We start from the raw sequence: 259,244 nt of genomic DNA on the forward strand, positions 1-259,244 counted from the left end.
AGTGAAGCATGACTGGTCTTCGGCAATACAGCATGACATCTTTTATGTCCTACATTTCAAGTATTCTGCCGTGGTAAACGTGATAAGCGACTGTTAAGCGACTTCTGGGCTACCAGGCGAACCCCGGCAGGAACACTTTTCTCTGTCTTGAACGCTCACAGGCAGAAACACCAGTTACACTGAAACATGTCAATCAACCCCACCCCACCGCCGCTACACACATGAAGTCTAAGATACATGGCATAATTCCAGTGTGCTGTGGTACACACTCAGAGATGATAGCACGCATACACACACACACACACACACACACACACACACACACCTGCCAGTCTTCATCTCATTACATGACTAGTCTAAGTAAGGTGGCAGGGCTTTCTTGGGGAGTTGACAGCAAAGGTTGCTTCATAAACCCAGCAAACTTCCATCTCCGTCTCCCCTGCTGCTGTGGGATGAAGAGAAGTGATGATCCAGGGGTTTTTCGTTCTCTTTGCTCCTCCACTGAGCTCACTGTATCACCTTGACAATGTTGCGATCTGTCACGGCTATGGGGATGGCAGTGGGCACTTGGGGAGGAGTAAAATGCTCGAGGAGAACTTTGTGGTATGCAGTCCCCTCAAAACAAATACATTAACTGTTGGGCTTTAACTAAGAATGAGAGAGAAAGTGTTGGAAATTTGTTGTGGTAAGCAGTGGTCGAGGATGCAGTTTGGGGCGTTGAGGAAATAAAAGATGTATCCTTGTTTTATGTGGTGGCCTCTGTATGTGTGTGTGTGCATGCTAGAGCTTCTGAGAGACTAAAGTGTGTGTGTGAGTATAATGTGCAAGCAGGCAGGAAGAGAAAGTGGAACATTCCTTCCCTGCCTCAACAGCAATGCAGCATAGCTCAGGGACTGCACGTCACTATGTAAATGTAAATTGCAGTGTCATGCTGATCAATCCTGTAGGCTGCTGAGACAGGGTTATGTCTGGACCAGTCAGCAGCATCTTCTGCTGTATCTGTCAGTCTGCCTGCCTTGTTCTGTGCTCTCTGTCTCTGTATGGCACTATATGAGGCATGTCTCATGCTTTGTAATATTTGTCAAGCTGACTTGCTGTCTGAGCCTTTGAATGGTATCAATTTGCTCCTATTTGACCAACAGGTACACAAAGTATTTGCAAGACAAAACTTTGTGCAATCAGCTCAACTAACTCCAATGTGTTTCTTTGTTTTTACAGGATGCAACTCTAATAAAAGAATTCCGGGGGACTGGAAGGAAACAGCAAGACGGTTTGGGACAAACTGGTCCACACGGAGCTGGGTGGAGGGAAGAAGACAGCAATTGGCCCATCAAAACACAGACTTCTGAGCATGCCAGCCATGCTTTAGCACACACAGGAAAGGCTAGTTGATCTCTGCAGAAACACTTGTTGCCTTTCCTGAAACACTCCTGAGCCACAAGCACACGCATCTCCATCTCATCTGTAATTTACTGTCTACCATCCCTGCAAAGATGCCGATGCCAAGGTTGGCGCTGTGGCACTTGTGGTGACGGGGCACAGAGTGTGTGCACACATCCGGCAGGCAGGCCGGTGGGTTGGTGGGTGTATAGGCACACCAAGAGACATTTTCGGGCAGGCGTGGTTGAACCATGCGGCCCTGGGCAGGTTCATGGCGTTGGATTACCCTGGTGCTGTTGGCCTGGGGCACGCTCCTCTTCTACATCGGTGGTCACTTGGTGAGGGACAGCGAGCACCCAGAGCGGTCTAGCCGGGAGCTCTCCAAGATCCTGGCTAAGCTAGAGCGGCTCAAGCAGCAGAATGAAGACCTGCGGCGCATGGCCGAATCGCTCAGGTAACAACAAGCTGGATGTTTTTAAAACTGAGCCGCTGCTCTTGTGTAACAACACCAAACGCCAAGATTTTTTCTTAAAATAAGCGTGTAAACATGCACACTGGTGTCCTGTTTATGTGGCTGCGCATGTAAAATCATACGGTTTTGTGAAACGTGAATTCTGTATACTAGTTGGAGCACTGTGATTGAAAACAGTTAACGATAATGTGAACACCTCACCAGGTGTCTGATCTCGGCCTTGCATGTATGTGCTCACTTTGAGTTGCATTGTGGGTTAGTAAAACAAACCAAAAAGTGATGATTAACTATGAACATAAAGATGATCTACACACTTAAATGAAAGTGAAAGTCTGACACAGGTAATGTGTTAATGTAGTGGACACACTGTATTGTTGCTCTCATTTTTACTCATTTGATGCTTAGATATTTGAGTCAAATCCAGCAGAGTGGGAAATAGAAGAAAAATACTTTTCTCAGTTTTGATTTGTATTTGCATTTCCCCGTCATGCCGCTCGATGTTACATCATTCCCAGAAATTTGTTATTACTGTGCAAAACACAGCTGAGAAAACAAATATAATGTACCCCTTTCGCTTGCCTGGTTACGATACTTCTGTTTTTGAAAAAAAAATACACTGTTGTGCAATGCATCATTCTTAAGTTTCTGCAAAGTCCAGCAATTAAGTACAGCCTCTGGTCCCCTGGTAGTCCAATCAGAGTAATTTTACAAATGCCAGAATGTAGCAAAGAAATAATTGTTTCTTTAGTTTTTGTGAAAATGAAATCATCATCTGATCAAATCAGCATCTTGTGTGTGACAGTACAGTTTCATACAAAGCCGATCAGTAGTGTCAGAGACACTGCATGTGACAAACAGCAGGATGGACTGTCACACACTTCACTGGAATTTATTGTGTTATTTTGGCAGACAATAGCACCTTGTAAGAGACCAATAACCAAACAGCATCTTTCACACGTGTGACAACGTGTAATAGAGAAGCAGATGGTTCTGCTCTTATCTCCAAACGCTGACAGTGTTTCTCCTCACCCATAAACACTGGCTGTGTTACTTAAGTGTGTGCATCTCCGAGTGTGCATGCATGTGCAAGGAAAGCAGTAGTGTGTCCTGGTGTGGCGATATTAACCCGGAACTCAAGCTTCAGATGTTGTCATTGCTGCTCCGCTGTGATATTCCAATTCACTTTGATGCAGGGCCCTCATCAGCTCACACAAACATTAAAACACACACGCACACACGTTGCTTCAGACAGCTGGTCCCTGATTAAATCCCTTGGTTTTGTAATTATTCAAAATTGGCTCAAAAACAAAGGTGGAATTTATAGCATAAAAAACAAGTGCAGCTTTCAGTCAACTAGTGTCCAAATGGGTCCCTGACACACTGCGCGCTTGTTGCTTGTTATTGAGACCGGTTGTTGATATGGGACTGAGGCCTCCACAGTTATTTACTGGGGCAGCGCTACAGTGCCTTCTGAAGTCCCTCTAAGCTTCAGCTAAGTATCCGGCACAGCAAGCCAAAAGCCGGCGTCTGGCTTGCTGAGGTTAAGCTGTATGAGCTATCGACATAGACAGGAGTTGGTTTGTCCTCTGTTCAGTTTCGTTCATTTGTGCATGTACAGTGTGTGCGTGCGTGTGTGTGTGTGTGTGCATGCGTGTGCGTGTGTGCGCGACACACACAAAGAGGATGTTAGTGGGCTGCCCATCATTCCTGCCCCAGCCCCTCGCTTCTCCGCTCATCGCCTCCTCCTGTTCCTCGTTTCACTCCTTCTTCACCTCCCTCCTCCTCTGCCTCACTACCAAACTGCTGACAGAGGCATGGCGCCAAGCCAGGCTCCAGCCTGCAGGTCGTCACAGACTGACTGACTATGTAACAACTCACTAGCTCACTAATCGACTAGCTCAACACATGCCTGACTGAATTTACCAACTTCAACAACGTTGTGCAGATTTGGACTGGGAACACGAGTCTATGTGTGCTGTACAACAACTAGAAACAGTTCTTTGCAAGCACCCCACTGACATAAAAAAAAATTAAGGTTTTCATCCAAAGCATCTAACATTTGTATTACTGCATGCATTTTTTATTAGTGGCCTTACAGAGATTTAAACCCATAAAACTGACATTATAACACCTTTGTTTCAACTCGTTTCGCCGCAGAAACCCACTGAATTGACGATGGTTTATAGTTGAGAGTAGGATTTAACTTAGTAATTGTTATTGCACCGGAGCAGCACTAGATGTAAGGCGTTATTGGGCATTGTTACGCATTCATTATATACCTGAAAAGAGCTCGCTTACATTATCTCATTCGCTTTACGATAGAGAGTGATTGTCATACTGATGCAGTTTGCATAGGATATCGATTTTCTTGATCACAAACTGCAAATTTCTGTAGCATCACTGAGAGGATGAAGATATTTAGTTATTCAACCCGCTAATGGATTCTTCACACACTACTGATCTTGTTTTACCTATTTTCTGCTGAACTCCCCACAATTTGTAGAATGGAATTGTCATGTGAAATTAATGAATCTATCAATCAATGCTTAGATTCAAATTAGTATCACCTGGCTGGCCTACAGATCCACTCCAGTGATTCAGTTATTTAGGCCTCTCATGAGTGGTTTGAGTGACAGGCAGCGTGCCAATCTACCAATCACCCAGCAGCATTAATGAGAGGTGAGCATGAGGTCGAGTTGCTCAGTCTGTCTGGCTCCGCCCTCTCTGCCGCTGTCCGTCATCTCTGGCACGAAGCCACGACTGCTGCGGAGACAATGACACGCAGCAGCCTGATGGTGTGACATCAGAGGGAGCGAGGGGTGAGAGTGACAGCTGGACTGAGCGATGAGGACCTGATCAATCGCCCAGGCATGCCAACGGAGGGATGGAGGGAGGGAGCAGGCGATGCAGAGGAGGCAAAGAGGAGGGGAGCATGATGGATGGTTTGAGGACTGCACTAAGTAAAGAGAAGCAAGGAGAAAATGGAAAACGAGGACTGAGGGGATGAGAGGAGTTGTGGAGACCACAGTCATTGCACTAATCTGTTTCATATGTTATTTCAGCCTCAGCTATACCATCCAAAACTAGGTGATAAAAGGCAGTGTATCAGACCTTTCTTTGATCAGTGAATTGCTTACCACTTTTTCAGTTGACATAGTGATGTAAACCTTACCTATCTGATGTGTTCTGCAAGTTAAAACTGATGCAAAGAATTATTTGCATGTACAGTACCATGTGACCCAGATTTAGGACAGATAGAGAAGGAGGGCAAAATTGATACAAATTATTTTCCCATTCGTCGTCGCAATTGTCTTTTAATGGTGCAGGTCATTGACCATTAGACCTCAATTATTCTCCTTTGTGCCCTTGTGTGTTTTATACAGTGGCCTTAAAAGTTTGGGCACCTCTGGTCAAAAGTGATTAAGTGAGTAGAAGATGACCTGATTTCCAAAAGGCATAAAGTTAAAAATGACACAGTTCAAGTTTGCATTTATATTTCCATCTTTTTCAAAAGTTTGGGCAACCTGCATGGTCAGTATTTGGTAACACCCCCTTTGGCGAGTAACACAGCTTGTAAACACTTTTTGTAGCAGCTAAGAGTCTTTCAACTCTGATTGGGGGATTTTCGCTCACTCTTACTTGCAACAGGCTTCTAGTTCTGTGAGATTATTGGCCCATCATGCATGCACTGCTCTTTTGAAGTCTATCCACAGATTTTTGATCATGGTTAGGTCAGGGGACTGTGCGGGCCATGGCAAAACCTTCAACTTGCACCTCTTAAGGGAGTCCATTGTGGATTTTGAGGCTTGTTTAGGATCATTATCCTTTTATAGAAACCATCCTCTTTCATCTTCAGCTTTTTTACAGAGGGTGTGATGTTTGCTCCCAGAATTTGCTGGTATTTAATTGAATCCATTCTTCCCTCCACCATTCTTCCCTGTGCCACTGGCTGCAACATAATCCCAATGAATGATCCACTCCCGTGCTTAACAGTTGGAGAGGAGTTCTTTCCATGATATTCTGTTCCCTTTTTTCTCCAAACATACCTTTGCTCATTGCAGCCAAAAAGTTGTATTTTAACTTAATCAGTCCACAGGACTTGTTTCCAAACTGCATCGGGCTTGTTTAAATGTTCCTTTGCAAAGTTCTGATGCTCAATTTTGTGGTGAGGAGGCTGGAAAGGTTTTCTTCTGATGACTCTTACAATATTGTCCAGGTGCCACAGTAAAACAGTGCATCACAACTCCAGAGTCTGCTGAATCTTCCTGAAGGTCTTTTATAGTCATACGGGGGTCTTGATTTGCCTTTCTAGCAATCCTATGAGCAGATCTCTCTGAAAGTTTTCTTGGTCTCCCAGACCTCATCTTGACCTCCTCTGTTCCTGTTAATTGCCATTTCTTAATTACATTATGAACTTAGGAAACAGCTACCTGAAAAAACTTTGCTATCTTTTTATAGCCTTCTCCTGCTTTTTGGGAATCATTTATTTTAATTTTCAGAGTGCTAGGCAGCTGTTTAGAGGAGCCCATGGCTGCTGATTGTTGGGACAAGGTTTGAGTAGTATTTATAAAATTTTGAAATTTGCATCACATGGCCTTTCCTTCGATGACTGTGAACAAACCGTAGCCCTAACAAGCTAATTAAGGTCTGAGTACTTGGTAAAAGTTATCTGAGAGCTCAAACCTCTCGGGTTGCCCAAACTTTTGTATGGTGCTCCTTTCCTTTTTTTCACTGTAAACCTGTACAAAACAAAAATAACACATTAATCTTGCTTAAAATGTTGGAAAATATGTTTCACCTTTAACTTCATGCCTTTTGGAGATGAGTTCATCTTGTCCATACCTAACTATTCACATTAACAGAAGTTTTGACCAGAGGTGGCGAAACTTTTTCATCCCACTGTAATTTGCTTCCAGCTACATTAGCTTGTAAAATCCTGTCTACACATGGTACCTCATTTCGGTCCTTGTCTTTCATGTTGCATAAAAATGTAAATTTAAACTGTAAAAACAAACATATAGTTAGGATGTGCATAGGCCTATGTCCAAGGTAACAGGTGTTCAGGTGTAAGGTGACAGTGACAGGATCCACTTATCCTGTAATGGTTTTAACCCAGTGCTGCCCTGCCAAACAGATGCTGCTGCCGCTTCCAGACCTGAACTCCCATCGACCTGGCCATCACTCAGGCCCGGCAAGGGAAGGTCTACTACCACACACACTAGCCCCATTGTGGGAGCTGTTTGTGATCAGGACATCTCTGTCAAGTAGGGCTCAGAGCAGAGCTTGCTCACTTTGGATGTTTTTGAATCGTTGCAGCATGCGAGACAAGAATGCACCATTTATAATCAGTTTACTTGGAATTATATTGTTTGAGTCATTTGACATAACATGCAGACGGCAAAGGAAGGAGACAAAAAGATGAGATTAACTGATCGGACACAATGCAGAAATATTTGCACAAACACAAGAGATAAACACATACAGTATAATACATTCAATAAACATTAAACAATAATCCAGTTCTGGCCAGTGGTAGCAGGTTTTAGCATTAATACCAGACTTTTCCACCCATTTATAGTGCCACATTCCTGTGGTTTATTAGCTTGTCTTATTGGAGTCAAGTGGTTTGGTGTAGCCCACAGTCAGTTCCGAGTAAAGTCTGGAACATGTCAGTCAAGCCTGTGACGCATCACAATGTAGTGATACACATGTTTATAGGAACAGTAAATCAAAGTTCCTTCTTAATGTAAAGGCAAATTGGGTCCATATAGTCTCCTTTCATCTACACCTCCGCAAACAACACTTCACATCAGCATCCATATGTATGGTTTCCCAGCTCAGCACATAGGTGTTCTTTTGGTATACTCGTTTTCTCTGGTACAAGAGTATACCAGAGTCTTACCACGGAAATATGTATGTGCCGCAGTGCCACCTAGGCCCCCACCGTTCATTCTGCTCCACCTGGCTCTGATGACCCTCTGAACCCCAATGGTTACCGGGTGCAGGGGCAGGAGTCAGTGGAGCGACAGCTGGGGCAGCATTTCAGAGGAAACTGGGTTGCATGCTGAACCTCACCTGCTTTCCGGCTCAGTGGTTAGTGCTGGTGGGTCTCATCACCCCCTGTTTTCATAGCTTGTCTTTTACTCCACAGTATCTCTCCCCAGCTCCTCGCTCCCTCTGCCTTGGAGTCAGAGTTTTTCTCATCTGCTACCTCTTCTGTATCGTTTGATTAAGATGTTGTTGAATCCAGCTGCGTTGTCTAGTCTCTGCTTCAGGTCCTCTAGAGATACCGTCAGGGATCAATTGTATATTTGTGTAAGGTGTCATCCTCCTTCCTGTGTGTGTGTCTGTGGGTTTTGATATAGCTGAGTGTTTGGATATATTTTATATCTGCATATCTTGGTTTGAGGATGCTCGTGTTTTGCCTCCACCAGCACTGTGTCTCAGCAGTTTATGTCTCTTTGGAGCACATAAGCTAACCTCTGTACCACGTCTCCTCTCATTAGAATGTGCTGGTCTGGCCTATTTCTTCTGCCTTGTTCAAGGAGGTATTGTGTTTCTTTATATTACAGTTTTAGCAGCACTTAAAACCCCTGGGAAATGATGTCACAGAGGAAATAGTCCTACTTCCTGTACAATGGTGTAACTAGCAGGTTAGGGTGTGGCCTCTGGGAGATCTTGTTGAATATTGTTTGTACAGAGTTAGCTGTGAGAATAGACAGTAGTGTTGATACTCAGAAAGGAAATGCACCTGGGTCTTCTTTCAAAAGATCTGTGTCAGGCAGCTGAAATGGGAACACCACGGATTTCACAAAGAAAACAAGCATGAATTCAAGACATACAAATAAATACCCGTGATACCACAAAGGTATGGAAAGGTTTATCCTCGTCCATCACACGGTTACATAATGTTGGAATTAAATTATCCTCACTTTGTCCTCAGTTATTTCCATGGCATTGAAGCACAATGCTCAGTTAGTGCTCAATGAAGTGAGAGGCCAGGGCAACTCAGGGACCGGGGTTTGAACAGCGAAAGGAGAGTTGTGCAGCAAGAATAGCTGTTGCAACTTTAAAAGTCTCATTTTTATGCCTGCCAGCGATTGATGTTCCTCACTCAGGGAGCAAATTGAGTTTGCATGCCTTGATGACTCATTAACATGGCCTTTGCAGCACTCCACCAATGCCCCTGTGCATTCAAACATACTCCATTTTTAATAGTTTTATGTAGAGGAATTGATTTGGTTTAATGTCAGGCAATTCTTTTTCCTCCTTGGCTGATTTGAACTCTGTGTTCTGAGAATGTCAGATTGCTCATTTGTGTTTTCATTACATCCATGCAGCAGTTTCATTCATAGCTCATAGTGTGAAAATGCCTATTTATATCTGTCATATATATTTATTATGGAGCAATAATTGACAAAAAACTGAAGATATACATTTTTAGCAGATTAGTTTACAATGCTACGTGAAAACAGCTTACATTAACATTGAGTACACTAAATGGACTGAAAAGCTCCAGAGACATAATTTTAGCAATAATGCAAAACTAAGCTTTTCAGCTGTAAACTTGCCAAGCCAAATGAGTACAATGCTTTTGAGCGCAGATCCCTGATGTTAATGTTCACATTTAATCAAGATAAATTCATAAAAAGCTGCAGAAACTCTAAAGAAGGGTTGTACCATAGCTTAGGGACAAGGAGCACAAAGAAGAGATCAGTTGTCTGTGATCGACATGTTTTGTCTTTTCAATCCCTTTTCACACATCTAAGAAAGAAGAGGCCACCATTGCCACTGCAACACTAATGCAGCAACTGATAAATGTAGCTACTGATAAATGATCAAAGTAAAGTAACAAATTGCATTTAATCTATTTGAATAGTTTTTATGTATTTGTGTGTATGTGTGGTTTTTTTAATTTGCAAGTTAATATATGCTTTGATTTATTCCCTTTTCTTTTGGAAATCGCAGTGACATTCAGTACATAGACTATTCAGTGGATGTTGTAAAAGGTTATGGTACTTGGGTGTATTGTACAGAAGAAGATAGGCTGGATGTACTCTGTACATGATCTTGAGCTCAAAATAAATAAACTACGACAGGGCTCCGGGAGGCTGCACTGTGGTGTCTTAGCAAATGAAACAGAATTTTCAGCAGTAAACACGAAAAGATGCCAGACTTCATAGCTACATTTTCACTGCAACTTATAAGTCTCGAAATGTCCAAATGAGAATCAAGACACCCCAGTAAGATACATACTGGACCAGTCACTGAATGGTCAGATGATAAACATTCTCACTTCATCTCCAAACTCCTGCACCTCATTAAAAACTATTAAAACTAGGTGTTGCTGATATAAAATGAAGCAGAATTCTGCAAATGTGTTGGCCCACAGTATTTCCCGGCGAATTTATTCAGACACTGATTTCAGTTGATGGTGTTAGAGGAATTTCACAGTATTTGCAAAACAGCCACCATGTTTTTCCAGACTGCAAATCATGAGCAAAGACTAATTACAGCCAAGCAAGTGGTGTGTATCCAATCAGGTTGATATAGGACTCTATATTATACGGTCTGTTTTAAATGGTGTCTGTCTCGCGCTAATTCATCCATGGCGTTGCTACACCGAAATGAATAAAGCAGAGATTTGTCCTCTTGTTTAGTTTGTTTTGCATTGGAAAGATCATGTGTACATTTTTTAAAAATGTACTCAGTACCTTTTCCACTAAGTTAGTGCTGGACCAGTTGGTTACGTGGTGATTGACAGCAATTTAAATGATTGTTTATTCGTTTTTTGGCTTGTAAGAATGGCAAATAGCTGGTCAAATTTTACAATTTGCTGCTTCACTCTGTGTTATATCATTGTAAATTAAATTTTTGTGGGGTTTTGTTATTCAGACAAAATCAGCAATTTGGAGATGTCAGCCTGGTTTTTGGAAAGTTATGATGGGCATGATTTGTCATTGTTTTTTTACTTAACTGAGTAATGAAAAAATCAAAAGCTTTTTTGATAATGAAAGTAATTATTTCTTGCGGTACTACACTGAGTACAATTTTATTGAATTATTTTCATATTCATTTTTTTTTGTTTTTTTGTTTACTGGGATACAGTTATACAATTTCAGCAGACCATTTCAACATAGAAGAATATTTTTGCGCTCTTCCTTCTATCAATGCACACGCACTCCCATGCTCGCCCATCACAGCTTGTGTCTCTCTCCCCCAGGATACCAGAGGGGCAGGCAGAAGCCAGGTCCCTGGCCGCAGGGAGATTGCGCTCCCTGGAGGACCAGTTAACCAGAGCCAAACAGAAGATCCACAGCTTCCAGAAACTCACTGGAGATGGTAAGAAGGGCAAGGCCACCTAAAAGGTTGTGAGGAAGGATTTGGCACAGAGCTTGGAAATACGAAAGGGTAGACTTTGAAGGTGTTGGGGGTGACTATATATATGGTATGAAACCGGTCAGCAGCTCTTGTGAGCTTTCGCCTGCAGCAAGAATCTCAGTCTAGTCCAGCATTAAACCTGCTTTAGCTCAGCGATGATGATGGCAGAGCCGTGCCGTCAGATGGGCAGGGTTATGTGTGTATTTGCCACCTTAAGCTGTGGTCACAAGGGCAGGAAAGCTGTCAGGTGATAGGGGAAATGTGTGAATGAAGTGGAAACAGTTGTGAGTGCCCCAATGGCCGAAAGAGAGAGAGAGAAGAGAGACAGAGAGAAAATAAAGACGGACATGTGTGGAGGGCAGCACAGGGTCAGCCTTTCCATCTTGCCGCAGGGAAAGAAAAAAGCTAAAAATACCTTCTAGCTTTTTTTTCCACCAAAGGAGAGAGTCAGGAGAGAAGTGAGAGTGTGAGATAGGAAGGTTAAAAAAAGTGATTTTCCCTCTCCACCACCAACTCCATCTCCTCCTGCTTGAGGCTGTCCTTCATTTCCCTCGATTTTTTTTTTTTATTGTTTCTTTCCACAGAAACCAGAGCAGGCAGCTGTGCTATCCATGTGGGTAACTCCACATTATTTGGCTCGAGCGGGGTATAGATTTCCATCCTGTTGTTAGAACTGCGTGAGAGAACACATGAGCGAGCCATGAGGCACAAAAACAGTGATGATTCCTCCTTAATGAGGTCATGAGGTCAATGAGGAAGCAACACCTAGGGACAAAGTATGGGAAGGAACATTAAGAAGCAACCTTGCTTTGTGCCGTTTGCCAATTTGGGCTCACATAATCTAGAGCTCAAACATTCCTAAAGACCTGTTTAAAGGCATCCTTTCCTTCCTAGTTCCTTCCAGCTGTATCCCCAAGGAAGTGCTTTGACGTTTACATCATCGATTCCTTGTTTCAGATGATACCTTTGCCTCAAATGTCACACCAGCTGTGTATCTTTGTTATGTTTTGTTTTGAGCTGATCTCTCTTATCCCCACCGCAGGCCCCGGGCCCACTCAGGAGGAGCTGCGGAGAAGGGTGGAGAATGGCGTTAAGGAGTTCTGGTACTTTGTTCGCAGCGAGGTGAAGAAATTGGCCAACGTTGAGCCGAGCGAGAAGCAAAAGTACGCCGACACACTCTTGCAGGACCTGGGACACCAGGAGAGGTGAATAAAAACGTTTACTTGAAAACATTGGAAAAAGTGTGTTAATGTTCCACAAGGATTTGTAGGAAACCAGTAAATGGATGCAAAGCCGATGGTGAGATCAGTAAAATGAAAAAAATACTGTTACCGGGGCAGCAGCTTAAAGAATAACACTGTCATCTCACAGAAAGAAGTCAGACAGACTTTGCTGTTGGGGCCTTTCTATGTGTCGTTTGCTTGTTGTCTGCTAAGGTTCTTTCCCACAATCCACAGTCACTGACATGAGATAATTTTGAAACAAAACTGGATAAAAGTGTCACACTATTCACACTATTGACAATATTTAACATTACCAAAATAATATATCCCCGCAAATATTGGAGTGCTCACTCCCTAAAGGCGTAGTTTGACATTAGTATGGACAAAGCAAACAAGATATACAGTAACTAATTAATACAGTACTGCATAATGTAATATAAACCTGCACAGTCCAGCACATAATGTTTTTGTACTGGTTAAACAAACAAGATGTAAAATGTTAATTAGTGAGCTTTACAGGTGCTGATTTTGCGGATGCAAATTTTGTTTCCTTTGGACAGAGCCAAGCTGTTTCATCCTGTTTCCAGTCGTTATGCTAAGCTAAGCTAACTGGCCGCTGGCTGTAGCTTCATATTTACCATTCAAACAGGAGAGTTGTATCAGTCTTCTCATCAAACTCTTTCTTGAAAGATTCCTTTAAGGATGTATTTGGCATGAGTAAACATAAAGTCTGCCTGAAGAGCTCAGTGAATACTTCTAAAGAACAGAATTTGTTTACATAATGCTGTTTTAAACAAATCACCAATATATGTAGCTCTTTGACACCATTACACTAATTGATATTTCTGAGCAATCAGCTGATATACCAGGCATATACAGTATATTAGCTGTTTCTAACTCCTCTTTCTCCTCCTGATGAATGGTTTTAAAGTAATGCTGAAACTTGGCAATATGAAAATATGCCTGAGTGCGTGTAAGACCCGTAATAGACTGGTGGCCTACTGTTGATTTTCCCTTCACATCGAGTGCAAGCTGGGATAGGTTCCGGCCTCCCGTGAAACTGAACAGAATAAGCAGTATGGAAAAGGGATAAATATGGAGCTGAAATAATTGCTTGATTGACCTACGGAACTTATGGGAAATAGATCAGTTATTCACAAGTTACAGCTTCTCAAATGTAAGAATTTGCTGCTTTATCCATTTTAAAGACTTAACAATTAATAAATAAATTTAAAAAACAATCATCAGCTTAATTGATACTGAACATAATCATTAGTTAAAGCTGTAGATGGATATTGTTGGTGCTCCTGTGTAAGAATTATCTCAGGATCCTTGTAATACAAATATTTGTGCATTGTATCGTTTGTTCTTTGTTTGTTAATAACTTCCGTGTTGATTCAAGACTCACAGGCTACTGTTTACTGGCACTGCCTACTGATGATGTGAAAACCTGAAACAGGAACATTTTCTATAACTAAGACTTGAAAGCAGCACTTGCAGTGGTTGCTGAAAGACAGAGGGCAAAGGTCATAGACACACCTTCTGTGTCATCAGGATGGCAGGCTTCAACACAGCTGAATGAAGAAAGGCCTGTTGTCACATAGCCAAGTGGTTTATTATAATCCTGGTGAAGTGGCTTACACGGCCCGTTGTCTTAGTCGTTGCTGCCTAGGCCGCTTTCCAAAGACTGATTCCTCACCCCATACACACTGACATGCATGTACACACACACACACACACACACACACACACACACATATAGTCACAGACTTGTACATGCATTCACTTTCATTCTAAGCCCCCAGGATTTCCTTGTAAGTGCTGCAGGCAAAGGCTAGGAGAGCCAGCTCAGATAGGAGCAGAGGTGGAAAGAGCAATGAAATGTTTGACTCATATAAATGCACTGCTTCTTTATTTAAATTCTGATCAGGACGGAGGTAAGGCCCCTGTCTCGAAAATTTCCAAAGAAAAATGTAGCACATTAAAAAAAAATGTGCTTATTGGAGCTTTCAGTTTCACAAAGTTTCATAGACAGGGAAATGAAACGATGTAAAAGTTCATACAGATATGCCAGAAAAACATACCGGGGCATGAAAAAGTTTGGGCACCTCTGGTCAAAATATCTGTCTCTGTGAATAATTAAGGGAGTAGAAGATTACCTGATTTCCAAAAGGCATAGAGTTAAAGATGACACATTTCTTTAATATTTTAAGCAAGATTAGTTTTTTATTTCCATCTTTTACAGTTTAAAAATAACAAAAAAGGAAAAAGGACCCGAATCAAAAATGTGGGCACCCTGCATGGTCAGTACTTGGTAACATCCCCTTTGGCAAGTAGCACAGCTTGTAAATGCTTTTTGTAACAGGTAAGAATCTTTTAGCTCTGATCAGTCTTTCACTTACTCTCCCTTGCAAGAGGCTTTAGTGCTGTGAATTCTTGGGCTGTTTTGGATACACTACTCTTTTGAGGTCTATCCACAGATTTTTGATCATTGTTAGGTCGGGGGACTGTGAGGGCCATGGGCAAACCTTAAGCCTGCGCCTCTGGAGGTAGTCCATTGTGGATTTTAAAGTGTTTAGGATCATTATCCTGTTGTTGAAGGCATCTTCTTTTCATCTACAGCTTTTTTACAGAGGGTGTGATGTTTGCTCCCAGAATTTGCTGGTATTTAATTGAATCCATTCTTCCCTCTACCATTCTTCCCTGTGCCACTGGCTGCAACATAATCCCAATCAATGATCCACTCCCATGCTTAACAGTTGGAGAGGAGTTCTTTTCATAAAGTCCTGCACCCTTTTTTCTCCAAACATACCACAATAGCAGCCAAAAATGCAAACTTCTGATGCAGAGTTTCGTGGTGAGGACCATTGAAAGGTTTTCTTATGAGGATTCCTCCATGAAGGTCATATTTGTGCAGGTGTCGCTACACAGTAGAACAGTGCACCACCACTCCAGAGTCTGCTAAATCTTCCTGAAGGTCATTTGAAGTCAAACGGGTTTTGATTTGCCTTTCTAGCAATCCTATGAACAGTTCTCTCTGAAAGATTTCTTGGTCTTCCAGACCATAACTTGACCTCCTCTGTTCCTGTTAATTGCCATTTCTTAATTACATTATGAACTGCAGAATCATTTATTTTAATTTTCAGAGTGCTAGGCAGCTGCTTAGAGGAGCCCACGGCTGCCGATTGTTGAGACAAGGTTTGAGGAGTATTTATAAAGTTTTGAAATTTGCATCACTTGGCCCTTCCTAACGATGACTGTGAACAAGCCATAGCCCTAACAAGCTAATTAAGGTCTGAGTACTTGGTAAAAGTTATCTGAACTTTTGTATGGTGCTCCTTTCCTTTTTTTGTCTCTAAACTTGTACAAAACAAAAAAAAAATACACTAATTGCTTAAAATGTTGAAAGGTTTATGCCTTTTGGAGATCAGTTTATCTTCTACTCACTTAACTATTCACAGTAAACAGAAATTTTGACCAGGGGTGGCCAAACTTTTTCATGCCACTGTAACGCTTCAAAGGTCAAGTGTCCGCAAAAGGAGATTAACACCACAAAGGAATATATCACTGTAATGATGTCAGTGTATCAGTAACATATACTGAGGTAAAGAACTCTACCAGAGTGTATCCTGATACCAAGTCTCAGTAACACACATACATTTAACTAAATAAACTTGTTAAATTTAAAGATTAAAAGTTACTCTAAGTGCTCAGAAAAAATGGAAGTCTTGAACATCTACATATCTATAACAACTGGGCTAAAAAAGAAGTTGAAGTTGTTTTGTCAACTACAAAAAGCCACTTGATCTAAGGCTGATTTGCTTATAAATCCACATCGAGCAAATAAAGAATGAAATGTTGAATTTGGCATACAACGACTGGCAGACAGCATCTGACAGTTTTTAGTGAATACTACTGAGATAATTACAACATGTTTGCAATATTGAGGTGTTTATAAGGTGTATTACACAGTACACATTGCAAACATATGCAGTGTGTAGGTTGGACTATTACTCTGCTAAGATAAAAGCCTTACTAAAAACCTACAACTGAAACAAGAATAGATAAACTAAATAGAGAAATTAAAAAACATATTCAGACAAGGAAGAAGAACCATACTGAAAATTAATTACTGTTTACCTGCAGTATATAACTCAACACAATCATGCAACAGGATGGATAGGATATTATGGCTGGTGCTGTTGTGTTTTAATTAGTGTAAGGCACAAAAAAACACATATTAGAGGTTAAGTTTCAAACTGGGTGCTTACCAAATGGCCCATGTTATGTCATAGAACAGTACACTTTAGTCTTGTCTTTCCTCCTCTTTGCCCATCTTCTGTCTTACCTGGCCTGGTGATATTCATGCTGAGACGTTAACCCGAAACCTTGTAATTGTTCTCCCATTGGTCCAACACCAGTACTCAGAGCTCTTGTGCTCTGCTGCCAAGCCCAGCAGCTACAGCCTCAACGTCTTTTGGCTAATCAGAAGCGCTGGGGAAGCCCATAAGATCACACATAATTAAATACACACGAGAGCACACACTCCCCCAGTACATATGCAGGACGTCATGGACGTGTGGTGTTCCCCTGTCTTACTGTCAAATCCCTCAGGGCTTGTCTGTTGATTTCTTCTTGTTAAGTTTTGCGGCAAGCCAGGTTTGCTTTTCCTTCCCACAGAGGGTCGGTGATGGCTCCCCTGAGCGCTGCTGGAGGAGAGTTTGACATCTATTCACACCCCATGGTTCCAACTTCAAAATGAGACAATGAGTAATGATACTATCTTAGTTGTAGAGAAAGGCACTATTCACCATGCTGCACTGTTGAAAGGGGACATGGTACATTTGTCTGCTTTGTGTGAGTGTATCTTTGCATGCACTACTGAATATATGACTAATAACTCTAAGTCACACAGGATGTGACTGATTTGGGTCAAAGAAATGAGTAATAAATTAAGCTTGCATAAGTGTAGTGTGTGTGTGTGTGTGGTGTGTTTGCATCTGCCCTTAGCTGCATATATCAGAGCTCTTGGGCGTGTTTGTAAGTGGATGGTCACAAAATATGGCAGTGTGTGACACGTACACAGATTTGCTGTCAGAGGCTTGCAGATGGAAGGCTTAATCCAAAAAATTGATAAACAACCAGAAAGACGTTGTTGCCATCAGTCAGCGTGAAAGAAACAACACTTTTTCTATAAATATCCTTAAAGCATGTTGAGCCTTCGTAATATTTAACACAGCCCACTGTTAGCATATGCTATCTGGTGGATGCTTTTATCAAAAGCCTTTGCAGGCTTCACAGTCTACTTGCAGGAGTAGACAGTTCAAATAATTCATAGGTTTACTGTAACGTAACAATAAATTTTGTTGAGGAAAATTTCTTTGGAAGGAAGTCACAGAGGCTGAAGTTGATTCACTCTATGTGTGCTGTAGGGTAGGAACATCTCCATGTCTGCCCTGATTTGAGGATAGGCTTCCTGTCTGGACAAAAATAGGATCGCAGACTAGAGCTGCAAATTTGTAATGCAAGATGTATAAAATATGCAAGATCACTTAGTCAGGATCATGTCAGCATAACTTCCCTGCATATCCAAGAAGGGGTGGACCATATTGATAGGATCTTCTGTCACTGTATATGTAATCTTATATTGCGACATCAGCATATTTTGTTGTAGTGAATTTTCTAGAAATTCAATTGAAAAACTGTTTATAGAGCCACTTCCCAAGTGGGAATGTCTGTTTTTGTCTAATCCAGTTAATTAAATAACTGAAAAACCAAGGTATCTTATCACATTAATGCAAAAATCCTGTAAAATCAGTACTGTCATAAAGCAGTCCTGTTGATTGATTAGCTGAGGTCTTGCTGGTCTGGTACGACCAGAGATTTAAGGTCTTCATGCGATTTTGGTCCCAGTCCGAAAAGGACCCCAGGAAAATCTAACCAAACCCAACATACATAAACTAATTTCCAGAAGAAGAGAACTGCAGCAGCATGATGGACCACCAAGCATTGTGTTTTTGTTTTGGTTTGTTTTTTTGTTTTGTTTTTTTGCACTTCACCTTTACACTTTCCATCTTAAGTCAAAAAACACATTTGTCTCCTGTGCTGATTACGATGCACCACATGTTCAGAGCTGATAGCAAGTCCACTCGGGTTCAATCGAAACACTGACACAAGGACCTGAGACCCATGGTAATAAAATGGGACTCTACCAGACCGGATCACAGTGGATAAAATTTCGACCTAGTCCTACTTGAGTACTAGGTTGGGTTCCAGTTACCGGGAACCAAGTGACCTACTTAAACAGTATAAAAAAAATCTCAGACAGCTGACAAATTTCTGTTATCCCACAGTATAAATATTTATATCTCCCAATCCAGTGTTTAAGGAAACATTTTTCTCTTCTTCACCATGAGTTTCAATTAATTTTAGTTAATCCAAACACAGGATTTTAAATGTGTATGTTTACATTTCTGTGTGGGATTATGTGTGTTTATAAATTCAATGTAAGATCAACTCAGTAAACACAAGCAGTGGTTTAGAAGTCTGTCTTTTCTTTCTGGTTTCCCACCAAGTCACCCTTTCATTTGTATCATCACCATGAACTTGCAATCTTTGCCACTTGCATCCTTCTGAAGGGCTGCTATGAGAACAAAGCGCTTAACTTACAAAGCAAGGTTATTCATCATTTTTTAAATCGTACCCGTATTAACTACGAGTTTAACGGTTGTGCCAGATGTTTTCCTTGTTAATGAGAGCATAGGAAAAGCATCTGTCCTGAAAGTGGGATGGTAGTCTGTAAGAGGGCTTTCTTGCAAAGGCTGTTAAGTACCGACCTCTCGGAGAGGTAGTGTTGTTGTTTGAATGTTAAACTTGGCTGCCTCTGTTTACAAGTGGCAGTCTGGGCAATGTCCACAGATTTCATGAGGAATGGTTTTCACGTCCCACTGATGCCAAAGAAAAAGTACTGGTGAGGTACTGCTCTTTGTCTGCAGTTATTAATGGACACGGCTGGTTATTGAAATGTGAACATAAATAATCAAAGTCTTGAAATGTGTGTACTGTATGTGTCTGCAGGTCCATCATGACAGACTTGTACTACCTCAGCCAGGCAGATGGAGTGGGCGAGTGGAGAATGAAGGAGGCTAAAGACCTGTCGGATCTGGTCCAGAACAGAATCACCTACCTACAGGTAACTACAGACACACCTGCTGCTCAGCCAATTGGCCTTGTACTCTCTCTCGCTCACACGCACACACATACACACACACACACACACACGCAAACAGTCATATACAGTACATACCCGCATGTGGGCACAGATACATTTTGAGCATTCATGTAAATGTTTCCCTCACACATACAAACGTGCATATGCGTTTTTGAGGACATCTTTCGCACTTTCTTGTCTCATTTGCACCATCCATAACTGTCTGCATCAGCTTCCACGAGGAGCAGGTGAGGGGTGTGATAGCAGACTGTTTCGCCAGTCAGATCTGACAAGCAGGATTCTTGTTGCTTGTCAGCGGTTTAGTAACACACACACACATGCGCCAAAACACACAGACGCAAATGCAGACTTGCAAAATGACAGTTCGGCAGACACGCTTATGCAGAAATGCAAAAACGTTTACTCATTACAAAGTAAGACACAAACACACACATGTACTGACCCAGGCTTAAATAAATGCACATATGCCTACAGCTCCACAAACACAACCTGAGACCCAGGACACATCCACTCACCCCAAGCAGCCCCGCTTCCCTTCTCCAGCTCTGGTGCTGCCGGGCTCTCAGGTGGGGCGGTGCAGCGCAGCACCGGGCCCTGCAGCATTAATGAGCCGGTGTGTTTGATGAAGAGGACCCAGTCAGTCTGGCTGGGCGGAGACAGCACCACTAACAGCTGCTGTCACCACTGCTGAGGGATCACACCGCTCCACCAGCTGCCATCACTAATTCATCACACACACACACACACACAAACAGTTGTGCACAGATGGATTCGCCCGCACCTACGCGAGCCATTGGTGCACGCACGCGCGCGCGCGCACACACACACACACACTCACTCTCAGCCACAAGATTGATGCACATGCTTGTACACAAAGAAAGGCTCTGTGTGTGTGTCTCTCTATCTCACTCACACACACTCACCTACACGTCTATATGTCCACACACAGACAGACTCCTCCTTCCTATCCTGCTCTCTCTGCCACCCGCACCAGCCTCTCCCTTAACTAACTCCATCTCTGCGTCTGCTCCATCTGTCCACTCATATTCAGTGAACGTGGCTGGCTTCTTCAGATGGATTTTATGTTGGCCATGCTTTTCATCTGTTTTTGCACCGAAAGCCTGTATATAGTGGTATTAACTTTTAACAAGCAATATCATGTTTTTTAGCTTGTTTTTTTTTTTTTTTTTTCTTACAATGCGTTTCCCAGAGATCACTTGTCACTCAACGAGCGTGTCCAGTACTTTAAATCAACAATATTTAGTATTTTTTATATTAACAATAGAGCATATGACTATGTGTTAGTGAAAGGGGTTTATCATAGGTAAACTGTTTTGGTTTCCCAGCTGCAATTTTACTGTTGTGGTTCACTCTCACCACTCTCATCAGCATCGTTTTTTGGCCAGACTGCTGTTTTGAATGAAAAAGCTTAAAAACCCACTCTTACCTACCTGCAAGGCAGGCAGACACAGTTAGCAGCTAGCTGGTGAACATGCTGGAGCATTTAGCATCTAATGAGTCAGATATTTCCTTCAGAAGCCGGCAGAGAGCACATCAAACCTAAAATGAGCGTGATTATTGGAATAAGATTCATTGGGTGGCCAGAAATATGACTTCAAATTAGTACTAATGTTGCTCCATTGATGCTTTGTACATAAATAGGCAACTGTTTGCTACCAAGTTTGCCTTATCAACTTAAAAGGTGCTATGTTAGTGCTTTAGTATTTCAGTCTTGGTTGGTTCGGCAACACCTGTGGTTAGTGATGGTAACGGCAAGTTAGCTTTGATAACATGGCTCCTAGAGCTCCAATCGAAATGACAGGCGTATCGACCACTTGAAGCAGCAAACACACGATTCGCTGATAGTCTGTCAAAAATGCGGCGGAAGGAGAGCAACTGGTGTATCTGTTTACAACACAGCAGAAGACATGTTGAGTGAGAGGCTTTTGTCCCATCTAGTGCATAAATGCATCCTTTTCTGTGACTACCTTGTGCGTAGGTACACAATTTGAATCCAGTGGCCGGAAAGTTAGACTCAGACAGTAACAATGAAAGCTACTCTACAGTGAGGCAATTACAGAATGCAAAAGATGAAATGGCTGCTGCCAACAGCAGATAGAACAGAAAATGGGGTTTGATATGATAAAAATCTTGATGAAATGATAAAAACTCTTTTCTCGCATTGAATTCCCGATAATGATATTTGAGTTTTCTCTAGGTGGAGCTCTTTGGCAGTTCAGTTATTGTGGATATCAGTGCTCATGTTAACTACCCATTTCCTCTAAATTAAGTACTGTTGATTTTCCAAGCGTAAAATGTGTCACAGCCAGTGCTCTACAGCTGTTTTTCCTCAAAAGGCATACCTGAGGAAAATGCAAAAACTTAAATGAGCTGGATATACTGTAAACCTGCAACAGAGAGTAGCAAAACAGGCATCTACATGTACAAAATATAGTGGAGTCTTTCTTTAAACATTGTCAAGATTGCTCGGCTTTCTTTCATCTTCCTCTGCATTTTTGAATGCAGGCATCACAGTGGATAATTACCTGAGCTTGACATGCTATTTTTCACAGTCGCTTGTTCTCAGCCATATTCCCCACAAAAACAATATCACTGTGGTCTCTCTGAACTGAATCACTCCGCAACTCAAAAAGCACACCATTTAAACAGGCACTTAACCTACAGTACAGAGCGGTACTCAGAGGCTGCCTTTGTGCATGCATCTGCCACCATTATCCTTGAACCGAGTCTCTCAGCACTTCGGAGTCATTCCAGCCTCATCATTATCAACGCGGGATGCAATGGTGGCCCCCTTGCCACACCGCTTATGCCACACATCAATCTCATGCAGACACAGTGGCTCAGACGCTGAGCTCTGGCGACAGAAAACAAGCTTTACACAGGTGGTTTTGTCAGAGTGCCACTGTACATTATTAGTACAGTAAGTTAGCTTACACCTATGGGGCTAGTAGTGGACTGGCAGCCTGTAACTAAGAGGAAATATCTGTGTGGCTTGTTCTGTCATCTCAATGGCTGCTGCACTCTGTTCATGTTATTGAACAGCAGTGGTGGTAATCAGTTTTCAGCACCTAAAGGAGCCTCTCCTCTCCTCTCCTCTCCTCTCCTCTCCTCTCCTCTCCTCTTTCCTTTCTTTTTTCTCTCATTTCCTCTCATTGCCTCTCTTTCATAGCCTCCTGTTCTGTTTTTTATTTCCTCTCCTCTGGTTTTTTATCCTCTCGTCTCTTTTCCTCTTCACTTCCCTCTCCTTTCCCCCACCTCCCTCTCTTCCTCTTCCCTTCCTGCTAGTGTGTGATAGGCAGCGTTCACCGTTGGGTGCCGGGCGGCCTGATTACTGTGAACCATCCACAGCTGCAGCAGCCTAATGAGGAAAACACTCCCATCAGCCGGTAATTGCTGTTTAGGAAGCCGGTTGGCACGAGCGTTGCGGAGTCGCTCAGACTGGCTGCCGAGCAAATCACAACCCACCCGGCGACTCATTGACAACACAGCATGTGTCACTCTGCTGGTTTACGCTATTTTTTAAATTTTATTTTATTTTGTTCTGTTTTTTTGGTTTTTTTTGTTTCTTTTTTGTTTCTTTTTTGTTTCTTTTTTGCAAAAAAGAGAAATTCTTGTTTCTTCCCCCAGTGTCTCTCGTGGTATTGATCCCCTCAGACTTTTTATGATATTGAAGCTAATTTATGAGATGAGTAGGGTGGTGAATTGGAGTGACAGTAGGAAAAGGAGAATGAGGGAGAGTATTAGCGAGAGAGGAACATGAGGAAAGAGAGTGGTAGAGAAAGTTGGGGAGAGAAAGTGACAGGAAAGGGAAAATAGTAAATATATGATATAAATATAATAAAAGACTATAAATAAAAGGCGATGGACTGGAAGCAAAAGAGAGAAAATGCAAGAGCGAATGAAAAAATATTAAGGAGAAAGCGATATTAAAAGATAAGGCTGGCAATATTATAGTCAACAATTCCCAGGAAAAGACCTAAGACCACTGCTTTCTACTAAAGAATTAAATCTTTAAAAACTGTTTCATACATGTATTAGTTTTTTTAGAAAAAGGTTAAGTAATTTCCTAAAACAGCTCGGCACTTTAATTTTTATCAAATGTACTCACTACTCAATACTCAAACAGGAGAAGATTGTGTATTTGCTGGGGACTATATTCAGCCGAAAATCATTATGCACTAGTGACTGTGCACAGCACCATGATGGTGTATGTGGGCTGGACTCAAAATGAATTACAATGCCCATGTTCATTGTATTGAAGAAACATCTCACCCAGAGGCTCATTTATGTGTTTTTAATAGTGTGTGGACAACAATGGCAAAAAAAAATTTATATCAGGTTTTGACTTCACAGAAAATGCTTTTTAATATAAAACATAAAGATATAGAATATCACCAGTTTTCCAGAACCAGTTTTTAAAAGATGGTAAAAGAGGAATTTGCAAGGGTGTCATGGGAGGGAGAAGTAGAGAAAAAGAACCTGGCACCTAGAGAGAGAAACAGAGAAGAAGACTGAGAAGGTAACATAAAATTAGAGTAGAGGGGAGTATGAGACAGATAGGCAAAGGGAACAAAGAAAACAATATTAACCATTTGTGTTATTACAAGTCGTAGCACAGGGCTTTGAGAGATACAAGACGAAGGTCAGGCAATAAAAAAAATGTTGAAACATTCTCTCCCCGCCCCCCCAGAACCCCCCGGACTGCAGTAAGGCGAGAAAGCTGGTGTGTAACATCAATAAGGGCTGTGGTTATGGCTGCCAGCTCCACCATGTCGTCTACTGCTTCATGATTGCTTATGGCACCCAGCGCACACTCATCCTGGAGTCACACAACTGGCGCTACGCCCCTGGCGGCTGGGAAACTGTCTTCTTGCCCGTCAGTAACACCTGCACTGACCGCTCTGGGGCCACCACTGGACACTGGTCAGGTAGGTGCACACACCCGCACACACATACCAGCTACATTGTGAACTACACACAGTCATAGCCTTAGAGCTGTGTGTGACAGTTGGGATTGCTTGCTTAATAATCAAATAACTCTCGTTTTTTGGACTATCCAAGATAAAAAATAGGGTCGGCCAGACCTCTCTTTTGTGCTGCTACAGTGAAAACAAAGTGTGAATTCCCTGGCAGGGCAGGGCTATGCAATTTCTATTAAAGCCCCTTGGCAGCAAATGTAGCAGTAGCAGGTTTATGCTCAAAGGTTTCATTGCTTACTGTGACTGGATTTCAGTAAACAACCCCACTCCTCCTCCTCTACAGTAAGTTTCTACTCGAGATTGTTGGTAATACATTTTGCATAAGTGTTGTCGGCTATTTGTTAACCCAGGCTCCTTGCACAGTTTTGTTTCATGATTTCCTGAATTGATTATAGCAAATGTATAGAGTCTTACCTGAGGAGGACTACACATTTTTCTCTGTTTCTGGCCCAGGTTGTGGCACAAAGTGAATAGAGCATCTTATATTTTCTCTTGTAAACATTTCAACATTGTGATGTAAACATTTCCTTGTCAAAAATTGTGCCTTTCTTAACTCTTGTAAGTGAGAATCTACTTGAACAAACCTCTGAAACTTGAAGCAAGTGCAACATATCAATTTTGCAGACAGTCAATCAATCAAATAGACAGTATTTAGTATTCAGGATTAAATACCTTTTTTTGTGTGTTTATATTATTTTATCCAACCCATTTATATCAGTTAGGGTAGGCTAAATAGCAGAAGCACCTGTCTTTACAACACATTACAGTTCAAAAGCACCACAAACAACAGCCTCAAAAACGATCATACAGTTCAATCAACACATCCCTGAAAAAGGTTCAATTAAAACTGAACATTATAACCGTCATGAAAGTAGGATTTACTGCAGGACTGTTGGACTGCATTCGTTTTAGCTAGATGTACCTCATAAACAAATGACTCTATATGAGATTATTGTGAAAGTGTGTGTGAAAACTTGTGTAAGTGGAGGCCTCAAAGGAGTGCCCTCTAGTTGAGCCAGGCCTGGGAGAGCAGTTTGCTGGCAGGCACCCGGTAGCTGAGCTTGTACCCATGGGGCCTGGTCAGGCCCACCCTGAAAAGATCTTGGGTCTGCTGTCAAGTGTGCGGGCTCCTGTCAAGGTTATCTGCAGGATGCATTGACTATTGGGAAAACAGGCTCGTGGGATGTGAAATTTCGCCTTTTGAATGGGAAAGGAGCCATAGCAAGTGCAACAGGGGCAGAGGTAAAAATTAGAAATAACTGGGAACCAAGAGGTCTGGGAGAACAATAGGATTACTTCTGTGTGACTGAGTTGTGGAAAGAAAGGCTCTACCAGTTTTCTGTGCCTACTGGCCAACCCGCAGAGCCCTGTTGGAGAGTCTGTTTTGGAGTGTCCTCCTGGAGAGGTTGCTGCCTGGGGACCTAATAGTTCTGCTTGGGATTTTTCAAAACTTCCAGGGGTAATGAGGGAAAATCCTGGAGGAAGGTGACTGGGAGGCATGGCCTGATTTGAACTAGAATTGTAATTATAATTGGTCATGCTCTTGACATGGCTCTAGGGATGGCAATGTTGGTCTGATGGTCAATGAGTCAGTTGATCAGTCCAACACTTTAAACTAAAATATCTCAAAAACTATTAGACTGCCTGACATGGATTTTTCTATAGACATCCATGGTTCCCTGAGGATGAACCCTGCTGACTTTGGTTATTATATGATTTTTCATATTGCACCACCGGCAGGTCAGAATTTTCACCTATCTTATGAAATATCTCTACTGGATGGATTAGCACAAAACTTGATACATATATTTATGATTCCCAGACAATGTTTCCTAAATACTTCGGTTATCTTATGAATTTTATTCTAGCACCACAATGAGATTTACATTTGTGGTTTTGAGTTAGATTTCTCAAGAACTATTGGAAAGATTGCCATTAAATTTGGTACAGACATTCATGTCCTCCTTAGGCTGAATTGTGATAACTTTGGGTATCACTTAAAATTTCATCTACTGTTTATGAAGTTTATGAACAAATACCTGCATTTCCATTGTGCATGGTAAACATTATACCTGTTCAACATCAGCATGTTAGCAGTTAGCTCAAAGCATCACTTTGCCTAAGTAGATTCTCATAGATTCACTAGCATGGCTGAAGACTCTTAGTCTTGTTATTTATGTGTGTTATTATTACAAGTCTGCACTAATCATGGACTGTCCATAATGAACACCACGTTCAAGCATAAGGTGGTTCACATTTATATCTAGTACCAGAGTACATTAGACCAAAGATCTATGTGCTTGTTTGGAGGAAATTGATCTCCTTACTAATGCAAGGGTAGCAGAATCATTTATGAATGAGTTTGCATAGAGGTATAAATTGAAATTGTGATTTCATTTTGATTAATGGATCATCCCACAGTATAAGTGTGTTTGCTTCCGCTAAGCTGACAAAACCAAAGCATTTGTAAATGGAGATCAACGATGATTTGGGGGGTTTTCTGTGAGACTGTGCCTGCCCTCTCTCTCTCTCTTTCCCTTTCTATCACTCTCTTTCTCATGGCTTTCTTGTTCTCATCACTGATTTTTCTCCTATTGCTTTATTTGACTTGTGCTCTCCTGGGCTCTCCCTTCGTATCTCCTGCTCTCCCAGCGCCTTCCTTCCCTTATTCTCCTGCCTTTCATGTGTCCTTTTCCACTATCTAATGTCTTCCTCCGGTGTCTTACAAACAGCCTCCTATAGATCCGTATAATACCATCTGGCTGCTTGTAACCAACAGCCAACTCATTAAATACACAATTTCACTCCTCAGGCCTTTTACAATTCTGAATTTTTGTCCTTATAGAGTCCTACAATTTGGCGAGGCAGTACTTACTGTTGACCAAGCCAGCTAACTAGCTAGGCATAGATAATGTAATCCTGTTGGGTACTTGGCTACGCCTTTAGCCATGCCTGTTCTGTTAACAGTGCAGGTAAGAACATTTCTTGGGGTACTAGACCACAAAGTGATACTGAAGCCTTCGATTAATAAGAAGATATACATTGAATATCTCACTAATTAAGTGGAATGTTTTCCCATGCCAGTAGAATTACAGTGTTTGAAAGCAGTGAATACTGATCTCTTGAAATATTATAATGGTGCCAACGCAAGCCCCAAAAATGCAAATCTTATTTTGGCCTTTTATTTTATGGTTAACCAGTGTTTGTTACCTACCATGCAGATGACTTCAGATGATGAATGGTCTGCATAGTGCCTGGATGGCAGGGACATTTGCACCTTCAGGACACCGTTATGCAACCAAAAATTTGTGGTTTCCCTCACACAGAAATGTGCACACTGCTTTGGGTGTTCTATACTGAGCAATTATTTGTATTGTTTTCCTGACTTTTTGTTAATGTGGGAAATTGACTTTGTTGGTAATTTATTGAGCAGCCCTACCAGCTTCCACCTTATATCGTTACATGGTTAGCCCACTTTCTTGTAAGTGGTTCCCCTGGGATGTGAGAAGTTTATAGACAGAGAGAGGATGCTTGGTGTATGCTTCTGTGACAGGGTATTTCTGTCAGGAAAACATAGCTTCGGAGGGAAATCAAAGATAGCGATAAAGTCCTTATGGGACCTGTAAATTTTCCTTCTGCAAATGGGAAATTGAAAATACAAAACATTACAAGAAAATCCACATTTAAGGTAATCATAACATACAGGGTACCCCTCTATGATTTTCTTCGTGTCTTAGAAAAAAGTTATATGTTGATGTTACTGGAAAGAAAAATACATATTTTATAAATTATCAGTACATAGATATAGAATAGAAATTGATCAAAGTTGGCCTCATCCTGTGGCCTGTCTGTCTTTTAGGTTTGGATACTGTACAATTTTTTTTTGATACTAGTGCTGATACAACACCCAATTCACATTTTTTGTTCTGAGACCAGAACTGTTAAACAGTTTCATTAGATTATGTAATGATAATGTTGATAGAGGTGACCCAATTTGTCTTTGTCTTGGTACCGGATAATAGTGCCGAACAATATGCATATGCAGATTGGTTCTGACACCAAAAGACACTTTTTTTGATACCTGACTTTGAAAATATGAGCATGTTTTTCTACAAAGTTCTTAACTGTTAAATGTCTTAATGCAAGCAAACTTTCATGAATCTAAAATACTGCTTTCAATTAGGATATGTTTGCAAATCTGAATGATTATATAATGAGAATGTTTGTAGAGATTGTTCTTACCCTGGTTCTCCTCTGTGCCTGGATATCTTATTAATTTTTTTTTTATACTAGTGCCAATATAAGTTTTGGTTCTGACACAAGGACAAAACTTTTTTCGATGCCTTATAATGAGAAATATAAACTTTTTTTTCCTGCAAAACCATTTTTTATTTACCAAAAGAAGCCAAAAGTTCTCAAATGTTGAAAGCAAATGCCTACAAACAAGCAGCTGTACCAAAACTAAAACATCAAAGCCTGAAAAATCACAAAATTTAAAATTGGCAACATTTTGATTATAATTATGAACCAGGAATACAAATCTGAACAGACGTTTAATGCCATTTTTTCGTGCTTGACAGTTCTTGATATTCAGTGCTATGGACACATTTTGTCAGCACTAAAAGACAGTAATGAGTTTTGATACCCAGCCCTACTGTTTATTTAGCCCACGGGTGCATGTTGCTCTTTTACTACAACTTTTATATTCAGTGGACAGCATGAGAGAACTCAGCACCATCTCACAGGCCTCGTAAAAGACAAAATTCTGAACACACACAGGGGGAAACCAGTCTTCTTGTGGAACAATGGTTCGTTGATCAAAGAGCTAATTTGCCAAAGAGAGTGTATTCCTTTGAGGTTCTCTGTAGAGATATTACTGCCTTATGAGTGAGTCTGAGAGCAGCAAGAGAAACATAATGTTCTCTGCCATGTAAAAAACTGGAACAGGATTTCTCTAAGTTCATAAACTCATTCTCGAATGTATTATGAATGGAGAGGCTCTGTGTTTCTTGTCTGGATGGTGTCATTCTTGGTTCTCCAGTTTCATAGCAATATTAAGCTGAAAAATGTATTCGGCTCAGTATACATCATGGGTTTAATTTATAATATAGGAATTCTGTGTCAGTGTGCTTTAAGTAATGGTGCATACAGAAAATATATGCAGAGGCTCTGGAGTTGAGTTGAAGTTTAGAAGAGCTTTGTGATCTAATTAAGTAATGGTGGGAGGAAGACATACTGCGTATCTGTACATTTGTGCCAAGAAGTGAAGGCCTCCGAATATGCCCATTCCCCCTTATGTGAATCACGCCAGCACTGTTATATAAGCACAGACAGGCCTGTGAATATTTTTTCTGTTCAATATTTAATGCTTATACCAATTTATATTCAGTTCATGTTCAAGTATACACACACACACAGATTGAAGCCTCTGTTTCTGTCCTTGTTTTTGACTTGTTTTTTTCAATGTACCCTTTCTGTGAAAGGCCATTTTTAATGACTCATTATGCCATTTATTTGGGAGTGTGTTGTGGAGGCTGTGTTTGCAGCAGTAACACGGGCCTCAAACTTACTTTTACGTAAATCAGGGGTTTACACACAGACAAAAAAAAAAAAAAAAACTCCTTGGGTTTTAAGTCTGAAAGAGAGTGAAGGTTGTGTCTGCCAGGAATATCCCTTCTGGTGAGATGAGATTAGCTGGGGTTCTTTGTGTCTATGTCTGTATGTTTGCATGTGTGAATGCACATTTCTTTTTATTGTTATTTTATTTGGATCCCCACTGCTGGACCACTTTTTTCTACTGTTCACAAGACCCTGTACATGTGCATGTTCATGTGTGTGTATGTAATTCCATTTACCTTTTTTTTTGTGGGTGCATGTGGATGGGTACGCGTGTGTTTGCATGCTTGTATGTTTTCCACCTTTGTTCACACATGCAGGTGTGCCTCATGCACGTGCACATGCACATGGCTTTGTGCACAGTTAGTTGGCCTTGATGTGTTGGGAGGTCTGGCATACATGGGGGCTTTTGTTACCCAGAGAAGTGACCTTCATATTCAGCCCTGCTCAACCCTCTGCCCAGGGCTTCTGCCAAGCAGGAGGGCCAGTGCCAGACCACCACCAGCCCCACCCCAGCCCTCTCCAATCAAGGTCCCTGCCTCAGCCCCTGGCCCTATACAACCTTGATTGAAAGGAGCTTACCTTGGCCTTTAAGCAAGGACAAGCAAAGAGCAGCTGTCAATCACAAAAGCTGGATTCTCTGCGGAGGGGGGGATTTGGATTTATACTGGAACAGAACAGGAAAGAATATAATAGGGCTGGGGAATAACACTGAAATATCACACTGCATCACATGTTTTGATTTTTGACATTAATGTGGTAGTATTTATAATGTCACAGCAAAAAAGACACAGGCTCAGTACACATACAGATATGTCAGTTATGTCATTTGATTGATTAAGCTTCCCTTTAGACCTGAAGTTGGGTGAAACAATGCTGATGTCTCCAACTTCTGTATACTGTTCTTAGAATTAAAAAAAAAGAATAATAGTTGCAGGTTTTTCTTACCTGAAATGGTAAATTGCCTAATAAACCTGTTACTGAAACAAGGTTTGAACCTAGGCCATTCAATTCAAGTCATCCTTAAATCCTCATCAAGTCCCTTTTAACCAGGACAAAAAAAGAAAAAAATAAAATTAAAAAAATATTTTCTTTAACCACTGTGCCACCCTGGTGCCCCCTACTTGTTTCTAAATTGAGTAGTGCTGAAACATTTAGTCAATCTGCAAAAAATAAGTCACCAACAATTTTGATAATCCATTAATCAGTTAAGTCGTTAATGAACAAAAAATGCCCAACATTCCAACATTTGCTGGGTTCAGCATCACAAATGTGAGCAATTGTGGCTTTTCTCTGTTCTATATCACTGTAAATGAAATATTTTTGGGTTTTTAGCTGGACCACAACAGCGGGGCCAGCCCTATAAACGCAAATGTCTGTGAGTGATTGATTGAGTGATTGAGTGAGTGAGTGATGTCTGCATTAATGATTTGCCGGGTTCTGTTTAAGGTTTCTACCTGTTAAAAGGGAGTTTTTGCCGCTGTTGCCAAGTGCTTGCTCATGTGGGAATGTTGGGTCTCTGTAAATAAAACTTTGAGGAGTACGGTCTAGACCTGCTCTACATGAAAAGTGCCCTGACATAACCTCTGTTATGATTTGGCGCTATATAAATAAAATTGAATTGAAAATTGAATTGAATTGAATACGAACACAATCATTAGTTACCGCCCTAAACTCGAGTTCTGCTGTCAAACATGTTGATGAAATGTTAAATCTTGAGTGTCTCATTCTGTACCTGCTCTTCTTTTGGTCATCTAGGAGAGGCCCATGATAAAGACGTCCAGGTTGTGGAGTTGCCCATAGTGGACAGTCTCCACCCTCGCCCCCCCTACCTGCCCCTTGCGATCCCTGAGGATCTGGCCCCACGCCTGCAGCGTCTGCATGGTGACCCCTCTGTATGGTGGGTGTCCCAGTTTGTCAAGTACCTGGTGCGCCCTCAGGCATGGCTGGAGAAGGAGATCCAGCAGACCACCGCCAAGCTGGGCTTCAAACATCCCATCATCGGGTAAGAACACGCAGCTATCACATTTCAGTGTTTGTTGGTCTTGTCTTCTCCTTTTTCTTCGGTTATAAACACTTCAGTAATAATGGCCTTGTTTCTATAGCATTTCTCTACATTAAAGTTTACAAAGTGCTTCACAATCAAAACAAATAGAAGGCATAGGAAGAAGAAAACAAAGACATAGCCGTAAGGGCTGTAGTGTAATACAAACACAGCTTTGGGTGAGGTTAATATGAGGTTAATACAATAGTATGAAAAGTAACTTAATTTGATGATAGCGTTTTGTTTGGTTAATTTTCTACCTTTGTTTATGCTTGGGAGGCATTTTCCTTTTCATTAATTCACTGCTTTACATTCATACAGCTTATATTCATGCTAATCAACTTGTTTAAAGAAACTTCATCATAGTTTGTTTTCCTAATAGCGTTGGCATGATACATCTGATTCTGCCTTGTTTTTTAAATGAATGTGCCCGTGAGGTGCATTAGTTTTTAGTTCAATCCAAGCGATGTAATACTAGGGATCCATTGATAACAAATACATATCTGATATATTTTTCTTTTTTATAAAGCATTTATATAGCCACATACTAAAAGCATCACTGACTGGTTTTAAAACAAGTAAATCCAAAACAGACAAGGAAAGAGAAGCTTACTACACATTTATTTTAACATTCAAAATTAATCGCATGGCAGCTTTTCTTTTATCTTCAATCGTCTTTGTCAATTAAAGGATAAGGATGTCTTTACTCAACAGTTTTCGTATTGTCTACAAATCCCATGAAAAGACGAAGAACAACAATGAATTTATCCTACTAAGAATTACTGTGTGTGTAGCCAAAGCCTGATACAGCTCTTTCCTCCATGCCATAGACGTCCATTGTTGTCCAAAAGCTATAAAAAAGAAAACATCAATGAGCCACACTGTTGCACTGGGTGATATATTCCTTCATTACAGGGAACATGGGCACTGTGGTTTATTTTGAGTTTACTTCAAATATGCCATGCAGGTACCATAAACACTCTGCATCAACAATAGTCTAAATACGCTAATATCAACTAAACACTTTTTTTTTAATGGAACAATTTTAGAACGTGTTTTCAAAAGATTCACATCTTCAGTGGGGACAAACAGGCTTGGGGCTGAGTGCCACAGACAGGGGAGAAAGTTGAAAGTACTGTACTGAGACACAGACTAACACGTCATCGGTTTTGGTGTTTTCGCATCATTTGTTTTCCATAAGAACAGGACAGGTAGTCTACAGCTCTGTGAGGCTGTGCTGAGACATTGCGGTGCTTTTAGCTCAATGCTAACGTTGCTCACAGTGTCAATGCTAACATGCTGATGTTGCGCAGGAATAATATTTACCACGATCACCATCCTACTTTAGTGTGTCAGCATGCTAACATTTGCGAATTGGCACTAAACACAAAGTGCAGATGAAGATGACACTCCTTGTGGAAATGCATGCAGTCACACTACTGTAAGCCACTTTTTATAGCAGCTTCCAAGAAATAGGTTGGACACGTTTAGCTGTTTATTTACTCTTTTACTTTTCTCTGTGTCCCTGTCAGGTGCTCAGTCAACGAACATTCATGTGCTGTCGGCCAGCCTTCTTTTGACTCATAAATAATTCCTGCCATCTTTGAGCAGCACTTCAAACCTGGATCAAATAAGGCTTTGCAAATAATTCTCTGCAGTTGTTTTAACCTATTTGGTCTCACAGATGGGAGGGGATTTACCATATTAGGGCAGTGCAGTGCAATGATGGCAATGGAAAGTATGTGAAATGACTTTAAGGTGATTTGCTGAGATTGTCTAAAATTTCTTAAAACTTAGTTCTCACTCCCTCTTGTTATGCTCTCTCTCTTTCTTTGTCTCTCTCCCTTTTCTCAGATGCCCTTCTCTTTGGTTTTTACCTCTCTTCCTTTCATCTCCTGAGCAGCTGTTGTCTCTTTCTCCCAGCCCTCTTTGTCTCTCCTCCCCCTTTTTATTCTCCTTTTTTTTCCTGACTCATCCCAACTTTTTCCAGTCTCCCCGTCCTCTCACATCCTCTCATTTGTGATTCTTCCTTCGTCTACATTTGTTCATACTGCTCGACGATTTTATTCTTATATTTAACACTTACTTCCCCCTGAAGTTCCTCGGGCACAAGTCCATATCCACAGTTTTCTTGCTCTCATAGTTTTCACACATCTATTACTGTTCTTTGTGTTTTCCACTCCAACTCCCCTCCACACCCACGCATACAGTATATCCAACCCGTTTCTCCCTTCATATCACTCGGGAAAGGGTTATTGAAATGAAGTGCTGGGTAGAACAAAGTTTTCATCCCCTCTTTTTCCCTTTCCTCCTCAGCTCTTGATACATCCACTTCACTCTGCACTGATGTTTTCCAACCAAATGCCTGTGCGCTTCTATCAGCACTGTGGGGGAATGTAGCATATGTGTGTGTATGGAGAAGAGGGTTTTTTTTGGGGGGGGGGGGGGCTGAGCAAAAGTGGCACTGAAAGAGATCCATAGCGTCAGTTCAAGAAAATGGCGAGAAGGCGGCGGTGCTGGGAGATGCAGGGGTTGATGGAGAGAGTGCGAAGTGGGACAGAAAGGAAGCTTGTCCCCAGAGCACACAACAACCGCCAGCCGACCCCCACACGCCTCAGTCACCACCACCACTCTCTGGCTGCGGCTCCCTTAGGACGCGAGCTGCAAGAAGGCTTGAAGCCATCGACTGAAAGCAACTATCAGCGCAGCTCCATCCTGCCTCCATTTAATGCTGCCTGATGGTAGCAAAGACAGTCGGAGGGAAAAAGAAAGTAGGGCTGCTACTTCTTCTTCTTCTTCTTCTGCTGATACTACAGCAGCATTATCACCATGGCAATGCAGTTACCAAGAGGTGAATTCACTGTATTATAATATCTATGTGATTAGGGTTTACAATATACTATTTTTAAAAGTTATAGAATCTCTCAGTCTGAAACAGGTAAAATACCTTTTAAAGAATCAGTAATATAATAATGTGGGTGGAATTTGCATCTTCTCACCATTTCTTACTCATGATAAGATTTTCTGATTTCTGCTCATTGCAAGAGGGCCTGTTTTACAATAAATCACAGTAGATGCCATAGTATTTCAGCAGGAAACATGGAAAACGTAGAGCTGAAAACTGAGCTACTCTACAAAAGAAAATCCAGTTACTGTTTGATCAGAATCAGTAAAGAATGAGGGTTTTTCGTGAATGGGGCATCTTAGTAATAAACGTATGCATCACTTGTATTGTTCTGAAAAAGTAAGCTCGGACAAACTGGTTATTTTGGCCTCCGTGAGGCAGCAAAAACAAGCTGTAAACATTGACATATTCTCACCTTTTAACTCGATTGGGCAAACCGGTTAGCAAGCAGTTTACAGATTACATATTAGGCAGATATGGAGTTACAAAAGCATTCATTTTGAGTTGAGTTTCTCGCCACTTGATGAGTGTAAGCGCAATATTTTATCAATGCGGGATTTTGGAGCCTTTTTGGCGAAAACAGGTGAACAACACCATAAAAGCACAACAGTGTAGAAGAGAGATTCTAAAACGCTCCAGCTGAGAGGAATCGTAGAGTCAATGATGATTCTTCATCCCTACAAGTGACCCCTTTCACATACACATCATCATGTGATCCTTTTTTTAAAGTAAAATATTGTAGTAAGTAAAAGTAAAATATATGTACAGATCTCTACTTACACTAAATTTGATTCAACATGGTATCCCACAGCTGGAGAACAAGTTTGAGTTTGTCATCTATTATTTTGCAAAAAAAATGAAGCATATGGTTTTATATCTCTACTAGTTATGAACAGTAAAGGTAAATCTCAACATCTACCTTGAGATGTTTTGATGTCAAGGTAGATTTTGCATAAGCAGTGACCCTACAGCATGTATATATGAATACAAGTATGAGCTGTTTTCTAAAGATTCAAATTCAAATGGCAGCTACCGTTCAGAGCCAAGTAGTCTAGGGCTGACAGGCAGCTAGAGCACTGAGGTCACCGTCAAACAAATAATTTATTCAGTCTATATGCTATTGTCACAGTCTGCCAGAATCAGCGCTTGCTGTGTCCAGTGTGGGTGTATTTCATGTCTCTAATGTATGCTTTTACGCCTACCATGAATTTGCCCTGCCTTGCCAGTGCTGTATGAACGGAGAAAAATTAATCGTATTGTGGCAGTAGTGTGGGAGAGTGCTGGGTTGGGGGCTGAGGGAGGGAGGGAGGGAGGGAGGAGTTTGCTAAGAGCTGAGCAATGCCACAGCATGGCCTCTTCTGCACTGACAGAGAGAGAAAAAGGGACAAGACAAAGAGGGTTCACAGGAACAAAAAACCAGCAGACATGAAAGGAGCGAAGAAGCAGGAGAGGAGGACCCTGACAAAGGATGGAAAAGCCTGGGCTCAAGACCTCTGTCCGATCAGAGAGACAGGGACTGAATGAAAGACTCCAACACCCCCGCCACCCGCTCACCGTCCTGTTCTCACTGTCCTCCGTTGGGTTTTATTTGCCACGTAAATAAAAGGTCTATTTCTCTGGAGAGCCTCCCCAGCAGTCACTGATTGATGTCTGGCCAGTGGTAGAAATTAGGTACAGCTTGTTTATTCCCCTTCTCTCAACCTTTGACTCTTTCCTTTTTACTTTTTCCACTTCTACCTCTCACAAAAGAGTTATAGGCAGCCTTAAGGATAGAGAAGCTCTTACAATCCCTAAAGCAACCCAGGTGCCTCTAAAACAGCTCCTAACCCTGGATATTCCAGCGGAGCTGCTCCTTGGTCAGCAGTAGACAGCTGGTTGTAGATGGAACAATATGAACACGGAGCAAGGGGAGGAGTGTACAAGTGCACGTTCACTCGGGCGGAAAAATTCCTTTTTTAACAATTAGATTTTGAAATTTAATGTGCTCCTCGAGGCCAGAAGATCACAATGCAGATGTGGCTGGTTAGCTTTGTAATTGAATATCTCTGGATGGAATAAAATTGTGTTTCAGCGTCCTTCAGTTTGAGCAGTGCTACTGTTTCAGAAGAGGAAATGTTTCTGATCTCACCATCCTTTGTACTGTTTTCAAGCTGTGCTCTTCTTCTCATACTTACACTGGCCACAGCACTTTCTTTGTCCTTGCTTACTGGAAGCAATGACAAGGACACTGGGGAAAAAATACAGTTATGTTGGTTATTTCTCTTTCTTTCCCTCTTTCTGCCACGCCACATTTCTTAAATGTCCTGTTTTTTCTGTCTTTTGTCCCATAGTTTTTTATTTTATTTGTTTATTTTTTGTGTGCGTGTTCATATGGACAATGGATTCCCCAAATATTTCATCCAGGCTCAAGTTCTGTTTCTTTTGATGATTTTACTTTGGAAGAAAAACAATTACAAGTGTTACAAAACATGAATTTGTGGTTATTGTCAAAACAGTGCAGCGTTCCAACTATGTTTTGTCAGTAAGAATAAAAAAACATCCTTGTCGATCCTTTTTAACTTCACCAATGTAGGTTTTTTCACAGAAGGCCCTCAGTGTTGTTATTAATTTATCATCGGTCAATGATCTTCCTCACCTTGTTTCCGTCAAGTGTGATTAACTTGTAAATCATCTATTTTCTAATGTAATGCTTTGTGACATCCTACAAAATGTGTCCTCATGTTGTACAGGTGACTGTAGGGCAAGCATCAGCGAATCCTGTTTGTCTGAGAGCAAGTTTGATATTTTGACCCATTAGTCTTTGTGTAGCTTATATTTCCTGAAAGTGTCTCAACACAGAAATTCGTTGGACGGTGCAGAAAAGCAACATTTTTGACTTGATAGCACTCTTAACATGGGCTTAGAGTAGCATATAGGCTTAGCTTGAAGCCTAGCATCCTATACCTAAAAGTTCATCGGTGGAACTTAAGCTGTTTTGCTTTATAACACAAACAAACATTGCTTTATGGTTCAAAACAGAAGATAGCTGATTGAACAAGTGTAAAGCTTTTTTCCATCAGGATGGAAAAATGTTAACTGGAAGTCTTCATTAATTTAACAGTTTTAACTGTACTTTAACCAAATTATAATATGAGGCCAGCATTTTTTGGTGCCTAAATGGTAACAAATTGTCCAAAAGTTTAGCACTTAGGCTGTCAAATTGGAATGGATGAAATTTTAGGGTGGCAACCAGCAATTATTCAATCTTTAATAATTACATTAATCAGTTAATTAATCTAGAGATTGTTTTCTCAATTAATCAGTTAATAGTTTGGTTTATTTAATGCCAGCAAATTTTGAAAAATACCTATAAGAGCCCTGATACATTTTCTTTATCTTGAAATTGAGAACTGTTCTTCTTTCCACCATCCAAACACACTAAGCGCACTAGTGCATCATATCATACAGTAGTGAGTTTCACTATTAGAATTGTGCAGTCTAACAACAGTTGTTGTTAGGTACAATACTGGTTTGTAATCCCGTCTGGGTCCCTGTTTGTGTGTCTGCAGAGTTCATGTGAGGAGGACAGATAAAGTGGGGACAGAGGCAGCCTTCCACCCCATAGAGGAGTACATGCTGCATGTGGAGGAGCAGTACCAACATCTGGCCCGACGTGTCACAGTCGACAAGAAACGAGTTTACCTGGCCACCGACGACCCCTCCCTGCTTCAGGAAGCTAAGACCAAGTCAGTGTCCAGGAGTGTGTGTGTGTCTTATGTGTGTTTACGTCCATTGTCAGTTTGTCTGAATATGTTTTTGTCCATACGTGCTGGCATCTAACCATTTTCATTTTTACCTGCTCACGTCTATTGTGACTTCATCTGACTTTGTCCTCCTGCCTTATTGTCCCTTCCAGGTATCCAGACTACGAGTTCATCAGCGATAACTCCATCTCTTGGTCGGCAGGCCTTCACAACCGCTACACTGAGAACTCACTGAGAGGAGTGATCCTGGACATCCACTTCCTTTCCCAGACCGACTTCCTGGTCTGCACTTTCTCCTCACAGGTCAGTCCCGGATTTTAAAGACAACATAAAATGATATGTTGATGTGTTTTTGCATGAAACTGAAGGTTGAGATGAGTTTGATGTTGAGATGAAAGCAGTCCAAGCCAATATGGAGAGCTGACTGAAATTTTGATGTGCGCTTGCTTGGAGACAAGAAAGCGTGTAAGTGGAATAAAATGAACACTTTCTAATATTTATTTAAAAAAACAGTTCTTCCTTCAGTAGGGGGCATATGCAGTACAGTCAACTAGATTTCCATTGGTCTGCAAGTACAAATACATAAGGCCCACTTACTGGAAATTTTCTGGAACTTTTAACCAAATCTCATGGTCTTCATCGGTGGATGGGTTTTGCTCAGTTGTCATGGAGATGGTTCAGTTGTTATCACATGACCGAAGTGCCACCACCTGTTGTCATATGACCAAACTTCCACGCTTCGGTGATGTGATAACAATTTAATCATTAACATGAAGTCCATCTGCTGATGAAGGCCACCAGATGTGGCTGAAAGCTCTGGAAAAAATCCATTAAATTGACTTTAGGCTTAAATTAGAACTTTTTTGTCAAACTATATTTCCAAGATTTAAAAAAAATTTACTTTCAACCTCAAAATCTTTGTTTATTGTCGTTGAATTTAAAAATAATAAGTAAAAGAACTACATTACAGTTTATTAAGTTTATGTACTATATTACAGTTTATGAAGAAAATTGCCTTGATTATAAATTGTAAACAGGGCCCTAGAAAAGAAAATAAGGTCAAAGGTTTTGCATTAAAATGGCCTGTTAGAGCTGCAGGAAAGACAATTATCAATGGATGTTTCCAGTTTGTCACTAGGCACGCCAACACTACTCTGATAATCACAAGCATGTGATTGTCAACAACATCAAATGTCAACACCATTTTTACTCACATTCTCCAAACCGTAGAAACAATCAGCCCATTTATTACAGCTTTGACATTACAATGGCATTTGTCATCTAATATTCTAATCATCTCAGCCTCTGAAGTGCTGTTTTATAACAAGTTATAACGCTGAGTGGATGGGATTCCTGCCAACCCTAAAAAATAATGTGTTAGCCACATAATTCCTATTCACACTCTTGGCCTATTAGTGCACTTCAAGGATCTGACTGGAATGAGTCGCTTAGCACATTTTATCCCTCTTTTACCAGGACTAAAATGAAATGTATATGCCGCACAGGGAAAGTCCTTTTGTCCCTCTACCAGTGTTCGCATACCTCTACAGCATTGTCATCAAGACAAATTCTTCTGCATTTATAGATCTATAAAATAAAATTAATCCCTGCTTCTTTTTCCGTCTCAGGTCTGCCGTGTGGCCTATGAGATTATGCAGACACTGCATCCAGACGCTTCCTCCTTCTTCTACTCCCTGGATGATATCTACTACTTTGGAGGACAAAATGCCCACAACCAGATCGCCATCTACCCCCACCAGCCGCGCAATAGCGAGGACATTCCCCTGGAGCCCGGCGACGTGATCGGCGTGGCCGGCAACCACTGGGATGGATACTCCAAAGGCATCAACCGCAAACTGGGCCGCACTGGCCTCTACCCTTCCTACAAGGTCAAAGAGAAAATCGAGACTGTGAAGTACCCGACATACCCCGAGGCAGACAAACTACTCAACTCTCAAAAGAAGTAAAATAAGAAATGAAAAAAAAAATAAAGGAAGAGAAGGAGTGAGGAGAAAATCGTAGACTCCGATTCCAGGGAAGGAGGCTGCTTTTGTACAGAAGACAGAGACATACTTAGTGCGCTAAGCTGAGAAGAAAAAGATAAAGCCTGTACCCAGGGGTGATAGGAATGAGAATGCACTCTGTGTGTTTATGCGTGACAGCGTGTGTGTGTGTGTGTGTGTGTGTGTGTGTGTGTGTGTGTGTGTGTGTGTGTGTGTGTGTGTGCGTGCGTGCGCGCGTGTGAGAGTGCACTTGTGTAAATGCCTGTGCATATGTCAGGTCATGGAAGACTTGCACCCTACCACTACTCCCCCGCCTGACGCTCTGACGTCGGGTCTGTAGAGATGTAGACGTGAACATTGATTTTAAATAAAGCAAGAAAACAGTTAAAATCTACACAAATGACCGAGCTCACTCTCTCGAGACAAGACTGGGACTACTGTAAGACCGGCACACCCCTGAGTGAGCTTCGAATCAATGACTTAAAAAAAAAAAAAAAAAGACAAACTGGAAAAAAGTGTTTTGATTTTTATTTAATTCTTTTCACTGGTTTTGATTCCAATCTTGCCTTTTTTCTTTTTCTCCTTTTTTTTTTTTTTTTGTTTACTGAATGTACTGTATCCTCTTATCGCCATGCTCACCGCTGCCCCTCCGCCCTCCTCCTGCTCCACTTACTTTGCTTCCGCCATCTTGTCTCTACATGTGCAATTAATTTTATGATACCATGTTGTGCTTTTATCGAGTGTTTTTAACGGTCTTAATTTTTGTGTGTATGGGGCTTATGCATTGTATACTGTACAGCGTGTGTGAGAGGGTGGGTGCGTGTGAGATCAAGTATGCCTGTGTGTGCTGTTTAAGTCTAAGGGGCCACGTCACGACGTGGTGCCTGGTTCTCGGTGAGCAGTACGTGTTTTTATTTCTGGCTTCCCTCCCGACTGAATAGTGTCCGCGCGGCCAGCGGGAGACTGGAGGTGCCGGTGGGGAACTGTCCTCAGCCCCCAGCGATTGGAACAATAGTGATCTCCAGTCACTGCGCTGGTGACCTCTAGTGAACAATGGTAAGATTATGTGGAGTACGGTGAACTCATGGTGCACGCACTCACACAGACACAGGAGCCGTCCCGAGGCTCACCAAAAAGAAGCACTCCACTGAGATAATGTTCTTCTCGACATCTCTGCTGTCTCTTCTGTCCATCTGTTTGTATGTTTGTTTGTTTTTTTTTTTTTTTTAACTTTTAACATTGCTGTTTTAAAAGAAATGAGGAAAAATATGCCTATGTTTAGAAACGATAATGCTATGTCATATCAAACTCAGAGTCCCCATCATGAAGGCTTTTTTTCATAACTTATGTTCTTGGGCATTGTCTTTGATAACCACAGATCGAATAAACTTGAGAAACCAACACGGCATATTTCCGTTCGGTCTGATTCTGTTCCCCATCTTCTCCTCTGTCTCTTAATGGGCGAAACCTACTCGTTCAATCAGGCTGAAAATTCTTCAGATACATTACACACATTCCAAACTGAGAATCAAGGCTCTTTTTTTTTTTTTTTTTTAATATTTGAAGAGTTCATTTCCTGAAGGGTATCCATCTATTTTAGAAGAGTTAAAGTCATTACGTGAGGTTCATCTTTTGATATTTCCATAAAAAAGGAAGACCCTGCTTCTAAATTTGATATCATTTTTGGCATCCTGGGATTAGAGCTACCTTCTACCTTCAAAAGCATCAGTAGTTTGTTGTATAAATCTTTCAGTAAGAGCATGAATCCATTTTCCAGTCATTGTGGAGCAAATCTCTTAACTCTGTCTTTGATTTACATTTCAAACTGAGGACTGAGATCAGTACCTTCAACAGATACATTACCATCCTTCATTTAAATATGGCTCGTGACAGCTACATGAAGTTTCTGCCCCAAATACCAAACATTTCTCCCCATGGAGCCACATCGCAGGTACGTCATTAAAGCACCAGTAGACTTCCTGCTCTTGTCTGGTGTCCTACTTCCTACTTCCTGCATGTCTAGATCGTTTATGATCTCATTCTCTGTGTCTTATTTATGGGCTGTCTCGTTACTTTCTTACTCAGGGGGCTCTGGGAGTTTCATTACAGATCCCTCTTTAATTTCAGCGCTCATCTGCATGCTTCACTGGACGCCCATAAGGAAAGCCAAAGCAGTGGTAGCGAAGATGAGCTTTTTGGTGTGTGTGTGTGAGGGAGAATGGTAGTTTTATTGCTTTTGTTTCCCCTGCCTGACAACAATCCACACCCAGCTAAGCCCACATTGACAAAGCAGTCACAATTCACATGCAGCATACAGCAGTTCAATGAACATCTCTTTTTACTGAGAAAGAGTCCCACGTGGGCTTTATAAATGCACATACTAACTGAGGGCACTTTAATTAAAATACACTTGGTGCTGTCACTGTGGTTTGTAACAGACGTTTAAGAGAGAGACAGTTGATTATTCTGTTACTTGGCCCCCACTTCTGATCGAGAGCATTCAGGTTTTAAAATTGTAAAAAAAAAAAATACATATGAAATTAAATTAAATATTGTATGCTGAAAGGGAAGCTGTCCCATCTGAGGTGCCTCTTCCATTTCCAAATGTGTGACAACTGGTTAAATTTTGCCACAGCTTTGGTTTTAAAGGATATGTTTACTTTTTTGGAAGTCTGTCTTAAAAACAGTGCTCAAACGGTTGCTTCCTCCCCTCCATAATGGTCAAGAAGAGATCCCCTCCTGAGGTGACTACACTAGAGGAGATTGGGGGACAAAATCCGCAGTCCTCGTTTCATGCTTTCCTTCTTCGTGTTTCCCCAAACTGTTTCCCTGCTGAGCTGCATTTGGGAGATAGTAATAATAAAAGGGGGGGTTCTGTACTAGCAAGACCGCATCCACGCCAGCAGCTCTGCTAGGTTCACCATCTAGCATGTTAGCATGCTAACATTTGCTAATCAGCACTGAACACAAAGAACCGACGAGGCTGATGGGAATGGTCATTTCTTCTTTCAGGTATCTGTTCATAAAACAAACACAAAGGGCAAACTGAAATTTTGTGTCAGAAAAGTCAGAGGATTCTCAAATTAATCCAATTCATCCTCTGCACACCACGAATGTCTGTGCAGAATGTCACGGCAATTGATGCATTAGTTGAAATATTTCAGTCTGAACCAAGCGTTTCGCTGACCGGCAATGCCGTCCATAAACCTAAGCAGCCAGTGTGGCTAAAAAGACCAGAACCTCAGAAGATACCCACTTGATTTGACTAATACTGAGACTGCTAAAGCCCCACATTGGCTTTGGCTAAAGGGAAAGTTTTGCAGAGATTTAGGACTTTGGATTTTGTTCTCCTTCTTTTGCTTGGGAATTGTCTTAAGAGGGGGGTTGTTTCAGGGCGTATATAGATAGGGGGGACAATTACAGTGTTTCTTAACTCTTTCAATGTACATATGGGCATGAATCTATTCTTTTAAGGCAGATTTGAAAAATTTTGTACCTCTCCTTTAATGCTCTGAGAACACAGACCGAGATTTCAATGTGGCGCTTCAGTGTGTAACTCTGATGGAATTCATATTATGTAGAGATAAGTGGGTACGCCATCGCCTTGTGGAATTCTAATCTTGTAAAGGGCAGCTGAATTAATTCTGACTGACTCATGAAAAAGGCAGAGGAAATGGAAATGATTATTGTACTCCTGACCGGCTCCAATCAGTACTCCTTTGGCGCAGCAGTAACAAGTGAAGTCTGCCCTACGGTACCTGGCCCACATCAAAGCTTAGGGGAGGAACTCGAACAAGAAGCTGTCTGGTCTTCACAAGGCAAAGACGACTGTAGGGTGTCAATCTGTCTCCACCTTAAATCTACTCAGCAATTGGCCACAGTTTGGCTTTTATTAGATCGGTATTGTTAATCCCACTTGTTATCTCGACTCCCTATAAACCTGATTCTATAAACCTGATTGTTGGCACAGAACAGGGCCAGCATAAGCCAGTCAGAAGTACATCATTAACCAGAGGAACCAAGGCGTTTTGTTTTGCACACGTACTGTACTTTAAATGTGATACCTGCTGTGAATCCAGTAAGGCGGAGTTTCTAGAGGAGTGCTGACACACCTTGCGCACTATATTGTTATTCGCAAAAACAGGTACCTCTGCCAAAACATTTTTGCTAACACATCAGCTATCTTTATAAATGAAATAAGGGATTGGTATTATCTTATTTGCTTCATACAGACAGTTTAACGCTTCAACAGGTCTGCTCAAATGAAAACAAACAGATTTATTTTTGATCATTAGACCTTTACAATTAATTTTGATATAAAGTTTTCATGGATTTACTACACCGGTGGACTTCCAAATGGATTTGATTGTAGGCAGACACTATTTTTTAAGCTTTCAGTCGTACACTCTGCCATGTATTGTGCCTAGATTATTTTTTAGAAAAGGGCAGAAAAGATGAGTCTATTCTATTTATATATATATTTTACCTGCTGAGATTGATGAAACTAGCAGTCCATAAAATTTCTGCATACTGCTATAACCCCGCAAGTATTGCAGGAAGTGATAAAAGGTCAAACGGATTTCAGGTACCCAATGAAATATCACCGTGTTGAGAGTTGCTTCCTGATTTTTTTTGTCAGGAACATGTTGAGAACGGTGTCATGGGTTGCACGTACCGACAGTGGAGCTGTTGACAGTTCCACGAAGAACACAGTTGGTCTGATGTCACACGGATAATGAAGCTGCAGTCACTCGGCTCTCTGTAGCTCCCTTTGTTGGGAAACACACAGAGGTGCTTTGTGTTACCATCAAGATGAAGACCAAGTGTGTTATTAGCACTGTGATTATGATGTCCTAATAATGGCACGTGAATACATGGTAACGATGGCAGTGAGTGTAATATTGTGAAAGGAGTGATACGATATTGTTTTAAAGGATAATTGTGGTTTATTAGAAAGTGTAGCTCTTATTTTCATAGCTAGAGTTCTGGCCATTACTCCTAACAATAATTGCTGATATCTGGGAATGCGTCTTACAGGGCAAGTGAGACAGTTACCCAGGCTTTAACGCCCCTGAAATCTTCCGTTTCTCTATTACATTAAATATACATGACTAACTAAACAGAAATCAAAATTAAAAAAAAAAAACCTATCCTTAGTTATTATTTTTTAAGAGTTCAACTGTAAAAAAAACAAAAAAAGTCAGGTCCTGATTCAAACGTTGCTAAATCCTGTTTGCTCCACGTTAGCGACATAACCATCTTCCAACTGACACCCCCCCCCCCGTTCAAACCAATGAGAAAAGCAAAGTCAGAAACACATACACAGAAATCTTTCAGGTCAAATAACCAGACTGTTCAAACTTTGACAGAAAGGAGCGTGTTGGTGTAAGACTGCCATCGCTCAGAGTAAGAAGCTGATCGAGAAGGTTTTCAGGGCCTTTAAACGATCCCCCAGGATAGCCAACTTATGTGGGAGAGAAAATGAAAGCAAATGGGAAAATTACTACCCAAAACCAGTCACAGTTTACAAACCGACTGTCTAGCTCTACTTTAACCTATTGTACCTACTGGGATTATTACTATTAACTGTCAGTTTAAATAATAAATAAAGCAGTTTAGATCAGTGGTACAAAGACAATGCAAGTTAAAAGCCTGCAAGAAAACTGGATACTATAAACTTATAGGCTATTTTTGCAGTAATCATTTTGAACCTGGCTCGATCGTTCTGTGCTGCACTTTCATCAATTCGCTTCGCACATCGCTTCATCACTCCATGTCGATCCCCCAACAACACAACAATGATTTTTAAGTACACTGGGTCATCAGCATGCAAGGGAACCGAGCTGTCGTCACCAGCCTTTAGCATTTAACGGCAAATGAAATCTGTGAGGACACGACTGTTTCTGATATGTCTGTCTGTATTTTTTAATATTTGATAGGTAACTGCAATGAAACAGAGACCAGATAGCTATATATTTTTTTAGGTTTTTTTATTTAGTTTTTATGTCCCATTCACTGTCATGTCACTGTCATTTATTCTCTTTGGCTCTCTTTCTGTAGTTTTCTAAACAAAACAGAGAACCGATCACATCTGAATCAAACCTTAAACGATTTGTGAACAGGCACATGAACCTACAAACAAACTAATGAGAATAATTAGCGGTAATTAGCCACCACCGCTGCTTTGCCTGGTTTAGATAGTCTGGTTAAACTTCATTGCCTCATGTTTGTTGCCCCACTGGACTTTGCTGTCGCAATGTTGCAGCCCTCCCAGATATCAGCCATAACTTTGGGGAGTGCAGTGTTTTTATAACCAATAGAAATGATTCCAGAATTCTGAAAGTAAGACCCAGATTTCAAGAAGCCAGACTATTCCTTTAAAATGCAGTTATTGATCATGTATATTCTGCCTTGATAGTGATGTCACATTTTACAGTAACCTAATTGGCCGAATGTCAATGGGGCGTCTACTCTGCTATACACCACAAAGACTTACGTTCCTGTTGAAACATCTGCTATCAATCTGTGTGTCTATGTGAAGCCTGCCGCAGCAGCGGTGGAGAGGAGAGTCCACTGCTCCAGCCCCCGCCCCGCCTCCCCCTGCTGCTGCCAGTGGGGTTCAGCCTGCTGTGATGACCATTAACGTCTGGCTGAGGCTGCAGGAGATAACAGGTGATTTAAGGCCCTGTACCCCAACACAGCCAGAGAGAAATGGCTGGCTGCTGCTTATCTCCCTCTCCGCCATACTCCACACACTTTTACATTAGGCTCCCCTATTCAAAGCCATCTGTCTTCCTAGTCAGGGTTTGATAAAACCGCCTGCGTACCTCACGAAGCAGGAGGAGCGGGAGACTGAGGAGACACACACCACCACTCTGCCTGCATACTTATACAAACAGCAATTCAGAGGATCACGGTGGAAGTCGACACCAGCACACTGGCTGAATACTTTATCCATGCTGACTTAGAGCCCCGGGCAACACAGTGGGACTCAACGACAATAGCTGAGCGCAGCACACAATAGATACTGTACCTCATTGTAAAAGAGAGACCTGAGTGTGTAACATCTCCCCTGGACTAATTGCAAATCAATGGTCTTGGTGAGATGAATGTGGTGGGGATAATAATCGCCTACGGCTGCATTACACCAACCATTCATGCACAGTGCCAAACACTAATCACAGCAGGTGCACCAAAAAAAGCTCTGGAGATGTTATCATTTCTCAACAGAAAAAAAAAAAGTATTATATGTTGCTGAGAGCTTTCTACCTTTGAGCAGTCCAGTAACAATGACAGGAATATCATTCCTACTGATTGCTCAGAAGGCTTTGGCATGTATATAGACTGGTGATTAAATCTTAATGCTGTAACATATTGGGCAGCCTCCAGCAGGAAAAGGGCTTACATTCATCCCTCTTTGACATGCAATTGTGAGGAAATATCCTCCATCTTTAAGGCAAAAGAGAAAAAATGCCCGTTATCTCAAAGAAAACACACTACAGATCCGAAGGAGACTGGCTGTAAAGACAAAGACGTGGCACAGGAGTTGTATAATTGCCACATGTCGCCTGATTTTCCCACTGCGGAGGCTAAGTGGGCAGTGGCTGTCTTCTTTTAGTCTCTGCTCTGTAATTATGGTGTCATTGTGTGACAGAAGAACAGCCTCGGCAACAGCTAAAGGACAGAAAGTTCTCTTGTGTCTGGACATAGGCTGAGAGAATTGTGGGCTCTCTTTCTCTATGTCTATCTACCTTTCTTCCCTACATCCATCGCTTTACTTTCTCTTCTAGGTTCTCAGTCCTGCATCTCCCCTCACTCCAGTTAACCTTTGTCCCCTCAAAACCTGATGACCAAGCACAAGTGAAATGTGCCTATGCTATTAACTTTACTGCACAGGTTAATATTTTCCTCCTGATGGCAGATTATGGCCCGAGTCTTGAGTGCATGTCGGCATTGGAGCTGGGATGAGGAATACGCTGTCATCTCTCTGAGGAGTAAATCAGAGGAGGTCAAAGGCCTCATTCAAGCCTGTTTGACCCTTGATCAGGCTGGACTGGTGCCAACATGGGATAGTGGTTAGGAAAGCCATCAAGTAACATTAATCCAGTAACTAGTCTAAAGCCATGATAGCGGCTCTTTAAGGTTGCAATTGGGCATAGCCGTACTCTTAGCTAAATGCTAATGTCAGCATCTTAACAATGACAATGCTAACACGCTGATGTTTAGCAGGTATAATGTTAACCACGTTCACCATCTTATTTTAATGTGTTAGCATTCTAACATTTGCAGCTGAGGCTGATGGTTTTGCAGATATATAGTCATAAACCTAAATACTGGACAAATTAAAATTTTGACCAGATGATGCTCCTCGATCAAAGGTTAGGGGATTGCCAAAGTTATTGTAATTCATCCTGAGGGGGATATGGCAATCCATCCAATAGCTGTCTAGACATTTAAAGTCAAAACAATAAATGTAGTCCTCATAGTGGAGCTAGAGGAAAAGTCAAGGATCACAAAAGTCCTTAAGATACATCATCTGGAAATCATGAATGTCTGTGGGAAATGTTGTACCAAGTAGATTTTGAGATATTTGAGGAAAATGCCTCTCATCACTTCTAGATATGCATTTTTTGTACTTTTAGATATGAAAAACTTGACCTGCAGGTGGCGCTAGATGCAACGTGAGGGGGTCACCAAAGTCACTATGATTCATCCTGTGCAAGCCATGGGTGTTTATACCAAATTTCACTGCAACCCATCCAATAGATTTCACTAACACTAACAAAAACCAAAGTCACCAAAGTCAGAAAGGTTCATCATCTGGGAACCATGCATGTCGGTAGCTTCATTGCAGTCCATTTAATAGTTGGTGTAATATTTCAGTAGGAAAAGTAGTCAGCCAACCGCGATGCCATCCCTAAAGCTATGCCCCAAGTATGGCTAAAAAAAATCACAGCTCTAGTCCCTGCAGCACCCAGGCTAGTGTGCCCATCCCTGCCTGTGCTTATTTTAGCCACCTTTCTTTACATGTGCTGTACATTTGTCTTTGTCTCAAATGAATAATGCCAACCATCCATCCATTAGCTATACTGCTCATCATTTGAGGGTCTCGTGGGGGATTGGAGTCAACCTTAGCTGACATTGGGCGAGGCGCGGGGTACGCCCTGGACAGGTTGCCAGTCTATCACAGGGCTGACATAGAGAGACAAACAACCATTCACGTTCACGTTCACGTTCACACCTAGAGGCAATTTAGAGTCGCCAGTTAACCTGACCTGTGTCTTTGGACTGTGGGAGGAAGCTGGAGTACCCGGAGGAAACCCACACAGGCACGGGGAGAACATGCAAGCTCCACACAGCATGTCGGCCAGCAGGTGGGAACCCAGAACCTTCTTGCTGTTTGGCAACAGCGCTAACCACTGTGCCGCCATGCCATCCACGAGGGCAGCATGAATAATGCAGAAAAGCAAAATTCTCATTGCAATGCATGGAGTATGAGAAATTAAATGGTCTGAAAAAAGTATCTTCCATTAACACCAGGGAAGTGATGGACTGTGCTCTTGGCAATTCATTGGAAAAGTAGCTACTTTTGCCAGTTGGCACCCAACCAGCAAAAGCCTTATTCATACCCTTTCCTGCTATGATAAATTCACTGCCAGGCTTTTTAAATAAACCTCCAAAAAATCTTAACTGGCCTGAATTCCATGAAAAGGTTTCAATGTCAGTTTGATTATGCATAGCTTAATCATATGTTAATTCATGCACATGTCCCTGACATCACCCTACAATTATCCAGTTAATATTAGAGGAAGCAGGTGTTTAAGGAGCCTTGGTTGAAAGGTATTACCTATAAGCCTTATTATGAATAAGCCCTAATGTTCCCATCCATGTTAGTCATCAGAGTATTTCTACAGAGGATATTTTTTCCATCACTTAGTTTTGTTTCTCTTTTTGTAGGAATAAAGGAGAGTGCTTTTAGCTATTTACAGGATTTAACTCTTTGATTTTTGCAGATAACTCAAAACCTGATATCTGAGCCTGTTATCTCTGAACGCACAGTATTCTGTCGTGTCTCCAGCCTCTCCATCCCTATAAAGTCAATCTGTGAGGAACGTTCCCCTGTAAGACATGAGCATGTAGTTCTAGCTTTTGAAGCTTGGCCCGGTGAAGGTTTTATAATTCTAAGTCGCCACCCCCCCATGCAGATGGGTATAGTCATGGAGTCTGAAGCTTCGATTAGGCATGCTGTTAGATTACTGCTTCAAGCTCCAGTCTCCCCGTGATGACGGCCTTGGCCTTGACCCCACACTTACCTGCTTCACCGTGATCCTAGTCACTGTCGTCTTGGGTATAGTGAAGACTATTGGCTGCATCCTGTGTGTGTGTGTGTGTGTGTGTGTGTGTGTGTGTGTGTGTGTGTGTGTGTGTGTGTGTGTGTGTGTGTGTCTGTGTGTTTGTTTATACGTGTGTGAGGACGAATGCCTCTGCTGGGAAGTATGCAGGTGCACATGTTAACACATGGTTGAGTTCTCTTATTTTTTTTCTTTTTTCATGATGAGTGGGAAAAATGTCCTATTGCCTTCTTTTATCGCTGTCTTTCATCCCACCCGCCTGGCCCCTCCGAGTTGTCTATTGTTAGCCCTGCAGATTTTGCATCGGCTCGTATTTCATAGTGGCCTTGGTTACAGTGTTTTCAAGATCGATGGGCACTTTGGTCCCTTTGTGAGTGCTGTTGAAAGGACATACAGCATATAACTTTCTGTTTTATTCTCACTGTGGTGTAATGTCACTCTTGACACACATTACAGTCAGGGTCATATTACATTTCAGCCAGTGGGCTTCCTCATAAATCATACATTTCCAACCGAAATGTTGTATCGATTAATTAAACATTAAGGAATAATACTTTGTTAGCTGCAGTCTCAGTTTGCGTTTTGAAGTGAGAACATAGAGAGTAAATTAACCCAAGTCTCACATGTGGTGTTCATGGTGTTTTTCTTCTCATGCCCCTCTTCAAAACAGTAAGACCCCACCAGCCGCCCCGTGTTGCCCTCTCTCAGCATGAGAGCAAGTTGAAATTATGAGCAAGCATTTATTAGGATGCCTGAGCACACTGTTCATCAGCCACACAGCGGGGGTTATTTCATTTCCCAAGTTAAGTGGAAAATTCAGGTTATTCATATAACCCCAGATGTTTGCCAATTTACTTAACGTCCATAACATATCTGCAATACCCCAAAGCAAACATGCTCCCCGGCTAATCACAGGTTACTCACTGAGAGGCTGACTCTAATGCTGTGAGTTTCCATGCAATATGACATAATTCTAATGTCACCCAGCCGAAGGGGCACACGGCGGAGGTTCCGTGACGAGTGTGAGAGCAAACACTTTTTTACTTAAAGATCTTCGAAGGGTGTGTTTTCCCCCAAATTACAAAAAGGATATTTTTTCCATTACCTCCAGTGATATCTAGCCATGCAGGTAGTTTTGGGTTTCTTTGTACTGGTCTTTGAGTTGTCTGTCTCTGCAATTTTTTTTTTTAACCAAAATAAAATAAAATAAATATTTTTAAAGAAATTCATGTAACATTAACATTCTGTTGACCATATCAATGTGATCTGCACAGGGGCTTGTCAATTTGCTTAGTTTGACAACAGAGTTTTTGCTCTTAGGTTGCACTGGTATGAGTCTTTTAGCTTGACAACTACAACAATTCAGTACAAGCTAGGAAAATTCTCACGCTCCAATAGCTATATCAGGATCTTTATGCAAGTTGCTGTGCAGAGGAACTGAGGGCTGTCACTTCCCCTTGACCATCTTCCCTTTAAGTTAAGGCTTTTCCATTCCCTCTTTATTTCTGTCCCTGTACAGCCCTGCAATGACACAGCGTTGACAGCTTTCGTGATATTTCCTTTTTTTGGGTCCCAAAATATCAAGACTGACAGTGCTAAATTTGTTACGTTTTTTTTTTTTTTTTCATCAGCTGATTCCAGGCATTTGCACTTCAAGCTCTGCAGTTTAAAGTTATTCTTTTCACTGCTGGACGACATTTTTTGTGAATGAAACTTGTCCACGAATTTAGCAGAACAGAAAGCCCTATGTGGCAGTTTGGGGGTGTCACTTAATGCTAATGACCAAACCTCACAAATGGACCCCTGCTCATGAACAGGTGGAATTGATCAATTTTGTGCTGTGAACAGGGTTTTGTGAATCCTACCTGGAACACTCGCATGAGCAGAACCTCACGGAAAAAAGGAAAAAGAGATTTAAGATAGAAGTAGAAGAATGTTCTTGCATGAAGCCTAGTACCCCTGTGGATAATCCATATAGATCTCATTTTGAACAGTTTTCTTGGGAAATACTTTTTACTTAAGATATAATCCCTAAGAAAACATCTGACCGCAAGGTCAATGGCTAGTTGTATACCACTAGTGGTAAGAGAGAAAAATGTTATTTAAGTCAAAGGACACTTTAGCCCTTTAACAGTTTTATACGTTTTCCTCTGTTCCCTTAAAGTAGCTATAAAGTTGGAAAAAACCTCTTATTCCACACTGACCCTGTGGCGGAATCTCCTCTCTAAGCTTAGAATAACACGAACAACAAAAACTTCAACCACAGTCAACGTGTGCTTTAAAACTAAACCCATACACTTTCAGAATTTTAAAAGCGCAATCACACGCAATATCCACTCAATTAAAACAGCCCGATAACATTTTCCATTTCACCCTCCAATCATATTAAAAGTTCTAGGTCGCTTACTGTTGTTGTTACTGCAGGATTTCTCTGAGCTTTCAATTACATCAGTCTGAGGATTCCTCAGCCTCCTGGGGCTGCTTGATCAGAGAGGGTTGCCTCCCAGAAGTCAGCAATCAGGTTAACAGTCTCGGTGGGACTTTCAAATTATGCGGTGGAAATTGCCTGTAAAACGCTCAGCACACACAAAATAACACACAAAACAGTGATGGCTGGAAGATTAGAATATGTATGGTACGATGTGTAGACAATAGCTTACAGGAGTCAGAAGACAGAAAGATACGCCTCTCGGAGGAAAAGTAGATTTCACCATTTATGGTATTCCAGCGAAAAAGACTTCACAAATGATTGGCCCTCTGGTTGCTTATATAAGGTCGTCGTCGAATGGAAAACTGCCAGACCCTAGAAAGACTCAAGGTCAACATCAGCATCACCCTTTATGGTAACCTCAGGCAACAGGTCCCCAGGACAAGTGGTAGGTCCCGGGGACTCCTTTTCAGGAATGCGCTGAGGATGTCTAAACAGCAAGCATGCCATATTTTTTAGAGCAATGCAGTTACAAAATCATACAAAGTAGCAGAAACACATACAAATTGATTAATGATAAACTTTTGTGCTTCCTGCTAATTTACTTTCCCAACCTTTATTTCAAGCTGTGTAAGGTTTACTGTGAAATAGTCGAGCCCAAGACTAGATGATTCGTTTATCGTTTTATGCACATTTTCAAAATTCAAGCTGACATGTTTGGTATATCTGGAAATGGTGGGGTTGTCCAACTGTTTCTATGGATCTCATAAATGTTTCATGAGTTTGTAATGACTGATTGACCTGCGGAGTTAATCAGGTAAAATTCCCGTGAGTGTGTACAATTTTCTGCTTGTTACATGCTTCTTCAAAGACAGGACACTTACTTTGGCATTTGCAGATCAACATAAGTATACTCTAACCCCGCCGTCGAATGTGATGCATGAATAATGAAATCCGATGCATTAATGTATATGACTGTGTCTTCAGATGGTCACGGGATGAACTAAGTTGAGGCTTCATTTGTCCGGGGAATGTTTTCGCTGAGCAGGCATGTTGTTTTGCAGACATGTTCTTTTTTAGCTCAGCTCTACTTCACAGTCGCAGATTCCCACCTGGATGTTGCCCGGTGCACCCACACTGCTCCACGGTCTGATACTGAACAGCTTCGCTCCAGCAATTCGGTGCGTCAAATCTGTTGCTTAAAAGCACCTCGGCAGCAGTGAGGTAGGGCTTTATTCACCCTCTGACGCGCTTCTCCCAGCCGGTCTGAGGGAGCCAAGAATGGTTTGTCTGGCCTGTGGGGTAGGACAAGACAGAAAGTAAGCCTCAGCCTCCTTCTAGATTAATAATACAGTGACACTATTCAGAGTCTCCACAGCTAAGCCAAGCCCCTGAGAGCCCCACAGTGTGTTGGTACCATGTAAAGGCTTTTTCTGCTGTGTCTTGTGGGCCACTGAGCTCACTCAGAGCTCATAACATGGTGCTAAAATCCCACTCTAGCTGTCCCAAAAGAGATGCTGCTCTATCTGCTGTGTGCTGCACCTGCACAGAACGCCTGCCACACAAGGGTGTCATGATCAATATTCCTAAGAGTGCCTGCCAAGGCCCCTCTGAGATGAGGTAAAGACAGATCTTATCTGTGTGCGTGTGTGTGTGTGTGTGCGTGTGTGTGTGTGCGCGCGCGTGTGCGTGTGTGTTTGTGAGTTAAAAAGAAGGAGTGGGGGGTTGTGAGATGGAGCGAGTAAGCAAGAGAAAGACAGATGGAGTAAGAGTTAGACGGAGAGAGTTCGACACCGACTGAACAGCCAGGCTCCATTGGAGATAAATGTAGGGTGATGCACTCTGAATAATTTATACACGCCAAAAATAAAATCAAAAACCTTGTTCTCGTTCCTTACAGATAGATGAGCTCCCTGGGATCCCAGGGGACCTGCAGACAAAGTAGTGAGGGTGGGAGACTGAGCCAGGACATGGCAGCATGCAGGTCTTTTTTATCCGGCGGCGATTAGTGCTATAGGACTCGTAACTGGTTAAGGAACATTTATGTTTCATCATGGAACTGATTTTGGTTCATTTGGTGAAACTGGTACGGATCTGGAATTGAATATAAAACAATACAGAGGCGCTCATTCATGAGAATAAATTACACTTTGCGCTCACGTAACCTGAAAAAGCCCTGCATCGCCTGTGCTGACAGAATGTGCAAGATGACCCCAAGGTATGTTTTTAATCTGTCAGCACAGAAAACGAGCATGTACTAGTAATTATTTTAAGTGTCAAAAACTGTTCTTTGTAAATAAAGTTGGTTATTACTTTAGCATATCTATGATAAAAAATACTGTATTTCATAAAGCTCCTTATTTTTTGCGAGTTTGACCACCACCAATCTTACATACATATATACATATACATATACATTATTTAGTGCAAATGCAGGATGGTTTAAGTTTCTGTTACTGTGAATAATTAAGTGAGTAGAAGATGAACTGATTTCCAAAAGGCATAAAGTTAAAGATGACACATTTCTTTAATATTTTCAGCAAGATTACTCGTTTATTTCCATCTTTTACAGTTTCAAAATAACAAAAGAGGAAAAGGACGAGAAACAAAAGTTTGGGCACCCTGCATGGTCAGTAGTTAGTAACACCCTCTTCGGAAAGCATCACAGCTTGTAAACACTTTTCAGCTCGCCCACTCTTCCTTGCAAGAGGCTTCTAGTTCTGTGAGATTCTCGGACCGTTTTGCATGCGCTGCTCTTTTGAGGTCTATCCACAGATTCTTGATCATGGTTAGGTCGGGGACTGTGAGGGCCATGGGAAAACCTTCAGCCTGCGCCTCTGGAGGTAGTCCATTGTGGATTTTGAGGCGTGTTTAGGATCATTATCCTGTTGTTGAAGGCATCTTCTTTTCATCTACAGCTTTTTTACAGAGGGTGTGATGTTTTCTCCCAGAATTTGCTGGTATTTAATTGAATCCACTCTTCCCTCCACCATTCTTCCCAGTGCCACTGGCTGCAACATAATCCCAAAGCATGAATGATCCACTCCCGTGCTTAACAGTTGGAGAGGAGTTCTTTTCAGTCTGCTGAATCTTCCTGAAGGTCATTTGAAGTCAAACGGGTTTTGATTTGCCTTTCTAGCAATCCTATGACCAGTTCTCTCTGAAGGTTTTCTAGGTCTTCCAGACCTCAACTTAACCTCCTCTGTTCCTGTTAACTGCCATTTCTTAATTACATTATGAACTGCGGAATCATTTATTTTAATTTTCAGAGTGCTAGGCAGCTGCTTAGAGGAGCCCAGGGCTGCTGATTGTTGGGACAAGGTTTGAGGAGTCAGAGTATTTATGAAGCTTTGAAATTAAGTCTGAGCCTGACCTTGGTAAAATTTATCTGAGAGCTCAAATCTCTTGGGTGGCCCAAACTTTTTGTATGGTGCTCCTTTCCTTTTTTTCCACTTTAAACCTGTACAAAACAAAAATAACACATTAATCTTGCCTGAAATGTTGAAAAGAATGTTTCATATTTAACTTTATGCCTTTTGGCGATCAGTTTATCTTCTACTCACTTAACTATTCACAGTAACAGACATTTTGACCAGGGGTGGCCACTGTATATACATAATGTATAAACCAAACAAAATATAATCAAATAAAACAATGTGTGGTATTGGGCAACACTAAATAGCACTTTTAAATGATTAAAAATGCATGTTGTGTGTATATTGGATTATAAATAGATTAATATATCCTTTTAAACTTTTAATGAACCCTACGCCAGCTGGGGTTAATTCAACGGATTTCCAGTCTTTTTTTTTTACCCCATGTAATATAGATATCCGGCGCACTCAAGGTGCAAGGAGGCCCTTAGGCAACTGCAGGTCACTTGACACATATTGGCTAGGTGTAAATGGGGTGTCTCAACCAAAAACAAGCTTGATAGTCTCATGCATTTCTAACCACAGGTTCTGACCTTTTGTGCATGCTTACAAGAGATAGATGAGAGTCCCTGCACATCCAGCAAGAGAGACATAAAAAAAAGTCCAGTAAATCCTGTTTAGCGTCTAAACTGGACTATTTTGGTTCTAAAAGTTCTAAACGACGTTCTCTTTACATTCCTCAAAATGTTCCATGCCTCATCGTTGGTACATTGTAAGAAAGCTGATGCTATTGAATTAATTTAAGTCCAACCCAATGCAAAAAAAGGCAAATCATATACATAGATCCCTAACTGTCAAACTATTCGCTTAACAAACATTTATGAGGGATAAAGGCTTTAAAGGCAGAAGTAATTCAAATGAGTGCAAAAGCCCTTGAACTAAAACCCGGTGAAAAGGGCGAGAGGTAAGAAATGAGGGAGGCTAGCTCTTGCTGCTGGCTGTTTTAGAAACTTACAGAGGGCATCGGCCGAGGAAGCACCAAATCCAGGGGTTGTCCCCTGACAGCATGGGTGTCGTGTCATCCAGCCTCAGGATTTCTCATTGAGCCCCGGAGTCACTCTGTCCAAATTCTCTGGTCACAAAAGGCCTGCCCAGAACAACTGTTAAGTGACACAGTCAGCACAACAGTCAGCTTGCTGTGGGACTGCCCAGGATGTCTCTCATGCCAACACTTTCACTTACAGCGGGTGGAAATTTCCCAACAATGTGATGGATTATCTTTTATTGTAAATTTTACCTGCAGCGGTGGGCATCCAGTGGCGCCCTTCCTCATTTCTTACACATAATCTAAAGTGGGCTCTCTCTCCTCTCCGCTCTGCCTCTCCGCGCCTCCCTGACATTCGTTGGTAACAAAAGCATATTTCGCCCCAGGGTTTATGAGATTTATGTTGGAAATACCAACACATACACATTTAGTGTTTTCTTTTCCATTTTTCTTGTGTCACAAGAGCCTGCTTTTCCTTTATAGTCTAGCATCAAACATACTGATCAGGCATGAATTACATGCATTGTAAACACAATCTGTGGTTTGTCAAGATTTATATTTCATCAAAACATGCTTAGATCGTTTCAATTTCCTTTGACTGATAACATGTAATCCTTTCCATACGGCAACATCATGTTTGGAACCATTTCCTCTGAAATGCACATTTGGGGCCTTCATTCACTGTAATGGTCTGTGATACCATTTTCAAAACTTTGGAGCAATGACTTCTTTCATGGCTTGTCATTTTAAATATATTTTTAAACATATTTATTATATTTTTCAATATAATATTAGTATTACATTAAGTTGTATTCCAATTTTCCATAGTGTTATGTATTTCATGTCTGGATGAGAAATAAGGATAGACCTATTACTCAATATTTGGTACAGCAGCACAGAGAACTATTCATTTATAATAGATGATAAATTCTTAAACTCCAACTCTGCTCAGAAATAAATAAAGACAACATTTATGAGCAAAAGCAATATTTTAGTAAAACAGAATTTGGTTAAATAGTCGATATTCATACAATGTTGCCATAAGGCAACAATTTAGATCAAAATAAAGTGTCCCCTCTTTTTCAGTGCACATGAAAAAATGATCATTCAAGCATAATGCTAATCATACAGTGTCTGAACTCTGCAGTAGCTGCTCTACACTAACAAAGCTAGCTGGGATTCTAGTATGTAGAGAACAAATTTGGTTTGGTTTATTTGCACATCTAAAGCAGACGAGAAAAACACACTGAAAGATATGCAGGAGAAATAATGAGAAAAGTTAACAAGAGGTTTAAATACCGCATCCCTAAATGTGCCAAAACATATCACATCAGTAACCTTACCAGTCACCCAATCAACCAACCGTGCCACACATTCATAAGACACACACAGTAAACACGTGAAGATGCAGGTAAACAAATGTAAGCAGACCATAAAATGCAGCGATCAGAGCTAAAGTAGTAGAATAAAAACACAACAAGACCAACAGTCTCTGCCTTGTTAGCTGTCCCATGTGGCTGCAATGCTCATTACACACCGTGGAACAAAACTGTTGGTGGATTAAAAATTAGATTTTGATCTTTATGACTACAGGAGCACCAAAAAAAAACAAAAAAAACAAACCTTTTTGGCCTGAGGGTGCTAATAGAGGAAAGGCCATGTGATGTTCCATAAATTAAAGGTTTTTTCCTGTACATCATTTTTTCACCTCAGATTCACAGACAGCTCTACGATGTCAAATTTGGCTCAACGTCCATCAGCCTCAGTTGTCCTTAGGCTTTGAGTTGAATGCATAGAAGGCAGGTTAACACAGTGGTACCAAAATGACAGGCATCCTATCCAATACAGCTGTTGTTGAGATAGTTCACTCTGGACCAAATTTCCGGACTAATCAACTGACTAAAAATCAGTCACACAAATTGTAAATTAACTGGTCAAAATGGCCATATCTTCGAGACTATGTGCTGAATTTTACAGTGGTTGTATTGTTGGGGAAGTCTGAGTATAAAACCATTTTGGATTGTATATTTATGACCGAAAGAGATGGATAAAAAGAGGAAAGTTTTTATTGTGTGAGCCGTGGACAAATTGAGCTACTTGCATTTGACTGACTTGGTAGACATTTGGTAAACCATTTTAATGGAACAGAGGTAATGTCTGTATCTCTGGTTTTCAGATTTTTCAGATTTTACTGCTTGTTTCTGCTGCCTGAAGATGGGTTACAATGTAGATGAGTGCTAGTCCAGACAGAATTACAATAACTGGTGAAAAGATATAAGGGTAAAATATAGAAAACTGTCCTCTTTTCAGTGCACATGAAAAAATGATCATTCAAGCATAATGCTAATCATACAGTGTCTGAACTCTGCAGTAGCTGCTACACTAACAAAGCTAGCTGGATTCTAGTATGTAGAGAATAAATTTTTTTTTATTTGCACATCTAAAGAGGACGAGAAAAAAAACACTGAAAGATATGCAGGAGAAATAATGAGAAAAGTTAACAAGAGGTTTAAATACCGCATCCCTAAATGTGCCAAAACATATCACATCAGTAACCTTACCAGTCACCCAATCAACCAACCGTGCCACACATTCATAAGACACACACAGTAAACACGTGAAGATGCAGGTAAACAAATGTAAGCAGACCATAAAATGCAGCGATCAGAGCTAAAGTAGTAGAATAAAAACACAACAAGACCAACAGTCTCTGCCTTGTTAGCTGTCCCATGTGGCTGCAATGCTCATTACACACAAAACAAAAAAAAAACTGTTGGTGGATTAAAAATTAGATTTTGATCTTTATGACTACAGGAGCACCAAAAACAAAAAAAAAACCTTTTTGGCCTGAGGGTGCTAATAGAGGAAAAGCCATGTGATGTTCCATAAATTAAAGGTTTTTTCCTCTGTACAGCGATCATTTTAGGTCACCTCAGATTCACAGACAGCTCTACGATGTCAAATTTGGCTCAACGTCCATCAGCCTCAGTTGTCCTTAGGCTTTGAGTTGAATGCATAGAAGGCAGGTTAACACAGTGGTACCAAAATGACAGGCATCCTATCCAATACAGCTGTTGTTGAGATAGTTCACTCTGGACCAAATTTCCGGACTAATCAACTGACTAAAAATCAGTCACACAAATTGTAAATTAACTGGTCAAAATGGCCATATCTTCGAGACTATGTGCTGAATTTTACAGTGGTTGTATTGTTGGGGAAGTCTGAGTATAAAACCATTTTGGATTGTATATTTATGACCGAAAGAGATGGATAAAAAGAGGAAAGTTTTTATTGTGTGAGCCGTGGACAAATTGAGCTACTTGCATTTGACTGACTTGGTAGACATTTGGTAAACCATTTTAATGGAACAGAGGTAATGTCTGTATCTCTGGTTTTCAGATTTTTCAGATTTTACAGCTTGTTTCTGCTGCCTGAAGATGGGTTACAATGTAGATGAGTGCTAGTCCAGACAGAATTACAATAACTGGTGAAAAGATATAAGGGTAAAATATAGAAAACTGTCTCTCTTGTTATTAGGATGATAGAACTTCCCAATTATTTAGCTTCAGCTGAAATCAAAAACCTGACTGCCGCTTAATAATAGTGATATTGTTACTACCACTTTTTGTTTTTACATTTGTAGGAGCTGTAGGAATTCTAAAAAGTACGAGGTCAGTTTCTTCATGTATTAGCCTATGTGTGTGTGTATATATATATATATATATATATATATATATATATATATATATATATATAATCTCTGTTTTCTACTTACATCACTCTATGTGAGGTCATCGATGAAACTGTGACACACTGGGTCAGAGTTCAAATTGACTGAACTTTGGCCCAGTGTTTTAAGTGCTACCCGCTGAGTGCTGAGCTGATGCACAAATGCCTTATGCTGCTTCTTTTGAAGGCCGCTCCAGGACGGCTTCAAGAAGGTCAACAGAGAGAACAAAAGGAAACAGACTGCTGGTGCTAAGGTTTAATCTCAGGGACCACATCTTTTGAAAATTTCCCAAAGGTTCAGTTCCATATTGAGGCAAATCTGACATTATTGGAACTGCCCCATAAATGCCTTGGAGTAACGTCAGATTCATATCAAACATACGAGTAGTTAACTTGTATGCTTTTAGTTAACGCCCCTAAATAGTCATTCATTTTCCAATTTACTGTAGAATGTACAAGCTACATATCAAATATTTTTTGATATTTTGATTTGGCACATTTACCAGAGATGTCACGGAGCAAATTAGATGTGACTTATGTTTTTAAATTAAGATAAATTCAACATTATGAAAGCCAATAAACACAATTGATGCTCCTCCATTTTCCTTCTCATATTTTGAAGTGCGAAGATGTTCCCTGTAGGCTACAAGACAAACCCGATTATCAAACAAATCATGTAAACCTGGGTTATTAGGGAAATCAAGTTACTGTGAAGAATGTGAAAGCTTTAATCGAGCTATTACCTCAGTTTGGATATTCATAGTAATCTGGTGCAATTTTTCCTTATGTCAGCTACTGGGTTTGTCCTCCTCACAGTATCTGTATCCCATTTAGACTAGATTTTCCCCTTTAGCCTTAAGGGGTCATTGAGTCATCTAAATTTTCAGATTTTCATTATTTGATTTTTGTGCCTAAGGGAGAAAGTAAAATAATGAATGAGGGTTTTCGCTGCTGCCTCTACTGGCATCCACTGAAACCAGACCAGTGTCAATGTCTCAATGAGGCCCTGAGTGTCTTTGAGAACACTCAAGGAGTCTTCTTTAAAAATACATAAATCTGGTTTCTCAGTACCGTTTTTGAAACTCTACTTAAGAGAAGTGTGCTCTTTAGTGTGCTCTAAAAATTTTAAAAAGTCTAGTGATAATATATCTCTTGATAGTATCAAATCGAACAATAGGTAAAAGAATTTGTCTAAATCCTCCTTCACATGGAAAATTTTTATACTGCCCCCTCCATCCCCTCAACCCCCTCCCCACTCCTGCTGGGATCTGCTGAGTCTGGGGGTACACGTGTATTCTGCTGACAAATGGCAATCTAGATATTTGATCTAACACTAAAGCGCTGACTTCACAGAGACGCTGGCCGTCTGCTGGATCCCCAGGCCTGGTGGACACAGGGGAGCCCGTCTGCTGGGGGCCTGGCCCTGAGGTGTTATGCGCAAGTGAGCGTGTTCTTGCATTAATGCCATTGTGGGGACAAGAGATGGTCCACACAGTTACATTATGGGGACTCACCTCTCATGTGAGGACCAAAGCTGTCTCCATTTTTATGTTTTCCTTCCGAAGCCTCCGTGTGTCATCTCGTCGTGGTTGTGTTACTGTCCTCTCTCAGATGCAAAGGTGGAAGTGGCGTGTTGTTGTTAAACTGCCGCAGAACTTCTTAGAGTGGAGGTCAGGGTAGAAATTTTTCAGCAAAAGCTGTCCGACTGAACAGAAATGGAGCAGCATTAGCCTGTATTTACAGTCATGTCCCTGACTACCTGACAAATGTAAGCCCAATATATTCTACCTGTAGCTGTATTTTGGGTTCCGCCGACTGTGGAGGGAAGTATCTGGTGCTTTAGTTACCTCATGGTCCACTATTTTCAATAGCTAATTGATTACATGGTTTGCCTGCCGCCTGGGGCTGGTCAGGTAGTATACAGAGTGTTTTTATTGAAAACAGCTGGAAACATGGTTAATGAGAGCGACGAGACTCAACCCAAATAGTAAAGTTGTGGGCCATAAAACCAAAACGACGCTCGATGATAAATCTTGGTGGATTGCACAGAGAGTTACACCTTTCACACTGTAATTTCATATATTGTTAATATGATATGAATCATTGATTAGAGCAGCTTTAACCAAGGTTTTTCAGCTACCTAAACTTAACCACAGAGGTGGCAGATCAGAAACTCTCACATGAATTATTTCTTTAATAGACATGGGGTCGATTTTGAATGCACTGCTATGTAACCTATTTTCTGTTAAGTTATGAAGGCATGTTAAATTTTAGGGGTAAGACCTAGTTTTTAGTTGAGGTTAAGGTTAGTGTTTGGGATGTAGTGCTTACGGTTCAGGTTAAAGTCGTCCCCTAGGAAATGAATGTAGAACAATACAGTGTTCTTGCAAAGGTGTGTGTACACATACTGTATGTACATAACCTTTGTAGATATTTAAATCCTACATACTTGAAGGTAATTTGTGTATTCAAATAAAGCGTGTAATGTGTGTGAGGGAGCCGAGTTGTAGACCTTCAGAGTGAGGTGATTTTTGCAAAACAGGGACCACCACTCACTTGTTCGAGGGACTGTTTTTTGGCTGATAGGCTGAGTACAAGCCAGAGAGCAACCTTAAATCCACATACAGGACCTTCCTGGCAATTCTGACGTCTATGAAAACTGAAGATGATTACACACCTAGGCCTGCACACGTGTTTCCATTTGTTGTGTCTGATTAGATCTCTTATCTTGACTGTGTGGACACTGACGTTGATTGACATTTCCCTCACGCTCTGTTGCATCTCCTCAGGGCAGGACAACTTACACCTTTTTTATTCTTACTGGATTAATTATGTGTAGAGTGACGGTACACGGCCTTGTTACACTAGAACACTGGATGTCACACTGCCTTTGACGCTGTGTTCCACCAAATGGTTTTCAGAAAATCTAGTGGATTGCTGGCTGGCACAAAAAAAAGTAGGCGACAACAAAGTGTGCTAGTGGCAGGAATGGAAGTTAGTTAGAAATGGAAAAATCTGTTTCAACATAGAGAAAAAAAAAACCCATTAGAAGGGTATCAACAGCCTTTTTGCAGCTATGGAGAGTTTTCCTCTTCTTGAAGGAACCTGGTAATTACGGAACTAATTAGGAATTTCCAGTATAAATCAGTAGTTACTTTTAGTTCTGTAGGATGATGCTGATGAGGATTTCTTTACTTTAAGGGGCAAAATAAAGTACTTACTGGTGATTTATCAATTATTGGTTGGTTTTCCTGTTTTGTTGTGCTCTCATTCCTTGGTACTACTCAGCATTTTGTGTACCTTTTTGTAAAGTTACTGGTTTGGTTATATTTGGTTTGATTACATTTAGTCATTAGTGTTTGCTTCACCATCTTGTTTTCAATTTGGGTTTTGCTTTCTTTTTACATTTTTCTGATTAAATTTGTGTTTGATTTGTAACCCCCATTGCCTCTTGTCTTGCGCCTGGGTGTGACAACGGGAAAGATAGTTTAATTCTGAGAAAAACTAGCACTAATAATAGCGCTGATTTGACAGGCTACATTTGTATATGGTAATTACACCGAGGGTTCATGACTGACAAATTGATGTGTGCAGTGGGAGAGTGGTTCATGCTCTCTCCATCAATGGATGTGGCAAAGTCTCTTTTCGGACAGTGTGCACAAATGTTGTGTGTGGATGTTGTGCATGGATGTCGGCAGAACAATGCTAAAAGCCAAAGTTATTGTCCAGCCTGATGTAGAGTTTTGAGAGCCCCCAGTGGCTCCTCTGGCTCTGGCTCTCTGCTAATGATGACTGACGACAGTTGATGAGTGGGATCTGTCAGACATAGTGGAGGAGCCCGATGAAAAGTTCACTTCTCTCAGAGCAATTAAGCTCTCGGGAAGTTGGTGTCACACCGAAAGATGAAGTATGAGATGGACTGCTGGTAGGCTGTGAGAGAGTTTTTGTCACCAAGGACTGCAGAGATGGCAGTATTGTTAAGAGTATGTGAGGTAGATGGTATGCAAAGTAACCAGGAAAGTGGCTTTTTCAGGTTAATTGTGGTGATGATAAATGAAGGTTTGCTGCAACACAGTCTGAACACCAGTGGAAACAAAGAGGGTAAAGGGAAATTATCTCACTGTGTTTGGCAATTTTACAAAAGTATTCAAGTATAATTGCCAAGTGTCTTAAGTTTGTCCTACAGAGCTAACAAGAGCGGAACCTGTGCGTTACACCTGCTTTTCTGAGTGACTCTTTGGACTCTTATTATTTCCTGTTTTACTTTGAAAATACTACCTTGTGTGTCTGTTGTTTGTTTTACTTCCTGTATTTATTTTTTCCTGCTTCTGTGATTGTTTGCCACGCCCTGATGTTTGTCACCTGTTCCCAATCACCCAATCACATTGTGTTTTTAAGTGTCTGAGTTCTTTTCCCTCTGTTTCAGTTCATCTGTGTTTGTTCCCTCATTCTCTCAGTGGATTTACTTCCCTGTGTTGGATTACCTGTCTTGTTCCTGGTTTAGTTCTCGTGTTAATTTTTCCTGTTACCTGTGTTCCTGGATTCCTGCCTGCCATCTTGTCCTACCAATTGACTGTAAGCCTATTTCACTTATTAAAAAGTTACTTCACTTGTCCAGCCTGCCTTAGTGCGGATCTACATTTGGGTCCTTTCTTGTGTGCCTGGCCTCTGCCCTAACACTGTGGGCCCAGCCTTTTGGCAGTGGTTCCCAAGCCTCTAAAAAGTATTGGAATAAAACAATCCGATAAGGGAATACCCCTCCGAAACTCAATGGTATGGAAATGCCCAATTAGATGCAATTGGACATGAATTCACCCGAAAGAGTTACTAAGTGACGTGTAGGCTCGTCCGCATGAATTGAAAATGTTTCAGCTTGACATGAAAAACTTGGATGTATCCTGGGGCTTAATGAATCTGCTTCATAGATGTGCAGAGGAGAGAGAGACTGGAAGGAAATAACAGAAGTTCCTGGTTACATCTGACAACAGTCTGAGGCCGAACTGGACACAAACACACAGGCACACTCCCACAGACAAGGTCAGGGTGTCCATTGCTAGCTAGCTCACGGCTAACATACAGTTGGTATGTTGGCAGTTTGGGGCAAACAAACAGTCTAGCAGTCAAATTCATGCAAATGATGTGGGGGGTAGGGGAACTACTGGTGTAAGGAATGTCATTAGTAGGCTAATATTTTGATGAAAATAGTTTTAACTTTATAGACTCTGATATATTTCTTAGAATGCAAGGCATGCTAATAGACACAAAATGATGTAAGGGTTAAGGTCGCGTTACAGTAAATAATCACATTGGCTTGTAGCTGTCACTTATTGTCCGGACCACACCAGATATGTGCTTTAGTGCAGTCATCCATGCCGGGAGGCTCAGTGCAACTACAAGTCCATATATAACTATGACCTACCTCAAACAGCTAAGCGATCCATATAAATAGTTGATTCTTATTTTTTTTTTCTGCACATACCACCACAAATCAGCGCTGCATCCTTTCTGCTTCAGGCACCATCCGCTTCCCAGCAGTTTAAGTCCCTCCACCTCCTAAGCCTCTTCCTGTAGTAGGAATTAGATTTATGTGAATTCAGCATGTTTGTCTATTTAGAATCAGTATATATCCATTTAACTCTTGTGGATCTCTGCCGGGGGTCGGCAGGGGAATGTGAGCTCATCCTGTACGGACTTGTAATATCACAGGAGTCTCACCACCAAATAAATACATGTTATTGCTGAAACACCTGACAGAGGTGTCCTAATTGTGAAGAAGTTTGCTTCACACTTATGGTGCTGCTTCCAGTTGAAAGATCCTAATTCAGCCTCTCTCTGCGCTTATATCAGATAAGGCTTTTTATATGTATCATTTTTCTTCTCCCTATAGCTTCTCATTATTTTATTGAGGGTATTTTTTTTTTTCTTTTTTCTTCTGTCACATTTTGGAAGCCCCTGGAGACTGTCTGAGACTAAGGGGTTTACAAATAAACTTAACTGACATTATCTTTGCTTGCATTTGCACACAGACAGGTGTAATTGAACCTAACGGCACGGAATAGCTTTCCCTCAGAAGGAGCACTGGGCCTCCATAGATTCTTTTTAAAGTCTGAAAAACAGGTCTCTCAGAATGGGATAATATAGATTAAACAGGAAGCCTTCATTAGGTTATGCCAGTGTATCTGCATCCATGAAGAGTGTGTTTTTTTTATATCAGTACTCTCATCATCTCTTGCTCTATCATTCTGTCATTCTACTGTCACTCAACTGAATCGCACAGGAGGAGATGGAAGCCTCCACCAGGAAATAATCCCTCATAAACATGTTGCCTCACAAACTTGTCACATCCATATTTTTATATTTAGGCCATCTTCGTAGCTGAGACAGCAGTTAACTTCAGGAAATGTTTGACAGGTTGAAGTCTGTATTTTGAAAAGCAAAAAAAATAAATGCCATAAAATGTAATGCATTGCGAACTTACTCGGGGAATGTAATTCAATGTATAGAAATGTATACATTGAATTACATCAAAATAACAGGTTTATGTAAGCATCATTCTAGACTCTGATTTAATCTCGGTTCATTGTGTGTAATAAAATTACAGTTTTGTTTTGAGGTTCTTTCTTGCAGTCAGAAATGCAAATTTTTTTTTTTTTCTTTTTCTCCAGTGTGGTTGGAAAGTTGGAGGGTTGTCATGACTGCTATTAAAAATCTGGTGTCTTTCCAAAACTGATCTCCAAGAAACGTTTGCTGTGTGTTCTGGCTCAGCAAGATATCCAACCAGGAGCTCTATGCTCAGCCCAAAAGCCCTAATATCCACCATGAGATCACACTGATCACTGAACACTGTGCTGGCTAGGACACATTCTGGGTATAGCCCAGAAGCAGACTCTACAAAACAGCCTTCAGATGAATACGAACGAGCAAAATAAAATGAGGAGGACCTAACTACAGTCTACATGTACAGTAACTCATGAAGAACAGCAACAGAGAGGCCAGGTGAATCTGACACTGACATGCAACTAATGAAAGTAACCAAGTACATTGAATGAAACATTAAAGTTTTGAGGTACTTTATTTTTTTCCAGTATTTTCAATTCATGCTCCATTATACCTCTGCTTCACCACTATGCTTTACTTTTCATCTGACAGCTGTAGTTACTTGTTACTTTGCAAGTAAAGATTTTGGATTAAAAAGAAATTAGTTTATAAATTTCCTTCATTTAAAAGATTAAATCACCCAAAATCGCAAAGAGAAGTTAAAGCAGCTGAAAATTTTAGTGTAAAAGTTCACTCTTGACCATGGAAACACACATTTGTTAAAACAAAATCTCAACTCAAGGTCCACCGACTAGCTTTTTACAGAGCTTTCAGCAGCATGTTATGATTCTTCTTCATGGTCTTTCATGTATTTAAAAGAAAAAAAAAAAAATCTAAACTCAATATCCACTCATTAGCTCTGGTGAAATTACCTCAATGGCTTTAACTTAGGCTGATATTTGTGTGTTCACGTAGGACCCATATAGTAAGAAGCTGATTAGGAAAACAGGTTTTCTGAGCGTTTTAGTTTGGCTCCACCTGGACCAGCTGCAAAATTAAGCTGCTGTTTACACATCAAGGTAGCAATTATTTAACACCCTGAAGGGAGCCATCTTCATGAGGACTGCTTAAAGTACAATACCTTAATATGATTTTGTTGCAAAAACTGTTACTTAAGAAAAAAACTAAATGCCATGCTTTTACTTCCAATGGAGTATTTTCTACAACTTCTACTCAAGTTAAGGATTTGAATAATTCCTCAGCATGCAGGTGTGGAAGTGAACTCACTGCATGCCAATCTGTCCCTGTGGAGGTGGCTGAGAAAGGAAGAAGCTCCAGCCGCCGCAGCAAAAGGCGGGGTGAGTTAACTCCCATACTTATCAGTAGCTGAAAGGCTGCGATGTTCACTTCTCAGGTATACACACATGTATTCCCACTCGGCCGCTTTCCATCTATCCTGCGTGACAGGTTCTCAGGCGTGGGCTTTTGATGACATTGTCGTGGGGCCTGAGCAGGTGACAGAGAACGTCGCCCAGTGTATTGCTCATCTGTACCCCCTACATTCACACAAACACGTGCACACATGTCCTCTTCTTTGTCTCCTTCACCCAATAATCTGAAGTGCACCATGCTCTCAGATATTTTCCCCAAATGGTTCCTCCTCCTCCTCCTCCTTATCCTCCTCCTCCTTATCCTGTCACAAGCAAGGTGCTTGCTGGATTAGGCTCATGATGCTGCTTTATGGCACATAAATCAGGAAGAATATTACAATGAAAATCGTAGATTCTTGTAAGTAATTTCATATCAGTGATTTATAACACAGTGGTGGATTTAGACAGATACCTGGAGGTTTGCAGCAGAGTCTGTCCTGGTGTGCTGTGAATATATATAAATACACAGTAGCAAATGGGGGAAAAATGAGAGGAAGCACTTGTCCCAGAAGTATGTTGCCCAACTGTAAATTAGCATTTTAAAGATTTCTTTAAATGGAAATTTTAATGTTTTCCAACACAGCTGCATGGGACTCTCATGGGTAATTTAACAACACCATAGGTTTATGTTAAGACCATGAGTTGTAAGTATTTCAACTTCATTTCTGAAAAAGTCATCCATTTTCAATTTAGTATGGCAAATGACACTAAATACTTTGGAATGCAGCATCCACAGCAGCTGTTTGTACGGTTCCTTCCAAAGATGTGAATTTGAGCAAATTCAGATTTCATTTTTGCAGTTGGAAACACAACACTGCATTTATAGTTGCTTGATTGACCGTAACATTGCCACACGATTCGAAAGAACTGTTAAACGTATTATCCGGTTTCTACAAAGTTTAATCTCGAGCTTCAACTTGCCATTAGTGCTGCACGCAATCAAATGTTAAGTTCGATTGGATGTTTCATAACAAAAATGCTCCTTGGGGGCCACAATTTATGTCCTTCCTTTAAGTAATTATTAGACATTGTGGGATATATGCTTGTTTGCTTTCTTGGTGAGAAGATACAGTATATCGTATTTTTATTTGTGTGCATCCATTCATGCTGGTGAGCATGATCTTATCAGTCAACAGAAGCAGCCCAACACCTCAGAGGAACTGCCTGTGCTGATAATCCTTCATGGCCTGAGAACAAATCCTGGATAAAGTTGACTCTAACCCCAGCCCACATTAACCAAAGGTACGGAGAAAGACAAACTGCTTGGCCAGACTTTGATACGATGTTGAGTTGTCTAACGCTTTCCTATCAGATCATGAAGACAGAGGCCGCAGCTACAGATCACATTTTATATTCCAGACACAGACGTCCTGGAAGCTGGCATGAAGACCATTGTTTGCTGTCAAACCTCACTAAGTTTTGCCTTAGGGAGAGGAATAAAAAGACCGGAATGAAGAGATAGGATGCCATCAGAGATGGCCGATGCTTGGGCAAATGGAGGTTTCCTGCACTTTGGTGCGTTTCATCCAGAGAAATGAAAATTAGGTCCCTCAACACAGAAATTACCCCAAAGATAAGAAAACCCTTTATCTCCCCCTTTCATCCAACAAGGATCATTGATTCATAAATGTAGATGATCGTTCAGGGTTTGATGTGCCCTTGAAGTTAGTCTGTCTGTCTGTCTCTCCCCCTCTGTCCTCTTGAATCTTTTATCAAATCCATGTTAGCTGCAGTTGGCTAAAAGTAAGCGTGACACTGAGCGTTTTCGGAGTATTCTTCACATCCTGCAATATTCATACCGCCCTGTATTATTTTAGCTTTTTTTTTTTTTTTTTCTACCTCCATAGGAACTCCACATTTGCTTTAAATGACAGTGTGAGCTGGAGTCTCCCTTGTAGCTCTGCAGTGTTGATAGACATCAATGAATCGCCTTATTTTTTTTTTTTGTGCAGCCATGGAGTAATCTAATAATGAGGTCCATCTGCGGCAGGGACAATAGGTACAGCACCTTCACTTTAATACTCAATCTTGGTTGGCACAGACAGCATCATATTGCTAGACTAATCCACTGTCCGATGTCACGGCATCCTTAATCTAATTTACCATTCCATTTGGGGCTCAGATATTGCTGTTGCCAGTACACCTGTTGATTGCTAACACTGCTCTCCTCATGCACCCGACCGACAGTACACACACACACACACACACATACACACACCCCCGCCGCTCGGCTCTCCCTAAAATGGTTTCTCCCACAGTTTCCATAGCAACAGTCCAGTTTTAGTGTTCTTTTGTTTTTCCACACACGAAGAGTGGCTAATTTTTCAGAATGAGGGTCTTTGATGAGAAAGAAAGCTAGGTTGCAAGATTTACATAATGAATGGATGCCATGCTAGATCAGTCACCACCTAGTACTGATGATTGCTTTTTGATGAATTTCTTTCCTCCATGTCCGCAGGTACCTCAGCGGCGGCAGCCCATTGTGTCCAAAAAGCAAAGCTCACATTAATCTATTTAGGTCAGTCTTTGTCTCCTTGTGCCGCCGTAGCCTTAAAATTGTAGTCAAATTGCACTAACCCTGAGGGCAAATGTTAATGGGTTACTTGAAGCCATACACAGGGGTCTCACACAAGCAGACTTTGTACCTTGAGGTAAACTTAACACTTCACGCTAACCTTTTCTCAGGGCTTGAACCTCCTCTCACGTTTCCTTTTTCTCATCTGCCTCCTGTTAAGCGCACAGAGTGTGTTGGGGTGCATTTATCCGTGTGTGAACATGCACACATTCATATGTTTGTGTGTGTGGAGTGGGTGATGTCAAGAGAATGGGAGACTTTAATCACACCCTCACAGATGTGTGCGGTATTGATTTGTGACTGTTTTGTGAGCACTGCTACAGGCCCTTTGGGAGGGACATAAACCCCTCTATCAAAGCGACTTCCCCACAGGGTTTGTACTGCACTAACATACTGCATCCCGTGTGTGTGTGTGTGTGTGTGTGTGTGTGTGTGTGTGTGTGTGTGTGTGTGTGTGTGTGTGTGTGTGTGTGTGTGTGTGTGTGTGTGTGTGCGTGTGTGTGTGCGTGTGTGTGTGTGTGTGTGTGTGTGCGTGTGCGAGTCTGTTTTTGGGGAGGAGTACAAAGGTGAACCCGAGGTACTCATTAAACCACTCCAGCACTCACAGGGGAAATGTATAGTTCTCTATGGATGTGAAATGGTCGATTCCTCCCCCAGAGAAACCAAACCTTATAAATAAACAAAATTGGGATGAGGTTCACATTTCAAGGCACAAAACAGAGATAGGACGCTTGCCTGTGAAGAAACACAATCTCTTAGCTGAGTATTCTGGCCTGGTGAGTACTTGCTTTGATAAAAGATTTTCCCTTCCTTCAGGTTGCTGAAATTACATGACCTCTAATGTGAACTGGTGCCAGTGGGATGCTACCCCTCCCTGTGGCATTGTCTCGTCTGCTGTTGTCTTTTCCCGCTTGTCACCCTTTCATACACACAGACACTTTCGGTTACTCTCTAGTAGTGCTGGCCTCAGCATCCAGGGGGGCTAGAAAAGAGAGCAAAAAGTGAGACCCATCCTCCCTTCACCTTCTCACTGCCAATGGATCTGAGAAAGGGACTGTGTTTACTGCCATGGCTAATATCCTCTAATCTGTGAGGAGTGTGAAAGAGAGAGCAAAGGAAGGAGGCTGTACAAGAGACAGTAAGAGAATAGAGGTATGGCTCAAGAGTGAAAGGGACTTGGGGGAAAGAGTAAAAACGAGAACCAGACAGAGTGAATGGCCAGTGGACTTGTTAGGGCACTTGTTAGCTTCCCTGATGGACTGCGAATGGCTCAGTAACCCCTCTACGTCAGGCTGGCTGTACTGCATGCTCCCCTGCTATATATTCAACACAAAGACACATACACGAATTACCATGCAGATTCCAACATACATGCAAACAAATGTGCTCATTAAAAAGCCTGTGAAGTGGGCAAGCGTCCACATATAATCTATTGTTTCATTAGACAAATAGCCAATGGATCATTAGACTAAATATGCGCTCTGTCAAGCCTAAACCTTGATCAACAATGTTCCCTGAGTGGGGCAGTGCAATACAGAGCTCAGATTTCCATGCTGCAGTCCGAAAACACCACCTCCGGGTTTAGTTTTGTGGATTGAAATAAAAGTAAGAGTTCTAGTCTGTGGCGCAAGGTGTAAAGTTGTGACTCACATTTAGGATTTAGTAGGACATAGTAAAACAGGACTTTTAATTTGGCTGAGATTTGTTTGCAATTCTTTAAAATGCTTCTATTAATCAGATAGTTTAAGTCTTCAGTTTTTTGTTGGCTGAATCCAATTCAAAGATGTAAAATAGCTTATAAATGTACACCTTTGACTGCTACAACTATTTGACAAATAACACAAGGGCTGAAAAGTGTTTGGTAGCAACTGTTATTTAGTTGCTGCTCAATTGGGGTTTTTTCACATTATGTGCCTAATTCTTCCTCAGCTGTCCTTAAGCTGCCGTAAAACAGACTCTCATGGCTCATTGCTCAGTTAAAATGATAAATGGCATAAACTAAAATACGTGAAACTTAAAGACTACTCTAAATACAAATGGAACCACATAGGTCCAAGCTTACAATTTCATGACACACCGTAGTATTCTAACTTGTTTTAAAAAAAACTGTGCATCATGATGGAGGCAAAAAGTCAGCAAGGAAGAGAACGCTTTGGCTGTCAACTTGACTGGTCCTCCCTTGTCAGCCATTTCTCAAACATGACCAAACATTTTGTTTTCATTGTCTCCCCTTCCTGATCGCTTCACTCCTGTCAAAGCAGAAAGCTATTTTTCTTTCAGCTATGAATCATCCCTATAGATCCGTCTCACAATTTCAAATAATAAATTGAGGACTTGGGACAGAAAATATCCCCATGCAGCCGTGTACAATCATAACGTCAACATGACTGTGTCTGTCTAATGCATTATCCGCTGTAAAATTCCCAAGCAGTGCCAGTACACTGGATATACTTCTACCAGCTAAAACTTGAACGTTGACTGCGTGTTCACTGGTAAAATAGAGTACAAACATTAGTAAAACATCACTGCCAGAGCAAGCTCATTTTCTTTGTCATGTTGTTATTGTTGTTATTATTTCTGAATGGCAGATGTGTAATGACCGGGAGGTTGTTAACACTGAACTCTGGTTGTCTTTTATGGTCACAATCTCAGATTTGTGCATCGTTCTGCACTTCAGGTTATACGTGATAAATCCAAAGGACAAGGGTGGAAATTTTAATTGCCAGGTTGTAAAACACTCGACATTGCGCTTTTGCTTGCATGTGTTTGCTTATCAGGTTTTGATGGAGGTTTAGGTAGAGGGCAAGGGGTGCAAGAGCCACACGATGCTTATTAATTAGATGGGTGCCGTGACATTTGGAGTCTTAGCTCATTCAAGGCATTTAATATCTGTAGCAACATTAGACTTACTTGCTTTAAACCAGCTTTATGAAGCCTGTAAATAATTTGGTTTTCATATAATAACTTAGATGTCAGAAATGGTTGTGGCCTCAGGAGTCCAGTTAACTCCTCATGTTTTGCTAATGCCCTCCCCTGTTCAGTTTTTGTCCAGTCATAGCTTAGCAACCATAAACTGACACAGCAGGCATATCTGGTTTTGGAGTCAACATGCCCAAGTGGTATGTATAGGACACTAATAAGAGCACAACTTGACATCTAAAAAGATAGAAGGGTGCTGCCATTTCTTGGCCTTTTCAAAACCAACAGCAAACAACACAACAACCACAACAGCAAAAGTTAGAGAAATGAAACTGCGTGTTTTAAGATAAGCTGCTAATGTCAACATGCCTGGCTACTAGCTACTATCAAATTTAGTAACGTAGTGTTACGTGCAAGGCCAAGGCCCTAGCTACATACACTGACTGTATGGGTCCTGGTTAATCATCATCCTTGAAGCTTTTTTCTCATAAAAGTAAACCGTCTTTTGAAAATACTACCCACAAAGCCAGTGTGTGGCTTGTCCAAGAATGCTTTTCTAAGTTATAGTAAGCAAGAAGTAAGACATAATAGCCTGATTTATTCCTTAGTTGCTCCTGCTTTTTCCTTATAACACGGTACTAGGGCTAGAGAAGATGATGGCTTTTTACTTAGGACTGGTAAGCTTTAGCTCCTATCTTTTTAGCATCATTATGGCACTGAGTTACCATGTATCATGTATGTAACCGTCAAAAACATGCTAAAGCCAAGAACACAAGAGCAAAAGTTCAACTGGATTAAACGGTGTGTTTGTCATAATGTATTCTGTTAACGTTAGTATACCCAACTAGCTAGCAAACTACCTGCAGTACTAGCCAAGCATTACCTCCATGGCCAAATGGAAGCATTTCATTTGCTAGAAAAAATTATGTTTGAAATTCTCAGGACTTCACCCACCACTGGGTGGGACTGTAAAGGACTAGATAGTAGTTTTTCCTTTTAATGAACTTGGTCCAGAAATTACCATATATTTTGGATGGCAAATCTGCCAACATCACTCTGAAATGCATAGTTGACAATGCAGAAACGGTAACTAAGATGGGCAGAGTTTAGCTGACTGTCAGTTCTTTCTTACTTTGAAAATAGTTTCTGGTCTGTTGGAAAAAGGAATAGGTCTTGTCTACTTCTGGCTCATGTTGGAGAATTAAAAGCCTTTGTCATGAGCTTACGTTTCCAGAAGATTTACCAACAGCTAATCTTGACACACTACTGTTTCTCTTACTTATCAGCACATTTACATTGGTTAGTCAATAAATCGATGACTATGAATTCAAATTTCACCCTGCCATAGACTCCATCTATACTTCATGTGTTCATTTTCACCTGTTAGTTTTGTTGTGTTGGGGAGCATTCGATTTCATGTCTCTAACTGATTTGTATTTAATGAACATCATTGATTTGCCCTCATCAAATCTTCATTAATCCCCATGAACTGACTGTCTCAGTGTGTGTTCATCATGGTTACTCCGCTGGAAAATTAATTGGTGAACTAAGCAAATGGATGAACAATATTTCAATAAACCTTGTGGCATATCCTTTTTCTGGTCATCCACGCTATCTGTTTGTTCTCGCCTCAACAACACCTGGGGGTTTAAAACGAAAGTATGTCAAGCTGTGTGCACATGCATACATATCAGCACACATGTATGGCGAGGAGTATGTCTTATTTTAAAGCGTCCGCGGCTGCATGCATACACTGCAGCTGAAAAGCTGGCAGACCAGAATCGCTTCCTCGCTCTTAACAGTGTTTCTAATGCAGTTCTTCTGGGGTGAGAGGCACTAGCTGAATGTATATTAAGCTCCATCTCTCATACTCTGCATGCTACAGCACCTGGAGGATGGGCCAAGCATCAGCTCCAGGGCTCTGAGTCAATATTAATCTCCCAATATGAAAGACTGGATTATCACTGGGGTCGATTGCCCGGGTCTGATGTAAGAGAAGTGTATAATGGGAGGGACAGTTGGAAGGAGGGAGAACGAAATGGAAGGGGCTGGAGGAAAGCAAGGGGAGAGAGAGAGAACTTCCAGTGCTTCTGCATGGTAAACCTTGTTGCGTGTCTTGCAAGTGAAGCACCCTGAAATTGATTTTAATCAAGAGGAAAGAGTTACAGCAGAGAGCAGGATTACAGGAAGGGGAGGGGGGATATGAGGAGGGAGCCAAGGACACTAGAAAGGTGGCTGTCATAGCATGAGCCCATCTGCTGGGTACCTGTGTGTATACACTACACATGTACTGTATGTGTGTGTTTGTGTTGCATGGAGAAGGCTGAGGAGGATAAAACATAATGTTGGTCTCAAGGCCTGAAGAAAACAAGCAGTTATTTAGTAGCTTAAAGGGTTAAACTTAGAGGTTAAATCAAACTTTTATTATGGTTTTGTTTTTTGTTTTTAAACTAAGTGAATAAGAATCCTGTGCTTATGCTGTTCTTAAAACCAATCCCGTGTGTGTGTGCATGTGTGTGTGTGTGTGTGTGTGTGTGTATATACCTGTGTGTGTATATGTATATGTACATTTTTTTAAATTGCCTTTCCAGTTTAACTTGACATATTACTTTTAAATTTTTCAGTATTTAACTTAAAGTGGCTATAATCAGTATTTCTGGCTGGACTGCAGCAGCGAGGCCAGCCATACAAATGCAAATGTCCGTGACTAATTGAATGAGTGATGAAATTACACCATTGGTTGTTGCTCTTTCAAAATGAATAGCGCCTTCATTGCTACATTTACCGACTTTTTTTCAAAAAAGCACCTAGCGACAAATCTAGTGACTTTTTTGACAATCCTTTGCTACTCTCCGTAGAAGAGAGTCGCCAGTATATATTTCCCCGCAAGTGTGAGGTCAGGCTTTTCCCTCACAGGCACATCTCTCTATGCATCTTATTCAATTGACCACACGGCAGGTGACATAGGCGTGAATTAGGCTCTAACTTTCTTTCTGAGTGATCATTTTACAAGTAAATATAGCTGAAATCACAGCACAGCCGTTATCTTTAACTAATGTGTGTGGTGATTTTGTCAGACGACGTCGAGCAGCGGCTTGGAGTTGGCTTGGAAGTGACTGCTGGTTAACATGTAGTCTTAATGGGCCGCGTTTCAGTCACTGTTTCATACTTGTTCCGTTGTCTGACAACAGAAACAGAAAAACATGTAAAGGAGAACAGCTTGACCATATACGGTCAAACCATACTCTAGGTTTTGACCTTGTCTTGTTGTAATAACAATGGATCCCATGACTGCTTGTATGTGAAAGGTGTCACTCATCACACGGAATTATCACCTGAGACTGGAGTTCCCCTCAGCTCTATAGAGTTTTATAGCATCTTTCAGCTCATTACTTTGGTTTTCCAAACTTATACAGTATGGTTAGTTAAAGAGCTGGTGCTTTCTAGCAGTGTGAGGACACATCTGGGTCTGGTTGTGTGTCCTCCCAGTGTGCGGTGATGGCTCCGAAGAGCAGTAAAACATTCAGCAGCCCAGATTGCGACCTCCTCCCAGGTCTTTATGCCTTCTCATCTCCTTTCCCACTGAGATCACTTCTGACTCTTTGTCGTCCTTGACCCACTGCTGAACTATCCCTCCATTATCCTCATCCTACAGAACCCTTCCCTTGCATGCACACACTCCGCCCCACAGGTTGTTGTTCCCCTGTCCCAATCCCTCTCCACCTCCCCTCTTCACACCTCTTCTGGGCCAGAGATCCGGCTTTAGCTCCTCGACAGCCATCTCTGCACTGCGACACTTAGTTCCCGTCCGTTGCCTGCCGCCTGCCTGCCGCCTGCCTGCTAATCGGGATTGGTGGGGAGGAACGGATCGCTGTGAGACATGACCGTCCTCTGGAGCCCACAGAACCAGGCCAAGGTCACTCACATCACTCTTGCGCTGCTGCTGCCCACAGCAAACATGGGAGAAAGACAGAAAAGGGATGCTGGAGTTAAAGGAAAGAGAGATAAGACTGCCACTGAGCACCGCTTCGAAGCCGAATTAGGTCTTGTGAATTGAAGAGAACACAAGTCAATAGCAACACTGGAGTTCATTTTATTTTTCAAATGAGCAATTACAAGGAAAGGATTGGAATATTATCATCATATCACATGCCTGTTTACCCCCTTTTGAAGAAATATTCAGGGTTGTCACTGTGTTTGAGTGTGAGCTTATAGGTAACCTATTTTCTGCTCTCTCCTTGATCAACACTCATCAATAATTCACTCTTGGCCCATTAGTTTTGTGAGAAATGCCTGGGACCAAGTTAAACTCGTCAGGAATTCATTAACGTGGGCAGAAACATATGGCAGCTCTCACTGAAGAAGTTTTAGAGAAGCTTCGATGAGCAGAAGAGTTCAACTGCACATTCAAAGCAAACAGTGTGCAGTTAACCTTGAGATGATATTTACATCTATTCCGATCCAGTGCCGCATCAGATTGTTGGGAGTAAACAATTGAGTAACCCCCAACCCCTTTACACATTTACAAGACACACTTACAAGACATATCTCCTCAGATCTCAGTCAGGAAATGTTATGGAATAGTGCCATTCAGCGGTCCATTTCCCCTCAGAGCTGACAATGTGTTTTTACGGAATAAGTTGAGCGATGGATACTAAAGTGGGGGCCTCTGTCAAAAAAGCACACAGTGTTATCATCAGCACGGCTGTTCTTTTTTCCAGCCCATTGCCTTTGCTGTAATTTGCACTCTCTAGCATTCTCCCCTCCCTCTGCCACCATTATTACAGACAATGTTTCAGAAATCAAAGCCGGTTTCCCAGCCAGTGTTCACACATTTGTCATTACATGTCAGCAGGGCCTGGGGATTTTGCTGCTTCACTTGGCAAAAAGCAATTGTGTGCGTCAAGCTGCGGCTCTGTCATGGACGCTGACACACACCTGGAATGAGAAGGGCTTGTGGATAAAGACGCTTCTGATGTTATTAGGCTGCATCCTTGGTTGTAGAGTCCTGCCTATTTTACATGTCCCACCTGTGAGCGTGTCTCTTTTGCCTGGCTTTCATCCACACAATTGTCTCTAAGCCCTCTCAAGGCCTGAGCATCCCCGCTTCCTCCTCAGCTAAAGCTCAAACCTTAACAGGCTCTGGCTCTCTGCCGAGTCCTCAGCACTGCTTTCAGAGCCAAGCTTCCAAGTCCTGTAATCTCCCTCTGGCTGTACACACTGGATTGTCACAATGATTTCTGATTAGGTGCTTAAAATGATTCTATTTTACTGCTGGAAGAGTGTATAGTGTTACATAATTAAGTACCACTGGATGGGGACCAGGGCAATGAAATCTCTTATGACGGCTTAATCAGAGTTTTAAAGGAAAATTCCAGTTTTTTACAACTTGTCATATTCAGCATAGTTTCATCTTTATTCTTGGTTATACAAACATGTTGCTCGTTAAAGTAATTGCTGCGATATGGGGACAAGGTAACCTACAACATGTACAACATGGCGAGAAACAGAAGCGGTCAGGCAATCAGTCAGGTTGTAAACAAACAGCTAGGCCAGATGACATACACACTTTAACTGGAGGTAAAACCAAAAACCAATGCATCCGAAATGTTGGTAAGCATCAATGTTGGAAGAAGTACTCAGATACTTTACTTAGACAAAAGCAATACCACAATGTAAGAATACTCTGATACAAATAAGTCTGTGTTCAAAACTCTACTTGAGTAAAAGTACATAAGTATTGCAAGCAAAAGGTACTTAAAGTATCCAAGTTAAAAGTTCTCATTATGCTGATTGGCCCTTTTCAGACAGCTGGAGCCCCAAGGTCCTGAAAACCAATAATTTGTGGGCACACGTAATTATCTTGTCTAGTCAGCAAGTGCTTTCCTGTTAGTTTTATGTGGGAGAAATTACAACTCTATCATTCTTATTAGTAAGTGTTAAGCACAGCGTAGCTGCACAACACAGCTCCAACTGAATAGGTCCAACCAGCCACATTACCGAAAACACCTGTGTGGGCATGCACGGCCTAAATGCATCGTATTATCTGAGGTGATCATATTTATAGTAAAAACTAACTCATACCATGCAAATGAATGTAGTGCAATAAAAAGTACAATATTTCCCCTCTGAAATGTACCAGACCAGAGGTATATACTACAAATACCCTAAAACTGTTCCGAAGAACACTGATGAAGTGAATCTATTTTGTTACTTTCCACCACTGGTAATAATCCCTCATTTGACAGGAACAATGTGTAAGCCAATAGAAAATTCCCAAACAACCGGGCCAGCACCGCTAAGTGACCTAAATTGAATCAAACACACCTGCAATGCTGCAGGTGGATGCGGGGTCAGGCTAACTTGCTCGTGGTGCATCTTCCACTGATGACACTTAAGGAACTTCTACCTTCAGTGAGGTGTGTTGGGGCCTTTTCTGCTGTTTATGACACTCCCCCGAACCTGGAGCAGAGCCTGGAGGACTTCATGGGGTAGAGGGCTCGCAGAATTAGCTTCATTAGCTTCAGGTGAGAACAATAACAAACTTAGTGATTGTTCTAACTTTCTCTCCGGTGAACGTCAACAGCTATGCATCCACACAGTGTGCAAAAACTGTTCAGGCACTCTTTTCGGCTCCGTGACGCGGTTCACCGCCGTAGACCTCTTGAAACACGAGCATGAAAATGTCGTTCAGGCGGAGAGCGTTTCAGAGCCTACACTCTGTCTGCTTCACATCAGTACATTTGTTTTGGAACTCTGTCAGTGGCATTGTACAGGGAAATTGCTCAGGTGTGCAGTGCACAACAGTGAGTGATGTTAATGCTGTGTGTGACAGAGGAAGCATTATAGCAAATGAAGGACATTTCGGATTATAGCAGGTTTAGGCGCATTTACAGACCAGGCTGCCTGCTGCCAAAATGTCATTACGTACAAAGCATGTGTGTGGTTGATGTCTCCACATGCCAGTTACTCGTGCTGAAATTATAGTTGGTAGAGTGTAAACATAATTTTAACCACACATTTAACAACAATTTGACTGGAATCTGGGTGATATGAAATCAACAATACCTTTTAAAGTGGTGTGGCCAAATGAGACTAAAATGTTTTGAAATGATATGAAAAGCATGACTTGATGCTATAGCCTTGTGATAACTGATAATTCCTCTGTGTGTGTGCAAGCTGCTGATGGTGATGTCATGTAGCTTGCGGACATCGTAATTTACTGCTGCTTGCTCAAGTGCAGGCTTGGAGAGAACCTAAACCCATCTGCGCCTCTCTCGTGTTCAGATGAGTACCTGGAGCCCTGTGCACCACCGCGTCTGCCTGTCAGAACTGCAGGGCGACGACGCAGGAGGCACGTGGGCAAGTGGGCAAGAGGAGCGCCTTCGGCTGGTCGTCTGCTGGCCACGTGTCGCAGTCTCTGCAGCAGCCGGAGGTGTGTGAGCTCAGCGGAGAGCCATGCTTAGAGCTCCGTACACTAGAAAAAAAGCAACGTATTTGTTGCTCGCACTTCTGAAAGGAACCCAGCGCCCTTGCTACTGAGGGAGGTGGTCATACATTTGTAATTGATAATCGGTTGCGCACAGGCAGCAAAAAGTGCCGCCTGCAGAGACAAGGAATTTATTGTTGGTTTGGAAGTAAGGCCTTGGTGGAGCGGTTCCCAACTGGGAAAAGCATGATGTTGTCCCAGATTGACATTTTAATCCACTTTATTTTGGAGCCTAAAGGTGTTCTTTAGTACTATCATGTAACATTGCTTTTATTTTACTTTTATCTGAGTACATTTTTACACAAGTAATTTGACTTTTACTGGAATAAAATGTCTTTAAAGCAACAGTACTTTCACACGTGTTCAATTTGCCATTTTTTTTCTTCAATTTTCTACATCTATGCAAATAAGTAAAATAACCCTATGACGGTCTCACTGCTAGTTTCTTGCCTTGTTTGACTTCATTTAGGGAAGTTGTGTTTCCCTGAGAGTGCTTACAGGAGGGGGGGGGGGACTTGATAATTGGGTGCGAAAACAACAACGGGGCTCCAAATGTCAACAATACTAAATAGCTCATTGCTGACATTGGGGAGAGGAGTGAGAGCCGCAATCCCATCACTGAGACTGGTGCAGCCGTGAAGGCGGTGAACAGCTTAAAGAGCCCCTACAGGGTGGGATTTCACAGAAGCCTCCCTTCTTGTGATTTTTCAAACAATACAGTTGTCAAAGGGGCTAGATGACGACTCAGTAGATCACACGGAGGGCAGCAATCTCTCCCACTTTACTATCGCGTGCAGGTCTAATCCATTACTGCCACCGGAAGAAATACCAGAGTAATCTGATCACAAGTGGGAGCTGGCAATTTGTGGGATTACTCAGAGCATGTTTAGTGGAAAATATGATACTTTCATTGTGAGCGTCTGGACGCGAAACAGAATCTTACACATCTTGAAACAATTGCTGCAGATAAGACTAATGAAGTTGCAGCTTGAAAACTGAAATAAATTGCTTTTCTGCTTTTTTTCTGAAGCAGAGAAACCCAGACATGAGTCAAAATAACCGCATTTTGCCAGCGGGTTCGTGCTTGAGTGATTACAATTTACAACAGGTAATATTAGTCATGTGTCTTGGCTGTATTCTATTTTGACACGAGTGTTTAAGAGAGCAGAACCATGAGGCAAAATCACAGACATGTCAGAGCTTTAGAGTTAATTAGTGGCACAGATCTAATACCCACAGTGGACATTTACTCCACCCACTTGTGGTTAAGGCAACACATTAATTGGGTCAGTAAAGGACTTTGTGACAGCAGGGTGACACAGCAAACGCTTTCATGTCCATCAAAGACCAGATTCTCTCATGGTCTGTTCTCACCCCTGGCTCAGGCTGTTACCTACCGGTTGGGACCTACAGTTAATCAGGGGTCACTGACATACGCCGTTAAGTCCACTTTATGCGCTAGTGGCAAAATAAGTGGAAACTATTTCATTGAAAAGGCTTGCTTAATTCAGTTCCAGAGAAGGAAACATTAAACTGGAGTGATATTAGTCACTTCACACAGACCGGTCCACATACGCACGTGGGGCTACCCGATACATATTAATGTGCGCCACCCTTGGCACGATCAGCAGCCGGCGGCATTAATATTCCCTCTGATTTCCATTCGCACAGGCATTAAAATACTGACATTAACATCATTACCGCCATGGAAATATATCAACAAGTCATGTTGAATTAGTGTTAATGTGCCCACTGACAGGGCCTGCGCTCCCCTCTGCCCGGCTGAAATGCCAGCATGCTGTTTTCTGCTCAGCCTGGCAGGAGGCCTGCTCTGACTGCCCACTCATGACCCTCAAACACTTGCTGTTGTCAGGGAAATAGATCTGCCTTTCTGGTGTGCTAAGTTCTTTTTTCTTTTTTTTTTCCCAAATTGGATTAATAGGAGTAATAGGAGGTTGTCTTACCCTCCCTGCCATGCTTTTTATCTCTCGCTAATTGTTCTCGCCTTCCCCGCCTCCCGCTGTCTCTCTACCTCCAGACAGTATTTGTGCTCGGTGTCTCTTCCCCTTTCTTCTACTCCCTCCGTCAACCTTTTACACAAATGATCTCCAATCGCTTCGTCTTTTTTTCCCCTTTTTTTCTAACTTCATCTAGCCATTGTTTGCTACTGAATGGCTGCTCATTCCGTGGAGGAAACTGTGCTTTTCACAGACTGGTATTCAAAAAAGAGGTGCTTATCTCACTTCCTGGGCAGAGCGCTGCTCTCTTTCTGCTCCTCCGGTTACTGTGCACAGTAAGCCTTCATAGACGTGTGTTAACACCGTCCAGAATTAAAAGTGGACATGCAGAATGAGAGAGAAGGCACAACCTCACAACGCTTCACATAATGTGCAGTGCACACAAACCGGACAGACTCATGCATGAGCCAAAACAATACACACCCATGCTGTATGTTGAAACTTGTTGCCATGGCGAATGCATGGATGTGTGAATCAGTGTTTGGTGATAGCATTTTTTCGTCTCTGGTTGAGACGGCACAGACAACCAGATGTTGGCCATATTGGTTGGCCTGGTTATGCTGTATTTATAAGCTATTTACACGCGTGCTTAATACCCTGCATTGTCTCTTTCTGTTGAAATGATAAAAGCAACGGCCAAAATATTTTGAACATATTTTTGCCTGAAGATTTTCTGCTCATGGTTAGACTGATCTGTGTTAGCAAGCTACTGTGCTTGTAAGAAATGTGTGTGTTATCTTTTGTAACAGTGAAAGGTACCGTTTCGCAGCTGAAACCAATAGTTTATTTACAAAATCGAAAATGAATCTAAAACAAATCTGACAATTGATTCAAAGTTTTTCCATGAAGTTGCTGGTTTTTCCTTTTTTTTTTTTTTTTTTTTTAAGCAATACTTACTTCTGGGATTTTTGCTTGCATGCTGAGAGTAAAATGACAAAATCGATAAGAACATTCTTATCTGTCCATTACATATGAAGCTACAGCCAGAGGCTGGATAGAACACTTTAGTCCTTTGGGTTTAACTTAACTAGATATAACAAGATTATTAGTGAGCTTTAGAGGTGGTGCTAGGTGGATTTTGTGACCTTTGGACAGAACCAAGCTACCTGTTTCCCCCAGTTTCAAGCTAAACTAATTGACTCCTGGCTGTGGCTTCATATTTCACAGACAGATACAAGAGTGGTATCAACCCTCTCATCTAACTCCTGGCAAGAAAATGAATAAGCTTATTTCCCCAAAAATGTCAGACTGTTGCTTTAAAGGGGCAACATGTCAGAATTTTACTTTAAAACGTTCAAAAATGAATTGAGATTATCAACAGAATGTGAAGAAATAACAGTTTTGACGTTGTGTCAGAGACACCTATGTATTGTGTTGCAGATATATTTACTGAAGTTGGCAAGTTATCAACCAGCCAGCCCTGGCCTGGCCTGTCTCAAAAACCGATGCGTGAGTCACTATAGCATCCAGTCTGCCCTCAGTTCAACATGAGAGGACGAAGAATCAGTAGCTGCAAGTAGGCTACAGAGTGCTGCAGGGATGACGTGTTTTTGCAGGCCAACCCGGAGGCTGGCATCACTCTGGTTCCCTCTACACGAAAGCCAATGGGATTTCTTCATGTGACATGCAAAAGTTTATACTTACACGTTTTGTTCAGCAAGATAATCTTCACAGATGAACAACTTTTATGATTTTTTTTTCGCCAGATGTAAAAAGCTAAAGTAAGGCTATAAACTAACTGCACCATGGTCACATGACTTCAACGTCACCACCGCAGAGCTTCCAGCTTGTAAATTGATCTAGCGCGCTTACCTCTCCTGCAAAGGCCTTTCCTCTTAGAAAGTTAGTAATAGTGAGTGGGTGCGAGTATAAACACAACAAGGCTGGAGAGGTGGACTGGTGAGTAGATCGGTTTTCATGTTCAGCGTGATAACGTTTGATGTGCCTGGCAAACTCTTTTTCTCTCATTTAGCCACTTTTTAGCAATTGCCCTTTGTTAGGACTCGTAAAAAAAATCACAAGTGGGGTATTTACAGACATAATTTTATGATGTAGAATAAAACTTGAAAATGTCAAGAGTTTGTTGTTAACCACAGACCGTCTTTCAGGCATCTAACCAAAAAACCCATTTGAAAAACCCATCGACTTCGGGGCGGGAATCGGAAGTGTAAAAATGCTAACATATTTCTGATTTTTAAGACTCATTCCTGCAGCACTCTAGGAACCTGTGTTGCAGCCATCCACTCTAACATTCCTCCCGTCTTTCTTCAAGCTCAGCTATTGATGCTGCTGCTCTAGCTGCTCTCCCTCGTGATCCTAGACCTCACTTGGCTCGTCCTCCACTCCTGCCACTACTGTTTTGGGTCCACCGGCCCACCGATGCGGCAGCCCACCAGGATTTGTCCCGGTGTGCCCGATAGCCAGCCTGACTGTGGCACAGGTGAAGTGGAGGGGGGAGGAGGGACCAAAGAGTGCATTTCCTTGTTTCGTGCGACAGGGGAGGATACCCCAACTTTCTGGTAATATGCTGCCTTCTATTTGTTTGGAGTATGAATGCAAAAGTTGGCAAATTCTTACACATTGCCCTGTTAAAAGGTGTAGATTTTCTCCTATCTTTCCAACATATGATAGTAAATTGAGTATTGTTGGGTTTCAAACTATTTATTTGAAAAAAAACAAGCAGTTGACAAACGTCACTTTGGATTCTGGTAACTTACAATGGGCCTTTTTCGCTATTTTCTGATATTTTATAGACCGAAAAATTAATTGAATATTCGAGAAAATATTGGGAGACACATTAATAATTAAACTAATTATCAGTTGCAGCCCTAGTACCTATACCCCTGTGTTTCATTTTAGGCAGCCAGGAAAAACAAAACAAGTAAAATGACAGTAACTGTAATAGTGGAGACAGTCGCTGATCCTTTCAGGTTCTTTCAGGTAGCTCTTAAACAAGCTGTATGTTCTAACCTGTATACGACTTTTACAAGCATTGGGACTTATCATTGACCAGATTACTCGGCTAATTAGGTTAGCCGAGTCTCTTTGCCTGTAGCCATCAGCAGCGAAGGACAAAGTCCACACAGGAGCAGTCAAATGTTTGCATGTGCTGAGCAACCCACAGGAACAGAGAGGAGCGTAACAGAATAGTGTTAAAAACTCAAATCAGTTCAGAGTCCCCGCTCTCACCACCACCCTCTTACTGCTTGGCCCCGTGTGCACTGTGTAGCTGCATTGGTTCTATGTATGTGGAGATGGGATGGGGGGAGTGTTTTGAGTCCAAATAGGGCTTACTTTGTCTCCCTCACACACACACACACACACACACACACACACACACACACACACACACACACACACACACACACACACACACACACAGTATCCCTCATTTGTAACAGAATGTGGGGCAAATTTATGTCCCGAGTATCCGACGCTTGCTGATGGTTAAAAATGAGTTGTACTGAATGAGTTATAAGATGCTTGCGGGCCAGAGGCTACATAAATCCTGGACCAGGCCATGTGACAGTGCCCAGCCGTGCCTGCTCTTGCTTATTAATGGCAATTTACCCACCTTGTGTTTGATGCAGTGCGGCTCTGGCTGGCCAGTCCACTGCAGGCCGCTCCCCTCTATAGTCAACTCAAGGTTCAATCCCCAGTCCAGCGGGCTGCAGCCGGGGTTGAGGGCTACACTGACACCTGCTGTTCACCGCTGGTACCTCGAGAGCAAAAATATCCTCTATCTCTATTAATCCATGCAGTGATCCTCATACTGGAAGGATGATAAAAATGTTTCACAGCTAAAAGCGCACACCACAGCAGCTGCATTCATATGGTGATTCGACCATTAGCCTATGACTCTGGACAAAATGGCAGCCCATTATTAAGGTGTGATGGGGGAGGGCTAAGCCTTTAAGAGTGGCTTAAAATCTCCCCTAAGACATTAAATCACATCCTACTTTCTCTCCCTCTTTTAAAAAAACCATCGTTGCCTTTAATGAATTACAAGACTGAGGCAGTCTGCAGAGTGGTGTCCTACTCTGGTTATAATATGTCTTGTTCACTCTTTCTTTCTCTCTCTCTTTTTATGCAGGGGCTGGGTACTCACTCAGCGTTTAAATATGGAGATTGTGTCACGATCGAGATGCTTTCTCTGTTAATTTTCTCTGATCTTCCCCTCTAAGACCCACCTCCCTACTCCATCAGTAGTAGGTGTATTAAAATTGATAGTTGGGAAGCTATGATATTATTGCGTAACGTGTGTGTGTGTGTGTGTGTGTGTGTGTGTGTGTGTGTGTGTGTGTGTGTGTGTGTGTGTGTGTGTGTGTGTGTGTGTGTGTGTGTGTGTGTGTGAGAGATATCTGTTTAAAATCCCCACCTTGTAATGTAAGTACCCAGGTAGTTCAGAGCTATTTCTCCCCTGGGGCTTCTTCATCACTAAAATGTGTTTTGCACTCCCCCATCATCTCATCACTCATTTTCTCATCTCTCTCACAAAGAGTCTCTCACACACACACACACACGTAGACACACACACACACACACACACACACACACACACACACACATAGACACAGTTTCCTTCCCACCAGGTAAATTAAAGTTATTGGCTCTTAGGCAAAATAGTAATATCAACATGTCATCACGAGTGTTTTTAATAACATCAGCAGGATTATATTGACAGAGAGGATTAAATTGTTTTACACGGAAGATTATAAATCCTTGGAGGGGATGTGGCATTGTAAATTGCTATTAACACTTAATGCAATCCCATCTCCCACCTAATGCATATCACTGTCTCCTCAGCACACATCGGCATACTGTAAGAGCCAGTGGCTGCAGAATTCCAATTTCAACACTATTTAGATAGGATACCACTTAATAAACATGCTGTATTGATCCGTCCTTCAGGCCATACTGAGCCACACTTGGGGTTTTAGTAATATGACCTCAGCTTCAGGCCCTGCTGCATGAATCAAGGTAATATGTAATGTAGTTTGTTTTTTATTAAAAGTAAATCCTCGTCTTACAATCCTATTGTCTACATCCGATTCGCAAAAAGAGCAAAAATCGCCATCTATTTTGGTAAAACCCCTCTGCTGTAATGATCTAACCCAAAGGGCAGGTTTTCAGATTTTCTGTAAAGAAGATTTACATAGATTCAACACCAGATTACATGGCTTGTTTTTTTCCGGAGAGCTTCGCTGCTCTTGTGCAGATGCAGCTTTTGTGGTTTGAGGTTAATAGAGACATAACTACGTACTGACAGACAACTCATTTCCACCTAATTGTTACACTACGGAAGTTGTCTAGTCAGTTGTCCTCAGCCATCTGTATGAGGTGTACTGGCTATGTGTGATCAGAATGCAAGTCGAGGCAAAGTCTGGTGCCTTTATGAAGTAATAACACAAGGTGGTGCTCTTGTCCTCTGGAAAAAGCCGTTGTTAACCTAATGTTGGTGCTGTACGCACAGAAACAGGAGTCTCTGAGGTTGATTATCATTTATTTTGATGTTATTCAGCTGGTTGTCAATATATTTGGTTTTGACAGGCATGATAAAAGATTAAAAACAGCACCGAGGGGATGGGGAAACGCAATTAATAATGCAGAAAGTAATTTTATAAGTGAACAATTCATGATTGTCTTCATGCCAGCAACGACATGGGCTGTAATGCACGTCTTCTGTCTTGTGATGATAAGAGAAGCATTCTGGATATTAAACAGTTAAAGATTCTATGAAAAATGAAAACGGTTACATTTCAATCTTAAATAATACGGGGCGTCCAGTGGCCTATGGCTAAAACGCATATCATATAACCACAATGTCCCCGGCAAAATGGCCCCAAAAAATAATGAGATTGACTTAACTATGACCACATGACAAACACTATAGCACAAGGTATGACCTCATGAGACTGTGCTGCTTCTAAACTACTGTAAAAGACCCCTATTAGCTTGATTTTGAAACCGGACTATTTCTCTATAACAGTAAATAGTCATGACTAAATGAGCGACAGTTAAGTATTATTACGTGGAGTTTCACACGCCGAGAGTTGGCTAATCTACCTCATCGAGACTGTGTGGGTGTGATCTGATCGGCTTTGACAGACAGTGGCGTCTCCGTTGCAACACAAGCAAACGGCCCCACGACTGGCATCAATGTCCTAATCAAACATCGTTCAGCCCTGATTGGTACATGGAAGTAGGTGACTTCCCATTTTTTCCAAATGAGCCCCGTCTACTTCAAACCAGTGAGAGGTGCTCACAAAAAATAAACAAATCTCTCATGTTAATTAACCAAATCTGTTATAACTTCGGCAGAAATCTGTATGTTTATGTCGGACCCCATAGTTCATGATTCATAGGAATAAGCTGATTGATAAATTAGGCTTCCAGGGCCTTTAAGTTTTTGCCTTCTCTTTCATTAAGCGGGCAGGACTCAATTTTGGGACACAGTGCGTGATCCGTCTCACTCGGCACAGCCTCTCGTTAAATCGTTTAGAAAATTGCACAGGGCCATTTTAATGTGATTAAGACACAAATTGAGCGCGCTACCCACCTCTTCCTCATAACTCCTCTGTCTCTGGACGATACAAATGTCCGGCATGTGCAGTTGGCGAACAGAGGGAGGGGAGACGAGGATGCTCTGCAGAGGTCCCCTTCATCCTTGACCCACGCAGGAAACGCGGGATACAGTAGAACAACATCAAATCTGCAGAGAATACTCATGTCTGGTGTTATTATTCAATAAGGGTGTATTGATATTTTTGAGGAAGACTGTTTCTGTGTTTCGTTTTTTTGGTTGTTGTTGTTTTGGGGAGGGCAGGCAAAGCTAGAGCATCCTATAAGTGTGACTGAAGCAAAGACACACCCCCACCCCTCTCCCTTTCGCCCCTCTCTTACTTTCTGCAGCCCTCTGTGGTCTCCTTGCCGTACCCAAGTCATTTCAATCTAAATGCAAATTTCATCAACGTCCCACTAAAAAGACTGATATTAGTTTCAAAGCCAATGTGTTACGGCTGTGTCGTGTGGACGTGTCACTCTCAATAGCATCTCCAGCGCAGAAACCTGCCAATCTCCCTACACTACTGAGAATGGATCTCAGCTTTCTCTCTCTGTTCTCCTCTTTCTCTCTGTTTATGGTTCTTTTTTCTCAGCCCCTCCCTCCTCTATCTCCCTTGCGTTCTCTGTCAGCAGCACTCTCTCTCTCTGGCTAACATCTTCCCTTTCTGGGCACTTTGATCACTCCATTTTCCCTTAACTCCACCCTCATATTTGGCCTCATCTAACCTTTCTTTCGAGAAGCCCTCCACATAGAACTTCATTAGTCCTCCATATGTTGTGATTCACCTCCCCAAGTCCCCTTGCCCCTGCTCGGCACTAATCAGCTCACGGGGACACACTGCTCATGCTTGCAGACCAACAGAGAAACACAACAGAAATACACTCGGCTTCTCTCTGTAAGCACACACATCTGTCTGTGTCTCCTTCCATGTCTCTTTTCCCTCTCCCTCTTTGAAAATGTCCATCCTCCATTTTCCCCCTCCTTTTCTGTCCTCTCTCTGTGTTTGCGGTGAGGTGAGGCAAGGTGGAGGTCTGGGTTGGTGGGATGGGTGGAGAGGCAGAGCGCCCCAGGGAGGCTGCGCTCCAGGGGTTGTTAACATGCAGGTTGCATATTTCTGAATTGCAGAGCAGCCTTATCGCACCATGCTGGGTCACTGAAGCACTTCCTTTCTCACTGTGTGCGTGCCTGAGTGTGCACTGTTTGTGTATTCTTGTGCGAGTATGCACTCACATGCATATCTGCATTTTTAGACTGCGCATTTGTTTATCTGCACGTGCATGCATGTAAATGTGTGCGTATGTGTATGCAACCCTGCTGGCAACAGCAGGAAATGTGAAGCTTTGACGGGGAGGGATTCGCTGCCTCTCTCTCTCTCTCTTTCTTTCTCGCACTGCAGCAAGAAACACTCATCAAACTGCAACACGCATCTCGCAGGAGCCCTCAGATACAGCAGCAGCAGCAGCAGCAGCAGCAGCAGTAGAGCTTGGGCCTCCTGTTAACACACAGACATGACACAGCGACAGCCAACAGCTTAACACTCTGCTCCCTAGCTGGCTCTGCTCTCAGGTGGGCCACTAAGGTCTGCCAGATAAAAGCTTGCTCTGCAGGGTTTCAGGCGTTTTAGCCAGGGGAGCGACTCCCTGTGTTGCCGCCCGCCCCCCTTTAATATCTGGTATCCCTGCTTGTGAGCCTGCCTGGTGCAAGTTAAGGATTCTGGCCTATGTGTGTCCTTGGGAGGTCAGGCTCTGCTTAAGGCTGCGTCGCATGCTGGGCCCGTACATCTTCAACATGTCCCAAGCTCTAAATGATCCTCTCTCCTTAACGTCTTTGTCACAATCCCCCTCCATTTGTCACAGCGTGACAGCAACACTGTCATACACGTCGCTGTCCTCATTATCCAGTAATGCGGTGTCGTGCAGAGGTCAGAGTTTAGACTGCGGGTTGTGCGCAAAAAAGGGATCAGGTAAATGTTATAGTGGAGACTGTGCGTGGCTTCTACTGAATGTCTAATTAGTTCTGTTTCTGTTTTGACCTTTAGTAGTGTTTCTGAGCGCAAAAGAAAGACAGCGCAGGGAAAAGTACGCTTGCAATAAAACCTTCATATTTGCGTTTTGCATATAACCTTCCCAGTACTTTCTTTAAAAAAAAGAAAGTTAATAGAGACCATTCAAAACAGGTTGCAGGTCTCTAAAACCTGGCACCTACATTACCCCACAATGCAACTCAAACACCAACAGTTCAGCCGGGGATTAGGGTGAGTTATGCTAGTAGCAGTTAATATAGCCTCAAGCGGAGAGGAGGAGTAGGCAGCGGACGTCTGGTAAATCAATTCTTTGTGACTCCACAACACCAGAATTTTGTGATTTTCAAACTTGTGGTCTTCAGACCCAACCGATGCTGACTCAACTCATATCACTTGAGGCAGTTTATCAGACTTCGCGTAGCTCACTCTGGAGCCACAAAAGGGTTTATACAACTTTTTTCACATATGCAGTTGTACTCCCCAAGACCTGTAAATAGACTTTGATGTGTGAATCATCTTCTGACCCCTCTGGAATATCTTGAGACCCCCTTGGAGGGTCCCAACCCCCATGCCGGGACTCAATGACACAGAAAATACTACTTTATAGGGAGTAAAGCTGCTCTGTGGTTTCAACAAATGCTGAGGATCCACGCACCAAAAAAGCAGATTTTTATTTCAATAAATTCATTTCTGTTAAAATGTGTCTCCCTCTATGTGCACTCATGCATGTTTGTTAATGTGTGTTTCTCTGGCTATGTGTGTGTTTAGGGTGTGCTGCAGTGTTCAATTTATTTGCGTGAGAAGAGGAGACCAGATCAGGACGAATGCTGTGACCTGTCCCTGGGGTCTCTAATGACTGAGTGGACTTGCACTTTGCAGATTCAGGTTCAAAAACGCGTCCTTATAATAGACACACTTTAGATCGTAGCAAACAACATTGCTCTTGCCTTCGATGCAGCTCAAGGTTGAATGGAGCACGTACTGGTTGAGAATATAACATGCCTCTGCGAAACTACAACATGTGCATCCCGGGTCCTTGAGGAGCACTCTACCAGAGGCAAAGCTCTCTGGTTCTGCCTCAGCAGGCTCCATTGTTGATCTCAGGCCCCTGCAAACGCATTACAGCAATATATTTGCCACATCCCGGCCAGTGTATTTTCTCAGAGTCCTTTTTCAGCAGCTGATATGGCTTAGCTTAAATCCCCTGGCCCCGTGACGACACACCAATGCAAATGGGCCAGAGTAGGGTTCAGGGTTTAGAAAGCAAAGGATGAGTGAGGCTGCTAATTATTCTTGTCTCTTCTTTTTCTTGTCAAATCAAAAAATAACTCTATCTTTAAATCACGAGCTTGAAATGATTAGATTTGGACTTATTTAAAAATCAAAATGGAGTCAGTATCTGTGTATTCATTCATATTCTAGATAGCATTTATGCTTACATGATGTTGTTTTTAAAAGCTGACTCTTTCAGGATTAAATATTTAAAAAGATGACGTTTGCCAGCTGTTCTGTCAAATCTTCGATGCTTAACATCTCAGCGTTTCACCCAGATTAGAAATTTCACTATCAAAGCACGTAAGAGATAATTGATCTCAAGAATGTGTATTTTTGTTTTGTTTCTATTAATGTCACAGTTACGATATCCAATAGAGGATAAAGGCTCAAACTGTGACTAAAGCATCAACCCATCATCAAAATTTAAAACACAGGATTATAACCCGCTATCATTCCCAAATTAATTGCCAGGTCAAATCTATGTACATTTTAGCACCTTTTTTTTTTTTTTTTTTTAATTTTTAAATTTAATTTAATTTTTTTTTTTTTTTTTTAGAGCTGGAAAAGGTTTGTTTAAATCAGTGATGTTTGCTGTGGTAAACGGGAGGATATTTTCAATTATAACTAACTGAAAAACATAGAAACTGCTGATTTTCCATCAATATGACATACTCAAATAAAACTAAGTATAGGGTTAGGCAAATACTGAACGTGTTAAATCACTTTTCTGCCCAGCCATGAGTACAATAAATCTTTACCTGCCTTTCTTCTCACCTCTCATATTGTCCTACATTTTCTCCCACCTCAGTTTTGCCTCTCTATCGCCTTACTTTGAATGATGTGTTTTTATTGGTTGCGTGTATTCCCCCTCTGCATTTTATCTCTTCTGCATGGCTGGCTTATTTTTCCGACTGGCCTGGGTGTGAGTCAGGGCTCCCGCGGTGGAATGGGAGAGCGAGCGGGAGGCACCAGGGGTGACGGCCAAGGGTCCGCATGCAAGCCGGACAGGAAGAGAGCAGCTGGATGTAGAGCAAACCCCGAGGCTGTTCTGGTGGGCTAGTTGTAGGAACAGAGGATAAGAGGTGTTGGTACCTGGGCCCGAGAGAGAGAGGGGCTAAGTGCATGGCTGCCTCAGTGCCTGACAGACTGGCTGGCTGATTGACAGGCTAACTGGCAGAACAAGGAGAGTGTGGGTTCACAGCTCCACGCTACTGCCAGCAGGCATCAATGAGGCTCGGAGGTCCACCAAAGCGCTGGATGAGTAATAAGTCATGTAGCGCTGGCTGCTATGGACATCCTCCGCTCTCTGCAGCACCTTCACTTGGGGGATGGAGAGAGGAGGAAGAGGAGGAGAGGAAGAAAGGGAGGCTCACAATTGGAGAAGGGAGGAGACAGAGGAAGACCTATTAACAGAAGATGAGAGGTCAGGGAGAGGAGGAGGATGGGGGCATTGGCAATCTGCTGAAATGGGTTTGTGCATGTTTGGCTACATGCATACTTATACTTCTGCACATACATGTGCACGTGTCTACATTTATGTGTGCTTATTTGTGTGTGATGTTTGAGCCTCAGGAGAGAACTCTGCAGGAAGATGTCCAATCCAGTCAGGCTATGCCACTGAGCCCAGGCCGCTGACTCTGCTCCCAGGCCCTGTCAGGTCCAGCTTCACTCTCTCTCTCTCTCTCTCTCTCTCTCTCTCTCTCTCTCTCCTCCGAGTTTCTTGCCCTCCCCCACCCCCCCACCCCAACCTCTAACTCTGCCACGGAGCTGACAGCTTGGCCCCAACAGCGCGCTAACCACATTACCTGAACTCACCACAGTCATTATCCTGCACTGGACCCACTGGAGCTTGAAAGTCATTCCAACTTCTCTGCTGGTAGAGGTTAATAGGTGTGTGGATGTGAGGTTGCATCCCAAAAGCTACGCGGCGTCCTTCAAATTCCCCGGATTCGGTTCTTTTTCTGGGAACAGCTTAGAAGGACAGGTGCCAGAGGGTGTTTTTTCTCCCTCTTTTCTTTTTTATTCAGTTCGCACTCCCTGACTTGTATATCAGATTTGATGACAAGAGACAGCTACAAGTGTCTGGAACATTTCTGTGCATCTGAAGGCATAAATGGATCAACAGTGCACCTCCAGTGCTGGAAGAGATGGTTCTTCATGGGCTAAACTTTAAATGGCCTTAAAATGTCGCTTTACCTCTATTGGAAGATTGGTTGTTGGTCACATATAAAGCCGGACTTTTCAAATTTTGACATTTAATGCTGCTTTTTCTTTTTTTTAGCAAAACAAACCAAACCTGTATCTATGGAACAAGTTGAAAACAAAAGTTCAACAGATAGGGGTTTTGTTTTAAGTATACGCTTACTTAATTTTTTTTAATTTTCATGCAAACAATTTAATTTTATTCAGTGTTTCTTGTCAGGGTGGAAGAGACTGAAAACAGACACCCAAAAAATGAACAAATGTACTTTTTAGATAGGTTAGCAGTCTCTTTAACCCAGGATTAAACACTTCACTTTTTCAGAGAAACATTTATCATTAAAATAAATGGATAGTTATGTCAAATAGCCACACATATATATATATGCAAATGAAATTAAATTTAAAAGTTTTTTATGTAGTTTTGGTAATGGTGGAATTCATCCATAAACTGGCAGAGAACAACATAACTGGCAGGTCTATATTCTATGGCAGGTCTACATTAAAGAAAATCAGTATGGATCTGATAAATTGGCAAAGCAATATGTTGCAAGTTCGTGAATAAAGTTTAAAGTCTGGTTGGATTCACATAGTTTTGTATCTAAAACCAAATCAGGCAATTCATGAAAATTCTTCTGTATGGTCCTAAATAATGATTTTATTAAAAGGTTAATGAAAGACATCAAAGGTTTTTATTTATAACCATTTCCCTGTTTCCCTTCCTAAATAAAGAAACTCTCTAAAAGGTGTTTACCCTGTTTGTTAAAAACCCTCACTGGCTGTGTATCCGCTGTGGTGCTTCCTTACATAGAGTTTCATCCTATACACTACCAATTTGCTTGAGATTGCATGTAGCTGCCAAGACGTAGCGTTGACATGATGTGCAAAGCCAGCTATGTAGCCACAGAGAGTGTGGTCGCTTACACAAACATTACATCAGACATGTCACTACGAATAGGCAGAGAGGCAGAGAGTGATGGACGTGTTACCTTCACTCTACTACAGCACAGCTCAGGGAAAATGAGGCCAGGCTTGCCAGCGACATTGCACAAAATGAGGGCACTTTTTTACAACCTCGTTTAAAACCAATAAGAGATCTCAGTTAAATCTGAGATGACCTTTACATTGCAGATGCATACAAGAGAAGAGATCTGATGGACTTAAAGGTGGAAATAGATGTTTTTGAGAGCCATAATTTAGCGGAGGTCCCTTTGTAAACTCCCAAACGTCCGAGCTGACTGATAATCACCAGCAGGAATCTAGGAGAGGTGAGCCTATTAACAAGAACCGATTTTTTTTTTTTTTTTTTTGCTTTTTTTTTTTTTGCTTTAAGGGCAGAAAATCCCTATGTTTAACTCCTCTGCATTACGAGCCAATTACACGGCTGAAAAAAATGACCCGGGGTAGTTTGGTGTCCAAGGTTGTTTGTGCTGACATTCTGCTTTTCAAATGCCAGTCTGTTAATTATGCAAATGGACTACAAGGCCCTTTTATAAACATATACGTAGGCCCCTTTATGTGTACACAGTACTGTATACCCTGCAAGTTATTAAAGACAGCCAGCCCTTGTTCCAATATTATAGAAAAAATTGAAATATGAAATGACCCCTCTGGCTGTAGCGACCCTCCCTCTCCAGTATCCCTCTCAGACTCTCAGGCCCTCACTCTCCTCCTCCCCTGTCCTCTTTTTTTTCCTCGTGGTGCAGCTCTTTGCGCAGCGATGCTATGCGACACTGGCCAGCTTTAGAGAAGGCAAGTCCACATTGCATTAATTCTGAGCAGAGAGAAATCCAGTATCAGATGTAATGGGTTTGATTCCAAAGCCCTGGGGCGATGTTCTGCGCTGCTGTAATGGTGGTGGGAGTCGGCAGAGATCCTGCACTCAACAGAATGCTGTCTAACACACACTCCCTTCCTTCTCATGTCCGCTCTCTCATTCTTCCCGTCTTGTCTACTCTCTCTTCATCTCTGTCCCTCCATTTTTCTCTCTCCTTGGATGCACAGAGGTGTAATCCACCCCGCCTCCAACTTTTCCCAACCTCCTCGCCATGTTGTTGCCTAATTACTGTCTCTAAACAAGAGACTTTGTCCCCAGCAGTCCTGAATTAAGTGTCTGTTGTTCATTCGCGGATGGATAATTGTTTTTTTTTTTGTTTTTTGTTTTTTCATCCTCGCTGACTTCTCTTCAGCTGAGGCCAGATTTAGTCAGGTATTCTGGAAGGGGCATCGTGGGATAATGTTGAATAAGCCCCAGGGTGATTTTCCCTTTCCTTGTTTTGCTTCTTTTTTTTTTCTTATTTTAATTGAAGCGCAGCCTGACATCATGAGCAGGGCACATCTCCAAGATAACACAAGATTGGTTAAAGGAGTAACAAGTTTAATTGTCTGCTCTGATCATTGCCATCGCATTGTAAAAATTCCATTGACTGCTTCTCAAAAAAAAAAAAAAAATGATATACTGCTGGCTAATCAAACAGACATCAAGTGCAGTTTGATATTCAATGAAATATTTGACCCATATAAAATGATGGGGTAAACCATTGGAGCCATAAAGAGGTGTTTAACTTGGTGGAACTCAGCTACATGATTTATCATGCATTTAACAACTTAAGCCTGGTGTTTACTATTTAGGAATGGGGCATGCTTGGGCTCTGTGGCGTGGAAGTAAAACTTTATTGCTCTTTGGTGACCATGTCCTGCATGCTTTATGACCTGGATGTGCACCCTTTTCCAGCCTCTTCACAAGTCCACAGACTTCAGGGGAAAGTCACAAGACAGAAGTGATAAAACGGTATCCAAAAATATCTCCTGTGGTCTTTTTTTCTTGTATAAGAGTAAGAATAGAGAATAGGAGTATGGCTAAAGCCTGGTCCGGTTTCCATATACTTTAGTTTTGGGGGAGATTCCACCCTCTGCCAATGTCCCAGCAGGCTAAAGACAGGGCTTAAGCCCCTCTAATGTTGCATAACGCAAACACCCAGAACAAGCTGCTGTCCTCTAGGTGACCCAGCCCCCCTTGCATCTGGAGCCTTGGGGGAAAAAGAAGGGCTTCCCTGGGATCACCACAAAAGACGAGGAAGCATATGTTTATGGTTCCCTCGATCTGCTGGGGCTCCGCTTATTATTGTGATGGATGGTGAGGGAAAAGGGGAGAGCGATGGCCCTGGCCTCCTCATCACCTATCCATGAACAGCGAGCAGCTCAAGCGGTGGTGAGGTAATTACGCCGTCATTATAATTAGCACTTGTGCACAAGCATACGCACTCTCACACTACATAAACACTGTTCTCTACACACCAGATGGGGTCCCCAATGTCTTCGGCCTGATGGCTCCCTCCCTCCCTTCCTACATAAATCTCTGCTCTACTATCTTCTCCTCAGCTCTCCCTCTCTACACCAACAAGGGAATTCCAGCCTTCCAGGAAAGCTTGCCAGCTCTGGACCATGGAGCGTGTCTGTCTGTGTGTGTGTGTGTGTGTGTGTCTGTGTGTGTGAGTGAGTGAGTGTGAGAGAGAGAGAGAGAGAGAGCTTCTGTTTGCACTGTATGAGGCATACAGTGCCTCTCTCTGTGCATGCTGGTTCTGGACGCTGTCGTGATGTCATGGAGCAAGATCTCCTGACGTGTTGTAGACCAGCAAATTAGTTCCTTTTCCAAAGAAATGACAAGACTGGGTCAACTTTTAAGAACAGTAGTGGGTTTGACCATAGATGTTGTCTACTAATCATCTAATTTAACTTCTGACTTTTTTTTAAACAAGTGATTTTTAAAGAGCAACTAAACAGCAGCTGAAAATCTTATTTTTTCGTGACCTCCAGCAGTTTAACCTCTCACCTTGCAGCAGTGACGTAGAAGCGTCCTCCAGGCTATTTTAGTACGTAATGACATCACCACTGGGTGTGGATACAGGTCTGACCACACTCAGCCACACCTTAGAGGTGCAGCAGATTTGAAACTTTCAACAATGACACACTTGTTTTCAGCCTGGTGTTAGAGCAGAAGTTTGATGTTTTGGAAAGTACATTTATTCGCTTTCTCCAACACAAAAAGATCCCTACCACTCTAATCTCTTTAGAGCAAATGTGAGGCTACAGCCAGGTTAGCTAAGCTTAGCATCGAGAGTGAAAAGGGGAAAACGGGTACACTGGCTCTGTCTGAAGCTTGAAATTAAGTCTAGCAACACCTCCGGAGCTCACTAATTAACAATTTATATCTTCCTTCAAACAGAAATGTGAAAACGACAATTTGTGGGTTTAACCGGGAGTAATATGCTCTAACCATTCCTGTACAAACAACAGACGAATGCACTAACTTAATGGAGTTTTGTCGTCACACCGAGCTCACAAATTGCAAATGGAGACACTGCACAATACTGGGTGAACAGATACACTGTTGCTTATCCAGAAACCGTAACAGCACATTCCTCTGTGTAAAACCTCAGATTTTCATTTTACATTATTTGTGTACTGATTAAACAAATTACATTCAATAGTAGCGGTGTTGGCAGGCATATATTTGAAACTTTGGAAGGAGGCTGTTTCCAGTTTTTATGTCAAGCTAATCTCTTCCCAGCTCTAGCTGCACACTTAACACACAGACATTGTATCAATCTTCTCATATGACTTTTGACAGGAAGGCGAAAAAGCCTCTTTCAAAAATGCTCAAATAATTCCTTTAATTCTGCCATTTTCTGTAAGACTCATGAGTGTTCATGCACGTGTGCTACTACAAATATATTTATCTTAATATGCATTACGTATGGAGACAGTTGGAAAATGTGTAAATTATTTGTCTTATAGGGACTTTGTTTTACTTTGTTCCTTATGTTTATTTAAAGATTAATAAAATCATGTTTGAAACAATTTCCTTTGAATGTGTCTGCATGTGCAGATAAAAATGTTTGATGTACAGCAGTAACACAAAAAAAGTAACTAGCACATAGCTTATAGCCTGTAAGCACAGGTAGAATTAGCATTCATGAGAGCAACAACCATAACAAGTGCTTTATCATGCTTAGGTAGGTTAGGCTGCGACTGTCCAGTTTTTGTTAGCTAACTCGGCTGAACTTTGCATAGTAGCAAATGTGCCAAAATTGACCTAAAAATGAGAATCTGCATAATTCTGGCTTCCACAGATGCACTCATCCTAAATTTTAAGTCAGAATTTTATGAAAAGATTAATCATTGTCCACCTCCTTATGTTTCACTGATGTGAATTAGTACATTAGGACGTGCGGCAGATGGGTTGTGCTGGAACTTGCACGAGGAAAATAAGATCCGTTGAGTCAAAATCCAACTCAGATTAAGAAATCAGATAAGCCATGAATGTGTTTTTCATGTCCCTGGCAGACACACGCCTCTTGTTGCTAATTGTACCACAATGGAAGAGGGAATTGTGTAAATTCTTTTGGTTAGGTCAGTGGACACAGACATGGCAACGTTATTGAAGTGAGCCAGTCAAGCTGGAGGAGTTGCCCCATTTCTTGCCACGGTTACTGTGCTCATGTACGTGTGTTGGTGAATTATGTATATTGATAGATTCCCACAGAAGCTGGAGGATGGGCTTTTTTTTTCTTCTTCCACTAGAATAAACAAGTGAAATTATACACCATGGAAGCGTGCAGCCAGTCTATAAATAGCAGCGGTGCTTTTTTGCCCGGGGATGTAGTTGCGTTCTTACAGGTCAGACTGTGATCTTCTCTTAAGCCTCTGCATTGAGACGTAGGCGACACATCTCTGGGGTGCTGTCGCTGGCTCTTAGAGGGGGCCCCTTCAATCTCTAAAAAACAGGGGTGCATCTCATCTAGGAGAAATTGATGCTTGGGGGAGGGGGCTTTTATGGGGCTCCAAGGTGATGCATTTCAGATTGGAGAACTGATACCGTTATTCGTCAAATTAGGGGTCAATTTCGAGGCCTGTCAGCAGAGGGGATCTAAAATTTCAGCTTCCAAAATGGCAACAAATGAACGACATGAGGAAAACTGAGTGACGTCTGCAGACGCACTGCTAGTCTGTCTCCCCTAAAAGCCTTCACAGAAAATCAATGGTGGTCTCCATAAGAATTAATCTGGGATCCACACTACTACCATGGCAGGCGGCCAACTGAGTGATGTGTGCGGTTTAAACAGCCCCCGCATCCTGCCCGCTTATCTGTAGGTGTCCCGATGATCGCTCGGCTTTCTACTCATCTAGTCTGGCTGTTTTTTTTTTTTTTGTTTTTTTTTGTTTTTTTTTCTCTTTCCTGTATCCCAGCCCTCCTCCATCTCTCCTCTTCCTCCTCCTCCTCCTCCTCCTCCTCCTCCTCCTCCTCTTCCTCCTCCTCCTCCTCCCCTCCCTCTCCCCACTAAGTTCGATGCGATCGGCTCAGGGCCCTGCCGTGAGTTCTCGGTGCGGGCGACAGCGCTGCTGAACATGGCGTCAGACGGGATGATTTTAACGAACCACGACCACCAAATCCGGGTCGGAGTCTTGACAGGTAAACGCAGAAATTCCCATCGGCTCTTTCATGTTTCGCTCACATTTCCATGAATTCATTTCCGCCGGTTGTCCGCCCGGATCTTCATACATATCGGCTGTTTTTTTTTTTTTTTGGTTTTTTTGGGGTTTTTTTTTTTTTTTTTTTTTTTTGGCTTGGCGGCGGCTCTCGGTCTCTCGTTGGCTTTTTGCAGCCTCGTGAAGGCGACGCCGATTTAAAGCCTCGCTTTCCCCCCCTCCACCCCCCACCCCCCCCGTCTCTCTCTTACCGGTATGCATTTACATGCTACATTACATCCGCTGCTTATGCGGTGGGAGCGGTAAATGTGGGCTCTGCGCTGGTTTGTGTCCGGACGTGTAGCCTAGATTTTTCTCGTCGAGCCGTTTTCCCTGCCGAAGACGGAGGAGAGCTCGGTTTATGTGTATTGAATAATTCATGTCTCTCCCTGCGTGTCAGAGCTGAAAATTACAGCCGACCGTGTGCCGTGTCGCCGCTAAAGATGCCCGGGCTATAGATTGCATTATTGACACCCGGCTGGCCGCGGCGAATTTTTTATTTTTATTTTGAAAGTGTCGCTCACGACAGTTCGCCGAAGGTGGATGTGGTGGCGGTGGGGTCGGTGGCGAGGAGCTCACCCTTGGCCCTGTTGAGAGCAGCGGGCGACGCGAGAGAAACTGCGAAAATGCGCGTAGACGTCGGATGTGGCTCGTTTTGTGAATGACAGTGCCGACCGAGGAGTTCGCATGAGACGCGATAGCGGCCCCGGCTCGGTTCGGTGGGTGAATCCTCCGGACATTCCTCTGAATGCAACGCGGTGACGGCGCGTCTCTCACCAATATTGGAAACGTTTTGCGCTTGCATGTAGTGTGCGGCTATGAGGCGGCCGATGGTGTTAGATTCGGTCGCTGTCGGCCTTCAATTTTTGCCTCTCTCTCTCTCTCTCTCTCTGTGTGTGTGTGTGTGTGTGTGTGTGTGTGTGTGTGTGTGTGTGTGTGTGTGTGTGTGTGTGTAGCGCATTGCTTTGTCATGTTTCTGATCGTCAACCCTCACGCGAGGCGAGTCTAGCGTTTGTTGTCATGATGAAAGTAAACGAAACGGAATTTTTTTTTTTTGGGGGGGGGGGAGGAGGGTGGTGGTGGTGGGGATGCATGTCCAGAGGAATACCCCCTCCCTCCTTTCCTCACCCCATCCCTCTCTCTCTCCCTCTCTCTCTCTCTCTCTCTCTCTCTCTCTCTGTCCATCCCGTGTGAGGCTGGGTCGATCAATATTTCATGAGAGCCGTGATCTCACACATACGGTATTTCTCCGTATGTGTGAGGAACCCGGTACGGTGGAGGAGGAGGAGGAGGAGGAGGTGGTGGTGGTGGTGGGCGATGTGTGGCGGTGGAGGAACGGCCCTGTAGACCCTCTCCTGAAATCTGCCAGGGAAACCCCCCCCACCACCAACAACACCGACACCAGCAGCCACCCGTCGTCTCCTTCCTCACGCCTCCTCCTCCTCCTCCTCCTCCTCCTGGCGCTGGAGAGAGAGGCAGCGCGCTGTCCGTGGTGCTGAAATCCAGCGTCACTCACAAATCAGTGCGCTACTGACCCCACCACGGTAAATACTGCATCAGATAGATACACCCATGGATGTAGAGATGGATGGCCCATGTCAAGTCAGTTTTTTTTTTTTTTTCCATCTCCAACATCATTTTTTTTGGGCTGACTTCACTGTACAATGTGGAATTGGGAGAGTATGTGAAAGAAAATAGTCTCAAACTGATGAGGGTTTGGTGTCGGGAGGGGAAATAAACACGCTTGCCCAAGGGTTTTTGTTTATGAAGGTGGTTGTTTGCCTAATGTTGATCACCAACTGGAGGTCAGAGTAAACCCATCCCTTTTTTTAAATACTAAATCGGTGCCCACACCACATCGGAGGGGGTTAATTTCTCTGTGTCATCAGTCACTCGAATCCCCGGCTCTATCCCCAGCGAAGTGACAGATTGCCGGTTTGATCTCGCTGTGCAGTGTTGACAGTTCGTACATACATATGCCGATGTTGAGACGCACAGAGACACAACCGACAGGCTTATTTGTCTTTTTGATGTATTTGTGTGTGTATATGGAATAGGAGGGCCAGAACTGTCAGGGGAAACAAAACATCGGAGAAGTTAGGGGGAAAAGACGGGGCGGAAATGTGCAAGGTGGCATTAAGTTGCAATGTTTGACCTGACCTTTAGCCTTTAAGAGTCTAATCACGGCAGGATTACTCATTGCTACAAAGACCACTGTGTGATTCCCTCATAGTGGGGGAATTGTTGTGAGATGATGCATTTTGACAGCAAAAACTCCCCCTGCCTTGCTGCCGTGAGGAAGCAGAGCTCCGAATGTTCAGGTTGACTGGATCTTTCTCACAGCGCAGAACCTCGTCGCCACACCTCAATCTTATACATCCACACTGTTCGAGCCGTTAATCTGCTGTGGTATGGGGCCTGTGTGAGCAGAATGTTAATGGGGTCCGGAGCAGTGCTCAATCTCCCTCCCTGCCAGGGTCAAAGGTCGTCCGTCCACTCCCGCATTCAGTCACTGAGGAGCAGATGAGACCTGGGCTCACCCTCCTCCATCACTTAGCCCCACATCCCTTTAGACAGGTGACAGAGCCCGGGGGACAGCTCTGTTTAGACCCTGGACAAAGAGTGCAAGGGAGGTGAGGTTGATGTGTCCAAGCGTGTGTTTTTTGTGTGATAAGGTTTGTGTTTTGTGGAATGTGTGAATAAGCGGTGGGGCTTATTTGGGAGAAGAGGGAGGTAGGAAACTTGAAAGAGGATAACTGGGCTGAACATACTGCCACTTGTCAAAGATGCTCACACTGAAAAGGTGAGCTTTGTTAGGGGTGGATGAAACCCTCTCACGCCGCGCTCAGCCCACTGTGATGTGTGTTGTGTGTATTTTGATGCATGAGTGCTCACTGCCCAGTTGCTAGCTGTCGGTGTTTCTTTCTGTTTAGCATGAGTTTTAATTGTCCTATGTCTCCCTCCCTGGGTCTGCCTCGGGGTCTGGGTACGCAGCTACACACTCGCTCACTTCAGCTGAATATGCGTGCCTGCATTGCTCGATGTATGTGTATTTGTGTACGCAAAAATACTGTAAGGTGATGAATTAAGGTGATAGTGAATTGTGGCCTCAAGTTTGGGACAGGCAAAAGACCAGACAAACACACCAAAGATAAATTGTGTTCTCAGACATGTTTATTTTCTTTCTTGTAGAGATGCTAGTCCAGCTTGGTATGATTAATAATATGACTTTACACAATCACTTATATTGCCTTTAAAAGATGACCAAAGAGTCTCTCAGAGGAAAATTTGGATATGTTTCTTAAAACTAGATTTTTCTAAGAAACCCTCGACCCATGCGAGGACTGTGCCAGGCTAGGCCACACACTGGCAGTATTTGTGCGCATGTGAATACGTACACAATGCTGAAATGTACATTCGTGAACTGTGTGTGTGAAACGTGTGTGTTTGTGTGTGCCTTTTGCATGTGCGGTATGTGCAATATGCATGTGACTCTGCTCTGCTCTTTGTCTTTGTGCACTAATACTGAGCTCTGGCTGGAAAACACAGCTTAGCAAATCCCCCTAGCCCCAAATATAGCTACTGTATGCATACCTCCCATGATCATACACTGAGAGAGAGAGAGAGGGGCAGAGAGAGAAAGAGAGAGAGAGAGAGAGCAACAGAGCCCTGCAAAAGCATTCAGTGGCTTTTAATCTGTACAAAACCAGTGTGTATGTGTGGGACCATACGGTATTATCACACGGCAGCACTCCATGCATGGGCCGCGGACGCTTTTGGATGTGTGGCTTGATTCACAGCCCATAGAAAGCCCCATTGATGCTGGCTGCTGAAAGTGTGTGGGTTAACTCCAGCCCTTCGTCAAAGAGACGTGGACACACACTCAGCACAGAGCTTCCAATGAGGAGCCAGGGCAGGAAAGCTCCACTCTGCAACAAACAGCACACATTTTTCCCTCTCCTCTCTCTCTCTCTCTCTCCCTCTCTCTTTCTCTGTCTCTCTCTTCCATTTTTATTTATTTATTTTTTTTACTCTTTTTCTATCTCCCTTGGTTGTAACAACTGAGAGAGGCTCAGGGATGTGTGGGCGGCTCTCCAAACTTACATGTCTGTCAGAAAGACACGAATTGACAGCAGACAGGCTTCCCAAAACAACCACATTTAGATCGGTCTCCCAGTCCCTCTGTTGAGTAGTACTAATTCTGTGACTCCCTTCAGAACGGGTGGAAGTTTTTATTTTTCCGTTGTGGTGGTCCATTTCTGAATCATGTGTGGTCTGCATTTTGTTGGTCTGTTAAAGTCATGAAGGGTTGTTCTAGAAAGCAGGCAGAGTCAAGGCTTTGGGAGGGGAACGGTATCATTTTCAGAACATGCACATACTGTGGCTGCTTTCCAACAAAAGACGTGTTGATAGCGGCCCAACTCAAAACTATGCAGCCCCAAACTAAATATGAGAATCTGTTAAAAATGGTTTATCCTCTGGTGTAGCTCACGCGTGTGTGTGTGTTTTCCCTTTGCAGTTCCGCGTGTGTGCACATGGGTTTGTGAACATGTATGCGTGCTTGCTCATGTGTGTACTCGTCGGGCTGCAGATAGGATAATAACTATTTAATCTGCTTTTCCACATGATTTAATCAATGGAGTTTGTCCCAAGCTCACCTTAACAGTTCAGGCGCTAAAGAGGCTCACTAGAGAAACAGGAGTCAAGTCGGCAAGAGGCGGCATGGCGTGCCAGAGCACCTTGACCAAAACTAGCAGACACCGTCATCTGTGTCCGAATGGCGTGGGTGGCTGCGAGGATATGGAGCAATCTCCTGTCAGCGTCTCTGTCTGAATGACTCAATCTACTGTCTACAATGCAAGTCAAGTGTTTTACAATTAAAGGAAATCGACAATTACTGATACTCTACAATGTTTCAAAATCATCAGACTTTGACATCAATGTCACTTTATTTAGATATTTTTGATTGTAGCGTATTTTATTGTTTTGGTGTCCCCCCCAACCTGCTTTTGCTGTTTCTGATCCAAGTGAAGGAATTAATACAGTTCCCAGAATGCCTTCGCTCCACTAGTATTCATAGAAGGGGTTTTAGCTTAGGGCTTTACATTATGGTAGCAACGCTGATAGCGGAGCCTGAGTTCCATTCAATAAAAACTGGATCTAATGCTGCAACGCAAAGTGCAATATGTCCGATGGCTGCATTGATCCATTTAGGCCTTTGTTGGTAGAGAAATGATATATCATGGATTCTCTTTCTATTATTGTTATTGCAAATGATACCATAGTGAGATAAGGCTTACCGTAGAATTTTTATATGATAGAAAAATGTTTAGTTTCTCACCTATGGTACCTCCAGCTTGTTCCTGCTTCGCAACAAACACAACTGGCTATTTTGGCTGGTGGGAAGCCACTGAGGGATCATGTCCTGGATGCTGCACTATGACTCCAGCTAGATGGCTGGAGGGATATAGCACAAGATAGGACTGTGAGATTATTCACTATTATTGTTAACTGACTTTATCTGTTTTACTGTTTAATTGTCATAGTTTTCCAAAATTCTGTTATCAGAGCTAAAGCTTTAAGGCAAATTGTAATTAAAAACTAATAAAATCAGTGGTTGAGGATCTTGTTTTTAACATGAAAAATATCTGTAACACAGATTCACTTAATTCCATTCGACATCAAGTAGATATTTCAATATATTATTTTGCATATTTCTTGTGATGAGTATCGACACTGGAAAAAATATGCTTGTTAATTCTTGTTAATATCGGGATGTTGAACCCTCCTGGTTAAGATACTTGCTGTCTAGTGAAAAGAGCTGGCAACACCACTTGTATCAGAACAGATGTCTGTCTACACGCTCTTCAGGCCAACAGTGCAGTTAACAGTGACAGTGACCATAGAACAGGAGAATTTGCAATTCATAAACTCAGGAAGAAAAAATATATGCACCTCAGACTGATTCTGCACTCAAACTCAGTTGCAGCATTTGTAATAACACGTTGTCTATATTTGGCCAGTTATCCATAGGGAAGACAAAAATACACCATGAAACTACAAAGCAGACACAAAATGGACATCAAATGGATGTTATTTTTACAATGTTTAACTATTTTCCTTAGCAATCGGATCCTGAACAACACAGAATAAGAGATGGGATAGAGGATTCTTGTTTAAAGATGCAATCCCACCTGGATATTTGTGAAGTCATAGCTAACTCCCTCATGGCCACCAGTCTGTGTCCACACTTTCCACTCTGTTGACACTGAGACAGCCAAACGTAATATCCTGACATAGCTGACATCATGCCTGGATAACAAAAACACAGAATAGATGTTAACATTTGGTTCACTGGTGATATAAAGATACTTGGTTTGGATGGGAATTGGAGAGCCCCGGGCGTGTCTACCCACTAGCATGGTTTTATTCGTCCTTTTTCCTGCTTTGACCCGACTCTTTGTGTCTGTCTATGGTTGAATCATCTCTAAGCTGCTACTGGGGTGTTCCCTTGCAACGATATGTGGGCATCTGTTCGACAATATGCTTGTCTGAGAGGGATACACTTGGAACGGAAGACCTAAACAGGGGGGAAAAAAGCAAACAAATAGGGCATACACTTATTCCTGCAACTTATTTCTGATCCAATTCCAATATTTTTTATATCATCTTGAAGCCAATTCTGAGTGTTTTTATTTTTTTATTTTTTATATATATACTTTGTGCAGACTTTAATGGTTGCCTGCATCAGTGTTGTTTTAACAGGCTGTAAAATTGGAAATGTTAATAATTTTGTAATCCGGACGGGCCAAAAAGTGAAATTGGCGGCATTGTTAAAGAATAAGCAAGAGTCCGGACGGTGTGTGTGCTGTTATTTAGACTCCAGAAATATCTGAGCTCTTTGTTTGCATTTGGTCAGGCAAGGATTTATCTTTCGTATGGGTGGGGTTCTCACTGTACCAGTAGTTAAAACACAGACTGACCCTTCTCTCGCTTGTTCTTTCTCACTCTCTGCATCGCACACACGCACGCACGCATGCACGCAGACACACAGCTGTCACAGTGGACAGCAGTAAGGCAGGCAGACCATATGACCAGAATAGACAATATGGGATCAGGGACACGAACACAGAATGAGAATTAAGTCTTCACTGCAAAGGAATTATTTTCAGCGTCGAGTAGTGGGGAGTGGAGAGTGTATTGGAGTGGGAGGGGGTGACTCTCCTCCCCTTTGCACACACCCCTCTCTCTCTCTCTCGCTCCGCTTTCATAGCCCATGGAAATAATCCTCCCTTACTGTAAATAGTCTTTAATTGGGATGTGAGTTAGAACAAGAGGCAGACGGTATTTGGCGGACACGGAGCAGAGTCTCCTCCGCTCTCGCAGGCTCTTGTCAGCTCTCCAGAGAAGAGCTCCATCGGGGTTGCCTGGGAAGCTATTCCCAGACTGGAAGCGTAGGTGCAGGAGAGTTGGTCGGTTCCCACTCCCTCCTGGCCTAAAGCAGTGTTACAGTCTGTCATTCACTTGAAGTGATAATCACAGGAGGCTAGCATAGCCGAAAAAAAAGAAAAAAAAGAGGAAGATCCCGCTATATGTTTTTGGGAGCAAGCAAAAGAGCAAGAAAGAGATGCTGCTGCTTTTTAGTGTCAGCACTTATTTTGTTTTGACACATAAACAGGCGTTGGACATGCCGAGCTTGAAGCTATAGTTTTCCATTTTTGTATTGGTGATAAACTGGAAAGAATGTTCTGAAACGAGTTGTAGCATCTTCCAGCAAGCTTCTGATGGGATGGAAGGTAGTTACATCCAACCGCTCATATATATATGAGGTGCATCTTCCTGGATGATAATTGCTGAAATTCTTTTTACATCTGAAAAGCTATTGATAAGTCAAATATGTGTGGGACTGTGGATTGAGCTACTCCAAAGTTGTCGCCAATGAGGCTTGAGCAAGAGGAGTCTCTGTGTTTCTCTCATCCAAATAATGCTAATCCCCAAATCTTAAAAGGACGTTTTGATGCTTGTTTAGTTTAGGCAACATTGTTTAGGATTGTTTCTACACATACACATGCGTGTTGTAGTGATCATCTGACAGCTGGTGCTGTCCACTTGTGCTGTTAGCTTTCTATGATTTGCATATACACTGTATACCGTTAGCCTGCATTGGCTAGCAGAGATTATACAGTGTTTCCATTAATGGTTGGTTGTTTGGAGTAAAAACAAGGGCCATTACATTGTCTATGTAGACATAACAAAAGGAGTATCTGTTCTGTCAGACACACATAGGCAAGTCTTTACTTGTTCATGGGGCTTTGGCAGATATTGATTAAAGCGACTGTGTCGGGGTCTACTGCAGCATTATCGCCTTAACTGAAAGACTGCCTCCAGTAAAGTCAAAAGGAACGGTTTCATTTTTAGCAAATATATGATATTAGTCTTATTAAGCTTTCTGCCCATGGCGTCATTTTTGATATTCCCACTGAGGGGTGCCAAGGATGAAATTTTCAAATTCTACACATGGTGGCTTTAAGTGCACTTCCCCAGTAAACGTACGACATGTTGGGGCAAGGCGAGCTACATGGACACAGCAACAACTGTGATTAGTCTGCTTCGGCTGCCTCGTAGTTTCTGTTGCTTTCTGGTTGGCTAAAAGTAAAAGGAAACATGGAGCTGTTTAAAGGAATGCTAATTAATCTTCTTTTCAGTAATGCTGGACAGATTTGCATTTTATGTTCCTCGCCAAGCCATTCCCCGTGTGAACTTTTTCCTCCTTTGGCATTCAGTAAACAGCTTGGTTATGCATTGTGGCTGTTCTAGGATAGTAACAGGTAAATTCTACATTGACATATAACTTATTTTCTTCTGCTGCAACACTTTTGTGGTTTTCAAATCTTTCATTCTCTTGTTGTACAACATCTATTCAGCGTCAAAATGAAATCAAATGAGTTTTTCACATAATTGATACATTTATTGGGGCGATTTAACCTCTTACGCCTACTGAGATGTTTCAAAGAACCTTTTACTTTCAAGACAGAAGACATATCCTGGTTCATTTTTCACACTACTCCCTTTCACTACTACCCCGTGCGATAACCTGTGCAAGGAGAGAAGCCACTGAGTGATGGCAATAGAGATCGAGATAAAAGATACGGCGGTGGGTTTTAACTGATGAGTCACTCCTGTGGTCTGCTGCCGCTGGATCCCGTGTCCTGGCTTGAGGTGTTAATTAGGGCTGGAGGGACGGAGCTAGCGGAAGATGCAGGAGAACGAGGGAGCGGAGAAAACAGGAGCGGAAGGGAAAAAAAGTCATTGATTCATCAGTGGCCTCGTGCGCTGCCATGCTGCCTCACGTCTTTATCAGTCCTCATCTAATAGGTGTCTGAAACATAGACGTCGCTCATGTTTCACTCAGGGGAGGGGGTCAGCTCGCCTGTATCTAGCATCGGTCACTGGCCGACTGGGCGTTGATGTCACGGGGCGCGTCTCTTTGAGAGCAGTGGCTACACTTACAATGCTAACAGGCTCAGCATTACAGTGTTACCCTTTTGTACCATATTAAACCATTTTGAAAGGGAACCTAACCTTGTATTTAAGCTGTATCATTACACAAATAGGCAAAAAATCTAAATGATCACATTAGTTTACCTATTACTGGTTACTTTTATTGTCTTACCAGGATATCACCATTTTCTTGATATTAGGGCCTCCCTTGCCCGAATTTTTAGCTGGGTCACTGTTTTTTGTGGAGATAAAACATTCACTAGGAATTAATTACATGCATTATTTTTTTCTTCTTATGTATAGATGACAATTCAACTATTTTTCCTAATGTGATCAGATTCTTCTTTAGCCGGAGGGCCCCCTGTACACTTGACTCTAAATATACTGTAGAAAGAACCTGGATATAATTGAGATGGGTTACACCTGTGATTTGAAATGTGTCTGGCATAATGGTGAAGTCGGGACTTGCTCTTTGAAAATCAGACTGCTGGACGCATCATTTACGCTGCATCCTGACAGAAAACATCTTGCTTTTTGCCGGTCCATGTGTTTGTTACTGTCTGAGCTGCCAGCCACCTGTTTGATTAACACGTGTTCACTGGTTAGATCCAGACACAAGTCATTTTGGCTGTGTCCAAAATCACTCCCCGTTTACTATACAGTGCACTACATTAAATTACATACTCAAAAATTACACATGTGAAATGCAATGCTCCACATTTTATAGATGTGAAAATTATCGTTGTGTGACTCTGCAGTTGTTAGTGATGATGCAAAATGATGATTAGTAAGTGTCTGAAATCTCAATTTACTGCTCAGTATTGAGTAAACTACTGAGTGTCTTTTATATATGGAGTAGTGAATGAGTGAACAAGGGGAGATTTCAGGCATAGCCTAGATTTTTTTGTGACGTGGTTTAGTTGAATCTACTCTATTAAATTACTTCCAGGCGTAGATTAATCATCTTGTTTTGAGTGAGTCTTGTGAGATCACTGACATGGTAATTCCAGGTGGAGACAGGTTAACAATTTCCTGCTGGAAAAAAAATTTGACATGTGTTGTTTAGTGTTCAATTTTGCTTTTTTTGTGTTCAACACAAAACAGCAAATTTTTTTAAACCAATTCTGAAGGAGCCACATTTTTAGATATGAAAGTCAATTTACTAGTCATGGGGATTACAGAACAGTTGTATAATGTCCTCTGTGGCTCTGGAGTCGGCAGTTATCACAAATGACATCACTTGAGTAGCCTTGGCTTGAGCTTTGAGACTACACATTTTTCATACCAAGCTGGCGCTACAAATTTGGGCCATGGAGTTTAAAAGTCAGGACTCTCACCAGGAAGGATGAGATTAACAAAAGGAAGGAAGGACAATACTAATCACTGGAGAACATATACTATTTTCAAAAACTTCTAAATGCACAAATCAACTTGATAACTTAATAATTAAGAAAAATGTGGATAAATAAGATATTGAAGCCTCATGTGCCACATAGCAACAGTTTCTTCCCCCTCCTGGACCATCATCAGTGACAGGAATCCGAAGTTGATAAAAGAGGGGGGGCTGACGGGTAGTGCTGCTCAGATCCTCTGTGTAGTGCAGGAGCCATTAAATCTGCTCCCCTGCAAGAAGAGACAGGGAACTTCATTTGTCAACATCACTCAAGTTTTCAGTATTTCGACATTTTGTTGTTGTTTGCCAAACAGAGAAAGAGTGGGGTGTAGTTTGAAGAGGGTCGAGGTGGAATACAAAGAGACAGAAGAAACAGCGCAAGTCAGAGTGAAGTTATGAAAAGTAAATACATTGCACAATAAGTGACATTCTTCTCCCAAAAGGTGTGCATTATTGAAAAATATTGGGCTCTTTAATATTCATTCAAACATGCCTATAACGCCCAATAGAAAAGCTTGAGGTGAGGAAGCTTCATTCTACACAACTTGATATGTTCAGCTATTCATAAGAACAGAGATGAGCATCCGTACCAAGAAAAAGCTGGAAAGAGGTATGGCTCTGTGTGACTTCTGGCTGTCGCCCTTGGCAACAACCCTTTCGCTCCTTCTTGACACGCTGCCAGGGTGTCCATTGGCTCGACGCTTGTTCAAACCTCCTCCCCCCCTCCATCCCGAGGGCCACAAGACCAGCCATGTCGGGGTGCGACGCCCTGATTGGTGTGTGTTTGGACAAATGCTTCTGGGAACCTCCGTCATCCGAATTTGGCGAGAAATGTTTCTATTTTTGAAACAATGGATACAAAGGTGACGCACTGAGGAGAGAGGATTTCTGGAAGAAGTGTCCAAAATCAGCGTTGTGTTCGATGGATCTCAATTAAAAAGGCTTTTCCCTGCGGTGTGGCATTCATAATTGACAGCAATTACATCAGTCACTGGCTTGCTCACACGTTTATATTTACATCAATTTCACTAATCAATTCCATATCAATGATAACTGAATTGAGCTTGACAAGTGTTGCAAGACTTGAGACCTCAAAGATGAATATAATGCATTCGCTCTCCATTTCCCATTCATATATCATATTTTATCTCAGACCATCTCCCTTTTCCCTTTTCGCTATTTTTGTCCCCGTCTACTCACCTCTCGTCCTCTCTCTTTTCGCTCCACCTTTCTCACTTTTTTACCTCTGCTGTCTGTCTGCACTCAACTCACTCCATCTCCCTGGCAAAGTGAGGGAGCGAGCAGTACGAGAGGAGCATGTACGTGTGAATAATGGAGGAGGCCAGCTTCTCCCTAACGAGGTGTGTTTGATGGCAGACCTCGGCCGTGTGTGTGTGTGTGTGTGTGTGTGTGTGTGTGTGTGTGTGTGTGTGTGTGTGTGTGTGTGTGTGTGTGTGTGTGTGTGTGTGTGTGTGTGTGTGTGTGTGTGTGTGGGGTCAACGTGTTCTCCCATTCTCCTCCTCCATTATTCAACGTCATACCTTTCCCGTTCCTACCACAAAACCCTTTCAGATCATAACACCTGGGAATCAAATGTTAATAGACACCTGCCCACATGCTTACACACACATCACAGCCACAAATGCTCATCACATACACACAAGAACCAGTTTGATTGACATGAGTTGGCATGGCTCGACAGCTTTGTTGCCCTTTTGCATCATTTATGGTCTTACAACAGGCATGACTGGTGGTTTTTCAGTCTCGGCACATGCCTGTTCACATTTGAAAGAGTGAGTCAGGGAGTTTCTCATTTGATTTCCTCTGCTCTGCTTCATTGCCCCACCTGTTCTTTTTTTATTTTGTCTTCTCTTATTGTGGTAGCAGATTTATGGAGAGAAATTAGTCTCAGTGCTAGTGACCCACTTGGAAATTCCACATGAATACACTTGAAAGCCAGACGTCCAAGTTAGCTACCAGCATCTAAATGCAACATGCGTTTATTGAGGGAGACGTTAGAGGAGTCTCAAAACTAGTGCTGGAATAACTAGCCAATCGGCAAAAAAAAAGAAAACAACACTATTTTGATATTTGATCTATCATTTGAGTCATTTTTCAAGAAAAATTAAAACTTAAACTTGTTCTAGCTGCCCATTTATGTTGTTTTGCTGCTCTTCTTTGTTATATATGATTGTAAACTGAATATTTTATGAGCCTCTTGGTCAGTCAAAACAAGCAATTTGAAGACAAAACTTGGGACAAAACTTTATAATGCGACTTTGGGAAATTATAATGCATAGTTTGATTTTGATTCTAATCAAAATGATTGCTTGTCTTTTAAACAAATAATTAAATTTGGGAATGTTATGCACATATTACATAGTGGACCACAGAGAAGTGACTTGGAAATGAGGGGAGAGAGAGATGGAGAATGACATAAAACAAATGTCCCCGGCCGGACACAAACCAGGGATGTTCCAGTTCATGTTTGGCACTTAAACCCCCAAGGTGCCCCAAAAAGATTAATAATAATAACCAAAAAAATAATGAGCAGATTAAGCAATTACAAAAATAATCGTTACTTGCAGCCTATGCGTTAGAAAGATGCATTTGTGATCACCATAATTTATTTACATAGCACATACATTTGTACATCGTTGCCAGTAGTAATGGGACTTGTTTCTCTCCATACAAATTTGCCTAATGATTAGAAGTCATAGGTTTCAATTCCTACACAACATCACAGTCAAACCAATTTCTGGAAAATTCCCTGAATGCTCTGACTCCTCCAGGGACTTCCCTCTTGTTTGCCCCTGCACTGACATGTACATGTAAGTGTGTCTCAGTGGGATAAGCGATGAGATGTGTGAAATACAGCAAGTGGAGCACTCTATTAGGCAGCTTCCCCCCCTTGCCTCCAGGCTTCCCCTCTGCCTCACCGTAAAGAGAGCCTGGAATAGAGAGACGTCACAGAGGATGCGCTGATGTGGTGGTGGGACTGACTTAGATGCATTGAGGGGTTTGGGTTTTAAACAGCCGAGCCTGCGCCAAACACCCACCAGCAAAGAAGAAGAAGAGCAGGAACTCCTCCCTGCATCAACCTCAGCTAGCATTAGCCTTGAGAAGAAGGACAAGTTTCCGACTGAATGACTGACTGACTGACTGACTCTATGTGTCTGTGTGTGTGTGTCTGTGTGTGTGAGTGTGAGTGTGAGTGAGTGAGCTCTGACAGTGGGAAGCTGCAATGTAATTGCTGACACTGTCCAGAGGATTGAATGTAATGAAGGTAGCTGCTTACAGGCTGCTTCATTAGTACAGCTGGGCCCAGGGCACTCACCGTGTGTGTGCGTGCGTGTGTGTGTGTGTGTGTGTGTGTGTGATCATGTGTGCGTGTGTGTGCGTGCGTGTGTGTGCATGTGTGGGCATGTAAAACTCAGCACCCTGGGAAATAAGGGGAGTCGAATGGGTCACGCACACACATATGCACACACATACACACATGTAGTACCACCCACCCACTCACACATTAACAAACACATCAACAAGCCCTGGCAGCGTGTGGAACGTGTTGATTGTAACTTTAATCCATTGAAGTTCATTTCATCTGTGCGTTTGCTACTTTAGGTATGTCTTTCTCAACAAAGGAGCACTTCAAAAAATATTACTGTGATATAACATAGCAATGCTTCCTTCAACAGGCCTTTTCTACCTTTCAGCAACACTACTCTGTATTTTTGAGGAGGTCATGCAGGGTGTAATAAGATGTAATGGGATTAGGGATGTAGGGCTGTTTTCATTATTCATCTGATTATTTTTAAAATTAACTGCTTAATTGTTTTTGTCTCTACCAAAAAAAAAAGGTGTCCATGTATCTTCTTCAAATTTCTTGGTATTTTTTAATCAACCAGCAGTTCACAACCGGTATTAAATTCACAAACTGAGAACAGCAACCAATTCACATTTGAAAAGCTGCAACCAACAAATGTTTAGCATTTTTAGTTGATAAAATGAAAAATAATTGTTAAATTGTTTAGTCAGTAAGTCAATTGACCTGTGACTAATCACTTAATTTTCTAATTGTTTCAGCGCTCGAGGGATATGTTTTTTTTTTTTGTTGTTGTTGTTGTTTTTTTTCACAAGACTGAGCTTGTCTGTGTGTACAGTCTGGACTAGGCAGATGATGAAACATATGTCACACATAACTTTGCAAGCCAACAGGGCTATGTGGTAGGTGTAATTTAAGCTAAGACCGTCCTCCCAAGAGGAGCGACAGCATCAGTCATTTTGTGCTTAGACCTAACCAAACATGCATGGAAAAAACATCACATTTTGTCGCTTAATTTGGAGGATTTGTTGTTAAAGTCTTTGGACAGAACACTGAAGTCACATTTGAATTAGCCGATCGGCCTCAGCTTCGTTCATGCTTTACAATCACTGGCTCATTCATAAGCTATTTGGCCACCAGCTGGCTAGTAACAACCAATCATATTAATGCGGTCATTATAACCTGACATTTCTCACTAGTACTCTGCTGAGACACTCATGCCAGTGTTTGCTGCCACCGCTCAATCCACCACTTTAATCTCTTATTGTGTGAAGTTGGTACAATCATTTTGACTAAGATTTAATGTTCAGTTATGTGTTTGTTAAGGGAGGAACCACACGTGACAGGATTGTACTTAGGAAAGGGACACTAAGGCAATCAGCTCTTTTGACATGACAAATATTTTAACACTTGACATTAAATTCTCTTTTCTTACTGAAAGTAAGGAGGTGTCTTTGTTGACCTTCAGGTGTCAGTATCAGAAAGTTCCCTCCACTGTAAGAAGGGCCAGACATCCCCTTAGCTTAATGCTGCCTGGTGCACCGCTGCATAGTTTTTGGTGCTGCAGAGTTTTTGCTTTGCTTTGTTCCGCTGATTTCACGATGATTGTCGGCACAATGTGCTAAAGCTGCAGCTGTGCTGATCGGGCTTTTGTTTTGCCTTTTTCAGAAGCATGGCTGGCATGAAATGGGATTTGTGAGCAGAGAGTGGGGGCTGGTCATGGGGGGGTCAGCCGGTAGACCAGGCGATGCCAAGGCTGCCATCTTCGCCACATGGGGACCCCGTGGAGATGTTTAGATTAACTTTCCACTTAGTGAACAATGTGTCACTTACAATATGGTTGTGTCTCCTGCTCCAGAAATTGGCTTGACAGCTGCACCTCTTGAGACGTGTTTGTCCCAATCAGGGTTGGGGTTGTGGATGTGTATTTGCCCTGCCCAACAAATGATTCCCCTGGTCAGCATGAATATCTCTCTTAACTTTGATCAGAAACCTGGCACTGATTCTAAATGGCCATCTGACAGCCTAACCTTGACCTATAAGTCTGACTGCAGTCACAACATAAACCTTGACCTAAGTCTATCACTCTCTCTGCCTCTCATCCTCCCTCCCAGCCCTCCCTTCAGTGAGAGATCACAGAGGAGCAGGGAGAACATTAAGCTTCCTTTAGGAAGACCAGTCAATACCTGATCTGATTAGGCCTCAGCACATATGTTTCACTACCAGCCCTAAAAGGACAGATAAAGAGCCCCACTGCTAATGTTAGCCAATAGCTATCCATTCCGGAGCTCCAGTCATATTGAGTGAAGTGAAATGAATGGGCTCAGAGTTTTCCATGCAGATTCATACAGCGTGTCCAAGGATGCAAACACTGGAATGTGCAGCTAAGCTGTGGTTGTAATGGTGCAGCCCTGGGTTTCCCTGCATCAGCAGCTTGGAAGGATGAAGGAGTAGGAGGAGGAGGAGGAGGTGGTAGGAAGAGGAGGAGGGGAAGAGAGACAGAGGGATGTGGAGGCAGGAGGGGAGGGGGAGGGAAGCTTCTAACGGGAGGTATCAGAAATGTGCAGCTGTACTGATGCCAGTGTAAGCACATTTCTATTGAAATCAATAGAGCTTCTCTCAAGCTCATTTTGGCTTCTAACAAGACCTGGCTCACTAATGGAGCAGCCAAAGATAACACACACAGAAACAGAGCTAAATTGGGGAAAAAGGGAAAAGAATATGCCAGTTAGGTCTGAATTCATTTATTTATTTGTATTACTGTCAGCCTGTAATGATATTAACCATCTTGTCTTGTACATATGTTGTTTCCTGAGCTGCAGAATTCTACAACCCTGTCAAAACTAAAGGCTTAGTTCACACAAATTACACAAAAACATATTTTCTTAATTACCTTTAATTATATGCAGCCATGCAGACAGTTTTGGTTTTATTTGCTCAGGTTTTGAGAAATCTGTTTCTGAGATTTCTACCTCCGCCGCAATGGGGGTGAGTGGAATTCCGTCAGTTGTACCTGTGAAAAATGACATTCAATAACATATCTTCACAGAAACAAGGTCCAGGTTAGACTTGACCACAGATCCAGAAAGACAGTTTTAATTCAAACTACTTTCTGCCATTGAAATAGATCCTATCAAAACTATAAACAACATGTACTGTGGATTGTAACAGACATTTTTTCTTAGGGTGAGATTCCGACAGCTGGTTTCATTTTCAGATTTAGGAATATAGAAAGAGGAGCAATGTAGAAAGCATTTAGGTAGCAACCTTCTCATTTTTAGCCAGCGCTTTCACTGACAAATGACAAATATAATCAGTGGTACATTATGTTGGATGTAACTAATTAATGTTAATTGCGTAGCAGGTAAAATGAAACTTTTGCCTGATGTCGGGTGAATGTGCTCCCTGCAAGCCGGAGTCAGCCAACTCAGACTGGTTGTGAGTGTAAAGACATATCACTCTGTAACACCACGCTATGACCACTCTAGTGTTATTGTAGTTCAACAAGGCCATCTGACTGGCGGCTCTTCTCTAGAGACATGACCCCATCTGACCCCGGAGAGTCTGCAAATGAAGCTTTTTTTGCATATAATACCAATAGTTTAAGCTTGATATACATTGGGATCTTTATTATCTGGGGTAAGATGCTTACGAAAACTAAAGTGTAAAAGTAAGTACGCTACACCTGTAACTTCAGTGGGTCCCATACATTTAATTAACCTTTCATATCTTCTGCTGCTAATCTCATTTTCAGGTTGTAAGTACAGGTTGTGAACATTAATAAGGCTACAACTAAAATCTGTAGTTGTTCTGGCCTCTCAGCCTGCAAAAGGTGATTAAAGATCTTGGTGTTTCACTTTTTCATAACTTTAATTACTTGTAAATGTTGAAAGCTAAATCTAATTAAATTCAATCAGAAAAATATTTGGAAGGATTTTGATTTGATAAAATGAAGGATGGAAGAGTTCCTGCTCGTCTTCTTCTTTGCCGGTGGGTGTATGGCGCAGGCTTGGCTCTTTAAAACCCCAAGCCTACTTTTTTTGGAAAGGGCAAGATATTAATGTAATTTTTAAAAATCTTTTACACAAGGCAAACAAAATTTCATTCACCTCAACAATATTGGGGCTAAGGCGCAACACCTGGAGACACATATCCCAGCATGAATACATACAGTAGGAAGTAAGTGATATTATGATTTTTGTAATGTGGTGAACTGATCCTTTAATCATTTTAATCATGTGCTGCTCTTCTAAACAGTTTTTCTCACTTTCCCCATTTGGTGCCTATTTAACTATAATGTGTACTATTAGCCAAACGCAACTACTATGTATTTTTTTTTTTTTTATCTTGCACTCACAGGTACTTCAAATGGCATCTACTATTATAGTTATAGTAAACTGCAATAGATGAATGACTGCACTCATGCATTGCATATACAGAACATGTACTCATGTGCTCAGAAAACACACTGCACATTTAGTTTGTGTGTGTGTGTGTGTGTGTGTGTGTGTGTGTGTGTGTGTGTGTGTGTGTGTGTGTGTGTGTGTGTGTGTGTGTGTGTAAGTGTAAACAGCTGTTGGAAATGCCACGGAGAGCTGTCTTGCCGTGGGCCCTCTGCCATCGAAATGTCATGCTACATGGGGGAAAGGCTGCGATACCTCATCCACTCACAACCACACATCCGCCCAGCCTTCACATACTACATGCACACACTCCTGAATGGCTATATGATAATGCCACACTGAGCCACAGACACATTCATCACGCCCGTTGTCATTAGAAACAAGCCTCATTATCCTCAGAGCCTGTGATTTATGATTAATATTTGCAAGGGGTGTGGCAGATCGTCAAGCCTCTCCAATCCATTGATTTTATTGAACAAGAAAAACAGAGAAGGGGAAGAAGAAGGGGGGGGGGGGGGTTGAGGGGGAAAATGTGTGTGGGGGTGGGGGTGATGTAAGAGCTGCAGGGGCATTCCGGTCATGGCGTGGGAAATTAGATGAAGGAGAAATAAAGTAGAAAGAGTGGTGTAGGGTGCCATATTCAAGGTTCCTGTATTCCCTGGTGCCGTAAATTGTCTCTGGAACTTCCATCTGTGGCTTCATTAGTAAGTGTCTTTACAATATTTATGACGGTGTTAATAAAACATCAATACGTGAGGCCTTTGTGGAGAGCTGCAGGCTCTAGGGTGCTGCAGTCTCAGGCTTTTCACTGATATTTGGATGATAAAGAGAGGTTCAGGTAAGTGCTATGCAGAGTGTGAGAAGTGACTGAGAGTGGGCTGACTGGTATAGATCACTAAAAGCGGTGGATAGTTTTTTTGGACCCGCACTGCATTATGGAAGAGAAGTTTAGGTCATATCTAGAGCAGGTGAAAACAATGTGTTTAGATTGTTGGTAATTGCTACGTGAATTGTGGGTGGGTCCGTTTTTGGCTGGACCGCAACAGTGGGGCCAGCCCTAAAACACGAATGTCTGTCACTGACTGACTGACTGACTGATTGAGTTACAAAGTTAAACCACTGGTCAGCTGAATGCCACGTGACTGAGTGATTAATTTCACCCATTGGTCAGTTTTCCCCATTGGCCGTTGCTCTTTCAAAAAAAATTGGCGCAAACAGTTTCTGTTGCATCAGCTGGGGGGCATTTACAGGCAATTTTACCAACCTAAAATCTTTGTCGCTAGATTTCCCAACTTTTTAGACCCCTTTAGGGTTTGTTTGTTTTTTTCCAAAAAAAGCACATAGCGCCTATCTAACGACTTTTTGGACAAACCTTAGCGACTTTTCGTATAAGAGCCGCCAGTATTGCTTCGCAAGCGTGAGGTCAAGCTTTCCCAGCGCTAGCACACCTCTCTATGTGTTTCATTCAGTTGACTGCACGGCAGCTAACACAGATGTAAATGAGTTTCTTACTCTCTGTCTTAGTGATCCTTTTACAAGTAAATATAGCTGAAATCACAGCACAGCCGTTGTCTTTAACCTAGTGTGTGGTGATTTTGTCAGACGACGTCCCAGTTATAAAATCAGGATTTTAGCAGTGCATCTTGAAATTGGCTTGGAAGTGACTGCTGGTTAACATGTAGTCTTAATGGGCCACGTTTCAGTCACTATTTCATACTTGTTCCATTCCGAAACAGAAACATGTAAATGAGAAGTTTTATTTGGAATTGGGCTGTATTAAAATACCGTATATTTGAGCACAGACAGTAGGAGAAAATCAGACAGATAAAGGGCTGAAACTAGCTGCTAGGCAGAATGCAAATATGACCCGATGATGTCATGAATATGCTAATTGGCGTTTTGCGTCATCTAGCAAAATTTTGCGAATTTTCCAGCAGGCTTTAGCTACACTCAATTGAAAATAGTTGTTGACAGCAGTTTCCAAAACAGTTTTCAACTATGTCCTCAATTTCACGCATTAAATATATGCGGTCCAGCCATATACTAGGTTTGGACCCAGTCTTGTTTGAGGGTAGTGTGTGTATCATTGGTTCCTGTGCCAGGGTGCTGACTGCTGTGGGTATTAGAGTTCAGCCTCTCATGTTTTATTTATTCCAGTGGAAAGTGACAGTAAGAGCAGGCCTCTGGAGCTTGGGTGAATGCTCAGGGTCAGCACAATTTTTCTCCCTCTTTCCATGACTTATGGCACATATGGGACTCCAGCTAATGATTGAATTCATCATCATCATCAACGCACTTATAAACTACTTTTTCAATGAATCAGTTGTGTCAAAACGAGTTCCCAGAGCCCAAGGTGATGCCTTAAATTGGAAAACAAATGAGAAAAGTAAGTGAAAGAGCACCCTTCTCAAAACTACTGAGATGCCTTTGAGCACTCCAAACTGCTCCAGCAGCTGCTCAGTACCCAAAAGCCTAATTTGTGGTAGTACTGGGCAGTGTCCATGTGCGAACGTGTGCAACTGTGTGAGTGTGAACTGGGTATTCCTGAAACAGAGCAATACACTCAGTGAACCCTCACTGGAACCGGTGAATGTTTGGCATTTTTGCTTGTTAAATGACTTTGTCAAAATTATTGTCAGTCAGCTTTCTGTTGATTGACTAATTGATTTAGCTACTAATTGCTTTAGCATAAGTCACACACACACACACACACACACACACACACACACACACACACACACACACACACACACACACACACTGTGACATACCTACATTTCGCCAATATACAGCCAAAGGCTTATTAAAGCCCTCGTTTGTGAGTCTTAACTGTAGAGCCCATATACACCTGGTATTAACATGCAGTCTGTATTTGGATTTCTAAATTTGATAAGGAAAAATGGTCATGTATGTATAAATGCCCACAGAACACACTGCAATTTCAATGTAATTGGATCCAAAAAAACAACATTTGTAACCAGTCAACCATGTGAAGAAATCTGTACAGTTTAGCCACATCCTCAATAAAAAAAAATGTTTTTTTTAATCCACCAAGCAAGTTCATAGGTCACCGAACTCAACCTCTTCCTTCCATCTCAAGCTGTCCATCAAAAAGCTACACACGAACCCTTCCTCAGCACAGGAAAAGTAGAGCCCATACAGCACAATCCTTGACCGGCGTGTTTTTCGACTAGTCCAACAACCTATTTTGCATATTCAGATCCGATCACGATCTAGACAGAATTGAGATAAGAAGAATGCTTATTAGGTGTTAATGTAAAGGCCGGTGATCAGATGTCATTATCCAGTTAACGTATTCAGCTGAAGATTGCATGTTAATACCAGGTGTAAATGGGGTGTTAATGATTCTTTCTTATACTTTGCATATCTAAATTTCTGACCCTTAATCTTCTCTCAGCTATAGATTTCCCTCCAACTTTTCCCTAAATGGGCACCGTTAACAGACTAGAGAAGAATCAATACTTGTGTGATACCAAAGAGAAACTGAAAGTATTTCTATCAAAGGACCTGGAATATTACAATGTGTCTGTGGCACTGAGATGGGGTCTCAGTGCTCAGTTGAAGTATCTCCTGGTTGCTCTCATCATTCCATATCTTTTAGTCTTCCTCTCTTTTACTCTCATCTGCTCCCCATGTATATTATCTATTCCCCTGTATTTCTCTCTTCCTTGCAGCTTCCCCCTACCAGTCATTTCCCCATCTTCCCATTTTACCTTACTACTCTCTTTCCTTTCTCTGCCCTTCCTCTTTGCTTTCAGAGTATTCCCACTGCTGCTCCCCTCTCTCCTCGTTTCTCTCTACCCCCCCCCCCCCCCCTCCTCTCATCCACTGTGAATTGCCCTCTTAATCCTGTCAGGGTTAGGCTCCGGCTCACCCTCCCTAAACTCCACGTGTCCATCCTACCACCTCTCCTCCTCCTCTTCTCCTCACCCTGGGATGGGGCTGCCTCTCCTCTCCAGGGAGGGCGAGAGTTGCGGGAGCCAGGGCCAGGGATGGGCCCCGCCTGCCTGCCTCGGACACAGCTGTGAAGAAAAGAGCTGTCTCTCCCCCTCTGTCTTTCTTTCTCTTCACATCTGGTGCGTGGGGGGACCGGGCCATGTTGTGCTGTGTTGTTTTGTCCTTGGCTCAGTATGGTTGCTGGATTTTGGCCTGGCTACGCTGGAGTAGGTTTGGATTTGAGATGTGGATCGGCCCACTGCTGTACCCACACGGATGAGCTGGGCTCCTCTGGTGTAGTAAGCGATGGTTATTAAGCCGATAGAGTAATTATTAGCTGCAGTATTAGCGTGGGCCCAGTGAATTTTTTTGGGCTTTTTCCCCTCCTTAGTGTTCTTCAGTGGCTGGCTCGGCAGTAGCAGGTGGAGTGTCGCACTCCTTGCATTATGTAACTTCACCCCAATTTAGATCTGACTTCAAATAAATGAAAATCAAGCTGCCGGTTGGCTCCTTTCCCCGCGGATATAAATAGCATTTTCAAATCTTATCTAGAAAAGTGTTGTAGAGGGGAGATGCTTTGAAATGCAGCCCGACGATTAGGATCCCATTGTTCCGCTCCACACCCCCTCCGTTCTCCCGGCTGCTTACAGTAAGCCTGAGGATCTGTGTGTATGTGCCTGAGTGTGCAGCTCTGCACATGTGTATGCATTTATCTGCATCACAGTGTGATCGAGATAATGGCTAATGGTAAGATAGCATGTGCATGTGCAGGGTGTCGTGGGTTTGAGAGTTTGTGAGTAACTGTGCGTATCTGTGTGTGTGTGTCGCTGTTGGGTGTGTCTTTGATGATGGATGCTGTGCTTCTGCTGCTTACCCCACTGCTCCTCTCAAAATTAACAAGGTTGCTAAGATACAGTGGGTTTATATTAGATTAGGTTATCTGCTGTTATTTCTGTTACTATATTTTACCCAGCACTGTGAAGCTTTTATTAATTTGGAAATTTACCCTGCCGTGGAATGAAATTGCTGGCAATTGAACACCACTGATCCTCTCCTCTCCTCTCCTTTTCTGGCTAGGAGGGGGTTGTAGTACTGAAAGCCCCCTAGTCAGATGTCTACCCCACCCCATTACAATCTGGAGGCGGATCCATACCTCTATTCATCATTAAGCCCACTTAATCCGAGGCCTGGGGCCCACTGTTTCCATTTAACACAGAACAAGCCAGTAAAATAGGAGACAGGAGGCAGTGATATCACTTTGGTTGAGGCTTATTGGTGTTCAGAGGTGTTGTCCCTCCCACTAGTAGATGTCAGCCCAATCCAGTGTTTGACCTCCATAGTAGCTTCTCCAGGGCTGGAGGGCCATTGGCACTGCTGTGAGCAGATAAAGAATAGGAAACAATAAAGATGCCAAGTGGGCTGCTCAGACAAAGAAGGCGATGCTCAGTTATCCCTCCACTGGTCGATTTGCAAATTTCCTTCACATGTATAGATGTACTGATACATATTTTGACAAGATGAATTACGCCTTTCAGTCAGCATGAGCTACATTTAAACTGGCACAGCATGCTGAAGCATGTTAATGCATACTTGGCAGTTTTAGTGAAGTGGACATTTATTTCTTGACTAGAGCTGGGACGCTCGAGACAGCGAGATCTTTGTATTTTTCAGCAGGCAATAATGCCATACTGATAAATAAGCAGTGTCATGATTGGACCGGAAGCAGACTTTGCCACCAGCAACTCTAGGCACTCCGTCTTGCACTGTGATTTGCAGTGCAAGTTGTGTCAAATTGTGTCAAATTGCTGATCCACGGCAAGGTCACCGAAGCTTTGTGTGCGTGTGCATGCGTGTACATTTTCCTGTACCTGGAAAGAATGAACGACACTCTCTATGTTTGTTATATGACACTGTTCTATATATGTGTGTGTAAATGCATACACAGGCACGCCGGGCATGCGAACAGTGTGTTGGGTGTGCGTGTTTGTGTGTGTGTGTGTGTGTGTGTGTGTGTGCGTGTGTGTGTGTGTGTGTGTGTGTGTGTGTGTGAGACTGTGTGTGAGGACTTGCTATAAGGGAAAACCCCATTAGCGTGGGATCCCAGAGAGATAATGAGTGCTGACTGCTTTATGTCCTGGAAATGATTGAGTGGAACATAGCAGCAGTTTATGAATCCCCTCTGCTAGTGGCTGACAGACTGACAGTACACATAACCTGCTAGCTAGCTAAGCTACTGTATTACAGATGGGCAGCTCCAGCCTGCTGGCTAACCTAGAGGACCTGTATCAGAAATAGACAGCTGGACAGCATGCGAACTTTACTTTTATCACATACAGACCAAATTTAGTCTGCTTGCTGACCCCACTATCTGCTTCACTGATAGACTGCAAGTCGACCGCAATACTTGCTGTCTGTACTACAGACAGCAAGTACTGGACTGTAGCTGTGTCCCAATTCCATATCACACACTAATTCCAGTGGGCTGTAGCTACATAATGTGTGTAGACGAGAAAGTGACAAGTATACTAAAAAAAAAATGCAGTATCTAATCAAGGCTTGAATTCTTTTTTTCTTTTTTTTCTTGTGCTATTTTGGTGCTGTTAATGTCCCACAATGAAATGCACAAAGAAAATGGAGGAGCTACTCACAGTTGCAAAACATCGAAACACATCATGGGTGGTGGTGAGACAGCTTGAGGACAAGCTTTGTCTAGCAGGGTAACTCCAGAGTCTCAGTTTGATTGACCTGTTAACACACACATTGCATAATTTCCAATTACTACTACTAAATGGAAAATTCCTTTATTTCTTGTATATTGCACAAATGGAATAAAGTAGTACATTTTGTATACAATTACTATGTAGTTTGGACTTTGGACACGGCATTTTCTGCCTGTTACTAACCTGGCTACCTTTAGGCTAGCAGGAAATAGACTCACACCACCTGCTGCTACCCATCGTCACTTTTTCTCATTTGTTTGTGTGGTCATTGTTCCTTTGATTTGTTATAATGTTAATAACTGAAGAAGCTCAAAATTGCTCGTGCTTGAGAAAATTAACATAAAAGGAAGGACGAACAATTTTTTAAAAATAATTTTTGTTTTAGCCATCTCACTTCGTCTCTTGTACTGACATAAGAAACCCTCGACCCTTCAAAATAACATATTTTTCTCAGAAATATACCCTACCCCTCACACCAATTTTTACAAAACTCATTCTTTACCACAATAGAGGTAATCTGACATTAGCCGTGTGGGAAGGTCTGGTATTGACGGCATCCAAACCAAGTTAATTGTATCACAGACAGCCTTCTAGCTAACCTAGCTGCTTATAGTCTCATTACTTAAAACGTGCTTTAACAGATTTTTTTTTACCACTAGGGGGCAGTAGAAACAAGTTATGAACACAATAAAACAGTTGCTTTATTAAAAATCCAGCAATTACAGAGAAAGATTATCATCTATTTGGCCACTTAACAAATGTAATTTCCAATACTCACTCTCTTTTAGCTCTGTGTTTGGTCTACCAACTCCTGAAGGCAATATCTGGCTCTTTAGCTGCTAAATGCGCCACTGTGTTCCCCAGCTAGTCGCTAAACTGTGTCCGTCTGCTGTCTGGTGCTGAGCAGGTAGTGCAAAGCGGGTTTTTAGAGATTTTTCGTTGAAAAACAGCTGCCCCCTGAGGCTGAAAACAACGCTATGAGAGCGGCTAGAGTGACCCAACAAACAGTAAAGTTGTGAGCCCGACTGCTAAACAATGACCTGAGACTCGCTAAATCTCCGTAAAGCCGAGGGGAGCTGCAGATTCAAGAAATAATTATCCAAGAGTAAATCGGCACAAACAACCCCTTTGACACTGTCACATTGTTTTCACTTGGTCATTTAATACATTGTTCTTATTACTAGAATCTTACTCAAAGAAGTGGGTGAATTAGGTTCTGGTTCAGAAGTCCCACCTTTAAAGAACAACACAATTTATGCTTGTAAACTGTATAAGAGCACTTGCCACAAAACTGTGTCACACCCATTATACCTTTTTTTTTTTTTTTTTTTCTGATCTTATCGTCTCTGTAAAAGGACATTGAAGCAGCACTTCACCGTTAGGTTATATTGTGCAGACATGACCTGCTTTTACACTGTATTACCTCCAGGAGAGCCAAGGCAGGCAAACAGAGCTTCAGTATCCTTTTGTTATATTTACTTTTCTTATTCTCTCTTCCTCTTATATTCCCTATTAGGGAATATTTCCCTTGGTGATCTTTCCATTCATTTATGTTCTGTATTGACATTTTTTACTCCCTCATCGGTTCTCTTCACTTTGGTCTCTTGATGTCTTCCCCTGTGTCCTGATCTCCCCTGCTCTGCCATGGCTTAACCCTTTAAGAGCATGCGTGAGTTCGTGTTTGTGTTAGAGTGTGTACGTCTAGATCCCACGTGTGAGTGTGTTGCCCTGCGTAATGCTTCTGAAGCAAAGGCCTCTTGCTCTCCTCCCCTCTGCTGTAGCCTGGGGACATCCAGACTACAGCACTCTCTCACACACACACACACACACACACACACACACACACACACACACACACACACACACACACACACACACATAGGTGGAGGCAAATATGAGATGACAGGAGTCAATACAGGCATAGGCGCCAGAAAAATAGATTTTAAATTGATAAATTATCACAATTTCGGAGATGCCGGTATGAGAGAAATCATCAAAGATACAACTCAGGCATGTGAGGTCAGTCCTCAAAATATCATTTTCTCTTAGTTGGTTTTAATTATTTTTACTTATTGATATTATTGACATACTTTTCTTTGTTTCATTTTTAAAATTATAATTATTTTATAGCTTGGAACTTTGTTTTTTGTTTTTTTTTGAAAAGTAACAAAAACAAAAAATCTTAACTCTTGGTCCACTTACTGTTTTTTTGACAGAGTTTTCATCCATGTCTTATTATTATTATTAATTAGCCCAGACCAATAGAAGCCAACGGAGACATGAAAAAATTGACAAAAACAAAAAGTACTCCCCAGAAACAAACTAAGGCATATTGAAGAAAGACAGTGCAGTTACAAGGGCCAGCTTTGGCTGCACGTAATATCAGGAGTGTCAGATATAAAAAAAATCAAATGCACTGGCATGATCCGAAATTGCATTGACAAGATATCAGCACCATAGTATGAAGTATGTTTGACCACGCAATAGCATACTGATAGGCTAGAGTCTCAACCAGTCGCACCTCTGAAAACAGTATGTCTGGCCTCAGCTGTCTTTCTCCTAGTTATTGTCCGGCCATGTAGAAGCATCGACCTTTAGCTTGCTGTGTACAGTGGGGAATAGCGCCCTCTGGGGTGGCACTCTCCACTTTCGCAGTGACCTGGGAATGGAACAGCGCTTGCTTGCTGCTCAGGGATCAGATTTGCTTCTACTCCGAAGGGGTTAGGAAGCGAAACCAAGTCGACTTCTGCTCTGATGAGTAAAATCCCAGGTTGCTCCTACATCGCAGGGTTTTAGGGACACCGGAGATGGTGCAGTGCACAGCGGTATTCGGGGGGGGGGGTGATGAAAAGCTGAGGTGCTGATTTACCTGGAGAAAGGTGCATGGGCGGAGCTTTGGAGGTGGGAGGGAGCAGCCTCATGAATTCTTCTTTTTCCCCTCCCCTCTCATTCTTCCGCCTCCATCCTCCCTCCCTCTTCCCTCTTCGCTTCCCCTGTCTTCAGCTCCTGTACAGGATCACATTAATATTCCTTTGAAGCCTGTTTCAACTGCAGCCAGATCTCCCTCTCCCTCTCTTCCACTCTCACTCCTTCTCTCCCTCTTCTTGTTCCCCCTTTTCTCCCTCTTGCTTTCTGTTTCTTTTCTGATCTATTGTTTTTTGGAGGGGATTGCTTCCCCACCATTTCTACTAACCATTACAGCAGGGAGAGGCAGTTTTATTACCTTCAGCCAGGAGTTCCCCTTGTTGCACACATGCACACGCACACGTACACACACAAACAGATGCATGCACACACACACACGCACACACACAGAGGGGTGGTGGGTACCGATGCCTTTGACAGAGCGTGTTGATTGGTTCAGAATGGTTGCTGCCTCTTGTAGGAGAGTGGAACGGCTATTTTTAGATCAAGGGGTAGCTGGGAGAGAAAGACTGAGGAGGGCTCTGTGTGTGCGCGCGCGTGCGCGTGCATGTGTGTGTGTATGTGTGTGTGCGTGTGTGTGTTAGTAAGGAATACTGCAGTCTTGAAGGAAGTTCCCTCTTCACACACAAACACACACACACATGCACTTTTGCAGCAGTGCCCCTCTAAAGCCAGGGTGGTGTGTATTCCATGTGCTTGCTCCCCTTTTCCTCTCCTCCCTCAACCTTTTTTCTGGCTACACCCCCCCCCCCGCGCAGTCTTTCTGTCTCTCGCGTTTCTCCCTCTCGTTCTCTCTTTCTGAGCTGGCTCAGTGTGCAAATGTCAGCACTCTCCCATTTATTTGCCAGAGCCCAGAGCAACGTCCTGCACCCTCTGTTTACCTCTGTCTCCACAGCACTGCCCCATCGGTACTGCTGTTCTCCTCATCACCCTCCCTCCTCTTTCTCTCTTTAAAAAAATCCTTCCTTCTCTCCATCCGACATCCTTTTCATCCCCTCTTCTCCACCTCAGTCTCCCATTCTCCTCTCTCTCATCCTGCCATCCTTTCCCATCCCTTTCTTCAGCTCGGTCGCATTCCTTACTTCACATTCTCCCTTTGCCATCCCCCTTCCCTTTTTTACACCATTCTTGCTTTACCCATCTACTCTCCCGATCCCTCCACCCCTCCTCTCGTTCATGGATCATGGCACTTCATTGGAGTAACATCATGACATTTGCAATCTTGTCTACAACTAGCGCATCAAGTTTTTTGGATTAAATGAACTGCACCACCCTCCGGTGCTTGGTTTTGCATCCGTTTTAAAGCACAAGCATGTCCATTCACATTTGGCCCCATCAGATCACAAAACACCTTGTCCCTCTCTTCATCCTCCTCGTCTGTCTCTTTCCGTCTCCTCTCACTCTGTTTTTTTTTTCCATTTTCCCCTCCCCATGTCTTCGTCTTCCTCCCCGTCTCACTCTATCCGTCACTCTATCTGTCTGCGATCACCACGATGACTCATGTGGCTCGCACCTGCTCTGCAGTTGAGGGGCCGCCGTGGTTTTTATAAGGAGAGGTTGGAGATGATGAAGGCGTGGCTTCACATAGTGATCAGTGTGATCGAAAGGTGTGCAGGGTGAGGGTGGGGGTTGGGTGGTATCAGTGTTATATTTCTAATGTTGAAAACATGATGCAGAAGACACTGTAGCAGTTACACCAGTCATCATTTTTATATTCAGGCACACCTGCATTGTATCAATTGAAACTGGCAAGTGGAGCTGTTACAAATGAGAGCTTTCTATTCTCCCTAATTGAGACATAATGGACGGGCCCTGTAGATACTGTTTTGTTTTGGTTTTTTTCGTCAAAGTCACAGGTGTGAAATATGGAGTAAAATGTAAGAATGAATTCAGAAATGTTCCCAAGGCAGCACGGATCCATTCAGAGATGATTTTGGAGTAGAGCTCCTTGGATGTTGTTCCTCTAGTTTTCATCATCACTTCAAACGAGGATAATTTTGGTGTATTTCGTTATTTTCATCATTGGAACATCACTCCAGTCTTCCAGCTTGAGTAATCATATGTTGCTAACCACAACACAATTTAGAAAATTAGAAAAAAGTCATTCTTCGATTTTTTTTTTTTGGAAGCTAAAAGATTTCAGTTTTCTCAATAGCATGATACCGTTTCTCTTGTTGTTACTTGCATTCATTAGAAAGAATCATTTACCTTTTGGAAAATGCTTGTGATGTAACAATAGCAATTTGTATTGAAACCCCTCATGTATTTCTTTTTAGATCGCTTATGAATTTGTGCGCTAACTTTATTTTCTTTTGCGTGTCTCTGTCTCTGTCCTTCCAGTGAGTGACAGCTGTTTTCGAAACCTTGCGGAGGACCGCAGTGGCGTCAACCTCAAAGATCTTGTACACGATCCCTCCCTGTGAGTATTGGCCTTTTACAAGACAATTCAACCTACGGGCAGAAATGAAAACGTTCGACAACACTGTATCTTCAGGCACACAAGTGTTTAATCCAGAGCAAAGTCCTTTGATTTACCTTAAATCTACCACACACAAAAAAAAAGCACAGGCTCTCTGCATGTATGCATCTCTGTTTGTGCTTCTGCGTGGAAGCCGTCTTCTTTTTGTGCTAGAGCGTAACTAAGAAACTAAAAATACCTCTTCAACACAACATGTCGGGGCTCGGTGTCGCCCTGTGGAGAGAAATTCCCAGCATGCATGGCAACAACAAAAGAGCTGCGGCACTCTTCTGTTTAAGGATGACTCTTGGTAGCGGCAAGAAGTCATTATTTGCTCAAAGAAGCTAAAGGAGTTGAAAGCAACCATTGTTTTTATTAACAGGGATGTGATCAGTGACAAAAGTGCATGAAAAACGAACAGGGAAAACGATTATCTCCATCACAACTGAATGTTAAGTGTACTGTATTTCCAAACAGACACATTAAAACATTGTTTGTGCACTGATCAGTTACAATCTTTTTATATCATTGCACGTATCATACATCGCCTTTCAAAATGCCATCTCAGCCTGTGACTGAAACATTGCAAACTGTGACCCCAACACGCAACCTCAGACACGCTTCTCTAGCCATCCAAACCTTTCTCTTTGGAGCCATTGATTTGCTGGAGCTCCCCTGCTCCCCTGTCACAGTATTACACCAATCAATATCACCGGAGTGTCAGCAGTCCCCTGCTGCGGGACCCCGGACTGATCCATGCTTGTCATGTCCTGTACGGTATGTTTATTTTGAGGCTGATGTTTAACGTATGTGTCAAGTCTATCTGTGACACAGAGAGCGAGTGTGAGGGGGTTTGTCCATGTCATGGGTGTCACATTGGATCATTGTTTGATGTTGGTTTGCTTTGTTGTCATTTACTATTGAGAGCATGAAATCCTCCTATTACCTGTAGGGTTTTGCCACTAGAAAGATTTGAACGACTTGATAATTCATTTTGAACATTGCCTTAAAGAACTGACACACAGTAGATGTTTAAATGTTGAAAACCAAGCAGGAAAGTCCACTGTCATTTATTTTATAAGAGCCGAAACAGACCAGCCTCCATTTGAATAGATATGGAAGCTTGTGAATTACATTATTACATTATTGCATTTTTTTTACACACATGTAATTGAACTGTTGAACTGTTTGCACGGTTAATTGAAAACCTGTTTACTATCTAATAGTAAAAGTGGTTAGAAAAAAGAAGGATGCTATTGATATCAAGTGTTCAACGAAAAAACTTGACATGGCTGGAGATTTTATTTTGTGAATTTTCGATAAAAAAACGATCATGTCGGAGAAAAGCTGAGAATGTGTCGCTCCTTGGAGGAAAATCAAGGACTTGCACGTGCAAGTTTGTCAATAATTCTCACAATACCGTAGAGCCTGATCTCCACCATCATTTAGATTTAAAGGTTAAAAACTGACCCGAAAAATATAAGACATGGATTAATATAATTGGTTATTTGGATACGAATCAAGGCAAGGTCTGCATTCACGGCATCCTAAGGGGCTTTGAATTCCAATGTTATGACGCAACTTTAAAAGTTAAGGGAAACTCCTGACGTTTCCAATGGCTGTAATCAAGAGATCATCAATTTTGCACTTTCAAGAAGGAGCTAATGTTCATGGAATAGAATCACGTAAGGAAAGGAAATGCGATTGGCTGCTGACAGTCGATAAAAGGTTAAGTTGTGGCCTACTTATTTTGGCTGGCAAGTCTGCTGATGTAAGTTTTGATGGCTAGGCTTCCTTGTTGTCGAGCTCTGTAGGAAATGAATGGACTTTCAGTGATTGCTGATGTTGCTGTTCGGTGTGAATGAAGAGTTAGGGGCTCCGTGGTCCACTCATTCTGCTAAAAAGGCACCGTGGATGAATGTGCTGTGTACCAGTGAGCTGATAGGGTCAGGCTTGGATTAAACACTGTGCTGTTAAACACTGAAACTGGACGCTAGGACAGGCAGTCAGTGTTAGCGTCCCTATCTGCTCTGCTGTGTTGCAGTGATGGTAGCTGATGCAGACGGGCTCTGGCTGACCTCCTCTGGCCTGAGATCCTCCATGCCATGTTAATCCACGCCACACCACAAGTCAGCGACTCCATCATGTTGACCAGCTGGAACGCTGTGCCCTCAATGTGCCACTGCTGCTGTGACAGAGACACATAGGCAGAGACACAGAGAGAGAGAGAGAGAGAGAAAAAGGAGGGAGGGACTATGGGGCCACTGCAGGACACATAATATAAACTGTAATCATAGCATCTCCCAGGCACACAAACACACACACATTGGCACATGCAATCAATCAGTCTGCCCAGTTTGGCATTCAGGAGCATCCAGAGGTGTGTCAGGTGGAGACAAAAATGATATGTGGCCAAAGAAAAAGGGGGAGAGTAACAGAGGGGGGTCAAATAAATGATACCCAGACTCAAGGACACACAGATGAGGCAGAGGTGTGGTGTGTGTAAAAATTCGTGTTCCTGGCTGTGTGAAGTAGTAGTTTTTTGTTTGCATCCTTACCTTTCCAGCATGAGCGAGCACTTTTTACTTAGACTCATATGTTTTTGTATGTCGTGGGTGTGTGTATCTGTGTATGTGTTTATGTTCTGGACGGGTTGAGCAAGCCTCTCTCCCCTGGGCTGTTGGACCAGCTCCGTGTCTCTGCCCTCCAGCAACTTGTGTTGTAACAACCTTTGTCAATTTTACAAATGGTCATGTCAAACAAAAGCTAGAACCCAATCAGATGGTTGACAGTGGGCCCAGTTTCACGGTGAGGAGACAGTCAGGGGGACAAAGATACACACACACACACACACACCCTGTAGTGTTAAAGGTTGGATCGATAAGCACTATAATAACCATAAATCTTACTTTGATCAACTTTCTTGAAAATATTCAGATAATGTTTAATGCTAAGTTAAGCAATCACCTAACCATCTAAATGCATATCAGTAAATGCTTTCAGTCGTATTCTTAAAGGTGCTGTAATCAATATTTGTATATTAATAATGGATCAAATGTCTATGTGCAATGTGAAAGGGTCATCCGAAGTGACTAATTCAAAGAGAATAATCACCGATTCTGCAGTTCCCCTCAGCTCTGTGGAGCATTCCAGCATTTTTCAACTTTGTTGGCCCCAACTTTACTTTTTTGGTTCACTGTCACCACTTTTTCACTGAAGAAACACGACGTGCCCAGCACCTAACTGCACGCAGACACAGTTAGCAACTAGTGGGTGAACATAGTGGAACATTTAACAGATAAAGAGCCAGGAGTTGGTAAAGACCAAAGCAGAGCGAAAAGGAGAGTGAGTGATGGACTTACATTCATCAGGTGGACACAAATACCACTCCACTCCATTGCTAACTTCTCCTGCATATCTTTTGGATGTGCAAATAAGAGAGTTTGCTTATATCAACTTAAAAAGTGATTATATTTCAGTGTTGTGTTTACTGACTATTTCCACGGCCCCCAATTGGCCAAAAAACCAGCTAATACAGATATACAGCGTTGTGTCTGACTGTCTTCAGTTCTGTAGTAAGCTTATTTTGTTGCTGTTTGAAGGGTTTCATTCTGTTTAGGTCTACAATTTTGAACTGAGCAGTTTATGAGGTTAATAGTTCAGAAACCACCTACTGTATCTACAACAAGAGTTATTGCATTATAATTATAAGACAGTGCCCCCCTGTACCCTAGAAATGATGTTCATATACTACTAAACCGTTCTCCCGATTATGTTTTGGTTAGGGTAACCATAGATGGGAGTCCGGGGTTAGGCAACAAATGCACTTTGGTTAAGGTTAGGTAAAGATCGTGGGTTTGGTTAAATGTAAATAAACACGTGTCTGAAGTAACTGTGAACTTTTTCAGACCATGATCCTTCCCTAACCTTAACCAAGTGCTATGAGTGCATAAACATAACCATAAACAGTGTAATAATGCTGTGGTCACGACAAATGGATATTGCACTGCAAGACTGGATATTTTTGGCGTAAAAACAAACATATATTGCCTTTTTTGGATTAAGGGCAAAATACTGAATATTTTGTGCATGTAAACACAGTGAGTGATGCTTCAGTACACTCAGTTCAGATGAAGATGTGGTGTTTAAGATTCATTTACACATATGTTATACATACAGTACATATAAGGATCTGTGAAACAAAAATACAGGCTGACAGTAGAGTCACTCAAAGCAAAGATTGGATTTCTATGTTAATATCCACCTTCTGGAAGTCCCTGCAAATAAAAGCAAATATATTTGTGGTAACTATGTGACTCAGATGTGTGACAGTAGAGTCTCGCTGATTCTGAGGTTCTACCGGCAGACCTGAGCAAAGTTTTAGTTTACAATGCAAGTAATTGAAACACGAATAGTAGCAGTGCTTGTTTTGCCACAGATGTTGACTTTGTTATTTAAATGTATGAAGTTTGTCAGATATGTGGTGTAGCTGGGATGGTCTAGAAAATGAAATGAGAGAGGGAGAGACTGTCAGCAATGGCTGAATTCTGAATCAGAATGACATTTATTCTGTAAATAAACAATAAACGTTTGTGGGGTAGAGTGGTCTGCAGAATATTTTATAGTGTGGGTGTGCGTGTGTGTGTGTGTGCGTGTGTTTGTGATTGTGTGTGCCTGTGTTTCTGAGGCTTTGTGTGTGTTGTTTAGCGGCTGTGAGTGGAATCATGGGAGTGGAACCACTTGCTGAGCACTCAGAGCTCTCATCACGGTATGGGGTTTGAAGAGGTGGGTTAGTCCACTCCTCCTCCCCCTCCTCCTCCTCCTCCTCCTCCACCTCCCGTCCTCCATCCTTCCGTCTGTCAGCTAACATGTTGAGAGGTGACCCCTTGAGAGCTTTCCTACGTATGGACGAACCGACAACTCAGCTGTAATGTGCTCAACTCCATGCTACTACTGGGAGTGTGGAGATGGCCAAGGCTCTTGTCTCCTCCCTGGTTGGAGTGTGTGTGTGCAAGACAGCAAGAGAAAGAAGGAGAGTGAGATTGAGTGCCCTGTACAAAGAGCTTGTATTATTAATGAAATTACACGGGCAGATGGGACTCATCTTGGAAGTGTCCCACAACCACTGAGATTTGCAGCTGGCTGACATGCGCACACACACACACACACACACACACACACACACACACTCATATGTGTGCACTCTGACAGTCTATCCTTCCCTTTTTTTTCTTCTTTTTTTTTCTGCCACTCTCTGTCTCATCTGTCTTTTTCTCTTTATCCCTCTTCTCTGTGCTCTCTCAGTGCCTCTGACAGTCTATCCTTCCTTTTTCTTGCTCTTTTCACTCCTTGCCACTCTGTCTCATTCTGTCTTTCTCTCTTTATCCTCTTCTCTGTGCTCGTCTTTCATGTGCCTCTCTGTCTCCTTTCTTCTTTTTTTCTTGCTCTTTTCACTCCTTGCCACTCTGTCTCATTCTGTCTTTCTCTCTTTATCCTCTTCTCTGTGCTCGTCTTTTATTCATAGAAAGGTTTGGCTGTGGAGTCCAGGTTTTCAGGCCAAAACTACTGCCATGCCCCCCCCCACACACACACACACACACCCTCCTCCACCTCCCTCTGCCTGTCCCACTCTTTTCCCTTCCATTCCTTCCTCCGCCAGCATCAGTAGTTGTCCACACCTCGAGCAAAAAGCCTTTGTTCCGGGCTGACTACCTTCAGCCTGCAGTTTCAAGAGGAGCTTTATATGCCCCCCCCCCGCAGTAGAAGAGACATAGATGGGTGTTTGAGATTAAAATGTTGCATGCCCTTTCCCTTCTAATAGGCTTCCCCCAATTCAGAGCACACCCACCCAAAATACATCCAAGCACTCTATTTGCAGAGAAGCCAGTCATGCTGAAACACACATTTATGCACATACTCATTATAGTGTGTAACTTCTATACGTACACACACACACCGTATATGCATGCATGGGCACACACATACTTGCACAAATAAACACGTGGGCACAGATATGCACGTACACTCAGATATATTTACACAGATAGATATATTTACGCAGATACTGCAGATCCTTTGTGCTTATACAGTATATGAATGTGAACACATACACGTATATGCCCATATTCTATATATACAAACTAGATACAAATGCCTAATAACACATCAGACTGAATTGCCAATTCATTTCACTTCATTTATTTAGGGTGACATCATGTTCACGTTAGAGTTCTGTTTAGGAAATGGTTTCTTTGTCATGTTTTGTCCCAGCCAATCAAGTAGAGACTGACATCTCTGTCCTGGCGACGTCATTTTTAGCAGTCAGCAACGAACCTGCATTAGCAGCTGCTCGGAGCAGCTAACTTAACCTTTTTCATGTCGTACTAGGGAATGTGTCAGTTAAAGAGTTGTTGTTTCATCTGTTCCTTCTCTCTTTTTTTTCTTTTTTTTGGTACCATTTTCACCATTCTATTACCCAGCTGATAGTTAAATGGGGAACGAGATAGAGGTGGATTGATGTCATCCATGTTTGTTGCCAGTTTATTAGGTGGAACTAGCTAAAACTAATGCAGACTAATACATCAGTCCTGAATCCTCCCTTCGTGAAAGTTAGAATGTTCCGTTTTTTTTGTCGAAACTGTTTCACAGAGGTGTTGATGAACTGTGTTGAACCGTGCTGCGTTATACTGACACGTGTTTCTATGGTTTTTTTTTCCACCCCATTTATATCAATTGGGGTAGGCTAAATAACAGAAACACCTCTCTGCTATGTATATACACATACAGAATGTGTGAACATGCTTATACATAAGGAGGAAAACACACACAGTACATACAGTATACGTACAATGACACATATGGTACATACATACTGTAAATACAGGAACATATATATGTCCATAAAGATAAATACATATACATTCATATGTAAACATAAAATAGAAATGCATACATAGCCCACATGTAGCGTGTATTGCAAAACACCCAAAACTCCAAACACATGCTTTACATTTGTTGAGCTGCATATGTAAAACCACCTGTAGTGACTGACAAGACATGAGAGTTATGTGTCAGTATCTGTGCACTCTGCATGTGGTGTACACAAAGCTTACTTTACACTTCCATGCACATGTATGTACACGGTCACATATATAAATACTGTAGGTGTTATACACTGTATAAGCATGCATTCACATCTAATGTATGTCTGTAAACATGTGCGTGTATGTGCACGTCACACGATACCTTAAAGATATGTCACGAACATACGACTACACTTGCCTACACACACTCAAAAATGTCCAGTCAACAACATATTGCTCCATTCGCACCGAAATGGCATCCCCGAAGGTTACCAAAAAAAAAAAAAACACAAACACAAACATTCGCTGGCAAGCACAAACTCTCACACACTCTCTGACGATGAACAACACAGCAACTAGAGGCTTCAGACAGGAGGGGTTGCCTAGGAAACGGTGGGAAGGAACCCTAGTTATTTGTGTTGAGCATATTTTCATTTGGGCTGAAACAGAGAGGCATAAAAACCCCAGGAGAGGGAGAGAGGTGATTTGTCCTGACAGCTCCTTTACTCTCCCGAGGTGTAACACAGACACACACGCAAACAGACGAATGCACATGCATGAACACATGTAAAACACACACTCACATACACGCACACAGACACATTCAGAGATGCCAAAAAACCCCTCCCTCCCAAACACATCAAGAGAAGTAAATCACTCGTGCCATCACAGGAATGTCAGAAGGGGAGCGTGTGCGTGTGTGTGTGTGTGTGTGTGTGTGTGCGTGCGTGTGCGTGTGCGTGTGTGTGTGTGTGTTTAGATGTTGCCTCTATGGCTGCACAAGTTAGTGGATGCTCTGAGTAGCCCTACATGTGCAGTGTTTCATGAAAAAGTTCCTCTTAAATGATTCTTTCTGACTTCTCTGCCTCTTTTGTCAGAACCAGACAGCTTCCCTCTGAGTCTTGGGCTTCATCTCCATGCTCGCTTGCTGCAGTGTTTTGGTGTTGTCTTGCTTAGCGCGTCTCTCTGCTGCTCCCTCGCACGGTTTGCAAACTGAGCAGAGGTGATGGATTTTGGGGAATGATATTTCCAGGGTGCAGAATTTACTCTTTGTAACTCAGTGTTTGAAGAGTTATCGTCACCGTGTGTGTAAAAGCGTCTGAAAGGCAGAAAAAGAGCGGATGCTTTAGTGTTCGTGGAGTTCATGGGTATTTGTCTGAGGGAGGGTACTTAAATGGTTGACGCGAGGGGGAAACATGATGCAGTAATCTCCCAAAAATAGCACTCCTTAAAAAAAGAAAAGGGTTACATAAGGGGTGTCTGTGTAGAGCCTTCACCTTGAGCCTGGGGTTGTTGTTTTTGGAGCGTCGTACTCAGACTGGCCACAGGAGGTCGCCATGGTTCGCTGATCAGCGGCGGCAGCAGCAGCATCAGCAGCAGCAGCAGCAGCTCTGTCCTTGTCAGAGCTCCCTCTTCAGTGGGCCATCCTGTGGAAAATCCTTTCGGGAGGGGATGTTCAAGGGCATTCTCTCTCTCCCCCTTTTCTGCTGTTATGTTTCAGTGTCTCTCACTCCTTCCTGACACTTTTTTGGTTTCATTTGACCGTCTTTATTTCCTCTATTTCTCTCACACTTATAGTGCATCATTAGTCCCTGTCCTCTGTCCTCTATTCTCTCCATCATTGTCCTCACAGGCCTGCATTTTCTTAAATATGTAATAAAGGTGTGGGGTTTCTTTAAAAGTCTTGGTTTCGAGACCAGAGCGGCTGGAGGGCAGAGGAGATTGCATTCCAAAAAAGACCATATTTACGAGCTTTGGCGTGCATGTCCGGGATCAATCTCTTCTTTAAAGGGGTATTTTTGGCTTTATCCCCTCAGAGAGATAGAGATGGGCCACAATTCTTGCAGGGGATCCATAAAGTATGTTGACTAGAATCTAACACGCGGATGACTGTATGTGTGATCTAACAACTCCCGTCCCTTCTCAGGTTGGGGGGTATGATCGCGGCCTATAAGATAGTGCCAGATGAGATCGATGAAATCAAGGTATGTAATGTATCAATCTGCCTATTTATCTCTCTGTATCTATGTACATTATGTGTCTGTCTTTCTTTCATTTTATCTGTAGCGATGATCTTCAGAATTAGAATTAACCACGTATTCATTTGTGTGTGCGTGTGTGTGTGTGTGTGTGTGTGTGAACCAACAGGAGACTCTGGTGGATTGGTGTGATGAAAAGGAACTTAACCTCATCCTAACCACCGGAGGCACAGGCTTCGCCCCGAGAGACGTCACACCAGAGGTGGGTTTACATGTTTCTCATCAGAACGTTTCAATCACGAATCTATCCATAAAGTGACCATGTCAAAGGCAGATTTTGTGTTTCACCTTTTTTGTCTTGTTTTTTTCTGATAAAAGGAAATGAAGTAGCTCAGTGACAGTGTGACAGCGAACAATAAATATGTGACTGTGGGCATTTTGAAATGTGTTCTCCATAATATACACTGTATTGTTCCAACACATGAAGGACCTATTGCAGAAAAGTGTGCAGTGCATTTCTATGTTTAGGTTTTGGGTGGAAGTAACTGACTAAATACTCATCAACATAAAAAGCACAACCAGATTTTTCTTTCTTACAGAATGTGTTTTATTCATGTTCAGTTCTTTCTATTTTCTTTAAACCAGCTCATGAAAATGCTTCTAAGTCGCATTCTTGTGTTTTTTGTATTTCCAAATTAAAGTGGAAACACCTTTTCCCCCCCAGCGTTTCCAAGTGGTATTACTGCTGGCGCCACCGTCACAAAGACCCGATCACTTTCCATTCTCCTGAGAGCCCAGCAAATACCAAAAAAAACAGGACAAGCCATGATACAGGCAAAGTAAAACACCCAGGTGTATTATAAGTAGGCAGGTTTTGTTTCATACAGATGTAGAAGAAATAATTAAAACTTAATGTCAGTTTTGAACCCTCTCGAGCCCTGGAGCTCTTTCCGTCGAGCGAATGCCCGTCTGAGGGTCACTCTTGTTTTACCTCAGTTTCCATCACTCGCCCTCTTCGCCCTCTTTGCCTCCTCTGACAGCGGGGCTCTCTTTCTTTCGCCATGTCGACTTTCCACAGTTACTCCGGTCGTTCCACTGTCTGCCATTTCTGCTACCTGGGGAAAGCTAACGATAGCTACGGGGGAAAACGAAAAAAGCTATCCTCTTCCTGTTTTGGTTGTGCAATGGCAGACACAGTGTCGCGGGGGATTCCATGCCCGGTGGCAGGCAGAATTGCATGGTGAAAGTGAGGCTTGTAGGGAACCGGCCTAAACGCAGATGGTGTCATTATTCTGTTGCTATTACAGTGTGAAAATAAAAAAAAATACTTCATAATGACAAATTTTAAAAAAAAAGCTTGTCTTTGAGAGTTGTATTTAAGTTTGAGAGTTGTATTTAAATAAATCTAGCAACAGGTTACATAAGAATGAACGAGGACAACTTATGGACACTATTTTGCCAAGAGGTCATATAAGGGAAGTTAAACCACTACAGTAGAAGTATGATGACAGCTAAAATAATATGTAGGTGACTTCTGTGTGTCTTAGAGGGAAAGACTGTAGAAAGGTATAGTAGAATCCTCCTGTTGCTTTCTCTGCTTTAGTCAGAGAACCTCAGTATATTTTTGCTGATTACACATGTGTGTTGTAGCACTGATCAACACACACTGCAATTTTCCCCACGGTCACAAGGGGAAGAAGAGGCAGAAGTTAGAGCCTTATTAACTCACTTGTTTGAAAAAAAAATATGGGATTGTGTTGCAAGCAAATCAGAGATAATTGGTGGCAAGTCTCAGTGTGGATGCGTTTTTTGTTGTTGTTGTTTGTTTGTTTTTTCTTTCTTTTTCCTTTTTTTGTATTTCACATTTCAACCCCAGATTATACGGGTTGTGTACACTTGTTCCAGTAAGAGGGAAAAATCTAGGGTGTATTAACGTGAACATTTTTATTTAACAGTTACGTGAAACAAATGAATTGTCATCAGAGGCTTCACACGGTCGTTCAATGTGCCTTTTTTTTTCCTTGATATTGCTGGTTACCACATTAGATACAAGTGGTTTTATTTCAGACAAAGTAAAATGGAACGTTTTTAAGTGTGTGAAGACTTTACCCATCACTGCGTATGCATGAAAGAACACACATTTAGTCTTTCCTTTACCGGTCTTATCACACACCATTGTTAATCATATAACATATTAAAAAATTAGAACCTTTTTTTGGATTTACACTGCTCCACTTCTGTTACATGTACTCAACCAACCTCACTCACACACACGAACACACACACACGAACACACACACACACACACACACACACACACACACACACACACACACACACACAAACACGCACACACAAGCAATTTGGCAGGGGATGAGCTGTGGCTCTCAGCAGTATCAATGGTCCTCATCAATCATGGTAGACAGCAGCCACCTTCCTGGAAGGGGGAACGCACGTACACACTGTAGTCACTGATAATACCTGCTATCTGATTCAACCCTGTATGCTGGAGACAGCGATATCTGTCCGTCTGTCTCTGTTTGTTTGAGGGCTGTACAGGACAGAGATGACTGTTTTCTGTCTAACGGAAAGCAGGACAGAAGTACCAGATTACGCTCCACGTCTTTTCCCTAATTGAATATTTATATTTTTATTATCCTATCATGTGGAAAATATGAAAGTCGCTTTAACTTCAATTGCCTTATTTTTCTGTCACAGTAAGCGCTACATGTTGCTGTATTTTACATTGCATCCATTAACACACCATGTCTCAACTGTTGGAAGGCTGAAAGATCCTTATCTGATCTGTCTCCTCCCCCATCCATACCCCCCATTAGCAATCAAGATTGATTTCATCTTTGAAATCAATATGAGAATACACCTTTGTCTTGGTCAGCCTGTGCAATTAAACAATTTAATGTCAAATGATTTTACGACTTGGGATTTCCTGTAGAGACCAGTTGATCATTAAGTTTTATATGCGATGTGTGCTTGCATTATTTGCCAGCTGGGATATCATTACATACAAACCAACATGGATACATTTGGAATTTTCAGTGGCATACATTTAATCCAGGCACGGATCGAAAAAACTGTGGCGCCACAGTTGAGTAAATTTGAATTTAAAGTACGAATAACATGGCTAAATAATCTGTGCTGGGTTGATTTTGTACATGTTGGAAGTAGCCTCAAACTCCTGCTCTGAAAGTTTGGAGGGAGCAAATGATGGAAACTGTTACATGTGAAAAGACACTGGGAAGATTGACCTGGAAGAATGATACTCTCATATTCTATGAGCCCTTCTCCTGCCCTTGCGATACACCCACTCGTTCTCAATCTACACGTGTGATTAAGACTAAACCTCACCCATGTTTCCTAAACATATTTCCCAAATCATATATCTTGCGCATTCAGTCTGAATGTGAACCTGAACAAACTCATCTCCCTCTTCTTCCAATCAATGACTTTATATGATGTACGATGAGGTATAAATCCAGCCTCACCCCTCCCTCTCTCTCCCCCGCCTTCTCTCTTGTTTTTTATCCCACCCCTCCTCGGTCCCGCCCACACTCTCTCCCTTCTCCTCATCCCCCTTCCCTCCCTCCCGCTCCTCTCCTGAGTCCAAGCCCACGATGCTCATCAGTGGCTCCTCTCCTTTGAAGTCTTTTCTCTCCCCTCTCCCTCGCTAATGGTGCGTTTGAAGTGTCACTCAACTCAAGGGCACCCAACACACAGCTGGAGGAGAAGGCGCTATGTTCTCCGCTATCTATCTGTCAGGAACATGCCGCATCAACTGCAGTCCCACGACGTATACGCAATCACACACAAACAAATTTGAAACGTAAAACACATATTTTAAACATATATTGCACATATCTCTGCAAGGATAGTGAAACTGACAACACCACCATCTCTGGAAACCACTTGTATCCCTGCTGGTTTGTGTGTAATGAAATCTCACTTCCAAATCCAAATCATGCCAGTACATAAATTGTGCACGAAATATGAAAGCCCAGGCTGTAGGACAAACTCATTCATCATTTAAAGTGTTTTTCTTGGTCAATCTGTGCAATTAAAAGACACAATTGATTTCAAGGATTGCGTCGGGTGTATGGGGAAGAGACAGGTCAGATAAGGATTTTTCAGCCTTCAGACAGCAGAGATTTGAATTTGTGCGAGAGGGATTGTAAATCGATATTTGAGGGGCAGTCCTGGTCTTCTGAGTCAAGGCGTGCATTCAGGAGGTTGTTGTAGAAGTATGAGACTATTATCAGTAATGTTATCAGTAATTCCTGCTTATCTACATGACGACTACAATATATATATTTTTTTATTTTTAACTTTTCATTCCTTGTAATGTTTTTAGTTGAGGACTTAAACATTCCACTGTCTACTTCTATTGTTGCCGTCTTTTTTTCACAATACCACCTCTAAATTTCTTTGCCCTTTACGTTCTCTCCCGCATAAATGCACGACAGAGATACAGTTTTCAAAGCATATTACTTCCGTCGTCGCATTCACTTTATAACTCGATGCTGGACTTCCTCTCTCCTTTCTCCAGGCCACTAAGGAGGTGATAGAGCGCGAGGCTCCAGGGATGTCTCTGGCAATGCTGATGGGATCCCTCAACGTCACACCACTAGGCATGCTCTCCAGGTCAGGCACACAGTCTGGCATACAACACAACTAAAAGACATGCTTTACTTTTGATTCAGTCCTTATTAAGACATTGACATCTAGACCTCAATGAGACAAAAACAGGCAGGAATTCATGCATGCATTTCTGTATCCTCAAAGTAAAGCGCACTTGTTGCACTGCTGCGATTTTTTTCGGCTGCTTTCATTTAAACCTTCCTCTGTGATTGCGTGTTGCAGACCTGTGTGTGGTATCCGAGGGAAAACACTCATCATTAACTTACCAGGAAGCAAGAAAGGCTCCCAGGTAGGAAACGCTGCAAACTGCTGTAACAACAGCTTTCTCTCCTGTGGATGTTACGCCCGCAGTGCAACCTTAAGGGTAAAGAGATTCACCTGACCAGTGTTGGGGGTTCGATGCCTGACGCCTGATGTGAACGGGTGAATCAGGGGCATATTGTAACATGCTCTGGATGAAAGTGCTACATATTTGCAGTCATTACAGGAAGTGGACACAAAACTTTGATACAAAATATGGGAAAAAAGTCAACGATGCACTTTTGGTTCCATGTAAAGGAACATCCTCTGTATACAAAACAAAAAAACGTGGATACATACCAGCAAGTGAGCCCTTTTCGAATGCTATGATCTGATTGTATGGACAGCATTGGCCTAGCATTGTGCTAGTAACGTGACTTCACTTTAGACTCTTCCTACACATTGTTTGTGATCTGTAAGTGTGTCGTTATCTGTGTGTGTATGTGTAAGCAGCATGTGAACATGGATTTGGAGGAGTATGACTTTGTGTGTGTCTCTGTGTGCACTCATTTGAATGATTAATTGATGTTGTGTGTCCATATAGATCTGTGTGTGTCTTGTTTGCGGAGCCGTGGTACATTTGTACGTTTCTGTGTTTCTGTGTTTTTGATGTATCTCTATGTACAAAGGTTTAGATGTACATTACATGTGTGGGTTTGTGTTTACATTACGTGGAAGTGTAAACCTGTATATATGCGTGTGTGTGTGTGTGTGTGTGTGTGTGCGTGCGCACCCACTGCTGTGTCTTCCTCCACCTCCATCTGTCTCCCTCTCTGCTGTGCTGACCTGCACATCTGTCTCTGTCTCGTTACGCGCCCGCTTCTCCTGATCGATTTTAGTATTTCTTCTAATCAATTACGCCATCTCTCCCCCATCTGCTGCCATATTAGTGTCTCCCTCATCAACCCCCAGTTAAAGTTAACGGCACAAGCAGCCCATGCAGGCTTTTATTACGATTATCTCCTGTCATAAAGATAACAGGGAAGTCCAGCCGAGCCAGCCAGATGAAGCCCCTTATGTCACATTGTCAGCTATGCATCTTGTAGCTGCTCATTTAATCTCTTTGGCCTCATTTAGACTGCAGATGAAATACCGAGTATAGCCGCCTACTGCATTTGGATAGTGACACCCTTGTATTTACTATACCTTAAACATCTAACGTTGTGATCTTGTTGTTTGCATTTTGTCCTCATTGTGGGGGGGGTTGTCAGAAATGACGGAAGTGAGGATATGATTTTAGCCTCAGAAGTAGCAGTCTGGAAAATCCCCAATGAAACCTTCCTCACTGATCTACGAACATCATGACTTTGAATGACAGTTTTAAGTGTTCCATGACTTTATGAGTTTTTTTAATGGACAAATGTAAGGAGGGAACACTGGCTCCTTTATATTCAGAGGTTGTTTTGACGTGACAGACATATTTAAAGGGGTAGTTCAGCGATTTAGAATTGTACTTTTTCAGGACTCACGCGAGAGAGAGAGATTTAAAAAGAATGGTCAAAATCGAAACAGCACAGGAGGAGATACTCTGACTTTTTGTCGTGGGTAACCTTCAGACAACCCTGTATCCTAAATTTCCCATAATGCCTCTCAGAATTGTATTCCTTTAGAGCTTTCCTGCCTGGTAAATACCCATAGCCTTCAAACTGCACGCCTCAACTGTGTAGCTCAGAGATACTGTCCTCCTGTAAAAAATGGCCGCATCGGTCGCCTGTGCAAACAGCTTATTATCTGGTTTCAGTGCAAAAGTTAAGGCCAACTTTTAAAGATATATTTTAGTAAAATGTAATTTTTCAAACAGGCAATAATGTAGGCTAAATAAAGCAGAATAGTAGTGTTACAGTCACTTCCACCTTTTATAAAAGATATGAGGAAATAAATAGTTACAGGGGTTGCAGTGTGTAAGAACTTGTCTGCATGATGTTTCAGTCATAATGATTTGCCTGTTGACTGGCTGTCGCTTTGAAATCAGCCCTTCACAGGGACAAAGACTCTTTGACGCGGCAGAGTCGTCTACACGGGAACATTAGGGCAAGACGATGATGTTGGGCTCCATGAATAGGAGCTTGTCAGGCTTTTTCACAATAAAAATCACAAGAATAACAACAGCAGAGGCAGCAACACTAGTAATAGAAATAATACTTATAGTTTTTGATTCATATGGTCCACAAAAGCATGTCAGCCAGAGAGGGCCGCTATACTCGTGGCACGTCCTCGCTTCCATAGGCCTCTAGTAACCGGCATGGTGATCCAGTGTTTTTACAAGCAGCGATGGTATTTCTGCCCCACAAAATGACACAAAGATGACATCTCTGGCCGTCACTGATGACTTTGCTACCTCTCCCTGTCACGGTTGCGTTTTTTTTTTCATGTGATGAAGCCTTCATCGCAGAACATTTCAGCTGCTGGTGATGATGCCACCGCCTGCAGTGCTGATATTTACCTGTGGGGAGGACATTTGTACCCACAGCGATGACATTTCTACACACGGCAGTGACATTTCTGTCAAGTGGGACAGATATTTTTTCACTAACAGCAAAACCACAGCCCTGATTGCAGCTTCACCCTGTTGACTCCTGGTGATATGTGATCACTTATCATCTTTACCCCCACTGTGTACATTCACATCTGGAATTGTGTTCAGATCTTTGTTTCAGTGTCTAGGACAATATCTGTTATTGGCTGACAACTCATCTATTCAACTATTTAATCCTTTTATCTATTTATGTATGTTTGTGCCTGTATATAGTTTATATATAAAGGGATGTTACTATGTGTGTTTCTGATGTTTCAATATACACACTATGGGAACAAATCTCCCATTTGGGGACAAAAAGTAAATGCACAGCGCAGTTCAGTATATCTCAGGCTGCCATAGGCCATATCTGCTTTCTGTAAATGCTCTTTTATTGCGCTCCTTCACTTTAAAATATATATTACTTTTGTCACAGGATTAATGAAAGTTAGTGGTTACCAATCACTGAGCTGCAGACCTTTACCAGGCCATGGAACGTTTCCTACTAGGCCGTGGGGGAAAATATGATTTTGAAAAAACAAAAAACAAAAAACGAACTGAAATATGAAACTGAAACAATGTGTTATAATATCCTAAACCTTGTTTGAGCCCTCCACACACACTATCACAAGTACGTCCACAAATACGTTGTCAATATAAAAACGTCCAAATTGTCCCCTGATGGACCTTTGCGCTTGATATTTCTGGTTTCTTGCAACTGTAGTGATCTAAAATTGAAGCATGTCCTCCTGTCTAAGATACATGTCTAAAATGTATTGGCTGTTTCTTTTTGTCTTTTTCCTAATCTCCGTTATTTTTTACAGTCCCTGTTTCTATTTTTCTCTGGTTTCCCCTTCTTTCTTCTTCACTTTTTTTGTCTGTCTCACTGTCTTTCCGTTGCAGGTTCTTCTAACTCTCTCACTGTATTGCTGTCTCACTCCTACTCTTCTTCTTTCCTGTCTCTCTCACCCTCTGTGTCCGTGTCTCTTTTTCTGTCTGTCTGTCATCCTCTCTTGTCTTCCCCTGCAAACCCCCCTCTAAGAACAGCAGCGCCTTCCCCTCTTCCCCCATCCCTCTCTCTTGCTTGTGTTTTTCATCTGTTGGCAGTATATCCAGGGATTCTGTTCTTTGGTGTTCTTGACAGTTACTCTCCTCCAGGACAAAAGAGAGAATAAGAACAGGAAAAAAACCCCACTCCTGATGCACCTAAAAAATTTCCCCGGCACGCAATGAAAGCACAAAAACGGGAAAGGAAGAATGTCTCCGGGCTCTTGACATCATCCTCACTCTTTTATTTCGTCCAATCCCCCCCACTTTCAGCCTGACCAACCCGGCCCTCCACGTCTCTCCAAAATGCTCAGAAGTGGGTTTCAAACACACCAGCAAGAGGCATAAACAGTCTACTGTGCGCTGAGAGGTTTTGGCTATTGTGTGTGTGTGTGTGTGTGTGTGTGTGTGTGTGTGTGTGTGTGTGTGTGTGTGTGTGTGTGTGGAAGGTGGGGGTACGAGGTGGAACAGTTAGCTTGCGGCTACACAGCAGGGCTGGCGGGCTCGTGGTTGACTACTGATGTTAACCCATTCAACCTCTTTCATCTGCTTTTTATATTTTTCCTGCACAGCGCCAGAGGGATGCTGTTCCGCTCAGGCACGCATCCTAGTGTGGATCCATGGGCTTTAAATTCAGACAAATCAAGGTTAACATCGTCACATTTAATCCAGCCTGTGATATGCGCGCATTGAAAAGGGACATGGAGAAGACAGGTTGCTCCGAAAGCCGGTTCGCAGCCAGCACAGATACTGTAAAGCGTGGGGGCGATTAATAATGTATCTTCTCAATGCTTAAAATACACAGGAAGATAAATAATTTCACAGATTAGCTCTTGTCCTGGGAGTGAGGAGAATGGAGCGTTTAGCATAGCCGAGGAGCCCACAGGCACACTGACACACAGAGAGACACCGGAGAGGGAGACAGAGATGGAGGGAGCGAGGAAGGAGTACAAGCTAGTATAAGTGTGGCCAGAGGGAGGCGCTGTGATCTGCTGAGGTTGAGGAGGAAATTTCTCAACCAGGGTCACACACCGTATTAGTTACATAGAAATGAGTACACTGCCTTATTCTCAGCAGTAATAGTATGTCATGAATTCTCAAATAGGAAATAAGATTTTTCCCTATTTTCTGAACTCTTCTCATTTTATCTTGATCTAAATGCTGTTTCTTGTGAATGGAAACTCATTTCTTCCTCCATGTTTACTTGTTGCCTTGATGAATTCAGGATATTCGACATTTCACCAGCGCTAATTCAGTCCATATTCATGTCGTACTCAATAATCTGTTGCTCTTTTTTTTTCACTTAGAGCTAAATATGTTTTGCTCACTAATTATTTCCAGTTTTTTAGTTCGCCTTTTGCCTTTTTTTTTTTTTTTTTCACGGATGTTTCACATTAAAAGCCTTCCAGCAGCTCAAAGGGCATAATGTCTCCCTTTCCTCTTAGGCTTTTAATGTGATGCTCTCCAACTTTGAGATTGCACACACAACTCCTCTCTCATACGCCATGCTTTAAGATGTTTGGTGGATAAGGCGTGGTGTGCTTGAGAGGGGCTGTGAGGCTTTAACTGAGAAACAACTGCAGGTGTCGAGTTTCAGTGACAGTGGCTTAACTCTGATTGAAAAATTGGCAAAGTAGAAAACAGTATTTCTCTCAAAGACAGACGCTCAGAAAGGTAGGATGGTGAGTATGATATCGGCTTGATTACTCAGTGACAGTTCAGGAGAATAAAACTCATTTGTCCACGTCACCCGTACTGTATCTCTGTCACTGATGTTCTCTCCCACCCTGCACTCCTCTCCCCGCTCCAACCGCCCCTTCCAGGAGTGCTTCCAGTTCATCCTGCCGGCGTTGCCGCACGCCATCGACCTTCTGCGGGATGCAGTGGTGAAGGTAAAGGAGGCGGCAGACGAGCTGGAGGACTTGCCGTCGCCACCACCCCCCCTCTCGCCGCCGCCCAACAGTTCGCCGCGCCGCCAGACGGAGGACAAGGGCGTGCAGTGCGAGGAGGAGGATGAGGAGAAGAAGGACAGCGGCGTGGCATCCACCGAGGACAGCTCCTCCTCCCACATCACCGCCGCATCCATCGCCGCCAAGGTATCAGGACGGAGGAGAGGAGGGGGAGGGTTTGTTGTCACACAAAATTGCAGATTTCCTAGATCTGACCATCCGTTTCGAGCTGTCATCTCTACATGTTCACACGACATTCGTGCAGTACAAGCATGTGTTGAAGGTGCTACATGCAGTATATTTACATCCATGAGTAATTTCTAAAATACTTAACAACGCAAGAGTATAATTGCTATGAACTGTGAATACTATACAGACTGTAAAGTGTACACCTCTGCCCTGGAATTTATGTGGAAATGAGCAGGATGTGATGAGAAAGTAGGACTACTTTACAACACCAAGCAAGAAAAGGGTGCTGAGGGTGTCACAGTGGGAAAAATTCCATTACAGTTCATTTCTTCAATGAAGACAAGGTGGTAACAAACAACACTAACATATTTGTGTGACAAACAACACTGGTGTTTATGGAAAATGTTTTCTTAATGAGATAGTTACATCTGCAGCGATTGTACAGTTCGTCCTACTGATATAGAACGGGACAATCTGATGGAGGCTTTTGGTTTCAGCTGTGTGGGTCGACCAGTGACATTATCTCGATTTGTGTTTTGGGACCTGCTCAAAAGGGGAATACAGAATGAATATCAGATTGTTCACACGTTCACAAATCGGCCTGTTATACAAAAAAACTAAATACAAAGATTACATTTCTCTTTTGATCTGACTGTTAGTACATTTAAGCATGAAGAACTGTAGGTTAAATGTTGAAATACTCTTTGATAACGCTGAAATTAGACAAAGCATAAATGTTTGAATTGCAAGATGTAATTTTGTTAGATGTGTCATCGTAGTTTGAAGAATTTAACGGTTTTATTTGCCAGTACTTGAGCATAACCAGGCTGCTAAAAAGGCTGTCTCTTTTTATACCAAAGGTTTACAATTACTCTGATCATGATATAGAGATGTTTAAAAATGCTACAGGTAGCACATTTAAATGATAGAGTCACTGTTTTTCAAGCCATACCTTAATAAAATGCCTATTCTGCTGCTTCCTGCTGTAGTTAACTACTGTCCAACTGAGCAACCATTTACACCCTCAAAATCTAGGATTAATCTGTCTTTCAAAAAACAGGAAGTGCGCCGTCAAACATTTTTGTATTGCTGTGTCCTGCTCCATACCTGTCAAACTTGGGCCTTTGAGACCGTCTGGCCCCAGAGAGACCAAAAGTAACGGTGCATTCAGGTGCTGCTCATCCACTTATTAAGTCAAATTTATTAAGTCACGCTTTGTTCGTAAATGGCTGACAAAGTGTAAATACCAATGGGAAACTTGGCCAAGTTGCTAAACAGTGTACCAGGTTAATGTTTAAATATATCAGTAGAACTTCCATGTATCTATAAAGCCCCGTGGTTAACATGCGCAGACAGCTTACAAGAACGATGCCTTGCTTCCATTATTTATACCTTGATGTGGCTTTTTTTCATTGCATCGCACCATAAAGCATTTTTCCACCTGAATGCTCCTAACCATTTGCCTGGTGAACATTGGATTATGGGTTTACTGAGGGGCTGCAATGGATACGTGAGCTGTGTCATCCGAAATTCTGGAAATCTGAGAACAAAGGCTCCGTTGCCCAGCGGCATTTGGAGGAGCTATAGACCTGGGAGTGGCCTTGTTGGTCCGTTGTTACATATTTGTACCAGCACCTGAAGTAGGAATCAAGCTTTCTCTCGGATTTTGTTGACTTTATTTCTCACGTCTACGTTACGTCTTCCCCAGAAGGAGGAAGCTGTGTAAAAGTAAATTTGATGAACCCTGATTAAAAAAATAAGATTCCTGATCATTTTAATCAATACATGTGAAAATAAGTGCACGAACATCTTGAGGCTAAAAAAAAAAAAACAACCTATCCTTCAACATATCCTCGTTATGTATCTCTGTATATCATCTAGAATAACTATGTGCTTCTACATGCATCTGTGTGTGTGTCTGCTCTGTCCACTCACATGTAACATCATACCCATCATCCCATCCTACCCGGTCTGCAGCCTGGAACTGCTTTAAGGCTCTGTTGTCAGGGTAACATCCCACCTCATTGTCCAATTTCAGGCGGATGTTGGTAAGACTCAGCACCCCAAAAACTTAACATCATCATTTGTCATCATCGCGCCATAATTTTGAAGTAATTTGTCTTTCATCATTTAAGTTTGACACACAGCCACATATAAGAGATTTGTCCTCTGGACTTTGTGAGTGTGTGTCTGTACTAATACATACGTTTGTAGTATTTGGATAATGTACTGGATAAATGTGTATCTTCCTGGATCTTCAATATCACCATGTGTGTGCGTGCCTGCATATGGGTGTATGGTGTGTTTGGTGTTTATGTGTGTGTGTGTGTGTGCGTGTGTGTGTGTGTGTGTGTGTGTGTGATCTCAGATCCCAGACTCCATTATCTCGCGGGGTGTGCAGGTGTTGCCCAGGGATACAGCCTCTCTCAGCACCACGCCCTCGGAGTCGCCCCGCGCCCAGGCCACCTCCCGCCTCTCTACGGCCTCCTGTCCCACACCAAAAGTGAGTTTTTTCTGCTCGCACACACACTTACACAAACACAGATTCACCACCGTTGTACTTATATCCTTGTGAGGACTTACAGTTGAGGATATTTATTTCCTAAACCCTGATCCTAAACTCCATCTTAAACACTTTCTTTTCAAGATAAATCTGATGGGTTGCGAGAAGATTTATCCTACAAAAAACTATATAAGAGTGAGTTACAAAGTTCAAGAGAAAAGTGAAATCCATCAGCCATATTAGATCTTTTGCTTCTCTCGAAAGAAAGTATTGGAAACTAGCCATCCCAGTAAGCTTGACCATACTTTGAATGGCTTTACTGAAGCTTTTTCTGGATGTTTTAACCATACCGAGTTCATCAGATTTTGTCATGTCCAGTTGTCATGGAGATGATTAGATTGAAAAAATGTTGCTGTTTTTTTTTTTTTTTTTTTGGAGAATCTGTATATTCAATTTTTACACCTAAGAGTTAGATGAGAAGATTGATACTATGATGTCTGTGGCTTAACTATGGAGCTAGACCTGGGAGTCGATCGGCTTAACTTAGTATAAGTTCATGTAAACAAGGCAACCAGCTCGTCTGACTCTGTCCAAAGATCAAAAATATGCCTGCCAGCACCAACAAAGCTCACTTACTTACATGTTGTATCTTGGTTTTCTTCTTGTTTGTTTGTTTGTTTTGTTTATTTTTATTTTTTTATTTATTTTTTTTTTTTTCATTATTCATACAAAAACTGAAATGTAAAAAAAGATCAATTAAAGTGCGCCAGAAGGCCTCATTCTACAACTTAAACGTTTCTCACCAGGATAGATGTGCAAGGACATACACCTCCATCAACACACATGCACATACGCACACACAGACGCACAAGCCCTGCCTGAGCCCATTTTCCCCTCTGCTCAGCCCTTCTGTTTGTCTCCCACAGCTCAAAAGTATCTCTACAGAGCACGGTTATTGTATCTACACAGATTGCTATTTTGTGTATGAACATATAATGCTTGACGGATATTTCTGACTATGATTCATTCATTTATTTTAGTTATTTTTCGGGTGGGAAGGTTTTACTATTTTTCCTTTTTCATCAGCTTTACTTTATTGTATTCTACCTAGTTAAATGTGTTCTGTATTTCTACCTATAATCTTAATTTTAGTTCAGATGATCTGATATAAACTTGATAAACAGTGTCCCTACATGCTCACACGCACCAATGCCCATCACACATGTCACACACTGTCCTCTTCTCTTTCAGTGTCTCAACTTAACAAGGTGTATGTTTTGTGTTCGTGTCAATGTGTTTTATGTGTAAAACCCCCGTCGTTTGTGTGTGTGTGTGTGTGTTTTGTGTGTTTACGGAGACAGCAGGTTGTGGGTCATATGCTTGGATGCTTACGCCTACAGTATTATTCCCCAGGTTTAATGCAACATATTGCAATGTTTGTAACTATATACCTTCAGTCTGCTCTGTCTGTCCCCGCTTCGGTGGGATACTTAAACATTTTATCCACTTGTGTCCCAATTTTTTCCCTAAAATTGTCTTAGCGCTCAGTTTTGTAACTTATATGCACCACATGTTGAGACCTCTCAGGTTAGTTTTGGGCTGATGGTGCCATTTGGTTATAATGAGGAGAGCTAACTTGTTTCCTGTTCAACTGAAGATATACAGTACACAAGTCTTGATGCAAAAACACAACGTACTGTTCAGATTATATTCTATGTTTAACTGATCTCTCCCGCAGGTTTTCTCTCTCTCTCTCTCTCTCTCTCTCTTTGTCTCCCTTTCCTCTCTCTTTTCACCTCGTCTGTAAGTGTCACGTCTCCACGTGGTCTCCCGGACAGCAGGCGGGTGCCATGGGAATATGTACAAGAGGGGGTTACCATGGGAACAGAGGGTTGGGACGTTAGTGGAGGAGGGAGGGCGGGTGCATAGGCGGGTCATGCGACAGAGGCAGCAGCCAGAAGAGAGCTCTCTCTCTCTCTCTCTCTCTCTCTCTCTCTCTCGCTCGCTCTGATCAGCAGTGTTAGGATGTTTGTAGAGAGGTGAGAGGTCAGTGCTAGGGAGCCAGTTAACGCTGGCAACACATTTCTGAAAGTCTGGTGGGAATGTAGGTATTTTAAAATACACAGTAGTTTAGCCAGATGTGAGAACAATGTGGATGCGGAGAGCTGAGCAGCCAGTATTGAGGTGGCACGGTGAGTAGAGGGGGTGTTGAATTGTCAGGTTTAGGCCACAACCTGGGTGAGGCTCGAACCTGCTGAGGTGTCACTGAAAATCCCCATACAATAGAGTACAGTACAGTACAGTTGAGTTACATGATATCAATCTGAGACATTACTATTATATCTTATCGGCGCTCTTGTGTTCCAGTTTGGTGCTAAGTCCTGTTTCCGTGATCCTGGACAACTCAGTTTGCAGTTTTTTGTGACTTTGTCTCTCTGGTAGCTGCTGCTGGTTTATTATGTATTGCACAAAATTGACAAATTAGCAGTAGCTTAAAATGACAGGAGCTTAGCAAATATTATTTCCTCTCCAGCTCTTGTAAAAACCAGCACTGATTATCTTCTTGGTCTCAGCCCAGACCAGTTCAAGATTTGACTTGTCCTCACTGAAGCTCCCTGCTCATGATCGTGGCGGCAGAATTGCTTTGTGCGAGCCATTGCTTTTCCTATGAAGAGAGCAAAGATGTCAAACATCGCAGCAGTGTCTCTTTGGGTGTAGTATGCAACTTGGATTTTAAACTATACTGCTGTGCTGAGCGTTCATGCAGATACCTTTTTGATCATGTCTCTCAGTGTCCTTTCGGTGGGCAACCTATTAAATGACCGCATTCTGCAATGTAACCTGAAAGTTACCTGTGACTGCAAGAATGAAAAAGGTTTCCTGCACCTAAACCCTTTCTTGTCCATCAGTTATTATTCATTTTTCTTGAGGTATAACAGTGCCTTTTTTTGTGCCGCATAGAAATACATGGTTTTTCGCGTTTCCCAATGCGTTCCTGCTACGTCGTGTGTGTTGCTGACGTAAATCTATGGTACTTTTTGCCTCCATGTTGGCCGTCCAGTTCATTCCACTGATCACGATTAGAGAGCCTCAAACTCAGCCAAAGCGTTTTTGACCTCAGATGAGCTCCAGCGTGTGTAGCTGTAAATAATTGGACAGTGGGGAGCTCTAATGCTGCTGCTGTCGTCCCAGAGCTGCTGCCGGGTCCACTGATGCAGCGAGGTAGTCATTTCCCATCACTCTCCCCTTTCCTCGCCACACCGTACAAACACACACAAACACCTGTCTCTCCACTGAAGCCTTCCTTTGTCAATGACCCAGTTTGAGCATCGCTACCCTGTCAAGTTCATATGCCAACCACATTAGTCAGCATTTGCGTGCGCCGCGCTTGTCTGGACATGTGTGTCTTTGTACGTGGCAGATAACAGCCGGTTAATGGCTTTTCTAGGTATCGCTCTTAGCTTGTTTAGATTCTGACACAGGCTGTTTCCCAGCGACAAGCTGCCATATGTTCTTTGAAATTCCCACGTTGCAAGCGGCTGCCGACAGTATGTACACAGTGTCCCCGGAGCCAGAGCCAGAATGGCTCTCCTCACTGATGCATTTCATGTGCCACTGTGGGCTGTGTTAGTTTGTGAACTGGGTCTTGTTGGCAGCACTGTGCTGTGGCTCTGAGAGGAGAAGGTATGGAGTAGGTCTTAATCTTGTCACTGACAGAGCTGCTGCTGCGGTTCCCGCACAAGCAGGCCCGATGCCACGGCTCACAGAGCAGCGCACACGCGAGAAGACGCTATTCTGCCAAATAGAAACATACATAAATAAACACAGGTCATGTATCAGCACTCCCAGCTCAAGTAGCATTTGTCAAGTTATGGGACTGTGTGTGTGTGGGTGTGTGTGTGTGTGTGTGTGTGTGTGTGTGTGTGTGTGTGTGTGTGTGTGTGTGTGTGTGTGTGTGTGTGTTTTCAGTTGGATGGCAGGTGTGCTAAGCAAAAGTGAAGAAGCAATTAAATGTGCATGAAGTCAGTGTTTTTACCTGTGCTTATTTTGCACTTATGCAGATGTCGTGTGCTCATGTATGTGTGTATGTTTCAAAGGAGATCTCTAGCCCACGGGTTTTGCTGTGAAGCATAAAGCCAGCGTGTACCTCTACAGCACAAAGGAGCGCAGACTCAGAACTCATGTTCAGACCTGTCAGTCTGCAGTGCAACAATACACACACACACACACACGCAGTAAATTTGGACGCACAAAATCATCCTCAAGGGAGAAAGTGTCTGTCTCAAACGCACCACACAGCCCACAAATGCAAGCAGATACAAAAGGATTACAAACCGAGCAGCTCTTCAGCCATTCATGTAACCAGATTTTCTTTCTCTGTCACACTGTCTCTTACTTGCGCACATACAATAAAGCGCACATAGAGAGACACACAAACATTCACAAGATACAGAGAGGGTAGTTGTACCATTCCACTCTTGTGAGCATTTAGTACAGTTATGTAATGGTGAGTTTGGATTAATGAAGCATATGGGAGATGGGGCTTTGACTCAGGGGACGGTTGACTGTGTGTGTGTGTGTGTGTGTGTTTTGGGGTTGTGTCTCCTGTTCCTATTCTCACTGGAGCAAAATTATTTAGAATTTTTATGTGCACTCGTTTGTTGAGACATAACCACAAAAAAATTATACTCCGTGTTGTTCAGGTAGCATCTCTATTTTGGTATAATATTGAAGATAAATTGTTTTTTGTCAGTTTTTTTTTTGTGTCATGTTCTACTGTTTTATGAGTGTTTACTATAGGACATAGGATTATTTTACAAGCTCAAAACATAATTTCTGATACCGTATTTTAAATTAATAGTCCAAAGTCAATACTTATTTATTTATCAAGTGAATATAAAGTGCCGCAAAAAACCTTTAGTGAGCCTCAGGTAATCCATAATTTAGGAAAATTAGTCTATATTCAATGTCTGTGCTAGCTTTAGCCTTAGGGTCGGTGTTCCTGTCTGAAACAGAATTAGTTTAGGTTAAGGGTAAAGTTGAATTAGAGTTACATATTGTAGTTTGAGAAATTAGGTTGCTCCCTTTAAAGGACACCTTGTATTTGTCCGACTGGGGTGTTATTCATATATTTTTTTTCCTTTGACTGTTAGTCCTAGTGAACTAGTCCTCTTGAAATCTCTGTAGCTGTTGTTGTTGTTTTAATTGCAAGTTGTTACAGAAGTGATTCCGCTATGTTATGCAGTTCACTACGACAACCACAGCGGTTTCGGGGGGGAATACTTTCTGTGGTTTCTTTTGGTTGGACTCTAAGACAGGTGTTCGAAAAAAAAAAAAAAGATTTTTGATTTGAGTTTTAGAAAGTTCGCGCTCCTTGCCACGATCAAAGTTGTTCTTGCTGGAGTCAAAGCTGGATTATAAACCAAGCAAAGGCCCCAGTTATCCTGTGTGGCAGTTTGTTTTTGATAATTTGGTCAACTAATTAGCATATACAGAAATAGTTAGGGCCTTAAGGCACCTCCTGCATTTATACTTCATCTTGAGGCTTGTCTTGTTGAGGGACCATGTGTCAAAACCTAGTATCAATACCAGTTCATAGTTGTACATGGTGCATTATATTCGATTAACGTACAACTAAACTAAGCTGCCAGCTGAGTTGCCTGCTGGCAGTGGGTTAATCCATGGCTGGAGTGTGGGTTTCCCAAATTTCTGACAGAGGTGCTGAGTAAAGCGACCAATATATATGACCGATAGTTGTAATGGACAAAAAAATGAGAATAACACACAGACTGACAAGTACTGGAATGTCCGTTTTGAATGTAATGATTCAAATCCATCTGTAAGAGAGGCCCCGATCCTCTCCTCTCTCAGGCATTGCTAGATGCAGACCGCCATCATGGGCTGCTGTTGCAAATCGCGGTCATCTACTGATGTGGGACTGTCACGCATTGGCTGCACTTTCAAACATTTATTTATTGATTACCCCATAAAAGTGTTTAGTTGAGTGAACCAGTGTTTGGCCAGTGAACCAGTGTTTGAAGTGAACTGAGCATACATGTGGATGTTAAATTACTACAGGGGCTTTTACAGACATTATGAAATTGTTTTCCTGCTGTTCCAAGCCTCCCATGAGCCCTGGTGTTTATGAAAAAAAAAAAACCCAATAACAACAGGCTATGGGGGGGGGGTGAGAAATTGAAACAAAAACAATTATTTTGGGTTATCAGTTTTTCTTTAGGACATAAAAGGTATTCAAAGACACCTACAGAATTTGTTTATTTAGTCAGTTAGTAAGCAGTCAATATTAGACTAAGAAAAAAAAACAAATTTAGTGTTATCTCATTTTTAATTTGAATTCAATCCATGAAATGATAATGCTTCTGAAGCCCATCTGCCGCTCTTCCTGTTTTCACCTTGATGCATCTGCAAGTGCTAACATTATTTGCGCTCTGTGTCTTGTATACTGTTCCAAACATCCCACCAACCTGACTGATATTGGCATTTATTTTGAAGGAAAGATTCAGTGCTCTTACTCTATCATTGTGCCTTTGCAAAAACTCTTTAAGGTGCTGGCGGTGTACCTAGAGGACACTGCCTGACTTTGCACTGATGCTCTTGCTTTTTTTTTTTTTTTTTTTGCTTTTTTTTTTTTTTAGATTAATGGCCTGATGTATGGCTCTGGAGCCAAGGCCAAGGCTTATGGAAATGCACTCCTCCTTCCCCACTGAAATGTGGCTCTGAGTCACAGAGCAGTAGTTGTAGCTCAGCCCACATCACTTCAGTGACCTTCACCGTGGACGTATTGCCTCTCTGGTCACTGCCACAAGCCAAAACACAACCGTGTTCATATGCACACGTGTGTGCAAACAGTCAGGCTCAGACATAAATTTACACACATGCATTCCAGACCAGTAATATGTCCTACTGCAAGATAAGAAACAAGATTTTTAAGAAGCTTTGACCATGAGTTGGGTGAGTTTGATTTGCTACATAAGGCACTGTTGTTTACCACTATTATTATTCTAGAACATGTAGCATGCTCTGCTATGTTTGACTTTTCTGACACTACCTGGAATAGGGCAACTTCCTTTTATTTAGTTTTCAACTAATATCACAGTTATTTTGTTGTTTTTATTCATCAATTCTTTACTCTATAAAATGTCATGAAATAATAAAAATCGCCAAACACAAGTTCCCAGAACCCAAAGTGGTGATGTCTGCAATTTGATTATTTTCCTCTGATGAACAGTCAGAAAAACCAAATAGCATTAAATCCTCTTATTCGAGAAGCTCAAATGAGAAAATGTTTGACATTTTTTGCTCGATGAATGACTTAAATGAGTACTCGACAAAGTCATCGATTCAGCAATAATCTGAATTGTTCTCTGATGTTTTAAACCTCACCCTTCTGGTGCCTTGAGCAGATTATGGACACAATCCCATGTTTGTTTTTTTTTATGTTTGCATCGTTGCAATTCAGCATTTGATTCATCTAGATTCACAACGCTTAGTTTAAAAAAGCAGGGTTAAAAACAAGCTGGGCCACTGAACAGGATTTTGACAGCAGTCAAAACAAATGTGACAGTCATGGTGTGAGGAGCAAGCATGAAAACAACGTCCAAGCCTGATCTGTACACCAATCCCAGAATAATCGCTTGCAAATGAGCAGTGACAGAGGATCATTGACAGAGTGAAGTGATCAGACAGAGGGAGATGAATGATTTATGCGCTGGCTGTATGCGTAAGCACCGTTCCAATGTTAAATCAGCCGACTGGGGTGTGAGGAATCAATCATCTGCAGCCCGTACAGCAGCCTCTCCTCCTGTAACCCATAACAGTACAGGACACAGGACTCCACACTGTCCGTAACTATCAGTATGTAGTAGAAAGTGTGTGTGTGTGTGTGTGTGTGTGTGTGTGTGTGTGTGTGTGTGTGTGTGTGTGTGTGTGTGTGTGTGTGTGTGTGTGTGTGTGTGTGTGTGTGTGTGTGTCTATTTTTTGGGGGGAAAATATAAACTGGAACTCCAGTCACACTACTCACCAGTCTGGCACAGTTTTGAGTGTCAATACTTTGTTCTGTATGTTTATATTCGTATATATTCTTCTTCTTCTTTTGCATGTCACATTTGACCAAACGATAGTTATGTGCATATATGTGACATATTAAAGGGAAAATAAATGAAATAAATGGGTGCGGATGCTTCCATACAGGGCAGGAGGGGTCACTAGATGCTCTTATCATTATTATTATTATTTAAACATGATTATTGAATTTTCAGGATATAAGTCCGCAAACAGAGTGTGCTCACAACTTCCCTCATCGCACATGCAAACATTAACAAATGCTTCCATCTGCCCCCGTGAGTAGATATGATATAATATCAGGGAAAATAAATACAGGAGGGAGAAGATACCTGTTACCTTATACACATGAATAGATATTTGAAGTCTGCCATTACCCCCCACCTCATATAGTCATCTTCTGTCTGAGGAGATGCACTGAGTAGGCCGTGTAGAGAAGACCACGACCGCAGCTTTGTGAGCTGTGACCTTGAAGACCTCCACCACCGCCATAAGCCAGACGAGAGAAGAGGGGAGCGGATTAAAAAAAACGTGCACGTGCTCATCGAGTTTGCTGTCGGTTATTCCTGCACGAGCAGCAGCTAAACTTTACAAACAGAGGCAAGCGCTTCGTGGATTTTCTTTGTTAAACAATGTTCTCTGCCACTATCATAAAAACACCAGATGAGGGAATATGTTTTGGGGGAATGGTATTTATCCATCAGTAGATACTGTACTGAAGCACTGAAGCCGATCTGGAGGCTCACAGTGGACCAGCACCCTACTAAGACACTTTACGATGGTTTTTCCTTTAATTTGTCACCTGTTTAATAGGTAGCAGCACTCAGTTGTGGATGCTGCAGGGTCCAAGAAAGACAGACGTTACGGCTGTTTTTTTTCTTTTCAGGTGTATTTCCATGACACTTGACTGCGCTTATGTGCACATGCCCAGTGCTGCACTGGGTGAGTGTGTGACTGGATGCATATGGCCTGGCGCAGTGTGAAGCCCCAGCCCCGTGTTACAGCTCGTCCTGTCATCCCTTAAAGTTTTATTCCCCTGTGGGAACAATACATAGGACTTGTTATATCCCTTTGTGTTCTACCGAAATTATTCACGCTTTGCCTGACGCTTGTGTATCTGTTGGTGTGTGACTCGTCGTCTCCTGACCTGCTGGAGGTGTGGAGGATTTATGATGGAGTGAGTGAGAGAGAAAGGCGAAGAGAGAGAGAGAGAAGGAGAGAAGGAACAGAGAGTGGGAGGGAGTGAAAGAGAGAGAATGGGAAGGCGAGCTAATGAGTTAGAGAGGACAAGGAACTGAAAGCATGTGGGAGGTGGGGAAGGGGGAGATGGATATAAATGAAAACGAAGGAAATGCACTGAGAGGGAACAGAGGACAGTTTTGTTAGCTAGGCCCATGCTGCAGGGTCTGTCTCTCTATCTGTTTGTCCATCTCTATCCATCTCTCCATCCCCGAGGGCGAGCCCGGTAGCTCACCTCCCATCAGCCCCCAGCCTGATTTCCCCCGTCCCGGCTCAATCACCTCAGATTCTTGTGAAAATGACAGAAAAAGAGGCAGGGTGAGAAGTAAAGAGTGAGAGGGTTGGGAGGGAGAAAGAGTCACATCCGTCTCTTTCCTCAGAAAAAAAAAAACACCCATGGGAGATGCACACGCACACATACTCACACAGACATGCGCGCACACAGACCTCAGTCATGCGTGTTTGATTTAGCGCAGCACACGGCACCGTATGTGCAACTATATACCCTCCTCCTCGTTTTCCTCCTCCTTATTGTCTATTTGGCTGTTGCATTTCCTCGCTGCTCTTTCGCTCTCCTGCGCGTCCTTCTCACTCCAGCCTTCCCTTTTTATCTCTCTCTCTCTCTCTCTCTCTCTCTCTCTCTTTTACTCTCTCGCTCACCCTCCCTCCATCACCCTCTCCCAGTTAGTGAGTCTGTAAGTGTGTGTGTGTGCGTGTGTGTGTGTGTTCCTGTGTGCATGTGCCGGGGAGCTCACTCTGTTCCGACTCCAGGCAGAAGATGGTAAGTACTGTCTTTCCTCCTGCATATCTGAGAAAAATGTTTACAGGTTTGAAGCATAGGGGGCTGTGCGTGTGTTTGTGTATGTGCAGAGGTCATTTGTGTGCCTGTTTAATAAGTGAATGATTTTGTATTATTAGCTGAGTGGGCATGGGGGTAGATGTATTGTGTTTGTTTTGTAAGTATAATTTCTGCTCTTGCATACATATTTGTGCATGTGTGTGCTGCTGCTGATGTTGACAATGATGCCTGAAGGCGGTATGCCGTCAGGCCATGGACGAGTTCAGGGGGTAGGATGGTGAGTAATGTAGCGACGGGACTGTTGACTAGTTTAAACTAGCAGGGGGGGCTGGCTGCATGATGAGGAAGGGGGGGAAGAAGGGGAGGATGATGGAGGGGCTCGTGTGGCTGAAATTGTGGTTGTTGTGGTTCTGTAAGTGTTAGGAGGTGGTGGACATGGTTACATAAAAAGACAAAAAAAAAAAAAAAAAAGGAGGATGAGCATGGGCAAGCGACTCCACGCTCCCTCAGTGTTTAAGTCAAGCAATCAGCCAGCCACCTTCTCAGAAACACAAGCCACCCCATCCACATTCTCCTTCCTCACTTCGCTGCTGCTTTGATCCAGAGCGCCTTCAAATTCATTCAAGAGCGGAATAAGAACTCCCCTTGATCCTGATGTCTAGGCTGTTATTCCTTGTCTCCGAAGTTATCATGTGCTTCCTTCCAGTCACCAGTAGAAAAGCTTAGCTTACTGTAAATGGAAATAGAGCAATATGGATGAAGAAATGTGGAGGCAGCACCTTGAAAACCCATGGCAGCGTTAAACAGCATAGTATTGATGTAGCTACCGATAAATGTCAGGTACAGCGATAGATTTGCAGCTTTATTGACGCTATGTTACACAGAGGTTCCCACAGTGTGGGGAATATAGATCCGCGCAGGCTAGTTAATGCCTTTTTCTGCCTTTTTATGCCTAAACTGTTAATTCCTGCTATTTAAAGGAGACAGTAAAACATTGATTTAGTTTATGACAAGACAGGCCAATGCAAAATCCTATTCAAATCCAAAATTTTATTTGAATTAAATTCACCAAAAACCTAAAAAAGAGGGTCACGAAATCCACCTACCAACATCTCTGAAGTTCAGTAATTAACCTCTTCTATCTTGTTTAGTTTAATATTTTGACTTTTTCTTTTACTTTTTAAAGAAAATAACACCTTAAAGACTCTACACAGAATGATTTCTTGATGATTTTTTTGGCAGAGAACTACCCTCTCTCCCTTTTTAAAAATCTGCTTAGTCCAATCTTTATGTGGCCTAGGGGGAAATTGAAACTTGCATGTCAAGCTGAAGCATATATCCTCCTCTCTGTTAACAAGAGAAACAAAAGCCATCAAAAAACTGGACAGAGAAGGCAGAGTGGTATTAATTTAGCTGCGAAGTATGATTCTACCCTGTTAAATTTCGGGTGCAGGGGGTTGGCTGAGAGACATGAGTCATATAGAAACAGGAGGTATTATAATATGTGTGGTATAGTGTTGCAGAGACCAGATGGAAGTAGCTCCGGCCAGAAGGAAAGTGCTCTTTTGTCTCGGATTAATGTACACACACATTCAGCCCCCTCTCTTTCTTTATTTGGCTGGTAGGACCCATGGACCATTTGGGTCAGTTTGCTTAAGGCTTTAAGTCAAAATCACTTCAGCTGAGTCCGCTGTGCTTGTTCATGTGTGCATAGAGCATGTGTATAAGATGGGATTTTTATTTTTTGTTATAAAGAGTAATAGATATTATATAAGTATAAATATGTCAGAGACAACGAGTGTTTAAATGTGTGCATACCTCGACGCACATGCATTATGGTCATGTGTCTGTGTGAAGTTCGCATGCATTGCGTGCGATATCGTATTTGTCTTGAGTTACTCATGCCCACTGACTCTGAGAGTTTGCCTTGAGGGCCATGAGGAGAGAATGGAAAGAGTACAAGGGAGCTTTGAATAGCGAGATGGAAAGAGAGAGACAAACAGTCGGACAGAAATAGAGGGGGTGGGGGGTCAGGAAATGAAAGGCAGTAAGAGGAATGGATGGGACTGTCTGACCAGCTGTACTGAGCGTGCTCATTCACCTTGTGATGAGAAGCGAGGGAGGCTGGTGAGCTGCATAACAGGGGCCTGTCAAATGAGCTGTGTTAGCTCTCACTCTCTGCCACGCCGGCAACTCACTCAATAGCTCATTAATTTCTAATTCATGTTGACATGGAGACGGCCATGGGAGGGCAGTGATGAATGACCGGGGCTGGACGAGGGGGCACGCAGCACATGCTCCTGGTCAGCCGTGGTTATTGGTTGTTTGGCTTTTTTTTTTTGCTTTTTTTTTGCACTGTGGATTCTTCCTCACCTTTATTTATTCAGGCGGGAGCCATCTGAGAGCAAGTTTTTCGTTTCCAATAACTCGCTGTTTTCCAAGCGTAAGCACAAAACTTGAAATAAGTTTGAAAGCACAAACAGCAGACAAGTTTAATTTCATAAGTAAAGACAGCAGTCAGGGTCTGTGATATTATTCAAAAGATGTTTGCATCGATCAAACTGAATCTGTAATTCAGTTTAGAAACAAGGAATGTGTAATCCAATGACAAACCATGAGTATCCTACACAATTGTTTTATATGTCAGGAGACATATTAGATAAACAGGTAGTGTAGGTCAAAGGAATGCAACATTGTTCCTCTCTCGCTGCCAGTTTAAGGAATCTTCTGGTCTATTTCTCATACCTGCTGATCCGTTTTGTTCCATAACTGACATTAAAATGCTGCTCACATTTCAATACATCAGTGATAATAATCTAATAGTATTCTATATAACAACATAACTGACAGGGTGTCATTCTGATGCATGAAAACTTTTACTACTGACATGATAGGTAATATTTGCTGTTAATATTTTACTGCAGGGATTTGGGAAACGTGAACTTGAGCAAAAACAACATATAACAAGCAGCGTAAGCCTCCTAAAACTTTCCAAATAAACATCAGTTTTCCATAAATCATTTCAAGCGCTTGCTTCTGAGTTTCACCAGAAGTAAACACGGAACTGCAGGAAAGAGTTATTTGTTATTTGTTTCTGAAAACATTTTGTGGTTTGAAGTTTCTTATACATTGGTGAGGCAGTGGTGGACTTACCGGATTGTATTTCTTCCAGATTTTGCATAGAATAAACGGGAGTTTCATTACAGTATAGGCCTGCATGCTGCTTTGACGGAAGGCTGGTGCCCATTGTCCAATATTTATGATACAACCCCCCCTTGGCAGTATCAAAAAACTCACTGTGGCAAATAGTAAGTGATGGAAGTAACGAGGACAAAAAGGTACATCCGATGTTGCTGAATTGAGCTTTCTCTTAACGGAGTGCTACCTTGCTGCTACATGCAGTATTTAGCAGAGCCTTGTGAAGTTTGCGCCCGAGTTTCAATTTTGTAACCGCCTGTGGTTTCCTGCCAGCGTCCATTATCTGAGCAGTGAGTTTGATGAGGGCAACTACTGTGAATCCACAGCATTTCAATTAGGAGGGATTGGATGCTCATCTCCTTGACAGCCCCGCTTTAAAAAGGCAATTTATTATATAACCTTAAAATGTTGTTTCATGAAGAAAGGTTCTAATGACTTTAGTAATAATTCATAGTAAGCTTGGCTTTCATGCCAACCATTATTTTGTTGGGAATAGATGGGATATTTTTAAAAGGATTTTCCAGTGATATGTCATTTTTTTGAGCTCGAAGGCTTTTGGACCAGCAAAGACCTCTGCCAACGCAGATGGCCGTCTTTGTGTGGTGTTTTCGTTTTTTTTAAATTTTGACAAAATAGCACATGAGGAGCATAATGGCTGTAGGTAATTAACAAACATCCAAATCTTGATCACCTCTACAGTAAGATCTAACCGCTATCTGCGCATCAAAATGTGAGGAAATCTATGAGCAACTTTCTGGAATATCTTGTTAAAACATAACCTCCTTCCTACCTCATTCGTGGAGTTAATAAAAGTCTTCATGTGCCGTTTGGTGGAGGGATTGTTATTAAAAGTGCGTTATCACAGCATGAATGAAAATGGTCCAATCACGGGTGACCCCAGTAGAGCAGTAACAGGTGATACTTTTGGGGGCCAGACACAAATTGTGATGGATTTTCCTGGCTAATTTTATTTCCCATGCGATTTCGATGTCTACTGTGTTCAACGTGATGGGAAGAAGGGATACAAAGAAGTTGGAAGCATTTTAGAGAGAGATGATTGATTTCTGCATTGATTGCAGGGCTCACTTACAGAACTGTGTGTGGTGGGGTCTGCATGTTTTATCAGATGCAACCGATTTGGATTTGTGGTACCTTCAAAACCACTGGAAAATTTTCATTTCCCGGTCAATGAATGACCTAGCGTAGTGGTAAATACTAGTTGAAAACTACAGGTTGTCTGTGATGTTGCTATTTTAAGGCAAGTCGTGTGTTGTGACTTCGGACGAAAACAGAGATGCATACTCGTAAGAAACTGATACATCAAGTGAGGACTTGAAGCAGAAATTAGCTCGGTGTTTTCACAATCCACAACGAAAGTTAATCTCTTTACAGCTTCATGTTTTTTGTTACACTGTGTGCAACCAAGCGCACATGGCACAGATTGTACATATGTCTTCCGGACTGAGACATCTGAGCTTTCACGTAGAGTACTTACATCCTGGATTAAGATGGGTGCGTACACAGGAATGGAATAGTATATTGGCATTGCAGCCAGTCATTCTGATCTCAGTGAAAGGATTTAACAGGAAGATACTCCTCTCATTATAAGCTAGACTGATTTTATAGACATACAGTAAGTGTCCTCCCAGAGCAGTAAAAACTTTGATGTGCAGGTATAAACAGAGGACATGTGGATTCTAGCTGCCAGGTCTGTTGAACATAAACACTTACACTCTGCAAACAAGTTGACAAACTTAAATCTGAGCTGATGAGAAATTGACATAAATGTTCAAAATGTGTGATGTTTCCTGTGAAACCTGTTTCTCCTGTTGTCCTGATGGGAAGTGAAACCCCCTGTCCTGTCCTGTCCTGTCCTGTCCGTCATGCCCTTGGCTGCCTTGGCCCGTCCGAAATAGTCACACAGAGACCTGTCACGCCGATGTCCTCCCGAAAGACAGAGGGCGCTGTCTGCTCCACCCGTCAGTCTCTGTGTGCCTCTGCCCCCCCTGCTCAACCCGGCTTTTGGCTCTGTTAACCCTCTTCTCTTCTCCCCTCCTCTCTCTCGCGGCACCAGGCGCGGCTCCCCTCCTGTTCATCCACCCTAAGCATTGCTGAGGTACTCCTGCATGTGTTCTAATGCATCGTTACGACCGTCATCAAGGCATCGGTTTCTACTCCCTTCCTCTCCAGCCACACCTCTTACTTCCTGCCTGGCATGATTGCTTCCCCCCTACACCCCCTATCCTTTCTCTCTTGGGTGTGCTGTCCTGCCTGCTGCACTCCTGCTGTCTCACTGTGTTTTTTTTGTTTTTTTTTGTTTCTTTTTTACAATCCTCTCTGTTCCTCCTTTGTTTTTGTGCGGACGTGTTCTTGTTCTGTTTTTACTCTGACTTTGTCTTGTAGTTAAATGTCCTGTTGCCCTCATTCTGGTACACGTTCTGTGTCTAACCCTTGCCTGGTTTCCACACCCACGCACCCTTCAAAACAAACACACCTCCATTAGTTGGTATATTCCTCAACTGCATTTCAACCTCAGAAACGAAGTTGAAAGTTGATTGAATTATGTATTTGAATGAAAGAAATATTGCTTGCACAAACAAAATGCATTTCTCTCCCTCTGTGTACACACCTCAGTTCCTTCAAAGGAACACAGAGCAGCTTGTAAACAGAATAGCTTGTTACTCTGGTCAGGACCCAATGACTCTGATATGTAAATGATAAAGACATGGCCTCAGTGCAAGGGCATAGAATAGTGCTGACACTATATCCAATGTGATATTGAAATCCATTGATTACCTGTAATTGCGCAGTAATGAAATCTGGAAAAGAGTTTGGTAGCAGATTTTAAAAATAAAGTTTATCTCAAAGGTGGTGGGAGGTAACGTTCAGTTTGATCTCACTTCCATCACTTATGTTTAGAGATCACGTAGCTTTATTTACCTTTTTCTAAATACAAAATACAGTAAAGAAATCCAATCAATTGGCTCTTTTCCTCAGATTAATTGTAATGCAATTACTGTTTTCTTAGCAGTATGAGTTACAGTTCAAAACTAGTTCATAACCAAATCACTGTAATTGGTTTACTGTAGTCTCATTACTTGCAATCTCTTTTAGAGACAAACTGACCCCCCTGCTGGGCCAATATTTCCTCATTTTATCTAATCACAGATACTGTACATTGGCATCTATAGCTGTAAGTAAGTAAATGCATTACTGAAATGCCAAATATACTGTACAGTATGTTTAAGGTCATTTAGAAATTCAATTGATGTTGATAATGCAGGCTTACCTGGTTCAGTATAGTTCAATATAGTTTATTATTGTTTGGATTTTTTTCAAAGTTTAAAGGCTTAATTTTCATATTTTTCTGTCTTTTTTTTTGGTTATCTCAACATTAACATATTTTTGTTGTATTTGTCTATTGACCTGTTTATTTTTCAGCTGTAAATGTTGCCGCTCGGCTTATATCTTGGTTAATAATTCTTAATAACCAAATCCATATGATTCTTGGCGGTACTGGCCTTGGAAATCCAGTATTCGCTGTGTTGTCATTTCAGTTTCATCACACATGTTTTGATACAAATGAAACTAATTTCTGCCTTTCTTGTAAATGTAATTCATAATGACAGAGAATGGCAAATGGCAAAATCCAAGCAAAATCCAAGCATCACCTCTTTTCTTGAAAGTAACTGTAATCCAATTACTGTGCTCCTAGCAGTATGATTTAAAGTGCAGCACCAAACAGGTCACTGTAACTGGATTACTGTAGTGCCATCACTTGCAATCATGTGGCCAGAGAGAGGCCCTGGGAGGGGCCAGGGGTCAAGCACCCACTTGGATTCACTTCTCAACTTTCACTCGCACACACACTAATTGAGAGATGTGTCCACAGCAGCAGCGTTCTACTGGATCTTTTGTCAAATCCACAAACGGGTTCTGTTATTCATCCATCTTTGGTTCTGTCGTGTTGGTGGTGCTATATGTTTTCTGGTGCCTTTTTTACCACATCTTTTTATTTTTAAATTTCCTTTGATTCAAATTGCACCATGTGTGTCAGGTTAGTACTGGCTTAGTTCTGGGATACGTGTGTTTGTGTGTGTGCTTTTGGTGTGTTTTTAGTGCATTCCTGTGCAAAATGAGGAGATTGTACGTGCAAATGTGTCTTATCACTACCTGATATGTTGTTGATCAGGGTGGGTGTGCATGCTTGTTGCCTGCACCTGTGTGTGTGTGTGTGTGTGTGTGTGTGTGTGTGTGTGTGTGTGTGTGTGTGTGTGTGTGTGTGTGTGTGTGTGTGTGTGTGTGTGTGTGTGTGTGTGTGTGTGTGTGTGGCATGAAGGTGAGTGACTATCCTGTGGCTTCCCCCAGGCCTCACGGAGAGAATTCAGGGCTCACCTGGATGAGGTCATCACGCTCAAGTCAAGGTACTCTACCTTGGACCAGGTAAACCTGCTAACCTTCTACCAACCTCTTATCTACCAGCATGCAGGCCACTGGCATCCCACATAGCACCTAACACTAGTGACAAACACCGACACACACACCAGCAGGCAGAGAGGCAGCTGAGGGAGGAGCACCCTGCTATAAGCATGTAGCACAAGAGCAGGTTCGCAAACCTGGTCTTGTTTTAGTTTATTGTCTTTGCTGATAGTCCAAGAACATCAATTACCGTATACACAGTATATGGGGGTTTTGCTAAGTGGTAGTGAGAGATACGAGAGAGAAAAAAGTTAAAACCCAGAAAACTGACGATGTAACTATGTATAGATCATAGCGGGTTAATGTTGTATGTGTAGGCTTAGAAGGCTCATAGACCCAGTTTATACCTGGTATTAACATGCAGTCTGTATCCGGATATCTTATCTGGATTAGGTAGAAACCCATGGTGATGCAAGATGTCACTGCCGGCAGAAAGCATCGTAATGCTATCAGATCAGCCGGACCATAGCCGGGGGTGGCCTAGCTCACATTGTGTTGAGATCTAAGCCCGTTGTCGATGCATCCTGCAGAGTTTGACCACAATCTTTGCAAAAGAAAAAATGGTATGGCATTTTTTTGGGATTCACTATTCCACCAACTCCTCCTACTTAATTTGCACACTGAAATCTGATCACAATGTGAGCAAAATTGAGATTCCAATAATGCATAGTTATACCAGTTTTAAATGCAAAGGCCTTCGATCTGATATTATCATCCCGATAACTTGAGCAGATACAGATCATATGTTTAATACCAGGCGTGAATGGGGTCTCAGTCTTGTTCTATAAACTAATAAGACACATTTTACATTTTGCTTTCCCATATAGCAGATTCCTATGGGGATAGCTGTCTATTGCGTGAGCCATTCGGAGCTAGGTTTAGAAGCAGCGCGGCGATAAACATGGCAACACAGTGGGCGCAAGAACAAAGTTAAACATCTGATCACAAGTCAAAAGAATTTGGGCATTGTTGCCCCTCAGAAGTTGCCCTGTATATCACCATGTTTAGTGGTCAGCAGCATTCCTCCCCATTGCCTCTCTTGAGATCACCCATTCATCACCCACCTGGTCATTTGATGTGATTTTTGAATCAGTAGCTAGTGATGTTGCATTGTTTTTTTCTGCAGAGGATGTGAAGGTATCTGTGTATGTACCGGATATGGATTTTTGCGTGCGTGCGTGCGTGCGTGCGTGCGTGCGTGCGCGTTTGTGTGTGGTATTGGGTTAACTGGTGAGACATTGGGCAGCAATTGGGAAGCCCAAGAGAAGCCATGACTGCACCACAGTCAGAAGAGAGCAGATGCCTTTGCCGGAACGCACACACTTCCTCGTCGCCGTGTCACTCTTTCTCTCTCCCGCTGTCGTTTCGCCCCCTGCAGGCTCCTGCCTTCACTCCCCAGGGAGGAGGACTTGGCTCTGGATTGCCACAGTAGCATTCTCCCCTGCCCTCTACCACTCTGTCACTATCACGCCAGCATTTTGTCCTCTGCTCCATCCCTCTCCCTTTCTCCCTGCCCTGTCACAGCCCTCTCCTCCTCACGCCAGACAAATAAATCTTCCTCTTTTTTGCATAATTTGTCTGACAGCTTCTTTGTTTTGTGCTGAGCTCAGCACTGCGGCGGTTACATCCCATCATTTCCTAGAGCGTCTCCTTAGCTGGCCAGTTATTGGCCCCATCGATTTTCCCCCCCGGGTGGCTCACAGCCCCTGGACCATGTGCCTCGCTGACCTGGCCACACTCACTATTCTGTGTCTGTTCTGCCACCGCCATCCGCTCCCCCTGCCCATTGATCTTACTGGCAGATCTCCATGACAACCCATCGTCCGGCTGTTTCCGTGACGACAATGGGGTTGGCGTGTCGAGTGATTAGTGTTTCTAGCGTGGAGGCTGGTGTTTTTGGACTTTTGTGTGTGTGTGTGTGTGTGCGTGTGTGTCTGCATTCCCAGCATACTGCAACGCGCCCATATTTCAAGAATGGCTTTCAGTTACTTTATTTCTATTTTATTTCATTAATTTTTGCCTACTAAGGGAGTTTCCAAACTGTTAAACCTGCTCTCCTTGCGCTTGTGTGTGTGATGTGTGTGTGTTAACATTTGCATCCCTCATAGGAGCCCATTCTATCCTCTCACGTGGTTGGTCTCTCACCAGTAACGGGGGGGAACGCAGCGGAGGGTAGATTAGAAATGAGTGTGAGAGTGTTTGACAGTCTGCTTTTTTGCACCTCCCCTCTAAACATCTCAAACACCCCATTCTGCTCCTGCATCCATTTTCCACATATTCTCCTCACTTTCTAACACCCCCCCCCTGTAGCTTTTCCACTGTCTCTCTCCATCTCCATATGCAAACTGTCTCCCCCCATGGCTCTCTGGTGGTATGATCTTTTCTACTGAGCTATTTTTTGCCATACTGAGGTCTTGTTTCCACCTGTGTCAGTCTTAGTGTCATCACTCCACACTGCATCAAGGTTTTCAGCTGTGTCTTAGTTTAGGGTGACTGTGTATGTACTGCAGCAACCCTAGCTGAAGGACAGATTAATGATACATTACTACAAAGGAGTACGTGAACCTGGATTAGGAAGTGGAAAACTTGTGATTCTTGTGGTTTGTCTGTGTTTTTAAAGAGACCAGCTAGGTAGAGAGATTCTGACGTAATTGTTCTGCGTAAATCGTGTCTTTTTTTTTTTTTAATTTAGATGTCCTCTGTAGTTCTTTTTTAGCAAGGTACACCTTGTACGATAAAATTGTAAAATGTCCTAGCTGTCGATGGTTAGTTTTCATATATGCTTTTCAATGTCTGCAAGTTTGATCTGTGTCTTGCTGTAGCTGTATTTAGCTCCCTTAATCCCCACCTTTGTCTTTTTTCTGTCTTTTATTTATTTATTTATTTTGTATCATACCTCTCACTTTCTCCATATATGAAGGCTCTGCAGTCGTGGCACAAATCTCCTAGCAACCACAGCTGGCGCCATCATGGACGTCCACTGGAGAATAGGCTGTGTAAAGAACAACTGAGCTAGAAAAACAGAGATAACACTGAAAAAAAATTACCCCGCACTGATAGGTAGATGCTGGTCTCAGTCAGTTAAATGCTACAATTGAGAGTGAGTATAAAAACTGTAAAACAAACAGTCTTCGAAGTTTGACTGCTGTGACACAGTAAACTGTCTTGTCTTTAGCTCTCGTCTCTCTGTTCATTATCTCTGCTCTAATGTACAAAAGATTTGTAACATTAGCTTGGGCAGAGTAAGCTCGGTTGAACAAACAGGTACCTCTTAGCATTCCTAGCTAGGTCTCAACAGCTAGATGCGACATAGCTTATAACACACGCGTCAGCTAGCGCTCAAATCAAGAAATCAAAGACTGGGATTACACGAACTGCAGTATTTGCTTCGTCAGTCCATCGACGTGATGACCTATACGTTCTCAACCTAATATACATTTTTGAAAGTAACTTGAAATAGCTAAAGGTATACCGGGTAGGAACGCAACAGAAAGATGGGGGGTATCGGTTAAATAGTGGAAGGAAATCCTGGTGTCGTAACAATGGATGTACATGAGAGAGCCGGATACAGTACTGCAACAAAAAAAAAAATTGCCTGTGGCCAAGAAGTATAGTGAGAGAAGACATATCCATAAAACTGTTGACAGGATACCACAAAAATTGTTTTTTTTTTTATATTAGGACTTTTTAAACCATACAGATGTATTATTTTTATCATGACATGGCCTGGAAAAGCTATGTTTTTGAGCATGATGTCATCTCTGTGTAAAGCCCATGGCACACGCCGGCAGGTGCCGGGAAAGAGACACTGGTGCGATATGAGCAGCGTGGCTGCATGACACCGCAGCAAGCCGGCATTATGTGCTGAATGAGCAGCTACGATGGGAATGAACAGACACCGCCTAGGAGTCTGCTATCCAGTTGTTATATTACATCCATGGAGGTAACACAAGGTGCAGTCTCTCGAGGGAAAGTGATCCTGCAGCAGCCATTAAAAATACAACAGAGGACATGCCATACATAAATACATACACACACACACACACATAAAATAATAAAAGTAAAAAACCAACCAGACCTAGAGGCAGGAGACAAAAAAATCGATGGACAACTTTGCAAAGTTAGAAATGTACCATATAAGTTAGTAATGTAATAGTTATAGGGAGGTACAATAGAATCACTGACATTACACCCCAGTCCAAACTAGCACGAATCTGGACATCTGTTACTGAGTTATTTTAGGTGACATTGTTGAGGTCTAAATGTGATGAGCTGTTCATCATCACAGGATCTCCAGTATGGCTGCCACAGGGTGCATTAGGCCACCTGAAAGCCCTCAACTCTTTCTATTTATCTCTCTTCTCTCCCTTTGTTTCTATCTCAGTTCTCTCCTTGCTGCTCCTCCCCCTTTCTCCTGCTAGGGTTGCTTGTTGCAGTGGATGCCCGTCTGTCAGTCTGTCCGTCTGTCCGTCTGTCTTTGTCTGTCTTTGTCTGTCTTGTTTGTCTTGTCTGTCTGTAGTGTTGTGGTTGCCGGGACAGATGCACTGATGCCTGTGATTCGATGCTTTATCTCCACTAGCTCCAGTGTAGGTTGGAGGGGCTTAAAGATGATCGCAGGAGGACCTTCAGCTCTCGAGTAACTATCCCGCCCCCCTCCCCCCCTTTGCCCTTCCCTCACCCTCCACCGAGGAGCGCGCAAAACAAACGCCCCGCTCTGTGTACCCCCCACCCCCCACCTCCTCGCTTGCCTAGCTTTCTCTCTAGCTGTCGCTCACTCTCTTTCTCTGTATGTCTCTCTATCTGTCCGTTGCCACTGCTCTCTTTCTTGTTCTCTGTTGTTCACTCTCGTCACTCTTTGTCTCACTATTTCTCTGTCCGGTCCTGGTAGGATTCTTCCTTTCTCCGTCTCCCACGCACACTTTTCTGTCCTTCTCTCTTTTTCTTCCTCCATCTGTCTGTCTATCTCTGTCTCTGTCTCTCCGGTTAACATGCTCTGCTTTCAGTAGCTATGTCTGGTGTGCTGGATGTCTGTTAAGTAGATGCCATCAGGCCGCTCTAGTGGTCTTTATTGTTTTCGTTCTTTTCTTCCTGTTTTCCCTCCTTTCTGCTATGTCTCGGCTCTGTAGTTTAGTGAAGTCTGTCTAGTCCGTGCTTCCTGTTTTTGTTTCTTTCTTTTCTTTCCGGGCTGTGGGACCACGTCATGCTGATCCTCATCCTTCCGACCCCCGTCTCTCTATCTGTCTAACTACCTGTCTTTTTCTATCTCTCTGTCTCTCCATCCCTCCTTTCCCACCATCCATACCCACCCTGCCCCTCCCCACCTCCCATCTCCCACCCTCTCATCTTGGCTGTTTGGTGCCCAGTGGTGTCACAGTGTTAGCCTAGTTATGATGGCGGTGAGGGAGGGGAGGGGGGAGAAAGGGGTGGGTGGGCGGCTGGGTAGAGAGACCTTCACCTTCACCATGGGTGTTTCGGTTCTGCCCACACCCAACTTATGTGATACCTCCAGGTCACAGGGGTTATTGAGATGCAGCAGTTGCAACAAAGGAAGAGAGGACTGTCAGAGCTCACAGAGAGTGAAAGGCTTATTAGGGCAGACAGATAATGACTGAAAGACAATGAGGAAAACAGTTATGTCATTCGACACATATATAAAGGTAGATAGAAAGTCGAGCCAGCGAGCAGGCAAGAAGACGAACAGAGAGCTAAACACACCCCAAAAATGTGAGAATCGTGCCCAACTGACAATTGGACAGTAGATGCACTTACTGTAACTTTTTAAACCCTAGAGACAAGTACATTCAAGTAACTGACCTGAAGTTTTACACAGTCTGTAACATTCTAGCATCAAAGTTAATTTTGGCACAATTTATATACTTTCACTGCCCCCAGTTTATCAAACTGGGCCTATACTTGTGTGGGTGTATAAAGGGTAATGATACCCTAATTCACTGCCAAATCGCAGCCTAATAAACTGCAGCCTGTGATTCTTGTTTACTTGTTTAGTCCCTCCCTGAGGCTGAGCTTCCCAAAAGCATGTTCATACTGTAACACAGCATCTCCTTTAAATAGATTGTTAAAACTGTTGTTGAGCATCATAACATCAACATGCATCAATGCCATGTAAGTTTTGTGTTGTGTTGTGCTTTCAGTAAACCTAAAACTGAAGCTTTGATATCTTGGCTGTGTCCTAATTCCATACAATATACACAACTTAAGTAGGTTTTGATATAGTGTGTTCATCGTGGCAACATCAAGTATACTCAAAAAAAGTCAGTGTGCATACTACATCTGCTTGATTCCCTGATGTGCCGTTGATACAGTATTGTCTCAGTGCGCATTGCACAAAGGAAACAAAGCTGGTCAAAACTGGAAAGACAAGTTGAGAAAACAGTGGAAAACATCTCGGAAAACAAAAGGAAAGTAATGAATCTTTGGAGCACTACTGTCGATTAAACTCTACAAAAAGAAAGCCAAACGTTTTTCCCAAAGTCAAAGTTTGATTGATTGTTGACAGCAGAGAGATGACAAGAAACATGGAGCGAGATGCAGAACAACATGCAACAAAGAAACCGGGCACGCTGTGGTTCATGACCGGCACCCAGAACCGCTATAGGCTGCTAGGGCGCCCTGACTGCAAAAATGTGACAATATATGAAATATGAAATATGATATGACAACTCATTCTGTATATGGTTAGTAAGTTGTATGGAACTGGGACACAGCAACTATGGCAGACCTGGCTAAAAACCAACCCCAGCCTGACTGGGAGAAACAGGGTTTATGGGAAATGTGGTCATTATTTTGAGAAACAATAATGTGAGATTGCTACTAATTGTCTCCATCACAGTGTTCATTGGTTTTCATAATTATAATAAGGCGTTGCAATTCAATTGGCAAAGGCAATCGCTAACATTACTGGTGCTACCTTTATTTTTGACCTCCGCTCACTCACCGTGGACATCACTGAGCCGTGGTCTGAAGATGGTTTTGGGAAGCTCAGCCCAGTGTTAACCCACTCTGCTCTCCTCCCCTCCTTGCCATAGATTATAAGTAGTTAAGCGCTAGTGCAGCTCCCGTGCGGCATCAGCGGTTTCCACAGAAATCTCACCGTTCTGCGCCACATCTGAACAGCCACTATCTATACTCCACACCACATTACCACTACATTTGATGTTACACTGTAGCACAGTTAATACGTCTGTTATGACCTTGTGGTACAATATTGTCACCCTGTATGTTGTTGCCTTTGTCCGTATATTTAAGTGCCTCTAATAGTAGTGTGACATGTCAGTGCATTTATCCGTGTGAGTATCACCTGTGATGTGATGACGTAGCGTACAGTAAGCGATGATAGTGGCAATACGGGAGATGTAGCCATCTCCCAACAGCAGGACAAAGTGCACAGTGTAGTGTGACAGGGCACTTGCCAATGCTTCTGACTGTTGTATAAACAGCTTCTCATCTCAAGCATGTCAAACGAGCAGCCCGGTTTATCTCAAATTACCACTACCTCTGCTCTCTCTCTTTCTCCGTGCCCTTCGCCTCTCACTCCCAATCGCTCCCTCCATCTCTAGGTGCAGTCACGATGCAGCAGCAAAGAAAATATCCTAAGATCAAGTGAGTACTAAGCTTCCAATTCAAAAGCACTCTCTTCCCTGTGTGTCATATCTGCTAGTCACCGAGTGTACTCACAAACACACAAAAATAGATTTTAAATGAGCATGTGATGTGACAATGCGAGCATGGTTTGTGTGTTTGGCTGTGTGCGGCTGCCGGGTTATGTGCGCAAGTTTGTGTGTGTATGTGATGTTTTGCCAGAGGTTGTTAAGCCTCATGTTAAGCATCAGAATATGCTGTGGAAGCGTAAGTGTATGTTTAAAGGAGAGAAATTGGGTCAAGGGAAATCAAAGCACAGCGCCTATTCTTCGCTGTGAGGCAGCGAGGCAGAGGGAGAGCGAAGCAGAGAGAGATAAAGGGAGAGGGAGAGAGAGAGAGCAGATTACACATTAGTTACACCTTGCTTTGTTCCTTTTACCTTTGGAATTATTAGAGAGGTATTATTAGACCAACATGGCTGCTATCGAGCGCCTCTATCATCCAGCTGGTTTCCACAGCTTCTGCAAAAAAACAGGACTATTTCCTGCCAATCCCTCTCCATCTCGTTTAAATTGTATCATTGCACATATATATAAAAAAAAAATAAATCATGTTAATCCAGTTGTCTTGGTGATATTAGTGTGAAAACACATTAGATTACACATGTTTATTTATATAATTGTATATTTTGCATGTGTGCATATCATGTCTTGGGTTTGGGAATTGGCCCCTTTACTGCTATAGCTGCAAACCCAGTGTGCTCAGATCAGTTTGAAAGTCTTAGTAGATTTTTTTTTTTTACGTTTTTTTGGGGGCTCTTGGGCTGAAAGAAAATTCTTAAATTGCTGTTTTTTGTCTCCAGAGATAGTTGAGTGGTTTAGTTCCCTGCCTTTGGAGCCACATGTATGCCTCCGATGTCTGGGGATTGAGTCCCAGCAGATTTCTTTCTCCTCTCCTTCCCATCTTTGCTCTCTTCCTCTCAACTTTCAAACTGTCAAAATTAAGAATTAAAATGATAAAAAGGATGAGTGGCCTGCCCAAACTCCGGAGCACTGGTTTATAAATTTCAAATTACAGGATATAGAGTGTGTCCTCTTTTCATCAAACTCATTTTCAATTTGGACTCGAGATTTTGTGACTCCGAATGGGCCAGGTTTAAATTTTGGGTCTAAAGCTATGTCTGAAATCACTCTCTATTCTCAACCTAGTGCACTGTGTTTACGCCATTTTATTTCAGTGTCCAAATTGTATGGGTAAAATGTATTAACTCTTTAGTGTTCCAAAATAAAAAATGAAAAAACACTACCATAGGAAAAAAGAAAAAATTAGTGTCCATACCAGTCAGTTTTTGCTAAAAATTCTACACTGCAATTCCTTTGGTGAAAGAACACAAAGACACCTGCCAGTAAAAAAAAAAATGATGATGATTCCTAAATGTCCAACATCTCAATTGACTGCTTAATGTAAAGTCAACTTTTGAGAATATCAGCCAATATTAACTTTTATCGCGGTACTGGCACATATCTCAGGCAGTTTGTTTTTTAACAGTAAACATTTTTTGGAGGATGTCTTGGTTGAAACTCATTTATTAAAACTATTTAACGTGATCTTTATAAAAAATTATTTTATGTTATTCATTCACATAGAAAATGAATTTATAAACTCTCAAATATCAATATCAGTATTAAAAATACAGTCTTGGTGTGGCTCTATTAAGTGTTTATTATGTAGAATTTAGTGAGTGACTCACAGAGGGAGTGATATTAGACACACCACTGGTCTACCCAAGTATATACAATATTTTTGGATATGGTTTGATTTTATGACAACCATTTCGTGTCAGTGTATGTAACGTCAGGTGTCCTCTCAGGTCACAGTGCAGTGGACATCACCAAGGTGGCCCGGAGGCACCGCATGTCCCCCTTCCCCCTCACCTCCATGGACAAGGCCTTCATCACTGTGCTGGAGATGACCGCCGTCCTGGGCACTGAGATCATCAACTACAGAGGTGAGGAGGACGGATGTTTGGTTCCCTTTAAACTGTCATGCTGTCGGAGTGAGCAACAGAACCCTAAAGAAAGGTTCCCTGCAGACAAACCCACCTTCACAGCTGCAAAAATGTCCCAAATTTGTTACTCTCCCCCCTTCGACCTCTGTAATTTTCCTTCCCATTACATCTGCTGACATCAGCGACTGAGCTTGCTGGGATGCTGACGTGTCACACGTTTGCGGCAACATGCCCTCACTAAGATCATGTGGCAGCGTTAAAGCACTCCCTGTCCACAACTGGACACCTTACTGAATCAGCAGCCTCTGTCTGCAGGGCCACAGTGTCAGTCACGCAGGCAATCAAATGCACACACACACACACATGCACAAACACACCGCACGTCCTGCTTGAATCACCCATGCATACATGTAGCCAGTCTTTATGTATTTAGATACACCTAAATGCACCTTAAAAATTTACACCTTAGAATAATTTTCCAACTTTTGAAATGATAAGTAGAGCCCATGGTCTGCTCATTTGATACATTCATTTTTACCCGAGATAGAAAAGTCAATGCTCGATCTGACACCGGGCCTTTCTCAGGTTTCCTCATCGTGTTTTTATGTTGGGGGACATTTGGTGAGCAGAGCGGGTGTTCTGCTTACTAAATCTTTGGATTCTCCCGCAGCCCTGCACCTACAGCGATATCCAGCTTTGCGCCTTAGCCGTAAGATCGCAGCTGTGCTTCCTTGAGACAATGTTGCAGAGTACAGATGCAGCTGAGCTTAACTGTACTTTTGAGAATTTCTGCACAAGCGGAAGTTATCGTCATGGTTAACGCACGTCACACACAGCTAATAGTGTCCCTGAATGTCAACGTAAACTGCTGATTATTTCTCCCCCATCTCAGTGGTATTTATCATGGTCTACACTGAGGCTATTACAGTTTTTTTTGTTCATTAGTATTTAACTGGGTGTTGCTTGTATGGTTTCTGTATGGTTTATAAATTGACAGGAAAAGAGATGTCTATAGTACATATAATGCATTTCTGAATTTATCATTTTTCCCTTTAAAGCTGCTATAATAAGTACTTTTATGTTTACCATGGATCAGTGACAACTTGTAATGTAGGTTCGTCGCTCATGGTGAGGGAACCGACAGAATTACAACCTGACCCTGCGGTTTCCCTCAGCTTTACAGAGCGTTTCGGCGCCTTTGAGCTCATTGTTTTGGTTTTACAGCCTACAACTTTACTGTTTTGGTTCACTGTCACTGCTCTCATCAGGGTCATTTTCAGGCACAGCGGGCAGCTGTTTTCTGTGACAAACCTCCCCAGCACCGCGCTGCAGAAAAACAAAGTTAGGAACAATCTCGTGAACATAGTGGAGCATTTAAAGAGTCTGATATTTCTCTTGGGAGTTGGACGAGAGCAAAACTGAGCTAAAAGTAGAGTAAATATTGGACTTAAATTCATTGGGTGGCCGAAAACATGACTCCAATTGAATGCTAATGCTTCGTATCTGCTAGAGGTGTAATAAGCATATTTTTTTTGTCTTTGTAGTAACTTGTCTAAGGTACAGGTTAGGTTTGGTTATGGTCAACTTTGGTTTTTAATAACAATTCCCCTTGATTCAGTAAAATGTGTTTTAATGCATTTTAGTAGTTTGTTTGTTTTATGTATTTGTAGCTCAAAACAGACATACACAGAGAAGCTAGTTTAGACTAAGTATCCTTCTTGTAGTCATCTTTCTTGTAGACTGGCCTCAGAACCAGGGGAGGGTGACCCAGAGCCAGGCACCGGGCCAGAGGGGAAAACGCACGCTCCCCAATTCATCTCTGAAGACGAGGCGGCAAGGACTGGGAGGCAATAATGGCCTGTGGCGCACATGGCTTCTAGATCAATGATGGTAGAAAGAACGCTCTTTCTTTTCCCAAGTGTAAAGTGATGATTCATGTTCTTGGAAAGGGGAGTGAGTTGCAGGATCTGCAGGAATACAGCTGGAAGGAGGACAGAAGGGGTGAGGACGAGAGGAAGAAGGGATTTAAGAGATGAAATATTTAGACAGACAAGAGCTGGAGCAGCTCCCCTGTTGGATTCAGAGGCGTCTCCATGCGCGTGTTTCTGTGAAGTGTGCACCGTGTCATAGTGTGTTAATGGGTGTATATGCTGTATTTTTACATATAGTGAGTGTGGAATCTGGGATCTGCTGCATCTCTCTTGTCACTATTATGCTTTAACGTACAGTTTTTTTAGGTAAAATATTTAGAGAATAGTAAGTTCTTGACAGCGTAATGCTAAATACTTCCAATCTGCACTCCATTTAGATAAAACGTTTTAGGTGAGCTGTTTCCCCCTGCTTCCTGTCTTGTGTTAAGCTAAGCTCACTCATATATACTGTACGGACATGAGAGTGGTATCAATCCTCTCATCTAACACCCGCCAAGAAAGCAAATAAGCGTATTTCCCAAAATGCTGAAGAATTTCTTCAAATACTATCTATCTTTATGCAATAAAACGAACACAGGGACTTTATTTTTGGCATGAATGTGAAGGTGCAAAAATACGTTTATATCACGTCTCTACTTTCCTCTAAACATTCAGATTTGTAGTGAAAGATTATTTGGTTGGGTGATGTCGCCATGCCACGTGCTTTAATGTCCATTATGTAACCTTTTTTTAAAACCTGGACATACTGTGAGAGAAGTTCTGCAAAGCATCTGTTCAAACACACACTTTTCTTCTGCATCAAGACGTCACCTCTTTTCTGTTTTTATGCACAACTCAGCTTCAGCACATGGTTTTAAGAGGGTGTTTTGGAAGGAATAAAATGCACTAGAATATCTCGGATGAAATGCTGTTAACTTTAAAAAAAAAAAAAAAAAAAGATGTAAGGACTGGACAAGTGCACGTGTGTCTTCCTCTGTGACTGAGATGCATTATTTACAGCAGCTCGTTATGACTGTCATCTAGTAAGCTGGTGTATATGACTGTGTGTGGGTGTCTGTGTGTGTGTACATGCACATTATTTTCCTTCAACTCATTGTTATCAAAGCTTAGATCTTCACATTAACACCTACATAATCATAGCATAAAGGCTCAAAGAAATGCTATATATAGCCACACAGCAGCTTAAGGTATTTTAGTGCCATGATTTTTCTCCTCCACCCACTCTCCCTCTGTCTTCCGTTCCTTCCCCCACCTCTCACTTCTGTGCAGAATGTCCATGAGTGTTTCCTGAGTGCTTTAACTTGTCTGACTGTTGGAAGTGGTAAAGAAATTTGGAAAGGGACACTTGCAAGCCTCCACTTGCTGTATATGAATCAGTAAAGCTGAAATAGAAAAGAAGTGTGTGTTTGTGTGTGTGTGTGTGTTTGTGTGTGTGTGTGTGTGTGTGTGTGTGTGTGTGTGTGTGTGTGTGTGTGTGTGTGTGTGTGTGTGTGTGTGTGTGTCTGTGTCTGTGTGTCTGTGTCTGTGTGTGTGTCTGTGTGTGTGTCTGCAAGTGTACTGGTCAGGTGATGAGTCATGCAGGGAGATCCTGATGCATGGTGTCACACTCTGTCTCTCGTTTAAACACACAAACACACGCATATACACACCACCGGTGCATATGCCTCTCTGTATCTTAATCCGCATCAGATGCACTGTCTCCCTCGCTCTCTCTGCCTCTGTCTCTCTTCCTCTCTCCAGCTGTCACTCTCTCCCTCGGCCTTCACCCAGCTTGGTCTCCTCTCCTCATCCCCATGTTCTTCCTCTTCTCCCACAGATGGGATGGGTCGAGTCCTGGCTCAGGACGTTTATGCCAAAGACAACCTGCCACCCTTCCCTGCTTCTGTCAAGGATGGTTATGCTGTGAGAGGTAAGTACTGTAGATTATGGAGGAGGATGTAAAATATGTTCCTCTCTTCTTATTATTATTCTCTGCTCTCGAGCTCTTACTGCCTGTCTTTTTTTGGGCATTGGAGGCAGTTTTGCTGAAACAAATGTAGATAAGATACAAAGTGTTCATGTTAAAGCTATGAAAACAACAGTTTAAATGTTAAAACCAATATTCAAGCCTTAAAATGGGAGTACTTGGCGTCTGGAGCGGACCAGCCCAGTTTAGCCAGAGAACCTGCTAAGGATTTCCCATTTACATTTCATCATTATCAAAATGCCATTTGATGATGATGTAAATTGAGAAAATTTTAAATTACATTTAACAAAAATAACATAAGAAAACACCACATTAAAAATAATCGCCAAATAACAGGTTGGAGGTTACATGAATACTACTTACTCTGAAACTCAATATATTTCTCCATATTTGTGGATCAAATTAAACAAAATCATACTTAACTTTATAGGAATATATTGTTTTGTCTCCTAAAACTATTTTTTTGGAAGTTCTGTTAGAGCCACTTACAGCTTTTGATGCTCCGCTTACTGTTTTCATGGTTGATTGCTTTTGATTGGACAGTGCTACAGATGTTTCCCAGACGCTGTTCCCCACATTACTAAAGTCTTAGCTAGCTAAGACAAGCTAAGTTTTAATGGTGCAACCCAATCCATTTTTAGCATTTCTTTGGATTCTGCTTCAGCCCGAAACCTACAGAGATGTATATGTGACCGTCACTGTACAAAATATCCATAGAGTCACTGCTGAAATTTCTTAGGAGGAAGTCGCAAAGCATACGGTAGATTCACCTGAGGGACTAACCGGGCCAGTCTGTCTTTCTTCCTGCTCAAATGACCGGACTGTCCCAGTTAGACGCGAACAGGACACTGGGGCAGTGGAGAACTGCCTCAGGAACCATGGGCGAACAGGAGGAAGACTGAGGCTCTGCACCGTGGGAAATAGAGGGGGGCTCTGCTGCATAGCTGCCAGGTGGAGACGAGTGACAAGAGAGGGCTCTCAAACTGCTTGGGGTTTACCTTTGTTAAGAGAGCTGGGTTTTATTCAAGTGTCTGTGGTTTTTTTTCTAGGTGAGATCCGGGCAAAGTTGGTTGGCTTCTCGTGGTCATTAATTCAGTGGCTGGGAGTCCTGCAGAGCAGTGCAGCCCCTGTTAACCTGGAGAGCAGGGAGGCAGCTTGTTGGCTCCAGGCAGCTCGAAAACCCTTGTATATAACATCTGCTTTTGGCTCTTGCTGATGGAGTAGGAGGAGCAGAACACTACAGGTCTCTCTGGATTTTATACATCTGTCCTGAGGGCCTGGCACTCGCTGAGGCATACATGTGCAGATTTTAGAGATTTTAGTGCCCGGACTGTGGATACGGAGGGAGCCAATAACCTATTGCTTTCTACAGAAATGGTGCGGGTTTTTTGCCATTTTGACAAGCTCCAAAATCCACCTTTCTCCGTCATTTGGAGTTAGAAGGAAACTCACACATGGAATCAACTAAATTTGGCTAGGCTGCTAAATGGGTTAAGTGAAGTCCCGAGTTTATAGCCCGAGGCCTGGTAGTGCCAAAGAGTGTGTAGGTCACAAGTTCCCTCTAGCGACAGCATCACCAGAAATGAAGGGGTATCAGTAGAAAACATTACTGGTGTCTGTCTGTGATCTGAGAATGGTGCAGCTTGGACTGGTAGGGGTTAAAAACCATGTGTGCCATAAATGCTAGGAACCTCAAGTTCTCAAAGGAGACACTGGGGGTTTGAAATGGTGGAAATCTCACATTTCCATAGTGCTAATCTTTCAAAAACTAGGAAAAACAGTCCTGTTTGTAACGTCACGGCAGATGTTTGATGTCATCAATGAGGTTTTTCAAGTGTTTTGACAGGAAAAGAGTGGGAGATTTTTTTAATTTATTTTTAATTTACTATTGATTTATTTTTAATGAACCAGTAGGGGGCATTTAATCCTTCGGCTAAGATTACATGTTAATACATAAAATTAAAGGCACAGTCTTTCACTCCACAAGGACATTTTACAGTGTCAAAGGGTATTTTAAAGTTTTGTCTTATGTCTTGTGATGAGCTTCATTCTCGGTGCTTTGGTTTGTTCTGTAAAAGAGCAGGACAATTGTCTCAGGTCGGCTATTTGGCTGTGGCAATACTGCTACAGCCAAATACACCTATGCCTGGTTTTTGAGGCACAGGTTTAAGTTTCTCTTTGTCTTTCCTTCTCCTCCTGTTTGTTCATTCTGTAGCCCACTGAAATAAAAATGACTCAACTAAATGACACACTCCTACGCGCACACACACATTTTGCGCTGCACACATGTGTAACGTTATTAAATCTTTCTTTTATTTTAGCGGCTGACGGCCCAGGCGACCGCTTCATCATTGGAGAGTCCCAAGCTGGAGAGCAGGTTCGCACCCACGCTGACGCTTAGACACACATGCTTTCTCTCACTCACAAAAAGACCCTCACACACACACACACACACACACACTAGCACAGTCACTCTCACGCAGACACCCACACAACCTGTATATGAAAATAAAGCGCTTCACTTTTTGTCCTTCATCTGTGCCTTGACCAGATGTAATTGCACACCAGTGTGTTCCCTTAGCGGGCGATCTAAGCCCTTCGCCCCAAAAGCGGGGCTTGAAAGTCAAAGTGTTTCCAACCTATAAAACAGATTAGACCTCAGAGACAAGATTAGGCTACAGAGATTCGCTGACTGACTTGACCTCTCATCTTGAACAAAATCAGCATTCGTGCAAACGTGCACTGGGTACATACTTGGTCTAATTTTTTAAATGCAGTTAGTGTGTTTTTACTAGAGCTGTTTGATCACTGTTTTTGTTCAAAGCTTTAATCAGTTTTGGGAACTTCAGTAGTACTATTAACTTTACTTTCTACCAACAGCTGAAAAGAGACACCTTAATAAAGTCATTACAGAATTTCGAAAGTATAAAAGTGTGTCATGATTTATCCTTCTTTGTAATAAAATTTTAGTCACATCTTGTGTCCGCTCTGTGTCCCTGTACAGCCCACCCACACAGTGATGCCTGGCCAGGTGATGAGGGTGACGACGGGTGCCCCCATCCCCTGCGGGGCCGACGCTGTAGTCCAGGTGGAGGACACCGAGCTCCTCCGTGAGTCTGAAGATGTAAGTGTGGCATTTCACCCGACATACAGGCTGGGGGGATGTCGGGGTCAGAACTCAACCCAGACAGAGGTTAACCTGCGAAGGGATCAGTAAGGTTTACCTCACATATACCTATACAGAGCTTCTAGACCAACAGCGTAGCAACTGAAAATTGATTCTGTTTGTTCTGAATTTCACAGCGAGTGAGTTTAGCCCAGAGATGGACAGGATGCACAATAAATCTTGGTCTAGTATAGTCACTTGGGCCTGATGGGAAACCGTATCCGTTCACTGTGATGGATCTGACAGCTGGTTTGTCTTTCAGGGCACAGAGGAGCTGGAGGTACGAATCCTAGTACAGGCTCGTCCAGGGCAGGACATCAGGTTAGTGTCTTCTTGTGTTAATTGCTATTAAGAGTCAGAATCACTATTTTTATTTATCAAATACTGTAGATTTAGTACACAATTTCAATCACCCAACTGTCTTTTTTGTTTGTTAGCCCTTCTCCTCAGTATACGTCTCATAGTAAGCAGTATCAAAACGATAAAAGTTACAGTGTGGATAGGGCCGTTTAAATGAAAAAGATAGCTGAAGAAATTACTGAAAGCACAGTTGATGTATGTAAGGACCATGTAAAAATTTCATGTGGGTTTTATGCGGGTTTTGATTGCACAGTGCTCATCTCTCCATAGGCCTATCGGTCATGACATCAAGCGTGGGGAGTGTGTGCTGGCAAAGGGCACCCATATGGGCCCATCTGAAATTGGTCTCCTGGCCACTGTTGGAGTCACAGAGGTGGAGGTGCAGAAATTCCCTGTGGTAGCCGTCATGTCCACAGGAAATGAGGTAAGGCTTAAGAAAAAAAACCTTATTTTCATTTGGGAAATGATTGCCCCTTATGCACTCACTCCATTTGATCAGATGAAGGTGCAGTACACTGTTGTTTCTGTACTTGCCTCAAAGGTTGAGTCTCAGCTACGAAAGGTACAGCAGTGTACCATCTTTACTGACAGCGTACCTTGTTCATATTTATGCACAATCAACGTTGTTTACTTTGACTGTGGACACAAGAGCGACGTTCAGAACTGAATGTGCATTCATCTGTTTCATGTGTGCTTTCACTTGTGGAAAATGTCTTTATCTGTGACCAGGTGATTCCTTTTAAAACACTGGAATCACATTTGTGCATTTTCTGTGTGACTGATGTGCAGTTTAAATTTCATGGGGTGTGTAATCTTCACTGCCACATACCAAGCCTGTGAAGTGGTAAATTGTCCTCATGTCCCCTTCTTTAAGAAAGTCTGATGAAATAAAGGATATATATACATATATATATATATATATATATATATATATATATATGTATATATATGTATGTATATATATGTATATGTATATATGTATGTATATATATGTGTGTGTGTATATACGCGTGTGTGTACTATTAGATATGGTTCCCTGAGACCCAAATGTAGAAGAACAGAAATATCCGAGCTGCTGTTTACATCTGAAAGTATATAGTATATTTGCCCACAAACCAACTACAAACATGCTAAATTATGGTGAATGTTAATTTGTGATGTTGTTTTCCTTTAACAATTGTAGTAATTAGCGTTGCTTGTTGGAGTTTTTCTCATTCCGAGGTCTACTGATCAAAGAAACAGAGATTTTAGATTCGTATATTTTTCTGTTATGAGAAGAAAGGTCAGGATGCATGAATGAAAATAGAAGACATGCATCATACTGTGGGATGATTTCCATTATTCAAAAATATAACTAAAACACATTACACTATGCTGCACTTACTCATGTATCGATGAGACCTGCAAATAATTGATTTAGCAAATTGTTGGCGGCAACTAATGATTATTTTCATTAAAGATAAATCTGTTTTTTTTTTTTTTGGATTGGTTCATTGATTGATTGATTGACTTAGTCACTTAGTCATTTAGTCTATAAAATGTCGCAAAATAGCAAAAAAAATTACCATGACATGTTCCTAGAGCCCAAGCTCTTAAATTGCTTGTTTGTCTTACCAGCAGCCCAAAATCCAAAGTTATTAAATTCACAATGACATAACACAGAGTAATGATGCAAATACTCACATTTGAAAAGGTACAACCAGAGAATGAATGGCATATGTGCTGGCTAAATAATTGGAACAGTTAATCAATTGTCAAAATTTGTGGTGATTAATTTCCTGTTAAAGGACTAAGCAATTAATCGACTAATCATTTCAGCACTATCTGGAAGCACAAGAATAACCAAATGAGTGATGTTCGTTTGAAACCTCAGACAGTGTTATGTCTACTTGACTCAGTCAGAAGTGTTGTATGATATTTTTAAACCGAGTAACATATCTGGCAATCACTGTACTGGCCTGTTTTTCAGAAGCGACCCATTTGGTTCCAAGAGCAGGCTGAAAACAGTAATAATATGAGAGTAAACTAAAGGTGTTTGCCAACAAGCGTCTTAGCCCCTTTTCCTTCCAGCTGAACAATTATTTCTTAACCCACCAGACTTCTTCTCCACCCAAAAGGGATGCTAAGGATATATATTTTCTGAATACTATTTAAGCCAGATCTGTTTTTTTACGGACCTGAAAAAGGGATGGCTATTGAATGGATGATGAGTGTCTCTAATGTTTCATTTCTCGTGTCATGGTAGCTGCTGAACCCCGAGGACGACCTCCATCCTGGGAAGATCAGGGACAGCAACCGCTCCACCCTGCTGGCCACTATCCAGGAGCACGGCTACCCCACTATCAACCTGGGCATCGTGGGAGACAAGTACGCCTTCCCATTTATCCTCTAACAAAAATTCCTTTAGCTCTCAGCATTCCCATACTTTTCATGCCGCCAGTATAACGTTCATCACTTACTATACTTCCTCATATCCAAACAGATTGTCCTTTTTCTTCCATTGTTTCCTCTCCTTTGAGTTGTTGGTTCACATCTTTGTGTGTGTGTGTGTGTGTGTGTGTGTGTGTGTGTGTGTTTTGGCCCCACAGCCCCGATGACCTTCTCAACGCTCTGAATGAAGGCATCAGCCGCGCTGATGTCATCATCACCTCAGGAGGAGTGTCCATGGGAGAGAAGGTGTGTGACAGAGGAAAGTGCACGCGCTCAATCGTGGCATTGTGTTTCACTGACACCCGGTGGCGGAGAGTGGGATGACAGCCTGTAGTTTACAGTAAATAGTGGAAAAAAAACACAGAAAGTCACAGATACTTTTTAAAAGGTGGTTGAGTTAAACAATTTATGAGATTGATGGGATTTTTTACAAATGGTTAATAGTGCGGTAATGCATCACAAATTTTCCATACAAAAATAGTACAGCATTATTATTTGGTGAATGTCTGATTCTTCATGTTTTTTTATTTTTTTATTTTTTTCCTACTCTTTTCTGTTTGTTAAATATTGTTGAACATTAATGTCCTTTGTGTCAGAATTTTACCAGGGTTTATAACTTTGCCTGTAATGCCTTTTTCAGGACTACCTTAAGCAGGTGCTGGATATCGATCTTCATGCCCAGATCCATTTTGGTCGTGTTTTCATGAAACCAGGGTAAGAGAAGGAGCCGGCTTTACTCTTTTTAATGCGGCTTTTCACAACAATCAGGTGCTTTACAGACAATTGAAAAAGAAAGAGTAAAAGTCAACAAAATAATCAGCGTAAATGTCAGATGTACACTTAAAGTGGTGTTGCACAAAATAGACAATTATACTGAAATAAGATTTGAAACATTAAACGTACGACAGATTTAATATCATGTTGAAATCTAAATTTTTTTTTTTTTTTTTTCAGTCTACCAACAACATTTGCCACCTTGGACATAGATGGTGCTCGCAAACTAATCTTTGCCCTCCCAGGTAGTGTGTGAAGTTGAGAGAAAGAGTGATTCGCTCAGATGGTCCTGAAGAGATGTTACTCATATATTTTTCTCTTCCTGCTCTCCTCTCTCTTATCTGTCCGTCTGTCCTAGGAAACCCCGTGTCCGCTGTTGTCACCTGTAATCTTTTTGTCATCCCTGCCTTAAGGAAGATGCAGGGCATTTTGGACCCTAGGCCCACCATCATCAAAGCGAGGGTAGGATGCACAGGGCCACCAGGGCATCCTGACTTATTGGCCAAGACACAAAAAGTCAAAGTTCATCACATTTTAAAGTAGCGGTGGTCGCAAACTATTTTTTTTGTTTTTTTTCTGTTTAATGATCAGGCACAAGATCTCCACCGAGAATTAGTGCAAGATCGTGATTCAGAGTCATTGCTTATGTGATGGAAAAACAAGTTTGAGCCTTTCTGGTGGAACAAAAAGTGCAGAAAGACGAGTCTCCATGTTCAAAAAGATCCATTCTCTTCCCATATGTGACCATTTGACTGTAGATGCAACAAACTGTAGCAGAGAGGAAAGATACAACATCAGAATATTTACAGTTGTATTTTTACCAAAGTTTCGGGGTGCAATGTTGCGGTCCATTGCATCTTAATTCACGATTTTATACTATTTTCATCATTCGCTTGATACATATTTATGACCACCATGTTCTGCGCCGACTTGGCAGAGGAGGCAATCACAGCCCACACTGACCTGAAGGCCTGCTCTCTGGTCATGAATATTCATAATTGTTGAGCAAGAAAAATCATAATAATATCATACATACTGAGCAGACATAGCCTGTGTCCCCAAGAAGCGTCGTCAAGTAAGAGTTCTGGTCCCCTGCCATCATGGCTGCTATCCAGACTGCTATGCTACATCAGTTGCTGTTATAAAGCCGTTAGAAATCAACTTGAATGGATAACTGCCACTTAGTGGTGGGACTGATGGCCTTAAAGCACAAATGAAGCCAGATAATTTCCCCTCAGCAGATGGCATCAGACCCAGGTCAAATAGTATTCTCGAAAAACCTTTATGTCTGACAGCAAAGTTGGAAGAGCTTGCCACTGCTTTTTGTTTGCCTTTTTGCCTATTAGCAAATATATAAAGTTTAAAAATGTACAAAAGTATTTGGCAGAATTTGGGTTGGCACATAGCCTTTAACCCAGTTAATTATATTTTGGTGATGGCCCAGTCGTCGGATTTTTGCCATTAGTGGTATTTGATATTTTTTAATCTTTTTTTCTTAGCTGTAATTATTGTGCTGCATTCATGTGCTGGAAGAAAATTAGATATCGAGGGCTTCCTTAATATTTGGAAGAAAATCAACCCTTGAGGACATATGCCAAACAAACATGAAATGTTACTGAGTCCAAAGCTTTGTAGGGATTTATGGCACAGCTTCACTCCCTTCCAAGGTTCATGGAGAAGCGGGGACAGTCTCAAGAGGTCAAAACTCCAGCAACACATGTAAGATAACAAACAGCTTTATTGTGAGTCCGGTGCATTTCGAATTGTGGTCTTCATCAGGTTCATGAGTCAGTACCTCTACCAGTCTGCAGTCAAAGTAAAAACAGTCTGCACTTAACCAAGAATACCACTGTTACTTTAGCCTTTGTAGGTGCCAGAAGGAGGACTCTTGGAATCCTTCTTTTACCTCTAGAAAGAAGTGCAAGAACCTATATTTCAAGTGTAAAACTATCTTTGAGAATCTTAGACAGATATCAGAGATTGTGAGGATGAATATATCATTATAAATTACGTTGTGTGTTTTTTCTCCAGTTGTCTTGTGATGTGAAGTTGGACCCTCGCCCTGAATACCACCGCTGCATTCTGACATGGCATCACCAGGAACCTCTGCCGTGGGCACAGAGCACAGGTACCAAAATCATGGCCACCAAACAATACTCTGAAGGATCCCGCATGACAACCACATACTGTATCTGCATTAGATGATGTATCTCTCTCTCTGTCAAGCAAGGAATCCAAGATAAAAAGAAAAAAAAAAAAAAACACATTCACTGAAGTGCATTTACTTTATATAAACATTTGTCTCACATTTTCTTTTCATGCAAATATGTGGTGCATTTTCTGAGCATTTTAAATTCCATATTAGCCAGAAAAGAATACATTCTTCAGAGCAAAGAGAATTAAATTGTTAAAAGCCTTTTTTTAGTCAGGCATAATGATTTAAAAGAGCAGTTGCAACTTTAGAGGGTCTTTATCAGAGGGCAGAAATAATAAAAGAGATTGATCACACCTGTCACTCTATATGGACAGAAATTAAAATCTTATTCATACCATCTTAAGGTTCTCTGGATTTATTGTATGAGAGCACTTGGTCGCTACAGTATTTTAATATTAGCCAGTTTTACACAGAAAACCAAGCCAATTAAAAGGTTTTCAAAACTTCAAACCTTAATGAATTTAAGTTTAAGTTTCATAATGGCGGGATGAAATACTAAAAATTTCCAATTTCCTCTCACGGTTCAGGGCTCTGATTAAAAAAGTGTTTTGTCCCCCTCTGTCTCCCCCCCCTCCTCCCTGCCGCAGGGAACCAGGTGAGCAGCAGGCTGATGAGTATGCGCAGTGCTAACGGGCTCCTGATGCTACCTCCCAAAACAGAGCAATACGTGGAGCTGCACAAGGGCGAGGTGGTCGACGTCATGGTCATCGGCCGGCTATGATGTCATCACAGAGGGACGGAGAGTTGGCATCATATAGCGAGGGTCGGAATGGGTGGTTCACGGTGCATGTCCACATATCATTGACTATTCTGTAATATGCAACGGCACAGCTAGTTTTTATTGATTTGGATAACGTTGAGGTATAGTCAACATCTTGATCACAACCTAGATACATATGAAAAAATTAATTTAAAAAGATTATAGTATTTCAAACAAAGAAAATATAACTTTTAATGAAAAAATCAAATTATAAAAAGAGATTTATTCTGTAATATATTATTATGATTATTCTTATTATTATTATTATCATTATTCTTCTTATTATCATTATTATATTAAGGCAACTTCGTTCCTTTCATTGCAATTGCTTTGTGTGTTCAATGCTAGACCTTATCTATAGCAGTAGCATTTTAATAGAGAGCTGTAGGTGCCTGCCAGGACAAAAAAAGAAAAATATTATTTTCTCATCTTTAGTGGAAAAAAAAATAATCTGTTTTTTGAAAATGAAGAAAACACTGAAGAAGACTCCAGATTTCCCATGGTGCTCAGCTAAGAGGAAGAGGGGGCACATCCAGGCCACTTTCTCTTTTGAGTGCCCATCAAGGTGACACTTCTGTTTTTCTCTCATTAGTATGCATCATAATGGCTTCACAAAGAGCTTTGCTTGTTGTTTATCTTGTGAGTCTTGTTTATGTGCGCAGTGCCAAATGCCTGGGCAGGGAAGAGGTGATGTTGGGAGGGGGAGGAGGAGGTGGGGGTGGGGGGGGGGCACGCCCTAGTCTGCCCAGACCCTGAAGCTTCCTTATATTCACGGTGACCGGACGTAAACTCTGCCCCAAAGCCCCCCCAGGGGCGAGCTGAACCCGGGGAAAATAATCTTTTATTTGATCAACTATTTAAGAAAAAAAAAAAAGAAAGAAAAGAAACAGCTTCTTTAAGTGCTGACAGCCTTTTTAACCAACTTCACAAAAAATGTACAGAAAAAATAAGAATCATATTGTACAGATATATGTGACCAGCACTCCTAAGGAAATTATTAAGCAATGAGGAGACATTGAACAACGCTGTACTATAACATTTTCTGTAATGATATGAAACTGATGAAAGAGACTAAGATAATAAAAATCCTTGATGATTATGTAAAAAAAAAAAATCTTGTTGGGTTTCCTTTTTTAATAAAATATATCCAAAGAAAGAGCAGTGATTTTTTTTCTTTGGTACGAAAAATTTGGGTAGGTGGTGCTGTAGCCTGAAGGTTAGAGAAGTGAATGAATTCTGAATGACTGGGTAATGGTCGTTCCTCCCGTACCAAACCACTGTCGAGGTCCATGACCAGAGCACCCCAGTGGATACAGTTCCCAAATGTAAACGTGTTTAACTGCATTAATACGAAGGTTTTCTGAAAAAAAAAAGCATTTATACTCTGCAAAAATCCCTCCTCACCAGTGGTAGAAAGTAACTAAAAACAGCTACTCAAGTACTGTATTAAGTACAATTTCGAGGTACTTTACTTGAATTTTTCCATTTTAATGCTACTTTATACTTGTAGTTTGCTGCATTCCAGAAGAAAATATTGTAGTTTTTTATTCCATTACATTTATTTGACAGCTATAGTTACCAGTCGCTTTTCAGATTAAGACAATTAAATAGTTATCGATAAACAGTAAAATGTGGCAATTAACTACACCAAATCCTTAAAGATTCAACCATTGGTTCACAATCTTTTTCATTTGTAACCCTGCACAAAAAACCAGCTTCTAGTTACCAGCCCCTTATCATGTGTACGAGTTACAGTTTCGTGACAGAGACATTTCCTACCTAAACTTCTTACATGGTTTCATTTAACTGTTCCAGGTCTAAGGAGGTAAAATCATCCAATATTTTACTTTTAAAAAAAATCAAAAATTAGCAAAAAGACCAAAAATAAATACAAAATATGTAAGCAGAACCTTTTCCTCTTTCCGCTCCCATTAATCATCTCATGACCCCTCAGATTTGTATGTTACTTTTGGTATTTGAAGTGCATTTTTGCTGATAATACTTTTGTACTTTTACTTAAGTCAGCGTTTTTAATGCAGGCCCTTGTCTTGTAATTGAGTATTTTTACATTGTTGTGTTGGTACTTTGAAATATCTGTCTACTTCTTCCACTACTGCTCGCTTGCATACACAAAGGGGGGAAAAAAAGCTGCATTGGAATGAATCAATGCAAAGAAAAGGTGGTTTAACCGTCTCTCTTTCCAGGAAGGTAAGTATTTAAGAATCAGGAACTGGCAGGAGCCTAATGAAGAAAAGAGGTTAAGCACAGAGGTGTCAGAAAGGATTAACCTAATAGAAAATGCAGCAGGAAAAAAGGCAGCTTCAGGCTTTGGTGAAGATATTTCTGAGGCAGTATGAGATTAGACAGTTTCTGTTCTGCTCTGCAAGGTGAAATGACAGTAGATCCCATTAGCTGGCGATGATTAATAATGCTGTGACAAGAACTTAGTTAAATTCATCTATGTGAATGTGTATGAAATGCGTGGAATGTAAGGGGATCAGTGTGAAGATGACTGTAGAAAATAACGGCAAATTCTTCATACCCTCAAGTGCAATAAGTGTATGTTTATTAAAAGATACACTGAGCGTAACAAGAGATTTAATAAGTATTTTATCTCTGAGTTGCTCAGTGAGTTTATCATTTTCCTAGAGATACCTCAAACAGTCCAGACCGTTGGGATAAGAACTAGATGGTAGTATTCAGACTCCTTCACTTTTTGCACTTTATTGTGTTGTGGGATAAAACTGCAATTTTGTCCATTAATCTACACTCAATAACCAATAATGGCAAAGTGAAAACAATTGAGAAATTTTTTTTCAAATTTGATTGCAGGGGTTTTCAGGTTTTGTTTTTGTCCTGACATGCAGTGTGAATTGTAAGACCTTATACACACACAGGTGTGTGCCTTTCTAAACTATCTCCAATCAAATAACTTTCTGGACGCATCTCAAGGATAATTAAAGCAAACAGGAGGCAGCTGACCACAATTTGGAATGGCACAGCAAAGGGTCTGAATACTTTTGTAAATGTCAGATTTCAGCTTTTGGTTTTTGATAATTTTGCAAGAATGTCTAAAAACATGTTTTCCACTTTACCATTATGGGTTTTTACTTATAGATTGGTGGATAAAATGGCAGTTTTATCTCTTTAAAATTAAATCTACAACACAATAAAGTGTGCAAAAATTGATGGGGTCTGAATACTTTCTGAAGCCACTGTATATGTATATATATGTATGTATATATATATATATAAAACTAATTTTGTGTATAACAGAACTTTAACAGCAAGATAACTTTGGTTAATTGCTTGCATTTTAGTTATTTTAGTAGAAAATTTATTGTGAAGTAAACCTTTAAAAGGATAAAAGGATAAAGTGGGATTTGGAGATTTTATCTTTGAATCATAGTTGTAATTGTTTTTGCATGAACAAATTGGTTGTTGCCAGATACCGAGGAGGTGTACAGATATTTTAAGTTATAATCTGCTATTGATTGATGAAGTTTATTGATAGTTATAGTTAGTTTTTTTTCTTTTTGAGGGCTCTTTCATTGTACAGGGTCTCATTTCTATTGTTCGGGTTGTGTTTTCTGGTAAATTTGAAGACGGAATATCATTTGGCAATTTCTGTGTGTTACAAGAATGTAACATTTCCTCCAAAATGTAATAAGTAAAACCATTTGGAAGCATATAAATGTAATGTGTAGGAGACAGTTTCATGTGGCCACACTGTGATACTTTCTCCATCTTTCAATTTTTCCTTATTTCTTTTGTTCTTTTTCTTTGTCTTTCTTAACTTAAGTAAGAAAATGATGGAACTTACTGTTCACTGGGCTCCGTTTGAACCATTAAGACTTAAAACGGTACTGAGAGTAAACAAAATACACAGAATACCGCCAGTTCTTCCCAGAGAGCAAACCAAGTTCACACAGACCAACTCGTGTCCAATGTCGTGACAAAAAAACAGGAAGAAACCTCAGCAGGAACCTAGATCTTTGGGAGAAACCCCTCCTCCTGAGGGCTGGGGAACCTTTTGCTATTTCAGGCCAAAAGACAAGCTGGTAGTCTGTTCCGAACGTCCACCTTCAGCTCCACCACCTAAAACAAGACAACAGGGGAGGAAACATGTCACCTTACAGTGAAGTTCCTGTGGCTGCCCACCTGGGTCTGATCACATTATGGAGCATGCCAATCAAAGTCCCTCCATCACCAGGCTGCTCTTCATCTGAGAACAGAAACAAAACTCTCCCGCCCGGTACGGAGTTGGTCGATTTAACAAGATCAGAGTTTGTTTGGTGTCTGTTAGACTTCAGGATGACGCAGTGGTGCCCTATTACCCATTGCCGGTAAAAAAAAGAATGTAGGCCATTCTCAGATGCCACGCACAAACAGAGGCCCCGGTTGTCTGGGTGACCTCTGAATCATCATTGGTGAGCCAGCTATCAGCGGGGCCACCCAGCTCCGTATTTGAGTGCACCTCATCACTCATGTAGTCTCCCAACAATAGAAAAATCACAGATCAGTCGTCTTAACATGTGGAGGTTAACTGACTCAGAACTGAGCTCATATAACAGTGAGTCAGAAAATATCAAGACCGTGAAACATTTTATTTTGTCTCCCTCTTTCCCCGAAAAAACGACATCTCTAACACAAGATGAATGCTTTACTTTTACACTAACAACAATATTGCCTTCCTAAAGCAATATAAGAAGGGAGGGAGATGTGAAAAAAATATATAATAAACTAAAGACAAACAAAGTGATCAATAAGTGCTCATCGCATCACTCAACTGATCAATTATAGTAAGAATAGCATGATAGAGGTAACAACACACTCAGCAAATTCATCCAAAGCTCCTCAGTTTCAACATGAGGAATATCTGTACATAGAGTTTTTTACCACTGATGGACAGTTATATATCTATAATGCGTAGGAAAACTTGACAGAGGAATAATCAGTCCGTGTGATAATCCTCACCTCTGTTTCCTCCAGAGCCAAAATGGCTGATGAAGCTCACCATACTGTACCAGCCATCAGCCTGAGAAGGAACACAGTTAACAAGGGTTGGCCACACAAAACACCAGTACACATGGACCAAAATGTTTAGAGTGATCTTCGTTCCTATAGGTTTTGGATTGAAGCGCAAATGCTTCATTTGCAGCATCCGCACTCTGTAGGTAGGCATAAACAGAAGAAGAAGAATTAAATGCATGAGCTGGTACAACAAAATTTTAATTACTACTCATGACTTTACTTCTGTAAATCCATTTTATCCTCTTTTATACTTGGAAGGCAATATATTGTACTTTTTACTCATTTACATCAATTGACTGCCATAATTAATAATAACTTTGTTCAGATTATTAATACAAAATATGATCAATGATTAAATTGTGATATATTATTATTGACTAGCTACCCAGCAGTATCACCTGCAACCTGAAATGATACATTAATGCATCGCTAATATAGACTATATAAGAATACATCCAATCATATAATATATATCATTCTGCATAATGAGTACTTTACTTTTGGTACTTAGATATACTGCATTTTGAACCCTTTCCACTTTTACCTCAGTAAAAATTTGAATGAATAACTTCTGCTCGAAACAGAGTATATCGACATTGTGGTATTGCAACTTTAACTCGAGTAAAAGATAGGAGTACTTCTTCTCTACCACTGATGATCACCCCTTATATCTTTTTTAGTACTGGCTGCAAACTTGGAAAATATGGTACTTCCGTGTCTGACAGAGGGCGGGCGCTGTAGAGCCGCAGTGTTGCCCTGGGAGACGAGTCAAAACACCAGGCGCAGTTCCTCAGCAATGGCTGCAAGTGTCCCGACTGTGCCTGGACAAGACTCGCTGTAGCTGCTGAACGCTGTCCCGCGAAGACCGAGCGAGACCTTGTGCTCGAGCTTTTTCTGACCGTCCGTGTGTGAGTAAAAAAAAAAAAAAAACAACACACATTACAGGGCGTTGGATTATAAAGGAATAACCGCTTCTTACCCAAACCCATTCAGCTCGCCATCTCTGAAGTGGTGAGTACACGCAGTCTGTTACGGGACAGGAACCGTTAAGCTACGCAGTTAGCGGTACCAGGCTACTAAGCTAAGTTCCTCGCTATTGCTAGGTTAATACAAGTTCAGTTTTACGCATTAAGAACAGAGTTTTTTTCTAAAAGTGTGTAACGCTACTAAGTCTGCCGTTGTGTGTGAATGTGCTACACCGTGGCTCTTTTGTAAAGTCGCTCAAAATAGATATTTATTCTACACAATAGGGATGACTCAGTTGCTGTTGTTCCTCCGGTGACTCTCATTGAAATACGCCTGCTTTGCGTTAATTTAGTTACTTCTAGCCAAGCCAGCGGCTCCGTGTTGTTAAACCACAGAACTATGACTAATGAATTAGAATATTTTCTGTTTTCACCCCCTGGATGTGTGCGTGTAGCTATTTATAGCCAGAGATCTGGTGAGACGGGCTAAACCCACCAAAACTCAGTGTACCCGTCATTTAACTAAGCCGCTTTCCGTGACTAGTTAAAACAAAGTCTAGCAGATACGGAAAAGTAACTAATCACAACTAATTATAGGTGCCGTTGCTGAGCAATATTTCATATATCGGTGTTTTTCTGAGATCGTATAAATTTCACTTGAGTGATTTGTTTTTTTTTTACTTTGCAACTCGGTATGCTGTTATGACAGTCAGGAGAATATTCCGCCTTTGGCTGGGATTAGAGTTAAGAGGAAATCGCTTGTAATGACATATGTGAGAAAACTATCCCAAAGAAAAGATGGTTACCACTTTGAGGGGCATCACAAAGTTGGAGCAAGATTGGTTTGTTAGTTGTCTTTGTATTAGAATGATTATATTAAGTATCCAAGGTTAGGCAATGCCCATGTCCCAGCTAACTATAGTAACTGTTGTTCTGCCAGTGTAGCCTTCGGCGAATCTGTGCCTGTCTACTGGAGTATCTGTGATAACATACTCTAGACTCAAGGATCACTTAAAAGCTTTTACTAGCGCTTTAAGGCCGATCTCACCACTTTCCTCAGAGAAAGAACACTGCTACAGTAGTTTTCAACACACATTACATAAACGTTACTTCTGCTGAACCCTTGTTGTGCATGTATGTCAAGTAACGGCACTGCTATTAAAGGAGGATATTCTAGTGCTATTTTCACTGGTAAATTCTAGATTTATTGTACATCAGTTTGAGTAGCATGAAAGGTGATGTACAGAGAGTTGTGAGAGGCCAGGTTATATCCTGGTTTATATCTGAAAATGTAATACAGGCCCTAGATTACCTAATTTTAACTTAATTTGAACTCTGCTGAGATCCTTTTGATTTGTCTTAGTTTTTACCTGAGTTCCTGGGGTATCTCATGCCAAACCCTCTTCTTCTTGCATTTTTGGCTCTCTGTGGTCACCTAACCCTGTTCAATTAGTGGACTTGATGAGGACCTGATATGAGCTTGATTTTCACTGTCTAATTTGACATTACCTGACATGATTTCACCGTCTTTGCAATCAAGCAGTGACCCTAAACTTGTTTCACATATTATACTGAACACAAACTTTTCACATTGCCTCGTGTTTTTATATCTAGGTGGGTGTGGGCACTTCCAGTCATTCTCCTTCTTCTACCCACGTCCCTCTGTCCCTTCCCAGCATCCCTCCCCGTGCTGTTGTGGCCACCGAGCTAGAGTAGAGTATGAGATCCCAGGCGTAATTAAGCCCACAGGAACAGATGGCCCGCTGGCAGTCTCTGCTGTTTGTCAGTCGTACACCGCCACTCTAAACGAAGCTAAATGCTTCTGCAGGGGAGGGTTTTAGAAGCTTGGACTAAGTGCCGGGGGGATAGACCTGCCAGACGTAATTAACTGTGGGAAGTAGGTAGAAGACGGGGAGGGCTGCCATGTGGTGTTAGGTGACATAAGTGTATGACTGACTATATGACACAAGCCTCAGTGGTGACTTTAATTGACTAAGCTGTTCTCTATGCATACAGAAAGGTGTCTTTAACTGGTAAGTAGTAGTAATGATGACAGTTTAACATGGAAATTATTATCTTTTTCACAGTCCTGGTTGCAAGAAATATGCACACAGGTATGTGGCAAGCCTGTAATGTCTTTAAGCCATAGCAAATTGGCAAAAGAGAGCTTTACCTAAGCCACTGCATCGTGTTTAAACAGAAGCTAATGCCATTATGAAGACATGCTTATGGCTTTCTAGATATATATCTTTTTTTTTTTTTTTTTTTTTTGGCCTGCAAAAATCTCATTGACTCTCCAGTCTGTGCCTGTTTTTTCAAAATGTTAAGTAATATAGATTGAGGGGGGGTTTTTTTGTTATGTTTTTTTCACAAACTGAACTAACAAACTCAGAATCATACTACCGAATTTTCTAATCCAAATGAATGCATATAGCATCCTTAAAATAGATTATAATCCACACCAATCACAACATAGGCAGACCAGGGAGTAGTAGTAGGTTTGTCATTATCATATTCCAATGCAATATGTTTATTTGGCCATCCATACACGGGCCACAGATGGATATTTTCGATTAAGCTGTTCATAAGGAGAGGGACAACTGGGGACAGGTGTACTCAAGCAAATGGCTGGATGAGGCTGAACTGAAGGGATTTCAGGTGACTGAGGCCAGAAAGCTTCTATGTTAGGAGTTAGATTAGTGATAGATGAGAGGAGGTAGGAAGAAATGTTGGCCCTGATCAATAGGCAGCCAGCTACAAGGAGGAAAAATGGTAATATTAACATATATTACGATGAAACTAGCTCTCAGCGGAACTGTGAGTTTGTAAAATAAAATAAATTATTGGCAAATTAAAGAACTTAAACAGATTGAGTAAATTTTTCACCCCAAATTACTTAGCAAATAAGTCAATATCAATCAATTATCAAAATAGTTGCCATAATTTTTTCTGTAAAATGAGTAATCAATCAATAAACTAATCATTTCAGCTCTAATATACAGTGAATTACATTATCCTAGACTATATAAATGAATCGTGCAAATATTTTGTGTGAATATATATTTGAAAAAATAATGAGCTGCACCAGCATTTCGTCTCATGGTAAAATGGTGTCATCATGGAAATTGACATCGGCATGAGAGAATCTGGAGCTGTCCTAATGCAGGTAATTTTTCTCTAATAGTCTTTTGTAGATACAAACAACAAATAAAGTACATATAAACCCAGATTCATCATTTCACAGCCTGTAAAGTATAACAAAAAACTTGAATGTGATGGCAACCAAGGTGAGGCTCTCGAGTATTTGGCCGAGCTATCAATCACTCTGTCAGAATAGTGGCCAAACTGGTGTGTATCTTATCTGAGAATAAAGCCCTTTAACCTCTGTCTATACATTTCTAAGAATGCAATAAAAGTGACAATCAATTACTGATTATTTTTATTTTTAAAAAATTAAGTGTACAATTTTTAAAAAAATACTTGACTTTGTTTACCATTTAAATACTTAAATAAAAGTTGCTTGAAAACAACAAGGGAAATCTGCTTTTACTCTGTTTGTATTCCAGGGTGACGGATCACAGAAAGAACATAAAGGTCTACATCCTCCACTGGTATGCTATGGCCCCTGAGTTGAGCAGTCTCAGCACCAGTGCCTCGGAACGCTCAAGCAGATCTTAGTAAACGCTTAGGTGGTTTGAGCCGTACACTGCTGCAGCAGAGATGATCGAGTCCCATATGAACGGTTATGTGCAAGAGGCCTCTAGTCAGGCCAAGAGCCAGAGGGAGCGGGCCGTGGACTGTCCAGGGGAGGAAAGCAGCATTGTCAAATCTCTAAACTGCAGTGCCCACATGGAGAGGATCCAGCACTACCAGGAGGAGCTGAGGAAGAGGAGAGAGGAAGACAGCAGGGGGAAACACGACATCGACCCCAACGCTTCACTGAGGCTCAGGAAGCTGTCACAGAACCCTAAGGTGGGGATTGACAATCCTACCTTTGAGGGAAAGGAGACGGCCACCAAAGACACATGCTCCCAAGATCCTGTAGCTGGTGAGTTGAGGGCGGGGGTAGAAGGTCTTTACCGGGTCAAAGAGGGTGGAAAAAGGAAGGGAGCTTACAAAGGAGAGGAGAAATGCAGATAGCAGAGGAGAATAGGGAATTGTTAGGCTTTACAAAATAGATAAAGATAGATAAGATAACATAATCTGTTAAAACAATGACGACCGAGAGGACAAAGCAGAGGGAAGCAGTGGAGGAGGGTAATGTGTTATAGGGGTTGTCTACCATTTCCACTGATTAGTGTCTCGGTCACAAGTCTGGACTGAGTTTGTGTGCACAAAATATTGTTAATTTGTCTACAGAATTGAATGAAAATTAATAAAATTTTCACTTTTTAAATACCCATCCTTTTTGGGCTTTTTAACATCATTGTTTTCAGAGGCTATGTTGTCAGAAAATTTGAACCTAGAAGATGGACAATAAGCATTCACATTGTAAAGGAGTAAAAATTTCCTGAGTTCTTTTTCGTCCCTGTGTTCCTCAGCATTGCCTCTCTGCTGTTCTCCTCACTGTCTTTGCCTCTTTCTCAGAATTGGAGGAGTTGCTGCAGGCTCTGAAGTGGATGCAGCACTGCCTGACTGATGCACAGAGTCAGCAGGATGTGGAGCTGATAATGCAGCTCCTTGCCAAGGAGGACTTCAAGAATGCCTACACCATCTACAACGCTGTTTCCCAGCAGATGACCAGAGTCAGCCCAACCTCACCCCTCACAGCACAAGCACAGGATCTCTGCCAGGAGGTACGGATAATGGTTATTTTGAAGCAACTTCTTAAAGCTGAAAACAAAAATCATGTGGAAGCACTTTGATTTTGCCACAGTATGAAAAGTGAAGGAAAAATAAAAACAATTTGCAAAGGCCTTAGTGTTAGCATTGTTGTCACTATTGCATCTGTACTTGTTAACTTGTTTATACTGCTTGGTCTTATAGTTTGTAAATGTAAGTGGTTTTTGTGTCCACAGCTCCAGGAGAAACTGAGTCAGGGATAACAGGCCGACTTTTACCCCGAATAATTAATAACTCACTTCAATTTTTTAGACGTTTTTAACCATGCCACAAAAACAGTTCTGCAACTCGTGAGACTTGCAGTGGTCTCCAAAGAGGAGGCAGTTTGCGCATAAAGGTGCTTAGATTGTACTCGCCAGTTTGTGGTTTGGACCCTGTTAAGCTTATATTTAGAGGCAAGCGCCTTCTGAGTAAAGTAACTGAACAAAGTCAATGAAGTATGAAAAATCTTTGCTGGTGGTGATGATTAATTCAACAAAGTTGCCCAAAAGACAACCATAGCAGTCTGAATAATGATGAAATGTAAATTGTCTTATGGGTAACAAGGTGAGTGAAAACCGAAGGATTTGTGGGATCCAGGCCATGCATGAAAATGAAGTGAGTTTGAAACAAGTGAAAAGAGGCAGAAGGAAGAAAAATTTAAATTAGAGAATGAGGGTGAAAAGAGGATAAGATGACAAGGAGATACTCTATCTCATTTGAGATGGACAAGAAGGGAAAAGGAGGAAGGCATGAAACAATGTGTAAACATGGGGTTTGGTATTCTACTACTTTGCAAATATATAAAACACCACGGTGGATTTCGCAATCCACTATTTGCTGTTTCTTCTTTAAATAAGTTGACAGTGCTGTGTACTGAGCCCCAGTGCACAAAGAGTGAGAAAGATCAAGAAACTATTTCAGTATTCAGGTTTGAGTAGTGGGAATCTGCCGCACCTGACTTTCTCGTTGACAAAACCCAAGCCAGTTGGTCTCCACAAAGCAAAGTGACAGTAATTGACTTGTATCCCTGCAGAGCTGAGCCTGTGCACATTGTGAACTCAAATGCAACCTGTCACAAAGGGCCCCAGTCCCTGTAAAAAGACAGAAATTGTTATATGGTTTTCTGTGAATTAGGTAGAAGCTCTATACATCTGTGATAAGCTACACCCACAATAGGCACTTCATTAGGATTAGTGTCAACTTTTGATAGGTGTAACACGAAAAAATGTAATACGGGCTTTTCTGCGCAGTCAGACTGATGCAATGTGATTTTTAGCTGATGGCTAGATGTGTAAAAGTCGACATTGTTTTTGAAAAAATAGGCTGGTATGAGCTGGGTACAGTTCATTCAAAGGCCACAAAGCAGCACCTCTACAGAACTGCTATTCCAGTCTTGACAGCAGTGGTTTGACCATACAGGGGTCGGGTGAGATTATCTGTTTTGCCTCACACACACAACACGTTGTCGACCGGCATACAGTAAATCAGTGTGTGTGCTCACCTGACGGGTACAGCTCCCTAACCTAACCCCAGTTTTAGCTGCAGTGTGCCTAATTTAAGTGGCTGTGCTGTATAACACTCAGATTGTCCATTGGGTAAACTAATCTCCCGGCAGCCCTCGGTGCTGGCTGAGCGGTGCTGCACACCGCAGGAGGGAAGCCAGGATCGGGGCGGCCAGAAAAAGAAACTCCAGCAGCTTACAGCAGTGTGGGCCGAGGCGCTGCTCTGCTACGGGGGAGGGGAAAGTGCGTCACCTTGTTAGTGAGAGATTTGATTAGTGTAATGGATGAACTAAGCTCTAAACAGGAGATGAAGAAGAAGGGGCAGAAAGACGGAGTAACAAAACACCAAAATGCCAACCGTCACAATTCAGTAAACAGTCCAAGCCACAAACAATAGCATTTCCCACCAAATGACAACACAAGAACCAAATGATTAAAATATGTGACAGTGAGGAGAAAGGAGAGAGAGGAATAAAAATGGAGCAGAGTGGAATGTCTGACAAGCCATGGAAGAGAAGTGTAGTGTGTGTTAGTTAAGGCAGGTGCTTTCCAAGTTTGTGCTTGTTAAATTTTGGTTAAATACAACTTTCATTTGTAAACAAACACATTGAAAATTAATCCTGTTGTGGATTTTGTTTTAGTTTTTTTAGTTTTTCCAAGTATAAAAGCTGGCAATTAACAAGATGCCTAACAGCAGAGTGAATATGGAGCACTTTTCTGTCTGGAATGTGAAATCCTACTGTGAGTTACCAGTGGGCAGCCAAATACCATGTGTGACTGTGTTATATGTGTGCACACATGTAAAGGTATGTCTGTACACATTTTTTTTTTCTTGCCATTCTGTGAGAATCCAAACTCTTTTCATCATCCAGTTGGCTCATTACTAAAGTAACTAGACAGCATTATGTTTTTCGACTGGACTGTATTTAGGTTTAGGATACCATCAGTTTATTGTCTAGGCTTCATACAGATATTTATCCAGCCTACATTCGGTGGTAAAGTCTGAACCAATTGTCAGTAAATGAACTTTCTTTAAATTATGTGTTTTTGCAGATTGTAGAATATATTGTACAATTAGAAAGCAAGACACACAATCATGAAATAATTTTAGGGTGAGGGTGAGGCTAAAGGAAAGGTCATTATCCTTTAGCCACTCGTGTAAATTTAGGATATTTCGTGTTTGGAATATCTTGTCAACAAAAGGAACTAAGATAACGTGTAAAAAGGTGACGGTCTGCCCTAAGGTTTGCACTAGGGAATGGGTCATTGAGTCACCAAAAGAGTTTATCTTCTGAGGAGCATTAATGTATTCATCAAATATCTACACATCATATTCTGCTTTACAGATATTGATGTAGAGTTGGAAGTTTTAGCCAACGCTGCAGAATTGGCATTAGTAACTTATGAATATCAACTCATGCTCTATTGTACTTTTTAAAATGCTTACACAGTATGATGAAGAACAGTCAGAAATGAGTACTTGAGTCATGTGGCTTTGACTCAAATCTGACTCAAGTAAATGTTTTATTTAGTTGCCCTAATGTTTCACTGGCAGTCATACAGTTTACCTCACCATTCTGCCATGTGTCTGTGTTTCTGTACAGGTACAGAAGATTCTCCAGTCCAGCCAGCAGAAGGAGGGCTTGGAGCTCAGGGCTCTGCTCACAAATCCTCATCTCCAGGTCAGAGATCAGGTTGCCAGCTGTGACTTATCATATCTTCCCTTCAACCACACTATGATTATAATGTAACGCCAGTGAGGCTCAGCACTCCTGCAGAGCCTTAAAGTCCCAACTAATTTATTTAGTTAATAAGCTCATAATTGGGATATTGGAATACTGATTCCAATGGGGTAATTGCGTCTCTCCCACCTTCCACTCGGAGATCAGAGGTCAGGGTTAAGTATGGAATAGCCCATATTGTATCAGAGGAAAGAAGAGGACTTACCAGCTCAAAGACAATTGAAGGACAGTTTCACTTTACCACCTTGTTGCCACCATATGTACCTGGTTAAAACGTAGCCCTAATGAAAGATTACTCCAGTACATTGTGAATCATGAACGAATGACAGATATAGATGCAGCCACTTCATGAAGGATGTCATAAGGTCATGTCCTGTTGGTGCCCCTTGAACTGGCAGGAATTATTCTTTTTACTCAAGGACACTTGGGCAGGGCATATGCTTGTTTTATAAATTAAATCCTTTATGACACATTAGTTATATCTCTTATTATTGGCTTTTATTTTAGGGTGTGCTAAAGTCATTTTTTTCAAGGTCAACTAGTTAGTGTTTCGCTCCAAAGATTAATCAAGTTTGTCTTAGGGAAAGGCCATTATGTAAATTAGGCTGTAATGTGGGTCAGCTCTCTTGGTAATGAAGAAGCATGATTGGTGCGTTCTTTGCAGCAGAGTGCTTGTCAGCTCCCTTTAAATTAATTTTAAAAAAGGCAGTGTGAAAAGTAAAAGATCTTACTGGTTTGTGTCTCCTTGTGTGTCGGCAGCAGTGCTGTAGTTTACAGTTTCTCTGCACTGATACACAGCAGTTTAGATTGATGAAGGCCATATTTATTGTGTCTTTGGTAAGGTTTACACTTAGGGGTGAAAATATTGTCCCTACTCCCTACTTGTTATAACGGAACATCTGGATAAAAGTGGGCATGTGTTTTAGAGGAGGGGTTTCAGGCTATGAAAGATTTAAAGTATACGTAATGTATCATTTGCAAAGAGGTAAAATATCTGTCCTAAAACTATTAATCTGTACTTGTGAGCAAAATTATTGTCACGCTGGTGTTGGAGGAGCCCTGCAGTTTATGGGCAGATCTTACAAGTAACATTATAGAAACGCTTACACATTTGAGTGTGGTTATCTGTGCATTTATTTAGTGGGAAATCCGCTTAGCATTTTGTATGTCAACATGAAAAGAATCAAAAAGTTGCTCCGCTTTGAAATGGCCTCAATTGCTGATACTCTACATTTGTCAGATTAAGCTTTGGTAATTCTTCTGTAGATAAAACATTTTTTCGCATTATCAGATTGTCATCGTCCATTAGCGAGGCAGTAAGGTGAGAAAAGACCTCAGTTGGATGACTCTGTTGTGATTTTATGGTTGAGGGTCCTGACAAGGGAGCGCCAGGGGGCTGATGTTTGACCCATGTGACCGTGTGAACTACCAATTCTCCCAATGGCCTGTTAACCCCTCCACTGAGTCGGAACCATGTAGCCAGCAGGGGAAGTGTGATGTGAAATGAGCCTGCCTTGTGGCACAGAAAGTGGAACAGATTATGTTGGTTTTTCTGCGGGGAGCAGAGGATCACATGAGTCACCCTGTAGTCTGCACAGGTAAACATTTTCCTACCCAAAACTAATGGAGACAGGTACGTGTGTGAGAGCAATAGGTCCCCCTCAAGTCTACCCCTTTCACCATTTTTCTAGGACACATTATCCTCATGAGCGGGGAAGCCAAAGGTGTTTGATGATGGATGGCAGTGGTTCCTGACTTCTAAATGCAAGGAGAGATTAAGAGAGATTGTGCGTACGCCAAAGTTTAGCCCGGCCCCCGTTCTCTCAGGTCCCCTTTGTTGCAGCACAGAGAAACTAATTTGGACCGACGGTAATTAATTGTGGGGTACGGAGCACTTGTCACATTTAATGAAGTGAAGGAGCAATCTCTGTGTTATTTCTGGCTTGGAGGTGGGTTTGCTGACTACTCTTGTTAAAAAAAAGGTGGGTGGTAGGTAGGTTTCTGGTAGCAGGTGCATGTCTAAGGGAAGGGGTTTGGAAAAACTTGTTTAATATCACTTCTCTTTCAGTGAACAAGCACAAACAACGAACAATTTCACTGAAACTGTACTAGATTTATGATCATTTTATCTCCATGCCAACCAAAGCTGTAATAAAGGAAAATATTTCCCATTGAGTCTCTTTACCTCACGCTGCCTCCTCCATTGTTTTTATCTGTGTCTGTGTTTCTGTCTTTTATGTGTTTGTAAAATGTCTCTATGTACGTACTGTTTGTCTCTACATGTATCTCTATATTTTTTTTATTTGGCAGGCACTGATGCAGGCTCATGACAGTGTGGCGGTGCAGGAATTGCCAGAGGAAAATGTGAACCAGTACCTGGGAGAGACGGTTAAACTGGTGCGGCTGGAGAAGACCCGTGACACTCCACTGGTAAGTGTTTTTCAGCCGCTCGTGCCTATTGTTTGCATACGCCTTTCAACATTTTCTCATAGCCTCTCAGCCATTTAAACTGGTTTATGCTTCATAATCAACTTGTGAATGTTGTAAATCAGCATTACAGAAGGCAAAACAAAGCATGAGAAACAAGGAAACATGGATAAAATTACAGTACAATATAAAAACTGAAAAATGTCATACAAGATTTACATTGAGCCGTTTATATAGAACAACAAAAAAGCAAAAGTGTAAACGAATCATTGAGATATACTGTGTATTGGTCTTCAACATCACTGAATATTGTATTACTGTGTGAGTTTTTGTGTATTGTGTGTAAGTCCGGTGAAAGGGCCTTCCCTCTCAGCTTTCACCATGCTCCGCCTCTCATATTTATCACCTGGGTGTTTCAGTGTCAGTGTGCTAACAAACCAACAGGGCAGTAAAATGCCTGTCAGTATGAGTTCCAGGCATCCAACTGGAGACATTTGCAATGACTACACGCTGTTGTATCGCCTTCTGCTCTTAGACTTGCATCCCTCTGTTCGGTGTCATTTTACAGAATATTATAAGTTTCAGGTGTTTCATTTCATTTACATATTAATAATCCTGTGTTTTGCTTGTTTTGTAAGATCATCTCAGTCATCTACTGTATATGAACGGTGTGTGTGCGCGCGCGTGTGTGTGTGTGTGTGTGTGTGCGCGCGCGTGCGCATGCGGCCATCAGGGTGCGACAGTACGTAACGACATGGACAGCGTTGTCGTCAGTCGTGTGGTGAAAGGCGGAGCAGCAGAGCGGAGCGGCCTCCTCAGTGAGGGAGACGAGATCCTTGAGATCAACGGGATTCCTATACGTGGGAAACATGTGAATGAAGTCCACGATTTACTGGTGAGGGATAGGGGTTATACAAATGGTGTCCAGAAACTTTTAGTGCTCTTTTGATTATTTACAGTGCTTGAGAGGTTTTATACACAATGCGTATCCACTTATAGATTGATCTATAATTAGTTTGACAAATATGTTCAGCCTGAGAAATTTAATGAGCTGCCTGTTGGTAGTGTAGTGTTTGTGGGTTTCATTCTCTTATTTATTTTTTTCTACACTATAGACACATACTCAACAACAATTTCATATCGAATTAAGATCAAATAGTAGTATTTTGGAGTTTTGGAACGAAAAATATCAGATTGTATAGAAAGACGAGTAAAACCAAAGCCACCATACATAATTTTAAGAGATCGTTATCATCTTAACAGAATAACTAACATTACTGCTGACTGCATTTGCTTCTGAAAAAATTGTCTTTTTCCTGTGCCAAATACAAATGTAATTTAACGTAAATACCTGAGCAGTTGTTTCTGAATAGATGCTGTCTCGAAATATAATATACATCCATCTGCATAGCAATAAAAATTGCTAAAACTTTGAGTGCCTAGGTAAATATAGTCAGTAAAAAAATATTCTTTTATGGAAATTCCTTCTCCTTCATGTTTAATTCATTGCATCTCATCACTTCCATCAGCAACAAATGCACGGCACTCTGACCTTCCTCCTCATCCCGAGCGCTCAGATTAAACCTGCCCCACACAGACAGACTGTGGTAAGTCTCTAATGATGTGGGTGTGTGCACGTGTGTAAGAAGGCCTGTCTGCATGCATGTAACGGCAACCACGACGCTTTAAACCCTGTCCTCAGATGCACGTACGAGCTTACTTTGACTACGACCCCTCTGATGACCCCTTCGTGCCGTGTCGGGAGCTGGGCCTGTCCTTCCAGAAGGGAGACATCCTCCATGTCATCAGCCAGGACGACGCCAACTGGTGGCAGGCCTACAGGGACGGAGACGAGGACAACCAGCCCCTGGCTGGACTCATTCCAGGTAGGGATCAGACTGGGGCTGAATATCAATATTTAATGTGCTGTTTCACAAGGGCGGTATAACAACTGCAAGGACATACTGCTACCAGTGCAAAAAATCTAGAAGAATCATATACAGGTATGGTAAAATGTATAATAATGCGTTTGGATGTTTTGTAGTACCACATTCTTTATTTTAGTTTACAAGTGACATATACATAAGATATGGATTAGTAAACTGTTTGAACTGTATTAAAACTTACTTGTTGCATTTTGCCTGTTTGGTGTTTTCACGACCTGTGCTGTGTATGTGGCTCACGATATGAGAAAAGGAGCAAGGAAATTGAAGTTGCATGCGAGCAAGCGTTGTGGGCTGTGGGAATAAACATCAGAAGACGTAGTGGAACCGGCAAGGCTGAACTGCCAGAAAAAACACCAATTGCAATGTTTAACAGTCTGTAGTTCCTGAAGCATACTCACCTGCATGATAGTAACTCAGATATTTAAAACCTGTGTAGATTACATTTAACTAAAAATAAAAACATGACTTATGTCTTCTAAAAAAATATTACTAGGTAAAATTGACTAGCACTAATAAAATAAACCATAGTACTTGATACCGGCATATCAATTAATCCATAACGCATAAACTTCTCATAATATATTGCCTGGATGAGTATTATTTTCATCCCTGGTAGTACGTGGGAATACAGTCACAGAAAAGTGCTTGAAACTTGTCCATGAATAATAATTAACCTGGCACTACATGAACCATCTTGGCAGGAAACAACACCCATCTGGCCACGTCAAGCAGATTAAAATAAACTCCTAAGAGTTATTTGTGATTACTCTCTGACCCAGGCCTGTTGTAGCTGGAACAAAATTAGGTTAAGCACTGGAAATGGAAAGCAGGGCATCTTTTTGCCCGTTCCTCAGCACGCTCTGGAAAAACATTTCTAGGTCTACGAAAGCTTTGGACATGTAATGTTTGCAATTTGTAGCCACTTACTACAGTGGTCCAGTGCGTAGTGCTGCAGGTTATCCGTTAACTATCTTGTGAGACATTTTGTTGAACACCAACCAAAATGTTCAAACACATTTTTAAATAAAGATGGGCTTTTGAAATGGAAAATACACTGGATTTGTGTATCTGTATTTGCAGTGTTGGGTAGGTGACCTGTTTCCATTTGCTTTTCTCAGGGAAAAGCTTCCAGCAACAGAGAGAGTCCTTGAAGAAAACTATAACGGACAGGAGTCGAGAGCAGCAAGGTGAATGGCTAATGTAAAAAAACAAAACATAATAATTTGCAAACTGAAACAGTTCGCAAATTATTAAACTGAAACATTTTGCATCCAGTTTGACTCATAAAAATAGAATTTGTAGTGTCTAGAAAAAAGTGAAATGATAATCCACCTTTGACGGTTAAATTCTTTTCACCTGTAATGAATTATTTCAGGGAAACTTTGGTATGCAAAGAAGAGCAAGAAACAGAGGAAGAAGACCACACTGAACCTGAGCAAAAATACTGGTAAGAGAGTACTTTTTCTTTTTTCTCATCAGCAGCTTAAAAAATTGAGAAGTGGTTTGCAGGTTTAAGAATTTGCTCTGTCTTTAGCAATACCAGTGACAAGCTACACACTTAACCCACAAAATGTCTCTCACTGTCTCTCCTCATTTACCACTTATGACAGTCCGCTTCCATACTGGGCGGCTGCCAAGTGTTCACACACTGTCAGTATAAACGCCACTCATTAGCTGGAGGTGACGTGTCTTCTCGTTCTCACAGCAGCTTGTCCAGACTTGTTGTGTCACAGGTCAGATTAGTCCTGTCTTCACAGACAGGATCAGGGGAGGCTCCAACAGGTGTCCAACAGGTGCCTTAATGGTTCGGAGGGACCTGCAGGGTTAATGGTTCACACATTGAAACACATTTAAAGACGGATACACACCACTCACTGGCTGATAGTAGAAGACTGTGGTTGTGTGTTTCAATGGATATAACACACAACTAAACCTTCACACTAACCCACAAATAATAAGATAACAGGGGGATATTTTCCAGCTCTCTAAATCCTCTCACCTCTTTCCAGGAAGGTTAAAGGTCAGAGTAAGTTACAGAACAGAAGAGCTAGAAGGGATTTGGTGTGTTGGTCAGGGATGTTTCATTAACCCCTCCCAACTGTCTTCTCAGACTACGATGACATCCTGACCTATGAGGAGATGTCCCTTTATCACCAGCCTGCCAATCGTAAACGTCCCATAGCTCTGATTGGTCCAACAAACAGTGGTCACGATGAGCTGCGTCGGAGGCTTCTGTCCATCGAACCAGAAAAGTTTGCTGTTGCAGTGCCACGTAAGTCCACACTTTGTCAAGGCCTGGGGACAAGGCAGTGTTAAATACACCACCATTTTTCAAGATTTCAAATGAGGAACAAATGTGCATGTGATTCAGTAAAGAATTCAAATCAAAATCAGCTTTTGTCAACTTCTACTGCACAAAATGCTCAAATTGTTAATGTCGGCACAAAATTAGACCTAGGAACACCTTTAGAACTGAGGACTTAGGACTTACTACATGTTTTTGAATTATTAAAGCGGCTTGTAGTGCAAAAATAGCTTGATAGTAATGTTGTAATTAGTCAAATTGAACCTTTTCCCATCTTTTTCATGACCCAGACACAACCAGAAACCCAAGGATACATGAACGAAATGCGCGAGAGTACCATTTTGTGAGTCGGCCCGCTTTTGAAACTGACTTGGCGGCAGGGAAGTTCATTGAGTCAGGGGAATATGAGAAGAACCTGTACGGAACCAGCACCGACTCGGTCCGACACGTGATCAACTCTGGGCGCATCGGTTTGCTCTGCCTGCACACAAGGGTAGGAGACTGGTTACTGTCAGCTCACTGCTGACTGATATAGCATACTTTTTATAGTCCATAAAGATGAAGCCATAGTAGTGCTTGGTTTGGTATGTTTTTTCTTTTCATTTCATACGTTCGTATGTCCCCCGTTCTTCCTCTTGTCAGTCACTGCAAGTGTTGAGGTCCTCCAACCTCAAGCCCTATGTCATCTTCATCGCTCCTCCTTCTCAGGAACGACTACGCACCCTGCTGGCCACAGAGGGGAAAACACCAAAGGTATCCGCTATACAATGTTGCAAAATGGTACTTCACTCTCAAGTGAGAATGCATATTGTAGATGTCATAGTTTGTATATGACAAAAAACGTTGTAAAAAATGTTCTTCGGTCACTCTTACGCAGAGCAAGGAAAGAAGTTATATTTAAAGCTTTTTTTTTTTTTTTGGACATGTTGCTTAAAATGCTGACTGGTTTCAACTTCAGCGGCTCTTTATCAGGGCAGAAATGGGAAAAACAGATCGTTTACACCTGTTACACTAAATAGACAATACACCAGAAATAAGCAATATTGCATCACATCATGAAATAACAAATATTTCATATCTGTTGCTATAATATACATCAAAATACTAATTCATAAAATAGAAAAAGAAATAATGACCATAGCATTAAGCATTTAAGATTCACGTCCAATACCCTCACGCCTTATTAAACTGATGTCTCGTTTTCTGTGCTCAGCCGGAGGAGCTGAAGGAGGTCATTGAAAAGGCCCGTGAGATGGAGCAAAATTTCGGTCACTTCTTTGATGCAACCATCGTGAACATGGATCCAGACCAGGCTTTCCACGAGCTGCGCAGGCTGATAGACAAGCTGGACACTGAGCCACAGTGGGTGCCCACCTCCTGGCTGTGCTAGAGGTCACAGGGTCTCAGCGCAAGGAGTCTCAGGGTAGAAAGAGGTAAAGAGAGGAGCAGAAATGTATGTTCCTGGAGACCGAAAAATGAAGGACTGACGGTGATAAATTGTCGCTGGATTTTCACTTGCACGCATCCTCGTTTGTGGAGGTGATTTTTACCACATGCAGGGACGGACGCAAGATTCTTACATTTCTTTTTTTTTTTTTTTTTGGGTGTGTGTCTTTGTTTTATTGTTTTTGTTCTTTTTGTTTGTTTTATTAAGGTTGTTGATCTCACAGTTTTATGCAAAATCATTTATCAAACAAATAGAAATATTTCTTATTCCTAATAGTTATTTATAATTGTAAAAAATATATTTTTTCTAGACAAAATATTTTATTGTTACTTTTTGTGTGTGTGAAATTTAAAACAGTACACTCAACTGGGAGAGTGTTGATGTCATAATTATTAAATGGCTTCCTGATAATGCAGTAAGCCAAGATCTGTTACGGTACCAAACAGAAGAGGAGCTCTGGTGCTAAGAATGGCTGCAGTGGAACATCTTCCATTCAGAAACACTAAGGCAAAATCTGCTTAAACTTTCTCTACACCAATATCAGTGTTAGTTTTGGTTGTCTGATGTCTCATTTACGCTGTGATAACAGACCCTAAATTTAAGGTTTTATCTCTAGCTGGTACCATTATTGTCAGTATATTGTGCTGAAAAGTAGTTCTGAAATTTTTTTTTTTTTTTTTTTTTTAAACAGTATTGTATGAAGAAGACATATCACTTATGAACAGTAACTTCAACAAATACTGTATTGATTCTTTGCAGGGTACTTATTAAATTATAAGCACAATTCTGGAAAAGTGTTAATAAATGCAGATACACGTCAACAAGTGATGTACATGCTCTATGCATTCATTTTTTATTTTAAATAAGTTTGCAATATTGGTCTTACAACAAAGATAAATAATAATTAAACCCTTGCAAATGCCTCACTAAAAATACTGTGCTACATGTAGCATTCTGGTGCAAAACGGCGGCCATTCTTCACATAGCTGGTTCACCTAAATACTTGGACAAAATACTCCTCTGCATATGTCGAGAGACATTTGACCACAGCAGTCTTTCCTGTCCCTTTTTTTCTTTTACATATGGAACTGAAAAGCTTCTACTTCAGCTAAAGCTCTAATCTAAACAAAAAATCCAGGCTGTGGTTGAATATTTAGAACATCTTTATTTGGATGAAGGGGGTCACATTAGGGGTTCTGGTTCAATGGTAAAGATCCTCGTCAACTGAGGTAACAACAACCCTTTGATATCAGGTCAGCAGCGGGACAGGCATCCACAACACAGACTCACACTCTGAAATCTACACCCACCTTAAGCATTACAGCATGCAATGGCTCTAAATGTTGTGAGCAAACTGAAGTATCTACAAGCTGATCACTCACACGGAATGCTTCTTTAATGCCACTCGCAAACCATGTGTTAACATATTTATTATTTCAGTTATTTTATAATAGTTAACTGACTCCCTTGTGGGTAACCGCAGAGTGCGACAACACTTTGGTTCTGTACAGTGACACGTCTGGAAACACACAGTACGTTCCAGCAATGAAACAATAAAACAAATAATCAACGACAAGTACACAAAAGACAACTTTCATCGCTTGTATGATAAGACATACCGTAGACTTGGCCAGAGAGGCACAGAATAAATAGGACGACGGGCTAAGTCGCTGACTGTCGGCCTGAAGAAGCCCGTCACTCAAACAGCAGGTCTTCATCCATCTCCTCTGTCAGCATGTTGGCAGGCTCTGCGATGGGACCCAGCTTAGCCAGGCGGGCCGCAATCTCCAGTTCTGTCCTTTCCCTGAGCTGCTTCTTCTTCTCTTGGATCTTTTTCAGCCTGGAGCAGGAGGAAATTTAAGTGTTACAACAAAAAAACAAAAAAAAGATGAGTTGACTAGTACATGGACCTTACTTGTTGGGGGTTGTGACAGTTTACATCTAAAGAAGTGGGTAGATGGTCAGCTTTAAAAAAAAAATCAAAAAAATCAAATAAAATAAAATAATTCAACCATACAACATCTGCAACTGAGGTAGATGCCGAACCAATTGGCAAGGCACTCATCTCATCAGAGAAACCCTTCATTGGAAAAACTTTTAAATTTTAAAAGTAAAAAGGTAAAAACCTGGAATTTATGAGACCGTTACTAAATGTTTTCACCTGTAGAACTCCTCTCGTTCTCTCTCATCCAGTTCTGTGATGATGTAGGTGAGGGTGCGATCAATCCTGGGGATAATCACTGAAAAGTGGGATAAAGATGATTTAAGCTTCAATAACACCCTTTCCCTTTCTCTTTAAAAAAAAAAAAAAAATGCAACAATGTTACATATACAGTATGAATTTACCATGCTCAATAGCATTCACACGGCGGTTGGTAATTTTTATGGCTTCGTCCAGAGTGACAAAGGATGTCTGCAGACAGAAAATGGGCAGTGTGTGTCAGAATCTTTCAGTCTTACTAAACATACAGAGAAGTTCTGGTAACTTTCACTAAAAACAGCGATACATCAAATATTCAAAAATATTCACCTCGCACTCTAAATTTTAGCAAGTAAAAGTAAACAAAATCTACTTTACATATTTCAAAAAGTACTCGTGCAGAATGAGTTATATTATTACATACATTATACGATTGGTTCATTATAATTGATGCATTAACATGTAAGCAACATTTTAACATTGAAGCTGTGAAGTAAGTAGTAGCTATAACTGTCAAATACATACAGGGGGGTAAAAAAGTAAAATATTTCCCTCTGAAATCAAGTTGAGTCATAAAGTATAAAGCAGCATGAAGTGTAAATGCTCAATTTAATTACACACGACTAGAAATTCTATCTAAATAAATGTACTTACTTTTCCACCACCGTCTGTTTCACTTGTGAAGCAAGTAAAGCTAAGCTAAAATAAAACACGACATATTTGTAACAGCACCCCCTACCTGCAAGGAGGCCAACTCCACCAGCAGCTCAACGGCTCTGGCGTAGTTCCTCTTCAACCTGGAGAGCTGCTCCCCTCCCCTGGCCAGACCGGTCAGCTCGTAGCCTGGCAGACACAACGAGGGGGTTACTCTGTAGTTACAAGAATTTATTTGATCTAGAACAAGATCGTGGATTCGCAGGAAATCGACAAGTGAAACAGGACTTACTGTCCCCGCCCTCTTGGTAGTGCTCAAAAACTGGTAGGGTGACACCTGAAAGACAGTCAAAGTACGCATAAGAACTTGTCCCGTCACTCAACAATGATTATAATAAGAAGGAGTCAGTTTTTAAGCTAACCTGCCACGTTGTCTTTCTTGGCTCGGACCTTCACTTGGGCTTTGTTAACATTCTGGATTACAGTTGTGCTGTGGACAGAGCAACAGAGGGCAGTTACAGACGCACCTGTGCCAAACAGAACGCCCCATCGCATCGTATTAGTCGGGATTCTCACCTGAAGTCTCCAGCTGCGAATTTGGCTTCAGCCAGAGAAAAGGCCGCCTCTCTCATCACCTCTCCCATCTTGGTCTTCGTCTAAAGGAGCGGACATAGAAAGACACAGTCCACATTCAGGAAACCATTGTGACCCATGCGAGAAATAAACTTAGCTGCCAATTTATTAGGTACACCCATCTAAAACTAGTGCAGTCCAATACAACAGCCCTGCAGACAACCCTACCTTCATGAAGGTTCAAATATTCAGTTTTTAACTGAAACTGTTTACAGAGACGTGTTGATTCAATTGTTGATTAACTGTCTACTGAGGTGTTTCTTATATTTTGTCCACCCCATTTATATCCGTGAGGATGCACTAGTAAATATTACAAAACACGTCTCAGTCTAATGCAATCCAGTTCAACAAATCACGAACGACAGCCTCCAAAATGATCACAGAGTTGAATCAACGCCTCTCTAAAACAGACACAGCAACATTTGACCTTTATAACCTTCATGAGGGGAGGATCTATTGGAGAACTGTTGCATTAGACTGCATTGGTTTTAGTCAGGTGCACCTCACCGTAAACTGTGTAAAATGCACGGAGAACGAAGTCAGTTATCGGTTATTTTCAACTTACTTCAATAATTTTGCGAAGAATCTGACGGAAGCGCATGGAGAGGGCATCGGATTTCTTCTTGAGCAGGTTGCGGCCGGTCTGCGCCCCTTTCAGCCGAGCTTTCATGATGGTCTGAGCCCTGAGACGTGAACCGAACCACACTTTTTGAGTGCTCTATCTGAATCGCGCATTACAAGTACACAGGGTTCAGTCGTTTCACAGAGGTTATGTACATTCTCTGACACTGTAACACTGTCATGTTACAGTTTTTTTTTTTGTCCCCCCCCCCCCCCAACCAATCCTGCCAATCCTGCCAATCCTAACTCGTAAAGCAGTCCGTTTGGGAATATGCCCAGGGGCTGCGAAATATAGGTATCGCTAATCTACATCAGTGATTCCCAACCTTTGCGTCCAAAATCCCCCTACACCCTTAACAGATGGACTCAAGCAACCCTTCATCATGCCACTTTGATAAAAGGGCTTGGCCTCTTCTTCTTGAATTGTTTTGAGAGAAAACACATCTGTATATGAATCCATACAAGATATACAGTAGTTATCCTGGTGTGTGTGGTTTTTTTGTTTTTTTTTACATTAGTTTTGTACTACTATCATTTGGAGTGGCAGAAGCTGGACGTTTAAACCATTTATCCATCGTATTTTGGTTCAAAGTAGCTCAGCTGCTTAACAATCTTTCCATTTGCCCCCTGGAGTAGTCGTCCTCCTGGTTTGGGAATCACTGATCTACATTCATATCACAGCTTACTGATATTTGTAACCAAGGACTGGCTCTAACACACACACACACACACACACACACACACACACACACACACACACACACACACACAGACAGAGGCTTCAAAAAGGCTGACATTATGAAATCAGAGTGGTAAAATTATTAGACTTTGCAGACAACACAGGAATCTCTGTGATCAGTAGACACTCCAGTTACACAATGTTAAAGTTAAGACTTTTACTGTCTGGAGGTCAGCAGGTTTCAGACAGACAGCTCACACTTGGATGATGTTAGATACATCACATGACAACAGAGGGACTCTTCCTCTTTTAAACGGCAACCTGGCCCTCATATAACCTAAAATTAAGCCCGGAGTACAGTGCAGCACTGTCTGCCAGCCATTCGTGTCAGATACATGCAAGATGTGAGCAGGAGATCATCAATCTGAGAGGCTTGGAAGCAACAAATCAACAAAAAAAGCACCATGTTATTTGGCTAACAGGCTACAGCGGGTTAGCAAGTGGCTTGCAAACAAGCTGCTTACATTCTGGAGGGGAATATGTCGATCCTGTCTTTTCCAGACATCTTCTCGTGTTTTGGTCGATGGCTGTTGTCTTCCGTTTAACTCCGTTTCCTCAAAAAAAATACTGCGGCGTTGGCGTTAGTCTTAATGTATTAATCTGTTCATATAATACAAGTAAAGCTGTTGTTTTTCGTGCAGGATTAGCCGCATAGACCGAACCGACGATCGTGATCTTGTCCGACTCTCTGTCCGTGATGATCAGCTGGCCTCTGGTCATGTGACTGAGCCGAACTCGTTCTGCACATGCGCGTGTCGTAGAACTCGGACGATCTTTTCCGGGTCGAAAAATTAGCACACCCATGAATGTGAGCTAGCGGGCCCAGGTTTTTCCTTACAAAAAGACCCGAAAGAAGAAATAATCGGACAGTTAAACACTGCCACTACAGAGCATTCCAGCGTAGCGTTCTGTAACCATATGACACAGGTGAGTTGTTAATGATAAAGGAGATTTTTTTTTGACGGGAACTGGGGAGCGGACGGGGGTGCTAGCTGGCTATCTAACTGTTCGGCAGCGGTGCATGTGCCGCATGTGAGCTGGGAACCGGGGTATTAGCTGGGAAGCTAACGGGTATCAACGCAACTGTTTTTATCCTTTTTAAAAAAAATGTGACAGTTGTTACTGGATACATTCGCCGTTGTTATGCCATGCTTAACTGTTAGGGGCCCTTTTTTGCTTGCATGTTTTGTCCGTGCAAGCTTTCGCTCAGAACTTAAAACAGTAAAGGGTTTCTCGTTTGCCTGCATTGCATCATCCCATCCACAACCAGAAAATGTGAAATAAAAGTGTCAGCGCGTAGCCTGCCAGTTCACGTATTACTGCCTCACCTCCGGGCCGTTATTCCGGGAACATTTTCCAGGCCAAACTCAGTCATTTGACCTCGTAGACGGCAAAAAAAAAAAAACCCACCCTGAAACTGGCTCAACAAATGTGCCATTCATATGGGTTTTTTTTTTTTTTTTTTTTTTTGACTGTTCTGGTAATATCTGAGGGGTGTTTTCTAATATTTTGTCCACCGCATTTCTGTCACTGAGGGGGAGGTGGACACTAAATGTAGCACAATGGGATTCAGCTGCGCCACAAGTTGAACAATAAAACCTTCGGGAAGCTACGACGCTGAATTTAGCTTCCACTTCCCAAATCGTCTCTCCCTAAATCTGAAACCGTGTTTTAAACGGTCTTTCACTTCTCTGGGTTAATGTGGTCTGGATTTGGCAAGTCTCAGTACAGTGACCTGGTCCGATGTGGTCTGGACAAGGGGGGAAATCAGTATAATTGCACTTTTTTGAAGAAGGAGAAGAAGAATAGAATAATGGTTTCACAGATCTGAAACGGTCTTATCAGGTTACTGGAGTCAACTTGATAATCGTGTCTAGGTTTGATAACAGTAAATGTGGGTCGTTGTTTCTTTCGTCAAGCTGGACTTGGTCTATTGTGGTCTGGTTGGAGAAAAAGCTGTGAAATTGCCTTTTTTTTTTTTCGGTTTCACAAACCTAAAAGGGGGTTTCAAATAGCGTTTAGGCTTTAACTAAAATGTCTTTTAACACTCTTTCATAACAATAAGTGGATTGTTTTTTTTGGTTTTTTTTAAAGATTTGTCGCTCAATATTGTCATTTTGGAAATCACATTACCAGGACCCGAATTGCTGATGGGGTGAAGTGAGACCTTGACATAGAATTAATGGATGACCGGATGCTCGTGGAGTTTTTCGTTTAACACATTACATACAAATAGAGCTGCAACGATTATTATCGCTTTAGTCATTTTTCAGACAAAAAAGCCAAAAATTCGCTGGTTTTATCTGCTCAGGCGTGAAACTTTGTCCTTTGTGTCTTAATTGTGCAGTAAACCGAATATCTTTGGTTTTGCACAGTTTGTTAGACAAAACAAAGCAGTTGATGATATGAGCTTGGTCCTCACGAAACTGATGGGCTATGTTTTTAAAAAATTTTTTAAGTTTTATGATTATTTATTGTCCACATAACTAACTGATTAATTGAGAGAATAATCGACTGATTACTCGATAATAAAAACAAATGTTAGTTGCAGCCCTTCATACAATTTAGCTTTATTTCAGTAGTAGGCTTAAGAGCTTTGAAAAGTTCTCAGTAAAATCACCACTGATGCTGTCATTGTGTGTCAGAAGTGGATCCATTGTTCATGGTCTATGGAGCAGCATCAGTATTTGCCTCTAGATCAGTGGTTCCCAACCTTTTTGGACGTGTTGTGATTCCTTAGAATGAAGCAGTATCTCTTTTATCCCAGGTTATGGGCATAGTGTGGACATGAATTGTCAGCAGTTTAACCCAAGAGTTTATTTGATATATATAGTTTTCCTTTTCAGATTGTTTTGATTTGACTGATTTTTACACCCTGAAGAAGTAAAAGATTGAGTGTTTTACAAGAAAGAAGCAAAGATTAGGGGGAAAGAAACATAATTTTGTGTAGCATGTGTGTTTGTGTTCACTTAACCATCTTGTTACCACTCCGATTTATCATGGGATCCTTGAGGGTCCTGACCCTCGGCTTGGGAACCGTGTCTCGAGATGATATCATCATCAAATTCACAAATTATAACTTAGCTGCACATTTTCGAAAATGCAAAAAAAACATATGAATACATCTTTTTAAAGGGACACTACTGATTTAGTATTGCACTTTGATAGAGTTGCGGGACTTGTGAGACACATATTTTTTAAACTCCCGATTAAAACCAAAGCAACAGAGGCCGAGATATCCTCACTTTTCCTCACCAGTTTAAGCCTAAGTCCAAAAATGATGGATCATACGTTTCCCATAATGCAACTCAGTAGCATCTTTTTGTCAGATTTCCCTTGCCCGTTGAATTCCCATATCTTTCAAACTCTTTCAGTGAAAGGATATGTAGCTTTCAAGTCCAAACAAGATAACCTTGATGACATCGCCATGACATCATCAGGGCTATTCTCTCAAACTTTATAAAACGTCCTCCAGAAACACAGAAGACAGTATACTGACATTATGCTACTGGCCCGAATCGTCCTTATTATGACATGCAAACTGGTCGTGATGTTTAAAGTAGACGGAGTTCCCACTCCTTGGAGGATTTCTGCCAACACCTGTAATACGCTGTCCGCTTTAAATATTTAACCCCCGTCTTCCTGTTGCTGTCCTCGCAGCGATGCCGGGGCTCAGCTGTCGATTCTACCAGCACCGGTTCCCAGAGGTGGAGGATGTCGTGATGGTGAACGTGAGGTCCATCGCCGAGATGGGCGCCTACGTCAGCCTTTTGGAGTACAACAACATCGAGGGCATGATCCTCCTGAGCGAGCTGTCGCGCCGACGTATCCGCTCCATCAACAAACTCATCCGCATAGGCCGCAACGAGTGCGTGGTCGTCATCCGAGTAGACAAAGAGAAGGGTGAGTGCAGGCAGAGGTGTACGGACCGATAGAGAAAAAGGTCAGTGGGAACTAAGCCTCTGTGTTTGGTTGCTCACTTTTTTGGATGCCAGCGCCAAAGCGGCTGGTGGACTAGACATAAAGTAAAGATCTGTGACTTCCATGGATATAATCACAAGTTACTGAAAACCGGAAAGAGAAATGGGATCTTTTCACAATGTCCTGCAAAAAATAGAAGTATTAGGAATATGGCTGTAATAGTGATTGTAACCGATATACTGTAATATGACTTTGTAAACTTACAGTTATCGACTAGGGCTGCAGCTAATGATATTGTGAGTAACTATCAATTTATGATCAGTAACAGGTTTTTCGATTGGGGGGGGGGATGTAAGTAATGAAAGCTGCTTATCAGAAATTTCCAGAAGACAGACTTGCTTACTTAGGACAGGAGATAAGATAAACTGCCAGTATTCAGCTTGTAATTACAGGAAAGTGGAGAACAGCAAGCAAGTTGTTAAGCTCTAGTCAACAAGTGACAAGTGCTTTTATACTTGATGAATTGACTATTCAATTTGGCATTGATAGGTTTTCCTGTTGCTCAGTTAATCACATCGGCAGTAATAGTGTCACAGTGTCACTGCATTTCTTTCCCTCTTTCTCTTCAGGCTACATTGATTTATCAAAAAGAAGAGTTTCACCAGAGGAGGCCATCAAGTGTGAAGATAAATTCACCAAATCTAAAACTGTAAGTCAAGCTGTTATTGTACCCAGAAGCTTGTGCTGGTTTTTTTTTTTTTTTTCTTTCCTCAAACATTAAAATCATCAAAACTTTTAGTTATAGAATGCATGCGTGAATTGATTTTATTCAGTCATGCCAAACACATTCTAAATACAGTTGAAAGCAAACTGGTAGCCGCCTTTCCTCGATAATGTTAAATCTCTGAATCATTTAAAAACTGAAATCTCGGTTTTCCCGTTTGTTTGTAAACCTATCAGCGTTTTCTGCGAATTTGAACTGAGCTGATTCGAGGTGTTGTGTCTGCAGGTGTACAGCATCCTGCGGCACGTGGCAGAGGTGCTGGATTACAGTAAGGACGAGCAGCTAGAGAGCTTGTACCAGCGCACTGCCTGGGTCTTTGATGAGAAATACAAGCGGCCCGGATACGGAGCTTACGATGTCTTCAAACAGGCTGTGTCGTAAGTTGTCAATTCGAGCAGTGTGCGTTTGTGTGAGGCTTAGCACAAAAAGTCTCAAAGCACGAGTTCACGCCTACAATCTTTGTTTACTGTGTCTTCGTGAAACTACTATTCATTACTTTTCATCAGCAATTGTTTCACTTGATAAGGTCAAATCAAGTGGTGAATATCTTCCCTCCTCCAGAGATCCCGCCATTCTGGACGGTCTGGACTTAACAGAGGAAGAGAGGAACGTGCTGATCGATAACATCAACAGGCGACTCACTCCGCAGGCTGTCAAAATCAGAGCAGGTAAATGGCCGCCGCCCATGTGACTGCAGCTTCAATCAGCGTGAGAGCGTCTCAGTTGGTCTTAAAGCATGAGGTAACATTTTTCCTTTTCCCTGCCCTACCGGCAGACATTGAAGTGGCGTGCTACGGCTATGAGGGCATCGATGCAGTGAAGGAAGCTCTGAGGGCTGGGCTCAGCTGTTCCACAGAGGCCATGCCCATCAAGGTAACATCCTCCTCTGTCTTCAGTCGCCCGCTGAAAGCCACTGTCTTTACCATGGACTAGACTACAGGCCGGTCCCCAGTTTTAAGTGTGACCCTACTGCGTTTGTTGTTCCCTTTGTTGGGGTAAAAGCCGCTGCGGTCAATGCTTGAAATGCAGCGTCAATGAGACTGACGTGGTCTTGTGCTCGGCAGATCAACCTGATCGCTCCCCCTCGCTACGTGATGACAACGACCACCCTGGAGCGCACAGAGGGGCTGTCTGTCCTCAACCAGGCCATGGCAGCTATCAAGGAGAAGATAGAAGAGAAGAGAGGCGTCTTTAACATCCAGATGGAGGTGAGTGACTTGGGTTTCCTTGTGCGACCTTGAAATAATGAAAGCCTTTCCTTTGTGTGTTTTGTTTTTTAATATTTACAGTTTCTTGAAGTTCAGCATTTTCTAAAATGTATATTAAGTACTAGTTAGATTAGAGTGTACAGTGAGCGTGATTATAGCAGTCATTATTTAACCTCAACTATGATTCTTTTGCAGTTGGGCAACAAATCCTTACACATAGCCGTACTCAGACATGAGTATTCCTAACTGCTACAGTATGCTAGTTTCTGAAGGGAATTCCCTGTTTTAGTATTTTTTTATTTCACCAACACATTTTAATTAAAAGATCACTTAAGTTAAACTCCAACATGTATTATCATAGCTTTTTGTGAAGAGGAAAATATGTACATTTCGAGAACATTTTAATGATAATTTGAGAAAAAATTAAAATCAAAATAAATTTTTTAAAAATAAAATCATAATTTTGAGTTATTATGAGACTAAACCTGGATCCCCAAAATGTTGCACTTAAATTCATGTTATATTCCTGAAAATTAATTTGTAACATTAGGACATATCTCATTTTTTTTTTTTTTTTTTCTCATTAAATTACAACTTTATTTTCAGTACTTTCTCCCCACCAAATTTGGCCAAAATACTTTATATACTTTTTTTTTTTTTTTTTTTCTTTTTATCTGGGACTGTACAGAATATCACCCTGTGTAGACATGTTCCTAGGTTTTATTATTTTTTTGCATGTGTACTAATAACTAAACTGTAAACTGTCCCCTTCAGCCCAAGGTGGTGACAGACACGGATGAGACAGAGCTCGCCCGGCAGCTGGAGAGGTTAGAGCGGGAGAACGCCGAGGTGGATGGAGACGACGACGCGGAGGAGATGGAGGCCAAAGCAGAGGACTAGAGTCGGTCCCCGGAAGAAGGCTGGTGGGGGAAAAAAAAAAACATCAAAGGAGAAAAATGTGGACAGACCGGGCCACAGTCACACAGTCCAACAGATGTTAACTTTCACATTGCAAACATTAACTGGCGTTAATAGTTCATTGGTAAACATCCAGGTTTGTTCCATTAGCAGGGTATGTCTCAGAGGACGGTCCCTCACAATACTGTCTCCTTATCCAGACACGGACACAAGGAAAGTTAAATTACAAATTACACATCGATATAGTTTCTATTTTTAAGTACACCGATTTGAATAAATAATAACTCTAAAACAACAACAAGCGGTTTACAAGCAGTGGCCTTCACTTGCGTCTTGCTTAAGAGCCCAGTGTCCTCGGTATCCATGGCGCTTCATCTCTGGCTGGTCACTGGATGTGATTGAATAAAGGGGAAACGCATAGGCTCGTCTGTCTCTACACCGGTCAGTGGTGACTTTATTATGTGCTGTTTCTCCTCCAGTTAAAGGGTTTTTACTGGCAAGAACTGCTCTTGTTTAGCTCACGTGGCATCAATAAAGCTCTGGAAGTTTTGATCTCAATGCGTCTTTGTCAGCTGCTACGAGTAGACTGCGGCACTAGGCCTCACCGTTCACTCAGCGTGTCCCTCCGCATCCGCGAAATGCTGATAAAAGTAGCGAGTTACCCTAACAGTGGAATTGGCTTAAGTTGATCTGATGGACAGCTGTAGCCTATTAGTTGACCAAATAATTTCCCCACAAGGGCCGTTTAGTAGCTGTTCTGGAGCTTTCAACCGTGTCACATATTCCATGCTGAGTTGTTGCAGTATTAAAGATAAAATTTGGCAAGGCTTTTTTTTTTTTTTTTTTAAGCCTGTTTGCACAGAAGTGCCTTTAAGTGCTTAGAAAAATGGAAATTTAAACAGCGATAACTCCATGACAACTGGGCAAACAGCTTCTGCTGAGTAAGATCATGTAATGTGATTGAAAGCTCCAGAACCGCTACTAAATAGATCCCATGGTGAACTGCTGTTTCCGCGGTCAAGAATTTTCCGTCGCAATAGTTTGGATTGCATTTCCAATTTTTTAGAAAGTAAACATTTTGTAAAATGTTTACTATGGTCAGCCCTGTGATTGCAATTGAAACAGTATGAGGAAATCAAACGCTGGTTAACAAACAGCTATAAAAATCAATTTTATTTCAAATGTTCACCAATACAAAAACAAATGGAGAGCATCTTCACAAGTTAATTGTTTTTTTTTCCCGTTCTTAGCTCATTTTCCTATAGTGGTCATGACGTGTGTGTGTGCTTTTACAGCTGCAGGGATGTCACCACCCGAGATATTCTGTGGGTCTTGTCAGTAGACGCATTTCAAATGACGATTAAGTGTTTTTAAGATGGTCTGAGGACAAGAACATGCCAGCGTTTATCAGGAATGTGATACTGAAAAATGAAGGAAACTCATAACTCCGACATAGGTTGGAGTTGAGTCCAAAACCCTGAATAAATAACCATTAAAGAAAAAAAAAATCACATCCTTGTAGTTATGCGAACTCCAAAGTCTGCTTAACCAACCCAGATTTCACACCTTAAATATGTTAAAAAGTAAAGTTCATGAGACTGGTAAACTGGCTGCTTGTAAAAATCCTGCAGACTGACTCCTCCCACAAAATGTATGTTGGCATGTACACAAATAAAAGTATAGGACCACGAGACGTTATCTAGCAACACAATGGTCCTGGGTGCCTGTCAGCAGCTTCCTCTCAGAATTATTTCATCATAGTCAAATAATGACGTACTGTATATACACAAAAGTACACCGACACGGTCAGCACCTGCAAACAGAGAGGGGAGGTGAATGTAGCCTGAGTATGTTGAGACGAAAAAAAAAAAAAGGACAATACCTGAACAACTGGTGTAAATGTGAGAATGAGCAGAATCTGCAGTTGCAGTCTGTACTGGTATGAGCAAGTTGCTTTGTTGGGGTGACATAATTACACTACATTATACACTATGTATGGAGGAAAAAAGAAAAAAAAAGTTGATCTTCATTCAGTGGTTGTTTTGCTTATTTCACCAGTCCAATCTTCTTAGCTTCTGTTTCATAAATGAGTAACCTCCACATCTTCACAATGAAGACTTCAGCCTCTTCATCAAGAACCTGAGTAGAAGCAGAAAGGAAAATTGCACATGAACAAGTTAGATGAGAGAAACATTGAACTCTCCACAACTCCCCGAACAGACTTCCAGAGAGTAAAAGACAAGAATAATGGCGGCAAAGGTTGCTTTTCACCGAAATTTGAAAATTTGTTAAGAACTTGCATTCATATCCGTGGAAATGACTGAGGTCTTAAGTCCCGGCTCATGGAGTGCATTTCGAACCCCTTCCCAGACCTGACGTCAAGATATCTCGGTACGTATGACTGGGGTCCAAATGTCCAGAAAGTGGGCATTTGGATTCAGCCGTTGTAATTTCTCACATCCTTTACACTGACAAATGCTATACTTTGACTAAGACGTTAGAAGATTACCTTCTCATTTGATTATTGATAAAATTAAACAATATTTTGATGAGAACTACCTGTCTGTCCACTCGATTAACATAGTCAAAATGAACATAAAAGCATTCAACGGCGTGAGGGATTACTTATTCATTACATTACTCACCATGGCAACATCATCCAAGATACTCTGTGGCATACTGTGAGCCATCACCTAAGAAAAACAGACGAAAACATCAGAAGCAGTTTATTTTCATCGTTTCACTTTCCTTCCAAGTCTAAATGAATTCAAATGTATAAACTTCACGTGATCCGTACCTTGGAGCAGACAAAGTCCACTAGCGTTGGCTCTTCCTCTCCAATGTACTCAATGATCTTTTTATTGATCCAGGGACGAACGCGTCGTTCCATTAACGTCTACAGAACGAGAAAAGCAAAAGTTGTTACCACTTCTGAATGACTACTAACTTTAAAATGAGACCAGCAAGAAAATCGAGGAAAATCAGGCAGGGAGAAGAGGATAAATCACTCACAGCTTATTCTAAACAATGATGTTCTTAGTTAACTTGTCTGCTTAAAAGGGAATTTAGAAAAGTAGTTCCATGAAATACATCACATTTCTCCTTCTTTCCTCACCGTATCAACCATAGACCAGTCCAGCGGGTAGGAGAACAGCTCAGGTTTTGCTGTGGGAATCTTTTCTATCAGGCTCTTGATGTGTTTGCGTTTCTCGTCAGAATTGGCTCCCTTTATGCTGGAAAGCCCGGCCCCGTCCACCCCGAGGCTCTTGTCATCGTCGTAATCCAGCGGCACCAGTTTTCTCTTGCGGGGCTGTTCATCGGCCTCCTCGTCATCAAATTTGTCAAAGACGCTGTCCACGGGCAGCTTCTTCCTTTTAGCCGCGTTGGGTTGACTTGGGCTTCCTGTGGCACCTGGAGTGGAAAAGGAGTTTTAAAATACAACTTTCATTTACAAATGGTAAAGTCATTGGAATGTATTAGACTGCTACGTGTGTACTTAAATAATTCACCCTAAAATACGGTTCAATCTCCTAAATCTTTGATATCTGACATGATCCAGAATTGTATTAATTTAGTTTTCACTTGCATTAATTTCCCTGTGTCTTACTTATTTGCATGTTCTTCTTTTAGTGATTTCCTACATTATCAAGACTAAATTTCAATATCCAGTAAGAATGTGGCTCTTTGTGCTCCATACATATAGGTGGAGAGAGAAATCATAACAAGGAACGCTTTGTAAATTTTTCCAGTCGAATGAAACTGTGCGGCAAGACAGCAGAACAATGGTTTGTGGTGGGTGGTTGTTAAAATGACAAAAATCCATTTAAGAGGATGTATTGCACAAGCCACTGCCAACAGACTTGCCAAGTGTGCATTGTGGTCTATGTAGGCTACTACCAGAGGAGAAAGTTGTACTGTATCTTTGATCTTGAGGATTTTTCCCTTGGTTGATGACCATTTTAACAAAATCTGGAAAGAGGGAATTTCATTTGACCTACACCAATTCATTTACTACATTTAAAAACAGAAATACTACATGTACTTAGAGGAAAATCTGGCATTATGGTAGTTTAACTTCACATTTTCCTTTAGCAGTGGTGCTGTTGCTGTAAAAAAACTAACCACCAAAATTAATTCTAGATAATTGTCCTGTGAATGGGGCTGCAATTGACAATTATTTTCTTTCTTGATTAATCTGCCAATCATTTTGTCTGTAGAATGTCAGACGTTGGTTAAAAATTGCTTGTTTTTGTCGCCCAACAGTCGAAAAACTCAAACACATTCTATTTACAATGGCGTCAAACAGAGAAAAAAGCCGCTAAGCTTCACATTTAAGAGGCTAGTGATTTAGGTAGTTAGATAAGTGAGTTCACATTTAATAGATACTTAAAATTGTTGCAAATTAAATTTCTGTTTATCAACTGACTAATAGTTTAATAGTGACAATAGTTTTCTCTGTGAGCACTTTTACACACCTCTTTTAGACTCACCTAGTTTGAGGCTGAGGCCAATCTTAGGCCGGTGTTCCTCCTGTGGCAGGGCCTCTGGGGGCGAGTTCTCGTGGGGGATGATGATGCCGCAGGGTGACTCGTCCCCAGGTGTGTTGGGTGACACGTTGCCACTGGCTGACGACACTGAGGGTGCTGCTGTGATTGGCCGCATCGTGGGCTTCAGACAGGGTTTCCCATCAGGGTTATCTTCATCATTATCATAATCGTCGTCCTCACCCTCCTCCACCTCTTCGTCTGAGTGGCTGGGCCGTGAGCGGGCCTCTGCTCTGTCCTGTTCCACTCGACGGTCCCGGTGGTCTCGTGAACCCTTGTGGCGCTCCCGTTCCTCTTCGGGCTCCGGCTCTTGGATGATGGGAGGTTGTCTCAGACGCTCCTCCTCTTCCTCTTCCATCTGGACCAATAAGAGGCAGATATGCAGAAAATAAAACACCCAATCGCTGTGTTTTACAGAAAAGAAGGTCAACAGACAATGATAGCTGGACACCACTGATGTGCAGAGGTGCAGAGAGACACAGATGATGAAGTGACCTTCACAAAGACACGAGACAGCATGCTCACTTGCTACAGATATACAGGCAAACACACACGCACACAGTATTATTATAGACAAGCATACCCTGCGTAGCTCTGCGTCTGGGTCTGGATGTCCCTCGTCTAACAGCCTCTGTCTGATTTCCTCCAGCTCCTCCTTCTCTCTCTTCCTGTCACGCTCGTCCGCCTCCATCTCCTTCTCTCGGTCTCTGAGACGCTTCTGCAGTGCACTGCCCCTAGGGGTCACACCAAAAATAACAGCCTTCAGAACAATGGCCATAGCTGCAGTATTGCTTCTGCTACAACAAAGTCAGATCTGGGTCACACTGCATGTCCCACAACTTCTTTCTATATCTTGTGTTTAGGTGCCACAAGGCTGAGATCTCTCACACTGAACACTGAAATCAATACCTAAATGTTTAGGAACAGACATTCTACATATGTAGACCTAAAAGTGACAGTATTTCTGACACTGTCAGTTGATTAGATGTCGTACAACATCACACAGCTGTAATTTCAAGCTCTTTTAAAAGCTGCATGTTGGATGAAAATCCTCTTTACAGAGACACAGGCGCATTTATTTTGGATTGACAATCTACTTGGTTAAGTAAAGCGGGTACAGTAGCATATTTTTTTCAGTTGCTCACCTGTAGTACTTCGGGTCATCTCTGTCATCATCATAGTCTTCAAGAAACTCTTTTAGTCTTTTGCCCTCTTTCACCTGAAGACACACAGGGCCATGTTTAAAATTTTTCAGGATAAATATACTTACACGTTTTTTTGACTGTCTCTTAAAGGCAATTTATGTGAATTCATTGTCCTCTCACCATTTCTCGCCGGCGCTCATCTTCCCGCTCGGCCTCCTTAGCATAATCCCGCGCCTTCTTCCTCTCCCTGAGCTCCCAGTTTTTTAGACGCTGTAGTAAAAAAATGTCAGATAAGCCACAACCACATTAGAACCTTCTTCATAACACCAAGCTAAGAGAGTAATACATGAGATGTTAATTTTACTAAAAACTCTTCTGTGACAAAAAGACCCAGGAATGTGGTACTTGAAAATTTTTCCGTAATGGTTTGGTTTTTTTGGACATCTCTATCCCCACTCTCTTTGGGGTTTCAAATTTCCATCCTTGAACCCAATAACTTATCCTCAATATTTAGGATCCAGGAGCTGTGACCCCACCACTGATTATCTTTCTCAAAGACTAATTTCTTGTGATAAAATTGAACCTATGACCGTGTAGTTATTCAGCAGCCTCCTACCCTCCAGGTCACCATTCCGCCTTCCCCTACCTCCTGATAGGCTGCTTCTTTGTCTCTGAGCTTCCTCTCCAGCTTCCTGCGTTCATAGGCCTCCTCTTCATCCTCTTGGTCTCGCTTCTTTTCTCTTTCTCGGTCTCGACTCATCTCCCTGCAAAAACAAGGGTAAAAGTATATCACCGAATCTCATTTTGGAACAATATACAATACCTGGTAAGTGTAAGTCTTGAGTACAAAACTAACAGAACCATTAGGAAAATGTCAATCAAGCATGGTCTGTATAGGCCCACATAGTCCTGAGACGAGTCTTAACGATTGAAAATAAGTGAAAACAACTTTGTAGGTGTGTATGACCTTTAATGATCAGGGAAAAGATTTTACCCAACATACCAAGTAAAGCAAAATTAAGTTCTTGCTGAGTTTTAACATCTCATCAACTTTTCCACTTGCTCCCTTTACCTGGATCGGCTACGGTCAGTGCTCCTTTCACGGCTTCTGTCCCTCTCCCAGTCTCTGTCTCGTTCTCTTTCTCTGGTCCTGCGGTCACGGTCCTTGTCTCTGTCTCTCTCCCGTTCTCGCTCCCTTTCCCTCTCCCGCTCCCTCTCTCGTTCCTTCTCCCTCTCGCGGTCCCGCCGCTCTCTTTCCCGCTCTCGCTCTTTTTCCCGCTCCCTCCTTTCCCGTTCAAACTCCAGCCGCTCCTTCTCCCTCTTGTCCTTCTCCTCTTCCAGTTTCTGCAGAGGACAACACAGACAGGTTCAGCAGATGCCACCTGTGGTCCAGCGAGTCAATTTGCTACTGTGCACAGATGAAGTGGTTTCCAGATTTCGAGGACAGACTAGGAGATTTCATATGATAACCTGCCCTATTCTAGTCAGCAAGTCTTGTAAGAGAAGCTGGAATCCTAAAACTCAAACTGGGGAAAACCTGGAAGGATCAAAAGGCTCTCCCTCACAGAGAGACAGGTACGGCGTTCATCTAAAGCAATATAATGAAGTGTTTTTTTTCTTCAAACTTGCAGTGTTATCTACAGATTAACAAGAATGTAACTGGAAACCACTTTAATGGTCAAAAAGATCTGTGGAACATGTTCAGCTTGAGGCATTCATAACGAGAAAAAGGCGCTGCAAAAGACAATGCTTTTTCTCTCCTTAAGAGTCCTCCTCTCAGAACAAGAAAAAAAACAAAACAAAAAAAACAGAAAACAGGCGTCAGTCTTTTGTTGAACTAGTTGTTTGTGACTTACAGGTGTTGAACTATGGACTCAGCCCTTCGCTGCCCCTACAAGCCTTTTAAGTTAGGCCTGGGAGGAAAGCAGGTCACACGGTATACAAGGGAAAAAAGTTATGGGATTCTGTCTTGCTTAAGCATCATCATAATCATCATCAAAAATCAATAATAGCCTTTACTTCAATGTCATTCGCTAAAGTGCAAAATCAAGAAATGAACATAATGAACATCAGTCACATTTCTGCACAGATAAATGAAATTGTAGAAGCAGTCTTACCCCTGCAGAAGTCTTCAGCAGCCCTTCACGACTCATTACTCAGACTCACACACGCACCACAACTTAGTCTTTATGGGCATTACACACAAGGCTTCGAGTGCATTTGGTTAAATGTATTGTTAAAATTGGATCTGCAACAACACAACAGTCCTGTACATAATGAAATTAAACACCATGTTCAGTGTCTTGCATTTCTGTTGCATTTAGGCTATTTGTGCATACATTGCAATGTCCAGTAAGTGCAACAGTAGAATTATCTTAGTTCAGTGTAAATTTTATGTAACCCGAAGTTTAACACAGTCATATGAAGCAAGAGGACATCAATTGGTCTTCAGCAAGAAACACAGATAGAACAGCCTTGGGTTTAATGCAACTCAAGGGAAGAAAAGATGAGAGATGTTAGCAATAGTTTGAACACTTATGTAACTCAGGTCAGGTGTTATTATTTATTAGTTATATGCCGTGACTCTGGTACAAATCTATTTTATTGATTTAATGTCAGGTGTACAATTTTACATCTGTTTTGGTTTATTTGACTTACCTCTGTAAAGTGTCTACCTGGGCTTCTTAAACAAATACTTGTCTGACTGCAGTGTTCTGACCAAAAGCTTTTAACGTAATTTTGCCATTAGAATCTAACAGTCTATCAGACAGTGTAGATTTTATTCATGGTTTGTAAGTTTTTTTGTTTTTCTACAGCAGCTGTTTTAGTAGAATTGTTATTATAATTAGCACTACTTAAAAGCAATGGCAATAAATTGAAAAAGTGAAAAAGAAACAGTACTGATATTACCTTTCTAAATACTTTTGTGCCAATCTAACTGTATCAGAGTAACACAGTTCTTCTCTTTCTTGTTTTAGGTTGAAATTTTGACCTGGATTTAGGACTTGGTTCTAGCAATTTCCATCTTTTTCCAAGTAGAAAACATGGCCTGTTTACTAGAGAATACAGTTTCATCCTGTTTATTTATGTATTAATATGTGCCTAAACCTTCTCAACTATCTTACTGAAAAGAAAAAAGAGGCAGAGTGTCAGATATTGGTGGAGAGCAAGAGATGAGAGAGAAAAATCACACCACAACACATACAGAGAGCACGTACCTTGTCAGTCTTCAGATCAGCATGCTGCTGTGGACAGGGCGCCCCCCCACACTAGCATAATAAAGGCTACAGCCAAAGTCACTGCAGTGGTTATTGACAAAAGTCCTTGTGCTTCAACATGAACACCATTCAGACAGACCATAATTTACAGAGGACTTGCACAGATTCACTGACTTTCCAGCTTTCGGGAGAACCGCCAATGCTGTCATAAATTCAGGATCATGAAGTAGGGAAGTACATTTATAGTGCCAAATAGTTGGCTGAATAAAGAGCGTCATTAGCCCAAGCTAACACACGCAAAAGTGCAGTGCAGTTGCCCCTATGCAAGCCCTCAAGAGGGGGACGCCCAGTATATGTATATAGTAAATGAAGGCTGATACTTACATCCTATCCTCGCAACTTTTTCCAAAGCTCTGAGATTCATCTTGCTTTAGTCACCATATGATCACTATCATAATGGTGGGGTTTAATGAATAGATTAGCTTTTAAGTAACTTTACATCGTCTCCATGCATTTTTGTGTGATGAATGAAGAATGGATCTATAAATGGTCACACCTAGATAGTTTCACTACGGTGGTCACAGGTGTCAATTCAGACCTGAGAAAGGTGACAAAAATACTAGCTGTCGGCCTACTTGTGGTGTCTGAACACTGAACATGAAACATTTCATATAATATGGGGCGAATTAAGATGTTTGGCGGTGTAAATTTTAAGGACTGCCAATTTGTAGCGCAAGTATGCATGTTACTGAGATCAAGAAAAGCTTGGTAAATGTGTCAACTAAATGTGCAAGCTCTACGAGTGAACTATGTGAGCAGCTGCTGTCCAAAACCTGTAATGTCAACTACAAGATCAAAGGAGCCACTTTACCTTGTGAGTGTCACGAAATTTACTAATCTCTCTGGAAATCAGGTCTCTCTTGTCCTCCTCCATATCAATTGTGTTAATGTCATCCTATGGAAAAGCAAAGGAAAAGTCAGTTATCGGGTTGAAATAACCACTGCTCACTTTCACTTTCAATTTCCAAGAGAATGGTGGTACAAGTTGGAAAAGGATTAATAAAGGTTGGTATACCTCTTCTTTTTTCTCCTTTTTTCTCTTTCGTCGCTGGGAGTCCTCATCCTGTGAAGGTGCGTTGAGTTCGGCAGCATATTCCCGCATCAAGCCATCGATAGCACCTTTAATTATCTGATCCTTCTTCTTGGTCTCCTCGTCTAGAACCTCTTCTTCATCATCTCCTCCATCATCAGCCTTTTTATTCTGCTAGGAAAGAAAAAAAAATCTTGTTATTTTCTAATTAGTCATTGCCATGAATAAACATGTATTTGGAATTGCTTAACAAATGCGCAAGAAAGAGATGTGGCCAGCGATTCACATTCAGATTCGACTCCTGAAGTAACGAATACAGGCATACTGATTAAACTCACAACAGTAATTCCCAAAAACAGGTTCTTACTCCATTTGCAGTCTTCTTCTTAGCCTTCCACTCGTCCAGCTGAGCTTTTGTCTTGGCATCCACCTTCACCAGGAGATTTTTGTCTCCAATCTGCAGGTCATGAAGCAGCCGCAGGGCTCGCAATGTAGACTCTGGCTCCTTGTACTCACAAAACCCAAAAGCTGCAACACATATTGACACAGAAAAGCATATTGAGGCAGGCTGAAATATTTATGAAGTCATTTGTGATTTGATAGGATAATAAATACGGGTTCATTTTGTCATTACTGACTGATTTAAAGTGAAAATGTCTTGTATATTTATAGCTGATCCCCAAAGTTAGCCATGGATGAAAGTATTTCCTGACCTAAAGATGCTTGATGTGTCTCTTATGAATTACCTTGAAGCTTGCCAGAGGCTCCTTGGACTCTCTTCCAGCTCAGAACAATTCCACATTTCTACAACATTAGCACAAAAGGAAAAAGAGTTTATGACTCAAGCAGAAGTGGAGTTTTGTAAAAATGTCATATCACAGGATTAAGTCTATACAGGCTGCCTACACAATTTGGTAATAAATTTCTATGGCTATTAATATACAGTATATGGCATCAGTGTATAAAAATAGGATATTTGTTATTTGATTAATGTTCCTGGAAAGATCTGGAAAATAACAACATATATTAGTCTCTACGCATGAAGGTTGTAGATTTGACTGCCTGAAAAAAGGATAGCAGAATCAAATCTCTGTCATTTCAGAGAAATCTTGGATGCAGTCTCAATGCCCCAAAGACAGATTTGTTTTAACATCTGTATTCCATAACTGAGTGTGCAATATTTGTAAATCTTGTTTCTGTCCCTTACCGCCAGCAGTTGTCTGATCAGCATATCCGAAGCTTTCTCTGATATGTTCCCCACAAACACGGTGGTGGTGGGGCCACTGCCCTCATCGTTGTCTTTAGCTCGCAGGGCAGCAGTTTCCTTCCTAGGAACTGCAGGCTTACTGACCACTGACACAGAAGGCACCATCACTGCAGAAGTCGGGGCCATGATGCCCATGTGAACTGGGATCATCGGAGCTGCTCAACCATCAAAGGAAATGCATATCAACTACAGACAAAGCAGTCCGATATTAAATACTTTGATTAAAGTAGTCGGCTGATATCTGTCGACTACTTTAACTTCCGGCACTGTTAGTTTATTAATAATCTGATAATACAATTGTTAAACCTTACAGTACCTACAGACCCCTTTTTACTGACCTGAAGGCTGCTAGTGTCCCTTGTAAAAATACCACGCTCAGCAGTAAAGCAAGTAAAGTGAAAGAAGATGTGATGCGCATTTATGGCGGAACAGATACATGCTTACCTGTGGGGAAGCCAGCATACTGAGGGGGAATCCCAGGAGGGGGCAAAAGCGGCCGGTTTAAATGAGGGGGGAAGGACATTCTGGGTGTGAATCGGACCGACCTGAAGGAACAGTGACACCCATTATCAGGCTTTCAATGCATGATATGCTAAACTCGCACTTGGATTGAGTACTTCAAACAATGTAACATACACATTAGAAATATGGTTCAAATGTACGCACGTGTTAGCTTCTTTCGTAAAGAGGACACTGATTAAAACGCTGACATGTGTCGCTAGTTTGGTCTATCGTTACAAATCAGATATCGATTTTAGACTTTTACAATCCAGCGATAGCGAGGTAACATTCACCAACTTAATATCATGAAGTCCCACGGCTGATGTGTTATTACTTTATTTTATCGCGTTACATTGTGTTGTAGCTAAAACAACTCAACCGCAATTCAAGTTACTAAAACAAACAGCATCTTAGTTAGCTAAAGCTAGCAATAAGCACGCTACCGTACCCGGCAAAGCTAAATTAGGCGAAGCTAACATTAGCTAAAGCTGGTTTGACCTAACAAGCAAAACTCTCTTTTGCGCACTAAATATGAGTTTGGAATAAATGTGAAAATGTCCATATATACATACCCCAAATCAGGTGCCGTATAAAGTGATAAAAACAGCTATCAGAATATTATTAATTGTGAAAATCTTTGTAACGTTCCGTATGTTGGATTAGCACGCTGGCTAGTCACGGGCCTTCAACAACATTGACGCAAGCGCTTTACGTACCAGACAACAAGTGCGCTTGTTTTACGTCTCGGGACGTGACCGACACACAAAAAATGATGAAAAACCTCTCACCCCCACGCTGCTTTGACAAAACATTCAGAAACCACACGGCATAGATTAAGTTTATTTTACGTCTTGGCATTAAAAATATACATTGCGACTAAATTCTCTCTTTTTTATCACAAATACAGAAACATTCGAACAATATGATTCTCTCAAATATATAAAGATTTGAACTAATTGTGGATTTTCTTTTCTTTTATTCTTTTACAAGAGTGCAGCCCTACATTCTGCAACAACTTAAATTAACACCCGCCTTCTCTTTTAAAAGCTGACTTTTGCTTCCCTAGCTGCTTTCTCATCCTTGCAGGTACCAGGAGAATTTGCAGAGAAAAAAAAAAAATAACAGAAATCTATTTCAGATTACTACTCACTCCCTTTGCTTTGTTTGACCTTAAGTCAAAACCTCTAAATGCATCTCTGCCAAAACACAAAAGAGCATGTTCTTCTTAGTAGACTTTAATTCATAGTTATTCCATAGTGCAAGGTTAGAACCATATAGGCTATATAAGATTCATGAATCTCATAATCATTACAAAAAGGCTATAGTTGTCTGATATAGTTTTCTGAGGGTGTAGGGGGGTTTGTTCTACGAACATTATGAGTGATATTTTTCTTGGAAAACATTGACAGACGTGCATGGGGCCTTGACCTTTTGTACACAAAAGCATGTGTTGTACCTCAACCCGAACCAAGTACAGGGGGTGAAATGCATTTGTTATACTGTCATTAGAATTTTATTTAAGATAAAGTTATATATATATATATATATATATATATATATATATATATATGTGTGTGTGTGTGTGTGTGTGTATATATATATATATATATCCCCTGAAAATGTACTTAACAGTAACAGAATGTGCACGGATACAAGGGGGGTAAAAAGTTTCTCATGGTACTTAATTGTGTCCAGAAACAGTGCAACATGCATGTTTTAAATATACCGTATACAAACACAGTAGGTTTGTAGCCAAAAAATAGAGTTGCAATAAATTTCGTCATCTTACAACAACAACGGCATGGGTTATCGGTTACATTTTCAGTCACAATTCGCATAAGTTACTGTGCAGCACACCAGAAACATGAGTCATTAATTACAATTAATTTAAAAATGTTTGCTGACTGTCAGTAATATTTTGAGCGTTGTGGAAGATGTAATCAAGACAGGCTTATCTATAACCATTTATCATCATAACGATTGTTACTTAGACTGTAACTCATTTTAATATTTAATATTACTTTTTTGTAGAGACAACAATACAGTACCCAGTAACCGCATGACACTCACCGACTGGACGAAGGATTACAATAAAATGAGGGCAACAAAAACACAAAAAGGAAAAATCAAAGATAGTAAATCCTCCCCCCCTGAAAAATCAGTCAGAGAAACTGCCGGTGGCACTCATGTGGTTACTGAGATTAACCAGACAACAGAACCAAATGACATATTCTATGAGGAAAGACAAGAAATGGTATCAGAAACCGGGACGACAGTAAGGAAGTTGTCATAGTGGGTCTCTACCTTTTGCATGACACATAACACACTGGATGACGGCAGGGCCATGAGGAGCTCCCCGCCACTGCCAGAACCCTCTTTGACAGTAGGACATGTGGAAACCGTAACATACAATGTGGCCGACCAACTCTCTCTGCACCTTAATAAATATCCCCCGGAATCAACAATAGACCTACAACTATAAATAATTAATATTTCCCCCAATATCGATGGCTCACCTCTTTTCAAGTCTTCAGACAAATCGCTCTGGCCAGTTCTATGCGTCGTCAGTTAGACACCAAAGTGCATTTTCCCCTTCTCCCTCCCCATTGTCTCCTCCAAACCGAAGGATACCAGTTTCATCAGTAAGACAGTTAGGAAATAATGCAGCATGGTCTGGAGTGGGCGGGCAGATCCCTCAAGGCTGAACTAAGGTGCACGACTTGTGACGCTCCAGCTAAGGCGATGGTGGGGTGTGTGAAGCCGTACTCTGGGTACTGTGGTTGCGCTGAATGTGAGCTTTACCCTCAAGTGGAAAACCTCACCTTGAGAACTGACCAGCCATTCAGGGAGTGCTGGCAGCCAGAGCATCACCAGGCAGAAAAAAACTCTCCCTTCTGCATCCTGCCCGTACATATGGCGAGGTCATTTCCAGCTGATGACATGCACCTACACTGCCTTGGGGTGATGGGGAAGTTGCTGCTTCTGTGGACAAAGGGGGAGGATGGGAACTTGGTTCAGGCCAAATGACTAGTGTCAGCAAGCGTATGGAGGCACTGAAAACCATAATTCCTGACTGTTTTTCCAGACAGAAAGGGGACTGGAGGACCTTGACCACTGGAAAGTAACAGAAATCCCCTAATTTGCTCACACTTGGAGGATCGTGTCCGAAGGTGTGCTTCAAGACGACCTTTTTGAGCATTTCCTTGAGGAATACTGCGAGGCTGTTTCTGTGAGTGGTGAAAAAGAGAGGACTGGCCTGTGCAGAGTTCACACCCACCTGCAACCGTATATGAGGACACCCTGTGTCTCCCGTGTTTATGGAACTTTCCGTGCCCACATCAGAACTGCAAGAATGCGGCTTGTTGATAAGAGCACTCTTACGAAGAGGGCGTTCATGGTTGAGGAAGCTCACGGATCCAGGGTTGTGGTTACCATCCTTCACACCTTGTGAATTTTGACAGCTTGACTCTGTCCTGCCCTCATATCAATCCAGATCTCACCCTCAGCCACCGGTCCAGGTCTCAGCCCTCATGCCAGTCCGGGTCTTACCCTCACCGCTCCCTCAGCTTCAGTACTCATGTCAGTCCATGTCTCGGTCTCAGTCCTTCTGTAAGTCCAGGCCTTGGCCTACAGCCCTCCTGCCAGTCTAGGTCTTAGTCTCAGCCCTCTTGCCCTCGTGTCACTCCAGGTCTCAACCTCAGCCACCAGATAAAAAAAGGTAAATTTACATAAAGGTATTGCAGAATAATCTACCCCCAACCCCCACAGGGACCATATATACACACTTAACAGTTTGTTTCAGTTTCATTATTAATGTGTGTTTGAATAGTTTGTAGACTTTAATTTTTACACCACCACATTGTAATTACACCTTTTACACAGAAGTCGTTAAATTGTTTGAAGCCTTTGAACAGAGGATGCTGCATGAATTGAAAAGGATGCAAGCCAACTTCAGCAATGCCATTAGGAGGGTGGCGGACTTGCTGGAAGCCAGACAACAGACATCCGAGGAGGACATTGGTGACATGCTGCCGGAGCCACGTGAAACTGTGGAGGACTTGGAGAGCGTGTGCCTCCAGACTCAGTGAGATTCTTCTTTCAAGAAGAGAGCAGCGAGTGCAGTGACCATTTTCTTCTGGTAGTTTGATAAATGGCACACCAAAGTAACAGATCTTTTGATTTCTACAGCTTCATTACCTCATACAGCAAACTGGAGTGAGCCCTGGCGATGGTGTGAGGAGGATGTGAAAAATTCAGAGCACCTGAGTCATGGGAGAAATACAGCTTCAAAGGGAGAAAGGGAAAGAGGCCATTTTATAAACTGTCAATAAATGATGCCATGATAAGTATTTGTCAGGTAATGTTGAAAGAAAGATATCAATGTCTGTGCTTGTAGAAACATTTTCAGATTGTTTAATAGCAATGACGAAGGCTATGGTACCATAAAATAGTTTTCACTTGGTCTAATTCACAATTTTTCAGAGGCCCCATTGGTGTCATTCCATGTCAAATCACACACTACCATCTCTGTTCTGAAATTGTTCCTGTGGTCGTCTGAGGCCATTTTAACCTTTTACTTGGTACATTCCAACAGCCAGGTTGTCTTTTCCTCAATCCTAACCTCAACCTATCCTAAATTCACCCGTAACACTTCATTTGTCCAGGTGCTGCTGAAGATACTTGCAGCATAAGGAGCGAGCCACTTCAGTAGGAACTGCGGCATAGTAGTCAAAATGGTTACCGTCACATTATACTTTTCACTGAAATACAAGATGGATAATTTCAATGATTTATCAATTTGGACAAGGGACAATGTCACCACATTCGCTGAAATATTACATATTAAAAGATCAAAACGTCCAAAGCCCAACTTCAAACATAGAGAAGTGGTCCTGGGTGGAATTCCTACCCCCTGTGTCCTATCTCATTATTAGAAAGTAGCTGGATACAAATTTAAAGTTGGATACTATATTTCATTATATAAATCTTATAAGAATACATAGTCCAGTTTTGAAACAGTCAAGTAGTAAAATTTGTTGCTCATTAAATTATGTTTTTTACAAAATATTGTACATTTAACATATGAAATAATGGCGAGTGGGTTAAGTGGGTTAAGGGGAATCTATCTAACCTTCGCCATTTTCACATATAAAAATCCCTTCAATACTCTTAGAGAGGCTGTCGTGATTCACTTTTTCCGTGTGATCTGACTTGTACCTCGCAACTTCTTAGAAAACACTACAACTCAGTATACTAGCTTACAGGTGCTTGCCACAAGACGTATTCCAAGAAAAAAAAAAAACCTAGTGGGTGGAGGAGCTCGTTGCCATCAAGCTGAAGCCTGCCCCACACCGTGGGAAAGCACGTGGGCAGGTACCCTTCTCAAGCACGCATACTGTACAGATGGAATGCCAATTGAAAGGAAAAACCTGAATAAAACCTATGATTTAGAAATAACTTTTGGTGGACTCAAAGAAAATTTCCAATCGTACATTAGCTTACTAGTCTTAGCTAACTAGCACTAGCTGGTTAACTAGCTAACTTAGCTAATTAGCAGTGGTGGAATGTAACTAAGTACATTTGCCCAAGTACTGTCCTGAAGTACAAATTTGATGTACTTGTACTTTACTTGAGTATTTTTGTGACAGCTCAACTGAGTGCAACTGTCCTTTTGGAGTAACTAGCTTTAAATATCAGGGAACCTCTTGGTTTAATAGTTCTATCTTCATGTCAAGGGCAACAAGTTTATGGATTAATCTGCCGATTATTTTCTCAATTAAAAGACTTTTTTGTTTTGTCTATAAAATGTCCCGAAATAGTTTTGAAAAAATGCCTCCAATAGTTTCCCACAAACCAAGGAAACATTTTCAAATGTCTTGTTTTGTCCAACCCTCAGTCCAAAAATACACACAGATATTCAGTTCACTGTGATATACGACAAATGATAGCGTTCTGTCCGCAGATTTGAGAATCTGGTACCAGCAAATGTTCGGGAAGTTTACTCCAAAAAGATGACTGGAACGATTTATTGATCATCAAAATTAGATGCGAATTAATTTTCTGCCCATTGACTAAACGATTGAGAAACTAATCCTTTCATCTCTATCCTTGTCCTGATTTTTTTGGGAATTTTAAAACACGAAACACTTTTCCGGCTTTTCGAGTTTATGTAATCCAAAAGAGTCTAAGACACGAGTGTCTACCGTGTGTGGGACAGTAACATCTTTTACCTTTAAAATGTGGATTTTACCAGTTGTATTACCCCTGAAGGGCACCATAGTCCAAAAGGTATCTGTAAGACGTTTTTATTTGAACGTAGGAATAATCACACCAACGGTCCATGTAGCGCTGTAATGCAGTTATTCGTATATTTTAACGCTACGGAATGTTTCAGTGGCTGGTTACCATGGTGTTTCTTTGCTCTGTGACAGCAGCTGTGCCGCGAGGGCTGCATCTGACAAGTCCGTGACGTCACTTTAGGCGGGTTTTTTTCATGGAAAGTGCTAGAAGGAACGAAGAACACCCTCCTGGTTTTCGAATATTCCTCCATCAGATCAAAAAGATCCTCACTCTTCGCTGATTTGCCACTAAATTAGCGACGTACTTGTCATTTTTATTGATTAGATTTCTTAGGTTGAGGCAGATATTTCTGCCGCGATGGTACACGGCGACAGCTTTGGCGCCTGGTCTGCCACCAAAAATTTGGTCTCTGAGTAAAACTATCCTTCTTGGCATAAACAGTCGCAGGGTGGCAGCAATGGTGCACTGGCCACCAGAACTGACTTCATTTATAATGCAATATTTTCCAAAGGTAGAAGGTTACCTTTACCACCATCTTTTGGCTTGGACACATTGTCCCTGGACACATTCATGAAAAAGCCCCCCTACCCCTTCCTTTACAGGAGCACACCCAAGACACGCTGTCTTTTTTTTTTGAGTCTCTTTGTAGTCATTTTTAGTATCTTTGTAGTTGTTTTGTGTCTCTTTGTAGTAGTTTTTTGTCTCATTGTAGTCATTTTGTGTCTCTTTGTAGTCGTTCTGTGACTCTTTGTGGTGATATGATTGAGTTTACCGAAAGAAATACGAACGGTCACTCCAAACAGACATTGGCCCAGGGGGCCCCCTGGCCCGTTGGGCCCCTGGGTCTGTGCCTGGTAGGCCTGTTCAATAATCCATCCCATGGCTTTTGCGTGCACTGCGCTGGGTTGGAAAATTACAGTTGTCTTGTAAAGTATGTATAAAACACATTGATCTCTTATTGAAATTTCACCAGCATTTGATACAGTGTTGTAAATCCACTTAAGTCCATCAAGCCATGCCTGCTTACATCTGTAATAATATTTACTCACTATCACTTTATATGTCCATGTCAATCATCCCAGTATAATGTATCCGTTGTTGTTTTCTTAAATAAAATTCCCATTTTCTAGTCCTTTTCTCCACAGATTAGTTTTAGCGGTGGATGGTGCGCCGCGGATGGATACGGCCGCACACCGAAACGCATGTGTATAAAGATTCCGGTCTATTAAAAGGAAGTCCCTTTCCATTTCCCTGCGTCAGAGAGCAGAAGGGATAACACGTTGGTTGCATTTTATTCAAGATAAGTCAACGAAATAAACAAGGTATGTACGCGAGTGTTTTCCTTGCGTGTAGAATACATTATACTCCGTTAATATCTGAATTTTTGCCTTCACTGAACTATGCTACGGGTGTTTTCATGATGAGAGCTCATAAGTCACGACGATAACCTCAGCATCCTGTCCACTTTGTTGGGCTACAGTTAGCATATTAATGTTACCACCTCGTGTTTGTCCGCATACGTGTTGCATAACGTTCAATCCTTTACCCAGTGAGATTGTCGTGTACCGACAATATGTGGTGATGCTGAGCAGCGTAAGTGCGGCACTCTGCCGCACTGTTAGGCCAGGCTTGGGTTGCACCAAGGCAGGTGTGGTGGAGATGACAACGCCGACTCGGTTTGTTTTACGGAGCTAGTCGTGATAATTCACACTCCATCCAACTGGGTCAGTCCACAAAACCCGACCCTTATTTAACCCCCCCCCCCTCCCTTACCCTCTAAACGAGTTCAGTAATTTAATGATTGAGTAGACTTTGACTTCAGTTGTTTGGTAACCTTAACGGTCAGTGAACGGTTACGTAACTAACGTAATACAACTGATTTTTGCTTAATGTTAATATCGGTGTGGCTTCTTATGTTTGATTTATGCAGTGCGTTATCTCTAACGCCAAGCGACTGGTTTGGCTTTATCTTTTTGTTTCAGGCTGTAAATCTGCTTATAGCGACGTCGGGTTAGTTGTTGTCGTCACCTTGTGGCTTTTAACTTTAACTTATTAACGTCTTAATCGCAAGCGAACGTTTTAGTGCCGCATTCCCCGGCGGTGTCGTTATTTTCGTCTCTGGCCGTCCCTTAGCACGTGTTTGCGGAATCCATTGTCTGTCGGTCGACGCCATGTTGGTTAGCGGCTACTTCCGATTTGTAGTAACACGATGGCGGCGGTCCAGTTTTATGAGACCTGCTTGTGGACCTGATCAACTAATGATCCTCTTTGATTAACAAAACTGAAAGAATGAATCTCGCGCAAAAAAAAAAGCCTTTCAAGTTCTGTGGCAGGCTTCTGTTGATACATAATTTAGTTTATCATCCCCTGAATAGAAATGTAATTTTTTTAATTTATTTTTTTCCATTTGTACCCTTTTTTTTTTTTTTTTTTTTTTTTCCTTTCAAACCCAAGGTTATTTGCTAAAACGTTACCTGATTTTGATTGTGCAGATGCCTGAAGAAATGCACCAAGAGGAGGAGGCTGAGACCTTTGCCTTCCAGGCAGAGATCGCTCAGCTGATGTCCCTGATCATCAACACCTTCTACTCCAACAAGGAGATCTTCCTCAGGGAGTTGATCTCCAATGCCTCTGATGTAAGTTTCCATTAGTTTGGTGTTGTTTCTCATTGTACACCATTACTTTGCTGCTTTCAAGTGCTTCTGTTATGATGAGGCATTAAATACCCAAATTAATAATATAATGTACAATAACATGTTTTTGTAAATTTCAACTATAGTCTTGATGTATTTTGTCAATGTGTGTTTACAGGCTTTGGACAAAATCCGCTATGAAAGCCTGACTGACCCCTCCAAGCTGGACAGTGGCAAGGATCTGAAGATTGACATCATCCCCAACAAAGCTGACCGCACCCTGACCCTCATTGACACTGGAATTGGCATGACCAAAGCTGACTTGATTAACAACCTGGGTACCATCGCCAAGTCTGGCACCAAGGCCTTCATGGAGGCCCTGCAGGTACTACAACCAAACATGATAGATTGCAGCATGTGGAAAATGAGCCATATGGCACATAGCAAGACAACACTTCTTTGTAACCGTACACTCTCATAGGCTTAATTTGCAACACAGAACAGTGACAATATACTTGCATTCAGTTGTCAGTGTTCAAAGGCTTTTTTTTTTTTTTTTTTTTTGTGACAGCTGTATTCTGAAGTTTCAAATAATTCTTTCCTTTTAGGCTGGAGCTGACATCTCCATGATTGGTCAGTTTGGTGTGGGTTTCTACTCTGCCTACCTTGTTGCTGAGAAGGTGGTTGTCATCACCAAACACAATGATGATGAGCAGTATGCCTGGGAGTCCTCTGCCGGAGGTTCCTTCACAGTCAAGGTTGACAACGGTGCGTGTCCTAGCATCATTACAATATCAAAGCAGCTGAGATGGCAACATTTTTGCAATTATCCACTACTTCTTTTGACAATGCATTTCAAAAGTTTGACCTGCTTGTGCCATATTCACCATGTTTGAATTGTATCATTTAAGTAATTTTTTTTTTTTTTTCTCTCTCTCCAAGATAACAACATGCAAAATATTTAAAGCAGTTCCTAGTACTCGAGTGAGTACTAAGAACTGCTTTCCTTGGTCTTATGTTTATAGTAAACTGAAAATCAGGAATTTTGAACCTTGTGTTTTGAGGTTTATGGGCATTTTTCACTTCCTGATGTTTTATAGCCCAAACAAATCAACTAATGGAAAATAACTGGCAGCTTAATCTAATGAAAATAATGGTTAGTTGCAGCTCTAGCTTGTATCTTGCACCCATGTTTGCATAATTTACCTAGTTGCAGTACTTTGCTGAAAGACCTAAATGGGACCCTGAAGAAAACTCTTTATTTTAATTAAAGATGTTTTTAATATCCATGGAATTGTGTATTTGACTATCTGAAATGATAGTAGCTTAGAAGTGATAGTTTACAATGAAGCCTCGATTGTGGGTTTGTTTTTTTTTTTTTTTTTTTAAGGCTAGAAGAGGATGGCTCGTTTCTCTCAGAATGGTGTTTTGTTTTGGACAAAGTGTAGTAACTTTTGTACAAACCATTTGACAGGTGAGCCCATTGGCCGTGGAACAAAGATCATCCTGTACCTGAAGGAGGACCAGACGGAGTACATTGAGGAGAAGAGGGTCAAGGAGATTGTCAAGAAGCACTCTCAGTTTATCGGCTACCCCATCACCTTGTTTGTATGTATTTAAATTTGACTTCATTGTTCCACTTTCCTTTAGTTCAGGCTAGTTAAACTGTTGCCTTGTCAGTTTCTTAGTTTAACCAGTCTGTCAGTGAAGTTAAACTCTAGTCATTTTTGATCTGCAGGTGGAGAAGGAGCGTGACAAGGAGATCAGCGACGATGAGGGAGAAGAAGAAAAGGCAGAGAAGGAGGAGAAAGAGGAAGGTGAGGACAAGCCAAAGATTGAGGATGTGGGCTCAGATGATGAGGAGGACTCAAAAGACAAGGACAAGAAGAAGAAAAAGAAGATCAAGGAGAAGTACATTGACCAGGAGGAGCTGAACAAGACCAAGCCCATCTGGACCAGAAATCCTGATGACATCACAAACGAGGAGTATGGCGAGTTCTACAAGAGTCTGACCAACGACTGGGAGGATCACCTGGCTGTCAAGGTAAAGGGTGCGAGGCTAATGCAACTGTTGCATGTACATGTGCCTCAGCCAGCATAGTGGCTGAAATAAGGTTTGTGTAAAATTTTAAAGTGAATTCTTATCCCTTTCACAGCACTTCTCAGTGGAGGGCCAGCTTGAGTTCCGGGCCCTGCTCTTTATTCCCCGCCGTGCACCTTTTGACCTCTTTGAGAACAAGAAAAAGAAGAATAACATCAAGCTGTACGTCAGGAGAGTCTTTATCATGGACAACTGTGAAGAACTTATCCCAGAGTACCTGAGTAAGTCTATTTTAGTTTTAGCTCCTCACTGACTACTACTCTATCTACAAGGAACTTCTTTAACTGTAAAGCCTTGACGTAATACTGCAATATGTTCAGCTAAACCATGACTTATATTTATTCCAGATTTTGTCCGTGGTGTGGTGGACTCAGAAGACCTGCCCCTCAACATCTCCAGAGAAATGCTGCAGCAGAGCAAGATCCTCAAGGTCATTCGCAAAAACATCGTCAAGAAGTGTCTGGAGCTCTTTGCCGAACTGGCTGAGGACAAGGAGAATTACAAGAAGTTCTATGAAGCTTTCTCCAAGAACATCAAGGTATATAAAATAAATGTCTTGCTGCATTGATTTTGAATCTTTAAAAAATCTTGAGGCTTTTCAATGAGTTCCTCCACCCATAATGCATTCCTTGTGTTTACAGTGTATCTCCATGGATTCATAAGGTTGACTTACATTGTTGTGGTTGCTGCTGTTTTTGACCTTAAAGGCAGTGTAGTCATAGTTTTTTGCTTTAGGCCAGTTTAAAACATAGCTGTAGAAAAGCTGTAATTTTTGTTTGCAACAAATTATAAAATTGTATGCAATTAAGCTTCAGCTAGTGTAGAACTTTAAGTACTTACTTAAGCACTTAGTGCTATAGATTAGTCAGTGTTGTTAAACTTAACTAGATTTGTACCCACTTACCCTAAATTATTAAAATTTTACCTGCCTGTGACTGCTGATCTGGCATGTCAACACAATCAGCTTTTTCTACAGTATGCTTCATATAACAGAAAAGGGGTAAAAGTTACTTTCAGCTCAGGGGCCTGTATAATGAAGCCATTTTAACGTAATCTCTTTGCTTTGCTTGGTTTCACTGAGCCTAACCTGCAAACCTGTATAAGCATTGCCAAGAAGCTGGGCTTACCAATCAAGCTATGGGTGATTTTCATACATTAATATGAATTGGTCCTGTTAAAACTGCTAGATATTTACCCAAAATTCTGTGTTTAACCCAGAATTTAGCTGGGGAATCGGTTAACCTCAATTGGATACAGGCCCCTGGTGTCTGATTTTGAGTATTGAAAAATTGTCCTTTTTTATTTTTATTTTTGTCTCTGTAGCTGGGTATCCATGAGGACTCTCAAAACCGCAAGAAGCTGTCTGAGCTGCTGCGTTACCACAGCTCCCAGTCTGGAGACGAGACAACCTCCCTCACAGAGTACCTCTCCCGCATGAAAGAGAACCAGAAGTCCATCTACTACATTACTGGTGAGTCTGTCTACCAGAAAAGCTGATCTTATTTTTTTTAAAGGAGCTATAAGTAGACTATACCATTTTAGAAAATTGCACTATATGCATGAACATAATTCAGATTACAGTGGTTTACTTATTAGCAAATTGATTAAATCTGTTTTTTATTTTGTTAATATCTCCTAGGTGAGAGCAAGGATCAGGTGGCCAACTCTGCCTTCGTCGAGCGTGTTCGCAAGCGTGGCTTCGAGGTCCTGTACATGACAGAGCCCATTGACGAGTACTGTGTCCAGCAGTTGAAGGAGTTTGATGGTAAGAGCCTGGTCTCTGTCACCAAAGAGGGCCTGGAGCTGCCAGAGGACGAGGAGGAGAAGAAAAAGATGGAGGAGGACAAGGCCAAGTTCGAGAGCCTCTGCAAGCTCATGAAGGAGATCCTTGACAAGAAAGTTGAAAAGGTCGGTGATCCTAATGAACTATGAATTTTTTAATTTTTTTATTTTGTTTAGGTTTTAAAAAAACATTTACCCTCATGCTGTTGAAATTAGGCTCTTAAAGTTCACAACTGCAGCTGACAGTGTTTTGTTTGGTAACAGGTGCCCTAATTCATCCCAACTTGTATTGTGGTGAGTTCATCCAGACTTGAAGTGGCCCCATAGGTCTCCTTTTGTTACCAGCATAGCCCGAATGGTTTTTCAGGTTTTTGTTTTGTTTTTTTTTTCCCAGATGTGTTTTGCATAGTTATGGGTTCCAGATGATTGTGTGGAGATGCTGAAAGTCCAGAACCTTTTTGAAACCCTAACTCGTGAATGTGATTTTTGTAATACTGGTCTAACACATGCCTGGGTTCCAGTTTGCATACTTGGTTTTATAAAAGGTGGTGATACAATTTCTCATGCTGATGAACATTTAACCTATAGCTTTAAATATTTCATGGCCAGAATTCTTTGTATGCTAACATGAAATTGGTCTACAAACTAGATATATTAAAGTGTGGTAGAATATATAAACAAATGGTTTCCCTGGACATGCTGTGTTATTTCTAACATGACTGTTCTGCATGTGTTTTTATTAACTTGAATTCACCTCCCCTTGAACTGTCAAGTAGGCCAGCCTGCTGTTCGGACACTATAGATGGGTTTTTTTTTCCCTTTTTATTTTAATATCCCCTGTTTGGCTGTCTCATCTAGGTGACAGTGTCCAACAGACTGGTGTCATCACCCTGCTGCATTGTGACAAGTACTTACGGTTGGACGGCCAACATGGAGAGGATCATGAAGGCCCAGGCACTCAGGGACAACTCCACCATGGGCTACATGATGGCCAAGAAGCACCTGGAGATCAACCCTGACCACCCCATCGTGGAGACTCTCAGGCAGAAGGCTGATGCCGACAAAAACGACAAGGCTGTGAAGGACCTCGTCATCCTGCTTTTCGAAACCGCCCTGCTGTCCTCAGGCTTCTCCCTGGATGACCCACAGACCCACTCCAACCGAATCTACAGAATGATCAAACTTGGACTCGGTAAGGACACACGGCATATTAACTTACTTAGTAATGACACCGGTTACTTGTATTGATCTCTAATATAATATAATCCTTGTATCTCTAGGCATTGATGACGACGACGTTCCCACAGAGGAGGCAACCTCTACATCCGTCCCAGATGAGATTCCTCCCCTAGAAGGCGATGGTGAAGATGATGCTTCACGCATGGAAGAAGTTGACTAAACCAACCCCCCCCCTCAGATTTCTAACACTTTAGCCTCACTTTTCAATTGTTCATCCTGAAAATTGCAGTAACTGCAAAACAAATAGTCATTTATGTTGTGTGGTGGACCAGTGTTGCTCTTGTGTCTAGAGCATTACTCTGCAAGACCTTTTTTTTTTTTTTTTTTTTTTTAAACAAAAGCAGTTTTGGTTTTTGCTGTAAAAGTTCATGGTGACAGCACATTTGTTTTAACAAGTACCCTGTTGCACTGAGTTTTAAATGTTGGAGTGGTAAATGTGTGAACATGGGAATGGTACATTCCATTATCAGGTCTGGTGAAGGGTTTGGGGAGGTTCTGCTCATGTGCAACACTGCACGCTGCATGGAGAGAGGACTGTAAGATTCCTTTGCCTGAGTCCAGGCTCATCTGTATTCCAAGTCTTGTTTTGCAAAAAATTAAAGATGTAATACCTTAATTGTGTTTTTTTTTTTTTTTTTTCCCCTCCTTCCTCTTATCGAAGCCTTAACCACGGGGAGAATTAAGTAAAAATACCTGCATTTATTTTGAGATTTAACCAAAAAAAAAGTTTTTACTTTGGGCTATATGTTTTTAGATGTTAATGTTCTGATTTGAAAATTTTTCCTGTTCCTCAGTGACCACTAGGTGGTGACATGACATACTGTTTGAAGTAGTATATTTAAAAAAAAAAAAAAAAAAAATTTAACTGAAAAGGCAAAGTCACCCCAGACGTGCACATAGGAATGAGAAGCATTCCAAACCCATATTTATTGTGTCATGCATTTACAAGAGCCCATCCATGTGGACTTTTAACATTCCCAAAAAAAATACTCCTGTAGTCGCAACACAATTGTCAGACATAAACATAACTTCTTTGCATTACGCTGCAAACAGAGGACTTGGGCTCCTGTCCCAGGGTCTACAATTAAAATCAGACACAAAAGGTTCCATTCCTTAAACAAATCTCAAGTTTTTTTTTTTCAGAATTGGATATTTTACAATAGAGTAGCCTTTACATTATCATAATGAGCAATGAAAATTAAATCCTAACAAATTCAGACTTCAGAAATCCATACTACACTATATATTGAATTTTCAAATCTCTTTTGAGTGTTCACACTGACAAGTGACCATAAGAGTGAATTACGTTTGTACATACTATATAAAATGGTTTGGAATTGAGGGAGACAAGTCTTTAAAGCGATTAAAATCTTATTTAAATGTAGCGCGCCTCTATTAGTTATCAGAAACTGTTTAACTGGTTGTGTGTGGGTACACGTATTGATAAGTTTCATAAATAATACCAGTGCAAATGTTACCAGCAAGATGTCACATAGAGTAAATAACATTATTTAGAAAAGGAAACGAGAAGCCGTCCTGCCAACTTGTCGATCAGCATGGCACTAAAAAAAAAAAAAACTAGTTGTAAAACGAGCACACACTGAATGCACGACTTTCTTGAAAGTGTGAGGCATCATCAGCTGAACTCCGGGGGAAATGTAAAACTCGTAGTTTTCCTGGAAGTCGCGTTTTGTACAAGTTCCGAGGAGGCGTCAGAAGCCTTTCTGCTCTCGCCAGTAAAAACGGTGAAGCGTGGGTGTCTGTCCCTTCTGAACACACACGCGCGCCCGCACACGCACACACACACACACACACACACTCGCTCCAGTCAAAGTGATAGTGGGGGAACTTTAGCTGTGTCATTCAGAAACGTACTGAGAACTTCACGGTTTTTTTTTTTTTCTGCCACTTCCGACAACTTCTCGACCTGACCACCTTCGTTGGGCTGCCCTTAACATATCGCTTGGTCGTCTGCGCATCGTTCGCATTGCAGAAAGAGACTTGGAACAGGTAGTACCCATGTGCGAGTACTCACTACACAATGGAAATACATGTGAAAATAATGTGTTTTGAGTGGGTTTGCATCACAGTTCAATCCATGTTATAGCACTATGGCCGTAGTCTGTCTGTCTTGTAATATTGGCAGGTGCAAGGACAGTGTGTGC

General features: G+C 41.8%; 7 protein-coding genes and 2 long non-coding RNA genes across 23 annotated transcripts in view; 5 read left to right on the plus strand and 4 right to left on the minus strand.

The window, feature by feature from the left end:
• Window positions 1-41,485, plus strand: part of fut8b (fucosyltransferase 8b (alpha (1,6) fucosyltransferase)) — an 88,643-nt gene extending 47,158 nt beyond the window's left edge. Inside the window, exons 2-10 of the mRNA XM_040126225.1 lie at window positions 1,219-1,834; window positions 11,076-11,194; window positions 12,276-12,438; window positions 19,534-19,648; window positions 24,399-24,636; window positions 32,062-32,308; window positions 38,801-38,977; window positions 39,148-39,298; window positions 40,624-41,485. Of these exons, the coding sequence (XP_039982159.1) occupies window positions 1,632-1,834; window positions 11,076-11,194; window positions 12,276-12,438; window positions 19,534-19,648; window positions 24,399-24,636; window positions 32,062-32,308; window positions 38,801-38,977; window positions 39,148-39,298; window positions 40,624-40,962 (1,752 nt within the window). The 5' untranslated portion in view covers window positions 1,219-1,631 and the 3' untranslated portion in view covers window positions 40,963-41,485. The remainder of the gene's footprint in view (window positions 1-1,218; window positions 1,835-11,075; window positions 11,195-12,275; window positions 12,439-19,533; window positions 19,649-24,398; window positions 24,637-32,061; window positions 32,309-38,800; window positions 38,978-39,147; window positions 39,299-40,623) is intronic.
• Window positions 41,486-58,222: 16,737 nt separating this feature from the next.
• On the minus strand, window positions 58,223-63,807 carry LOC120789449. Its single transcript, XR_005707388.1, has 3 exons — window positions 63,715-63,807; window positions 63,441-63,631; window positions 58,223-58,312 (listed from the first exon to the last, which is right to left on the minus strand). It is a non-coding gene; the product is annotated as an uncharacterized LOC120789449 (long non-coding RNA).
• Window positions 63,808-66,363: 2,556 nt separating this feature from the next.
• gphnb (gephyrin b) lies at window positions 66,364-197,555 on the plus strand. Of its 8 annotated transcripts, XM_040126041.1 has the most exons (27): window positions 66,364-66,501; window positions 69,726-69,821; window positions 71,023-71,135; window positions 134,049-134,127; window positions 143,176-143,233; window positions 143,397-143,489; window positions 147,789-147,883; window positions 148,103-148,169; window positions 153,566-153,838; window positions 156,249-156,383; window positions 171,776-171,817; window positions 174,070-174,144; window positions 178,760-178,816; window positions 181,758-181,800; window positions 183,650-183,787; window positions 187,535-187,627; window positions 190,006-190,061; window positions 190,689-190,808; window positions 191,113-191,171; window positions 191,481-191,634; window positions 193,456-193,577; window positions 193,799-193,886; window positions 194,281-194,354; window positions 194,595-194,662; window positions 194,773-194,876; window positions 196,446-196,542; window positions 197,217-197,555. In XM_040126041.1, exons 5-27 carry the CDS (start codon window positions 143,186-143,188, stop codon window positions 197,348-197,350), a joined length of 2,235 nt encoding a protein of 744 aa, XP_039981975.1. In that variant the 5' UTR covers window positions 66,364-66,501; window positions 69,726-69,821; window positions 71,023-71,135; window positions 134,049-134,127; window positions 143,176-143,185; the 3' UTR covers window positions 197,351-197,555. The 8 variants fall into 8 exon arrangements, with proteins under 8 accessions (XP_039981975.1, XP_039981970.1, XP_039981971.1 ...); XM_040126036.1 differs by lacking the exons at window positions 66,364-66,501; window positions 69,726-69,821; window positions 71,023-71,135 and adding an exon at window positions 103,338-103,428; XM_040126037.1 differs by lacking the exons at window positions 66,364-66,501; window positions 69,726-69,821; window positions 71,023-71,135 and adding an exon at window positions 103,338-103,428 and having other exon boundaries at window positions 194,595-194,659.
• On the minus strand, window positions 120,513-131,970 carry LOC120789374. Of its 2 annotated transcripts, none has more exons than XR_005707378.1 (3): window positions 131,653-131,970; window positions 128,712-128,808; window positions 120,513-120,716 (listed from the first exon to the last, which is right to left on the minus strand). It is a non-coding gene; the product is annotated as an uncharacterized LOC120789374 (long non-coding RNA). The 2 variants fall into 2 exon arrangements; XR_005707377.1 differs by lacking the exon at window positions 120,513-120,716 and adding an exon at window positions 127,242-127,437.
• Window positions 197,556-203,194: 5,639 nt separating the features above from the next.
• Window positions 203,195-220,376, plus strand: pals1b (protein associated with LIN7 1, MAGUK family member b). Of its 5 annotated transcripts, XM_040126168.1 has the most exons (15): window positions 203,197-203,331; window positions 205,476-205,502; window positions 206,955-207,436; window positions 207,976-208,184; window positions 211,319-211,396; window positions 213,767-213,886; window positions 214,617-214,778; window positions 215,413-215,490; window positions 215,586-215,769; window positions 216,948-217,016; window positions 217,205-217,276; window positions 217,940-218,101; window positions 218,425-218,627; window positions 218,777-218,887; window positions 219,348-220,376. In XM_040126168.1, the coding sequence occupies exons 3-15, from the start codon at window positions 207,109-207,111 to the stop codon at window positions 219,522-219,524; spliced, it is 1,953 nt and encodes a 650-aa protein (XP_039982102.1). In that variant the 5' UTR covers window positions 203,197-203,331; window positions 205,476-205,502; window positions 206,955-207,108; the 3' UTR covers window positions 219,525-220,376. The 5 variants fall into 5 exon arrangements, with proteins under 5 accessions (XP_039982099.1, XP_039982104.1, XP_039982102.1 ...); XM_040126165.1 differs by lacking the exon at window positions 205,476-205,502 and having other exon boundaries at window positions 203,195-203,434; XM_040126170.1 differs by lacking the exon at window positions 205,476-205,502 and having other exon boundaries at window positions 203,195-203,434; window positions 213,779-213,886.
• Window positions 220,377-220,726: 350 nt separating this feature from the next.
• On the minus strand, window positions 220,727-225,184 carry atp6v1d (ATPase H+ transporting V1 subunit D). The gene is made up of 9 exons (XM_040126163.1): window positions 224,893-225,184; window positions 223,634-223,751; window positions 223,012-223,091; window positions 222,858-222,925; window positions 222,728-222,772; window positions 222,521-222,624; window positions 221,928-221,994; window positions 221,743-221,821; window positions 220,727-221,421 (listed from the first exon to the last, which is right to left on the minus strand). The coding sequence occupies exons 1-9, from the start codon at window positions 224,931-224,933 to the stop codon at window positions 221,277-221,279; spliced, it is 747 nt and encodes a 248-aa protein (XP_039982097.1). The 5' UTR covers window positions 224,934-225,184; the 3' UTR covers window positions 220,727-221,276.
• Window positions 225,185-225,199: 15 nt separating this feature from the next.
• On the plus strand, window positions 225,200-231,811 carry eif2s1b (eukaryotic translation initiation factor 2, subunit 1 alpha b). Its single transcript, XM_040126162.1, has 8 exons — window positions 225,200-225,355; window positions 228,089-228,331; window positions 228,979-229,058; window positions 229,359-229,510; window positions 229,695-229,801; window positions 229,909-230,006; window positions 230,198-230,341; window positions 231,116-231,811. The coding sequence occupies exons 2-8, from the start codon at window positions 228,091-228,093 to the stop codon at window positions 231,239-231,241; spliced, it is 948 nt and encodes a 315-aa protein (XP_039982096.1). The 5' UTR covers window positions 225,200-225,355; window positions 228,089-228,090; the 3' UTR covers window positions 231,242-231,811.
• Window positions 231,812-232,419: 608 nt separating this feature from the next.
• rbm25b (RNA binding motif protein 25b) lies at window positions 232,420-243,771 on the minus strand. 3 transcript variants are annotated; one of them, XM_040126161.1, is made up of 17 exons: window positions 243,597-243,771; window positions 242,968-243,068; window positions 242,464-242,678; window positions 242,003-242,060; window positions 241,624-241,784; window positions 241,242-241,427; window positions 241,038-241,121; window positions 238,021-238,292; window positions 237,595-237,712; window positions 237,129-237,218; window positions 236,949-237,022; window positions 236,387-236,537; window positions 235,750-236,161; window positions 234,375-234,670; window positions 234,057-234,155; window positions 233,905-233,952; window positions 232,420-233,398 (listed from the first exon to the last, which is right to left on the minus strand). In XM_040126161.1, exons 2-17 carry the CDS (start codon window positions 243,044-243,046, stop codon window positions 233,306-233,308), a joined length of 2,436 nt encoding a protein of 811 aa, XP_039982095.1. In that variant the 5' UTR covers window positions 243,047-243,068; window positions 243,597-243,771; the 3' UTR covers window positions 232,420-233,305. The 3 variants fall into 3 exon arrangements, with proteins under 3 accessions (XP_039982095.1, XP_039982093.1, XP_039982094.1); XM_040126159.1 differs by having other exon boundaries at window positions 241,242-241,430; XM_040126160.1 differs by lacking the exon at window positions 243,597-243,771 and adding an exon at window positions 243,190-243,413 and having other exon boundaries at window positions 241,242-241,430.
• A 6,751-nt stretch (window positions 243,772-250,522) lies between these two features.
• On the plus strand, window positions 250,523-257,695 carry hsp90ab1 (heat shock protein 90, alpha (cytosolic), class B member 1). Its single transcript, XM_040124950.1, has 12 exons — window positions 250,523-250,646; window positions 251,817-251,960; window positions 252,136-252,342; window positions 252,566-252,725; window positions 253,432-253,565; window positions 253,696-254,001; window positions 254,114-254,279; window positions 254,406-254,596; window positions 255,382-255,529; window positions 255,698-255,966; window positions 256,699-257,032; window positions 257,121-257,695. Exons 2-12 carry the CDS (start codon window positions 251,817-251,819, stop codon window positions 257,237-257,239), a joined length of 2,178 nt encoding a protein of 725 aa, XP_039980884.1. The 5' UTR covers window positions 250,523-250,646; the 3' UTR covers window positions 257,240-257,695.
• Window positions 257,696-259,244: the final 1,549 nt, after the last annotated feature.

Source organism: Xiphias gladius, chromosome 4, assembly GCF_016859285.1.
Source record: "Xiphias gladius isolate SHS-SW01 ecotype Sanya breed wild chromosome 4, ASM1685928v1, whole genome shotgun sequence".
Taxonomy (NCBI): Eukaryota; Metazoa; Chordata; class Actinopteri; order Istiophoriformes; family Xiphiidae; genus Xiphias; species Xiphias gladius.

Excerpts from the sequence above, each read along its gene's own strand:
- gphnb (XM_040126036.1), top strand. The coding sequence starts at position 103,365 with ATGGCGTCAGACGGGATGATTTTAACGAACCACGACCACCAAATCCGG. Across the intron at positions 134,128-143,175 it reads CTTGTACACGATCCCTCCCT|GTTGGGGGGTATGATCGCGG; the intron begins GTGAGTATTGGC and ends GTCCCTTCTCAG. Across the intron at positions 194,877-196,445 it reads CCACCATCATCAAAGCGAGG|TTGTCTTGTGATGTGAAGTT; the intron begins GTAGGATGCACA and ends TTTTTTCTCCAG.
- pals1b (XM_040126165.1), top strand. The coding sequence starts at position 207,109 with ATGATCGAGTCCCATATGAACGGTTATGTGCAAGAGGCCTCTAGTCAG. Across the intron at positions 207,437-207,975 it reads CTCCCAAGATCCTGTAGCTG|AATTGGAGGAGTTGCTGCAG; the intron begins GTGAGTTGAGGG and ends CCTCTTTCTCAG. Across the intron at positions 213,887-214,616 it reads AGACCCGTGACACTCCACTG|GGTGCGACAGTACGTAACGA; the intron begins GTAAGTGTTTTT and ends TGCGGCCATCAG.
- atp6v1d (XM_040126163.1), bottom strand. The coding sequence starts at position 224,933 with ATGTCTGGAAAAGACAGGATCGACATATTCCCCTCCAGAAT. Across the intron at positions 221,995-222,520 it reads TGGAGTTGGCCTCCTTGCAG|ACATCCTTTGTCACTCTGGA; the intron begins GTAGGGGGTGCT and ends TTCTGTCTGCAG. Across the intron at positions 221,822-221,927 it reads TGTGAATGCTATTGAGCATG|TGATTATCCCCAGGATTGAT; the intron begins GTAAATTCATAC and ends CCCACTTTTCAG.
- eif2s1b (XM_040126162.1), top strand. The coding sequence starts at position 228,091 with ATGCCGGGGCTCAGCTGTCGATTCTACCAGCACCGGTTCCCAGAGGTG. Across the intron at positions 229,511-229,694 it reads GTCTTCAAACAGGCTGTGTC|AGATCCCGCCATTCTGGACG; the intron begins GTAAGTTGTCAA and ends TCCCTCCTCCAG. Across the intron at positions 230,342-231,115 it reads TCTTTAACATCCAGATGGAG|CCCAAGGTGGTGACAGACAC; the intron begins GTGAGTGACTTG and ends TGTCCCCTTCAG.
- rbm25b (XM_040126159.1), bottom strand. The coding sequence starts at position 243,046 with ATGTCCTTCCCCCCTCATTTAAACCGGCCGCTTTTGCCCCCTCCTGGG. Across the intron at positions 241,122-241,241 it reads AAAAGGAGAAAAAAGAAGAG|GATGACATTAACACAATTGA; the intron begins GTATACCAACCT and ends GCTTTTCCATAG. Across the intron at positions 236,538-236,948 it reads GATGACCCGAAGTACTACAG|GGGCAGTGCACTGCAGAAGC; the intron begins GTGAGCAACTGA and ends TGTGACCCCTAG.
- hsp90ab1 (XM_040124950.1), top strand. The coding sequence starts at position 251,817 with ATGCCTGAAGAAATGCACCAAGAGGAGGAGGCTGAGACCTTTGCCTTC. Across the intron at positions 255,530-255,697 it reads GTCCATCTACTACATTACTG|GTGAGAGCAAGGATCAGGTG; the intron begins GTGAGTCTGTCT and ends AATATCTCCTAG. Across the intron at positions 255,967-256,698 it reads TTGACAAGAAAGTTGAAAAG|GTGACAGTGTCCAACAGACT; the intron begins GTCGGTGATCCT and ends TGTCTCATCTAG.